Source organism: Melozone crissalis, unplaced genomic scaffold, assembly GCF_028551555.1.
Source record: "Melozone crissalis strain CALT ecotype California unplaced genomic scaffold, PUWL_Pcris_2 ptg000093l_1, whole genome shotgun sequence".
In the NCBI taxonomy this organism is placed as follows: domain Eukaryota; kingdom Metazoa; phylum Chordata; class Aves; order Passeriformes; family Passerellidae; genus Melozone; species Melozone crissalis.
In genome coordinates, this window is record NW_026535870.1 from 211,006 (window position 1) to 498,120 (window position 287,115).

Here is a 287,115-nt window from a genome sequence, read left to right on the forward strand (position 1 = left end):
ATAGATTCTGCTGCTGTCTGTTACTAGCTTCTTTTTCCCGTTTGCTATATGCCATCCAAGCAACCTCAAGTAACTTATCCAAATTCCTTAATTCTTCCCCCTCTGATTTTTCCAATTTTCTACGAATGTCATCCTGTGATTGGCCCAAGAATATGAGAGTGAGCTGAACCTTTGCTTGCTCTGTATCCATTTGGAGGTCTGTATATTTCCTTGCTACCTCCTTAAGCCTTTCCAAAAACGCAGTGGGAGATTCCTTCTTTTCCTGTCGAACCTCATATAGTTTGGACCAATTTATAGTTTTGGGCACAGCGTTCTGAACTCCTATTTGGATCCACTCTTGATATTTACATAATTTCCTCATATCGCACAATAAATTAGGGTCACAATTTGGATACTCAATTGGGAAATTCACATCTAAATTCCCTGTTACTAGCCCATATCTAATATCTTCTCTTGCCCTCTCTTTGGCTGCCTTAAGTACCATTTCTTTTTCAGTAGAATCCATCAGAGTATCTAATATTACTTGTATGTCATCCCAGTCAGCATTTTGAGTTTTCATAACCATTTTTACTACGCGTGCCATTTTATCAGGATTTTCTCTATAAGTTCCGGCTGACGGTTTCCAAATAACTAAGCCTGCAGCGGAAAAAGGAACTTTTACAAATACTGGCCCTTCCATTCCGACACCTTGTTGTAAGGGGGCAATCACAGTCCGTTTTTGTTTGCTTATGCCTTTTCTATGCACAACTGGGGCGAGCTTTGACCGACTCCGGGTTCTGTGGGCAACTGGGGTCACTGATTCATTACCATTGCTATCTTTTTCATTCGCATACCTCTTTCTCCTTTCTATCACAGTTAGGTTTTGCTCATCTTCCGAGGAAGAGGGACCGGGTGATGATGGGAGAGGAGGATAAAGAGGGAAAGGTGTACTAGACGAGACGGGCTCAGGACTAGGTGGGTGAGGAGCAGGTAGTGGGATAGGGACAGGTGAAACAGGTGAAACAGGTGGGATAGGGTTAGGTTCTCTTGTAGCTTTCTTAGCTCCTATTGGAGCTACTTGTAATTCAACATCTGTATAATTTTCCCTACTCAAGCTTTCTTTCAATGCCAAGTGTTCTAAACAACGTTCCTCACAAACCCCACACTTTGCAGATGTTTTAACCACTAATAATCCACATTCATCCTGCCATTCTGGCTTTCCCTGTAAATAGAAAACCAGATCAACATATGGGACTTCATCCCATTTTCCTTCTTGTTTACAAAACGACATTAATCGCGAAATAGTGTTATATTGCAGAGTACCGTATTTTAGCCATTTTTCGCCATTCTCCAAGGCATATTCTGGCCACCATGAATTACAGTAATCAATCAACTTAGTTTTACGTAATTCTTCCCCAAAGTTACCCTGTTTCCAATGTGCTAATAAGCACCCCAAAGGAGAATTTTGCGGGATAGGGGTGTTACTGCCCAAAATCCCTTTAAATTTCTCCATTTCAATTACACCACAAATGCTGAACCCGCAATGCTTTTGTGATTGTCTTATGGAACGGCGCCTAGGCTTGTACCACCAGGAATTCCTTTAGCCCAACCAAGCGTAGCTTTTGCTGTGTCTTATTTGGCAGGCATCCAAAACCAAACCAAAGTAAAAAAAGCACCTTACCTTTCTCCTGGGGACGTTGTGAGCGGCAGGAGCGGTCGCGGCCAATGGGCTCCCCAAGAATCCCTCGGTGCCGGCTGGAGCGTGATCAAGTCGCGAACTTGCTCAGCAGCACTCACAACGGTTCCATCTGGGTCGCCAAAATGTTAGTGCTCAAAAACACATACTCACGTAGGGATTATATGTGGTGCTTTTTATTCAAGAGCTCTGGGAATCAGGGTATTACCCAAATTTGATTCCAACCATACATCCAAAATGATCATGTTTTTATACTCTATCTTTATATAACTTTCATGTTAATTATTAAACTTATATTGTTCTATTGTATACATAAATTTAGCCCCTCTCTGAATTTCCAACATATTTTCTCATTATTCTTCTTCTGGTTATATAGTAATTATATTTAATTACTAAACAATCATCACATCTAACAATTATGTACTTTATCATACTGCTTACGCAGGTGCAGTTGATCTGGGAAAGCACAAAGCCTAACATTTTAGATTCTATCTTTAACTTTTCCCAGAGCTCCACTATCATGGAGAGAGCTGATGTGGCTAGCAAAGGATCAGGTGCAGTGTCCTCTTGCATCTTTGTGCTGTAGGTTTTTGAACTGATAGAAAGGAATGGGCCCCCAAAACTGCAGAAGCCCAGGCACCACTCGGCTCTCCTGCACAACTTCCTCCACTGCTGCCTGCAGGCAGACGAGGACAGGCGCTGCTCTGCCCAGGAACTCCTGCAGGTAAGAAAAAGCAAAGGGGCAAAAAGCCCTATCAGCTGAGGACACCTGCATGAAGGGATGAGGAGGAGTGTGGGCCACGTGGCGCAGACAGCTCCCAGGACAGGAAGGTGCAGGGGGACATGCTGCCCTCGGTGCTCTTGGTGTGTCTTCCTGGTAGCCAGGGAATCCTGCTTGAGCCCATGAGGATGGGTCCTGGAAAGTAAGAGTTCCTTTCTTTGTTCTTTTTCTTCTGGGCAGCATCCCTTTGTGACCTCAGGCCATCCTGCCTCCATCCTGGCTGCTCTGATCATTTCAGCCAAGCAAGTGCAGGAAGACTGGAGAGGAGACACCTGCACCTGAGGAGACCCTCATGCCCCGCCAGCTGAGAGGAGGGAAAAGGGGATGTGTCATCTTGAGGCAGAGCTTCAGCCATCCCCCAAGTATTAAGAGGAGCTGTGCCCTAGATAGGAAATGTGACATTTTTCATATTTGCTCAGTTTAGGTCTTAGGTTAGGTTAGGTTAGGTTAGGTTAGGTTAGATTACGTGTGTGTTAGGTTAGGTTAGGTTAGGTTAGGTTAGGTTAGGTTGGGTGTGTTAGGTTCCATTTAAAACTCTGTTGTTTTTTCTTTCTCAAAAAGATGAACGTTTAAAAAATTAGGAAATATAGGGATCAACTTCTAAGGACTATGGTGCTGTTGGCACACTATATACAGCCACAAACGGAATGGGACACTCTGAATCAGTGTCATGAGCTGTTTATTTCAAACATCAGTCTCAGTACATTGTTAGGACAATGGAGACAGGATATGTTTACAGCTCGCTGATTCAAATGGAATGCCAAGGAAACGTCACATTACAGGGTAGCATAAAACCCTCTCAGCCTAAGTTTCAGCCAATCACACATAGAGCAAAACATATTGACAATAATTCTATCCAATCATATGAAACACACGTAACAGTAGTTAACAAAATAAGGACTTATTTTCTAACACAATGGCTCGTTTATGAGAGACAAAGCACAGAGGCTCATTCATACTAACCTTCTAAAGATATACATTAAATAAACTTGTTGCAACCTATAAGGGTAAATCACAGGGGCTTATTGTTCTATTTCTCATGTCTGCTCTACTGCTTAGAAAACTTTTTGCTGTATTAGCAATGTTCACAAATCTGCTGTCTGAGGCCTGTCTTTTTTACCACTTTCTCAAAACCCTCAAATTTTATGAATCCCAACATTTGGAACATAGATAGCTTAGATAATAGAGGATTGTTTAGCTTAGAGTAGAGTGTTGTTAATTTAGGGAAGCTCTGAGGTATCTTTTAAGTAGAAACGAAAGAATTGTCATAATAAGAATTAAGCTGTGAGAGGAAAAGCTGGGCTGCAGCCCAACTGGAGCCTGCAGGTGCTCCAATCTGTCAGCCTGAACAGGCCACCTGCAGGACAGAAGGATGAAGATGGAGAAGTGGCGAGGGGATACTTTGTTTCAGCCCGAGTGCCAATAAAAGTCTAAAATATCCAGAGTGTTGTAAGACTCCCTTCCTTGCCAGGCTGTAGCTAAGGGGACAGTCCCTTTCAGAGGCCCAAAGAACATAGTGAGGTAAGCAGCTTTGCTTGCCTGAAGTGTGGAATGCCCGTGGGAAGCTGAGAGACTTGCGGGTAATGAACGCCAGGAGATGAGCTCACATTCAGGACAACACTAGGAGGCAGATGTGCAGTCCTTGCTGGGCCTCTTGTCTTGGAGATGTCAGGGTGATCAGCAGCAATCACCATTTGGTTCCCACCCTCCTCTCACTATGTCACCTATGGGATGGAATGGCATTGTCATAGCGGCTTCTGGCCCTTCCTCCCTGATTCTCTTTTCCTCCCTTTTCAACCCAGAGTCCCAGGGCCCATCTGGGCCAGCCTCATCCCCCACGGGTGTGTGCAACCACCAGGGCCTCCTCAGAGCCCCATTCCCACTCTGCTGCTTCCTTGGCCTTTTCCCACATCTGGGCCAGCCTGCTGTTGCCAGCTGTTGGGCACACACACACACAGCATACCACACCTATCAGGGAGCAATTTGATGCAGGAGCCCCTGCTAACCACGGCTCACCAGCCCGGCACTTTTCCCACCCAGCTGTGGCTCCATATGGACTCCATCTGCTGGGATACCCACTGTGAGGGACTGCTCAGGGCCTGGATGCTCCTTGAATGGTGCCCACAGGCCTGATTTCCACACCTCCCCATTCCTCCTACCCCTAAGGCTGCCTCAGCCTTCTAAACACAATTTTTCTTACTCTAATGGCTTCCTGTGCTTTACCGCATACTGTAAGCAGGAGTACACAGTTTTGATTGTCTTTAATCTAGAATTAATAAAAAGAAGTTGGAAGTGCTACAAGAATTTGTCATTTCAAATTTGAAGCAACTGCAAAAAGTAGAGAAGCTTTCTGAGCAGCTTTTCAGTGAATTTAAAGTCTCCTTCCTCTTCACTCACTTTCAGCATATCTGTTGATTTTCCTTTGCTGTCATCTCTTAAGCTTCATCACTTGTCTATGGATTTGTAAAAACACCCTGAAAACCCAACCCAAATTTACTATCCTTTGTATTTCTCCTCTTCTGGAAAAGCTGAGGCTCCTGTGATCTTCTCCTGTGATCTAAACTGTGATTCCCATCTTGGCTCTGGCTAAGAGCAGAACAAATGGAATTTGTTACCTGCTAGTAAGATCTGCTAGCAAAGGTCACAGTTAGAGCTAAGCATGATGCTTCTCTCCCTCCGTTGAATACACATCTTTGTGTCTAGGCCTGGGGATTTCCAGGAGCACCTGGAAGCTACTGCCAAGGACAAAAGTCTCACTCTTGCTGGTTTGGACATGAATTTTTTGGTAGGATTTTGATCTACATCTACAGTGGCCTACAGGAACTGGATCTTTGACACAAAGTGCCTTCAAGCAACATTTCAAAGCATAGTGGGCAATGAAGTCCAGATACTAATGAGTTGTGGTTTGCTTGAACTCTGTGTAACATCTGGTACAATATCCCAAAACATGTCATTTTTGAGTGTTTCAGGCATTTAAAATTCAGGCTTATTCTTGTCAACACTTTTCTTTCCTCCCTTCAGAAATCTGCATGCCCAGGTACTAATTTCTTTCTCAGTTTGTTGACAAGTTACCTGTCAGATAATACTTGTTTCTTGACCCAGAGATGGGGCAACTGTCGCCATTAGGCCAGACGTGAAATACACATGTGATCAGGGTACGAGAAGAAAAAAGTTTTTTTTATTTTGCGTGTTCTCTGGCTTATACGCTCTTAACCAAGTGTGATCTTAAGTCCGCCGCTTGCCTTGGCTCGCAGGTGGCCATCAAGCGAGTGTCCCAGGAGCGCATCTCGGAGTGGGCGCGGCTGGTGAGTGAGCGGGGCCAGCGGGAGGAGCCGGCGGGGCGTGCCGGGCGAGGCCCGGCAGGGCGGCAGCGAGGGCAGCAAGCGCAAGCGTGGAGTGAGTGGAGGCCGCGCAGCGCCCCGGGCCAGGCCATGGCGAGCCGTGGCGGGGCCGGGCAGGGGCTGCCCGAGGTGCGGTGCAGCATCGGCCCCGCTGACGGCATTGCGGTCCCCCCGCAGTGCAAGGGTGCCCTTGTGCCCCTGGAGCCGGCGCTGCTGTGGAAGGTGTCGCGGCCTGGCTTCCGCGGCGTCATGCAGCTCCTGGACTAGTTCGAGGTGCCCGAGAGCTTCGCGCTGCTCATGGAGCATCCGCAGCGCTGTCAGCACCTCTGGTACTTCCTGCACGAGCGGCGGTTCCTGACGGAGGCCATGGTGCAGGGGCTGCTCCGCCAGGTGCTGGAGGCCGTGTGGTGCAGCAGCAGCCGGGGTGTCCTGCACCGCCACATCAAGGCCGAGAACGTCCTCATCTACCTGGCCACAGGTGAGGCGAAGCTTATCGACTTTGGCTGCAGCACGATCCTCCAGGACACGTTCTACACCCAGATGTCAGGTGAGCCCAAAGCCGGGGGCCCAGCAGGGCAGCAAAGTTCCCCCCTTGGCTGGCAGAGGGGGAAGAGGGAGGGAAGGAAGGAGGGAGGGAAGGAGGGGGAATCCTTCTTCAGCCAGCTGTAGCCAAGTTGCTTTTTGGCAGGGCAGGGGCTGGCTGTTGTGGAACGGGAGCTGGCTGGGAGGGAGGGAGTAGCATGGGCCTGATGAGCTGCGCCTATGTCCCATAGGAACATCAGAGTACAGCCCACTAGAGTGGATCCTCTTTGGCTACTACCATGGCCAGCCAGCCACCATCTGGTCCCTGGGCATCCTGCTCTATGAGCTGGTCTGCAGGCACCTTCCATTCCACACCAATGAGGACATCGTCCGGGACCAGCTCTTCTTCCCGCCACGGGTGTCTCAAGGTGGGGATGCACCTTCAAGGCATGAGGGGAAGAACGGGATTGGGAGGGGCAGCTGGCGCATAAGCGTCCTACTCTTGCAGCTGGTGAGGAGTGGATCTCCTGGGCTCAGCTGGAGGAGGTGGCACCTGTGCCTCTGTGCTGGTGTCCTCTGCAAGAGAGGATCAATAGGAAGCTTTTGGCTGTAGCTCTGAGCACTCCTGGTGGCCTGGGCATTGTGGAATGTGGGAGAGCATGGACAGGAGCCCCTTCCTGCTGAGCGGCGGTTTCTGGTTTCTCTCCGCAGAGTGCCAGCACCTCATCAGGTGGTGTTTATGCATGGACCCCACAGACGGGCCATCACTGGAGGACCTTTTTGAGCATTCTTGGCTGCAGGAGCCCTGCCTGGCCCAGGAGACAGCAGAGATTCATCCCTGTGCACAGTAGGATCCAGGAGCCAGCATGTAGCAGCGGCACGCGTCTTGTGGCGCTGGAAGAAAACCCCAGAGCATTTCCCTGTGGCCACAGCGCTGAGGAGAGAGCGCAGCCGAGGAGATGCTTCCGCTGGTCCCCGTGAGCTGTGGAGGGAGCGGATCGATGCTGCCCATCCCATTGGAGAAGTGGTGGCAGTGCGGTGAAGGTGCCACAGACTGGGACAAGGGAAACATCCCCCTGCAGCTCAATGGCATCGTGACGTCCCCACAAGCTGAGGTACAGCTGGCATGTTCTTCTGGAGCACGACGTGGAGCTGGGAACACCATCCTGGAGCCCATTGTCTTTGGCTGTGGCCCCTGCCTGGAGGACACGCTCTGCGCCCCGATGGAATCAAGATGAGTCCCCAGCCGGCACCGGGGCGGGGGGATGCTGGTGCTCCCAGGCACGGCAGGGCTCAGCCTGGCCATGCACCGGAGGTTCCCCGCTCGGCAGCACTGGGGAATATTAATTGTTCCGCCGGCCGCTGAGCTGCTTTTTGGCGGGACACGGGACTGATGTTGTGGAAGGGAAGCCAGATCTTGGCCTTGCTGACAGCTTCTGCCAGCCAGCCTGGCACGGGCTGAGGTGGGGGCACCCAGCCTGACAAAAGCATCCATCCATGTGGATAGGGGCAGCAGAGGGGGCAAGTTCCGAAGCAGTGCCCCAGCTGGCCTGCTCTGCAGGCCCTTGAGGAAGGAGCGCCTTTATGGGTGGGAAAGGTGGGGAGTGCCTTTATGGGTGGGAAAGGTGGACAGATTTAATTCTCCCATGGAGTGGTCAGACCCTCCTCAGGCCCGTGAAACAGTGACAGGCTTTGTGCTTTTTCTTGTTTCCAGGTCTTGTTTTGAATTGACTTTAATGCAATTGTTCTTTGTTTTCCCCAGGAGGATTACACCTGGTGCCCGGACCGGACAGGGAAGCACCTGCAGCATCCGGGGAGCGCGTCCAGTGCCAGTGCTACCCCAGGGGCCAGGGTCTGCAGAGACAGCCCCTTCCAGAAGGATGAGGACCTGGTGCATGATTGGCTCCTCTCCTGGCAGCAGCTCTCCAGAGGTGGGCACCCGGCTCCACAGCTGGGCTGGCAGAAGGGCTCCGGGCAAGCAGCAGCGGGCACACGGGCATGCCGCTCCTGCAGCTGCTGAGGAGGTTGCTGTGCCCTGATTAAGCAGAGGAGGTGGAACGTTGCCTGCCCCACTGCCCTTCTCTAAAAACAGAGAATGGTTCGGGAGGTTTGGGCTCTGAGCACAGCCAGCAGCCTGGCCTGGGCACAGCCATGGTGGAACAGGGGGACAGGAGCCTGCTGTGACTGACCGTGGCTCTCTGGTTTCTCTCCGCAGGCTGCCACCACCTCATGCCATGGGAACAGCCCCGCTCGGCCTGCCAGGCTGAGAGGGCTGGAGGGTGGCCGGTGTTCATTTGCTGTCAAAAATAAATTGGGATTTTTTTGTCATCGTCATCATTGGAGAATTTCTTTCATCCTTTTCCAAGCTTTTGGCCTCCTGTGATAGATGGATGTGATTAGTTCTAACAAAATTGTAATTATTTCAATATTTTTGGAAAATAATTGGAAAGGTATATGTGATTAATGTTATGAAGAAAATGGGTTTCTTTGTAGATGATACCTGTGGGAAACAGGATACAGGAGATTGGAATGGCCTTGATGAACAAAATTTAGGAAGCCTCCCAAGTCAGAATTGGCATCAAGACAAAGTTAAGACAACTCCCAGGACAGGATCGGCCGTGACATGAATAACGCTGGGACAATTCCAGACAGGGAGTCTAAAATAGTGCTCTTATCTATAAAATAATGAGGCTTAATTGGAGCATAGTGCTTACTTACATAACACAGGACTTGGGGCACAGGCACAACCTGTCAAGTTATTCAGAGGACAGCGAGGAAGACTGTCAGCCTTCATCCAAGGAGAGCACCAAAGAGCCAGAAGCCCCCTTAGCCACAGCGGGAGCATGTGCTGTATGTGTGGTGATGTAGATTTCAGGAATTGGAAATAGGAGGAGATTTACAGGAAAATATTGATGAATATGTATTAGCACACAGTATATAAGCTGTGTTTGGATTCTTTTGCCTTTTGCATGTGAGGCAGGGTGGGAAGCCCTCCCCAAACCCCGATCAATCGGTTTTGCTTATGCTTTATCCAAACCACTGCCAAATTTCTTCTTGTAACTACTGGGTTCTATTTGATAGTATTATTTTATCTCAGTAAAACTGCTGCTAAATTTTAAGTTTGTGGTTTATTAAATTAGACATATGGGACTTCATATATAACATCAGGAATATAACTTAATCGTTTACGAAACCAAAATGAATATTGTTCAGCTAAATTAACAAGGACTAGAAAAGCATTCCAGACCTAATCACAAAGGATAAAGTAACAGAAATGATGATACTTGATGAAATGAATACATTTTTGCTTAGTTAATAGCTCAGTCTCCTCTGGCTTTTGATCTCCTCCCCAGAAGGGGTGCAGTTCTTTGATCTCTCCTTCACGAGGGGCACAGTCCTTAGGGTTTGGTCTTGGCTTTGGCATGGGGTGTTGTGTTTTGGATGATGATGACTGCCAAAAACACCCCTAAAATTGCCCCCCAAACCCCCAAATCTCCTCAACTCCTCCGCCCCCAAACCTCCCCCCAACCCCCTCAGGATGAATTTTTGGGTTAATTTCAGGTAATTTTGGGTGATTTTGGCACCTTGTGGATGCCGAAGTGGGCATAGGATTCAAACCCACCCAAAATTCCCCTTAAAATTCCCCTAAAATCCCTACAAGTCTTCCCCAAACCTCCTCAGGATAGATTTGGATGTAATTTTGGGTTAATTTCCGGTAATTTTGGGTCAATTCTGGGTGGATTTTGGGTGGTTTTGGTACCTCCTGGACAACAAATTTGACGTAGGATGCAAACCTGTTGCATTCTTGTTGTAGTCATATTTCTCAGGTCCCACACACTGCACCAAGCTGCTCTTTTCTGCTGTGCAGTTCTTCGTGTGTCTTCTCAGGGGCTCCTCCTGGGCTCTCGACCCACCCCTATTTATTCTAGTTACCCTCAGGAGCCACAGCTGCTGCCCAACTAAGGACTTTGCAGCTGTAGCTCATTTGGAGTAACTAGGACCCACACATAGATCTTAACAGGGACTCTCTCCATAACAATACATACATATGTTCAGGCCCCCACACAAACCCAGCCAAAATCTCCCCAGATTCCCTCAAAACTCCCCTAAAATTCCCCCAGAGCTCCTCAGGATGGGCTCTGAGGTAATTTTGGGTGGATTTGGGATAATTTTGGGTCCTTTTGTGACGCGTGAGTGCCCCGGGTGCAGGGCTTGGAGGGGGTTGAGCAGTGGGGCAGGAAGGGGGGGAGGGAAGGAGGTGTGAAACCCCCCCGAGGATCCCCTGATGGGGACACCCCTAAAAAGTTTTGGGCCAGGACTGAGAAACGAACGGGACTTTTGGGTTTTTTTGTCTTTAGGTTGTTGTTTATTTTTCTATCGTCAACAGTTCAGCACGCTGGCTGCACACCAGACTTAGCGTAAAAAGAGAAGGCACCAAAAGTCACAGGACACAAGGTTCAAGGTGTTTTAAAACGATTTTGTCCAATTAAATCTTAGAATGCATTTTATTTCTACCTTTCAGCCAGTGACTAATTCTTTGTCTGCCACTCAGCATCTGCATTGCCGCTCTTTCCAACCAATCACCCTGTGCTCCCAACACAGGAGAAAATGAGAAAATGGAGTAGATGAAGGACAAGGAGATCAGACAATGCCCAAAATCCTCCATCCTGTCTTCTGTTCACCCTCATACTAAAATCCCAAAGCTCTCAGTTTTTCATCCTGTGATAAACTACGCTACTATCTATTTCACACACTCGTAGATTCCAGTTCATCCCAAAGCCTTGGAAGCTTTCTCCATGGACAAAGGTCAAAAGCAGTGCTCTCCAGGGAATCAGGGCTTCTCAGCACAGGCAGGGAGACACACATACTAACTTTTAGTGATTGAAGAATAGTAACATCAATATGGTAATTACAGGAGTTATGATAGGCTATAGGTAAAAGTAAAGGTATAGATTGGTTCTTCTGTGTGAAGATGCTCAGCAAAGAAGAGTCTATAATGCACTGTAACCAAAGCTAAACGGTCTCCAGGCTTGTGTGCAGCTGGAGCTGACAGCTGTAGGCACAGGCACTGCCACCCACGATCCTGGACTGCTGTAACATCTTGGATACAATAAACTGTATTTTGAAGAGCTGCCTGGAGTCCCACATCTCTCATTCAGGTTCTTACGGGAGAGGGACACGGGGTGATGGAGAGATGGCAGCAACTCTGTGCCGTGCTGGCAGTTCCCACTCCTTGCTGCACTCAGGGGAACCAAAGGGTAAGGACAGATATGGGCAATGTTATAGATACATATTATAATATTGGCTTTTCGCAAATATTAAAATGGATTTTATATGCGTGGTGTTAAAGTAACTTTGTTGTAAAGATACAGTTTTTATTTCTGTTGTTAATTAAGCTCAGTGGAATAGCTGCTTGTGTTAAACTGCCTGCTTGGATGGGATCACATCCAATGCACACAGGATGTGGACACCTGTATAGATCTGCCAACTATCAGCACTCCCCGTCTGAAGGCAGAGTGGACCAAGGCCCAAAAACTGGCGGTGATAAAGAGCAGGAGCCAAAACCACAGCCAAGAAACACACATGCTCTGAAAAGGCAGACCCAAGAGGGGCCATGTAAAATTGTTCCTGGAATATGTAAAGTAGTTTATGGATATGCGTGAGGTTCTATGAATATGCAACAGGCTGATGTAAAGGAAAGGTATTTCAGGGGGATCCCCAAAGGTAACAGGGTGCTCCTGGCTGAGTGCCAAGATGCACCTGACCGTAATAACCTTTGCTCCATGGTCCTGGTCTCCTATTATCCATTATTAAACTTTGTACATTTTAACAGGAGACTGAACGTGTTTTTCCCTGTGAAAAATGCCAATCATTTGTTTTTACAATTTTAAAAGCTTAATAGTAGTAAAATGGTTATAAAAATAGTAACACAATTAGAGTAATAACGATTTGGACAAATTGAATTAGGACAATATGAGGCAATAAAAACAAAGACTTACGGATGTCTGGGTACCTTTTTCTGAGCATCACGAGCCCAAAAAAGGACACCCGTTAATAAAGCATTAACCCTCAAAAACAATAGCCTGTTGCATATTAATGCACTTCATACATGATGCATAAATTCCATTCAAACACAGGATTCTGTCTGGTCAGTGTCAACTTCTTCCCTCTAATCCTAATAGCGCCTCTGAGGCTGGAAGAAGTTAGTTTCTTCTGATAAGAAGGCAATAAATTCTTTTTCTCTTAAAGATCTAGGTGTCCTGTGGCTGCTATCTTGCTGCAAGTCCTTTCTTTTAAACAATGCATCTTACATAGCATAACAATTTTTATAACCTAAAACTATATTTAACACAGTACTTAAGAAAATTAATACAGCATTGCTTTCTAACACAACACGTATAATATTCATTTTAATATTTCCGAAAAGCCAATCATAAAATATATGCATTTTTCACACGGGGGATGACCCAATGAGACATCCCTGGGGGTGGGAGGGATTTTGACATTTTGTGAGCTATCTGAAGGGGGATCCAGGGAGAAGAGGTACTGAAGAATGGGTTAGGGTAGAATCCAGGCCGGTGTGATCAGTACAGACCTGGACAGGGGGTAGAGAAGGAGAGGAGATGGCAGACAGCAGGTGGCTCGTCTGTGCTTTAGAGCAGTTTCTGTCTCTCATCTTAATCTTGGTATCAGTGGGTTCAGGAATGCTGGGGGCAGAGCACAAAATCTGGGTTGAATATTAGAACTTTGAACCCTTGAGAAAACTCTATAAGTCATGTGAAAAATTGGGTAAAATTTTGTGACTCTTACCACTCCCTGAGTTTGCAAAAGAAAGAGTCTTCCCCCTAACTGAGTCCCAAAATGCTCCATGAAGAACTGAATCAACAGAAATGTCTGGGAACTCCTTAAAGAGCCAATGAACAAAAGGCTTCCAACTTCCCTTAGTAAAAGTGTTCCCCTCTGAAAGGAGAACCTCCCTAACTGGAACATATATGTCCCTCTCAGCTTTGGATAATTGGTTACCCATAGCTGCCCCTTATGTAAAGGGTCGCCCACCCACAGGACTAAAATATCACCCAAGGATCCTGCACTGCACTGTCCCGCAACTCACTGCTCTGGCGCTCTGGATGCGGGTGTTTCAAAATGTTCCATGGGCTTCACCAGCTGAGCTGGCCCTCCTGCCCCTTGAGGGTGCCAACGCTGCCTTCAGCAAGCCCTGATAAAACTCAGGTCCCACTCCAGGGCGGAGGCTGACCCGAGGCGTTTTTCTATCCAGTGACAGTGGAACAGCCGGATCATCACTGGAGTCGCTCTCAGGAATTTTCAAAGATGGTCCCTGTTTGGGCAGCACTTTTTGCGGCATGTCCACAGCCAGCCTCTGTGAGACACCTGCACTGCCAGAGCTGGGAGCAGGCTCGCTTAAACTGCTGATGAACGAGGCAAGAGAGGGGTCTTTGTGTGGAATTCCAAACACTGTGGATTGTGCTGAAGAGGGTCCAGGGCCAGAGACAAAATGGCGTTGGGAACACAGGGTTTATATGGGGGATAAAAGGGTCTTATATGCAGCAACCCAGGACCAACAGGGGAAAAGACAGGTGAGAACAACTTGGGGGAGTACATATAAAGAAAAAAAAAAGTTCATCATACCAAGAAACCCTGTTGAATCCCCAAAGGCCTGCAAAAGCCTTTGGGCAAGATCATTGCATTTAGAGAAGTGTCTCACTTTAATTCATTATCTTTGCCCTTAGGTACTGCGGTTCCAGTGGTAGGCCCCTGGACCTCCACAAAACTACTACTTCCTGAGACTTCATTGCTGGGTGAGGAGCTCAGTTGTGCTGAAAGCAGAGGCCTGTCCCGGCAGCTGTCACCCGAGTGGGGCCCAGGGGCCAGTGACCACTGCCAGCAGCAGGAATGCGGGCATGGCGAGGATGCCCTGGCTTGGCTTTTGTCTCTTGAGCAAGGCGGGCTCAGGGCAGTGCAGAGCAGGCTGGGAAGCAGAGCCCAGGGCCTTTGGAGGCTGCAAGGCTTAAAGATCAGCCCCTGCAGCAGCCCAGATGCAGGTGGCCCAGTTGCCAAGGCTGTGGTGGCCTTGAGAGCGTGCAGGTGGATTTTGCATGGCTGTGGCCTGCTGCCGGCTCTGGGCCCAGGAGTCCCTGTGGCTGCAGCAGGAAGGGTGGCTGAAGGTTTGCTGCCTGCTTTGGTGGAATGACTGCAGGGGCCAGTGCTGTGAGAGCCCCCTGTGTGAGAGCTGGTGAGAGCTGAGCTCTTGGGGACAGCGCTGTGCCCCAGGCCAGGAAGAGCAGCAGTGCCCAGTGGCAGGAGTGGTGTCAGTGGGAGCCTCTGTGCACAGGGACCCCCAGCCCCGGGGTGCCTGTGCCAGCACCCCCAGGGACCTCCAGCCCTGCGAACTCGGATGAAGAGGAACCCACAAGTGTGCAAACACTGCCTGCACCCAAAAGAATGGCAAAAAGTAGAGATGTTTTAAAAAGAAACAGTATTTATTTGCTGAAGATCGGCAAAAGCTCGGATTTACAGAACAAGTTTCATTATAACAATCCTTATAACAACAACAACAACAATGTACAGAACGTATTTACATGGGATCTGATGGACTAACAATCTTCAAACGTATTTACAGAAAACTTCTAATATACTGAACGTATTTACAAGCAACTTCCAAACTTTGAAACGTATTCACAAAGGCATCCCAACTGTGCCATCGTCTGCATGAGTCCTGGAAGAAAGGAAGCAGCAGAGCTGGACTCAGCTGGCAGCACTGGGCCCAGCAGGGCTGGGAGCTGGGCCCCAGGGGCTGGGCCGGGCCTGGCAGGGCTGGCGTGGCCCCAGGCAAGCGCAGGGCAGGCCGGGACTGGTGCTTCTGCCACCACAATCCAGACCCCCTTTAGGCACCATGTCCCTGAGCGGGGCCATCCAGCCCAGCCCCAGCCTGGCATCAGGGGACCCAGTGTGTGTGTGGGCAGGGCGTGGGAAGCATCTGCCTGTCTTACCTGTGGGGCTCCATCTTCATCCAAGGACCATGGGCTCCTCCTCATCCTTCTCGTCCACTTCCATTACCTCGATGTCATCCTCCTCATCAACCTCCATCTCTTCTATGTTGTCCCCCTCCTCTACTTCCCTGTCCTCAACAGGATCTTTCTCGTCCACCTCCATCATCTCCTCCCTCTCCAGCTCCATATCCACTTCCATTTCCTCCACGGTGTCTCTGGCACTCTGCATGGGGCAGCACAATCCCCCATTGGGCTTCCTGTCCCACACCATCCATTCCCACATGGCTGCAGCCTGCCCAAGCCAGGTGCCCCCTGCCTGGCATGGCACTGTACCTCCACTGGCACAGCAGTGCACATCCTGCTGCGATTGGCACTCCAGAGTAGGCGGCAGGAAAAGCCCAGTCAGCAGCAACACCTCAGCAGTGAGGGGCAGAGCACACAGCGAGCGGCAATTGACCCTTGGCAGCCAGTGAAGTGTCTGCTCTGCTCGTTTCCAGGTCCTGGACATTCCACCTGGAACCCTCTGGGAGCTGTGATGTCACTGAAATTCCATGCCCACTGCGTAGTGGGAGATGGGGATGGCAGAATGATCAAATCCTTGAATGGTTTGGCTTGGAAGGGACCCTAAAGCTCATCTGGTTCCAAGCTGAGCAGCCTCCCAGCACACCAGGTTGCTGTGGCCCCTGTCCAACCTGGCCTTGGATGTTCCTGGGGATGGGGCATCCACAGCCTCTCTGCACTGGTCCCTGTGTCCGGGACAAGCACCCTGTGAGTAAAGAACTTCTTCCCATCATCAAATCTCTTCCACCTCTTGCAGTTTGATCCCATTCCCCCTTGTCCTGTCACTACACTTCCTGACAAAGAGTCCTCTCCCTCTTCCCTTTGGGTTAGTGTCATGGTTTGGGCCTGGCACAGAGCCAGTGCCCTCATGAGAATACCCTCTCCCTGGTGTCTGCTGTGAGATGTGACCAGGAATAAGCAAAGCAAGCTCCAGCTTAGAAAAAAAGAAAACTTTATTACCTAAACTACAAGAGAAGAAGGAAGAAAACTATAAGGGAAAAAATTGAAAACCTTACAAAAAGCACTTTCCTCCTCCCCACCACCAATATTTCCCAATCCGATACATTCCCCCAAATCACCAACTGCCCAGTCTGGCACCACCCTTTAGGATATTCAAACTTCAGTCCATGAAGAGGAGAGGAGTCCTTCTTACACCACAGGCTTCCCCTGGAAACACGCTGAAACCTCGTGTGCTTCCATGTCACTCAGCACTGCCCAGAAAGTCCTTTTGCCATTTGTGACATCTTCCTTCCATGCCCAGTGCTCTCACCACTGTGCATGGACCAGAGCTGCTTTTAGGGTTGTCTTTTAAGGATGGCTTGTCTCACTCCAAAAAGGCACAGTCTCTGCTTTGGGACATCTGTCCCCCCCATTTTTATCCAACCCCCTGGGGCCGAGGGGTCCCCACAATGAACCCTCCTGGTTCTGAGGCACTGCCTCCCCCTAAATGCAGTCTCTGTGCCACAGGAATAAAACTGGTTCAGTCTATGGCTACACAAGAAGAGTCCAGCCAAAAGGCCACTCCAATCATCTCTCTCTCCACTCAGCAAGCCTTCTCCATGTCCTTCGGGCCAGATCCTTGTCTCATCTCATCTCTTATCTCCCGTCTTATTCAGCTCCGAGGAGGATCAGTATTTTTTTGCAATGCTCCAATCATGAAAGAAAAGGGTTAAAAATTTCAGTCTCTGTCTGTCCCAGAACTCCGGCACTCCCACACTTGCTGCTGCTCCGGCCGGGCACCTCCTCCCTCGCTGCATTCCCCCCCTTTTCCCCTCCTGGGCCGGCTGCTATCACATTCGTCGTCGCCAGCTCTCCCTCTCTCTCTCCGGGGGGGAATGGCTGCCCGATGTCTCTTGGGGCTCCTCCACCCTTCCATCCTCCAGGGCCTCCTCACCCCCCATCTCTGTCCAGGCCCAGGCGTACCACATGGCTGCCCCTCCCCTGCCCAGCAGCAGCGGCTGGACGGGGGAAGGGAGATCCGACCTCCGTCCCTCGAAGTCCCAAGAGAGCCTCCCAGGGCCGAAGCTCTGCTTTTAACCCCTGTGTTTTCTCGGAGGTGTGTCCAGATCCCACTGGCCACATCAGGTGCCAATATCAAAATCCGAGCACCCATTGGTTTGACCACAGCATCCCAGAATTCCCGCTTCTTCCTGGTCAAACCACCACACATGCTAAACGGGCTGTGTGTTTGTTTTGATGGTGGAGAGGGTCAGAGATGCAGACACAGACACCAGCTGAAGGAACAGTGTAATTTACTGTAATGCACAAATGCAAAAAAGAGTCAGGAAAGGATAAGCTAAGCAATGCACCTCAGCATTATTACAAAAGGGTGCCTCTGGTGATTAAGGAAGATCCATCACCAGATAGCCCAATGGTTTCCCCTTCATCCAGAGCTGCACATCAGCTGGGGGAAGCTGTCCCAGCCCAGCCCTGCAGAGCCACGGCCGGGAACTGGGAAATCCTGCGGTGCCTCCACCTTTGGCAGCCACGAGGCTCCCGAGTGTGCTGTGAGAGTAGCCCGGCTCTGACAGTGCTGGGCGAGCCATGTGCCAGAGCTTCTGCTGGCGGCACAGCTGGTGTCATTCTCCTCTTGGTTTTCTCCCCAGGGCGTGCCAGGGCTCAAGGAGGAACCAAGGCCAGGTGTGGCCTTGTCCATTTTCCTCATGCAGAAAGGTGAAGACGTGTTTCACCAGTGGATGGATGCAACAATCCTTTTGATAATAACACTTGGTTAAGGAGCAGATACATAGAATATTGGGTTGGAAAGGTCACCTAGAGGGCAGCTTTGGCTCAGGTCCTGTTGTTGAGGCTTCAGTCAGGGTCTGTTGTTCAGTCCTTAGTCCTTCAGTATTTTGTGGTGCAAATCACACCTGTGCAGAGCTGCAAACAAACAAGTCTGTCTTTAGCACATTTGAGACAGGGAACAGCATTAGCCCTGCAAGGCCAGGCTGAGGCCAAGAGCAGAAGGCCAGCACCCTGCTTTTGCCCACAGGCAGCCCTGCAGAGCAAGCAGCCCCTCCTGCCCAGGGGCTGAGGTGCCCGAAGCTGCCTCCCCGCTGTGCAGCTCTGCAGAGCCCGTGGGGTGCAGGGTCCTGGGCAGCCAGGGCAGCCCGGCTGCCTTGGGGCACAAGGAGTGGCCCAGAGAGAAGCTGCTGCCCTTTGCTTTGGAACTGCTCCTCAGAGTCTTGTCATTAATCCACAGTGTCTGTCGTGTTTTCCTTTCCTCTCCCAAATTTAACACAGCTTTTTGAGAAAACTGACAGATGTAGCTGCTGCTGCTGGTGGTGCTTTTGTCTGCAGGTGAGGGCAGGTGATTTGGACCAAGGACAGAGTCCATTGTTAACACCCCAGCTTTGCCAAGTCAAGAAAACCATTCAGAATTGGGCTACCACTACTGAGCAGTATTCCTAGGTTTTGGAAAGCTACCACCTTAAGAAACCCAACAGATTTTCCTCCAGGAGGACACCAGCAGTAGCATGATGCCAATGTTTTCCACCCCTTTTCTGTGTCTTTTAAGAGTTCCGCAGTGCCCAGCAGGAATGAAGCGACATGTGATAATGGGATTTGAGAGCTCTCTGTTGTTCATTGCCACATGAGTGTTCATGACAAGCTGGAAACCCCACTTGTGGCTCTGTTGAGTTAAATTCATCCCAATTCTGTGCAAACAGCAGCCCTGAGGTGCTGAGAGGAGCAAGCACAGTGGGTGGGTGTGCATGCACACACCCGGGGGCTGACTGCTGTGTGTGCAGATGGTTTTGCACTGTTGTAAATCTTCACTATCCCAAGCTGAAAGACTATTTCAAATATACATCTTAAATGAAAATATATATCAAAAAATAAAATTGTCCAAAAATACATGTGCATTAAATTTCATGCATATTATATATTATATATTTTCATTAATATAATAATAACATAACATGATATAATATAACATAATATAATATATACATGAGATCATTTTTGCAGCCATTGCTTGTGGGGGATATTAGATTATCTCCTAGTGTTTGTACATTTTTGCTTTCTGCTACTGCTGATCCTAGCAGCAACTCCCTGTCAGTTCTTCCAGGTCACTTCACACAAAGGGATTCCATCATTTCAGTGTCGGTGAGAGCTTGGCACTGAAATGCCAAGTTGATTCCCGGCTCTCCAGCCTCCCTCTGGATTTTGGGGCATCTCAGCACTTGTGTCCATGGCCTGCAGCAGTCACAGTCGCTGCTGCCTCCCCCTTGCTGCAGCTCATTTGCCAAAGTGCTGCCAAAGGCAGCAGAGCTGGCTCAGGATCCCTGCTGGCTTCTGGTCTCCGGGATGAGCTTCAGGGGCACACTTGGAGCACTTTCCTAAAGAGCTGCCTGTGGGATGAGGGGTTTGTCCTCCCCGGGTGGCTCCTGCTTGGATTCTGTGCTCATGGAGCCCCGGAGTTTTCTCAGCAGCCTCTGCAGCGAGTTCTGAGCCAACGTGGGGCTCTGCTGCCAGCCCAAATCTGCACTTCCCCTGCCCAGCCTGAGTGCAGGTGGGGCATGTGCTGGGCATGGCCGGAGATTTGCATGGCCAAAATCCTTCAGCATTTACATCTGCCCATGGCTTTGGGTAGCACAAATCTACGCTTACTTCAGTTGAAACACTGCATTTATTGCAGATAGTTACACCCGCACTACTAATGTACAAATACACAAACATTAACTTATGTTTAAAAATGAAATTTATTATAAATTACAACACCTTTGTTACCAATATAGAAACACAGAAATATCAATTTATGATTAAAATCTAATTTATTCTGATAATTGTGCTATGTAAATATATACAAATATCAACTTCAGTGAAAAAAAAATTACTTTATTGCAACCCTCTGCAACAACTCACTGTACGCAAATATTGAAGTTACTGAATTGAAGTTTAACAATTAAATTTATTACATATTACTACAACAATACAGCCCATATACAAATACAGAAACATCAATATCCCTTTCCAAAGAATCTCAGATCCAGAACTAAATAAATAGAATTTTAGAACTATACAACTCCATACATAATAAATAGAAATAAATACATATATATGCATAACAATACAGAGATGTAAACATGCATTACATATTTCATGACATATAACACAACAATATAATACAAATATAACAAACCTGTCTATAAATACACAAATATCAATGGACCAATAAAAAAATCCATACAACCCCAGCAATAGAAATGCACAGCTACAGAGCTGTACAAGTATGTAAACAGATGAATATACACGCATCAATATAACAATATACACACATACTATCCCTATACAAATATCAGCCCGTGTATGTAAATATCCCTATACTTGTAACTATCCGAATCTAACTACACATCCATAAACAGCGCTAGATCAGGAGGGATTGCAGCCGCCGATGTTCCCAGGCTCTCGCTCGGGCTCCTCCTCCCAAGCAGAGCAGCTCTCCTGGGCAGGGACAGCAGATGGGACATCTGGCAAGCAAAGGGAACACTGAGTGAGTGTGGGGACGTTTCCCTTGGCAGCGGCTGCGCTTCCATCAGGGAAGAGGAAATGTCAGAGCCTCCCCAGGAGGGTCAGAAGGAAAAGCAGCCGAGCGGGCCAGGCTGTGGTGAGCTGTTCACTTCTTTCTGGCATCCCAGTTGCTCTGAGGGAACTCCCTCATGTCAGGTTATTGAACCACCTCTGCACTTATCAAGACTGTGGCCCCCAAATCAATCAGCATTTATGTCTCCAGCTGCTTGCACCAATGACAGGGAATGTCCTCCAACAGTGCTGGGGCACAAAGTTACCTTGCACAGGTCATCTGACAGGGCCTTGTTCTTTCTGTGCTTCCTGTGTTTCTCCTTAACTTCCACCTGGAATTTTTACAGCATTTCTTTTTCTTTCCCCTTGATCAGTGCTGAAATGTGTGTTTCTCTTCCAAGTTTCAGTTTGTTCAGTGATTCTCTCAAGCCTTTTCTCAGAAGCTTTTATCAGGGAATTGAGTGTTAATTTCAGCAATTTTGGTGATTTTCTGTGAGATTTATGCAAGAGTCCTGTTCATTGGGCACCATTTAGGAAGGTACAAAAGAGAAAAAGGATGTTCTGTATGTCAGTTCACTAGTGGAATATTCATGCATAGAGAGAGTGATTAGCTGAATTTTACATCTACTCCTAACCTGAAAGTGCAACAGGTAATTTGGGGAGAAATTAAAGCCCGATTTCTCCTTCTACCAACCTGTATTTAAATGTAAAGTAAATAGAGCAGGGTGAGAATGTCAGTGTTCAGTTCCTGAAGTGCCTTATTAAGGTGTTCTTAAAGTAATGGAGATAAAATCTGGGTGGGCATTTCTAATGTCCAGACACTCATTGTCAATTTCATTGACTCTGAAAACAGCAGAGATGTGCACATCATACCTGATCAATCCATTTGGGGATGGTTTAGGTTCAGATTCTCTGAGGCTTTAGATTTTTAGATCTCTAGACAATGCTTCCAGGAATCTAAATAGCTTTCAGAAATTAAACTTTTCTCCTTTTTTCCTCAGTCTTTGCACTCATGTGCACCAGAGACCTTCAGTGAATGGATTCCACTCTAATCCATCTCCAAGCTGAATCTCCCAGCTGTGTTCACACTGGTGGTTTGTGTGTCTCTTCTGCACAGTGCAATTTTAAAATCTTCGTTCCTTATTATCTCTGCCCTTCCTTTTCTGTTTTAGCTTGCAAATGCATGCAGATGTATCAGAAATGATACACCTAATTTCTGACGCATCAGTTCCTGTCTAGCAATTTCATTTTATCCTGTTCTGATGTTATGCTAGCCTTCTATGTTTTATTCTAAGTGGACCCCAGTTTTCTTGCATGTGGAAGTTTTACAATGCAATGCTCTCATTCACCTGCTTTCATTAAATCCTTCATTAACATTAGCACAAGTAACTGTGTGATTCCCTTCTGCTTTGTAGAAGATTTGGGAAACTCAAGTCCTGCTCAGCTACAGAAAAACATACATGGTGCTTGGTAATTCCCCTAAGAGCTTAAGTTAATGGTAAACAACTGCAGCTTATTAATTTTGCAGAAATTGGGAGAAAAGACATTTCAAATATTGAGGAATGTAGTGCAATATTGATGGGCATCCCTCAGTTATCCAGACAGACTGATGTCACTGGCAAAATTCCCTCTTTTCCAAAGGTTTTCATTTGCTTTGGCTGTGCTTCGTATGGCTGCAGGTCACATTTCCCTTGGTTTAAGGAAGTATCTTGGCACTTACTCTTGGGGATATATCTTGCTAATTCTGCACTTGGAGGAATTACTCAGTTCTGCAGTCCCTATTACATGCCCTGTTCTAAAAGACTTTTATACTGTTTTCCCTCTCTCTGTGTTTTCACACTTGTTCAACAAGGTTTTCTTTCTAAGAATATTAATCACAATATCCCAAAGGATTAAAAAATGCTTAGGTATTTTTCCCTAAGTATTTACTGAAGAAAAATAATAATAATTAAAAAAACCTGTATGCATGCTGGATGTAAAATACAAACAGAAATAAACTTGAGAGTTCTCCCAAAAAACTTAAGAAAAAACCCCATGTATTCTATAAAACCCAGAGTATTCATCTACAGTATACAAAAATGGGCATGTTCTAGAAGAGAAAATCTGTGCAACAGTTCTGCACAGAATTCTATGCTTTCAAGCTGTTTGCCCTTCAGGTGCAGTGCCATTCTCGGAACTGTAATGCTCTGAGCATGTTCTGCTCACCATGGCAGCTTTCTGCTCTCCCCTGGTACAGATCATCCTCCAGCAAAGGGGGAGTGCAGCCACCACAACTCGCAGCACCTTCCCACACAGCAAGAACCTGAAGGACAGAGACGGCTTTCACCAGCTGCTGCGGGTTCTAATAGTGCCACCTCTTAGCTGCCGAAAGCCTGAATTTCTGTGTTGCACTGTGTTAGTTTATTGAGTCAAATGTTCTGTTATATAGTGGTATGCTCAAGTGCTCCCCGAGTTATTACAGTTAGCTCCTCCCCTATGTTATGCCCTCCTACCCAAGTGTCCCTCGAGGAATCCCCTCCCTCCTCACCAGATTTTTCCCTGTCTGTCAAGACAACTCGGCCCCTTTGCCCCATCCATCAGCCCAAACCCTACCCTTTGTTCCAGAAAATTCCCTGTCCCTCACCCTTAGATCCAATCCCTATGCCAACGCTCTCTCCTCCCCTTGTTCTGATTTGTTGTAGCCCTCAAAACCACACCCCAAGAGTCGCTTATTGGTTACTATATGGTGTCCACCCCCTGTTTTGAAAGATTTTAAAAACCCGTGCACAGGGATGGTGGGGGTTTTTGCAACATCTGTTCCATTGGGAATTCTCAGCTGTGAACCTTCCCCTTATTTCTCCTGATGAAATTGCTGCCCTTTACACCGCCGAAGAGCCTCGTTTGCTTTCTTCACTCAGTCCTCCAGGGGTTTCTACTGCTCGGCATTTGGCCTAGAGGTTCTGGCTCAGGCAAAACCCCAACCTAGCCAGTTCCCCACTCTTGCCATTGTCCCTGGAGCATCACAGAGCAAGCCAGGGCTGCGGAGGGCAGTGACAGTGACCCATGGCCTGGCATGTCACAGCCCCCAGAGCCACACCTGCCAGGCCACAAGCCCCAGCCCTGGTGCCCACTGCCGGCCTCAGGGGCTCCTGGGCATCCTCACCCTGAGTGCAAAGGCAGCCTCAGGAGCCCCCAGGGCGCTCTGGATCCAGGCTGCAGATACCCTAAAGCCATCACTGAAAGGGACATGGATGGGGACTGCAGCTGGATCTTCCAGTGCTCTCCAGTTCTGACTACTCTCTAAGTGAACCCAAACCTCATTGGCAGCACCTTGAGCACATTGACCCTGCTCACCCCTCCTGGAACGTGGTGTTCCCACATCCTGCACCAGCCTTTTGCAGGGAGTGACCAGCTCCCAGCTGCTCTGCTACCCTGGCCTTACTTTCTGTTTGCCAGCAATGAACTTAACGGATACACTCCTGAGAAGCCTAGCACAACATTTGCTTCTCAGGAGTTCTTTGGCAAAAAGACTCCACTAGTCCCTTGTTTTGCACAGAGAAGGAGGTCCTGACAAAGCATGAGGCACAGGCAGGGCTCTGACATACGAATTCCTGAGCCGCAGGATTCCACCCATTGTTGTTCCTAGCTGCTTTGCTGATATTTTAGAGCCAGTTCTGGACAGGGGCTGCTGCTGACAGGGTAGGAAAATTTGGAGGAAAAAAGGTGCAGGAGACAACAAAAAAACCAAGGGGGGGAAACCCTTAGAAATACAGAGCACAACAGAAGTCCTTGGAGATGGTTCAATAGAAAATGCCAGCAGCAGTGAGCAGAACCGAGGTTGCTCACTGCCACCCCAGGGGCTCCTCATGTTGCCCGAGTGATAAATGACACAAAACTCGGATAAGTTTTGTGGGTGCTTTATTACGGGCCCGGGGTGCTGGGGGACTCACGTCCCAAAAACCCAAGCCCCCCATTTCACATATGGGTGCTTCCCTCTTATACATGCGATTCACAACAAAGTCTCTAAGAAACAGTTCCCTTGTGATACATTCCTTAGTTCACAGGCAAGATCATAAATCTTCTGCTTATCTTATTCTAAGAGCATTGTATGCTGCCTTCAGACAGGTTAGCATTCTTACTCTCCTGCACTAGTTTAATTATTTACTAAATTCCTAAGACTACCTGCTAAGTTACACACAAACCAAACACACACACTATCAACGGCTGCAAAACTGCAAAACTGCTTTTAACAAACCAATTCACACACAACTCATAACTAAACTATAATTACACATTTTGCTAAATTTCATTTCTTTTCCAACATTTCCCCCCTTTTGAGCATCCTTCAGTCCTACTGCAAGGATGCTCAATCAACAGTATTGACAGTAACATCTTCATAACGAGGTGGGGAGTGTTCTTCATTCTGCCGCCCGCGGGTCATCGCCTTCAGCAACCGGAGAGATCGCTTCTTTTCCTTTTCGATCACTCCTAAGAGGCATCTATATACAATCCATATAGTCACTAAAAATACTAAAAACATTAGTGCATACTGTATAGCAGATGTAATCCAGCCAGACAGGTGAAGCCCCAAAGAATCAAATACTGCTCCTATCCAGTTATGCTGTGCTTCCTTTTCAATTTCTTTGGTTTTTGTTTCCACTTCTGCCAGTTGAGAAATATCTTTCTCAACTTCAAGTGTAACATTTGGAATGTGTACACAGCAATGATCTATTCTCCTACTCAGGTAACCACAAACTCCATGTTCTCTTAACAGTAGCAAATCCAATGCCATTCTATTTTGTAGGGTCATTCTTGATGTAGCTTGCAATTGCAAGTTTAGATCTTTAAATCCCTTCTTAGTAGCTGCTGCCAACCTTTTTGTCTGTCCTAACAAGTTGTTGAGCATTTCCCTATTTCGATATGTCGCTACCGGAGGGAATAATGATTCTAATATCCATCCAAAGTGTACTCCTGAGCCAGGTTCATGCCACTGCTCCTCTAGGGATTCTTCCCTCTTTCTGAGTCCTTTCCTTTGGATCAATCTATTCTGTTTCCAGTATGGACACAATGTGGGAACCCCTAGGGTGATTTGTGTTACTGATCCATCTAGAGGTAAATGTGTGGTCCACTGTCCATGTCCCAACACCCAGACTAGATTTCCAGGGCTATGCACAGTAGTATATCTGCAATCTATAGGTCCCTCCATGGACTCTTTGCTAACTGTATGATCATATCCCCTACACTCACATCCCCACTTTAATGCCATTTTCACCGGTACCAATCCAATTCGGTCTTCCGGTGTATCACATGTAAAAACCTCAGTACAATTCCAATCCTCTTTCTGCGGTCTGAACTCTCGGGAAGATGTAGATGTGATGAGGGCCCTATAATGTGACTGATTCTTTACTCCTGACCATTGGATGCACCATTGTACTTCCCCAAGGTAATTATAGTGTTCCAAAACACTAGGTCCCCATAATGTCTTCCAACTATTCCAGGTGTCAAAATTCTGTGTGACATTCTGACAACTCATCTCATTTCAGTGGGATTTCGTTCTTATTCGTACTGTATTGCATGGCTCATCTATTGGGGTTGCAATTAAACACCTCCTGGTATTTTGAATCCAACCATAATGATTGGGTTTCTTTTCACATTCCTCTCTAGTCATAGCCCGAATGGTCATACACAAATCCCTCCATACATCCACTGGTTTGGGAACTGACTGGCAGGACCATGAAACATTCTTAAATGTTTCAGGCATTTTGGTTACCGGTATTATTCCCCAGGGAATTGGTTCACCTGCAGCCTGTGGTAATGGTAGGCAAGCTGTTATTTTAGTCACGTTCTGCATGATCCCAAAATCTCTAATTAATCCTACCACTAAGTTTTCCTGCTCAGTATTCCGTTCTATTGTATCATTAGCCTCCCGTCTACCCCTTCTACCGTGTCTCTGTAAGGATAACATCATTCTGTCATGCCTCCACCATGCATTTCCTATTCTACGATTAGTGACATTCAACCACCCACAACCTTTGCCTTCCTTCTCCCACCAACTGGTCCTGTCCTCTATTCTGTCCCAGGTCAGTTCCCTATTTTGCCTCCACCTTTTGACCCATAGGTTCCTTTGATATCTTGATCTTACTAGGAAGGAACAATTTATTCTAAGGGGTGACCCATCCCACATGTCCGCTGCCATTGATACTGGATCAACCTTTATGTTTTCAGCACGATCCCCTGTCCATGGCAAAACCCTCATACTCACTCTTTTGTAATCAAAACTATCCCGTATCTTGACCAAACATGTATATTCTCCCGTATCGTTTGTGGTTACCTTAGTAAGATTCAGTACCGTGTTTCCTTGTTGTTTATCCTGATCCCAGCCGACTCCGATCTTGCCTCGGCTTCTTTCAGCCCCCTGTTGCCATATTGCAATAACTTCACCGGCCTCAACTCTCTGGCTGTCAAATATAACACAAGTTAATTGAACATCCATCCCTTCCATGACTGTAACCTTTGTTTCTTCAACCTGTACTAGAGTAGACCCTTGAACGGGTAATAGTCTCATGATCACTAGCAGTAATATAATTAAGAAGGCGGCTTTGCGCGGAAGATCATCCGGGTTGGAGACACTATCTGGGTTTCCCATTGGAACGGTGCCTTCTTTACCCTGGTGTAATGGATCCAAGCATCCATCCCCTGGACCTTCACCGCCGTGTAGGTCGTCATCATCACCTGGTGGGGTCCACTCCATGATTCCTGTAGCGGATCCGTGATCCACTTCTTGACGTACACCTGGTCCCCAGGCTGAATGTCGTGGACAGAATTCTCCAGCGTGAGCGGTCTATTCCACTGTAAAGTATTTCTTAAAGAATTCAAGATCTTATTAAGTGACATAACATACTCTGCAATTGCCTGGTCCCCACTCACATGTACCTCCCCTTTTAATACAGTTGCATGATATGGTTTGCCATATAGTATCTCATATGGACTTACGCCTACCTTTTCCCTTGGCTTAATTCGAATCCTGAGTAGGGCCAAAGGCAAAGCTTGAGGCCAGTGCAGTTTAGCTTCCTGGCAAATCTTTTTAATTTGTACTTTCAGGGTTTGGTTCATCCTTTCCACCTGCCCACTAGACTGAGGTCTCCAGGGGGTATGCAAATTCCATGTTATATCTAACAGTCGTGCTAATTCCTGTACTACCCCGGCTATAAAATGCGGACCCCTATCTGATGACAATCCTAAAGGTACTCCAAATCTTGGTATTATTTCTTTTAACAAGGTTTTTACCACCTCCTTAGCCTGATTAGTTCTACATGGAAAAGCTTCTGGCCACCCTGAAAACGTACATACATACACTAACAAGTATCTGTATCCCTGTGCCCTAGGCAATTCAGAAAAATCAACTTGCCAGTAATCTCCCGGTTGTGGCCCGACTTGCAGCTTTCCCATTTGTATTTGTCTGCTAACTACTGGATTATTTTTCAAACATACCGGGCACATTGCATTAACTCTTTTTGCCATTGTTAACATCTGATTAGAGATTATCTCATTTTTCAAAAATTTTACCAATACTTCTGCCCCCCAATGACATTTGTTATGTTCTGATTCCAAAATAAATTTCATTATGCGAGTAGGTACCACTATTTGTCCCATTGGTGTAACATACCATCCAAGTTGATTCCTCTGTGCCCCTAGCAAGTTTATTAGTTTTCCATCTTCTATTGAATATTTGGGCTCCTGATTCAGGTAAGGGGTAGCCGGATTCGTTCTTACCGGTACCAGTGCCATTTGAGTCCATATTTCCCGTGCCACTTGCCGTGCTGTAACATCAGCAAATCGGTTTCCTCTGTAAACGTCTCCTTCCGCAGTCTGATGTCCTCTAACATGCATAACTGCAACTGCTTTGGGACTATGTACTGCATCCAGTAGCTGTAGCACTTCTTCCCGGTGCTTGATGTTGGTTCCCTGTGAATTCAATAGCCCCCTTTCCTTCCATAACGCCCCATGTACATGAACCACACCAAAGGCATATTTAGAATCTGTCCAGATATTAACCCTTTTGTCCTTGCTCAAATACAGGGCTCTGGTGAGTCCAATCACCTCTGCCTTCTGGGCCGAAGTTCCAGGTAACAAAGCCTTTGCCTCTATTACCTGATCCAATGTTACCACTGCATACCCGGCATAGCGAGTCCCATTCTCGACAAAACTGGATCCATCAGTGTATAGTTCCCATTCAGGGTCTTGCAATGGTTCATCCTTTAAGTCAGGTCTGCTGGCATATACTTGTTCAATTACCTCTACGCAATCGTGCACCAGTCCCCCAGCCTCCTGGTCACTGCGTAAAAACTCTGCTGGATTAACATGATTAGTAGTCTTTATTTCGATATCATCCTGTTCTCTCAGGGTAGCCTGGTATTGCAACATTCGACTGGATGATAACCAGTTACCCCCCTTTTGCTCCAAAACAGCCATGACCATATGGGGAACAAACACTTTCATTTTTGCCCCCAAAGTCAATTTCCGGGCCTCTTGAATAAGAATTATTGTTGCCGCCACAGCTCGTAAACATGAGGGCCACCCGGAACTTACCGAATCCAGTTGTTTAGAGAAGTATCCAACTGCCTCTTCCAGGATCCCACCTTCTGGGTGAGGACCCCCAATGCCAGTTTTGCCTCTCATTCACGTACAACTGGAATTCCTTGGTCAGGTCAGGGAGTCCTAGGGCTGGGGCCTCCTTTAGTGCCTGCTTCAATTCCTGGAAGGCCTTCTTTTGCTGTGTTGTCCGCTCCAGCCGATGCTGCTTCAAGGCCTCATACAGTGGCTTGGCTAGGAGACCGAAATTCATGATCCACAGTCGACACCATCCCACCATTCCTAGAAAAAATCTCAATTCCTGATGGTTACGAGGCAAAGGAATAGCACATATTGCCTCTATTCGGTTTACTCCCAAACGTCTCTGCCCTTGTGTGATCTCACAACCGAGATAAATAACGCTTTTGACCAGTTGAGCTTTTTCCTTAGAAACCCGATACCCTGCTTGGCCCAGCATGTTGAGTAATTTAATTGTTAATTCCACACACATTTCCCTTTCCTTAGTAGCCAGAAAAATGTCGTCCACGTACTGCAGGACTACATACAAGGATGGGGATATTGTTACCTGGGTTATCTTCCATTCCTCCAGCTCCTTGGCCAGTTGATTTCCAAAAATAGTGGGGGACCATTTAAATCCTTGTGGGATTCTGGTCCATGTAAGCTGCTTCTTTCTCCCAGAATCAGGACTCTCCCACTCGAAGGCAAAATATTTCCTACTCTTTACTGCCAGTGGGATGCAGAAGAAGGCATCTTTAAGATCAATCACTGAGAACCATTTAAACTCCTCCGATACAGATGTTAACAAGGTATAAGGATTAGCAACAACTGGATGTATGTCTTTCACTATTTCATTAATAGCCCTTAAGTCCTGTACCAAACGGTACTTACCATTAGGTTTCTTTACTGGAAAAATTGGAGTATTATACTCCGATTCACATTCCTGTAATATTCCTTGAGCCAAAAATTGTTTAATTAATGGGGCTACTCCCCTCCTTGCCTCAAGCTTCAAGGGGTATTGCTTTACCCTCACCGGTTGGGCCCCTTCCTTTAGTTCCACCTTTACTGGCTGTGCAGCTTTAGATTTTCCGGGAACCCCTGACTCCCATACCCAGGGTACTACAGCCTGCTCAATTTCTTCTGGAATAGGAGAGGCATCCACTTCCTTGATCACAAAAATGCCTGCTATTTGTTCCTCAGGTATTTCCAATTTCACCCTTCCCCCTTCAAATATTATTTTCACACTAAGTCGGGACAACAGGTCTCTGCCAAGAAGGGGTGTGGGGCAGTTTGGCATATACAAGAATTGGTGATCTAATTCCTTCCCCCCAAACTTAAGATTTAAAGGTTGTAAAAATGGTTGTTCCTCTAGCTTCCCTGTTGCCCCCACCACCTGTACTGTTGTGTCACTCAAAGGTCCCAATCGTCTATTAAGTACAGAATAGGTTGCTCCAGTGTCTACCATAAATTCTTGATCCTTTCCATCTATCTCTAAAACTACCCTAAGATCCTTTTCTAGTCAGCTTTGATTCTGATAGTTTCCCAAAACTAGTGCTTGAGCGACTTCTGCTGGTCCTCCCGTGAATCCTCCCACAGGAGCATTCCCCATCGGACCTGTCCTTAATCCTATGTTTCCCATGCCCATACCTCCTCTAACCGGGCATTCATTTTTCCAGTGTCCTAACTGTCGGCAAAACGCACACTGGTTTGGATCCAACCTCCCCGTGTTAGGTGCAAACCCAAATCCTCCCCGACCTCTTGCCAGCCCCCTTTGTCCGTGATTAGCTCCTCCCCGACCTCGACCCCTAATGGGTCTTCCTCCTACCCCTGTCTGTTGCATTACAGCCAGAATACTAGCTTGTTGTCTTTTTGCAGTTTCTTTTTCCCTGTTGTTGTATACCTTCCACGCTACCTCCAACATTTTATCCAAACTTCGAGTGTCCTCTCCTTCCAACTTTTGTAACTTTTTCCTAATATCCTCTTGTGATTGCCCCATAAACAACAATGCCAATTGAAGTTTTCCTGATTGATCCTCTACATCTAAATTAGTAAACTTCCGAGCCATGTCTTTTAATCGTTCTAAAAAGGCAGACGGTGACTCATTCTTGTCCTGCTTGACCGAATACAGCTTAGACCAGTTCATAGTCTTAGGTATTCCTGTCCTAATTCCTTCCACCAACAATTCCTGATATCGTTTTACAGCCCTTATTCCCCCCGTAGAATTTGGGTCCCACCTTGGTTCCTCACTAGGTACCAATTCATCAACTGTTTCATTTAGTTGTCTCAACCGTATCTCCTCACGAGCCTTTTCTCTAGTGGCTTTGATAACCATTTCCTTTCTGTGGAATCCATTATAGTATCTAATAATACCTGTAAATCATTCCAGTCCGGATTCTGAGTCCTTATTACCATTTTAACCACCCTTGCCACCCTTTCAGGATCCTCCCGATAACTCCCCGCTGATTGCTTCCATATTACCAAATCCCCGGGGCAGAAAGGCACCTTTAAAAGTATCCTTTCTCCCTGTGGTCCCACAGCTTCCCTTAACGGCGCAATTAACTGTGGCCCCTTCTGCCCCTTCCTCCCCTTGCGAGTCCGCCCTGCTAACGGAGTTCTTTTAACACTCTCATTCCTTTCACCATCACCACCATCACTATCACTCTCACTAGATCCTGTTTTTATAGCTATATCCGCAGGGGGAGCAGGGGGCACATTAGGAGCAACCGGAGCCCTCGGAAGTGCTATACAGTAAGACAAATCTTCCTCAACTGAAGGATACAAATTACGCTCCTTTCTTTCTTTACATCCCACACACTCCCTTTCATCATTCACTTCTAAAACCAAAATACCACACTCCTTTTGCCATTCATCTTTCCGGTACAAAACGAAAAACAAATCCAAATATGGTATTTCATCCCATTTCTCATTTCTCCTTAAAAATTGCATCAAAGATTCCATTATCTCCAATTCCAGTGTACCATTCACCGGCCATCCCGCTTGCCCAATCTCATATTCAGGCCAACAATGATTACAATAATCTATCATTTTACTTTTATCCAATTCTTGATAATACCCGTCACTTTTCCACTGTTTCAATATACAACCTAACGGCGTATTTCCAGGTATTTTACCATTGGCTTGCACTAAGGTTTTAAAAGTTTTAAAAGACATCATATTACAGCCTTTAATTCCACCTTTAGTTCCAGTAAATCAATACACCTTAAACCAATATACCTTCTCGCCGTCCTTCCCAAACAAAAACAGGAGGCGAGTTCCGGTCCTGCGTCCTTAGACGTCTTATGGCCGGAGCCTAGGCTTTTTACCAACCACCAAATCCAAATCCAATTATCACCTTTTTCCAATATAAAGCACCTTCGGGCTTACCCTGGCAGTTGTCCAACAGGCGCGGGGTCGGGCATGACCGATGTCTCCCCGAGAAGTGCTCGGTGCCGGCTTGGAGTGGATCAGGACGCGGAACCGCCCCAGCTGCCTTTGGAGTCCTGCCGCGGTCGCCAGAAAAACTGTTGCCCGAGTGATAAATGACACAAAACTCGGATAAGTTTTGTGGGTGCTTTATTACGGGCCCGGGGTGCTGAGGGACTCACGTCCCAAAAACCCAAGCCCCCGATTTCACATATGGGTGCTTCCCTCTTATACATGCGATTCACAACAAAGTCTCCAAGAAACAGTTCCCTTGTGATACATTCCTTAGTTCACAGGCAAGATCATAAATCTTCTGCTTATCTTATTCTAAGAGCATTGTATGCTGCCTTCAGACGGGTTAGCATTCTTACTCTCCTGCACTAGTTTAATTATTTACTAAATTCCTAAGACTACCTGCTAAGTTACACACAAACCAAACACACACACTATCAACAGCTGCAAAACTGCTTTTAACAAACCAATTCACACACAACTCATAACTAAACTATAATTACACATTTTGCTAAATTTCATTTCTTTTCCAACACTCAGTCCCCTGCTGGTTTGTGTCTGATGCAGCCCTGCCTGGAAAGGGCTCCAGGCTCTGGTGTTCCCAGCTTGCTCCAGGCTACATTCTTAGCAGCACTGAAAGAAGAGGTGAAACAAAGAGCCATTTTCTGTCCTGCCTGCAAACTCTTCTCCTTCAGTGCCACTGCCAGAGATCATCCCTCTGTCAGCTTGGCACTGTGCCTGCTGCATCCTCATCCCTGTCCCTTGCATCAGCTCCTGCACATCATCAGCACTCGCTGTCCCACATCATGAACAGAGAGAGCTGTGTCAGAAGAGCAAGGAGTGCATTTTCTTGGCTGTGAGATGCAAAGCTGTGTTTCGTGTCAGGCACAAACAGGCGATATGTGTATATGTGAATGCAAAATGTGTGGACCCCAACAATGGGAGAGCTGTGAATTCTAATAATAACTGAGGAAAATAAAGCATGGAAAAAGACTTTTGAACCTATCTTTTGTTTTCAAATTAATCCTAGTTGATTTAGGAGCATTTGAATTAAAGTGTTATAGATGTTGCTTTTTGCTTGCATTTAATCCATAAAGAGTTCTGCAATAATACCCTTTTGAAGTATAATTTTAGAATATTACTTGTATCCTTGAAACTGTAGCTTTGGAATATATATAAAGAAAATATGCCTATCTCACACCTTATTGAAGCAGAGAAAAACAGTTTGAGAAAAAAAGATGAACATCACCTCAAGGATTTATGGTTTCGACCAAAGGGAAGCTGGGCATCACTGTTATGAGATTTGGATTCTCTGCAATTAAAAGGTGGACACACATCTGGGGAGCTGGACCCCACCAGATGAGATTCATCTTTCTTCTTTTGGAAACTGGACCGTCACCATCTGGGGATACTCCTTTGAGATACATCCTGAGAAATTAAAATCACAGTAGTGTATAGAATTGTGATGTAATAATTTGGAACAAAAATTGCTGATGAGTAAAAGATTGAAAATAGAAACTGCTGAAAAAAACTGATGAGTACCCCTATAAATACCTGTAATCCTCAATTATCAGTGTGCAGTTGGAGGGAAAACTTCCCCCACTGTACCCAGCGCTGTATTGCTCATACTTTGCCATATTAAATAATAAATTGATTGCTGCTTGAATATTGGCCTAGTCAAGCTTCTGATTCATAACACTGTTAGCTGTGCTCTTCTATGGGCTGGCCATGGTACTTGGTAATTAATATGCTGTCATGCTGTGAACTGAATTCACACCTTACAGGGCTGTGTTTACTGGGCCTGCTGGATCAGTGCCCACTTCCTTCCTCTGCTCCTCCTCACTCCAGGACTGTAAGAGACCAGCATGGGGTCAAAGACCCTGCAGTATCATTATTCTCTAGTAATGCTCAGAGGTCTTCTAAGGGCTATGTAATGCACAGCATCTGGGTGTGGGGCATGTGCTAAGGAGAAAGAAAGAGTCTGTGAGAAAGCTGAGCTGCTCTTACATGGGACTGCAAAAATGACAGGAACTTTTTGGCATATAAAGCTTTCCTTCCAGGTCAGGGACCAGGGAAGGCCTAATCAGCTGTGGCCCCACAAAGCAAGTCTGTGCTAACTCCCAGCACCAAGTGCAGGGGTGTGGGGCAGGGCTCCTACAACAACAGCACAGCTCTGTGGAGGAGCCCAGCCTTGCATCTGGGTTTCTGCCTGCTTCCCCTTTAGAGACAGCTGTGGCCTGAGGATTTGTGTCTGAGGGAGAGCGCCATCCTTGGACCTCCTGATCTTTCCCAAGTGGCCAAATGGGGATGCACCAGCAGCACTGCTGGGAAGGTGCTGGCTCAGTGGCTGTTTTTGAGACTGTGCCCCCCATATCAGCTTTATGTGTGTGTGTGGGGGTGCTGTGGTGGGTGTGGTTACACACTCACTGGCCTTGGCAGAGCACAAGTCGGAACCTTGGAAGGTTCCAGCTGCTGTAAGGCTCAGGAGGCAGAGCTGGTGCTAGGCACAGTGTGGCACTGTGCTGAGGGAAAGGTGAAAACAGTTAATAATCCACCCTCAGCTAATCAGTGAGGGCTGATGGGAGGCACAGGCTTGGTGGAGCTGCTTTGTACAGGCCAAGGTGCTTATCAGCTGTTCAGTGTCCCCAGCAGCCCCTGGCAATGCTGGTGCAGCTGAAGGACAGGCTTGATGGGTCTGGTGCAGCCCCACAACCTCAGACACTGTGGCTCCACCGTGCAAAGCAGCATGGCTGAGCTGGTTGTTGGTCAGGTAAGGGCTCAAATATATTTTCTGCAACTTGCTCCAGCACAGTTCAGCCTGGAAAAAAGGCATTTTTCCAAGTGTAGGGGAGTCAAGCGCCAATAAATGTCAGCTGAGCCCTGGTGCTGGCTCCCCTGCATGAAGCCTCAGTGAGGCACCAGGGCCTCCTGTCAGCAGGAGGGGAAGGGAGATCAGAGTTGTTGGAAGAGTACGTGACTGAAGGCTGAGCACAGGGTTGGTGGTGCTTTGCGTGGCTTTTGCATGACATCCAGGCTGGCTGTGGCAGTGTAAGCTAACCTTTTGTTTTGCATCAGGCTTTATGCCAGAGCCAGCCCCTTTCCAGCCTTCGGGGTGATTACAGCTGTTGCTCTATATTTCCCTCCCTCCTTTTTTTTCCAACAGCTATTCTACTCCAGCACCATAGGCAGGCAGTGATGGCTGCCTGTAGCTAACAAGACAAACTGAGATCTGCCTGCAGAGCCATGGTAAGGTGTCTCTGGGCTTGTGAGACAGGCCAGGACAACACAAACTGAGGCCACAGCCATGCTGTGCTTTCAGTTGAGCCTGTGGTGGAGCTGCTCTGCTTGTAGTCAGCATCTAGATGGGGCAGGTGACATATCTGTCTTAGCTGGGACAGAAACAGAAGTACAGCCCTTGCACAGCATCCTTCTGCTAGGCTGTGCTAAGCTCAGGGGCCTGTAAACTGGCCCTTAAGACTTAGGCCTCCACTCTTTGCTCAGATCCCCAGCCTCAGGGAGGACTTGGGTTTAGGAGCCATGGCTTTTTCTTCCATCAGACTCCATTAAGAAAAAGTCAAGTTAAGCAGTTTATTAACATTTAAAATACTGTACAGTGTGTAAACCAAATATCCCCCTCCCCACAACAATCCCGTGCTCTCAGCGGATGCTCTGGTGAGGAATACCACTTTTGGCACAGTTTGCCTTCTCTTTCTCCTTTTTCTTTATGGGGTCCATCTCAAAACAGCTCCAGACTTGCACTGTTTCATCAGCAGCTGCTGAGGCCACTGTTGTACCATCAGGGCTCATGGTCAGGGTCAAGATTCTATCAGTATGACCTGAGGAGGAGAAGGAATGTGCAGTCAGGGCTGAGCTGATCAGCACATGCACATTTGCTCCTGTATGCTCCCATGAGCCCTGCCAGCTTGCATAGCTGTCTCCCCAGTGGCTGTGGCAGCGTGATTCCAGACCCCAAGCACACACTTGGATCAGTGGTATCTCTTCCACAGCCCCGTGGGCATGCTTTACTCCTAGCAGCATGGCCCCGGATACTGTCCTGTATCAGTGATGCTGCAGGCTCAAACCAAGGAGTGCAGCTGTCTTCAACCTCTAACACCCCCCCCACACCCAGGCCCTGTCCACCTATAGTAGGAGTCTTAGTATCTGTGAGTAAATGAAAAGGGGGAAATATAGTAGGAGTCTTAGTAAAATATTTGTATTGTATATTGAATATCTGTATATAGGCCTTGTCTTGATAAGCCCTGGTTGTTTTTGATGGGCTGCAGCTGCAATGTCCTTAATTGGGCTGCAGCTGTAGCTAGTGAAGATAACTGAGATAAAAGGGGCTGGGCTTGGCCAGTCAAGCTGAGCTGATAAGGAGCCCTGACGAAGAAGGAGCAACAAGCAGGAGAAGTCAGAGCTGTGAAGAACTGCCCCCAAGAAGTATCACTGAGAAGGTATGAGACTTTAGAGATATGATTGCAACAGTATGGGATTTTAGAAATGCAACAACAAGATAACAACATCCACCTACCTTGCAGCTCTGCAACCTTGGTCGTTATTGGATACTTCCATGTAACCAGCTGATTCTGTGCAAAGCCATGGCCTGAAATGATCTCCTTGTAGTTTGTGGACCATAGGATAGAAGTCACCTGCAAAGAGGCAGTAATACAGGTGAGACGAGGTGCTTGTGCTGATGCTCACCACTCGGAGGCGAGCATGGTCCCCCTCCTTCCCTGTGCCTTTGGGCCTGAGGAGCCAGCAGCTCTGTGTAGGTGTGCTGCCAGAAGGTGTTTGTCTCCAAGCTGATGTTCATATCTCACCTGGGAACGGGTATCAACAGCACTGAGGCAGGCGCCAGAACACACGTTCCAGATGCAGATATGTCTGTCTCTAGTGCCACCTCCAGTGGCTAGAACATTCATCTGCCATGGGCACCACGCCACAGCCTGAGCGAGGAGAGTTCATTTTAAAACATACAAGAGGCAACCTGCACCCAGCCAGTGCTGCATGCCTGCCTTGCACACACATATCCGCCCGTGGCAGCTCTGTGCTCACCTTGACAGCACCCTGGTGCTGAGTGAAGGTCTGTAGAGGAGCAAAGTCTCCACCCCCACCTTGGGTGCATGGCCAGACGTTCGCCAGACTGTCACTGCCACCACTGGCCAGGTAGCGGCCATCCAGAGACCATCTGAGTCCACACACCTCCTGTGTGTGGCCAGCAAGGGTGGCCACGTGACGCTCAGCCACTCGGACATCGTGGTGATGGATGTGCCCAGTCCGTGCACCACTGCAGAGAGAAGAGAAGGCTTACAGAGTCAGGCTGCACATTTTCACCCAAATCCATTTTCGTTGTTGCAAGGCTGCTATAGCTGCCACTGGGTTTCAACCAGTGTCACCAGCAACACAGGTCTGTTGGTGTGAGTGAAACACCCACACAAGCTCTTCACAACTTCAGCACAAATTGCAATACAGGAAAGAGGCCTTCTCCTCACAGCCCCAACAGATAAGGCTGAGTAAGAATCCCAAGCCAGGACCAACTTCTCTCTGCCATCCCTAACCCATGCCACACATAGATTGAGGGACAGGAGTTTGCAACAACTGGAAACTGCCCTTGACCCACTGCTTTACCTGGAGAGGATGCAGCTGTTCCAGCTGAGGGTTCCCACACGGCCACAATGGCTGGTCATGGTTCGGAGACGTTTCTGCTGCTCAATGTCCCATAGCTTATAGGGGCCTGAGTAAATATATGTATTGCAGTAAAAGATCTCTGTATTGTATAAGTGACCCTGCCCTGATTCTAGTTATTGTAACTGGGCTGCAGCTGCAATATCCTTGATTGGGCAGAAGCTGTAGCCCGTGGAGGTAGCTGGGATAAAAGGGGGTGGGGCATTCAAGGAGAGCTGGAAAGGAGCCCTGACTGAGAAGCAACAACAACACTGCTGTGAAGAGCTGCTGTGAGAAAACAACCTAGAAGGTATGAGACCTTAGAAATATGATATACAACAATATAAATGCAACAATAGCTGGAGAGGCAAAGCAAAAAGTTCTTCAGAAGAAACCCAATCCTGTTTCTATGCCCTAGGAACCTCACTGCAAAGAGCTCTGGCATTCAGCTTTCTCAGTAAGGGAACAGAGAAAATGTGTATCTCATTACTATAGCACAGAAGGTAACGCTGCTTGTCAGAAAACCCCCAGACCAAACCCTGCCTTGCATGCTGGGCAGTTCCACCCCACACCAGGGAAGACAAGTCAGGTGCATGGCATCCTTCCTCTGTCAGCAAAGGTTTTTTCCCCAGGCCCCACAGTTCTGTCAATCCCTAGAAAACACCTCTAGTTTTACTCCTGCATTCACCTGAACCTCAGCACTACTTGTGCCAACAGCAAGATAGTCTCCATCTTTAATCCATGACACAGAGGAAATGTAAGGATATGGATGCTCTGTCTGCAGTAGGGGGATAATCTCCCTAGTAGCGTAATTCCACAGATAAACAGCGTTGTCCAGAGCCACTGCCAGGAAGTTCTGGGAGCTCCAGTCTACGAGATTCAGATCTACAATTTGAAAGAGCAATGCAGGTCACACCATGCTTGGCTAGAGAGCCCTGCCCTTCACCCGTGCTGATGCAGCAGGTGTGGGTGCACGTGTGCACAGACACACGTACAGGTGAGGGGCAGCCTTCTGAGTGTCACTATGCCCAGCTGCTGGGGCCAGGTACCCTGCTCCAAGGCACCTACACAGTGCCCTAGACCACTGTCCCTGTAAGGCCACACAGGGACACTCCAGAAGTGGTCTGTGCTAGCCTGGGTACACAAAATAATACAGACAGCCCAGTTACACTGTCCTAGGAACAGCAATCCAGTGCAGAAAGTTCTGGATGCCCAGCACTAAACCCTGCAGCCTACTTACAGTAGTTGTTGAACATCTCTGGTGCATCCAAGACCCAGTCTGGCTTTGAGGGAATATATCTGCTCTTCTTCCTGCTGGATCCAGGTGCCATTTTCTGACTGTAGAGCACTTTCAGGTTATTCTGATAGCCTGTGTGCAGGGGAACAGGTTTGTTAACCTGAGTTAGTTTCCTCCCGGCTGAGTGCTGCTCACCCAACTAGGAATCCCTTGGAGTGAAAATAAAGTCCTAAGAGAAACACTCACAAGCCTGCCGTGCACAAAAATCACTGGCAGAATGAACTGCTGAACAGGGGTGAGCTACAATTTCCTCATTCATGGAAAAAAATTTAACAAACACTTGGGGTTTTGAATCCCATTATATTTAGTTGCAGTTTAAGCTAGAAAGTGTACAGCAGAGAGTTTCATGCTCTTACAGACTTCATGAAGGTTTGGAACCTGCAGTACAGGTGACTGTCACCGATATCTTTTCATAAAAATCCTTTCTTTAGGATTTTTCTCCCTTCTCAGAAGCTGTGGCTTCAGCAACAAAATGTAAACAACGGTTATCTGCTGCTGTGGAATGCAACAGGTGGATGCATGATTGGTCTTGGGTGAATGTTTGGATTTACTGACCACTCATGGCAGAGCTGGGTCTCACTCTCTGTTGAGACACAGAACTTTGTTTATTCATTCTTTTTCTATTCTTAGCTTAGCTAGCTTCTGAGAACTTTCCTTCTATTTCTTTTAGTATAGTTTTAATGTAATATATATAATAAAATAATAAATCAAGCCTTCTGAACATGAGGTCAAGATTCTCATCTCTCTCTTCACCCTGAAGACCCTTGCAAGCCCTGTAACAGGTGACCAACTGGCAGTCATAGCAACTCTCCTAAATAAATTCACTGTAACTGTTATGCCCTCCCTCGACCTCAGGAACCGTAAGAAAGGAGACTCCAGCCTGTACAGCTCTCAGAAACCAGTTGATTTCTCCTGTGACCACATACAGAGCCTCTGTGTTGCTGTTCCCCTGACCTGATCTCTGCTGCTGATTCAGCTCACAACGACTCTGTATCATACCTTGTGGAGCATTCTGTGGTTTTCCACTGAGGTGGAGGATCTTTGCCTCTTCTACATCAAAACCATTCAGATTCACTGTCCAGGCTTTCTGTTGCTCCTACAGAGACAAATCACCCTCAGTGCAATGCATTTAAAACAATTCCCACACTGCAATTTAAACAGACACCTAAGTCCCCTTCTCTTAGAATCTGAAGATGTTTGACTGTGCTGCAAGGGTCAGTCACACAGAGGCAGGTCAAAGCAGTTTTCCCTCAGACTTTCATACATCGTCCTGCTCACATTTTCACACAATGGCAAATTCAGTGTTATTGCCAGTGGGAAAAGCCACAGCCACAAAGCGACCAAATGCTTCATAAACAGATTTCAGAACACAGTGTAAAACATTCCAGAAGTGTTCCCTGTGGAGACATTGTCCTAGAATAGCTACCACCAGCAGTTTCACTTTGCATAGGCTCACAGCTTTGTGTTTTTGTTGCCTGCTACATTTTAAAACCTCATTAGTCAAAAGCTAAATTTTGCTACCAGAAGCAGCATAGGCTTAGAGTGCATGGCAGTCTCTACAGCTTCAATCTCATCCTAGGCTCCTGAAGCCCAGAGCTGCAAGTAGTGATGGCTGGGACTTGTCAGTCCCATGTGCCCACTTGATAAAGGGGCAGGAAGGAGTAGCGGTTGTGAAGTAATTGTAACTTAGCAACATGCTCACCTTCTTGGTAGGGGAATCCTCATCAGGGTCATTCTCTTTGGTTAGGAGGAAATTTGCCATCTCCATCTGCATAGTGCTGTGGTTGGCAATGTAGCGATCCCCCCCAGCCTTTGTGGGGGTGCTTTGAATTCTGGATCCAGATTTACCTGCATTCACATATGAAAATATTGTCTTACAGCTATTTAACAGCCTATATTAGAGCTTTCATGGGAGCAAACCCAACACTCCTCCACATCACACCCACCAGACAAGTAGGACTCTGAGGTCTCATGCCACCCAGTCACAACTAACTTATATTTTCCTCCCTGCCACCAAGTTGGTTAGGGACAGTGTGGTGCAACTCCTTGGGTCTAGTGCAACAATTCCAGAGTCCAGAGATAAGGGGAAGATACTAAAACGCTCACAAGATGTAAAGCTGTCAGCTAACAGTCCTGCCCACACTCGTCCTAGCATACAACTGTGCCAGGAAGGCTCAGCTGGGCAAACAGCAGCTCGCCAGCCCCAGTGCTAAGAGCTCTGCCCCTAATGCTGGCAAGGAGGTGAGTGGCTGTCAGGAGCACAGCTCACCTCCTCCTGCCTGAGCAGCAGCCGGTAGGGCAGCGTGGCAGGGAGCCCAGAGCCCCATGGCTACAGACAAGCATCCTGGGCGAGGCTCCCGCACTCAACCTCTGTCGCTGGGGGCCGGCGCTCACCGGGTGTCTTGGACGGCGTCTTGCTGGAGCTGCGGAAGCAATTGGCCGGCTTCATGGGCGACACGCCGATGGGACTGGGCCCGGGGCCACTCTCCTTGGCCTTGCGCTGCCATCGCGTAGGCGGCGCATTCGGGATCAGCGTGTCCAGCTTCAGCAGCCCGCGCAGGTCCGCCTCGAACAGGAACTGCACCATGGTCCTGTGGGCGGGCGGCGTTGGCCGTACCCACCAGCCGGGCTGAGCCTACTCTGACAGGCCCTGCCGGCCTCCCCATCACCGGACCGTGCAAGCGCTCCGGCTGCTCCTCCCCACCAACGGACACCCCTACACTCCCCAACCGCTCCTCGCGACACTCCATCAGCCTATACGCCCTCCCTCCACTCCTTGGGGGTCCTTGATCAGCCGGCACCCCTTCCACCCGCTCTTTGGGGCTTCCTCCGATAAGCGACATTCTCCCGTCCCCTGCCTTTACGGGGCAATCTCGTCCCTGCTCTTTATCCTCCCCACCATGCTTTGCCTCTGCCCTGTGCCCCTGGGGCTGCTCTTGGCCAGGCAGCCTCAGTGGGAGCCAGCACTGGCTGCAGCCCCAGCGGGCCCCCCAGGACAAGGCCCAGCAATTAGGAGGCCAATGAAAGCTCTGGGCAGCAGCAGAACCCTCAGCAGAGTTCTTTGGACAATCAAGGACTGGCCACACCTACACTGCAGCCTCACTGGCAATGTTTCCTATGTACAGTAGACTTTCAAAAGAAGCTGTCTGAGGGAAAGGTGAACTAAACACTCACTGTCTTCTCTTAAGTCCAAATTCGGACAGAGCATAAGATGAATATCAGCTCCAAAACAAGCACGCCTGCCAGGAACCCCAGCCAGCAGCCTGTTCCCTGACAGAAACCCCTTCCAAGGCCCTTCTGGGCATCAGGAACATGTGCTGTGGTTTCAGCTGCGCCTGTGGGAGCAATGGGGAGCGTCAGCCCGTGCTGTGCTGCACTGCTGAGCTGGCAGCACGGTGGATGCGGGCAGGACATTCTCGGTTTCCCCCAGAGCTGGAGCCTGTAGGCACCTTGGTGCCCCTTGGCACAGGCTGTGCTACCCAACCAAGCCCAGCAGGCCGGGAGGAGAGCCCGGGGGCAGCAGGAAGCTGAGAGAAGGCCCTGCTCTAGAACTGAGGGAGTTCCACCAGAAGCAAACAAAGATGGTAACTTGAAGACATTCCCACTGTGCTCAGAGTTTGTCTGAGAAGACTAAGATGTTAGCTTGTCCAAAATCCCAGGAAATATCTGGGAAATGGTTTTATGTATGTTGGTTGTGACCAGATAAAAAGATCCTGTGGGAAAAGAGCCTCTGCAGCAGGCTGGCGGGCTGAAGGGGTCTTACTTCTTCCTAAAATAAAGATTACCACTGAAATGCAATTTTATTTTTTTATTGTATAAGGGGAAAATATTTTCCAGACCTCTAAAACCAGTTTCAAAAATACAGATGTCTTGTGGAAAAAGGAATGAGACATATGGGGATTTCTCTATACAAGAGATATTTCTAAATATTTTTAAAAATGAAAAGTGAAGACAAAATGAGGTCATTTTTTTGGATTCTAAAACTACTTAGAAAAATCTTTAACTACTATAGGAATTGGGAAGAAATATTTGGGGGTGTCTGTCTACAGAAAAAATATTTTGAAATATTTCTACAAATTTCTAATATCGAAAAGTGAAAAACTAAGCAAATGGGGTTCCTTTTTCTCAGGAGCCCCATGCTGCTGCCTGCCCCCTGGGCTCCCCCAGCCCTCAGGACCCCGCCGCTGGTCACAGCAGCCCCTGCCTGGCTCCTGCCTGCCCACACCGTGGGCATCCACGGCTGCTCCTGGCCATGGAGCTCAGCCAGTGCTGCTGCCAGCTGGGCTTTGCTGCTGCTGCCACCCAGACACTGGGGTGACGGCACCTTCCCTGTAGTGCAACTAAAGAAAGGGCCATCACCCAGACTGGCAGAGAGCGGGGATAACTTCAGTGTTGTTTAGAGGGCAGGACCAGGGGGTTCAGGGGCACAGGAAGGGACATGTTGGTCTCAGGAGGGGCTGGAGGGTGCTGGGCTGCTCCTGGGGTCTATAGAAGAAGTCGGGACGGGACAGAGGAGGATCAAAAAAGAGATGGAAGTAGCTTGGGGATATACATGGGACAAGGAGGTGGCAGTGGGATCTCCAGGAGAATAGGAGATTTCCTTGACAATGGCTGTTCTGGAGTCTTCTCAGAACTCTTGACAGGGCTACCCAGGCTCTTCTAACTGCTGGAGGAGCTGCTCTTGCTCTTTGGGTGTGAGGTGCAGCCACCATCTTACAACTCCTGTCCAGAGGTGGAACTGTGGAAAGAGGAGGTGGCTGAGGCCCCAGCTGCCAGTGGCACACAGGGAGCCTCTTGCACAGCAGGGCCCAGAGCTGGCAAGGCTCCCCAGCACGGCTGGAGCTGCTGGCACAGCTTGGCCCAGCTGCATAGCTGTCCCTCAAGGCCCTGGCCAGCTGGGCACGGCTCTGGCCAGGCTCCCTGGCCAGGAGCGGGCCCCAGAACGCCTCTGCCTTTCAAGGCCAATCTTGTCCCTGTTCTTGCTCCTCCCCACCGTGCTTTGCCTCTGCCCTGTGCCCCTGGGGCTGCTCTTGGCCAGGCAGCCTCAGTGGGAGCCAGCACTGGCTGCAGCCCCAGCGGGCCCCCCAGGACAAGGCCCAGCAATTAGGAGTCCAAGGAAAGCTCTGGGCAGCAGCAGAACCCTCAGCAGAGTTCTTTGGACAATCATGGACTGGCCACACCTACACTGCAGCCTCACTGGGAATGTTTCCTATGTACAGTAGACTTTCAAAAGAAGCTGTTTGAGGGAAAGGTGAACTAAACACTCACCCTTTTCTCTTCCAGCAAGTCCAAATTCGGACACAGCATAAGATGAATATCAGCTCCAAGACAAGCAGGCCTGCCAGTAACCCTAGCCAGAAGCCTGTTCCCTTACAGAAACCCTTTCCAAGGCCCTTCTGGGCATCAGGAACATGTGCTGTGGTTCCAGCTGCTGCACCTGTGGAAGCAATGGGGAGGGTCAGCCCGTGCTGTGCTGCACTGCTGAGCTGGCAGCACGGTGGATGCGGGCAGGACGTTCTCCGTTTCCCTCAGAGCTGGGGCCTGCAGGCACCTTGCTGCCCCTTGGCACAGGCTGTACCGCTCAACAAACCCCAGCAGGCCGGGAGGAGAGCCCGGGGGCTGTGCAGCTTCTTGGGCAGTCGCTGCTAGGAGGGACACGAGCCAAACCCATCGCTGAGCAGCCCCTGCCAGCCCTGGCCCTCCCTGCCCCGTGACAGCTCCCCCAGCCCCAGGGCACAGAGTCAGGCCCTGTCAGGACCCAGCGGAGCCCCTGCCCAGTCGGGAGCCAAGGCTGGCTCTGGCCCTGGGCTGGCGGCAGGGCTCCCGCTCGGGTCTGCTCCTGTGCCTTGGGCCTCTGGGCACTCAGGGCCAGCTCCAGAGCAGCTGCAGCAGGAGGGACGTTGGTGCACGAGTCCCCTTTCCCTGGGGCTGTGAACGAGTTCCAGAGGCCTCAAGGACTCCAGAGGCGCCTCCAGCTTTGGCTGCTGCCGGGCTGTGCAAGGGCAGGCCCTGGGGGAAGAGCTGCAGCCACACAGCCCTGCCAACGGCTGAGCCCTGATGAGCCTGGCACAGCAATTACCTTCTGAGCCTGTGCCCGTGCCCATACCTGTGTTTGGCTTGGCCTTCCTTCCTGCAGCAGGGGCTGCCAATCGGTCTCTGCTTCGTTGGGGAAACACCTCCTTCTGTCCTGACTTTTGGCCCATCACTTGAGAAACAAAAAGTACACCTTAACAGATGGAGAAATTCTCCATTTCTTTAATGGCATGTTAAGGGCGTCATGCTTATGCAAAATCGGGTAAAATCAACAAATCATCTGGTCTTTTTCAGCTGGGTTAGGGCCCACCCTCCTCCAAACAGCTGCCAGTGCTGAGCAGAAGTTGTGAGTGGATCGTGCAGGGCGAGGGCACATACAGCCATGGCTCTGTCCTGGCACCTGCAGAGATGCCCCCCTGGCCGAGCTTTGGGCTCTGAGCTGGCAGCTCTCCCAGGGGAAAGGCCTTGACCTACCCTCACCATCTCCCAGAGGCTCAATCCTGAATGTGGGCTGGGAAGCCAGATCACCTTTAGCAACCGGCTCAGCTGCAAAGAAAGGCAGGACACAACAGCTCCAATGGCACTGCTGAAGATTCTCCTTCAGGCCCGAGTGGCAGTGAGGGCACCTGGGTGATTGGTGCCCTCCAAGGCACTCCCTTGGCTCTGCCTTCCACTCAGGAGCAGGGCCAGGGGCACCTCATGCCTGCAGTGGTCCCACACTGGGATTGAAGGAGCCCCTTGCGGGGCAGTCGGGGGCAGAAAGGACTCCCTGGAGCTGCCAGCACCTCCAAACCCAGCCCCAGGCAAGGCCAGGACTTGGCAGAGGCAGCAGAAGCAGCTCAGGCTCCCTGGGGCCAGCAAATGAGCTGAGAAAGTCTCAGCCCCGGGGCACAGCCCTGGGCCCAGCCCCTTCCCTCTCTGCTCTTCTCTGTGGCTGCACAGAGCACACAGAAGGACACAGTGGCATTGCACATGGGAGGAGGATGGACAGCTAAATGCCCCTTCTTCCCACTGACATCGATCCTGTGGCATCCCTCAGGGCTCCAGAAGGGAGCAGGGCAAGGTTTCCAGAACTGATCATCCTTCAGAGGAACTTAAGGGAACTGGCTCATGAGTGAGCTCTTGCCACACTGACACAGATTATTCTGTCAGGAAAGGTACATTCAGAACATGCTTCCAACATCTAGCAAGGTCTTCAAAGCACCATTCACCAGCATTTCCAAGTAATCCAAGTCATGATCCCAGTCGAGAAGGGAGCACAGATCCTACAGAAGCATTTCCATGGTGTGCTGGGATCCCCTTCTGCCCTGGGGAATTGGACACTGCAAGGGGGTGGGGTAAGGCTGTGGGAGCCTGTGCCTCCTGGTCACTCTTCACGCTCTTTGCAGGTCCTGTGCAACATGCCTGGAGGGGCAGCTGGAGCAGCCCAGGGCCCTGGGGCTCTCTCCCTCCCACACAGGAAACCCTCACTAAATGCTTGGGGAAATTTGCAGTGCCACTGCTGTCACTCCCAACCTCCGTACCTCCCTCCTGCTTGCCCACCTGCCCATGGAACAGCTCCCACAGCACACGGGCACATAGCCAGGCCCTCTCAGGACACACTGGAGCCTTGATCTCCCCCTCGGCCCTTTCCCCACCATGGGCACCCCATGCAGCCGCTCCCAGGTTTCGGGACTTGTCTCCCACGGAGGGAGCTCAGCAGGACAGCTCAGTACCCGAGGGCCATGAGCCTGCTGGGGATAATTCCTCTGGGCTGTGCCCGTCTTGTCCGGGCTGTGCCCGCAGTGCCAAGCAGCAGAGAGGGCAGCTCAAGCCTCAGCAGGGCTCAGGCCCAGAGGCACAGCAATTACCTCCTGTGACTGTGCCTGGCATCGCCTCCCTTCCTGCAGGAAATGTCACCTTCCATAGAGCCTCTCTGTCCATCCCTTGAGAAAGGAAGAGGCACAGCTGGATCAGATGGAATCATTGCATATCCAGGAGGTGGCCTCTTCAGGAGGCAATACTCTTCCAAGACATGGGTAATGATCAGGAAAATCCTGATCCCCCCAGGCCTTTGGGGCTGGCTATGGCCCTCCCTCCTCCAAGCAGCCACATCTCAGGATGTTACTGGGGACCGGGAAAATGCAGGGGATCCCTGCTGAGTTTGAGCTGTGTGGCAGCTGATGCCCCATGCCTTCCTGCAGAGGCTGGGGAGAAGCTGCAGCCAGGCCAGGCTGGGAAACTGCCCTGCAGGGCATGGAAGCAGCAGCGGGGCAGCGAGGCTGCCATGGATCCCTTCCCGCTGTTCTGGGCACGGCGTGTCCGGATGTGCAGCCAGAGCCCTCAGCTGCTGAGCCCCAGGACAAGGCTGAGGGAAATGCTCTCACCATTCCCTTTCAGCAGTTCTGTCACTATTCGTTTCAAGATGTTGTTTGGCTCATGTGGTTTCTTGTGTCCAGGGGCTTTGTTCTTCCCTCTCAGAGGACCTTAACGGAAAGTAGTTCCATTTCCTAGGAATGGATGCCACAGAAGCAGGGCTCAGCCTGTGGGGTCAGCAGGGACAACACTACTCACCCCTGCGATGGGAGCCAGGCTTCTCTGTAGGAATCAGCAAAGGGGCAGGAAAAGTCCTCCCTGCAGACACATCTGTAACACAACAGCCACAGTAGTTTGTGTAACCTGGTTGCTGTGAAGTTGTCAACAATTATTACTGTGTAGGACAGTGAGAACATACCTGAAGGAGGCTCCAAAGGCTTCAACACTTTTCTCAACCAATCTAATGGGGAAGCCTTTCGAGCAACCTCATCTAGAACGGAGCACAGATGAGAACATTTTTCAGGGTGTGTTGGGATCCCCTTCTGCTTTGGGAATTGGGCACTGCAAGGAGGTCGGGTACGGCCGTGGGAGCCAGGTGTGAATGGGCAAAGTCAAACTGCACAGGGGCCTCGGGAGCTCTGGCCTGGCTCCTGGTCACTCTGCACCCTCTTTCCATGCCCTGTGCAACATCCATGGTGGGACGGCTGAAGCAACCCAGGGCCCTGGGAACTCTCACTTCCACAGCTGCAACTCTTGCTAAATCCCTGGGGAAAACTGTAGCAGGCAGTGGCACAGCTATCCCCCTGTCCCCCTCCTGCCCTTTCTCCCTCCCTTTCTACCTACCTCTATCTCTCCAACCGTCTTTCCCCTGGGACAAATCCCCCAGGACACGGGCACATAGCCAGGCCCTCTCAGGACACACTGGAGCCTTGATCTCCCCCTCTGCCCTTTCCCCACCATGGGCACCCCGTGCAGCCGCTCCCAGGTTTCAGGACATGTCTCCCACATAGGGAGCCCAGCAGGACAGCTCAGTACCCAAGTGCCATGAGCCTGCTCGGGACAATTCCTCTGGGCTGTGCCCGTGTTGTCCGGGCTGTGCCCGCAGTGCCAAGCAGCAGAGAGGGCAGCTCAAGCCTCAGCGGGGCTCAGGCCCAGAGGCACAGCAATTACCTCCTGTGGCTGTGCCTGGCATCGCCTCCCTTTCTGCAGAAGAGGCTGTCCATGAGCCACTGGTTCTTCCAGGAAATGCTTCCTTCTGCACAGCCTCTCCATCTGCTTCTGGGGAAAAGAGAGAGCTGGATCACATTGGACTGTTCCCCATTGGAGAGGTGGCATCTTCTGGAGGCAATGCCTCTCAAAGACATGGTGAAGATTCAGGAAATCCCTTTCAACTTTTTGGGTAGGGCAGGGCTCTCCCTTCTCCATATAGGTGCCCCTTCTGTTTTTCCGGGAGATGGGAAATTGCAGGGCATCTCATGCCTGTGGTGCGGTTTGGTCTGCCTGTCAGCTGATGCCCAATGCCTTCCTGCAGAGGCTGGGGAGAAGCTGCAGCCAGGCCAGGCTGGGAAACTGCCCTGCAGGGCGTGGAAGCAGCAGCGGGGCAGTGAGGCTGCCATGGATCCCTTCCTGCTGTACCGGGCTCAGCGTGTCCAGATGTCCAGCCAGAACCCTCGGCTACTTAGCCCCAGGTGAAGGCTGAGGGAATGCACCCACCTTGTCCTGCCTGCTGCATTTCCTTCAGCATTTCCCTCATTTGTTCAGATGGCTCATGGGGTTTCTTCTGTCCTGTAGCTTTGTTCTTTCCCCTTGGAGGACCTTAGAGCAACACGGTTCCATTTCCCATGAATGGATGCCGCAAAAGCAGGGATCAGCCTGTGGGGTCAGCAGGGACACACTACTCACCCCTACGACGGGAGCCTGGCTTCTGTGTAGGAATGATCACAGGGACAGGAAAAGTCCTCCCTGCAGACACATCTGTAACACATCGGCCACAGAAGCTTCTGCCATCTCTGCTCAGCTGCACAGGCACCACTGAGCCGCAGGAGCGGTGAGGGGATCGCGCAGGGCGAGGGCACACACGTGCATGGCTCTGTCCTGGCACCTGCAGCGATGCCCCACTGGCCGAGCTTTGGGCTCTGAGCTGGCAGCTCTCCCAGGGGAAAGGCCTTGACCTACCCTCACCATCTCCCAGAGGCTCAGTCGTGGATGTGGTTTGGGAAGCCAGATCACCTTCACCAACAGGTTCAGCTGCAAAGAAAGGCAGGACAGAACATCACCTGTGGCACTGTAGGAGATCCTCAGGCTGCAGGCAAGGCTCAGCCCTGGGGCACAGCCTTGGGCCTTGCCCCTGCCCATTCTACTCTTCTCAGTGGCTGCACAAAGCACATGGAAGGACACAATGGCATTGCACACGGGAGGAGGATGGACAGCTAAATGCTCCTTTCTCCCACTGACAGCGATCCTGTGGGATCCCTCAGTGCTCCAGAAAGGAGCGGGGCAAGGTTTACAGAATTCTTCAGCCCTGATTTAACTATAACGAAAATGGCCGATGGGTGAGCTCTTGCCACATGGACACTGATTATTTTGCCAGTAAAAAGGAAAATTCAGAACTTGCCTCCGGCATTCGCCAAGACATTCAAAGTGTCATTCACCTGGACTTCCAAATCTTCCAAGGCGTGATCCAAATCTAGAATGGAGCAAAGACCTGAACCATTTCCTTTGTGTGCTGGGATCCCCTTCTGCTTTGGGAATTGGGCACTGCAAGGGAGTCGGGTACGGCCGTGGGAGCCAGGTGTGAATGGGCAAGGTCAAACTGCACAGGGGCCTCGGGAGCTCTGGGCAGGCTCCTGGTCACTCTGCACCCTCTTTCCATGCCCTGTGCAACATCCATGGTGGGACGGCTGAAGCAACCCAGGGCCCTGGGAACTCTCGCTTCCACAGCTGCAACTCTTGCTAAATCCCTGGGGAAAACTGCAGCAGGCAGTGGCACAGCTATCCCCCTGTCCCCTTCCTGCCCTTTCTCCTTCCCTTTCTACCTACTTCTATCTCTCCAAACATCTTTCCCCTGGGACAAATCCCCCAGGACACGGGCACATAGCCAGGCCCTCTCAGGACACACTGGGGCCTTGATCTCCCCCTCGGCCCTTTCCCCACCATGGGCACCCCGTGCAGCCGCTCCCAGGTTTCAGGACGTGTCTCCCAGGGAGGGAGCCCAGCAGGACAGCTCAGTACCCGAGTGCCATGAGCCTGCTCGGGACAATTCCTCTGGGCTGTGCCCGTCTTGTCCGGGCTGTGCCCGCAGTGCCAAGCAGCAGAGAGGGCAGCTCAAGCCTCAGCAGGGCTCAGGCCCAGAGGCACAGCAATTACCTCCTGTGGCTGTGTCTGGCATCGCCTCCCTTTCTGCAGAAGAGGCTGTCCATGAGCCACTGGTTCTTCCAGGAAATGCTTCCTTCTGCACAGCCTCTCCATCTGCTTCTGGGGAAAAGAGAGAGCTGGATCACATTGGACTGTTCCCCATTGGAGAGGTGGCATCTTCAGGAGGCAATGCCTCTCAAAGACATGGTGAAGATTCAGGAAATCCCTTTCAACTTTTTGGGTAGGGCAGGGCTCTCCCTTCTCCATACAGGTTCCCCTTCTGATTTGCCTGGAGATGGGAAATTGCAGGGCATCTCATGCCTGTGGTGCAGTTTGGGCTGCCTGTCAGCTGATGCCCAATGCTTTCCTGCAGAGGCTGGGGAGAAGCTGCAGCCAGGCCAGGCTGAGAAACTGCCCTGCAGGGCGTGGAAGCAGCAGCGGGGCAGTGAGGCTGCCATGGATCCCTTCCTGCTCTGCCGGGCTCAGCGTGTCCAGATGTGCCGCCAAAGCCTCGGCTACGTAGCCCCAGGTGAAGGCTGAGGGAATGCACCCACCTTGTCCTGCCTGCTGCATTTCCTTCAGCATTTCCCTCATTTGTTCAGATGGCTCATGGGGTTTCTTCTGTCCTGTAGCTTTGTTCTTTCCCCTTGGAGGACCTGAGAGCAACACGGTTCCATTTCCCGTGAATGGATGCCACAAAAGCAGGGCTCAGCCTGTGGGGTCAGCAGGGACACACTACTCACCCCTGCGACGGGAGCCTGGCTTCTGTGTAGGAATGATCACAGGGACAGGAAAAGTCCTCGCTGCAGACACATCTGTAACACATCAGCCACAGAAGCTTCTGCCATCTCTGCTCAGCTGCACAGGCACCACTGAGCCACAGGAGCAGTGAGGGGATCGCGCAGGGCAAGGGCACACATGTGCATGGCTCTCTGTCCTGGCACCTGCAGCGATGCCCTCCTGGCCGAGCTTTGGGCTCTGAGCTTGCAGCTCTCCCAGGGGAAAGGCCTTGACCTACCCTCACCATCTCCCAGAGGCTCAGTCGTGGATGTGGTTTGGGAAGCCAGATCACCTTCACCAACAGGTTCAGCTGCAAAGAAAGGCAGGACAGAACATCACCTGTGGCACTGTAGGACATCCTCAGGCTGCAGGCCAGGCTCAGCCCTGGGGCACAGCCTTGGGCCTTGCCCCTGCCCATTCTACTCTTCTCAGTGGCTGCACAGAGCACACTGAAGGATACAATGGCATTGCACACGGGAGGAGGATGGACAGCTAAATGCTCCTTTCTCCCACTGACAGCGATCCTGTGGGATCACTCAGTGCTCCAGAAAGGAGCGGGGCAAGGTTTACAGAATTCTTCAGCCCTGATTTAACTATAACGAAAATGGCCGATGGGTGAGCTCTTGCCACATGGACACTGATTATTTTGCCAGTAAAAAGGGAAATTCAGAACTTGCCTCTGGCATTCGCCAAGACATTCAAAGTGTCATTCACCTGGACTTCCAAATCTTCCAAGGCATGATCCAAATCTAGAATGGAGCAAAGACCTGAACCATTTCCTTTGTGTGCTGGGATCTCCTTCTGGCTTTGGGAACAGGGCACTGCAAGGGGTTTGGCTAAGGCTACGGGAGTCAGGTGTGAATGGACAAGGTCAAACTGCACAGGGGCCTGGGGAGCTCTGGCCTGGCTCCTGGTCACTCTGCACCCTCTTTTAAGGCCCTCTGACACATCCCTGGAGAGGAAACTGGGGCTGCCCAGGGCCATGGGGGCTCTCTCCCTCCCCCAGAGGAAACCTTCCCTAAAGGCCTGGGAAAAACCATCCCCAGCGCTTCCCGGGGAGCAGGGAGCGCTGTCCCGGGAAAGGGGAGCCAGGCTGCTGGCTCACGTGCTCGCCACGCTTGCAGAGGAGCAGCCTGGGCAGCCCTGGCAGGCAGGGCCACGGCCAGGAGGAGCAGGAGGAAGAAGCGCAGAGCAAGGGCCATGGTGCCTTGCCCTCTGCCAGTCTCGCAGCTCTTGCTGCCACCGCTGTCCTGACAGTGCTGTCCCAATGTCAGCACCACTGCCGCCACCGCCGCTGCTGCCGCAACAGTTGTGCTCAAGGACTGAGTGCTCGCTCCTTGTGTGCTGTGCAGCCACCGGGTCTGGCACCTCTGTGACCTCAGAGCCAACTGTGACCTCAGCCTGCTGTGACCCCTGAGCCTGCTGTGACCTCATGGCCTCAGCTGTACCCCCAGAGTGCGCCTGCATCTGTACAAATGGACTGCCTTGATTGTTTTTGTGTATCCCAGGTCCATTGCTCAGCAAAACCTTATTTGTCTCCTGCTGACATTGTGGGTCAGACTGTGTCCATGGAGATGCTCTTGATGGCTTCCCTCTTTTCCTGGGCTTGCCACTGGAGGAGGTCCAGGCCCAGATGATGCCAGGGAAGGAAATGTGCCCTCAGCCCAGGGACGCTCAGCATGGGCTCCCCCAGCCCTGGGGACCCCGCTACTGGTCACAGCAGCCCCTGCCTGGCTCCTGCCTGCCCACACCGTGGGCATCCATGGCTGCTCCTGGGCACGGAGCTGAGCCAGTGCGGGCTTTGCTGCTGCTGCCACCCGGACATTGGGGTGACAGCTCCATCTCTTTATTGTTACAGAAATGCTGGGCCAAGCTCTGCCCACCTTCAGTAGGGGCCAGAGATCAGGGCCAGTGCCTTCAGGGGGAGAGGACCTTGTTTGGGTGGTGGCAGCACCTGCACAGCAACAAGCTGGTAAAGCAACTGCGACAGGGGCATTGAGCATGGGCATGGCGATGGGGAATGTCTGGTACAGGTGTCCCAGACTGAGGTGTTTGGCCGCTCCTGTGAAGCTGCAGATGGACGCCTGTTGAGACAGGAGGTTGCTGAGGTCCCAGTTGCAGCTGGCACACAGAGACCCTCCTGCCCAGCAGGAGATTCCCACTGTGCTCAAAGTTTGCCTCTGAAGTCTGAGAGGTGAGCTTCTCAGAAATCCCAGAAAATATCAGGGAAAAGGTTTTAGTTGGTTGTTGTCGCTCGGTAAGAATGTCCAGTGGGAAAAGAGCCTCTCCAGTATGCTGGGTGCCTTGTGATGACTTAATTCTTCTTAGAGTAAAGATCACCAATTAAATTCAGTTTTATTTTTTATTCTGCAAGTATTTAAGTGTTCTACCTTTTTCAGAATTCTACAACTACTTTGAAAAATCCTGAACTCCTGTGGGAAAAGGGAAGAAATATATGGGGATTTTTTTCTACAAAAACTGTTTCTGAATATTTTGAACAATTTCTGCTATGTAAAAATCCTGAACAATTTCTGCTATGTAAAATGAAGACAAAATGGGGTCGCTTTTTCTCAGGAGCCCCGTGCCCAGCAGCTGTCTGCCCAGCCCTGGCTGTGCCCAGACAAGCAGCTCTGCCAGCGCTGGTGGTAGCACACAGACACCTGAGCTGAAGGCCAAAGATGTTGGTGGACTCAGGCCCTTCCCTGGCAGGAGGGCTGAACCACCATGCCTGGCTGGACACCAGGGCCGGCACCTTTGGGGACAGAGGGTCCTGTTCTGGGTGGTGGAGGCAACAGCATGTCCCCAGCAATAAGCTGGTAATGCAGCTGTGGGGAAGGGACAATGGACACTGGCACGGAAATGCAAGATGACAAGTCCAGTTGATTCTAGAAGTGTAAAAATGTTCAAAGTTCTTCTGAATTCTAAAATTACTTTGAAAAATCCTTACCGACTATGGAAAAAGGGGGCAAACTTTTGACGATTTCTTTATTAGGAAAATAATAAACCCTACCTATTTCTAAAAGTTTCTAATTAATAAAATGAAGAACTAAGCCAAAATCTGGTGTCTCGGGAGCTCCATGCTTGGCCACTGCCTTCCCACTCACGGCTGTGCCCAGACAAGCAGCTCCGCCTGTGCTGGTGGTAGCTCACGGACACATGAGCTGAAGCCCAAAGACATTGCTGTACTCGGGCCCTTCCCTGTCTGGAGGGCTGTACCTCCTGGCCTGGCTGTAGAGCAGAGCCAGGCCAACTGGTGATAGAGGGTCCTGTTCTGGGTGGTGGTGGCAACAGCATGACCCCAGCAACAAACTGGTATTGCAGCCATGGCAGGGACAACGGACACTGGCACAGGAATGAGAGATGACAGGTCCAGTTCTCCCAGGCTGAGTTATTTGGCCGGTCTTGTGAAGCTGCAGAGGCGCTCCTGTGAAAAGAGGAGGTGGCTGAGGCCCCAGCTGCCAGTGGCACACAGGGAGCCTCTTGCACAGCAGGGCCCAGAGCTGGCAAGGTTCCCCAGCATGGCTGGAGCTGCTGGCACAGCTTGGCCCAGCTGCACAGCTGTCCCTCAAGGCCCTGGCCAGCAGGGCACGACTCTGGGCAGGCTCCCTGGCCAGGAGCGGGCCCCAGAGCGCCTCTGCCTTTCAAGGGCAATCTCGTCCCTGCTCTTTCTCCTCCCCACCGTGCTTTGCCTCTGCCCTGTGCCCCTGGGGCTGCTCTTGGCCAGGCAGCCTCAGTGGGAGCCAGCACTGGCTGCAGCCCCAGCGGGCCCCCCGGGACAAGGCCCAGCAATTAGGAGTCCAAGGAAAGCTCTGGGCAGCAGCAGAACCCTCAGCAGAATTCTTTGGACCATCATGGACTGGCCACACCTACACTGCAGCCTCACTGGCAATGTTTCCTATGTACAGTAGACTTTCAAAAGAAGCTGTTTGAGGGAAAGGTGAACTAAACACTCACCCTTTTCTCTTCCAGCAAGTCCAAATTCGGACAGAGCATAAGATGAAGATAAGCTCCAAGACAAGCAGGCCTGCCAGTAACCCTAGCCAGCAGCCCGTTCCCTGACAGAAACCCCCTCCAGGGCCCTTCTGGGCATCAGGAACATGTGCTGTGGTTTCAGCTGCACCTGTGGGAGCAATGGGGAGGGTCAGCCCGTGCTGTGCGGCACTGCTGAGGTGGCAGCACGGTGGATGTGGGCAGAACATTCTCCGTTTCCCCCAGAGCTGGGGCCTGCAGGCACCTTGCTGCCCCTTGGCACAGGCTGTGCCACCCAACCAAGCCCAGCAGGCTGGGAGGAGAGTCCGGGGGCAGCACAGCTTCTTGGGCAGTCACTGCTTGGAGGGACATGGGCCAAACCCATCCCTGAGCAGCCCCTGCCAGCCCTGGCCCTCCCTGCCCCGTGACAGCTCCCCCAGCCCCAGGGCACAGAGTCAGGCCCAGTCAGGACCCAGTGCAGCACCTGCCCAGTCGGGAGCCAAGGCTGGCTCTGGCCCTGGGCTGGCGGCAGGGCTCCCGCTCGGGGCTGCTCCTGTGCCTTGGGCCTCTGGGCACTCAGGGCCAGCTCCAGAGCAGCTGCAGCAGGAAGGACGTTGGTGCACGAGTCCCCTTTCCCTGGGGCTGTGAACGAGCTCCAGAGGCCTCAAGGACTCCAGAGGCGCCTCCAGCTTTGGCTGCTGCCGGGCCGTGCAAGGGCAGGCCCTGGGGGAAGAGCTGCAGCCACACAGCCCTGCCAACGGCTGAGCCCTGATGAGCCTGGCACAGCAATTACCTTCTGAGCCTGTGCCCGTGCCCATACCTGTGTTTGGCTTGGCCTTCCTTCCTGCAGCAGGGGCTGCCAATCGGCCTCTGCTTCGTTGGGGAAAACCCTTCCTTCTGTCATGACTTTTGGCCCATCACTTGAGAAACAAAATGTACACCTTAAAAGACGGAACTATTCTCCATTTCTTTAATGGCATGTTCAGGACGTCTTGCTTATGCAAAATCGGGTAAAATCAACAAATCATCTGGTCTTTTTCAGCTGGGCTAGGGCCCACCCTCCTCCAAACAGCTGCCAGTGCTGAGCAGAAGTTGTGAGTGGATCGTGCAGGGCGAGGGCACACACGTGCATGGCTCTGTCCTGGCGCCTGCAGAGATGCCCCCCTGGCTGAGCTTTGGGCTCCGATCTGGCAGCTCTCCCAGGGGAAAGGCCTTGACCTACCTTCACCATCTCCCAGAGGCTCAATCCTGAATGTGGGCTGGGAAGCCAGATCACCTTTGCCTACAGGCTCAGCTGCAAAGAAAGGCAGGACACAACAGCTCCAATGGCACTGCTGAAGATTCTCCTTCAGGCCCGAGTGGCAGTGAGGGCACCTGGGTGATTGGTGCCCTCCAAGGCACTCCCTTGGCTCTGCCTTCCACTCAGGAGCAGGGCCAGGGGCACCTCATGCCTGCAGTGGCCCCACACTGGGATTGAAGGAGCCCCTTGTGGGGCAGAAAGGACTCCCTGGAGCTGCCAGCACCTCCAAACCCAGCCCCAGGCAAGGCCAGGACTTGGCAGAGGCAGCAGAAGCAGCTCAGGCTCCCTGGGGCCAGCAAATGAGCTGAGAAAGTCTCAGCCCCGGGGCACAGCCCTGGGCCCAGCCCCTTCCCTCTCTGCTCTTCTCTGTGGCTGCACAGAGCACACAGAAGGACACAGTGGCATTGCACATGGGAGGAGGATGGACAGCTAAATGCCCCTTCTTCCCACTGACATCGATCCTGTGGGATCCCTCAGGGCTCCAGAAGGGAGCAGGGCAAGGTTTCCAGAACTGATCATCCTTCAGAGGAACTTAAGTGAACTGGCTCATAAGTGAGCTCTTGCCACACTGACACAGATTATTCTGTCAGGAAAGGTACATTCAGAACATGCCTCCAACATCTGGCAAGGTCTTCAAAGCACCATTCACCAGCATTTCCAAGTAATCCAAGTCATGATCCCAGTCGAGAAGGGAGCACAGATCCTACAGAAGCATTTCCATGGTGTGCTGGGATCCCCTTCTGCCCTGGGGAATTGGACACTGCAAGGGGGTGGGGTAAGGCTGTGGGAGCCTGTGCCTCCTGGTCACTCTTCACGCTCTTTGCAGGTCCTGTGCAACATGCCTGGAGGGGCAGCTGGAGCAGCCCAGGGCCCTGGGGCTCTCTCCCTCCCACACAGGAAACCCTCACTAAATGCTTGGGGAAATTTGCAGTGCCACTGATGTCTCTCTCAACCTCCGTACCTCCCTCCTGCTTGCCCACCTGCCCATGAAACAGCTCCCACAGCCCCCGGGTACATAGCCAGCCCCTCTCAGGACACACTGGAGCCTTGATCTCCCCCTCGGCCCTTTCCCCACCATGGGCACCCTGTGCAGCCGCTCCCAGGTTTCGGGACTTGTCTCCCACGGAGGGAGCTCAGCAGGACAGCTCAGTACCCGAGGGCCATGAGCCTGCTGGGGATAATTCCTCTGGGCTGTGCCCGTCTTGTCCGGGCTGTGCCCGCAGTGCCAAGCAGCAGAGAGGGCAGCTCAAGCCTCAGCAGGGCTCAGGCCCAGAGGCACAGCAATTACCTCCTGTGACTGTGCCTGGCATCGCCTCCCTTCCTGCAGGAAATGTCACCTTCCATAGAGCCTCTCTGTCCATCCCTTGAGAAAGGAAGAGGCACAGCTGGATCAGATGGAATCATTGCATATCCAGGAGGTGGCCTCTTCAGGAGGCAATACTCTTCCAAGACATGGGTAATGATCAGGAAAATCCTGATCCCCCCAGGCCTTTGGGGCTGGCTATGGCCCTCCCTCCTCCAAGCAGCCACATCTCAGGATGTTACTGGGGACCGGGAAAATGCAGGGGATCCCTGCTGAGTTTGAGCTGTGTGGCAGCTGATGCCCCATGCCTTCCTGCAGAGGCTGGGGAGAAGCTGCAGCCAGGCCAGGCTGGGAAACTGCCCTGCAGGGCATGGAAGCAGCAGCAGGGCAGCGAGGCTGCCATGGATCCCTTCCCGCTGTTCTGGGCACGGCGTGTCCGGATGTGCAGCCAGAGCCCTCAGCTGCTGAGCCCCAGGACAAGGCTGAGGGAAATGCTTTCACCATTCACTTTGAGCAGTTCTCTCACGATGTGCTTCAGGATGTATTTTGGCCCATGGTGGGGAAAGGGCAGAGGGAGAGCGAGGCTGCCATGGATCCCTTCCCGCTGTTCCGGGTTCTGCTCTGACATGAGGGCCCCTGGCTCACTCTAGGATCTCTCCCAGGTCTCCTCCCACAGCTTCATCCCACAGCTCAGCCCCAAGGGCCAGACAGGTATTAGGAATTTCACAGCCTACCATTGGTGACTCATAGTCAGAATGCACAGGAAAACTCTAGCTGTGTTTCAAAATACCAGATGCTGTGTTGCTTCCTTCCCACTGCAGATTTTCCATTGCCCCAGCCTCAGCCCCTGGCAGCCTGCCTGGATGTTCTCCCCGCGCCGCTTCTGCAATCCCACTGGTCCAGGTCCTGCTGGTTCTGTGGGCAGCTCTTCGGGCCACTGAGGCCCTGTTCCTCCTTTGTTTGTCAGCATGTCCGAGTGAGAGATGATTCAGGGGCTCAGCACCAAGGCCTCCAGCAGCAGTGGTCAGTTCCTGAGTGCACTCGGGGGCCACAGGCAGCTGCCCATGGCTCTGGCAGGGATGTGAAGGGGAGGCCGTGCAGGGGAGCAGGCCCCACACCCCAGGCCTGCCCATGGGGGCCTGCAGCCCGTGGGGATGGAGCAGCAGTTTCTGGTGTGACAGAGCCAGCAGCTGGGCAGTGCAGCACACACTGCACACATCTACTGCAGGGATATGTTAGCAATATTGTGTATACATACACTCCAGACTGAAAATATTCAGGCTAAGTGTAGCTTAATTTCAGAGGCATTAGGGAAGAATTATTACCGCTGCTTTCCTGGCTGAGTTTTGGAACATTATACTTTTTTTTTAATTCTTTATAAAAACAATCTCTGAGTCTGGAAAGGGAGTTTTTCAATCACAGGGGTTCTTGCTTCACTCCAGGAAAAGTGTAATTCAGAGTACCAGGGAGATTTTCTCTTAACATATTGCTGAGTTCTCATGCTGCCACTCATTAGTAGAGATAAAAAAATTTCCCACTGTTTATGTTTGATTTTTGTTTGGAAACAGTAGGGAAGAAATGTACCCACTGTGAAGATTTGGTTCATGTGGATCAGTTATTATTTCAGCTGCCTAAGTTGAGGGAGGAATTCACAGAGGTTATCCCAGGCAAAATCTGGTGCTGATGCTTGTGCCATTGGAGTCTGGAGTGGGCTCTTTCCTAGCACAACTCACCACACTGAGCTCCTGGGCATATCTCGTTTGTTTTCTGGTTTTTACTACTAAGAACAGCCAGCATCATTTACCAGTACCTAAAACAGATTTGTTGGTTCCTCTGAATCAACTCACACTGTGGGTTGGACTTTCCCCAGGTTTCAGCCTGGAGAAAAGGAGGCTCAGGGGGAGCCTCGTGGCTCTCCACAAGTCCCTGACAGGAGGGTAGAGCCAGGTGGGGCTCTGCTCCCATGGGAACAGGGACAGGACAAGAGGAAAAGGTCTCAACTTGCACCAGGAAAGGTTTAGATTGGAAATTAGGGAACATTTCTTCTTGGAAAAGGTTGTAAAGCATTGGAACAGGTTGCCCAGGGCACTGGTAGAATCACCATCCCTGGAAGAGCTCAGAAGACATGTTGATGCAGGACTTGGGATGTGGTTTAGTGGTGAACATAGTGATGGTGTGGTTGATGGTTGGAATTGATTATTGTGAAGGTCTTTCCCAACTTTAAGGATTCTCTGATTCCATGATTCTAAACAACCCAGTGATAACATAATCCAATCTCTCTTGGTGTACATGACTTGGTTCACTCTCTGATGTTTTCTCCACATCCATGTGCCAATGCATCTTCCAGCACATGGAAGGAACAAACCAGGTGTGAAGACTGGAGAAAGAAAATGAGCCCACATCACTTCCTTGGGAAGAGAAGAGAAGATCCGGCAACTTCCAGAGGGGAGGAGAAACAGAAAAAAAGGTTTGAGAAGCTGAAGTAGTGGCAGAGGTACCAGGGAGAAGAAATAAGAGGTGAGAGAAATGGTGGCTATGAATTGCAGGGCAGGCAGAGGACACCAGTGACCCAAACAGTTTGGCACCTCCTGGCCATTAGGCAGCTGACCCCAAAAGTTCATCTCTGCTCAAAAGGCATGCACAGCCTCGCCCACCTAGTACAGGTGCAGGAACAGCATGAGGGAATGGGAGGGGAGTGTCATAAACAACCTAAATACTGTCATGCATTTCCAGCAGGTTTTGCAGCCTGTACTGAGCATCTCAGTCCTGGCTGCACTGTTCCCAGACACCAACACCATTAGATCAGAGGGAGCTGATTTAATCAGTTGTTAAAATAATCAAGTCATTTCAATTTGAAGTCAAGTCATTTGAATGATAAGGACCATTTAAATCTTGCTGCTCAGAAGGCAGAAGATTGGGCTGAAGCCAGAGCTTTGAGGAGCAGGCAGATAGTGACAGGTAGAGCCAGGGAGTGATAACATGGCACCCACCTCAGTTTGGGAAGAATCATTTGCCCAGCAGGAGCCCAGCTCCAAAGCAACATCCCTGGAAACTCTGCATCATAAATAGCAGGGAGTTCATTCATAGAGCAAAAGATTTCCTGGCCTTATTTACCCTTCCACATTTGCTGCAGCTCTTCATTTCAAAAGCCATGTGAGTACCCTGTGCTGGAAGGCTTGTCCTTCCCCTGCTCCTGGCTCTGCACCAAGATGTTCTCTGTTCTGCTGCTGACCAATGCATCTCCTGGCTCCCGACCACTGAAGGAAAAGAAATCTATTTACAAGACACAAACAGCTTTGTGTAAATCACAGCCATGGGCTGCCAGTTGTGTGCTCTCCCAGCCCAGCAGTGCCTCCTTCCCCCAGCACAGAGTGCTGCACTAGCGCAGCTCCAGGCACGTGTTGCTATTAGGTCATGTCACCAGGGACTGGAAAGCACCAGACAACGCTCTGTGTCTTAAAAATCCAGATGTGGGATGATTATCTCATGATAGCCATCATAGATCCTGTGGTAATGCTATTTCTAATAATTTAGCCTTCAGGAGTTCTTAGGCTGGGATGAGCCCATGCTCCGAGCTGGAGCAAACTGTGTGCTCAGGTCTACTGTGTGAAACAATCACTGTGGTCCTAGTGCTGCCTCCTCTCTGAAAAGATGGAGCTGTTACATTCTCCTCAGTCCACATGGTGGAACCAGATAATTTCTAGTTTGGAGTGTGGTAAATAGGTATGATTCTGCTGATAAAAATTGAAACAGTAATCAATATTGATACGGTAACTAATATCTGGAAATAATAAAATAAGTTAAAAATAGTAATGCCAAAGAGGAGAGGGAAAGGAGGGGCTCCACCCCCTCTTTTCCCAGCAGATGTTCTCAAGGACCACAGGAAATAAGCTGAAGATACAGTTGCGAAAAATGACCAAGAACCTGGTTGGGTCCCAGAAAATGCTGATTATAAGGGACTTATTGCTTTGATGTGCAGATGCAGTGATATGTTAGTCTTGGCTTACATTGTGCTGGCTTGGTGCGCATGTGTAACCCAAAGGGGAATTAAAGGACAACGAATAAGACTACAGGGCCTTCATCAGTGACGACCCCCAAAGACTTGAGCGACCACCAAACCGAGTCGCGGCGCATGCGTGATAAGGGTGGTAATAAAGGCGGAGACAGAAAAGTGACGAACCGAAAATAGGAGGAGATGGCATTGACACATGGCATATAAGGGGTGACTTTCACTTGGCAAGCTTGTACATGAAGTGGCAAGGGTCATTGAAACCTGCAATCCATACCCCGCGGTATCTCTTGCTTATGCACTATTATTGGAACCAAATTATCCCTTATTTTAATCGAATTATATTGTATCCAATTTTATATTTTTCATTTCAATTATTCAATCAAAATTGTTACTACTTTTAATATTGTTTGGGTTTTTTTAATGATGGGATAATTGGGCAAACATAACAGGAAGATGTACAGCAATGCTCAAACCACTAATATCACTAAATATAGTTGCATCAAATTAAAGAAGAATACCCTTACTTTCAATTACACTCCCCTTTTTTACCACCTGATTACATGATAATACATTGTTATAGTTCTTTCCCTATATTTCTTCTTTCTATATGTGGACCATCTCAGGGCTGCAGCAGGAGTGGAAGCACCCGGGCAAATGACTCATCTCCCTCAGGCCAGATGTGGATTTTGACCCAGCAAACCAGAGGAACACTGACATAAAGGTGGAGTCTTGTGTTATTCAGGGAAAAAACATCACAGCAAATGACTGCTTGGAGTTTGGTGTGTTTCCTAGAAGATTTGCAAAGTAAGTATGAAGGAAACGTCCTTACTGTTTATCACAAAAGGTCAAGTGTACGAACACCTGCAGCTGCAGACATCACAAGGATGCTGTGTTTACAGCAGGCACTGCCCCATTCTGCTTCTGGGAGTCTCTAGCCCCAAAGAGAGCTTGTTCAGGCTGGGGGAGATTTCAAGAGACAGCACTCTATGCTCCCCTTTTCTTTATGCTTCTTAAAAATCCCTCCCCTCTTCCCACTAACTGTGCAGGCACTGTTGGATGCAGCTTCCTGCAGCAGATTTCTTCTTCCTGTGATAGTGCCAAGCTCGCAGGGCCCTGCAGGAGGGACCTCTGTGAGCAGTGGGATTTACACTCTTTAACAGCAGCCATGTCCCAGTGAAGCGGTCAAGCTGGGCAAGGATTGTCCTTCTCGGACGGCCTGGCCAGCTATCCAGCACCGCTCGCAGCAGGGCAGCACTGTCCCGATCTCCATGGCTTGGGACAGGGCCTAAGGCAAACGCCCTGTGCTGTGACAGCAGCCACACCTTGCGGTGGGATGTGGCATGGCTTATGGCTGCAGCCAGCAGAAAGAAGAGAGCGCTCTCCAGCTGTGGGGAATCCAGGCTCACTGAGTCCCAGGGGAACCGACAGCCGGACAGGGAAGGGGGGAGACACTTGCAACAGCTTCTAAGGAGGGAGGGAGACAGGGGAGGAGTCGACCCTAGGGCGAATAGAGTTTCAGAGGGGAGCGGAATACAAAAGATTGACTTAGGGAGAACCCCAATGGGGATAACTTGAGGGTGGGGCCCTGGTCCCTGAACCAATCACTCAACGCTCTCACTGGAAGTTTCTAGAGAGAAGGATGCGAGCACTGAGTGATGGACAGGGCACTGGGGAGGGATTTGAGAAAGGATACATTAGTCTCCAAGGCAACTGGGAAGGAGTTGGGATAAATGGCAGCACAAGGGAAGGAGAAGATAACTAGCGCAGAACCACTACATGATAGGGGGAACAGAAAAGTCCAACTTCTACAGAAACAACACAACATCCCAGGACAGTCCTGGCACTGCAAACATGTTTTCCCTCTGCAGTTTGCAGTAACAGTCAAGGAGCATCCAAACTCTTGCAAAGCAAAGCTTGTTTAAAGGATGGGTTTAGTGCCGATGAGCTTCCAAGGACTCCTCCTTTGAAGCAGCCTATGCAGGGGGACTCTGAAGTGTCCCTGTACCCTCTGAGTTTCAGACAGAGCTGGGAAAACATGTAACCCTCCGCTACCTGTCCCCAAGAGCAGACAAGATGCCATCCCCCTTTCCCGGAGCTGGGGGATGGAAAGGAGGCTGGAATGGCAGTGATGGTTGGGTTTGTGGCCGTCCCATTTCCAGCAGACTCTGCCTTCCCCCACTGGCCTGGCGGGTGCTCTGCAGCTTCTCCCCGTGAGAATACGCTCTGCCCCTGTGCAGAATTCAGGAGTAATGCACTTCTCTCCCCTTCCCAGAAATCAGGCTGTGTGAGTGTCTTTGCATATGTGGACATGCCAAGTTTTAGCCCAAAGAGAGTTTTAGAGCTGACTTACAACCCACTGAAATAATTTTATTATGGAAGCAGTGACATAACTTGATAGTAATGCACACGCACCACTCCAGTGCTGGGGGTTTATAGGGCGTTTACGAGGTGTGTGTGTAGGAGGTGACATCCCCAGCACACGCACAGCTGGCAGTACCTGGCTGGAACCCTTCCAGCGAGGGGCTGGTGGCCCCAGGGTGTCTGACAGCACTGTGGAGGTGGCTCCTCACACAGCAGACCTGGGAAAGGAGCATCCTTTCATGAGTTCAAATACCTCACGGCAATGGTTGGCAGGAGCTCCTGAGAAATTCTTCTCCTTAGTTCTGATGGGCAACAACAAAACAAATTTGGTGGGTGCATCTATTGATCATCTTCAGGTGAGCTCAAAGCAGAACTCTTCCTCCAACCCCTGCTGGAGATTATCTGCTCTGTAGTGCGGCCCACTGGCCTCAGAGCCTTGTAGCAGTGCGTTTCTGCTGCCACGGGCCATGAAATGAGATGTCCTGGCTGGTGCAGTTGTGTTTGAGGGAGCTGGGACACCTCTGAACAGCCAGGACACTTATGAGCATCACTGGGGACCAAGTATTAATTAGAATGTAAAATTTCATCTGCAGTCATCTTGCATTGCTGCTTGTTAAGAGGACAAATCTTCCATTGCCCTGTGATTTCTGAGTGTGCAGAGTCATGGCTAAAGCTGGGCTGGAGACAAGAAAGAGCAGTTTTGGCCAATTGGCCACTAATTCATGGGTGAGTGGTATTCAGCACCCAATTTGCTTTGCAGAACCAGTAAAGGTGAGAGGCTATTGTAAACCTGAAGAAACATGTTTGTGCTACAGCACTTGATTCCAAAATTGTCCTAGAAAAGAACAGATACACCTTTGTAAAAAACATTGTGTGGTTTCTATTGCCCATCCCTCTACTGTGTGAGAAGCTGCCTGGAGAGCAATACTTGTTCAGCTGATGTTCTGAAGAGATTGATTCAGAAGCTATGACAAAAATGCAGTATGAGCAAGCTGGAAAGGATCTCCAAGGCAAGTGAGTCCAGTCCTTGACCTGATATCTACACTTTGCTGATCAGAAGGGATCTCTGTGATGCCATTTTTAGTGAGTTCACCTATGGAGTTTATGGGGTGAGCACAAGAAACAGAGCCCAGATTTGACACATGAACAAAATATGTGGGATTTCAAACTCCCCACAGCCCTTGGGTCACCTGTGCAACTGCTCACCTCTTGCCTGGGACCAGCTGCTGTGAGCACCACAGAGACACAGGATTTTAGCCTCCAAAGTCCTCTGTGCTTTCACTCCCTCATCTGTGTGTCACAGGGCCCAGAAGATCAGCTCTCTGCTGCAGGGAGCTGGCAATTCCTCTATTTAGCACTTTCCTGGCAGTGCAAGAGGTAAGAATGGGAGAGGTGGACAGCAAAGTCCAGCTTCATCATTTCTGGTAAGATCAGATGAAAATACGGAGGAGTTATTTTAATGTGAGAATAGGGAATAGTTTTAATATTCAAGATGAGTAATTTACAACAAATTCTAAGTAGATTAACTATACATACACTATGTTTCTTTCCCCGGATGATCATTTATCCACATAACATTGCAAACCAACAATTAGAGCAGCATTCCCTGTGCTCTGATAATACTCTCTGGTGTTCCCCGGCTCAGGCTGCTCAAGTGAACGAGGCATGGGCTGTGCAGCAGCTGAGCGGGGCTGTAACAGCATCGTGGAGTCACGAAGCATCATGCAGGAAAGCCTGGGGCTCCTGTGCCAATGGAGTTTCAGGGCAAAACTTGTAGTAAGCTGGTGTTTTCTTCCTTCCAGTCTTTTCCTCCTGGCCAGAGGATGAGGTTGGTTGTGGCCTGGTTTATCTGCAGTTCCAAAGCAATGCATCACTCTGCAGTCCTGTGAGGGATGCCTTTGGTATCTTTCCAGTCTTTAGTTTTCCTCAATTATTCATCTGAGGGTTGCTTAATTGCTAAGTCTCCTACTTTTAGATAATATGGGGAGGTGTGAAGGAATGCTGTTCAGACACCAACTGGTCCCTTCTCAGCTTCAAAGTGCAAATAGAAATTCTCTCCCTGTTCTGTCTCTCGGGCTGCGGTGACACCGATGGCTCTTGCTGAGCTCTTGCCAAGGCTGTAGCCAGGGCACAGCCCTTTCCCATCTCCTCCTGGGCAGCAGGAGCCCTCTGGGACTGGTTTTGAGAGCTGTGTCCTGAGAGGAGTGCAGGCAATGCGTGCAGGAGGAACCTGTGGTGGATTCTGCGTGTCATATTTCAGCAGACATTCACTGCAGCCTGCTGCAGAGTTCCTGGTGTCTGTGTAACCAGGTACTTGGTCGGATGTTAAGAAGAAATTCCTCCCTGTGAGGGTGGGCAGGCCCTGGCACAGGGTGCCCAGAGCAGCTGTGGCTGCCCCTGGATCCCTGGCAGTGCCCAAGGCCAGGTTGGACACTGGGGCTTGGAGCAGCCTGGGACAGTGGGAGGTGTCCCTGCCATGGCAGGGGTGGCACTGGGCGGGCTTGGAGGTCCCTCCAGCCCAAACCAGTCTGGGATTCTGTGATTCTTCTGTCTTTATTTTCACTTGTGAATTGATTCCAAGTCTACAGTGGTTTCAATGCCTGAAACCCCTCACTGGGGCTGCTCCATCCCTGTGTGCACCTGGAGGAGGAGATGGTGAGCACGCAGCTTACAGTCCTGCTGCCCTTTCTCCTAAAACTATAAACACCAGGCTTTTCTCAAGTTTTCTATTTTCATTCCACTCTCACCCCTCAAAGTCTTGCCTATTTGTCAGTCCTTGAATAAGCCCCATTTCTCTCTGGCATGGTGGGAATGTGCAGGATTTCTGCTGGGTGCCTTGATGCTTATAGGTTTTGGGGTCAATGAGCTTCTGCAGAGCTGTGCTCATGCTGGAAGTTAAACCTTGTCTTTAAAGAGTCTGGAAGAGCAGTAAAGAGGATTTTAAGCTCCTCACAGTAGAAGCTGTGTCCACTTGGCACCTACAGCCATTCCAAGGCAGACTGTGAAGTCTCCAGAACAGTTTGATGATGCAGTGTTGAAACAACTTTCTGCCAGTGCTGGTAAACTGCCATGGCTTGGCTGAACTACCTATAGCTGAAGAACCACATATGAATTTGCATTTTCAGAGGGAATTTCCCGTGAAGTTTGAATGCGCTTTTTTAATGACAGCAGCCTATTCAACACTGCCTTGGCTCACCTGAAGCACTCTTGGCTTTCACTGAGGGTCCACGTTCACATGGTGGCTGTTGAATTATCAGAGAAGCTGTTCCTTGTTTTCCAAGAAACTGTTCTGAATTCTCTACTAAATGCTAAGCAGATCTCTGTTGTGGTGCCATTTTTGGTGAGGTTCCAAATGGTTTATTTTTCTGCTATGATGAATTTTAATAATTGCTATAAGTATGCTATTAGTCAAAATGTGGGAGAAAGAAACCCAATTATTAAACTAGACTTCTGTGACTGGAATCTACAGCTGATATATTAAAGCCCAACTATCATGCTTAATAAATAACTCAACCCGCTGACAATACTGGAAGAGAAAATAAACATTTTTAATGAGATAACTGATCATTATTTCTTTTCCCTCCCACCATTAGAACCATATGTTGCAGTGTATCAATAAACAGTAATTTTATATCATATACACTGCGTGCTTTCAGCAGTGCTTTGCTATCTCCTGCTTTCCCAACACCACTTTTATGGAATTAATGCTTTTTTCCAAGTCTTCCTTTGCTGCCGTGGGCTGTGTAAGGCCTGAGGGAGCCAGTACCGCCTGCAAATGTTACTCAAAATGCCCTGTTTGCAGCTGAACCCAAGAGGAATGATCCACATCCCCAGGGACAGGGACCTATTTGTGAGGACTTTCTGAGCACTCTGAAGCTTCTGATTCAGCTTCTCACTCAGCACAGCTCCTCCTCCTGCTGCAGCCGAAACCTTGGCATTGTGGAAGAGTAAATGCCCCTCAGGCCCAGTGGGTTGGGAGACAGTTCTCTGCGCAGTAAGGCACCTGCCCACCCTGAAAGGTGTGCTGATATCACCTGGAAAGGCCCACCTTTGGTGGAGAAGCTTCATGACCAAGATTCTCCCCAAATTATTTCAGAAACCTGGTGTCTTTCAGTGATAAATGTTTTTGCAGAGGATGGATAGGTTCTGCTTAAGCAGTGTCCTCAGTCACATGTGGGAGCAATGTCACAGGCTGTGCCACCCAACCAAGCCCAGCAGGCTGGGAGGAGAGCCCGGGGGCAGCAGGAAGCTGAGAGAAGGCTCTGCTCTAGAACTGAGGGAGTTCCACCAGAAGCAAACAAAGATGGTAACTTGAAGAGATGCCCACTGTGCTCAAAGTTTGTCTGAGACAACTAAGACAGGAGCTTGTCAAAACTCCCAGGAAATACCTGGGAAAAGGTTTTATGTATGTTGGTTGTGACTAGGTACAAAGCTCCTGCGGGAAAAGAGCCTCTGAAGCAGGCTGGCTGGCTGAAAGGGTCTTACTTCTTCCTAGAATAAAGATTACCACTGAAGTGCAATTTTAGTTTTTATTGTATAATGGGAAAATATTTTCCAGAACTCAAAACCAGTTTCAAAAATACAGATGTGTTGTGGAAACAGGAATGAGACATTTGGGGATTTCTCTCTACAAAAGATATTTCTAAATGTTTCTAAAGATGAAAAGTGAAGACAAAATGAGGTCACTTTTCCTGGATTCTAAAACTTCTTAGAAAATTTTTAACGAATATAGGAATTGAGAAGGAATATTTGGGGATGTCTCTCTACAGAAAAAATATTTTGAAATATTTCTACAAATTTCTAATTTCGAAACCTGAAAAACTAAGCAAATGGGGTTGCTTTTTCTCAGGAGCCCCATGCTGCTGCCTGCCCCCTGCGCTCCCCCAGCCCTCGGGACCCCGCCGCTGGTCACAGCAGCCCCTGCCTGGCTCCTGCCTGCCCACACCGTGGGCATCCACGGCTGCTCCTGGCCATGGAGCTCAGCCAGCGCTGCTGCTGGCTGGGCTTTGTTGCCGCTGCCACCCGGACACTGGGGTGACAGCTCCATCTCTTTATTGCAAGAGAAGAAGGGGCCATCAGATACTCCTGCAGAGGTGGGTCAATGTCTGTGTTGTTTAGAGGCCAGGACCAGGGGGCTCGGGGGCAGAGGAAAGGACATGTTGGACTCAGGAGGGGCTTGGAGGGTGCTGGGCTGCTCCTGGGGTCTCTAAAAGAACTCGGGAATGGGTTGGGATGGGACAGAGGAGGATCAAAAAAGAGATAAAGGCAGCTCAGGGATACGCATGGGCAGAGGAGGTGGCAGTTGTGAGGAATGAAATCGTGGGGATGAGAGCTCTTTTTCAGAGTAGTTATTGGTAGTTAATGTTAATGAAGTTGATAAGGTCTTAATTTGAAGTGTTGGTCTGTTGTTAAACATTGAATGTTAGAGTTCTAGGACTTGCCTTCAGTTGCCGTTGCTAACTGTTACTATTTCACCCTGTATTTGTATCTCTCCTCGTCATACTCTGTATTTGTACCCCTTGTTAGTCTTTTGTTAAACTTTGAATGTTAGTATTCTAAGACTTGCCTTTAGTTGCTGCTGTTCGATGTTGCTATTTTACCTTGTATTTGTATCTTTCCCTGTCATACTCTGTATTTGTTCCCCTTTCTGTCTCACCCGGGATTTGTATCCATTCCCCTCGGGAACCACTTCCCCTACTCCCCTGCTCCCAGGAGGACTTGCACCTGGACTGAATTCAAATGAGAGGCTGTGGGAACTCTATGAACCCTCTCAAAACAACGAACTAGCACACAGACTTTGACTTTAGCCCATCAGAACCACACTAAGTCACCCACTCTTGGCCAGAGCCAGATTCTGTCCTGTCACCATAATTTTGATAGTACCCAGCTTGGAAGATACCCCTCGGCTGCGAGCCAATATTTGCCTTCCTAAGGACCTTCATGAGGACAGAAGCCCCAGCTCTGCCGAGGGACAAAGCTGTGCTCCTCCTCCTCCTCAGTGTCGTCCAGTGGGAGCAGTGGCGGTGTGAGCGTCCCCTCGGGTTCCCCAGCCAGAGCTGTCTTTAATAAAGGCGTTTTTAAAGGAGCTGCTCTCCTGGCCCTATTTATCACAGCTTGGGGACTCCTCCAGGATAGCCACATCCGAAGAGGACCGAGGACGGGACGGCCGCCCACCCTATTGGGCCTCCAGGGAACAGCTGGCTACGCCGGACCTGGGAAGACAGCCTGGGACTGGCGACACAGAGGAGCGCCAGGACCTGGGAAGAACCGGTGGCGGGAGTTGGAGGCGAGCGAGTGGCGAGTGAGTGAGACGGGGGCCGGCAGCTCGGACCCCTGACATCAGTGAGGGCCCCTAGGGCCGCATTTCTGGACTCCCCTGAGGGAGCCAGCTGGGCATGGGGGGAAGTGAGTGGAATCAGTGGTTGAGGCGCCTCCAAAAGGGGCAGGACGCCCCCTCCTGGTTAGAAGGGGTACAAGGGAGGGGCCAGAGGGACCCTCATTGGGACATAACCCCTAGCCTAGGGGTGCAAGGGAGGGGCCAGAGGGAGCCCCATTGGGACCTAACCCTAGACCCAGCCTAGGGGTACAAGGCAGGGGCCAGAGGGAGCCCATTGGGACCTAACCCCTGGGAAGTGAAAGGTCAAGCCCATGAGTGTGGGTGAGGTTCCCCTCCTTTTCCCAAGTATGTGAGTAAATTCCCCATACTTACCAGTGTGAAAGACAATGAGTGCTTGAGCAGTAAAAGAATATTAAGTGTTGTTTTGCCCGTCTGTAGTTTTTGTTCGGGTAAGGGCACCTTAAGATTTCAGTTAAGAACCAAATTAGAGTCAGTATGGGAAAGTGTTTGAGTAAAAGAAGAAGATTTGGAAGAGAAGATGAGAAAAAAGATAATATTCCAGCTGATAGTCCTCTTGGACAGATGCTAGATCAATGGGACACTCAGGAGGCCACAAAAGGCTTAGACAAAATAAAAATTATTCACTATTGTATGGAAGTCTGGCCTAAGTTAAACCTGCAGGGGGAGTGGCCGTGGTATGGGACAAGAGATCCATGGATGGGTTCCCAATAAATCAACACCTGAAAACCCAAGAATGTCCCAATCTTGAGCACTTAACATATGCTGCATGTTGGCAGAGGGATACCACTGGCAGTGAGGTTACAAAAATCTGTAAACTACAAAAACAGGAGGAAAAGAATGAGGGAAGAGAAGAGGTTAGTGTTAAGTGGGATCCAATTGATTACATTTCTCCTCCTCCATTCCCTCCTATTTACCCGGCAATGTCCCAGGCTGCTTGTTGCCAAATGAGGACTTTGTTGGGGATGAGCCATTTGTCATGGGTGAGGGGAGACTCGGACACTCAATATGAGTGATAAGCAAGTTCCGTTTATTGAAGAGAGCATCAGACACTTATACACCAAATAATAAGCTTATGAATATTCTGTAAGCCAAGCAATCTATTGGTTAAACTATACCATCAACTCTTCCTCATTCCTTTGGGCCTACATTCCCTATTTCCCACGTCTCTCTGTCTACTTGTTATCATACCCAGCTAGGCCCAAGGACACGCTATCTTGCAGGTGCAAAAACTCAAACTAGCTGTGTTCGGTACTTTCCCAGCTCCTGGTCGGCTAACAAGCGAATGTCTACGTGACCTCTGTCATGTAGCCATTTCTCCACAATTCCCCTGTTTTCTTGTTGCACAAGCAAGGTTTGATGGGCTAACTGTGTCACACTCTTTGCAACACAAGAATAGGCAATTCTAACAACTATTACATTACAAGCAGTCTTCTCAGCTAGCAAGGTTTCTCTCTTACAAGGGATCTAAGCCAGGGAGACAAACCGAAAAGGCTATCACTATTTATAGGATATGCTATATGACAGATACAAAAAGGATTTTATGTGCTACAAGGCTCAAATAAAACTCAGGTGTGCTAATACAACCTACAAAAATAAGCTAAAGGAGCAACATGTGCGCGGGTTTCATCTGCGTCGATTGTCTGGTAAGTTTGCTTTCCATCTTCAAACAGCAGATATACTTCAAATAGGAATGGCTCTACTCACAAATGCTTCTGATTGTCTCTTTTAACTAAACTTTCTCTGATGTTCACGACAACACCTTGCACACAAGTCATAAAATAAACGCCTATCATAAAAGCATAAATCTATCTAACATCACTTAAACTTAATAGGACTTAGACTTAAAATACTTAAACTTAAAATATTAAAACTTAACAGAACTTAGCATCACTTAAACTTATCTTTACTTAAACTTAAAAATTAATCTCAACAAACTTTAACTTAGCAGAACTTAAATTTAACAGACCTTAACCTTAACAGAAAAACTTAACAGATTTTCAAATCAACAGAACTTACATATAAAATCACTTAAATTTAGCAGAACTTAACTTTAACAGAACTTAACTGACTTTATATTCTACATAACTTAAACCTAATATAATTTAAATGTAACAGAATCTAACTTCATTTAAACTTAATAACACTTTAACTTAACAGAAATGAAACTGAAAAAAATTTAACATTAACAGTATTAAACATTTAATGACACTTAATAGACAATTAAACTACTTAGCAATGGATAGAACTTACTATAGAAATATAATATAGCATTTACTATAACTTACTTACAGGCCTGACTCTAAAATACTAAGCTAAAACAACTTTCTTCATGTGTTTGCTACAGCATTTTTACACTTGAATGCACCTAAACATAAGGAGTTTGTTCAAGGTATACCTGTGGAAAAATTCTTTTGAATTCAGTGCTTGCTTTTACATGTACCACATCCAATCAAAGCTCAAAGAATTCAAAAAGCACACTTATTACATCTTACTTATACAATCGCTTTAACACATCTTTAACATTTTTAAATTTTTCAAAATACAATCTCAGAGTTTGATGTTCCACGAACTGAGTTATCTGGGCTTCTGATGTTTAAAGTCTATTAATGTTAATACAGGTGATTTTAAGACAGCATAATGGATGCTAAGATAAATTGGCTGAAATCTGGCTCAAAGCATTCACCACGCTGATTTCTCTTTCACAGTCTCTGCCAGGAAGAACAAAAAATCTTTTTAACTTAGGTGAGGAGCGTCTTGAAAGTAATGCTCTTCGGTGTAGCTTATTTATTATCACTGGTTTCTTAATTGCAGTAGGGATCTTTTCTTTTGTTGACAAGAGTCACATTTATTACGGCTATTAGGTCTAAAACTGAAGCTTCTGCCGGCCGCGGGGTGGAGGTGGGAAAGTAGTCACGCTTGGAAGGCCCTGGGATCGGGCTGCTGCTGCTCGTGTTTCTGGGGTGCGGTGGGTTAACGGAGCTGCTGCTGGACGCAGCGCAGCATTTCGGCGGCGCGAGTCGCAGCCCCACGGCGGGGGCCCCCCCCCAGCACTGCGCCCTCTTTGCGTCGTCGCCGCTTCAGGCTGCCAGCAGGGCACGGCGGCCCCCACCACGGGCTGTCCGCCTGCCGCTGAGTTCCGCACACCCAGCCTGGCCGGTGCGCACCGCACCGCACCGCAGGCACGGCACCACCCGCCTCGCTCGGGCTCTGTGGCTGTTCGTATTGCTGCTCGCCGAGCGCCGGCTGGCCGCACCGAGTTTTGCGCGCCGGAGACACTGTCCATGGCGGCGCCGGCTGAGCTGCGCAGCTATACTTGGAGTCTGTTAAGGTACAGTTTGTTTAAGTTGCCAAGTCGAAACTAAGGCCCCTGCTGGCTGCGGGGCGGAGGGAGAAGCGCTCGCGCTGGAAAAGCGCTCTGGTCTTGCGCCGCTTGTGTCGGAGCGGGCGAACCCCCCGCGCTGGGCTTCTTGTTTCGCGAGACTCGCCGGCAGGCTGACTCACTGCGTGCACCGCACCCAGCACTGCACCTCAGGTGGCGCAGGTCGCTCCCCCCGCGGTGGCTCCGCTCCCCCCGCGGCAGCAGCCGCTACCGCCGCTGCAGCGCAGCATCTCAGGCGAGCCGCCCGCCGCGGCTGCTCCCCATGGCGCAGCACCCATGCCGAGTTCGGAGTGGCACAGCCCTGCAGGCGCCCCGAGCCGCAGTTGCTGCCGCCATCGCAGCAGGGTCGCTGGCCCACTGTGCGTATACTTGCAGCGCCAGCACCACAACGCACGTTTTTTCAAGTCTATATGCAGCAATCTCTGGAATTCTCTTCCCAAGTCGACAGCCTAAAGTCCCCACTTTTCTAAAAAGCAAATCTATACCCTGTAATCCTCGTTTCTCTAAAAAGCATCTAAAAAGGTGATTAGCCGCTTGCCTTTCCATTACCTTCTAACCTGATAGTCAGCGCTGCTGCAGCCCTTTGCAAAACGTTGACGGCATTCAATCAGCTGGGCTCTCCTGTGAGGTCGCCAGGCATTCAGTCAGCTGGACTCTCCTGTGAGGTCGCCAGGGCACTGAAGCCCACCCTTTCGCCTTTTTCCAGGACTCCTCTGTATGGTCGCCTAAGGCAGGGCCCGCTTTTTGTGCCTCCCGGGCTGCGTTGGGACTGACACCCAAATACTGCACCGACCATGGCTCACAGTCCCAAATCTTCTGTAAAGTCCGTAGGGTCTGTAGGGTCTCTAGAGTCTGTAGGGTCCATAGGGTTGCTGTTCGGGCACCATTTGTTGCAGAATGAGGCCTTTGTCGGGGATGAGCCGATTGTCGGTGAGGGGAGACTCGGACCCTCAATATGAGTGATAAGCAAGTTCCGTTTATTGAAGAGAGCATCAGACACTTATACACCAAATAATAAGCTTATGAATATTCTGTAAGCCAAGCAATCTATTGGTTAAACTATACCATCAACTCTTCCTCATTTGTTTGGGCCTACATTCTCTATTTTCCACATCTCTCTGTCCACTTGTTATCATACCCAGCTAGGCCCAAGGACCTGGGGCACCATCTTGCAGGTGCAAAACTCAAACTAGCTGTGTTCAGTACTTTCCCAGCTCCTGGTCGGCTAACAAGCGAATGTCTACGTGACGTCTGTCATGTAGCCATTTCTCCACACTTACCAGTGAGCATTTTCAGTTCTGCCACCCATGTTTAGAGCAAGTTTTCTGTGACTCACTGCACCAGGTCAGTTCAAAGAAGAGCATTAGGAAGTATCCAACTGTATTTTCTCTTCTTTCTTCTGTGTACATGCTGCTTTTTTGAGCACTCTGGCTTTCTGAGCTCCCTCACATGTCTTGATTGTTTTCTGGATAACCAGAGGGATATCAGGATTAAATCCTGTCTCAGCTCTGAGGTCTGGCTTTTGAAGAGCCCCAGTCATCCTCTCCTACTCATCTCATCCTGGTCTTGGTGGAAATATTATGCCTTCATGGGATTGTTATTCATCTTTGGGGCATTCTGGCACTGCTGTTCAGTGAAAGATTTTGAGACTTTGAAAGGTTTCCTGGTGTGGCAATGACAATCCTCAATCCTAATGCTTGATGGGGGTTGCAGTTGCCTGAGTTGTGAAACCTCCTGAAAAACATTGTTTGTTCTTTTCTCCTTGACTTTTCCTTGACTGTTTCCATCAACAGATTAGGAGGTTTGGGGATATCTTTTCAAAGGGAATTTCAATTAATCTCCTGTCTGGCATTTCAAAGGGGAAAAGTGGTTTGGTTTTTTTAAACCAGCACCTGCTTACCATCCAATTAGCTAACTGCCTTTAATTAACCATAATACATTCCAGGAGAGCAAAATAACAAGGGAACAAAATCAAGTGGTGACGACTCTGTGACTGAACCTGGGCTTCCCCTTTCTCAGGTGCAGGATTCTGGGTAACCCTTTGCTGGCCACTTTGAGCTCTGCCATGCAGTGCCTTGGGTTTCTGGGGAGGGAAAAGCATCCAGTCCCTCACCTCCAGGTTCACATCTGCAAATCCAGAGGCCAGTGGATATTTCTGTCCATGGGATTTGCACACTTGATGCCCCACAGGATTCTGGTTGTGAGCTTTCCTCAAAAACATGGTGAGATAAGGTGTGCAGGACTCATTTCTTCAGAAGGGCAGGAGAAACCTCTGAAGGCCTCCCCTAAAGGGCCTCCTTACCCAGCAGTCTGACACAGATTTGCTTCTGAAGAGCTTTGTAATTTGTCCTTACTATGTTCTGTGTGTGATTTAATGAAAGCCTTTTTCTCTACTGTAATTGAGCTCTTAATCTCATCTGAAAAGCAGAGCACAACCTCTTCAGAGATGGCGTTTGAGTAACAGCCTCTTTGTGTTTCCTCTGCTGTGGTGCTGCTCATGGAGTTGCTCACTCCTGATTTAAGAACAAAAAATAAACAGATTTCTCTGAGTCAAAAATACATCAGTGATGCCACATAGAGTAGGTTTGAATAAAAAACTCTTTTTTCTATTGGGCAAGAGATCTTCCAAGCAAGATCTTTCCTGGTTCTGCAAAGAATATGATGGAGTGAGTTTTCCTTAGTGAGCCCCTGAGGTTTCATGCAGGTGATGCTCAGAAAATGGCACATGGGCATGGCAGCTGTCAGCAAAACAATTGGCTCTAGGCAGGTAAAAGTTGGCAGCAGATAAGAGTGGAAAGTCAAAACAACTTGCTGAAAAACTTGTAAGAGGAATAATGACTTCAGTGAAAATCCCTCATCTTAAAGCTTCAAAACACATTTTTACAAAAATCCGCAAAGGTGTCCTGATTTTGATCAGTCTGATCTTCCTAAATAACATTTTACAATCAGAATTAGGAGTTGAGAGACACTAAAGGAGGCTCAGCAGAGGATTTTTCATTGTGACCTTCGAATATCTTTTTTACTGTGCTGTAGTTTGGAAGGAGGCCCCAAGCTCCAGCTGCAGCCTGGGGAGATCCTGTTGACCTAAACACTCCCCAAAGCTGCTGTGGGGCTGACCCAGAACCAGAATCTGTATGGAACTGGGTAAAATACTTCCCACTAGAAAACACTTGCAGCTTGATGGTGATCCACAGTTCCCAGTTCAGACCACAGGCAGTGCCAGTAGTGACCAGTTTGCTGCCTGCTCTGTGCAGAGCTGGTGGCTGTGAGTGGCAGAGCTGTGGGGTGAACAGGCTGGTGGCTTTTTGGGGCACACAGAGCCTTCCATATCTATTGAAGTGAAGGGAGAAACGACCATCCTGGTAATGCATCGAACTCCGATTTATTGATCAATCAATCACCTTAAATAACAGTGTTAACAAACTTCATGCATATTCTGTAAACCAGATTCATGATAGGCTAACAGAGAAAACTCTAACCACTCCTTTTGTTTTAGAATACCTACAATTGTTTATTAAAAACAGAACCAGTGTTCCCAAAACTTCTACATCTGTTCCCAGGGTGCCAGTCTTTCCCAGAGATAGTGTTCTGCTTGTTATGGGAAGACTGTCTGAGAACTTCATTGTTTATAAAGAGAGTCTAATTGTTTATAGAAATCAGAAGGCTGAGAACTGCTTTACTTTTCCCTTATACTTTTCTCTCAATTGTATGTCTCATGGCCTTTTTCTTTAAGTCATTCTCCGACACATATCTACTGCTTTGTCCACACTAGAGAGTGGATTTTCCTAGAGAAATACCTGCAGAGTGGGAAGGATGAAGAGCAAATCATTCCCTGCCAGTGGATGCTGTGCTTGTTGCAAACACGAGTTACATCTGGTAGGAGTCCTTGCTGTCAACCCTCAGGGATTCCAGGCTGAGATCAGCTCAGCTCTGTCATTTGCCAGGGGAGTGAGGATCAGACTCCACCACACCTCCAGAGCTGGGGATGAGTGGGTTGAACCACATCCAGAGCCAGGATGAGGAATGGGCTGTGTTTTGTCTTGCCATGCACAGCAGATATCCTAATTTAAAGCTGTGCTGTCTTCCCAGATTCTGCTTCTTCCTCTGAGAAGACCCATCCATTTTGATCCTGCTCCTTTCCACCCATCCCTCTAAAGATCTCCATTACTGGAGTAATTGGCACTATTGGATCAACTTTTGATGTGACGAGCAGTGGATTTTTGTAGTCAACATGCCAATTTAAAGTGCCACAAATAAAAGATCAATTACTTCTTTCCTGGAGAAGAAATTAAGGTAAAATCTTTCAATGTAATGGGCTGAGTTTACAAAGCGAAAGAGGTAGAAGATTTAAATGAGACTTTCTCCTGAGAGGATGTGTTTTTAATGTAAAAGTAACAAAAACAACCCAAACAGTGAGAGAGCATCACTTGAGCTGCACCTCTGTCAGTAAGGGATGGATCCCTCCTGCTCTTTCTCCTGCCTGGGGCACCTGTGTGGGGCTGGTTGTTCCTGTCATTTACCTTTTGATTGGACAACCATTTCTTAGAAAACAGTTGGCTCTTCAGACTCTCCTGGGCATTCAAGTGAGTCCAGGAGATGTGGGGGTGAGCTGATAAGTGGGTTTGGATGGTCCTGGCTGTTAGGTGTTGCTGTGTTTCCTGATGCTGGTCTCCAAAGCAATCCCTGGAACGCTGCTTTTGTGGAAGGCAGAACAGCTCTGTGCTTGAAATTACCTGTTCTGGGGAAATGCAATGAATTTTCTGCTAGGAACTGCATGTAAGCAGAGATGGAGCCTGAATTAGGGATCTGCCCTTGTGGGGATCCCTTACACTGACACAAAGCTCTCTGTGCCTCTCCAGAGGGCTGCCACCCTACAGAAACATGTCACTTCAGGGCAGGGAGGGGGATTTGACATCACAAAACATCGGGGAAAAAATATCGAGGCAAATTCTCCTTTTCTGGTCAGGAAAACCAGGGTGTGTGCCTGCTGTGTTCCACAAGCATCAAATCAATTGCTGAGAGATTTCTGCTGGGAGATTTGTGCTTTATGAAATTCCTGCCAGTGGCAGAGGGCTGGGGAGCTGGAAAGGATAGCGCTGTCTTCCTCCCCTCGGCTGCTTTAATTGTTTGTAATGATTTAATAAGCAGCACTATTCTTCCCCACAGCAAACACAGGTGGCATTTTATTACCTTTACTAGGGTCCCTGTTTGGAATTTCTTTGCTGTATTTCCTTCTTTGCAGGCTTGGTCCAAAACTTGGAGAGGTCAGTGTAAGAACTGGACTTTGTGCTGTCAATATTCTGAGTGTTGAGCTAGCACCAAATCCATGCAATTTTATGGGAAAGAAATATTAAGGACAAATGATATGATTTAAACAAGGAAATTCTCTTGGCTTTGGCATTTTATGTGCACACCAGGAGTGAAAGAGCAAAGCAGGTACAAGCTCCCAGTACTTGCAGAAGAATAAATGGAAATAACTTCCTCTTTAGGCTGGGAATCAGGAGAAAATGTATACTCATCAGAAGGGTGTTGAAGTGGAGCAGCTGCCTAGTGACAGCAGACAGATGGAGAAGGAAAACCCCAAATTAAAGACTTTTAATGTGGAGTTTTTTGGATGTTGGGGTCTTTAGAAGCAGATTTTGTGAGTCCCATGGGCAATGGAGGTGACTTCCCAGGGGAGCATCCCTGTCCCATGCCTGGGATCTGCTGCCCTGGTCCCACAGAGTGATTTGGGTTGTACCTGATGGCTCAGCAGAGCTTGGGGAAATGCCTCAGTGTTGGTTGGATTTGAATGGCATTTGGGTCAAATCGAGTTTCTCCTCTGAGGGATGGAGTCTTGAACTCTCACAGGTTTTGCTTGAGTATTTTTTAATCTGTCCCCCACCCCAAAACCCCCCAGCAGATCCCCTGCTCCTGCCACTCTGTGTCTCCCACAGCTGAGATCCTCAGAGCTTTTCCCTTACACTAAAAGAACTGGAAATCGGCTGGGTTTTGTTGCCTCTTGGCAACAAAATTGTCTCCTATTGTGCAGCTCAGGGAGAAAAAAACCTCTTCCTCCCTTCAGTCTGCTGCAACAGTGTTTTGTTCCTCTTTGTGAAGAACCAGGAAGAAACACTTCTTTTTAAGATGAGGGAGCCCAATTCAATTCCCTTATCATTTTGAGCAAAATAACCCAGTTATTTATGTTGAAAGTCACTCCAAAATTTTGAAGAGATCTTTTTAGAAAATATTTCTCTGGGTGACTGATTATGAGTGGGTATGGGAAGAATCTCTTTGCATTGAACCACTCAAAGCAGTAATTTCTTCCCAAAGAGTAGATGTAATTACATTTTTTGGGTGCAAAAATAAGTAGTAGTGGACCAAAGGAGCTTCAAGCTGATCTCTGTTTGCTGCCAATGACTGAATTAAATGCACAGGGTTCCTATCAGCTCTGCCAGACAAAACGTTGTATTTGGGTTATTGGGGGTTTTGTCAGAAATCTTTGTAGCATGAATAGTTCATGGACTTATCTCTGCTGGTTTCAGCCATTCCTGCTGTCCATCATATCTTGCTATTATAAGGCAGCTCTTTTCATATGTTGTCTTAATTCAGATATCTGAGCCTTTTTCTACTTCTAGTCCCACTTTTCAGTAGGACAAACATTTTCACATTATCTGTGAGTGTATTCAGTGGTGGCCACACAAGTGAAGGCAAGGAGCTGGCAGGTGATAATTTATGAAACTTTCTATAATGGGAAAAAACTCAGCATTCAATTTCCATCTCCTTAGAAATCTCTATTTCTTTTCTTGTCTCTTGTGCTCTTTGTGGCTGGTATGAGTTTAGTGCTTGGAAATGCAATTATATGGATTCCAATTCTTTTGAGAGAGACTAATCTTGTACACAAAGCCAAATAAATTTAACTTTTCAGTATTAAAGCAGTTTGACATCCAGGTTGGGGACCTAGCAGTGGTTAGTGCCTGGCCAGCCTCAGAACACAGAGTTTGTCTGATTTAGGTGAAATTTCATTCATTGGAGACAAAGTAAAATTGCCTCTTATTTGCTCAGCACTAAAAATCCATCTGAAGCTGATTGCCAAGTGATGGGATTAACTCCTGCAATGGCACCATGAAATGAGAGATGGAGAGAAGAATATTAAAAAATGGCATTTCCAACCATGTGCAGGCCCTGATGTCCTGCTGTTGGCTTGGTGCTGTCAAAGGGGCTGATTTTGATGGTTTTAGAGGCACTAACCTGGGCAGTGAAATGCACCTCAGGCAGCAATTGCTTCTCTGGTGTCTGCAAGTGCCTTTATCTCCCTTCGTGCTCCTTAGAACTGAAATCCTGCACAGACCGAGTGAATCTGAGGCTTTGGGAAGGCCCAGTGGTGACAGATTTTGGTGAGATTTGAGTCAGGAGGTGGAAGCAGCAGCTGAAGGGGCTGTAATCTTCATCCTTGGGCTCTCCTGCAGGCTGATGCGGTGTGAAGGAGGCAGGGATTCTGTAAAGCAGCTTCTGTAGCTCCTGGGGGAAAAAAACCCAAGTGGTAAGTTCTTTAATTTGTTAGAGTTTCAGGCTGTGCTGCACCTCAGGGCCAGGCTCTGCTTCTCTCTGCTCCAGCTGGTGCTTCCCAGCTGTCCTCTGTGGTTTTTATTTATTTGCAAACCACCTCCCTGACCAGCTTCCACTTTGCTTTAAAAAATTCAGCACCACGTTTGTGGCTGAAGAGGTCCCAGAGTTGGGGAGAATGGTTTGAGATGCAATTTGCATCACAGAGTTGTTACAGCAGGGAAATTGTCCCATCCCTCCTGTGCCTGGAGCTGCTAATCTTGTTCTGAACATTGAAAACCTCTTCAGCTTCTCTCATTATACTTAAATTTGATTACTGCTTTGATTTCACACCTCTTTCACGCGGGCTTTTCCTCTCTCCTTGGCTGGAATTCTCTGAAAAGATAAATTTTATCAAGCCTTGGGACAGTTCCCGTCATCTATCTCTGCTCCTAATGCTGCTTTTAATTATCTTGGGAACCTGAGCATGAGGGAAACTGGGAGGAGTTTAGTGAGAAGAAAAGGAAGGCACAGAGGCCAAAGTGTAAATGCAGAGTCTGGGTCACCAGAGTCTGCAGTGCTGTGGGGATCTGGGCCATGCAAAGTGATGTTTTTCTCTGTGAATGGCTGATTCCTTCTGTATCTCCTCCTGAAATTCCTGTGCACCAGGGCTGGTGCTGGAACTGCAGCCACACAAACTCCCCATGGAGCTGTGTGGGACACAGTGGGAATCATTTATTTGCTGTTTTTGGTGAAAAGTTGTGACATGAACCTCAGTGTCAGGGAGGTGACACGTTAATGCTGCTGCTGTCAGACAGTGCCCACACACTGTGTCTGGAGACAGCTCAGGAGAAGATGAAGAAAAACCAGGATTAAATCCCATGTGCCACTGAACTCTATCAGAGATAAACTGCTTGGAGTGAAGTCTGTGAAGTGACTGGGGAGAGCTGGATGAAAGGGACAGCTCTGAGAAGTGTGTGGTACGTCAGTGATGTCCTAACACTCATCTTTGCACAGAGATGAAAAAGTATCAGTTTGCATGGCGTGAATGTCTGGTGTGGAAATTGTGTGTTGCACAAGCTGTGCTGAGCTTATCTGGCTCTGAAATATCATCTCTGCACCTTAGCCAGGAACAGAAGCAGAGTTCTGAACAGATTAATAAAAACCAGTCATAACCCAGAAGCAAACCTTGGCAATACACATCTGTGGCAGGTGAGGAGACCAAAAGCTTTCATTATTGTTCAATAAAAAAATCCTCTCTCTTGGCATTAAAATGCTTTAGTTTCAGCTCTGCCCCGGACTATCAATGTCAAGTGTTTCTCTGGCTGTTGGGGGTAGGTTCTCCCCCATAGCTCTCTGCAGGTTGGTGCTAATTAAAGATGTTCTGTCAGGTTCAGATGTTTTGGTGCCTGACCAGGGAGTGCAGAAAAGGGATTACAAGTGCTGACATTTACTGTACTAGAAAGTCCAAGGGATAAATTTGTGCCAATTAACACCTTTAACTAGGAGGATCAATTCCTGTTGTGCTTGTACCAGAGTCTGGGCACAGACGGGGTTTCCAAGGGAAATCTTGGTCCATGTAGGGCTGGGGCTCCCTCCAGGCTGGTCCAGCCCATCAGGGTGCTCAGGAACAGGGGTTCCCACAGCCCAGCGCATCCTCCTTAGCCCTGGGGCTCCCAAGGGCAGAGCCATGGCTGAGGCTCTGCAGGAGCAGGCAGGCTCAGCCCTGCTCCAGCATGGGATCCCATGGGACAGGGCACGCTGGGATTTGCCCCTGCAGCTACCAGGTGTGTCCAGAGAAACTGCAGGGAGGGGGTGACCTCTGTCAGTGGGACCCCTCTGTGCACAGGTGCCCCCACTCCTGGGGTGGCTGTGCCAGCTCCCCCAGGGACCTCCAGCCCTGAGAACCTGGAGCAAGTGGAAACCACAACTTTGCAAATGCTGCCTGTGCCCAATGCAAATGGTAAGAGAACGGGGTGTGAAAAAAAAATTGTTTATTACAGAAGAACATCAACAACAATACAGAACACTTGAACAATGTAAGAACACTTGTAACAACAACAATCCGTAGAACGTGTATACATAAGAACCTATCTAGCTAAAATATATGAAATTCATTTGTAGAAGATAAAAAAATTCTAAAAGTCTTAAGTCCTAAATCCTATGCCTAAAGACAAAATACTGTAGAACATATGTACAAAAGGGTGGCATCTCTGTCCGGAATGTTCATCAGTGCTGGAAGAAAAGCAGGTGCCATGGTCACTGCAGTCAGGCACAGAGGGCTCTTCCATGTGTCCCCAGGTAGGCACATGTGGGCAAAGCAGGACTCTGCTACCAGAGCTGAGCCTGGCTGGCTGTGGGATGGAGCTTGAGTGGCCCAAAGTGAGCACAGGACAGGCAGTGTGTGGCCACCAGACTCCAGTTCGCGAGGTGCCCTGTCTCTGCACAGGGACCAGCCTAGCTCCAGTCGGGCAGCAGGGGACCCACTCTGCCTGTGGGGATCACGTGCCTGTCCTGCTGCTGGCATTGGTCTTCATCCCAAAATCATATCCTCTTCCTCATCTTTTATATCAATGTCCATGTCCTCAATGTATTCTTCCATTTCCACTTCCATCTCCTCCTCTTCCTCATAAACATCCACTTCCATTTCCTCTTCCACATCCACCTCCATCTCTTCTTCCATATCCATATCCACCTCCATCTCTTCCTCTTCAGTCTCTTCTTCCTCCATTTCCACGTCCTCCACTGTAAGAGTCTGGATGTCCACCTCCATCTCTTCCTCTCTGTCCATGACAGCCTGCAGAGGTGGCAAAACCTCAGAGTGGGGTCCCTGTCCCACACCATCCCCACAGAGCTGCAGCCCACTCGGGCAGCTGGAGGTGTCCACCTCCATGGAATGGCACCGTACCTCCCTCAGTTGACAAATGAGACAAAGCATAAACGTGAGCATCCTGAAGTGATGGATGACAAAATCCAGGCACTAGGGAGCTCTCAGCACTGATGGGAGTAGCAGCGGGCAGGTGACAAGAAGGGCGGCAAGAACGGTGACGAGGGTGAGCAGGAGCGGACCGAACAGTTGGCTGACACAAGGGCCAGTGGTTGAGTTGTTCTCTGTGCTGGGTGGTGGCACTTCCAGTTGGAACATGGGATGTGACATCACACAGATCCCAAGATTCCAGGGTCAACAGAAGTGGTCACTGGGGATCCCTGAATGGTTGGGCTTGAAACGGACCCTGAAGATCATCTTGTTCCAAGCTGAGCAATCTCCTCCCAGACCTTGGGGGAGCCCTGTTCCCAAGGATGGGGCATGCACAGCCTCTGTGCCCAGCCTGGGCCAGTGCCTCACTGTCCTCAGTGTAAAACAGCAGCTTCCTTAGATCCAGCTTCAATCAATCGGCAGTTGAAAGCCATCCCCCTTGTCCCGTCACCACAGGCCCTGTTGAACTCTCTGTCCCCTTCTTTCCTGTGGGACCCTCCCAGTCCTGCACAGCCACAGTGGAGCCTCCCAGTGTCTCCTCTTTTCAGGCTGAGCATCCCCAGTCCCACTTGGACAGCAGTCAGTCAGATCAGGGGACGTCAAGGCTGAAGGGTAGCAAATAGCATCAGGAACTGAGAGATGGAAGTTTTAGACCCAGATTTGCCTCTAAATGTACAAAATTAATAACAGTGGAGGGAAAGATGGTGGGACACTTGGTCTAACTGGTGAATTTTATTTTTTTCTTCTTTTCTGTCATGCTGATGGTTTTTCTGTTTGAAAGGAAGCTTGGCATAATGTCCACTGTCTTCTCCATTTGTGAAACACCAAGCAGAGTCTGGGCAGGCTGATGATGCAGAGCAAAACCTGCAAATATACTGGTGATCCTGAGTCTAGGGATGCAGCTAAACCCAGCCAAAAGTAATTTCTGGAAAGTCAAGCCTGGTTTACATTTTCTTGAGTTTGGCTATGCCAACTTAACCAGTCATTTATAAAAAAGCAAATAAAAAGCTCAAACCAAAACAGACAAAAACCCAAATAAACAAACCCATGCAAACCAATCAAACAAATAAAAAACTCCAAATAAAACCAAAGGGAATGAGGAGTTAGTGTTAGTTGTGAGGATATCACATCAGGCAAATGGCTGCTTCCCACAGGATCACCATAAAAAGCCACATAAAACAGCTGCTCCAAAATATACCCAACAGGAGAAAAATAAAAAGTGATACATGGCAACTTTGGGGGCAGCTCCACATTAAGGTGAAGGATGAGCAGTGGTTCAGACCCAGCATTCCGCACCCTTCAGGCTGCTGTTTGCTCCTGATAAAAGACCCTTGCAGGACTGTGGCTCCTCTCAGTGCAGTGTAAATCATCCCCACAGCTCTCAGCTGAGCCACTGGCATTTCCAGAGCAAGATCCAGGCACAATCCTGAGCATCTGTGGAAGATCCTGAGCATCTTCATGCCTAGAACCACAAAACAGCTCAGGCTCTCCCTGGACTGGGTTTTCAGGGGAGGTTTCCATTTGCCTGTGAGATCTGTTCATCCCTCAACACATCTGACTTTATGTACAATGATGCATTTTTGTTCCTTCCTTGTTCCTGTGTGCCAGTGAGGAAGCATCCATGTGAATGGAGGATGTTGTGCACAGGAACATTTATTCCTGGATTGCCATTCTGCTTCACTGTCACTCAGCTGAACATGGTCCTTTTCTAAGAGGGACTTACAAGAAATGTGTAGGAATTTTGGCTCTGAGAGGAGCAGAAAGCACATTTTCTACACCCCATTCCCAGCAGATGCAGTTTCCCTGGCAGAACAGTGATTGCCATTCATCTTCCTGGGAAGATTGTGAAGACATTCAGAGATCACAGGTTCAGCTGGCCTTTGGCTTTGTGTCCCTCATTTCACATGGCCAGTTTCAAGGGCCATTGAAAGAGGCTCATGTTTGCCTTGCTACCCAGAAGTGCTGTAGTTATTTCCAGGAGAAAACAAAAAATTGATTGTCCTCTGGTGTGGTAGAAATCCCACCACAATTGTGAGTCTGTGAGCAAAGACAGCCTGTGCTTTTTGGGGCTGTAACAGCTGAGAGTGTGGCAGAGCAGTTTTTATATTATTTTTAGAGTGCTGAAAACATTGTTCGCAAAACAATCTTTCTCTCCTGTCTTCTGTCATAAACTGTGGAACAGAGAAAATGGAAAGGAGCAGAGGTTTGTTTAAATTGACTGGGGTTTTTAAAGTCTTAAAACAGTGTCAGCTTGATGCATGATACTTTAGAAATTGGATTAGTAGCACCTATTTCATCCCACCAGAGAAGTGGGATTGAAGACTTCCAACAACAGAGACACTAGATGTGCAAGAGCTCAGTTTTCCACCCCTCACACAAGTGTTTTGCTGTACTATTTTAAGCAGCTCAGCCAGATATATTAAAATATTGCTCCAAAAAACAGGAGAATGAAAATGTTCCACCAAATGGGGAAAAATAAGAAAAGTGGGCGGCAGCCCTTTCTGAAGAGCTTGTGTTGATTTTGCAAAGTTGGATGCAAACAAGGTTTGCCATATTTCTTTCCTAGAAAAATGTAGATATTTAATAGAAATCTGTGTCTGAGGCTGCTAAATTGGGTATGATTTTAGATCTGAGTGGAGCAGAACAGGTTCCAGAGAAGCTGTGGTTGTGTCACCCTTGGAAGTGTTCAAGGCCATGTTGGATGGGGCTTGGAGCAACCTGGTCTAGGGGAAGTGTCCTGAGTATGGTGAGTCCATGGAAAGAAACTTTTGGTTTTCCTGAGATGCTGCCCTTGCAAGGGAAGCTCACAAATACCCCATAGTTTGAAATGCTCTGAGCAGAACCCAGCTGTGCTTTCTCACAGGTGATGAGGGATTTTCACTTGTATTTTATGGGGGATTTTCAGAGGGCAGTGCAAGAGTATCTGAGTGTATTTGACAGGCAGAGAGGGCCAGTGTGGCAGCAGCTTAATGCAATGGAGCTTTTCCTTCTGTGACCCTGTATAACCTGAGGCACTGTGGGGCTCTTGGACCCGGCAGCTGGACAAGTTAATCATTGTAACAAGTGATAAATTAACCTGCTCCACTCTCCTTAGCATGGCTGTGATGAGCATTAAGTAAACCAGTGAGCCCTTGCCAAGGTGGGAGCTTGTTCTTAGCCAGGGAGCAGGGAGAAAATATTGCTTGGAGTCAATAAAGCAACTCTGCTTCCCCAGGAAGAGGAAAAGAAGTAATTAAATATGTGAGTGCTGCATGGAATAATTTGCACAAGGATATCTCTTGTCTGCTATGCAGGAATGTTCCCAATCAACTATGCTTCTCCTGACCTTTATTTTTCTGTATTTCTAAAAAATCATAAAAGAGACTCTTGATTTAAAAAAAACCAAAGCACCTTGTGTGGAAGCATTTTTTCCTTTCTTCAGAGTGCCTCTTTCTTTTGGTCCCTCCAGAGCTCTCACTTCATTTCTGCTGTTCCTCGGAGCACAGGCTTACCTCTTTCCTGATCCCCTGGGCTTGTTTTGCCTCTGGGTGTCATGAACACTATCAATTGTGGGTTTTTTCTCTCCATCTTAAATCTGTCTCTTCAAGTGGTTTACCTTCATTTACCTGTTCGAGTGATGGATTTTTCTCACCTTTTATTACTTAGTGCTTTTTCTTCATTCTCTAAACCCAACTTCTCCCTTGCCCTGTGGCTGTTAGATGCCATTACAGGAGCATTCATTCTTTCTCTGCTGCTTGTCTGAGCTTTCACAGGGAGCTGAGAGCTCTTTGGGGTTAAACTTGACTCACTTCAGTGCCTTCCTTGATGCTGCCTGTGTACTTGGACACTTTAAGGGAATAAAGTCTCAGTGTGGAGATTACAGCTGTGAAATAATGGCTCTTTTGAAGAAGACAAGAATGCTGTTGTCAATCTTTTCAAGGATAAACTGAGCACCTTCTTTTTGGGGAGAACCAGGCTCAGCTCAGCACAGAGGTGGCTGATGCAGGTACCCAGGTTTGGAGGCAAGGGTGCAGCTCCTGGGGGTGTGTTTGTGGGAGGCTGTAAGGTTTGTGTGGGGTCCTTGGAGCAGTGGGAACACCCCACTGGGAGATGCACAGCAGGAAATGGGTGCACAAAGGGCCTGAAGTGTGACCAGCTTTGGTGAAGCTTTCCATAGGAAAAAATATTTTTACTGGGATTTTGGCCAATTTGAGGCTCCTTCTCATATCCTTTGCCTGAGGAAAATTCCCCCTTTGCAAGAGTGTGGGAAATCCTGAGTTCACACTATGAAAAGCCCTGATCATTATATTTTTTTTTTATTTTTCAATGTTGTCATCCCAGCAGGAGTCAGAGAAAGAGAATACGTGTGACCTGCCTGTCTTTGACTTCGTGACAGGAACAATGCCAAGGGGAAGCTGGTCAGAGGAGCATCACTGCTCTGTCCTTAATTTTCCTGCACAACTGAGGATGATTTAAGAACTAAGGCACAGCCAAGACCTTTCCTCCTCCTGTGCTCATCAAGCAATCAGTGCCTCATCACACCTCAGTTTCAAACACCTCATTTGCATCTGGCTGACCTTGACTGCCCTCCCTGGATGGGAAGATGAAGAGGTGGAAGTGTGAAAGATTGGGATTTTATGGGTGAGTTGTGAAATAGTGTCTGGTGCAGGCTGGTTCTGTGGAAACATCGTGTGCTGTGCCATGGAGGATGAGAGTAAATGGATTAAACAGGAGATAAAAAGGGCAAGGCACCTGGTTAGCTGCTGTTGAAGAAAATGGTGGGGAAAAAAATACATGTAAGAAATATGTCAGAGATGGTCATTAACTGCACTGCAGGGTCAGAGCTCCTTTAGTAATTGGCCATGTAGTGAATACTAGAAATTATTTTAAAAGTTCCTAAGTGACTGAGGGCTTTTAGTGAATGGTTGGGGGAAACAAAGGAATACTGTTTCTGGCAGAACTTTTATTATAATTTAAGCATCATCCTCTTTTTGAGATAACAGCTGCTTTGAATAAACTGAAATATCTTCTCCATTAGCTCTGGCAGGAACTGGATAAAGCTCTCATTCAGGTAAACTTTAACATATGTCTGTAGAATAATAAATTTAATGAGAGTCATAAAATGTATTGTATGAGTAAGGATTGTGCTTAGGGCAAGAAGAAAGAGTAATTAGGAGTGGACAAAACATGTATTATAGTGGGGAAATTATAATTTATGGTGGTTTAACTAAGCTTAACTAAGCTAAACTCAGCTTAACTAAGCTGAGATAAAAGTCTACCTTTGTTGCAGGCTAAGCTCTAAAACAGAATTCTACTAGAGCAAATTTGGTCTACAGACAGACCTTTGGATACAAGTTTACCTCTGGTTCGAGAAAGCTCAGGGCTTGAGCAGCATTTTATGGCTTTGCTCTTGACCCTTGGGCTATAAATGCTCCTGTAAAATTAATGCCTAAGTTATAGTTTCTACAAATTTCTAAGAGTTCCAATGGAGAAAGGTCCACCTGGACTTTGGGGACAGTTTCTCAGAGCAGAACATTTCAAGGTGCCATTAAACTGCATTCAAACTCTCTTTTATTGGGGCATAAATTTCACAGCCTGGTCTATCAGCCTGACACGTTCTTTGAGAAGAGACAAACTTTACAAGCCACTTTAAAAATAATTTCACTGCCAGGTTTGCAGCTCTGAGAACATTAATAAACTGCAATGGCTTTTCACCCTGCAGTAGCCACTAAGTAATTATGATTGTCTGTAGGCAGACTAATGAAACCAGCTGTTAACAACCTAATGAGAATTTTTACCAGCCCTCTGCTCCACAGACACATCCCTTTTCTGTCCCTGATTTTCCTGCACCCAGTGCTTCCCAGAGAAGTTTGATGTTGCTTGATAGTCAGGTAAAAACTGCTTTATTCTGTAGGAGTGGTGATGCTTCACCTGGGCTGCTGCCATGCTGGGGTCACATCACAAAGTCCAGTTTCTGCAGGAGCTGGGGAGCATGGAGAGCTCTGATAGCACAGCATGGCAAAGCTGGAGTGGAGGATTCTGGTTTAGTGTGCCCCTGGTTTAGTGGCAGACAGCATTAGTGATTGATAAATCTTTAGTTCAAAGATAAGGTGTTGCTGTTTTGGCTCTAATCTTAGGTTGCTTTCAACACAGTTTTCCCTGGCACTTAAGATACTTTTCTCTTGCTGTCAGTACTCTGTCATTCCAGATGACCTTTAAAGGTCCCTTCCAACCCAAACCATTCCATAATTCTTTGGATACATGATGAATAGCAACATATATTTTACCCTTATTATGGGTGATATTACATCATGTCTGGCCTTTTGGGGCTCTTTCTTCTCCAGGTCCTTGTGACTACACTCACTCCTATATGCTCTTAATTTTTTCTGTTGCTTACCTATTGCAGAATGAGGCCTTTGTCGGGGATGAGCCATTTGTTGGTGAGGGGAGACTCGGACACTCAATATGAGTGATAAGCAAGTTCCGTTTATTGAAGAGAGCATCAGACACTTATACAGCAAGTAATAAGCTTATGAATATTCTGTAAGCCAAGCGATCTATTGGTTAAACTATACCATCAACTCTTCCTCATTCGTTTGGGCCTACATTCCCTATTTCCCATGTCTCTCTGTCTACTTGTTATCATACCCAGCTAGGCCCAAGGACACGCTATCTTGCAGGTGCAAAAACTCAAACTAACTGTGTTTGGTACTTTCCCAGCTCCTGATCGGCTAACATGCAAATGTCTACGTGACCTCTGTCATGTAGCCATTTTTCCACAGAAGCCTGCCTTTATGCAGGCACAGGGAGAGTGAGTGTTGAACCAAATCAACTTCCAACACACTGGGCCAACCTCCAAAGAGTCCAGTTTGTTCTGCTGCTTCCTTCACGAACACTCGTTGCCTGCCAGTTTGCATTTTTCCCATTTCTGCTCAAGACTAGGGAATTTGGGATTTTAGACTGCTGTCAGTCTGGTAGCACCCATAACCTGTATTGGGCTATTGAAAACAAAGAGTTGGCATCACTGAATCTCTGGTCTGTTTCATCTCTAAGTTAGGAAATGTTTCCCTAAGCCTTGGTAGCAGTGATCTTGGTTCTAACTTGTGTTTTCAACAGGGAATTTCCTGTTTTATATTCCAAAGATTGATGGGGTTTCTCTGTGTCTTTGTAGGGGATGGAAAACCAGAAGGCTGAAGGCCCATCTGTCAAGGAGCCGGTGAAGGAGAGGAACGATGGCTCAGAAGAGCCCCAGGCCACATTGTCTGCTAGCAAACGATACTGAGCACTTTTGTCAGATGTGACAAAGCACATGACAAGCTTTACATGCCTCTTCCTCAGGAAAAACTTTCTGGCAGAGATGACCAATGCCACAGATTATTTCCTTTCCCTACAAATGCTCTAGGATAAAAAATGTCTACTTGTGCATTGTGCTGAACACAACTTCTCTGGAGGGATTTCCACAAAAATGGAGAGACAAACAGACACCCATTGGTTGCAGCTCAGACGATCCAGTGCAGTGGCAAGGGCAGTGTTGTGGAGGCTGGGAGAGGGCCAAGTTTCTGCTGCCTGATTTGGGACAAGTAAATTCAAACAGGATTTTTTTTCATCTGAGTGGAGTCTTTTTCAGATGGGTGTTTTCATGAGAAATCTCAGTCTGGAAGCAAGATGCCATTCTACAAAGATGCAGTTCTCATCCATGTGGTTTGGCCTGGCTGAATCATGGTTTTCTTATCTTCAAACAGCACCAAGTTTGAGTAGTAAGGAGCAAGGCAATTCCTGAAAAACTTCAGTCAACAGGTGTCTGAATGTGGACTTTTTGTCTTGATATTCCTGTCCTTCATGTAATTTGCTTGATGGACAGCATGTTTGGTTTATTTCCCCCTGTGCTGCAATCAGCATTTAAGACAGGAATTTGCTCCTTGCTGTCTCTTCATGGCAGTTGCAGAGCTGCTTTTACCTGTTCTCCTCTGATAGCAGAGGGGATTTATTTAGCTCCGTCCTGCTCAGCAGTGGCAGGAAAGTGACCACATGCCTCAGTAGCACAGCTGGCATCTTCCTGTGCTCATGGAAGAGACAGGTTGATCCAGGAGAATTGTTCCCAGTGGGGTTGTTAAGCTGTGCATCTGGTCTCTAGGGAAGCAAATGAAAGGTAAGTGTAGTTCTGGGATGTCTGGCTTCTGTTTTTATCTCCCTTACTGATTTTCTGAATCCTTCAAATATGGCCCTGTTCATCTCTTCAGATGCATCTGAGCCACTTTTCCAGATTGTCATGCCTGGTTGTAGAGACACTTCTCCAGAGTGATGAGTTTCCTTATTCTAAGACACACACGTCCCTTATGAGGAGGCATTTAAACTTGGAAGTAGTGTCTCTCTTTCTGCACAAAGTAATGTTACCTGTGTGCCCTGGCAGCCATCTGAAGATAGATCAGATGCAGCTCAACCTTGGTTTTCCTGAGTGAGCAGTGGTGAGAATGTCACTGGCAGATTGTCTCCCATAATGATTGTCATGAGGTCCACATTGATCTTCAGAGCCTCATGATTTTCCAGCTTGAAATCACAAAATTGGGAAAGCTGCTCAAGATGTTTTGCTCACAATTAACTGAAGGTATTGTGTGTGGCTGCAGCTCTCTCCACAGAGAGCAGCAGGCACAACTTTGCCAGGCATTGTCCTGGGGAAGGCTGTGAGAAGATCAGAGAAAAGAATGAGAAACAATTCTTATCTTCACTTGCTGCACCTGTTGTTGTGAACACGTGGAATGTGTTCTGGAGATTTGTTTACCAAAGGGTGATTTCCTAATTGGCCACTGGTGATGGTGTTTTGGATTCAATTGGCCAATCTGGTCTGTCTGTATCAGAGTGTCTGTAAGGGCAATGAGTTTCTGTATAGTACAGTTAAGTATAGCATAGCATAGTATAGTATAGTATGGTAGAGTATAGTATAGTATAGTATAGTATAGTATAGTAAAGTGATTGATCAGCCTTCTGGAATCATGGAGTCAATGCTAATTATTTCCACTATGGGGATGCCATGCTACGATAATTATCACCACCAGGTCCTCATTTGGTTTTATTTTCCAGGGCGAAATCTCTCTCTGATGGACACCTCCTACCCCGTGCAAAAGCCCAGGTCACGTCACCTCCAGCTGTGGAAGAAACAGAGCTGCTCCAGAAGCTTTACCATCTCCTGGAAGCCAAGGGGTTTCAGACAAGGATGGAAGGAGTGGAACTCCTCCGAGACCTGTGCAAAACCAGCCCCCAGCTCATCTCCACTAACATTGCCCAAGTATGTAAGGTATCTTCACTGCTCCTTTCCTTTAGCTCCTTTCCTAAGCCTGTAGCAGCAAAGTTAATTCAGTGTGTCTTGGCACTCCATCCTGTCCGTTTGGGACCTGCTGGTCCCTCTTACCCAGACAAATGTAATTCAGTTTCAGGCTTCAGGACAAGTTATTTCAGTCCAGCTGTATTTGTCTGGCAGGTGCATATTGATGCTGTTCATCAGATGATGGCAGAATTTTCTGCTGGTGTAACTGCTGCTCTCTCCTACTTCCAGTTGGGTTAAGTGAAGGGAATCCAGCCCCTGAAAGCACAGCAATTGTTCTCTAGACCAAAAATAGGTTTGCATAGGGAAGAGAAGTATCAGGCTGGGTTGGTTTAAACCCAGATGTTTTTTTAAAGAATACTTCTATATACTCCATCTTATCTTACACAGGCACAGCTCTGGCTACTCATTTCCATCCTTGTTCCTTTTCCTCTTGGTAAAGACAGTGCTCACCCTTCTTGGAGGTCTTTTTTTCTCTTTGGAAAAGGAGGAAAACAGCTAAGGACTCATCTCTGCCTTCTCCTCCCAGTAGCTGCTTTTTCCCTTTTTCCAGGAAAAGGTGCCTGATAATGAGGCTGTCAAGGGACTGAACCTGCTCTAATGAGAGCTGTACAGCACCTTACATTTCAGAAGTCCGCCTGTTACTTAGAGTAATGGTCTGGATCCTGGAAGAGTTGATCAGAGCCCTGCAATTCTCCAGACACTGGTTCTGAGACAAACAAAAGAAAACTTAGATCTCCGCCAGCCATAGTTTTGGCAAAATCATAATTGCCCTCAGTACTTGAGGCAACTGTATAGAAAACTGGGCATTGTAAACATCTGCTTGCATTCAAAGCAAAGGTAGTCTTTAGCATTAATAAATGGAATTGATTTAATGATTTATAGATGGAGAGAAATACCATAAGAACTATTCTGTCCCCAGCCAAACCTCTTAAAAACAGAAGAAAAGCTTTCAACCAGCATGAGGCTGTGCTACCATTCCAGTGAGTGGCCTACAGGAAAACAGTGAAATAGTGCAAGCGAGTGCTGACCTGACAGAAAGGATCACTTTCATCTGTGACATTTCTGACTGCTACATCCACTCTTCAAACAAGGACATTTGAATCCAGCTTTCATGTGGCTTGTTCTCTTCACAGATTTTTGATTATTTTGTCCTGAGAATATCTGACAGCCACAAGAAAGTGAAGCAGAGGGCGCTGGATGTTCTGGCTGAAATCACAGGAGCCCTGAAAGATGCCTTGAACCCGGTGATCATTGGTTTGGTGGAAGGAATAACAAAGAACCTGAACTCAAAGGATCCCAGGGTTCGTGGGGCAGCTGTGAAAGCACTGGAAGAATCCATTGCTCATTTGGGTAAGGCTGAGCCCTGGCAGGGACTCTCCTCAGCTTCGTCTCTGTCTCTCCTGCACAAGAGAGCGCTGAGTGCCTTGACAGCTGCTCTTGTCTGTGGAACACTCCAGCTGACACCCACCAGAGGCTGTGCCGGTGCAGTCCTTATGCACCATCCCCAACAGGCTGGAATGGGATCAGCATTTCCCAACAGTCCCAGGAGCCCTTGGCTCTGTGCTGCTTGTCTGAAGGGCAAGTCCTGGACTGCAGCTCTGCTACAGTTCAGAGGCAAAGGGGGTTTGGAGTTTGCTTGGGCCCTGTCTGATTTCCCAAATGAACAGCTTTGCGGTTGGCATGAAGGGACACTGACCCATCAGAGCTTCTGCAGAGCAGCCACCTGGAAGGCTCTACATTAGAGGCATTAGCTGCCTATTTTCCACTTTTCTTCTTTGTCTTCTCTGTTCAAAGGGGAACTGATGATTCACCAAGTTCATTTGTTTAGAACAAACAGGTATAAACCCAGCTGTCAGTGATGCCTTGTTCCACATGTTGTTTTGCATGGGGCAAGATGGCCACAGCAATTACCTACATAGGCAAGGGCTGCTGTAAATTCCTTTGCCACACACATTTATGTCAGCTCTGAAAATTCCGTACTGGGGGAATATGCCTGAAAAAAGGAGTGTTGAAGAGGCAGGTCTTCAAGGGGAGTTTCCACTTTCTCCTCCCCAGCTGCTCTGTGAACTCAGGAACTGTCTGACTCAGTGCCTTTTTGTGACCCAAGTATGGGGCTCTTCCTTTTTGCTCTGGGTTGCCAAACCTTTTCACTGCTTCCATGTGACTAAACTCTTGAGGTCCCTGGTGTGAAATGTTTTAACACAGCTCCTGGTACAGCAGACAAGTTTGGATTTACAAATGTGAAGGGAGAGCTTTTCTTTTGGAATTTAAAACCCTGCCAAGTAGGCTGGAAGGAAAGAAGGAAAGGATTCATACATCTGCAGAAATGTACTTTATTTTATAAAATGAGGTTGGCCCTGCCCTTTCTCCTATGACCTGAGAAAAGTGAGCAGAAACGTGTGTTTCCCTTGTAGATAAAGTGTCACTGCTGAAAGAGCTCAGCTACCAATGGAATCACCTGAGTGGCCAAGCCCTGCTGGATGTCACCGAGCGTATCACAGGTATGGCCTCCCCTTCTGAGCCAAGAGCTCTTCCCAGGGAGCATTTACAGGGAATGCCTGTGAGCAGACAGCAGAGCAGCTCCTCCAAACCAGGAGGTGCTGAGCTTGTCCCTGCTGCCCCATGGCCAAGGCAGGTGGGTTTGGCAGGTTTTCCCTGGCTGCTGCAGAGCTGGGCAGCATCTGAGATGGGGGCAGCGCTCGGCCCGGGACTGAGCTCTCACTGGGGCATCTCAGAACCACCTCCGGCAAAGGGAGGGCTAAAAATGCCCCAGCTGGCTCCTCTCTGGGGAGCACAGGGACAGCTGTGATCTTTGAGGGGAAATGGTGGCAAATGCTGTTTCAGGGCATCAGTTTGTTTTGTCCTCACAGAATTCTTGTTTTTCTCTTGGAAAGTTTTGAGGCTGAACCGTGCAGAGCCTGGGGGTCACAGCTTAGGCCAAAATTCAACAGAGGTATCAGAGGCACGGGTTTAGTGCAAGGCAGCCTCTGGGGCACAGGGACAGAAGCAGAGTGCTGAGGCTCCCTGCCTGTGCTGTCACAATGGCCTTGGACTGAGCCTTTCAGGGTGTGCAAACAGTGTCTGCCTGTGTCAGTGCTGTCCAAAATGCTACAAATGCAGCTGATAATTGATTCCTCAGAGGAGCTTGCTGTGTCAGCAATAGCCAAGGAATGGAAAAAGGATAATCTCAATATATAGCAGAGAGGATGATTGATAGCCTTGCTTTAACTGGGGCTAAATCCACTGCTAATTATGCCAACATCTTTGAATGCAAGGTTTAATACACTTTGTGTCTTCATTAGGAATCTCAAAAGGGCATGTTCAGTGATTGGGAATGTCAAAGGTCCTTTAAAGAGCATTTGAATAAAGTATATATCCAGCAATAGGGCATTTAGTTTAGCAGTTCTTTTGACCTCTTTTTCATAAAAACGATTTAACCATAAATTAGGACTACTTTAGAAAGAGCAGATGCTCGCTCTGCAATTCAGTAGGAACAGACAGGTGCTCCTTACGTTCAGTAGTCACCGATGTCTTTAATTGCATTTAAACTCAAATGAATTCCCATTTTAAAATGGGTACCATAACCCTTTCCTGCTTAGCAGAATTGGTTTTGGGTACTTGCAGGAGCTCTTTCAATGCTGATGACTGCTGGTGGATTAACAGCATAGAGAAAATGTAGTCTCTTCCGCCACAGAATATTAAATGCTGCTAAATAACATTTTGTCTGATCAGAAAATAAGAATGGTCTCCAGAGCATTTCAGGTTTTGATCTCTCAGACAAATCTGCCATGCAAGAAGCCTGTTGGTAGTAACTTTTTGTCTGTGATTGATATAGTTCAGTTCAGAGAACGGGCAGAGGTTTCAGAGACAATATGAGAAAACACTGGTGTTTTGGTTACATTTCAGTCCCCTGTGTAGCCTTTTTCTTTCTCTATGCCCCTATTTGAGTGGACATTACAAGAAAAAATGCCATTAACGTTGGGAAGGGAAGTGGCATTAAAATGTGGAGATGCCCAAATGCCACAGCAATGGGGTCTGAGTAATTACCTAAGGTTTGAAACAGCTCTTTGTTGGAAGCCCCAAAAGCATTCTGCCAAAGACACCAGCTGGTCACTGATGTTTCTCATCCAGCTGTCAGGCAGCAGCCATCTCTGGTGGGCTGGAGTTTTGAGGTGTGTTCTAACCCTGCCCTTTGCTGTGTGCCACTGAGCAAAGGGAAGAGCCAGAATAGACGTTTGGCACTTGACATCAAAGTTACAAAAATGGAATCATCCCTTTTATTAGAAATCTCTCCATTTCCTCTCTATGGTGCATTTCCAAATCTTCAGTGTGGGTTTAGACAATTTGTTAATGGAAATCAAAGGCAATTGGACATTTCATTCATTGTTCATGCAGAAAGAGATTGTGAAATAATTTAGTAAAGGTAGGAAGTCTGCCACGGGGACAAGGCTCTGGTTGGAGCAATTAGTGCTGAGGGGTGGGTGGTTCTCTTTCCAGGATGCTCAGCTGCTTTGCCCGTTTCTGGATCAAGGGGCTCTGGTGCTATTTTGCTGCTCTTGGCCAGAGAGGCTGGCAAGGAGCAGAAGCAGAGGTAGATCCTTGTTTGCAGTGAGGCTGGTGGGTAAGGAGCTGTGTCTCTGTCCCGGCAGTGCTTGTGCAGGGGGTTCATGCCAGGAGCCCTGAAGTCGTCCAGCGCGACGCCCTGCCCGTGCTCTGGTCCTGCCTGGAGAACAAGGCGCTGCCTGTGCGGAGCGCCAACGTCCGCACCGTGGCCACCAAGCTGGCCTCTGCCCTCTGCAAGCTGATGGGCACCCAGCTGAAGAAATGTGCTGCCAGCAAGCCTCCACATGTGCGGGAAAACCTCTCCAGAATGCTGGGCTGGTGAAGGTGAGATGTTCTCCAGAAAGCTGAGGAAGTGCTGAGTTGGACACCTCTGGATTTGCCTTTTGAGCTGTGCCAAAAATGACAAAATCCTAAGGAAGGGTGTGCATCTGCCCCTGCTCTCTCCATTGCCATTCCTAGTCATGGCATGGGGGGCCTGAAGCAGCTCCAGATGGAGGACAGGGTGAAGGCAATCATGGCTCAGCCTCACAGAGAGGTGAGGGGGGAGCTGGGCCAATCCCTGCTGGGAGGAAGGGTCTTGTGGCAGCCCAGAGAGGCTGTGCACATTGCCAGGGAACAGCTGTGCCTGCATGTGCCCCTGCAATGAGCTGTGCTGCTGCCAGTGCCCCTGGAGCTGTAGGGCTGCTGAGCTGTGGGGCAGGCAGAGGAGCAGGAGGGTGCATGTGCAGCTGAGCCATTCCTGGAGAGCACAGGGCTCTGGGCTCCCTGCTGTCCCAGGGCAGCCCAGGGGCCAGGCTGTGCCTGTGCTAGCTCTGGGCAAGTGGCTCAGGGTTGTGCCCTGGCCTGCCTCAAGTGTCTGCCAGCAGGAGCATGTTTCCCTGTGCAGCTGTTTAGACATTTCCAGGAAATCTGTCCCAGGAAATATGGAGCTTCAGATGCTTTAGGTTTGCATTGTGGCCTCTGTTTAACTTTGTGTCTCCACTTTGCAGATCTGGCTGGTTACAGTCTTACTGAGAAGTTTTCTCCAGACTCTTCCAATGTTCCCTCACCCACAAAGTCCTCGCCTCCCATCCAGAAGAGCTCTCTTTCCTCCAAGCTCAGGAAGAAGCTGCTGCCTGTATGAAGAGTGTTTGAAGAACAGGATTGATGTGTTAAGCTCGATAGCTACAGCTGTACATATGTTCTGATCTTTAGATGTAGTTTTGAATTAATGTCTTTTGATTCTGTCTTTAAGTTTTGATGACATATTTTTAACTCTATATATTTTATTTTGATGATGAAAAAAAAATAAATAACATTTAAATAAACCAAGAGGAGAATGTGAGACCAGGACCTGCTAGCCTAGAGATTGTGGGAGTGCAGCTCACTCAATGTGCCAGTGTCTCACCACATCCTTTCCTCATTCTGCCCAGCCTCTGCTACTCTCAGCTTCAGTTGCTGCATGTCTTGCTCTGGCAGCTCATGTCCAAACAAAACTGTGTCCCTGCTGAGCACAGCAAGGAGCGGCCACAAAGTGGCAAGTTCCCCAGTGAACATCAAGGCAGAGACGTGGAAGTGCGGAGGATAAGGACAACTCTGGGAGGAGAAGCTGTTCTGTGTCTCTGATGATGGTGCCCACACCCTGAAGCAGCAGCCAAGAGAAGCGCTGGAAGCAGACGGGCGCAGTTTTGGGCAGCACAATAGAAAAAGTTATGAAGCCATTAGCCAGAATGCAAAGGAGGACTGCAAGGATGGAGTGTGGTGTGGAGGGGAAGGCCTAGATGCAGCTGAGGCCACTTTGTTCAGCCTGGAGGAGGGTAAAGGGCGTCATTGTGGTTTTCAACGTCCTCCTGATGGGGAATCAGAGGGGCTGCTGCAGCTCTCGTCACTGTTGGGACCAGTGGCAGGACTGGAGAAAAGGGCAGGGAGCTGGGACAGGGCAAGTTTCATTTCCATAGCAGGAAAAGGTTTTTCACCCAGAGCATGGTCGGGCACTGGGACGGGTTCCCCATTGACGGAGCCCGGGCTGGCTCTTGGGAAAACTGCGGCGCTGCGCCAGGAGTGGGGAACGGCCAAGGCGTGGGTCCTGCCTGCGGCTGACCCTGGTGAGCCACTGCCCAGTGGTTCAGGATCTGCGGCATGGAGCAGGCAAAAGAGAAGGAGGAGGCTCCTCGATTGTGAGGTTCCAAAGGCCAAGGTTTATTCCAAGGGAAAGATTCAGCACGAAAGAGCCGCCAGCACTTCTGTGCACGGGATTTTATCGGGGTACAACTCAGGGGGTGGATACAAACGATTGAACAAGAAGGAATCTGCAGGGGAGGAGCGAGGGGATTCCATCAGTTGCTTGGCACTAATTAGGACAGATGAGAGGAGAGGGTAGGTCACATGGGCCAGTGGGGGTTCCAGCAATAGAGGAATTCCAAAGGGATCCTCAAAAGAGAGGATCGGTGTCTGCATGCTGAGGGCAGCACTTGTATTTTTGAAATGAGCCCAGTTACCCGTGCACAATCACAGGTGTGTTATGTGGGCAGGGGCTGTGCCTGTGTGAGATCTGCTTGCACAACTATTACAATAGAGTCTTTGAATGAAACTACTAATGTTACTAACTTCTCTATTTGTAATTTCACAACAACCAAAAGTGGATGCGACTTCAGCTGCACCACACTAGAACTTCTCTTGAGATTCTGCAGAATGCACATGATGGGTACCACCAAGTGCCCAAATTCCAAACTGCACAGGACGCTAACATTCTAAAGCAAATGCCGTACCAGCCTAATATAGAATGGCTAGTGGCAGAAGTCAAAAATGCATCTCACAGAGCCTGATGGACACTCAAATCCGGTATCAAAGTTGTTACCAAAATCATCACCAAAAGAGAGAAAGAAAGAGAACATCATGAGTCAGATATCTTCTTGTGATGGACAAATCTGGAACCACCAACAGCTCCTCAGATTTTTAGCTTCCTCAGCAAACCAGTTCTAATTTTAAAAAATTACCCCTCTCCTCTTAACCATCATAAACCTATGGATGTGGTAGAAAATTAAAACAGCAGCAGAGCAGTACATATGTACTGTGGACTGTCCAGAGGATCTTGCAAAAGAGTTTGCATCAGGATAAAGAGAACAGCTGAATGAAACAAGGCCTTTGTTTGACATAAGCACAAGCAATTCACATAAGTAAACAAGTACTTGGCACAGACCTACACAAGCACTTAGCACCAGTTAGCATTAGAAAAACCTGACTGGCCTAACTTGACAGGAGAGGGACTTGACAAAAAGCTTTAGACACATTCTACCAGAAGAACTAAGGGCAAGTGTAAAATGAGCCCTGTGCAGGGAAGCCATGAGGAAGAAGTGCTGCTTTAGGGCATGGAGGCCGCTCCTGGCCAGTGCCTGGACATCAGCTTCAAGTACAGGAATCTGACAGAATGTATTTCTAACGCCCTGCCTATTGAATCACCTCAGCAGAGACAAGATGGATGGTATTTTGGAGATCCATTTCTGACATCATCCCACTGAAATGTACATGTGGCAGAGAAGCATTTTAGCGGCGTGCAGACCCCTGCCCTCCTGCCACCTCAATAAAAGGGCTTTTGGCGGACAATGCATTTGTCTGTCGATTTCTTTGAATTAGGGAGACCCTTCAGGAGTGCTGTTGGCCATCCCTTGTGTGTGGCCATCCCCTGTGTGGATCTGCAAAAGCTTCAAATCAGCTGCCTCAGCTTCCAGGGCCTCTCTTGGCCAGCATCCTGGCGTGGGTGCAGGGCTGCTGCCAGGCACTGCTGCGACCCAGCGCGACAGGACCGGCTGTCTCGTGTCCACGGAGCAGCCCTGACACAGCCAGGGCCATCCCAAGAGCAGAGAAACGCTCACGGGTCAGCAGAGAGGAGCAAGGAGCACTGGGCTGCTCTCAGGGTATCTCAGCATGGTGCTCCAGTGGAAAGGGCAGGCAGGCCTCCCACATTCAGGGCATCCCCTGCATCAAAAGGATGGGCATTTTGTCCTTTTCATCCCTCCAACCCAGAATCAGGCCTGACATCTCCTTCTCTGGAGTGGAGTTTTTCCCACTGTACCTAGGACAGGGATTGCAGCTCGCCTGGCCAGGCCACTGCCCTCACTCACCCTGACTGAGATCCTGGAGCTCTTCCTGCTGCTCCTTCATCATGGGAAACCCAGCCATCTCTGAGAACAAAGAGTTCATCTTGGCCCCAGCGGCACAGCTCCCTGCCAGCGGCGCTGCCAGCGCTGTGGCCACATGGGCTGCTGGCCCAGCAGGACTCAGCCCGGGCCCTTGCCGCACGCTGCCGCCCCAGGGCACGGCTGCCAGAGGGTGGCAGCAGCAATGGCGAGGCCAGGCAGGGCTCCTCGGTGCCGGGCCTGGCTGGCGCTGCCGGGGCAGCAGGCAGGGCCGGGGCCTGTGGGCATCCTGAAAATCAGAGCGTTTTAGGATTGCTACAAAAGGCAGGCCTCAGAGACAGCAGAAGTGCGATTAGAGTTAGGCAGTAGCTATAAGATTTGTCAGCAGAAAGTTTTTATAAGAAGTAGAAAACTAAGGAAAAATAGGACAATTGTCTGAGTATTAATGCTTGGCTAGAATTCCTCCCTAAGCTACAGAAAAGTTTATCTACCAAGATATTAGGAAGTTTTAAGCTCAATAATGAAGCCCTGTGGATTGTATGTTAATGCTTACAAGCAGGTATTATATTCAAAATAAGCAAGCATTGTTTGACTGAAGGTACATGCGCTTACAGCGCTTGGATAGAACTCTTGTCAATATGCTTCTGCTTTGTGTGATTGGTCAAAAACTTTTAAAGTAAATTCTAACATGAAGTTCTTTGTCTGCTTCTGGGGATGTGTGTGACTGTGGTCACAGGGGTTTTCAGGTGAAAGGAGAGACAAGAATATTGACTTTATGTTCAGAAGGCTTGATTTTTTATTTTATTATATATATCTTTTTTACATTAAACCTATACTAAAAGAAAAGAAAGGAAAAGGTTTCCTCAGAAGCTAGCTCAGCTAAGAATAGAATAGAAAAGAATGATAACACAGGCAGCTCTCTCAGACTCTGTCCGAGATAGCTCCATCTTGATTGGCCATTAATTATAATTATCTAAGAGGGGCTAATCACAGGCGAACCTGTTGCATTCTACATCAGCAGACAATAATTGTTTACATCTTGTTGCTGAAACTGCAGCTTCTCAGAAAGGAGAAAAATCCTAAGAAAGGATTTTTCACAAAAGATGTCTGCGACAGATGTGAGCTGCTGGCATTTTCCCATTGTCATAACCATGTAATGAGACTGATGCTGGAAGATAAACAGCTCAAGACGCGTTCCCCAGCAGTCCCGTCCCGCTGGTGATTTGTGCAAAGACCCCCAGGAAATGATAGGACCTAGCTGGGGCAGGGTGGGGCAGGGTGGGGCAGGGCGGGGTTGGGTGGGGCAAGGTGGGGCAGGGCGGGGCCGGGTTGGATGGCGCAGTATAGGGTGGAGCATGGTGAGGTAGGGCCGGGCTGCAGCAGGGTGGGGAGGGGAGGGGCACGGTGTGGCAGGCTGGTGCAAGGTGTGGTAGGGTGGAGCAGAGTAGGGTGGGGCGGGGTGAGCAGGGTGGGGCAGGGTGGGGTAGGGAGGGCATAGGGGAGGAGAAGGAAAAAGGATGATTGCGCTCAGCCAGCTGCCCAGGCGTGCAGTGGGCAAGGGGAAATGGCCAGAAGCCCCTTGGCCTTTGGTGCTTCTGCTGAAGCCTTTGTGCTGGTGACAGAGCGGGTGGGCAGGGGCCGGGGCTGCGGGGATCCCTGCCAGAGCGGTGCCTGGAGATGGCCACAAGCCCTGTGCCGGGCAGAAAGCGCATCCGTGTGCTCCTGCCCGTATGCTGCTGGCTGCCTTGCTGAGGGCTCCCAGGTGCCTCTGAATGGGGCTGCTCTGGAGCTGCTGTGGGGCTGCGGCGCTGCTGCCGGGCAGCTTGGCCGGGCTGGGGCAGCCCCTGAGGGGCTGGGGCGCTGGCAAGCCCTGAGCAATGGGCTGTCAGAGGCCACAAGCAGCCCCCTGCCAGCCGCCTTGTTCCTGCCAGAGTTGACTTGCAAGAGGGACCCTGGGCACTCTGGAACTAACAGCATCAGTGTTGTTGGAAATCCAAATGCAGGGAAATCTCAGACCTTTGGTCTTGGCAGCAAAGCTTAGAATTAAACACAGGATTTGATGGGAGACCTTGGAAAGGGCTCCCAAACTTAGGTGCTAGAAGCGAGAATGCGGATTTCTTGTTTGTAGCAGAGACATGGGGAGGAAAGTTGAAGTGGAGGAAAGTTTAGAGTTTTAGAGTTCAAGATCTAGAAAAAATCAAATCAGTTACAGTGGTAAACAAGAAGTTTAGGATGCAGTGCTGTAGGTTTGTGTGTCATAGCATGATTGGCTAAGGAGGCTTACACTGTAGCAGGATGTGGGAACCCAGGAAATTCCTCTGGCTGCCCTGCAGGACTCGAGACCCTGTCAGAGGGCTCAGAGGCCTTGGAACAGAGCCCAAGACCCCTGTGCCTTTGATTTAGCCCTTGGAAAAAACAATTACCAACCTTGTAGGAAGAATGACAAGCCACAAAGGTTTAAGCAGAATGACAGTGAATTTATCACAGAGTGGAGAAATAGATTTTGGGGCGTTTTAGAATGGGGCTTCAGGGGGGAAGATGAGGAATCTGGGCATGTCGAGCCTTTCTCCTTCTTCTTCTTGGCCTCCATCTTCTGCTGTGATGTTGGCACTTTTAGGCTGGTTTAGAGTAGAAGCTCACTGTCTAATGTAGATGATAGGTATGGGAAAGTAATGGCAAATATTGTACACGTAGTTGTTTTTAGTATAAAAAGATAACACCGCTCCACGGGAGGCAGAGTGCCTTAGACTGTCTGGCTGAGCGGACCTTGGAAGAGAGGAGAAAGAATTTTATAGATAAGATACAATAAACAACCTGGGGACCGGGAAATGAAGAGCTCTGACTCCTTCTTTGACCGCCGGGCTGGGAAAAGAGACTTTCAAACTTATCTTGGGGTCACTCTGACCAGCTAGAGACCCCGAGAGCACGAGTCCATAAGACGAGATACTGGAGATTGGGTCCAAAACACAAATATCCTTGTTGGCCGTGTCTTCTTGGCCAAGAAATCCTTCAAAGCTCTTGTAACTACAAGTCTTGCGGCCCTGTGAGCCGTGCGGTGGAGATGTGAGCAAACCTCACCCTTCCTGTCTGTGTAGAAGTGAAGAAAAAGCAATGGCATCATCTAAAAAACTCAGAGCTCTGCTCTCTAGCTCGTTCCAAACTCCCTCAAATCCGCCAAAGTGGCATTTAGCTACAAAGAGGTGACAAGGACTCTTAGTGCTGCCTCTTTGACTCCACAGCAGCTGCTTTAGAATCTTTCACTTAACCCTGTGTAGTCATGTGCCAGAAATGGATCATTTGAAGAAACTTTCCAAGTGACTTGCATGGAGGTTTGTTTGAAGGGTATTTGAGGAGAAAGGCTCCCAGCAGAGGTCTGGGCTTTGGCCTAGCTGTGTCCCCTGCTGATTGTGAAGTGTGCCATCAGCTGCAGGGCCTTCTGGGCTAAAAATATCATCAAGTCACTTGGACTTGCTCTTTTAGGCCTCTAAGAGCTGGACCCAATTTCGGGCACATTTGGAGACCTCATCTGTGAGTGGATGGACCACCTAGGATTTTCCCAGTTGCTGGGAATGGTTCTCCGGGTCCCGGGTGTAAAACAGGGCTCCCCAGCAACTGCGCATCAGCAAAATGATAAACAATTGTCTTGGTTTGAAGAGAGAGGTGCCTGCTAAGGAAGGCAGAAGCCTTCTCTGAAATGGAAGATGTAAATCTCCTCCCTTCAAATGATTCTCATTTAGAAATTCAAATGCTCTCAGGGAAAGATATGGGGATAGGACTGTGCCTGCAGAGCCGGGCAGTGTTTGCTGATGGTCTGAGCCCTTCCCAAAGATCCTGTGCAGGCTGTCTTAGACACCTGGGGGGGCCAGGCATTCCTTCCAGCCTGGGCCACTTTGGCTGGGCTGGGGGCGGCCCCAGGGCAGAAGGCAGTGTGTGCTAGGGCCCTGGGTGGCACGCTGCAGCACGGTCAGGCACTGGGACGGGTTCCCCATGGACACAGCCCAGCGGAGCCCGGGCTGGCTCTTGGGAAAACTGCGGCGCTGCGCCAGGAGTGGGCAACGGCCAAGGCGTGGGTTCTGCCTGCGGCTGAACCTGCTGAGCCACTGCTCAGTGGTTCAGGATCTACTAACTGCAGCACGGAGCAGCCAAAGAGAAGGAGGAGGCTCCTCCATGGTGAGGTTCCACAGGCAAAGGTTTATCCCAAGGGAAGGATTCAGCAGCATAGAGCCGCCAGCACTTCTGTGCATGAGATTTTATCGGGGTACAACTCAGGGGGGCGGATACAAAGGATTGAGCAAGAAGGAATCTGCAGGGGAGGAGCGAGGGAATTCCATCAGTAATTAGGACAGATGAGAGGAGAGGGTAGGTCACATGGGCCAGAGGGGCTTCCAGCAATAGGGAATTCCAAAGGGGTGGTGCAGTCAGGGATTGGTCCAAGGCAAAAGTGACAGGGAAGGTTGAGGAATAAAGAGCTGGATTATCTTGAGAGGCAGGGAAGGAGCTGGAACAAAGAGCGGGGAATGGCATGAGGGACAGCTTTGAGGGAGGGAAAAACCTAGGGGTAAACCAACTTGGGGAAAATACGGGGTACATGAAAAGAAACCATTCTACCATAACTGATAAATAAACACGAACCGGAACACCCCAGGGAAATGGGCACAGCATCAATCCCGTCTGAGTTTGAGAAGTGTTTGAACAACTTGGAGCAGTCACTCAAGCTTTTAGACACTACATCCAAAGTCAAGGGTAGTGACCTCTAGGTTTACATGAGTATATACTCCTGAGTATGACTTTAGGCAGTGTTTTAAGAAACTCGTTTTATGTCCGATCATACCCCAAATCCTTGTAGATTGTGTGGAATGTGGAATCCTTTTGTTTTCACTGCTTGTTAGGACTATCAAAAAGAATATTCGTGCTGGGTGACTCAGAGACAGCCTGTGTATGTTAAGTGTAGTCTACAGGGGATAAAGAGAAGGAAACAACAAGTACTAATACATCCGGCTAAGTTTGGAAATTTAGCTAGCATGAAGAATGAATAACACAAGAAGTAAAGATGGTATTAATAAGAGTCCACTAGAATGTAATTTAGCAGATGAGAAAGATTTGGGAGGAGGCCCAGAGGGTAATTTTTCATGTAAGGTAATCTGATGAAATACTCTTACCCAATGGTAGGCTTAGTATCAATTAGAAAGTGCTGAAAAGTGACCCCCTAATGGAACGTTATGATCCATTGTTACAGTTGATGTTATTTTTAAGACAAGGAGAAAAATGAGATCCAGTGATATATGCAGACATGGTTTTTACCCTGAAGAATAAACCCAAGTGTCAGAAAGAATGTGGCTTTGATTTGGTCCCACAAGACCTTTAGTCCTAACTTTGGAAACAGATAAGAGGCAGAAAAGAAAGAGATGTCATTTAGCACTCAGCATAAGGCAGAGATGTTTGAAATGGGCTCAAATTCACCAGGAAGATTGTGTTCTAGGTGTCCAAGACTTAGAGCTGAGTTAGCCCAGGCCAGCACGGGTACACTCCACCTCAGGCAACCACTCCGGCACCTGAATGAAAGCCAAATGGCCGTGAGGATGAGATGAATAATCCAGGTGAGGGGACAATTTCAGGGACCCCCAGTGACAACCAACACAAGGAATAAAACCAAGAAAGCTTGGCCTTTAGTCACCCCCTTAAGGCAAGTCTTGAGTCCCCCAGGAGAAGCCATGTGGGTGAACATCTGCTTTTCTACTAGTGACCTCAAGAGTTGGTGGCAAAAAGTTGAAAAGGATAGAGAAAACGCTAGCAAAGCAGCAAAAAGATTGGAGTTCATAGTCAAGAGTCAAGAGCCAGACTGAGGTGATAGTGATTTCATATTGACAGAGATAACAAAACCAGCAAAAGAGTTGGTGATCAAGGTGGCCAGAGCACGTGTGCAGGGACAAATTGCTAGTGGAGCCTTGCAAGGTACAATGGACCAGCTGTGTCCTACTGCAAGCCCTTTGTGGGACGCGAACAATGCAGGCAGCTGTGCAATGTTAACTAGATACCAGGACGTAGTCACATTGGAATTAAAAAATGCCCTTCCAAAAGCAATAACTTGGTCAGTAAGAGATAACGTTACACAGAGACAGCACAAGTCACCCACTGACTTTGTGGACAGGCTCTTAGCAGCTGCATGTAAATGCGCAGCCCTGCATCCCTGGTCGGATATGGGAAAGAAGCAGCAGTGGGTTTCCCTGATGTCAGGGCAATCTAGCCCAGATGTCAGGCAGAAATTTCAGAAGCTGAAAGAGCCTGTCAAGAGAGACTTAAAGGCATGAATGAGAAAAGCATAGAAAGTGAGTGTTTATCAAGAGAGAGAAAATAAAAAAGAGCTCCCTGCAGCCATGGTGGCAGCTCTGGATTGGCACCAGGCAGAGGCCAGACGTGGGCGTGGATGAAGCAGAGGCAGGGACGAAAAGAGCAGAGGCAGAGGAGGTTCAAAGCAGCCACAGACCAAGCTGGGGCCAAATCAATGTGCATCTTGTAAGAAATCAGGACACTGGAAATAAGGCCAGTGCCCAGAGTTAGCAGACAAAGTACACAAAACTCTTGCAGCCACTCTAGATGATAAGAAATGACCGAGACTGGCAATTCTTACCCTAGCAGGTTACCGGTTTAAATACAGCTAACGAATAATAAAGAAGTTGAATTTTTAACTAATTGTGGAGACACATTTTCACTCTTGAATCAGGCACTGATACCCAAAAGTGAAAACTATCTTCAAGCACTAGGAGCCACTGGCCAGCCAGAAAATGCATTCTTCCTGAAACCACTTCAATATAAAATCAAGTAGAAAATGGGAATACATCAGTTTCTTTATTTACCAAACTCACCCAAGTCTGTCCTATGCAGGGATTTGCTTGAAAATTTGGAAGCAACATTTCCGTTTAGAAAAAGAAAACTTCAATGGAAGGTACCTGAACACAAATGAGTGGTTTTAGCAGTAGGACTGACAACTGACACCAGACCAACAAACAAGAAGAACTAGTTAGAGGAAGTATTGAATCAGTTATACCCAAGAGTATGGGATACTGATAGCCCAGGAAAATCAAAACGAGCAGACCCTATGAAAATTGAGCTACAGACAAGAGTTAAGGCAGTAGTCAGAAAGCAATACCCTTGAAGATTAGAAGCTAGGAAAGGAATAGAGCCAACAATCAATGAAATCCCTGACATCAGGACTATTGGAAGAATGGCAGCCAAAATTTAATACTGCTACATCAGCAATAAAGAAACCTAATGGAACTTAGAGACTAGTGCCAGATTTCCAGGCAATTAATGGTTTATACCTTACTAGCTTACTAGCTAAGCTTGGAGATGATTTTATTTGGTGCGGGGAAGGTCCATGGGCAGGTGCTGTCGAGAGCCGTTCCCTCATGGTCTGAGAGACCAGCTCCCCCAGCCCACCCTGCTCTCAGGCCCGGAGGTTGTAATGTGCGCTCGACCGGCAGCCGAAGGAGGGCTCTTGACACAGTGTCTGATGCAACAGGGTTTTTTGAAGGTAGGTCAGAGGGTGCAGGTTGGGTGAGGGTGAGAAGAGGGACAGGAAGAGGCAGGAGCACAAGCACTGTAACACGACACCTAAGGCACCTGCAAGCTGCTGGGGAAGCCTCAAGTCTGCTCAGTGAGCCGCGTGTGCCCTCAGCATTGGGACAGCCACCTTTCCCTCAGTGAGCCTCACATGCCAGGGTCAGCAAATCAAGAGGCACCAGCCATGCTGTAGGTGACTCAGAGCGAGTGCAGAGGGTCATGGTGGCCAGGGGCCAGAAGCAGGCAGAAAGCCATCGGGGCTGGGGAAAAGGCTCTGCTCTGCTTACAGCGTGGGCTGAGGGCTGGGAGAGCTCCATTTCCCCCTTGAGATGTTGGAGATGGGGCCTTTCAGCCTCCTGATAGGGCTGCAGGCAGCCAAAGGAGTACGACGACACAAGGCCGAGAGCAGCAAAGCAAAGAGCCAGCCGTGCGCAGCACAGGGAGGTGGCCCAGTGCAAAGCCAGCATGGCACCCTGAAGGTGCCTGCTGCACTCTCATGTGTCCCTGGCCTGGGAAGGACAGGAATGTCCGTGGTCCAAGAGGGCCTTTCTGTGGCCCCTTTGGGCTCAAAGCTGCTGCTCTCTGGCTCAATGGGGCCTAAAGCCACAGAGCTCGGCCTCCCCCACAGCAACAGGAACAAGACTTGGATATCAGGCAGTGGAGCTCAATGCCTAAGGCTCAGGGGCAGGGGCCTCCAGTCTGGAGCACAGGGAGGGCACACGCCCAGCCCCACAACAGCTGGCCTCACAGCCCGGAAAGGCCAGGACCAGGGTTCCACGCCTGATTCCAGGGGGTCCCTCCCACTAGCCACTGACCTAGAAGCACCAGAGCAGCCGGCTGTCAGGATCAAGGCGGCTGCCAGGGGGCTGCTTATGGCCTCTGACAGCAAATTGCTCAGGGCTTAGCAGTGCCTCAGCCCCTCAGGGTCTCCCCCAGCCTGGCCAAGCTTCCCGGCAGCAGCGCCGCAGTCCCACAGCAGCGCCGGAGCAGCCCCATCCAGAGGCGCCTGGGAGCCCTCAGCAATGCAGCCAGCAGCACGCGGCCAGGAGGACACGGATGGCCCTTCCTGCCCGGCACAGGGCTTGATGCCATCTCCAGGCACCGCTCTGGCAGAGATCCCCGCAGCTCCGGCCCCTGCCCAGTCGCTCTGTGGCGGGCACAAAGGCTTCAGCAGAACCACCAAAGGCCAAGGGGCTTCTGGCTATTTTCCCTGCAACACCGCACACCTGGGCAGCTGGCTGAGCACAAGCACCCTTTTCCCCCTCTTCTCCTATGCCCTACTGACCCTGTGCAGGAAAAGAAAGATCCTGGGACTCTGTGTATTGTAAGATATTCTATTCTATTCTACTCTAAGATATTCTATACTCAACAAAAAGGAAAATACAAACAGAAAAATCTCGAAGAACAAAAAGAAAATCCCTGCTGGCTCAAATGGCTCCAGCAGACAGTCTTGCAGGTCATCTCTCTGCGGAGCTCCAGCAGAACAGCAAAGCAGTGCCGCACAGACGAGGCCGTTTCCTCCATGCACTGCGGAATTGATCTCGCAGCTTACGCCATGGGGAGTAGGGAGCTCTCTGTACGGCCCGGAGAACTAAACAAGATTCAACTGCAGCATCTCTGATTGCAGGACTGCTGTCATAGGCCATTTCTTCAAGGGCTGCAAGAGAGAGGAACAGAGGCAAGGTCAGATCCCGCATGTGCAGGGAGCCGAGGAGATCCCCCTGCCAGGGCCATCCCGGTCGGCTCTTGCCATGGCCAGGAGGGAGAAGGGAGCAAGGGGATCAGCCCGAAGGTGCTGGACATGAATGGCACACGTGGCCCTGAAATCTCTGTGTGCTCTGCCCACGGGTGCAGATCCCTCCGCAGCCGGAGCAGGGCTTGCAGCTGCCCCCTCCAGCCCCCTGGAGCGGTCAGCCCGCTGCCCTCACTCACTCACCAGTGCAGATCAGCTGGAGCTCTTGCTGCTGCCCCCTCAGGTGCCGCCCGGCCATGCCTGTGAACACAGAGCCTGTCACGGTCCCAGCGGCACAGCTCCCTGCCAGCGGCGCTGCCGGCACTGTGGCCACACGGGCTGCTGGCCGGGCAGGGCTCAGCCCGGGCCCTTGCCGCACGCTGCCGCCCCAGGGCACGGCTGCCAGAGGGCGGCAGCAGCAATGCCCAGGCCAGGCGGGGCTCCACGGCGCCGAGTCGGGCTGGCGCTGCGGGGGCAGCAGGCGGGGCCAGGGCTGACCTGCGCCGGGCCGGGGAGGAGCCCGGGCTCGGGACTCACCCAGGAACCTGACGGCCGCCTCTCGCAGGGGCTCCTGTGGGCTCTGCAGGTAGCGCAGAGCCCGGCGCAGGTGCTCGGCCGCTCGGCTCCTGTCCTCTGCCAACTGGAGAGAGCGGCAGGAGGGAAGGGTTGGCGTGGGCTCAGCTCCTGGACTGGGTGCTGCCTGCGCCCAGCGCCGGCCTCCCCTGCTCGCACAGGCCTGAGGCGCGGCCAGCAGCCGCTGGCCAAGGGCTCCCGAGGGGAGGGGGCGGAGGGCCGGCTGCTGCCCGGGGAGCCGCGGTGCCGGCCCGCAGCCCTGCCGGGCCGGGGCTCCAAGGCCACGCGGCTCGGGCCCACGGGAGCCTGGAGCAGAGCCCGCGTGGCCTCGGGCTGCAGCAGCGGGCACAGCTGCCAGCCCCGCACACTGAGCACCACCCCCAGGGACCTTGGCCATGCTGAGGCTGGGGGTTCTCGGCTGCTCTTACCAGGCACTCGCCAAAGCTCTGATCCAGGTGTAGCATTTGTTCGATGTCCCTCCTCTTCAGGAATCTGGCTGAGGAATGCAGCGTTTCCCAGGAGGCCTGGAGAGCAGCAGAGACGCAGAGATGGCCCCACAGTCCAGGGCACAGGAGCATCCCAGTGGCACAGGCTGGAGGAGGCTGCAGCCCGCAAGGTGCCAGGGCAGGAGGCAGCCCAAGCCCCTGCCAGGGGGACAGCAGGTGGCCACAAGTGCTCACCTCAGCAACAATCTGATTCTCATCATGGCAGTGGAAGTAGAGAGGGAGCAGGCTCTGGTGCACGTGAGACTTGAGGGCCTTTCTTCCCTCTTCTGTTAATAAGTCCAGCATCTCTTGAAAGACAGCCATGGAGCTCAGCTGCAGCTGGATATCATCCTGGATGAAAGGAAAGGGCAAAAGACGTAGGCATCAGCTGCTTCAGGCCCCCCAGGGCACAGGCCTGCATCTGCACAGGGCACCAAGGGTCCGGACAGCAGCCAGTGGCTGTGGCTGTGGGCACAGAGCCTTATGCTGTCAAAGAGTGGCAGGAGCGCCTCCACCAGCTGCAGGGCGATGGGGGTGGCTATGGGGCCACCATTATCCAGGAGCAAATATCTCAGTAAAAGAATGCTCATCCTGATGATGTCACTGTCATTTTCCTCCAGGAGCTCCACAAGACTTCCAGTCAGGCTCCGCAGTTTTTCGGCCTGTGCGGAACACCACTTTGTGAAAGGCCGCCCTGCTGCCGCAGGGCCCAGAGGCCACAGGCCTGTCCCAAAGCACTGGGGCAGCTGAAGCGGGAGGCAGGAGAGCTGGGAGTAGCTGACCTAGCGGCCGAAGCCCATGCAAGGCCAAGCGACAATGTTGCCCAGCCCCCCGCTGCCTGCACGGCTTCAGCCACTGCCCCCTTCTCACCATCAAGGGATTCTTGCCCAGCACTACGAGGCCTCGGAGTGCTAAGTAACGCCTGGCCATGTGCTCACTCTGCAGGTTCTGTGCCAGGATCTCCAGAATGCTGTCACTGCATTGGCTCAAGTCCAGGCACTCGAGGACCTGAAAGGCACAGGGCAGTGACAGGGGAGCCGTCCGGCAGGAGCCCGGAGCTGCACAGGGCCGGGCCCAGGCAGCAGCACAGGGCACGGGCTTACACTGTCCTGGCAGCTGTGGCTGTGAGTGGGCAGAGGGCTGGGAGGCAGCTCAGCCAGGCAGCGCTGGCCTTGAGGCTCACCTCCACAAGGAATGCCAGGGCAGGGAAATCCCAGTATGGCATCTCTTCTCTGAGCATGGCGAGCAGGTAGAATGCAACCGCGGAACAAAAGTGGATGGCTAAGCGGCAAATTTCTCTGAAGAGGGGAAAAAGGAAACAAGAGCCTGAGCTAGTGAGGCAAACCTCTCCCAGGCGTGACTCATCCAGTTCTCATCTTTCCCCAGCACCCTTCCAGCAAAGGGGCGTGGGCCATTTGGCAGTTGGTTGCTCATGGGCACCCTCCTCTGCCAGCCTTTTCCAGTCTGCTTGGCCGTTCCTTTAGTGACAAGGCCCTCTGGCCCATGGCCACCACAAACACTTTGTGGGCCATCTGGGCACAGAGCAGCAATGTCAGAGGCAGTGGGGAGAAGGGGGTCTCACCTGGCAAGCAGAGCCATGGCAAAGTGGTGAGTGTCAAGAGAGAGCAGCGTGTCCCAGGCACACCTGCGCTCCATTGCCACCACCACATCCTCGCAGCGGAGAAGGCAGAGCAGGGACTTCAGGGTGCGCACTGCAAACCTGTGTGCAGAGCAAAGCCCAGGTCACACTGGCAGCACTGGCTCCTTGGCAGGCCACGTGGCAGGGACAGGAGGAGTGGCATGGAGCACCTGTTGGGGCTGGTGGCAAGGCCGTGCTCTTCCTGGCATGCCTTCCAGAAGGTGTCCACCGCCTCTGGCATATCCAGAGTGCTGAAGAACACTTGGAATAGCAGATGCGCCAATAGGCGGGGGAAATACACCTTCAATATCCGTGGCAGACAGGGCACCTGGAGGATCTTCCACGTCACCACGGTTGCCTGCAAAGGACAAAGCCCACCGAGACAGCGCTCAGTGCCGAGGTGTGCGTGTGGCAGGGCCCGAGCGTAGCAGGGAGAGGCCCGGAGAGACCTTGGCAGGGGGAGCACGGGGCCTGGTGGGCCTGAAGCTGCCCCTGGGCCAGGTTTCAGGCCAGCGCCTGAGGCAGGGAGATGCAGTGGGGGAAGGAGGATGGAGAGATGCTGGAGAGGCAGCCTTGGGGCCAGCAAAGGCCAGTTGCAGAAACTCACAGCCAGGGCAAAGACAGCCGTTTCGTCCCCATCGGAGGTGCAGGTGCTGTACTCTGGCCAGCTGCCCAGCACATCCAGGAGGATCAGCTGCGCCAGCTCCACAGTCCTGGCTGAGCCCATGATGGTCTTCCACATGGCCATGGCAGCTCTGCAGGGTTAGAGCTGTGTCTCAGGGGGGTGTCAGACACAGCACCATGGGCAGCTGAGCTGGCTGCCATTTCTGCCTGGGCCCACTGCCCCCCTGCCAGCAGCAGCCCGACAGCCCAGGCCTGTGGGGACAGAGCCCTGAGAGGCGGCAAGGGAGCATGGCAGCAGGCTCAGGGGCTGTCGTAGCAGCGCTGGGAAAGGGAGCAGCCAGAGGGCCCTGGAAGTCTCTGTTGCTCAGACACCTGGGCAGGCTGTACAGGGTGATGGGCTGGGGAGGCCTGAGCTCTGTGGGCAGGTGGGCCCCATACCTGTCACAGGATGGGGCCACACGCAGGAGCGTCATGACCGCGTCATTTGGCTGTGCTTCGGTGAGATGCAGCAGGGTCTTGTCCAGCCTGTGCTCAGCAGAATCATTTGCCATGAGCCACTGGTGGATGTAGCTCACCATGGCAGGCACCTGGAGAAGGCACGGGGAGACTTGGAAAGCTGCCAGAGGGAGCAATGTTCCCAGCTTCCCCAGAGAAGTGCTTCCCTTCCCACTCCATTGCCATGTGGCCTGAAAGGCTCACAGCAACCAGCACGCGTGGCTGGGGAGGCCAAGCAATTGCTGGGAGGATCAAAGCCTGGCCACAGGCTGCTTACTTGTTTTGGAGTGTATAAATGTTCCTCTACAAGCATAGAGAGCAAGGCAGCACTGGTCTTGCTTTGGAAGATGGGCGAGTACGGTCTGAGGCCTACGCCCGTGGCGATGGTCTCTTGCTCCTCAATTCTCTTGAGGAAGTTGCAAACGAACTGTAGGAGAAGGGCAAGAAGCCGGGGATGTTGCATGGAGTGCTGCACACACGGTGCTGGGCTGAGCAGGGACAGCAGGCCCAGCCCAGGTGGGGGTGGCTGCAGGTACCTGCGCTGTTCTGCGGAAGCGGCCACGGCTGGACTCCTGCTCCTGTGTGCACTCCAGGGCTGCATCTGGCAAAGAGCAAGCGCAGCCAGAGATGAGGGGCTGCGGGAGAGGTCAGAGAACACAGCCCAGCCCTGCGATCCCCAGGCAGGGAGAGCCCCGGGATGGCCCAGGGGATGGGGCACGACCACTGCGGGGTGTCTGCCCGGCCCCTCTTCCGTCCTGTCCTTGGGCATGTCCCCAGGGGATGGCATGGCATGGCATGGCACGGCATGGCATGGCATGGGGTCAGGTTGGCTGCAGGCACTAGTCCTGTGGCCTAGCTCTGCCACTCACCCTCCTGTGGTGGCTGGAATGGCTCCAACTGTTTAGTCACCAGTGGTGAAGCAGCTCCAGGGCCTTCTTCCTCCTCTTCCCCCCAGGCCAGATTGGGCACTCCTGGGGTTCTGTGCTTCATGTCAGTGACACTAGCTTCTTGCAGAAGAGAAACCTTGGAAATGCTCCAAGGGCACCAAGTCCCACACGCTGCCCTCAAGGGCAGCTGCGAAAGAGAAGCCTCAGGGAGACCACGGGTCAGCAAGTCCTGTGGTCTGGCCTCGAGCTCAGCTAAAAGAACAACGCCTCAGAAAACTTCCAGGTGGGAGACGAATGAGTGCGCTGTGCGGGGGCTCCTCACGGCACCGCTCTGTCCTGTCCTGTCCCATTGCGTTCTCCCAGCACCCGGGCACGCTTCTATTTCTCACGTGTCACAAAGGGACCTTGGACACCGGGTTCCATTCCATGTCACAGTGACCGTGCTGCAGTGTGTCACCAAGGGCCCTTGCACACACTGCCGCCTGCCCTGGGGCTGCCCCCAGCCCAGCCAAAGTGGCCCAGGCTGGAAGGAATGCCTGGCCCCAGGTGTCTAAGGCAGCCTGACAGGATCTTTAGGAAGGGCTCAGAGCATCAGCGAACACTGCCCTGCTCTGCGGGATCAGGGCAGCAGAAGGAGCCCCCATGGCTGCCGACGCAGCCACGCTGGGAAGGGCACAGGGCCTTCCAGGGAAGCTGGCAGGGCCTCCTTGGGACACGTCCCGGCCCGTGGCCATCCTAAACCCACAGGTGTGACACGCACAAGGAACGTGTAGGCCCGGGCACCAATGCTGCTCTGAGCCCTGGGGCCCGGGCAGCGCTGCCATCAGCAGTTGGAGCAGAGTCCCTGGCCAAGCAGAGCTGCCACCCCCCGAGCCCTGGCAGTGCTGGTGCCCGTCTGCTGCCCCAGAGACCTGTGCCCCCAGGGGCTTCTGTGCCACAGGGAGCCAAAGCCCACATGCATTAGGGGCTGTGCTCCTTCCTGCAGGGGCTGATGGCAGGAGCACCTGGAGCAACTGCTGGCAATGTTAGCATTCAAAACACATAATCACATAGGGATTATATGCGGTGCTTTTTATTCAAGAGCTCTGGGAATCGGGGTATATTCAACCCAAATCTGATTCCGACCATACATCCGAAAGGATCATGTTTTATACTTTATCTTTATATAAATCCATGTTAATTATTAAACTTATATTGTTCTATTGTATACATATATTTAGCCCCTCTCTGAATTTTCAGCATAGTTTCTCAATATTCTTCTTTTGGTTATATAAGAATTACATTTAATTACTAAACAATCATCACATCTAACAATTATATAATATATCATGCTGCTTACGCAGGTGCAGTTGATCTGGGAAAGCACAAAGCCTAACATTTTAGATTCTATCTTTAACTTTTTCCAGGGCTCCACTATCATTCTCCCCCCTTTGAAAGCACTTTCACTTCACTATAGGTGTAAATGTTCACTTGATACAGTCCTTTATTCCTCAGTTCGTACTTGGTTCTTCAAATCCAGGGTTGATGTAAACATTGTCGTGGATGCTGTTACGAACTGGAGAACCAGAAGATGGTGGGCGTGGATCTCGTGTTAGTGCCTTTATTATCCTCTGGTTCCAGGACGTTTTCTTCTGTATCTCTCCCTTTAAGATGCTGTAAACGAACCAAATTGCTAAGAATACAATTAGTAAGATTATCACGCTCTCAATGATAGATTTTAATCCATGAACTCACATTCCACCCTAATCTATTAAAGATTTTTCCTAACCAACTTGTAGCCAAATCCTTTTGCTCTTCTTGTGCTTCATGCTCTATTTGTTTCAACTGATTGATGTCACATTCAACATCTGCAGTTACATTTGGGATATGAACGCAGCAATGATCAACTTGTCCCTTTAAGAATCCACATACTCCATGCTCTTTCAGGAGTAACATATCTAGGGCCAATCGATTTTGTAAAGTAATTTTTGTGGTGGCTTGTAATTGTATATTTAATTCTTTAAATCCTTCCCAGGTGACTTTTGCCAGTCTACCTACATGACCTGTAAGTTTGTACAGCATCTCTCTGCTCTTATAGTTTGCTATAGGACCAAGCAATGACTCTAGGGCCCATCCAAATTTCACTCCACTAGAGGGTTCTTGCCAAATGTCATCTGGATTTTCATCGTCTAGAACTTCTCGTCTTGCTCTTATCTGCAGAAGTTCATGTTTTCCATTAAATGGGGACTTTTTCCAAATTGGACATAAGGTTGGGAGGCCTAAAGTATTCTCCTTTACTTTCCCGTCTACAGGCAGATATGTTGTCCAGGTACCATCACTTGCTGCCCATACAAATTGTCCTGGACCTCAGACTGTAACCCTGGTACACCCTATAATTACTCTATAATTCACTCTGCCTTGTTTATGTTTGATCCCTCTGCAAGCACAACCAATTTGTAGGGCTATTGTCAGGGGTGGCATCTGCTTTATCTCTACATCATCTGAAGTGCAGTTTAAAGTTTTATTACATGTCCACCAACTTACTTTGTCTGCCCTCGTTCTGCTACTAGTGTCAGTGTTCGTTATTGCTGGATCTGTTTCATTCTCAGGGCCTTCCCACTTAATACACCAAGGGGTTTTTGCCACATATTGGAATCTTTGAAGAATACTCACACACCACACACTGTCCCAAGGTTCTATCTGATCTTTCCTATCCTTGGCCTCACATTTCCATACAAGAGTGGTTTCTGTAACTTGCCTCGATTCGGGTACCTGTTTACATGTAATTGTTTTGTTCTTTTGTATTTCAGGTAGTTTTGATGTTATGATTCTCCAATTTACTGGGTCTCCTGCTGTCTTTGGCATTGGCAGACAGGCAGTTATTCGACTGGTGTTTTGCATTTTGGCAAAATCTTTGACTAATCCAATCATTACATTCTAAGCCCGAACTGCATTAGAAACCTTTATCACCTGTGTTTCTGTTTGTACCTCTCTCTTCATTCTAGAATGAAGAATGGTTAGTCGATCATTTTGCACTCCACATCCCAAAGATATTAATAACCATAACATTAGCACAATTACTGATAGCATTCTGAAAGCAATTAAACACATCTTATCTGCAGCCTTTGTTCATTCCAGAGTTTATACAGTCTGTGATCCAGGATGGACTTTCTTCACTCAGGTATAGTGAATCCAGGGGTCCACACCGGCTACTTTGACTGCTGTAAAGGTGGTCAGTAGTACCTGATGGAGTCCACTCCACTTTTCTTTCAGCGGTTCCTCGTTCCAGTTCTTGATGTACACCTCGTCTCCTGGATGTATGTTATGGACTGGGTTCTCGAGAGTCAGTGGTCTATTCCACACGAGGATACTCCAGAGCCGAGCTAAAGTTTTCCCAAGAGACAGAACATAATTATACACTTCCTTCTTTCCTGTGATGTGTACATTAGGGTTCAGGAGATTCATATGGTTTCCCATACAATATCTCATAAGGACTGACTGACATCCCACTCCTAGGCTTTATCCGAATCCTCAACAGTGCTACTGGCAAAGCCTGGGGCCACTGCAATTTGGCTTCTTGGCATATTTTACTGGTTTGCCTTTTTAGTGTCTGATTCATCCTCTCTACCTGTCCACTTGACTGGGGTCTCCATGGTGTGTGTCGGTCCCAATTTATCCCTAGCAATCTACTTACCTCTCTTACTACTGTAGCTATGAAATGGGGTCCCCTATGTGATTATACCCCTAGGAGTACCCCGAATCTGGGAATAATGTCCTGTAGTAACCACTTAACTGTTTCCTTTGCTTGGTTTGTGCGACAGGGAAGGGCTTCTGGCCACCCAGAGAATGTGTCAACCCCCACTAACAGGTATTTGTATCCTCGAGTCCTTAGTAGTTCTACAAAATCTACCTGCCAATAGTCTCCTGGCTCTATTCCTACCCGAATTCTTTCTAGCTGTGCTTGTCGCCTGGCCACTGGGTTGTTTTTCAAGCAGATATCACATTTTGACATTACTGATTTTGCCATTGTTAACATCCGTACTGAAATTAAACTCTGCTTTAGCAATTTTACCAATGCCTCTGCTCCCCAGTGACATTCATTATGTTTAATTTATAGAACTTCTCTCATTATCAAGGGGGGTACCACTATTTGTCCTTGTGCAGTCACATACCATCCCTGTGAATTCTTTCGTGCATTTAGCAAATGTGCCAGTCTCTCATCTTCTACTGAATATTTTGGTTTTGGAGGCAAATTGAATTGGGATACATTAAGCTTCAAAGGTATCAATGCCATTGTTGTTTGTACCTCTCGAGCAACCTGTCGGGCTGCCCAGTCTGCCTTTCGATTTCCCTCACAGATTTTGGAGTTTCCTGATTGGTGTGCTTTGCAGTGTATGATTGCCACTTGTTCAGGTTTTTGCACTGCCTTTATCAATTGCAGGACTGCATCCTGATGTTTAATGTGCATACCCCGAGAAGATAACAGTCCTCCTTCTTTCCATAGTGCTCCGTGTACATGCACCACTCCAAAAGCATATTTTGAGTCAGTCCACATACTTACCTTTTTCCCTTCACTTAATTCTAGTGCCCTGGTTAAAGCAACCAGTTCTGCCTTCACGGCAGATGTATTTGGTGGTAATGCTTTTGCCTCCACTGCTGTATTGACTGTTGTTACTGCATATCCAGCGTATCTGGTTCCGTTTTCCACGAAGCTGCTCCCATCTGTAAACAGCTCCCACTCAGGCTGCTCTAGTGGGACATCTTTCAGGTCTTCTCTTGCTGAATGGGTGTACTCTATTACTTCTACACAGTCGTGTTCTAATGGGCCTTGTTCAGTTGTGGTACCTAGGAACAAAGCTGGATTCAAAAGGTTAGTTGTTTTTAATGTGACATCCTGCTCAGTCAGGACTACATGGAATTTCATCATCCTGCTGGGAGATAGCCAATGGCCCCCCTTTTTTTCTAAGACAGTGGTTACCATGTGTGGTACATAGACATCTATGTGCCTTCCCATAGTAAGTTTCCTGGCTTCTTGTATCAGGATCACAGTAGCTGCGACTGCCGGCGGACATGGGGGCCACCCGGCACTTATGTTGTCGAGTTGTTTGGAAAAGTAGCCCACCAGCCTTTTCCAGCTTCCCAGATGTTGGGTCAGGACTCCCAGTGCTAGGCGCAGCCTTTCATGTACAAACAACTGAAAATCTTTAGACAGATCAGGTAACCCTAATGCTGGAGCAGTTGTCAGTGCTTCCTTTAATTTTAGGAAGGCTTCTTTCTGTGGTTGCCCCAGGTGAATGGCTGCATCTTCTGAGCTTCATACAGGGGTTTCACAATCAGTCCATAGTCCATGATCCACAAGTGACACCATCCTGCCATCCCGAGGAAGACTCGCAGCTCATGTAAATTCTGGGGCTCTGGAATAGCACAAATAGCTTGGATATGGTTAGTACCTAGTTTTTGTTGCCCTTGTGAAATTTAAATCTCAATGGTTACCTTTATACAGGTTACTTTTTCTTCTGTAGCTATTAGTATATCATCAACATACTGCAACAATAAGTATTGGACTCTTGGTACTAGCTCATTTTCGGTCCAAATCTCCAGTTCCTTTGCCAGTTAGTTTCCAAATAGGGTCGGCGAGTTCTTGTCGTGTCCAGGTGAGCTGGGTCATTCTTCTGTTCCCTGGGTTTTCCCACTCAAAAACAAACAGTTTCCTACTTTCTTTCTCAAAGGGTATGCAGAGAAAGGCATCTTTTAAATCAATTACAGTAAACCACTTATAAATCCCCTTTACGGATGTTAGCAATTTGTGAGAATTTGTTACCACTGGATAAATGTCCTTTTTATTTATTGCTCTCAAATCCTGCGCTAACCTATATTCAGATATTTGTTTTCTTTACTGGAAATATTGGTGGATTAAATTCTATTCTATATTTGTGGTGAGTTCTTGAACCTGTTCCACAGGTTCAGCTAGTTATATTCTCCTAACACCATGGCTTTGGCAGCGTTTCCCTGCTTGAACTGATTGCCCTGGTCAAACTGGTTATTCAAGCTTGGACAATTTCACTTCCAATGCCCCTCCTGCTTACAATACACACATTGATTCAGGCTTAACCTTTGTGTGACTGGTCTCTTACCGCGGATATTCCTGTTACATCCCCTGAAATTTGGGTCACCTTCTCCTTGTATTACTGCCAATAGATTCTGCTGCTGTCTGTTACTAGCTTCTTTTTCCCGTTTGCTATATGCCATCCAAGCAACCTCAAGTAACTTATCCAAATTCCTTAATTCTTCCCCCTCTGATTTTTCCAATTTTCTACGAATGTCATCCTGTGATTGGCCCAAGAATATGAGAGTGAGCTGAACCTTTGCTTGCTCTGTATCCATTTGGAGGTCTGTATATTTCCTTGCTACCTCCTTAAGCCTTTCCAAAAACGCAGTGGGAGATTTATAGTTTTGGGCACAGCGTTCTGAACTCCTATTTGGATCCACTCTTGATATTTACATAATTTCCTCATATCGCACAATAAATTAGGGTCACAATTTGGATACTCAATTGGGAAATTCACATCTAAATTCCCTGTTACTAGCCCATATCTAATATCTTCTCTTGCCCTCTCTTTGGCTGCCTTAAGTACCATTTCTTTTTCAGTAGAATCCATCAGAGTATCTAATATTACTTGTATGTCATCCCAGTCAGCATTTTGAGTTTTCATAACCATTTTTACTACGCGTGCCATTTTATCAGGATTTTCTCTATAAGTTCCGGCTGACTGTTTCCAAATAACTAAGCCTGCAGCGGAAAAAGGAACTTTTACAAATACTGGCCCTTCCATTCCGACACCTTGTTGTAAGGGGGCAATCACAGTCCGTTTTTGTTTGCTTATGCCTTTTCTATGCACAACTGGGGCGAGCTTTGACCGACTCCGGGTTCTGTGGGCAATTGGGGTCACTGATTCATTACCATTGCTATCTTTTTCATTCGCATACCTCTTTCTCCTTTCTATCACAGTTAGGTTTTGCTCATCTTCCGAGGAAGAGGGACCGGGTGATGATGGGAGAGGAGGATAAAGAGGGAAAGGTGTACTAGACGAGACGGGCTCAGGACTAGGTGGGTGAGGAGCAGGTAGTGGGATAGGGACAGGTGAAACAGGTGAAACAGGTGGGATAGGGTTAGGTTCTCTTATAGCTTTCTTAGCTCCTATTGGAGCTACTTGTAATTCAACATCTGTATAATTTTCCCTACTCAAGCTTTCTTTCAATGCCAAGTGTTCTAAACAACGTTCCTCACAAACCCCACACTTTGCAGATGTTTTAACCACTAATAATCCACATTCATCCTGCCATTCTGGCTTTCCCTGTAAATAGAAAACCAGATCAACATATGGGACTTCATCCCATTTTCCTTCTTGTTTACAAAACGACATTAATCGCGAAATAGTGTTATATTGCAGAGTACCGTATTTTAGCCATTTTTCGCCATTCTCCAAGGCATATTCTGGCCACCATGAATTACAGTAATCAATCAACTTAGTTTTACGTAATTCTTCCCCAAAGTTACCCTGTTTCCAATGTGCTAATAAGCACCCCAAAGGAGAATTTTGCGGGATAGGGGTGTTACTGCCCAAAATCCCTTTAAATTTCTCCATTTCAATTACACCACAAATGCTGAACCCGCAATGCTTTTGTGATTGTCTTATGGAACGGCGCCTAGGCTTGTACCACCAGGAATTCCTTTAGCCCAACCAAGCGTAGCTTTTGCTGTGTCTTATTTGGCAGGCATCCAAAACCAAACCAAAGTAAAAAAAGCACCTTACCTTTCTCCTGGGGACGTTGTGAGCGGCAGGAGCGGTCGCGGCCAATGGGCTCCCCAAGAATCCCTCGGTGCCGGCTGGAGCGTGATCAAGTCGCGAACTCGCTCAGCAGCACTCACAACGGTTCCATCTGGGTCGCCAAAATGTTAGTGTTCAAAAACACATACTCACGTAGGGATTATATGTGGTGCTTTTTATTCAAGAGCTCTGGGAATCAGGGTATTACCCAAATTTGATTCCAACTATACATCCAAAATGATCATGTTTTTATACTCTATCTTTATATAACTTTCATGTTAATTATTAAACTTATATTGTTCTATTGTATACATAAATTTAGCCCCTCTCTGAATTTCCAACATATTTTCTCATTATTCTTCTTCTGGTTATATAGTAATTATATTTAATTACTAAACAATCATCACATCTAACAATTATGTACTTTATCATACTGCTTACGCAGGTGCAGTTGATCTGGGAAAGCACAAAGCCTAACATTTTAGATTCTATCTTTAACTTTTCCCAGAGCTCCACTATCATGGAGAGAGCTGATGTGGCTAGCAAAGGATCAGGTGCAGTGTCCTCTTGCATCTTTGTGCTGTAGGTTTTTGAACTGATAGAAAGGAATGGGCCCCCAAAACTGCAGAAGCCCAGGCACCACTCGGCTCTCCTGCACAACTTCCTCCACTGCTGCCTGCAGGCAGACGAGGACAGGCGCTGCTCTGCCCAGGAACTCCTGCAGGTAAGAAAAAGCAAAGGGGCAAAAAGCCCTATCAGCTGAGGACACCTGCATGAAGGGATGAGGAGGAGTGTGGGCCACGTGGCGCAGACAGCTCCCAGGACAGGAAGGTGCAGGGGGACATGCTGCCCTCGGTGCTCTTGGTGTGTCTTCCTGGTAGCCAGGGAATCCTGCTTGAGCCCGTGAGGATGGGTCCTGGAAAGTAAGAGTTCCTTTCTTTGTTCTTTTTCTTCTGGGCAGCATCCCTTTGTGACCTCAGGCCATCCTGCCTCCATCCTGGCTGCTCTGATCATTTCAGCCAAGCAAGTGCAGGAAGACTGGAGAGGAGACACCTGCACCTGAGGAGACCCTTATGCCCCGCCAGCTGAGAGGAGGGAAAAGGGGATGTGTCATCTTGAGGCAGAGCTTCAGCCATCCCCCAAGTATTAAGAGGAGCTGTACCCTAGATAGGAAATGTGACATTTTTCATATTTGCTCAGTTTAGGTCTTAGGTTAGGTTAGGTTAGGTTAGGTTAGATTACGTGTGTGTTAGGTTAGGTTAGGTTAGGTTAGGTTAGGTTAGGTGTGTTAGGTTCCATTTAAAACTCTGTTGTTTTTTCTTTCTCAAAAAGATGAACGTTTAAAAAATTAGGAAATATAGGGATCAACTTCTAAGGACTATGGTGCTGTTGGCACACTATATACAGCCACAAACGGAATGGGACACTCTGAATCAGTGTCATGAGCTGTTTATTTCAAACATCAGTCTCAGTACATTGTTAGGACAATGGAGACAGGATATGTTTACAGCTCGCTGATTCAAATGGAATGCCAAGGAAACGTCACATTACAGGGTAGCATAAAACCCTCTCAGCCTAAGTTTCAGCCAATCACACATAGAGCAAAACATATTGACAATAATTCTATCCAATCATATGAAACACACGTAACAGTAGTTAACAAAATAAGGACTTATTTTCTAACACAATGGCTCGTTTATGAGAGACAAAGCACAGAGGCTCATTCATACTAACCTTCTAAAGATATACATTAAATAAACTTGTTGCAACCTATAAGGGTAAATCACAGGGGCTTATTGTTCTATTTCTCATGTCTGCTCTACTGCTTAGAAAACTTTTTGCTGTATTAGCAATGTTCACAAATCTGCTGTCTGAGGCCTGTCTTTTTTACCACTTTCTCAAAACCCTCAAATTTTATGAATCCCAACATTTGGAACATAGATAGCTTAGATAATAGAGGATTGTTTAGCTTAGAGTAGAGTGTTGTTAATTTAGGGAAGCTCTGAGGTATCTTTTAAGTAGAAACGAAAGAATTGTCATAATAAGAATTAAGCTGTGAGAGGAAAAGCTGGGCTGCAGCCCAACTGGAGCCTGCAGGTGCTCCAATCTGTCAGCCTGAACAGGCCACCTGCAGGACAGAAGGATGAAGATGGAGAAGTGGCGAGGGGATACTTTGTTTCAGCCCGAGTGCCAATAAAAGTCTAAAATATCCAGAGTGTTGTAAGACTCCCTTCCTTGCCAGGCTGTAGCTAAGGGGACAGTCCCTTTCAGAGGCCCAAAGAACATAGTGAGGTAAGCAGCTTTGCTTGCCTGAAGTGTGGAATGCCCGTGGGAAGCTGAGAGACTTGCGGGTAATGAACGCCAGGAGATGAGCTCACATTCAGGACAACACTAGGAGGCAGATGTGCAGTCCTTGCTGGGCCTCTTGTCTTGGAGATGTCAGGGTGATCAGCAGCAATCACCATTTGGTTCCCACCCTCCTCTCACTATGTCACCTATGGGATGGAATGGCATTGTCATAGCAGCTTCTGGCCCTTCCTCCCTGATTCTCTTTTCCTCCCTTTTCAACCCAGAGTCCCAGGGCCCATCTGGGCCAGCCTCATCCCCCACGGGTGTGTGCAACCACCAGGGCCTCCTCAGAGCCCCATTCCCACTCTGCTGCTTCCTTGGCCTTTTCCCACATCTGGGCCAGCCTGCTGTTGCCAGCTGTTGGGCACACACACACACAGCATACCACACCTATCAGGGAGCAATTTGATGCAGGAGCCCCTGCTAACCACGGCTCACCAGCCCGGCACTTTTCCCACCCAGCTGTGGCTCCATATGGACTCCATCTGCTGGGATACCCACTGTGAGGGACTGCTCAGGGCCTGGATGCTCCTTGAATGGTGCCCACAGGCCTGATTTCCACACCTCCCCATTCCTCCTACCCCTAAGGCTGCCTCAGCCTTCTAAACACAATTTTTCTTACTCTAATGGCTTCCTGTGCTTTACTGCATACTGTAAGCAGGAGTACACAGTTTTGATTGTCTTTAATCTAGAATTAATAAAAAGAAGTTGGAAGTGCTACAAGAATTTGTCATTTCAAATTTGAAGCAACTGCAAAAAGTAGAGAAGCTTTCTGTACAGCTTTTCAGTGAATTTAAAGTCTCCTTCCTCTTCACTCACTTTCAGCATATCTGTTGATTTTCCTTTGCTGTCATCTCTTAAGCTTCATCACTTGTCTATGGATTTGTAAAAACACCCTGAAAACCCAACCCAAATTTACTATCCTTTGTATTTCTCCTCTTCTGGAAAAGCTGAGGCTCCTGTGATCTTCTCCTGTGATCTAAACTGTGATTCCCATCTTGGCTCTGGCTAAGAGCAGAACAAATGGAATTTGTTACCTGCTAGTAAGATCTGCTAGCAAAGGTCACAGTTAGAGCTAAGCATGATGCTTCTCTCCCTCCGTTGAATACACATCTTTGTGTCTAGGCCTGGGGATTTCCAGGAGCACCTGGAAGCTACTGCTAAGGACAAAAGTCTCACTCTTGCTGGTTTGGACATGGATTTTTTGGTAGGATTTTGATCTACATCTACAGTGGCCTACAGGAACTGGATCTTTGACACAAAGTGCCTTCAAGCAACATTTCAAAGCATAGTGGGCAATGAAGTCCAGATACTAATGAGTTGTGGTTTGCTTGAACTCTGTGTAACATCTGGTACAATATCCCAAAACATGTCATTTTTGAGTGTTTCAGGCATTTAAAATTCAGGCTTATTCTTGTCAACACTTTTCTTTCCTCCCTTCAGAAATCTGCATGCCCAGGTACTAATTTCTTTCTCAGTTTGTTGACAAGTTACCTGTCAGATAATACTTGTTTCTTGACCCAGAGATGGGGCAACTGTCGCCATTAGGCCAGACGTGAAATACACATGTGATCAGGGTACGAGAAGAAAAAAGTTTTTTTTATTTTGCGTGTTCTCTGGCTTATACGCTCTTAACCAAGTGTGATCTTAAGTCCGCCGCTTGCCTTGGCTCGCAGGTGGCCATCAAGCGAGTGTCCCAGGAGCGCATCTCGGAGTGGGCGCGGCTGGTGAGTAAGCGGGGCCAGCGGGAGGAGCCGGCGGGGCGTGCCGGGCGAGGCCCGGCAGGGCGGCAGCGAGGGCAGCAAGCGCAAGCGTGGAGTGAGTGGAGGCCGTGCAGCGCCCCGGGCCAGGCCATGGCGAGCCGTGGCGGGGCCGGGCAGGAGCTGCCCGAGGTGCGGTGCAGCATCGGCCCCGCTGACGGCATTGCGGTCCCCCCGCAGTGCAAGGGCGCCCTTGTGCCCCTGGAGCCGGCGCTGCTGTGGAAGGTGTCGCGGCCTGGCTTCCGCGGTGTCATGCAGCTCCTGGACTAGTTCGAGGTGCCCGAGAGCTTCGCGCTGCTCATGGAGCATCCGCAGCGCTGTCAGCACCTCTGGTACTTCCTGCACGAGCGGCGGTTCCTGACGGAGGCCATGGTGCAGGGGCTGCTCCGCCAGGTGCTGGAGGCCGTGTGGTGCAGCAGCAGCCGGGGTGTCCTGCACCGCCACATCAAGGCCGAGAACGTCCTCATCTACCTGGCCACAGGTGAGGCGAAGCTTATCGACTTTGGCTGCAGCACGATCCTCCAGGACACGTTCTACACCCAGATGTCAGGTGAGCCCAAAGCCGGGGGCCCAGCAGGGCAGCAAAGTTCCCCCCTTGGCTGGCAGAGGGGGAAGAGGGAGGGAAGGAAGGAGGGAGGGAAGGAGGGGGAATCCTTCTTCAGCCAGCTGTAGCCAAGTTGCTTTTTGGCAGGGCAGGGGCTGGCTGTTGTGGAACGGGAGCTGGCTGGGAGGGAGGGAGTAGCATGGGCCTGATGAGCTGCGCCTATGTCCCATAGGAACATCAGAGTACAGCCCACTAGAGTGGATCCTCTTTGGCTGCTACCATGGCCAGCCAGCCACCATCTGGTCCCTGGGCATCCTGCTCTATGAGCTGGTCTGCAGGCACCTTCCATTCCACACCAATGAGGACATCGTCCGGGACCAGCTCTTCTTCCCGCCACGGGTGTCTCAAGGTGGGGATGCACCTTCAAGGCATGAGGGGAAGAACGGGATTGGGAGGGGCAGCTGGCGCATAAGCGTCCTACTCTTGCAGCTGGTGAGGAGTGGATCTCCTGGGCTCAGCTGGAGGAGGTGGCACCTGTGCCTCTGTGCTGGTGTCCTCTGCAAGAGAGGATCAATAGGAAGCTTTTGGCTGTAGCTCTGAGCACTCCTGGTGGCCTGGGCATTGTGGAATGTGGGAGAGCATGGACAGGAGCCCCTTCCTGCTGAGCGGCGGTTTCTGGTTTCTCTCCGCAGAGTGCCAGCACCTCATCAGGTGGTGTTTATGCATGGACCCCACAGACGGGCCATCACTGGAGGACCTTTTTGAGCATTCTTGGCTGCAGGAGCCCTGCCTGGCCCAGGAGACAGCAGAGATTCATCCCTGTGCACAGTAGGATCCAGGAGCCAGCATGTAGCAGCGGCACGCGTCTTGTGGCGCTGGAAGAAAACCCCAGAGCATTTCCCTGTGGCCACAGCGCTGAGGAGAGAGTGCAGCCGAGGAGATGCTTCCGCTGGTCCCCGTGAGCTGTGGAGGGAGCGGATCGATGCTGCCCATCCCATTGGAGAAGTGGTGGCAGTGCGGTGAAGGTGCCACAGACTGGGACAAGGGAAACATCCCCCTGCAGCTCAATGGCATCGTGACGTCCCCACAAGCTGAGGTACAGCTGGCATGTTCTTCTGGAGCACAACGTGGAGCTGGGAACACCATCCTGGAGCCCATTGTCTTTGGCTGTGGCCCCTGCCTGGAGGACACGCTCTGCGCCCCGATGGAATCAAGATGAGTCCCCAGCTGGCACCGGGGCGGGGGGATGCTGGTGCTCCCAGGCACGGCAGGGCTCGGCCTGGCCATGCACCGGAGGTTCCCCGCTCGGCAGCACTGGGGAATATTAATTGTTCCGCCGGCCGCTGAGCTGCTTTTTGGCGGGACACGGGACTGATGTTGTGGAAGGGAAGCCAGATCTTGGCCTTGCTGACAGCTTCTGCCAGCCAGCCTGGCACGGGCTGAGGTGGGGGCACCCAGCCTGACAAAAGCATCCATCCATGCGGATAGGGGCAGCAGAGGGGGCAAGTTCCGAAGCAGTGCCCCAGCTGGCCTGCTCTGCAGGCCCTTGAGGAAGGAGTGCCTTTATGGGTGGGAAAGGTGGGGAGTGCCTTTATGGGTGGGAAAGGTGGACAGATTTAATTCTCCCATGGAGTGGTCAGACCCTCCTCAGGCCCGTGAAACAGTGACAGGCTTTGTGCTTTTTCTTGTTTCCAGGTCTTGTTTTGAATTGACTTTAATGCAATTGTTCTTTGTTTTCCCCAGGAGGATTACACCTGGTGCCCGGACCGGACAGGGAAGCACCTGCAGCATCCGGGGAGCGCGTCCAGTGCCAGCGCTACCCCAGGGGCCAGGGTCTGCAGAGACAGCCCCTTCCAGAAGGATGAGGACCTGGTGCATGATTGGTTCCTCTCCTGGCAGCAGCTCTCCAGAGGTGGGCACCCGGCTCCACAGCTGGGCTGGCAGAAGGGCTCCGGGCAAGCAGCAGCGGGCACACGGGCATGCCGCTCCTGCAGCTGCTGAGGAGGTTGCTGTGCCCTGATTAAGCAGAGGAGGTGGAACGTTGCCTGCCCCACTGCCCTTCTCTAAAAACAGAGAATGGTTCGGGAGGTTTGGGCTCTGAGCACAGCCAGCAGCCTGGCCTGGGCACAGCCATGGTGGAACAGGGGGACAGGAGCCTGCTGTGACTGACCGTGGCTCTCTGGTTTCTCTCCGCAGGCTGCCACCACCTCATGCCATGGGAACAGCCCCGCTCGGCCTGCCAGGCTGAGAGGGCTGGAGGGTGGCCGGTGTTCATTTGCTGTCAAAAATAAATTGGGATTTTTTTGTCATCGTCATCATTGGAGAATTTCTTTCATCCTTTTCCAAGCTTTTGGCCTCCTGTGATAGATGGATGTGATTAGTTCTAACAAAATTGTAATTATTTCAATATTTTTGGAAAATAATTGGAAAGGTATATGTGATTAATGTTATGAAGAAAATGGGTTTCTTTGTAGATGATACCTGTGGGAAACAGGATACAGGAGATTGGAATGGCCTTGATGAACAAAATTTAGGAAGCCTCCCAAGTCAGAATTGGCATCAAGACAAAGTTAAGACAACTCCCAGGACAGGATCGGCCGTGACATGAATAACGCTGGGACAATTCCAGACAGGGAGTCTAAAATAGTGCTCTTATCTATAAAATAATGAGGCTTAATTGGAGCATAGTGCTTACTTACATAACACAGGACTTGGGGCACAGGCACAACCTGTCAAGTTATTCAGAGGACAGCGAGGAAGACTGTCAGCCTTCATCCAAGGAGAGCACCAAAGAGCCAGAAGCCCCCTTAGCCACAGCGGGAGCATGTGCTGTATGTGTGGTGATGTAGATTTCAGGAATTGGAAATAGGAGGAGATTTACAGGAAAATATTGATGAATATGTATTAGCACACAGTATTTAAGCTGTGTTTGGATTCTTTTGCCTTTTGCATGTGAGGCAGGGTGGGAAGCCCTCCCCAAACCCCGATCGATCGGTTTTGCTTATGCTTTATCCAAACCACTGCCAAATTTCTTTTTGTAACTACTGGGTTCTATTTGATTGTATTATTTTATCTCAGTAAAACTGCTGCTAAATTTTAAGTTTGTGGTTTATTAAATTAGACATATGGGACTTCGTATATAACATCAGGAATATAACTTAATCGTTTACGAAACCAAAATGAATATTATTCAGCTAAATTAACAAGGACTAGAAAAGCATTCCAGACCTAATCACAAAGGATAAAGTAACAGAAATGATGATACTTGATGAAATGAATACATTTTTGCTTAGTTAATAGCTCAGTCTCCTCTGGCTTTTGATCTCCTCCCCAGAAGGGGTGCAGTTCTTTGATCTCTCCTTCACGAGGGGCACAGTCCTTAGGGTTTGGTCTTGGCTTTGGCATGGGGTGTTGTGTTTTGGATGATGATGACTGCCAAAAACACCCCTAAAATTGCCCCCCAAACCCCCAAATCTCCTCAACTCCTCCGCCCCCAAACCTCCCCCCAACCCCCTCAGGATGAATTTTTGGGTTAATTTCAGGTAATTTTGGGTGATTTTGGCACCTTGTGGATGCCGAAGTGGGCATAGGATTCAAACCCACCCAAAATTCCCCTTAAAATTCCCCTAAAATCCCTACAAGTCTTCCCCAAACCTCCTCAGGATAGATTTGGATGTAATTTTGGGTTAATTTCCGGTAATTTTGGGTCAATTCTGGGTGGATTTTGGGTGGTTTTGGTACCTCCTGGACAACAAATTTGACGTAGGATGCAAACCTGTTGCATTCTTGTTGTAGTCATATTTCTCAGGTCCCACACACTGCACCAAGCTGCTCTTTTCTGCTGTGCAGTTCTTCGTGTGTCTTCTCAGGGGCTCCTCCTGGGCTCTCGACCCACCCCTATTTATTCTAGTTACCCTCAGGAGCCACAGCTGCTGCCCAACTAAGGACTTTGCAGCTGTAGCTCATTTGGAGTAACTAGGACCCACACATAGATCTTAACAGGGACTCTCTCCATAACAATACATACATATGTTCAGGCCCCCACATTTCCCCCTCTTTTCTTTTACCAATTACACAATTACAATATACATACAGCCTCCACATTTCTTATTCTAACACATACATATATTCAGGCCTCCACATTTCTCCCCTTTTCTTTTAACAATTATACAATTACAATATACATACAGTCCCAGCTCTCAGGCTGATATTCCAAAGTCCCAGCTCTCAGGCTGCCACAGCTCTCAGCTGTCCTATCTTCTATGATGCCAAGGGGTTCCATACCTTCTCTCGATGTTTGGCTGCGAGTTCTTCATCACGTCGGGGTCACCAGATGTTGCATTCTTGTTGTCGTCATATTTCTCAGGTCCCACACACTGCACCAAGCTGCTCTTTTCTGCTGTGCAGTTCTTCGTGTGTCTTCTCAGGGGCTCCTCCTGGGCTCTCGACCCACCCCTATTTATTCTAGTTACCCTCAGGAGCCACAGCTGCTGCCCAACTAAGGACTTTGCAGCTGTAGCTCATTTGGAGTAACTAGGACCCACACATAGATCTTAACAGGGACTCTCTCCATAACAATACATACATATGTTCAGGCCCCCACACAAACCTAGCCAAAATCTCCCCAGATTCCCTCAAAACTCCCCTAAAATTCCCCCAGAGCTCCTCAGGATGGGCTCTGAGGTAATTTTGGGTGGATTTGGGATAATTTTGGGTCCTTTTGTGACGCGTGAGGGCCCCGGGTGCAGGGCTTGGAGGGGGCTGAGCAGTGGGGCAGGAAGGGGGGGAGGGAAGGAGGTGTGAAACCCCCCCGAGGATCCCCTGATGGGGACACCCCTAAAAAGTTTTGGGCCAGGACTGAGAAACGAACGGGACTTTTGGGTTTTTTTGTCTTTAGGTTGTTGTTTATTTTTCTATCGTCAACAGTTCAGCACGCTGGCTGCACACCAGACTTAGCGTAAAAAGAGAAGGCACCAAAAGTCACAGGACACAAGGTTCAAGGTGTTTTAAAACGATTTTGTCCAATTAAATCTTAGAATGCATTTTATTTCTACCTTTCAGCCAGTGACTAATTCTTTGTCTGCCACTCAGCATCTGCATTGCCGCTCTTTCCAACCAATCACCCTGTGCTCCCAACACAGGAGAAAATGGAGTAGATGAAGGACAAGGAGATCAGACAATGCCCAAAATCCTCCATCCTGTCTTCTGTTCACCCTCATACTAAAATCCCAAAGCTCTCAGTTTTTCATCCTGTGATAAACTACGCTACTATCTGTTTCACACACTCGTAGATTCCAGTTCATCCCAAAGCCTTGGAAGCTTTCTCCATGGACAAAGGTCAAAAGCAGTGCTCTCCAGGGAATCAGGGCTTCTCAGCACAGGCAGGGAGACACACATACTAACTTTTAGTGATTGAAGAATAGTGACATCAATATGGTAATTACAGGAGTTATGATAGGCTATAGGTAAAAGTAAAGGTATAGATTGGTTCTTCTGTGTGAAGATGCTCAGCAAAGAAGAGTCTATAATGCACTGTAACCAAAGCTAAACGGTCTCCAGGCTTGTGTGCAGCTGGAGCTGACAGCTGTAGGCACAGGCACTGCCACCCACGATCCTGGACTGCTGTAACATCTTGGATACAATAAACTGTATTTTGAAGAGCTGCCTGGAGTCCCACATCTCTCATTCAGGTTCTTACGGGAGAGGGACACGGGGTGATGGAGAGACGGCAGCAACTCTGTGCCGTGCTGGCAGTTCCCACTCCTTGCTGCACTCAGGGGAACCAAAGGGTAAGGACAGATATGGGCAATGTTATAGATACATATTATAATATTGGCTTTTCGCAAATATTAAAATGGATTTTATATGCGTGGTGTTAAAGTAACTTTGTTGTAAAGATACAGTTTTTATTTCTGTTGTTAATTAAGCTCAGTGGAATAGCTGCTTGTGTTAAACTGCCTGCTTGGATGGGATCACATCCAATGCACACAGGATGTGGACACCTGTATAGATCTGCCAACTATCAGCACTCCCCGTCTGAAGGCAGAGTGGACCAAGGCCCAAAAACTGGCGGTGATAAAGAGCAGGAGCCAAAACCACAGCCAAGAAACACACATGCTCTGAAAAGGCAGACCCAAGAGGGGCCATGTAAAATTGTTCCTGGAATATGTAAAGTAGTTTATGGATATGCGTGAGGTTCTATGAATATGCAACAGGCTGATGTAAAGGAAAGGTATTTCAGGGGGATCCCCAAAGGTAACAGGGTGCTCCTGGCTGAGTGCCAAGATGCACCTGACCGTAATAACCTTTGCTCCATGGTCCTGGTCTCCCATTATCCATTATTAAACTTTGTACATTTTAACAGGAGACTGAACGTGTTTTTCCCTGTGAAAAATGCCAATCATTTGTTTTTACAATTTTAAAAGCTTAATAGTAGTAAAATGGTTATAAAAATAGTAACACAATTAGAGTAATAACGATTTGGACAAATTGAATTAGGACAATATGAGGCAATAAAAACAAAGACTTACGGATGTCTGGGTACCTTTTTCTGAGCATCACGAGCCCAAAAAAGGACACCCGTTAATAAAGCATTAACCCTCAAAAACAATAGCCTGTTGCATATTAATGCACTTCATACATGATGCATAAATTCCATTCAAACACAGGATTCTGTCTGGTCAGTGTCAACTTCTTCCCTCTAATCCTAATAGCGCCTCTGAGGCTGGAAGAAGTTAGTTTCTTCTGATAAGAAGGCAATAAATTCTTTTTCTCTTAAAGATCTAGGTGTCCTGTGGCTGCTATCTTGCTGCAAGTCCTTTCTTTTAAACAATGCATCTTACATAGCATAGTTTCTATTTTAACAATTTTTATAACCTAAAACTATATTTAACACAGTACTTAAGAAAATTAATACAGCATTGCTTTCTAACACAACACGTATAATATTCATTTTAATATTTCCGAAAAGCCAATCATAAAATATATGCATTTTTCACACAGGGGATGACCCAATGAGACATCCCTGGGGGTGGGAGGGATTTTGACATTTTGTGAGCTATCTGAAGGGGGATCCAGGGAGAAGAGGTACTGAAGAATGGGTTAGGGTAGAATCCAGGCCGGTGTGATCAGTACAGACCTGGACAGGGGGTAGAGAAGGAGAGGAGATGGCAGACAGCAGGTGGCTCGTCTGTGCTTTAGAGCAGTTTCTGTCTCTCATCTTAATCTTGGTATCAGTGGGTTCAGGAATGCTGGGGGCAGAGCACAAAATCTGGGTTGAATATTAGAACTTTGAACCCTTGAGAAAACTCTATAAGTCATGTGAAAAATTGGGTAAAATTTTGTGACTCTTACCACTCCCTGAGTTTGCAAAAGAAAGAGTCTTCCCCCTAACTGAGTCCCAAAATGCTCCATGAAGAACTGAATCAACAGAAATGTCTGGGAACTCCTTAAAGAGCCAATGAACAAAAGGCTTCCAACTTCCCTTAGTAAAAGTGTTCCCCTCTGAAAGGAGAACCTCCCTAACTGGAACATATATGTCCCTCTCAGCTTTGGATAATTGGTTACCCATAGCTGCCCCTTATGTAAAGGGTCGCCCACCCACAGGACTAAAATATCACCCAAGGATCCTGCACTGCACTGTCCCGCAACTCACTGCTCTGGCGCTCTGGATGCGGGTGTTTCAAAATGTTCCATGGGCTTCACCAGCTGAGCTGGCCCTCCTGCCCCTTGAGGGTGCCAACGCTGCCTTCAGCAAGCCCTGATAAAACTCAGGTCCCACTCCAGGGCGGAGGCTGACCCGAGGCGTTTTTCTATCCAGTGACAGTGGAACAGCCGGATCATCACTGGAGTCGCTCTCAGGAATTTTCAAAGATGGTCCCTGTTTGGGCAGCACTTTTTGCGGCATGTCCACAGCCAGCCTCTGTGAGACACCTGCACTGCCAGAGCTGGGAGCAGGCTCGCTTAAACTGCTGATGAACGAGGCAAGAGAGGGGTCTTTGTGTGGAATTCCAAACACTGTGGATTGTGCTGAAGAGGGTCCAGGGCCAGAGACAAAATGGCGCTGGGAACACAAGGTTTATATGGGGGATAAAAGGGTCTTATATGCAGCAACCCAGGACCAACAGGGGAAAAGACAGGTGAGAACAACTTGGGGGAGTACATATAAAGAAAAAAAAAAGTTCATCATACCAAGAAACCCTGTTGAATCCCCAAAGGCCTGCAAAAGCCTTTGGGCAAGATCATTGCATTTAGAGGAGTGTCTCACTTTAATTCATTATCTTTGCCCTTAGGTACTGCGGTTCCAGTGGTAGGCCCCTGGACCTCCACAAAACTACTACTTCCTGAGACTTCATTGCTGGGTGAGGAGCTCAGTTGTGCTGAAAGCAGAGGCCTGTCCCGGCAGCTGTCACCCGAGTGGGGCCCAGGGGCCAGTGACCACTGCCAGCAGCAGGAATGCGGGCATGGCGAGGATGCCCTGGCTTGGCTTTTGTCTCTTGAGCAAGGCGGGCTCAGGGCAGTGCAGAGCAGGCTGGGAAGCAGAGCCCAGGGCCTTTGGAGGCTGCAAGGCTTAAAGATCAGCCCCTGCAGCAGCCCAGATGCAGGTGGCCCAGTTGCCAAGTCTGTGGTGGCCTTGAGAGTGTGCAGGTGGATTTTGCATGGCTGTGGCCTGCTGCCGGCTCTGGGCCCAGGAGTCCCTGTGGCTGCAGCAGGAAGGGTGGCTGAAGGTTTGCTGCCTGCTTTGGTGGAATGACTGCAGGGGCCAGTGCTGTGAGAGCCCCCTGTGTGAGAGCTGGTGAGAGCTGAGCTCTTGGGGACAGCGCTGTGCCCCAGGCCAGGAAGAGCAGCAGTGCCCAGTGGAAGGAGTGGTGTCAGTGGGAGCCCCTGTGAACAGGGACCCCCAGCCCCAGGGTGCCTGTGCCAGCACCCCCAGGGACCTCCAGCCCTGCGAACTCGGATGAAGAGGAACCCACAAGTGTGCAAACGCTGCCTGCGCCCAAAAGAATGGCAAAAAGTAGAGATGTTTTAAAAAGAAACAGTATTTATTTGCTGAAGATCGGCAAAAGCTCGGATTTACAGAACAAGTTTCATTATAACAATCCTTATAACAACAACAACAATGTACAGAACGTATTTACATGGGATCTGATGGACTAACAATCTTCAAACGTATTTACAGAAAACTTCTAATATACTGAACGTATTTACAAGCAACTTCCAAACTTTGAAACGTATTCACAAAGGCATCCCAACTGTGCCATCGTCTGCATGAGTCCTGGAAGAAAGGAAGCAGCAGAGCTGGACTCAGCTGGCAGCACTGGGCCCAGCAGGGCTGGGAGCTGGGCCCCAGGGGCTGGGCCGGGCCTGGCAGGGCTGGCGTGGCCCCAGGCAAGCGCAGGGCAGGCCGGGACTGGTGCTTCTGCCACCACAATCCAGGCCCCCTTTAGGCACCATGTCCCTGAGCGGGGCCATCCAGCCCAGCCCCAGCCTGGCATCAGGGGACCCAGTGTGTGTGTGGGCAGGGCGTGGGAAGCATCTGCCTGTCTTACCTGTGGGGCTCCATCTTCATCCAAGGACCATGGGCTCCTCCTCATCCTTCTCGTCCACTTCCATTACCTCGATGTCATCCTCCTCATCAACCTCCATCTCTTCTATGTTGTCCCCCTCCTCTACTTCCATGTCCTCAACAGGATCTTTCTCGTCCACCTCCATCATCTCCTCCCTCTCCAGCTCCATATCCACTTCCATTTCCTCCACGGTGTCTCTGGCACTCTGCATGGGGCAGCACAATCCCCCATTGGGCTTCCTGTCCCACACCATCCATTCCCACATGGCTGCAGCCTGCCCAAGCCAGGTGCCCCCTGCCTGGCATGGCACTGTACCTCCACTGGCACAGCAGTGCACATCCTGCTGCGATTGGCACTCCAGAGTAGGCGGCAGGAAAAGCCCAGTCAGCAGCAACACCTCAGCAGTGAGGGGCAGAGCACACAGCGAGCGGCAATTGACCCTTGGCAGCCAGTGAAGTGTCTGCTCTGCTCGTTTCCAGGTCCTGGACATTCCACCTGGAACCCTCTGGGAGCTGTGATGTCACTGAAATTCCATGCCCACTGCGTAGTGGGAGATGGGGATGGCAGAATGATCAAATCCTTGAATGGTTTGGCTTGGAAGGGACCCTAAAGCTCATCTGGTTCCAAGCTGAGCAGCCTCCCAGCACACCAGGTTGCTGTGGCCCCTGTCCAACCTGGCCTTGGATGTTCCTGGGGATGGGGCATCCACAGCCTCTCTGCACTGGTCCCTGTGTCCGGGACAAGCACCCTGTGAGTAAAGAACTTCTTCCCATCATCAAATCTCTTCCACCTCTTGCAGTTTGATCCCATTCCCCCTTGTCCTGTCACTACACTTCCTGACAAAGAGTCCTCTCCCTCTTCCCTTTGGGTTAGTGTCATGGTTTGGGCCTGGCACAGAGCCAGTGCCCTCATGAGAATACCCTCTCCCTGGTGTCTGCTGTGAGATGTGACCAGGAATAAGCAAAGCAAGCTCCAGCTTAGAAAAAAAGAAAACTTTATTACCTAAACTACAAGAGAAGAAGGAAGAAAACTATAAGGGAAAAAATTGAAAACCTTACAAAAAGCACTTTCCTCCTCCCCACCACCAATATTTCCCAATCCGATACATTCCCCCAAATCACCAACTGCCCAGTCTGGCACCACCCTTTAGGATATTCAAACTTCAGTCCATGAAGAGGAGAGGAGTCCTTCTTACACCACAGGCTTCCCCTGGAAACACGCTGAAACCTCGTGTGCTTCCATGTCACTCAGCACTGCCCAGAAAGTCCTTTTGCCATTTGTGACATCTTCCTTCCATGCCCAGTGCTCTCACCACTGTGCATGGACCAGAGCTGCTTTTAGGGTTGTCTTTTAAGGATGGCTTGTCTCACTCCAAAAAGGCACAGTCTCTGCTTTGGGACATCTGTCCCCCCCATTTTTATCCAACCCCCTGGGGCCGAGGGGTCCCCACAATGAACCCTCCTGGTTCTGAGGCACTGCCTCCCCCTAAATGCAGTCTCTGTGCCACAGGAATAAAACTGGTTCAGTCTATGGCTACACAAGAAGAGTCCAGCCAAAAGGCCACTCCAATCATCTCTCTCTCCACTCAGCAAGCCTTCTCCATGTCCTTCGGGCCAGATCCTTGTCTCATCTCATCTCTTATCTCCCGTCTTATTCAGCTCCGAGGAGGATCAGTATTTTTTTGCAAGGCCCCAATCATGAAAGAAAAGGGTTAAAAATTTCAGTCTCTGTCTGTCCCAGAACTCCGGCACTCCCACACTTGCTGCTGCTCCGGCCGGGCACCTCCTCCCTCGCTGCATTCCCCCCCTTTTCCCCTCCTGGGCCGGCTGCTATCACATTCGTCGTCGCCAGCTCTCCCTCTCTCTCTCCGGGGGGGAATGGCTGCCTGACGTCTCTTGGGGCTCCTCCACCCTTCCATCCTCCAGGGCCTCCTCACCCCCCATCTCTGTCCAGGCCTAGGCGTACCACATGGCTGCCCCTCCCCTGCCCAGCAGCAGCGGCTGGACGGGGGAAGGGAGATCCGACCTCCGTCCCTCGAAGTCCCAAGAGAGCCTCCCAGGGCCGAAGCTCTGCTTTTAACCCCTGTGTTTTCTCGGAGGTGTGTCCAGATCCCACTGGCCACATCAGGTGCCAATATCAAAATCCGAGCACCCATTGGTTTGACCACAGCATCCCAGAATTCCCGCTTCTTCCTGGTCAAACCACCACACATGCTAAACGGGCTGTGTGTTTGTTTTGATGGTGGAGAGGGTCAGAGATGCAGACACAGACACCAGCTGAAGGAACAGTGTAATTTACTGTAATGCACAAATGCAAAAAAGAGTCAGGAAAGGATAAGCTAAGCAATGCACCTCAGCATTATTACAAAAGGGTGCCTCTGGTGATTAAGGAAGATCCATCACCAGATAGCCCAATGGTTTCCCCTTCATCCAGAGCTGCACATCAGCTGGGGGAAGCTGTCCCAGCCCAGCCCTGCAGAGCCACGGCCGGGAACTGGGAAATCCTGCGGTGCCTCCACCTTTGGCAGCCACGAGGCTCCCGAGTGTGCTGTGAGAGTAGCCCGGCTCTGATCGTGCTGGACGAGCAATGTGCCAGAGCTTCTGCTGGGGGCACAGCTGGTGTCATTCTCCTCTTGGTTTTCTCCCCAGGGCGTGCCAGGGCTCAAGGAGGAACCAAGGCCAGGTGTGGCCTTGTCCATTTTCCTCATGCAGAAAGGTGAAGACGTGTTTCACCAGTGGATGGATGCAACAATCCTTTTGATAATAACACTTGGTTAAGGAGCAGATACATAGAATATTGGGTTGGAAAGGTCACCTAGAGGGCAGCTTTGGCTCAGGTCCTGTTGTTGAGGCTTCAGTCAGGGTCTGTTGTTCAGTCCTTAGTCCTTCAGTATTTTGTGGTGCAAATCACACCTGTGCAGAGCTGCAAACAAACAAGTCTGTCTTTAGCACATTTGAGACAGGGAACAGCATTAGCCCTGCAAGGCCAGGCTGAGGCCAAGAGCAGAAGGCCAGCACCCTGCTTTTGCCCACAGGCAGCCCTGCAGAGCAAGCAGCCCCTCCTGCCCAGGGGCTGAGGTGCCCGAAGCTGCCTCCCCGCTGTGCAGCTCTGCAGAGCCCGCGGGGTGCAGGGTCCTGGGCAGCCAGGGCAGCCCGGCTGCCTTGGGGCACAAGGAGTGGCCCAGAGAGAAGCTGCTGCCCTTTGCTTTGGAACTGCTCCTCAGAGTCTTGTCATTAATCCACAGTGTCTGTCGTGTTTTCCTTTCCTCTCCCAAATTTAACACAGCTTTTTGAGAAAACTGACAGATGTAGCTGCTGCTGCTGGTGGTGCTTTTGTCTGCAGGTGAGGGCAGGTGATTTGGACCAAGGACAGAGTCCATTGTTAACACCCCAGCTTTGCCAAGTCAAGAAAACCATTCAGAATTGGGCTACCACTACTGAGCAGTATTCCTAGGTTTTGGAAAGCTACCACCTTAAGAAACCCAACAGATTTTCCTCCAGGAGGACACCAGCAGTAGCATGATGCCAATGTTTTCCACCCCTTTTCTGTGTCTTTTAAGAGTTCCGCAGTGCCCAGCAGGAATGAAGCGACATGTGATAATGGGATTTGAGAGCTCTCTGTTGTTCATTGCCACATGAGTGTTCATGACAAGCTGGAAACCCCACTCGTGGCTCTGTTGAGTTAAATTCATCCCAATTCTGTGCAAACAGCAGCCCTGAGGTGCTGAGAAGAGCAAGCACAGTGGGTGGGTGTGCATGCACACACCCGGGGGCTGACCGCTGTGTGTGCAGATGGTTTTGCACTGTTGTAAATCTTCACTATCCCAAGCTGAAAGGCTATTTCAAATATACATCTTAAATGAAAATATATATCAAAAAATAAAATTGTCCAAAAATACATGTGCATTAAATTTCATGCATATTATATATTATATATTTTGATTAATATAATAATAACATAACATGATATAATATAACATAATATAATATATACATGAGATCATTTTTGAAGCCATTGCTTGTGGGGGATATTAGATTATCTCCTAGTATTTGTACATTTTTGCTTTCTGCTACTGCTGATCCTAGCAGCAACTCCCTGTCAGTTCTTCCAGGTCGCTTCACACAAAGGGATTCCATCATTTCAGTGTCGGTGAGAGCTTGGCACTGAAATGCCAAGTTGATTCCCGGCTCTCCAGCCTCCCTCTGGATTTTGGGGCATCTCAGCACTTGTGTCCATGGCCTGCAGCAGTCACAGTCGCTGCTGCCTCCCCCTTGCTGCAGCTCATTTGCCAAAGTGCTGCCAAAGGCAGCAGAGCTGGCTCAGGATCCCTGCTGGCTTCTGCTCTCTGGGATGAGCTTCAGGGGCACACTTGGAGCACTTTCTTAAAGAGCTGCCCGTGGGATGAGGGATTTGTCCTCCCCGGGTGGCTCCTGCTTGGATTCTGTGCTCATGGAGCCCCGGAGTTTTCTCAGCAGCCTCTGCAGCGAGTTCTGAGCCAACGTGGGGCTCTGCTGCCAGCCCAAATCTGCGCTTCCCCTGCCCAGCCTGAGTGCAGGTGGGGCATGTGCTGGGCATGGCCGGAGATTTGCATGGCCAAAATCCTTCAGCATTTACATCTGCCCATGGCTTTGGGTAGCACAAATCTACGCTTACTTCAGTTGAAACACTGCATTTATTGCAGATAGTTACACCCGCACTACTAATGTACAAATACACAAACATTAACTTATGTTTAAAAATGAAATTTATTATAAATTACAACACCTTTGTTACCAATATAGAAACACAGAAATATCAATTTATGATTAAAATCTAATTTATTCTGATAATTGTGCTATGTAAATATATACAAATATCAACTTCAGTGAAAAAAAAATTACTTTATTGCAACCCTCTGCAACAACTCACTGTACGCAAATATTGAAGTTACTGAATTGAAGTTTAACAATTAAATTTATTACATATTACTACAACAATACAGCCCATATACAAATACAGAAACATCAATATCCCTTTCCAAAGAATCTCAGATCCAGAACTAAATAAATAGAATTTTAGAACTATACAACTCCATACATAATAAATAGAAATAAATACATATATATGCATAACAATACAGAGATGTAAACATGCATTACATATTTCATGACATATAACACAACAATATAATACAAATATAACAAACCTGTCTATAAATACACAAATATCAATGGACCAATAAAAAAATCCATACAACCCCAGCAATAGAAATGCACAGCTACAGAGCTGTACAAGTATGTAAACAGATGAATATACACGCATCAATATAACAATATAAACACATACTATCCCTATACAAATATCAGTCAGTGTATGTAAATATCCCTATACTTGTAACTATCCAAATCTAACTACACATCCATAAACAGCACTAGATCAGGAGGGATTGCAGCCGCCGATGTTCCCAGGCTCTCGCTCGGGCTCCTCCTCCCGAGCAGAGCAGCTCTCCTGGACAGGGACAGCAGATGGGACATCTGGCAAGCAAAGGGAACACTGAGTGAGTGTGGGGACGTTTCCCTTGGCAGCAGCTGCGCTTCCATCAGGGAAGAGGAAATGTCAGAGCCTCCCCAGGAGGGTCAGAAGGAAAAGCAGCCGAGCGGGCCAGGCTGTGGTGAGCTGTTCACTTCTTTCTGGCATCCCAGTTGCTCTGAGGGAACTCCCTCATGTCAGGTTATTGAACCACCTCTGCACTTATCAAGACTGTGGCCCCCAAATCAATCAGCATTTATGTCTCCAGCTTCTTGCACCAATGACAGGGAATGACCTCTAACAGTGCTGGGGAACAAAGTTACTTTGCACAGGTCATCTGACAGGGCCTTGTTCTTTCTGTGCTTCCTGTGTTTCTCCTTAACTTCCACCTGGAATTTTTACAGCATTTCTTTTTCTTTCCCCTTGATCAGTGCTGAAATGTGTGTTTCTCTTCCAAGTTTCAGTTTGTTCAGTGATTCTCTCAAGCCTTTTCTCAGAAGCTTTTATCAGGGAATTGAGTGTTAATTTCAGCAATTTTGGTGATTTTCTGTGAGATTTATGCAAGAGTCCTGTTCATTGGGCACCATTTAGGAAGGTACAAAAGAGAAAAAGGATGTTCTGTATGTCAGTTCACTAGTGGAATATTCATGCATAGAGAGAGTGATTAGCTGAATTTTACATCTACTCCTAACCTGAAAGTGCAACAGGTAATTTGGGGAGAAATTAAAGCCCGATTTCTCCTTCTACCAGCCTGTATTTAAATGTAAAGTAAATAGAGCAGGGTGAGAATGTCAGTGTTCAGTTCCTGAAGTGCCTTATTAAGGCGTTCTTAAAGTAATGGAGATAAAATCTGGGTGGGCATTTCTAATGTCCAGACACTCATTGTCAATTTCATTGACTCTGAAAACAGCAGAGATGTGCACATCATACCTGATCAATCCATTTGGGGATGGTTTAGGTTCAGATTCTCTGAGGCTTTAGATTTTTAGATCTCTAGACAATGCTTCCAGGAATCTAAATAGCTTTCAGAAATTAAACTTTTCTCCTTTTTTCCTCAGTCTTTGCACTCATGTGCACCAGAGACCTTCAGTGAATGGATTCCACTCTAATCCATCTCCAAGCTGAATCTCCCAGCTGTGTTCACACTGGTGGTTTGTGTGTCTCTTCTGCACAGTGCAATTTTAAAATCTTCGTTCCTTATTATCTCTGCCCTTCCTTTTCTGTTTTAGCTTGCAAATGCATGCAGATGTATCAGAAATGATACACCTAATTTCTGACGCATCAGTTCCTGTCTAGCAATTTCATTTTATCCTGTTCTAATGTTATGCTAGCCTTCTATGTTTTATTCTAAGTGGACTCCAGTTTTCTTGCATGTGGAAGTTTTACAATGCAATGCTCTCATTCACCTGCTTTCATTAAATCCTTCATTAACATTAGCACAAGTAACTGTGTGATTCCCTTCTGCTTTGTAGAAGATTTGGGAAACTCAAGTCCTGCTCAGCTACAGAAAAACATACATGGTGCTTGGTAATTCCCCTAAGAGCTTAAGTTAATGGTAAACAACCGCAGCTTATTAATTTTGCAGAAATTGGGAGAAAAGACATTTCAAATATTGAGGAATGTAGTGCAATATTGATGGGCATCCCTCAGTTATCCAGACAGACTGATGTCACTGGCAAAATTCCCTCTTTTCCAAAGGTTTTCATTTGCTTTGGCTGTGCTTCGTATGGCTGCAGGTCACATTTCCCTTGGTTTAAGGAAGTATCTTGGCACTTACTCTTGGGGATATATCTTGCTAATTCTGCACTTGGAGGAATTACTCAGTTCTGCAGTCCCTATTACATGCCCTGTTCTAAAAGACTTTTATACTGTTTTCCCTCTCTCTGTGTTTTCACACTTGTTCAACAAGGTTTTCTTTCTAAGAATATTAATCACAATATCCCAAAGGATTAAAAAATGCTTAGGTATTTTTCCCTAAGTATTTACTGAAGAAAAATAATAATGATTAAAAAAACCTGTATGCATGCTGGATGTAAAATACAAACAGAAATAAACTTGAGAGTTCTCCCAAAAAACTTAAGAAAAAACCCCATGTATTCTATAAAACCCAGAGTATTCATCTACAGTATACAAAAATGGGCATGTTCTAGAAGAGAAAATCTGTGCAACAGTTCTGCACAGAATTCTATGCTTTCAAGCTGTTTGCCCTTCAGGTGCAGCGCCATTCTCGGAACTGTAATGCTCTGAGCACGTTCTGCTCACCATGGCAGCTTTCTGCTCTCCCCTGGTACAGATCATCCTCCAGCAAAGGGGGAGTGCAGCCACCACAACTCGCAGCACCTTCCCACACAGCAAGAACCTGAAGGACAGAGACGGCTTTCACCAGCTGCTGCGGGTTCTAACAGTGCCACCTCTCAGCTGCTGAAAGCCTGAATTTCTGTGTTGCACTGTGTTAGTTTATTGAGTCAAATGTTCTGTTATATAGTGGTATGCTCAAGTGCTCCCCGAGTTATTACAGTTAGCTCCTCCCCTATGTTATGCTCTCCTACCCAAGTGTCCCTCGAGGAATCCCCTCCCTCCTCACCAGATTTTTCCCTGTCTGTCAAGACAACTCGGCCCCTTTGCCCCATCCATCAGCCCAAACCCTACCCTTTGTTCCAGAAAATTCCCTGTCCCTCACCCTAAGATCCAATCCTTATGCCAACGCTCTCTCCTCCCCTTGTTCTGATTTGTTGTAGCCCTCAAAACCACAGCCCAAGAGTCACTTATTGGTTACTATATGGTGTCCACCCCCTGTTTTGAAAGATTTTAAAAACCCGCGCACAGGGATGGTGGGGGTTTTTGCAACATCTGTTCCATTGGGAATTCTCAGCTGTGAACCTTCCCCTTATTTCTCCTGATGAAATTGCTGCCCTTTACACCACCTAAGAGCCTCCTTTGCTTTCTTCACTCGGTCCTCCAGGGGTTTCTACTGCTCGGCATTTGGCCTAGAGGTTCTGGCTCAGGCAAAACCCCAACCTAGCCAGTTCCCCACTCTTGCCATTGTCCCTGGAGCATCACAGAGCTAGCCAGGGCTGCGGAGGGCAGTGACAGTGACCCATGGACTGGCATGTCACAGCCCCCAGAGCCACACCTGCCAGGCCACAAGCCCCAGCCCTGGTGCCCACTGCCGGCCTCAGGGGCTCCTGGGCATCCTCACCCTGAGTGCAAAGGCAGCCTCAGGAGCCCCCAGGGCGCTCTGGATCCAGGCTGCAGATACCCTAAAGCCATCACTGAAAGGGACATGGATGGGGACTGCAGCTGGATCTTCCAGTGCTCTCCAGTTCTGACTACTCTCTAAGTGAACCCAAACCTCATTGGCAGCACCTTGAGCACATTGACCCTGCTCACCCCTCCTGGAACGTGGTGTTCCCACATCCTGCACCAGCCTTTTGCAGGGAGTGACCAGCTCCCAGCTGCTCTGCTACCCTGGCCTTACTTTCTGTTTGCCAGCAATGAACTTAACGGATACACTCCTGAGAAGCCTAGCACAACATTTGCTTCTCAGGAGTTCTTTGGCAAAAAGACTCCACTAGTCCCTTGTTTTGCACAGAGAAGGAGGTCCTGACAAAGCATGAGGCACAGGCAGGGCTCTGACATACGAATTCCTGAGCCGCAGGATTCCACCCATTGTTGTTCCTAGCTGCTTTGCTGACATTTTAGAGCCAGTTCTGGACAGGGGCTGCTGCTGACAGGGTAGGAAAATTTGGAGAAAAAAAGGTGCAGGAGACAACAAAAAAACCAAGGGGGGAAACCCTTAGAAATACAGAGCACAACAGAAGTCCTTGGAGATGGTTCAATAGAAAATGCCAGCAGCAGTGAGCAGAGCCGAGGTTGCTCACTGCCACCCCAGGGGCTCCTCATGTTGCCCGAGTGATAAATGACACAAAACTCGGATAAGTTTTGTGGGTGCTTTATTACGGGCCCGGGGTGCTGAGGGACTCACGTCCCAAAAACCCAAGCCCCCGATTTCACATATGGGTGCTTCCCTCTTATACATGCGATTCACAACAAAGTCTCTAAGAAACAGTTCCCTTGTGATACATTCCTTAGTTCACAGGCAAGATCATAAATCTTCTGCTTATCTTATTCTAAGAGCATTGTATGCTGCCTTCAGACAGGTTAGCATTCTTACTCTCCTGCACTAGTTTAATTATTTACTAAATTCCTAAGACTACCTGCTAAGTTACACACAAACCAAACACACACACTATCAACGGCTGCAAAACTGCAAAACTGCTTTTAACAAACCAATTCACACACAACTCATAACTAAACTATAATTACACATTTTGCTAAATTTCATTTCTTTTCCAACATTTCCCCCCTTTTGAGCATCCTTCAGTCCTACTGCAAGGATGCTCAATCAACAGTATTGACAGTAACATCTTCATAACGAGGTGGGGAGTGTTCTTCATTCTGCCGCCCGCGGGTCATCGCCTTCAGCAACCGGAGAGATCGCTTCTTTTCCTTTTCGATCACTCCTAAGAGGCATCTATATACAATCCATATAGTCACTAAAAATACTTAAAACATTAGTGCATACTGTATAGCAGATGTAATCCAGCCAGACAGGTGAAGCCCCAAAGAATCAAATACTGCTCCTATCCAGTTATGCTGTGCTTCCTTTTCAATTTCTTTGGTTTTTGTTTCCACTTCTGCCAGTTGAGAAATATCTTTCTCAACTTCAAGTGTAACATTTGGAATGTGTACACAGCAATGATCTATTCTCCTACTCAGGTAACCACAAACTCCATGTTCTCTTAACAGTAGCAAATCCAATGCCATTCTGTTTTGTAGGGTCATTCTTGATGTAGCTTGCAATTGCAAGTTTAGATCTTTAAATCCCTTCTTAGTAGCTGCTGCCAACCTTTCTGTCTGTCCTAACAAGTTGTTGAGCATTTCCCTATTTCGATATGTCGCTACCGGAGGGAATAATGATTCTAATATCCATCCAAAGTGTACTCCTGAGCCAGGTTCATGCCACTGCTCCTCTAGGGATTCTTCCCTCTTTCTGAGTCCTTTCCTTTGGATCAATCTATTCTGTTTCCAGTATGGACACAATGTGGGAACCCCTAGGGTGATTTGTGTTACTGATCCATCTAGAGGTAAATGTGTGGTCCACTGTCCATGTCCCAACACCCAGACTAGATTTCCAGGGCTATGCACAGTAGTATATCTGCAATCTATAGGTCCCTCCATGGACTCTTTGCTAACTGTATGATCATATCCCCTACACTCACATCCCCACTTTAATGCCATTTTCACCGGTACCAATCCAATTCGGTCTTCCGGTGTATCACATGTAAAAACCTCAGTACAATTCCAATCCTCTTTCTGCGGTCTGAACTCTCGGGAAGATGTAGATGTGATGAGGGCCCTATAATGTGACTGATTCTTTACTCCTGACCATTGGATGCACCATTGTACTTCCCCAAGGTAATTATAGTGTTCCAAAACACTAGGTCCCCATAATGTCTTCCAACTATTCCAGGTGTCAAAATTCTGTGTGACATTCTGACAACTCATCTCATTTCAGTGGGATTTCGTTCTTATTCGTACTGTATTGCATGGCTCATCTATTGGGGTTGCAATTAAACACCTCCTGGTATTTTGAATCCAACCATAATGATTGGGTTTCTTTTCACATTCCTCTCTAGTCATAGCCCGAATGGTCATACACAAATCCCTCCATACATCCACTGGTTTGGGAACTGACTGGCAGGACCATGAAACATTCTTAAATGTTTCAGGCATTTTGGTTACCGGTATTATTCCCCAGGGAATTGGTTCACCTGCAGCCTGTGGTAATGGTAGGCAAGCTGTTATTTTAGTCACGTTCTGCATGATCCCAAAATCTCTAATTAATCCTACCACTAAGTTTTCCTGCTCAGTATTCCGTTCTATTGTATCATTAGCCTCCCGTCTACCCCTTCTACCGTGTCTCTGTAAGGATAACATCATTCTGTCATGCCTCCACCATGCATTTCCTATTCTACGATTAGTGACATTCAACCACCCACAACCTTTGCCTTCCTTCTCCCACCAACTGGTCCTGTCCTCTATTCTGTCCCAGGTCAGTTCCCTATTTTGCCTCCACCTTTTGACCCATAGGTTCCTTTGATATCTTGATCTTACTAGGAAGGAACAATTTATTCTAAGGGGTGACCCATCCCACATGTCCGCTGCCATTGATACTGGATCAACCTTTATGTTTTCAGCACGATCCCCTGTCCATGGCAAAACCCTCATACTCACTCTTTTGTAATCAAAACTATCCCGTATCTTGACCAAACATGTATATTCTCCCGTATCGTTTGTGGTTACCTTAGTAAGATTCAGTACCGTGTTTCCTTGTTGTTTATCCTGATCCCAGCCGACTCCGATCTTGCCTCGGCTTCTTTCAGCCCCCCGTTGCCATATTGCAATAACTTCACCGGCCTCAACTCTCTGGCTGTCAAATATAACACAAGTTAATTGAACATCCATCCCTTCCATGACTGTAACCTTTGTTTCTTCAACCTGTACTAGAGTAGACCCTTGAACGGGTAATAGTCTCATGATCACTAGCAGTAATATAATTAAGAAGGCGGCTTTGCGCGGAAGATCATCCGGGTTGGAGACACTATCTGGGTTTCCCATTGGAACGGTGCCTTCTTTACCCTGGTGTAATGGATCCAAGCATCCATCCCCTGGACCTTCACCGCCGTGTAGGTCGTCATCATCACCTGGTGGGGTCCACTCCATGATTCCTGTAGCGGATCCGTGATCCACTTCTTGACGTACACCTGGTCCCCAGGCTGAATGTCGTGGACAGAATTCTCCAGCGTGAGCGGTCTATTCCACTGTAAAGTATTTCTTAAAGAATTCAAGATCTTATTAAGTGACATAACATACTCTGCAATTGCCTGGTCCCCACTCACATGTACCTCCCCTTTTAATACAGTTGCATGATATGGTTTGCCATATAGTATCTCATATGGACTTACGCCTACCTTTTCCCTTGGCTTAATTCGAATCCTGAGTAGGGCCAAAGGCAAAGCTTGAGGCCAGTGCAGTTTAGCTTCCTGGCAAATCTTTTTAATTTGTACTTTCAGGGTTTGATTCATCCTTTCCACCTGCCCACTAGACTGAGGTCTCCAGGGGGTATGCAAATTCCATGTTATATCTAACAGTCGTGCTAATTCCTGTACTACCCCGGCTATAAAATGCGGACCCCTATCTGATGACAATCCTAAAGGTACTCCAAATCTTGGTATTATTTCTTTTAACAAGGTTTTTACCACCTCCTTAGCCTGATTAGTTCTACATGGAAAAGCTTCTGGCCACCCTGAAAACGTACATACATACACTAACAAGTATCTGTATCCCTGTGCCCTAGGCAATTCAGAAAAATCAACTTGCCAGTAATCTCCCGGTTGTGGCCCGACTTGCAGCTTTCCCATTTGTATTTGTCTGCTAACTACTGGATTATTTTTCAAACATACCGGGCACATTGCATTAACTCTTTTTGCCATTGTTAACATCTGATTAGAGATTATCTCATTTTTCAAAAATTTTACCAATACTTCTGCCCCCCAATGACATTTGTTATGTTCTGATTCCAAAATAAATTTCATTATGCGAGTAGGTACCACTATTTGTCCCATTGGTGTAACATACCATCCAAGTTGATTCCTCTGTGCCCCTAGCAAGTTTATTAGTTTTCCATCTTCTATTGAATATTTGGGCTCCTGATTCAGGTAAGGGGTAGCCGGATTCGTTCTTACCGGTACCAGTGCCATTTGAGTCCATATTTCCCGTGCCACTTGCCGTGCTGTAACATCAGCAAATCGGTTTCCTCTGTAAACGTCTCCTTCCGCAGTCTGATGTCCTCTAACATGCATAACTGCAACTGCTTTGGGACTATGTACTGCATCCAGTAGCTGTAGCACTTCTTCCCGGTGCTTGATGTTGGTTCCCTGTGAATTCAATAGCCCCCTTTCCTTCCATAACGCCCCATGTACATGAACCACACCAAAGGCATATTTAGAATCTGTCCAGATATTAACCCTTTTGTCCTTGCTCAAATACAGGGCTCTGGTGAGTCCAATCACCTCTGCCTTCTGGGCCGAAGTTCCAGGTAACAAAGCCTTTGCCTCTATTACCTGATCCAATGTTACCACTGCATACCCGGCATAGCGAGTCCCATTCTCGACAAAACTGGATCCATCAGTGTATAGTTCCCATTCAGGGTCTTGCAATGGTTCATCCTTTAAGTCAGGTCTGCTGGCATATACTTGTTCAATTACCTCTACGCAATCGTGCACCAGTCCCCCAGCCTCCTGGTCACTGCGTAAAAACTCTGCTGGATTAACATGATTAGTAGTCTTTATTTCAATATCATCCTGTTCTCTCAGGGTAGCCTGGTATTGCAACATTCAACTGGATGATAACCAGTTACCCCCCTTTTGCTCCAAAACAGCCATGACCATATGGGGAACAAACACTTTCATTTTTGCCCCCAAAGTCAATTTCCGGGCCTCTTGAATAAGAATTATTGTTGCCGGGCCTCTTGAATAAGAATTATTGTTGCCGCCACAGCTCGTAAACACGAGGGCCACCCGGAACTTACCGAATCCAGTTGTTTAGAGAAGTATCCCACTGGCCTCTTCCAGGATCCCACCTTCTGGGTGAGGACCCCCAATGCCAGTTTTGCCTCTCATTCACGTACAACTGGAATTCCTTGGTCAGGTCAGGGAGTCCTAGGGCTGGGGCCTCCTTTAGTGCCTGCTTCAATTCCTGGAAGGCCTTCTTTTGCTGTGTTGTCCACTCCAGCCGATGCTGCTTCAAGGCCTCATACAGTGGCTTGGCTAGGAGACCGAAATTCATGATCCACAGTCGACACCATCCCACCATTCCTAGAAAAAATCTCAATTCCTGATGGTTACGAGGCAAAGGAATAGCACATATTGCCTCTATTCGGTTTACTCCCAAACGTCTCTGCCCTTGTGTGATCTCACAACCGAGATAAATAACGCTTTTGACCAGTTGAGCTTTTTCCTTAGAAACCCGATACCCTGCTTGGCCCAGCATGTTGAGTAATTTAATTGTTAATTCCACACACATTTCCCTTTCCTTAGTAGCCAGAAAGATGTCGTCCACGTACTGCAGGACTACATACAAGGATGGGGATATTGTTACCTGGGTTATCTTCCATTCCTCCAGCTCCTTGGCCAGTTGATTTCCAAAAATAGTGGGGGACCATTTAAATCCTTGTGGGATTCTGGTCCATGTAAGCTGCTTCTTTCTCCCAGAATCAGGACTCTCCCACTCGAAGGCAAAATATTTCCTACTCTCTACTGCCAGTAGGATGCAGAAGAAGGCATCTTTAAGATCAATCACTGAGAACCATTTAAACTCCTCCGATACAGATGTTAACAAGGTATAAGGATTAGCAACAACTGGATGTATGTCTTTCACTATTTCATTAATAGCCCTTAAGTCCTGTACCAAACGGTACTTACCATTAGGTTTCTTTACTGGAAAAATTGGAGTATTATACTCCGATTCACATTCCTGTAATATTCCTTGAGCCAAAAATTGTTTAATTAATGGGGCTACTCCCCTCCTTGCCTCAAGCTTCAAGGGGTATTGCTTTACCCTCACCGGTTGGGCCCCTTCCTTTAGTTCCACCTTTACTGGCTGTGCAGCTTTAGATTTTCCGGGAACCCCTGACTCCCATACCCAGGGTACTACAGCCTGCTCAATTTCTTCTGGAATAGGAGAGGCATCCACTTCCTTGATCACAAAAATGCCTGCTATTTGTTCCTCAGGTATTTCCAATTTCACCCTTCCCCCTTCAAATATTATTTTCACACTAAGTCGGGACAACAGGTCTCTGCCAAGAAGGGGTGTGGGGCAGTTTGGCATATACAAGAATTGGTGATCTAATTCCTTCCCCCCAAAATTAAGATTTAAAGGTTGTAAAAATGGTTGTTCCTCTAGCTTCCCTGTTGCCCCCACCACCTGTACTGTTGTGTCACTCAAAGGTCCCAATAGTCTATTAAGTACAGAATAGGTTGCTCCAGTTTCTACCATAAATTCTTGATCCTTTCCATCTATCTCTAAAACTACCCTAAGATCCTTTTCTAGTCAGCTTTGATTCTGATAGTTTCCCAAAACTAGTGCTTGAGTGACTTCTGCTGGTCCTCCCGTGAATCCTCCCACAGGAGCATTCCCCATCGGACCTGTCCTTAATCCTATGTTTCCCATGCCCATACCTCCTCTAACCGGGCATTCATTTTTCCAGTGTCCTAACTGTCGGCAAAACGCACACTGGTTTGGACCCAACCTCCCCGTGTTAGGTGCAAACCCAAATCCTCCCCGACCTCTTGCCAGCCCCCTTTGTCCGTGATTAGCTCCTCCCCGACCTCGACCCCTAATGGGTCTTCCTCCTACCCCTGTCTGTTGCATTACAGCCAGAATACTAGCTTGTTGTCTTTTTGCAGTTTCTTTTTCCCTGTTGTTGTATACCTTCCACGCTACCTCCAACATTTTATCCAAACTTCGAGTGTCCTCTCCTTCCAACTTTTGTAACTTTTTCCTAATATCCTCTTGTGATTGCCCCATAAACAACAATGCCAATTGAAGTTTTCCTGATTGATCCTCTACATCTAAATTAGTAAACTTCCGAGCCATGTCTTTTAATCGTTCTAAAAAGGCAGATGGTGACTCATTCTTGTCCTGCTTGACCGAATACAGCTTAGACCAGTTCATAGTCTTAGGTATTCCTGTCCTAATTCCTTCCACCAACAATTCCTGATATCGTTTTACAGCCCTTATTCCCCCCGTAGAATTTGGGTCCCACCTTGGTTCCTCACTAGGTACCAATTCATCAACTGTTTCATTTAGTTGTCTCAACCGTATCTCCTCACGAGCCTTTTCTCTAGTGGCTTTAATAACCATTTCCTTTCTGTGGAATCCATTATAGTATCTAATAATACCTGTAAATCATTCCAGTCCGGATTCTGAGTCTTTATTACCATTTTAACCACCCTTGCCACCCTTTCAGGATCCTCCCGATAACTCCCCGCTGATTGCTTCCATATTACCAAATCCCCGGGGGAGAAAGGCACCTTTATAAGTATCCTTTCTCCCTGTGGTCCCACAGCTTCCCTTAACGGCGCAATTAACTGTGGCCCCTTCTGCCCCTTCCTCCCCTTGCGAGTCTGCCCTGCTAACGGAGTTCTTTTAACACTCTCATTCCTTTCACCATCACCACCATCACTATCACTCTCACTAGATCCTGTTTTTATAGCTATATCCGCAGGGGGAGCAGGGGGCACATTAGGAGCAACCGGAGCCCTCGGAAGTGCTATACAGTAAGACAAATCTTCCTCAACTGAAGGATACAAATTACGCTCCTTTCTTTCTTTACATCCCACACACTCCCTTTCATCATTCACTTCTAAAACCAAAATACCACACTCCTTTTGCCATTCATCTTTCCGGTACAAAACGAAAAACAAATCCAAATATGGTATTTCATCCCATTTCTCATTTCTCCTTAAAAATTGCATCAAAGATTCCATTATCTCCAATTCCAGTGTACCATTCACCGGCCATCCCGCTTGCCCAATCTCATATTCAGGCCAACAATGATTACAATAATCTATCATTTTACTTTTATCCAATTCTTGATAATACCCCTCACTTTTCCACTGTTTCAATATACAACCTAATGGCGTATTTCCAGGTATTTTACCATTGGCTTGCACTAAGGTTTTAAAAGTTTTAAAAGACATCATATTACAGCCTTTAATTCCACCTTTAGTTCCAGTAAACCAATACACCTTAAACCAATATACCTTCTTGCCGTCCTTCCCAAACAAAAACAGGAGGCGAGTTCCGGTCCTGCGTCCTTAGACGTCTTATGGCCGGAGCCTAGGCTTTTTACCAACCACCAAATCCAAATCCAATTATCACCTTTTTCCAATATAAAGCACCTTTGGGCTTACCCTGGCAGTTGTCCAACAGGCGCGGGGTCGGGCATGACCGATGTCTCCCCGAGAAGTGCTCGGTGCCGGCTTGGAGTGGATCGGGACGCGGAACCGCCCCAGCTGCCTTTGGAGTCCTGCCGCGGTCGCCAGAAAAACTGTTGCCCGAGTGATAAATGACACAAAACTCGGATAAGTTTTGTGGGTGCTTTATTACGGGCCCGGGGTGCTGAGGGACTCACGTCCCAAAAACCCAAGCCCCCGATTTCACATATGGGTGCTTCCCTCTTATACATGCGATTCACAACAAAGTCTCCAAGAAACAGTTCCCTTGTGATACATTCCTTAGTTCACAGGCAAGATCATAAATCTTCTGCTTATCTTATTCTAAGAGCATTGTATGCTGCCTTCAGACAGGTTAGCATTCTTACTCTCCTGCACTAGTTTAATTATTTACTAAATTCCTAAGACTACCTGCTAAGTTACACACAAACCAAACACACACACTATCAACAGCTGCAAAACTGCAAAACTGCTTTTAACAAACCAATTCACACACAACTCATAACTAAACTATAATTACACATTTTGCTAAATTTCATTTCTTTTCCAACACTCAGTCCCCTGCTGGTTTGTGTCTGATGCAGCCCTGCCTGGAAAGGGCTCCAGGCTCTGGTGTTCCCAGCTTGCTCCAGGCTACATTCTTAGCAGCACTGAAAGAAGAGGTGAAACAAAGAGCCATTTTCTGTGCTGCCTGCAAACTCTTCTCCTTCAGTGCCACTGCCAGAGACCATCCCTCCGTCAGCTTGGCACTGTGCCTGCTGCATCCTCATCCCTGTCCCTTGCATCAGCTCCTGCACATCATCAGCACTCGCTGTCCCACATCATGAACAGAGAGAGCTGTGTCAGAAGAGCAAGGAGTGCATTTTCTTGGCTGTGAGATGCAAAGCTGTGTTTCGTGTCAGGCACAAACAGGCGATATGTGTATATGTGAATGCAAAATGTGTGGACCCCAACAATGGGAGAGCTGTGAATTCTAATAATAACTGAGGAAAATAAAGCATGGAAAAAGACTTTTGAACCTATCTTTTGTTTGCAAATTAATCCTAGTTGATTTAGGAGCATTTGAATTAAAGTGTTATAGATGTTGCTTTTTGCTTGCATTTAATCCATAAAGAGTTCTGCAATAATAACCTTTTGAAGTATAATTTTAGAATATTACTTGTATCCTTGAAACTGTAGCTTTGGAATATATATAAAGAAAATATGCCTATCTCACACCTTATTGAAGCAGAGAAAAACAGTTTGAGAAAAAAAGATGAACATCACCTCAAGGATTTATGGTTTCGACCAAAGGGAAGCTGGACATCACTGTTATGAGATTTGGATTCTCTGCAATTAAAAGGTGGACACACATCTGGGGAGCTGGACCCCACCAGATGAGATTCATCTTTCTTCTTTTGGAAACTGGACCGTCACCATCTGGGGATACTCCTTTGAGATACATCCTGAGAAATTAAAATCACAGTAGTGTATAGAATTGTGATGTAATAATTTGGAACAAAAATTGCTGATGAGTAAAAGATTGGAAATAGAAACTGCTGAAAAAAACTGATGAGTACCCCTATAAATACCTGTAATCCTCAATTATCAGTGTGCAGTTGGAGGGAAAACTTCCCCCACTGTACCCAGCGCTGTATTGCTCATACTTTGCCATATTAAATAATAAATTGATTGCTGCTTGAATATTGGCCTAGTCAAGCTTCTGATTCATAACACTGTTAGCTGTGCTCTTCTATGGGCTGGCCATGGTACTTGGTAATTAATATGCTGTCATGCTGTGAACTGAATTCACACCTTACAGGGCTGTGTTTACTGGGCCTGCTGGATCAGTGCCCACTTCCTTCCTCTGCTCCTCCTCACTCCAGGACTGTAAGAGACCAGCATGGGGTCAAAGACCCTGCAGTATCATTATTCTCTAGTAATGCTCAGAGGTCTTCTAAGGGCTATGTAATGCACAGCATCTGGGTGTGGGGCATGTGCTAAGGAGAAAGAAAGAGTCTGTGAGAAAGCTGAGCTGCTCTTACATGGGACTGCAAAAATGACAGGAACTTTTTGGCATATAAAGCTTTCCTTCCAGGTCAGGGACCAGGGAAGGCCTAATCAGCTGTGGCCCCACAAAGCAAGTCTGTGCTAACTCCCAGCACCAAGTGCAGGGGTGTGGGGCAGGGCTCCTACAACAACAGCACAGCTCTGTGGAAGAGCCCAGCCTTGCATCTGGGTTCCTGCCTGCTTCCCCTTTAGAGACAGCTGTGGCCCTAGGATTTGTGTCTGAGGGAGACACATCCTTGGACCTCCTGATCTTTCCCAAGTGGCCAAATGGGGATGCACCAGCAGCACTGCTGGGAAGGTGCTGGCTCAGTGGCTGTTTTTGAGACTGTGCCCCCCATATCAGCTTTATGTGTGTGTGTGGGGGTGCTGTGGTGGGTGTGGTTACACACTCACTGGCCTTGGCAGAGCACAAGTTGGAACCTTGGAAGGTTCCAGCTGCTGTAAGGCTCAGGAGGCAGAGCTGGTGCTAGGCACAGTGTGGCACTGTGCTGAGGGAAAGGTGAAAACAGTTAATAATCCACCCTCAGCTAATCACTGAGGGCTGATGGGAGGCACAGGCTTGGTGGAGCTGCTTTGTACAAGCCAAGGTGCTTATCAGCTGTGCGGTGTCCCCAGCAGCCCCTGGCAATGCTGGTGCAGCTGAAGGACAGGCTTGATGGGTCTGGTGCAGCCCCACAACCTCAGACACTGCGGCTCCACCGTGCAAAGCAGCATGGCTGAGCTGGTTGTTGGTCAGGTAAGGGCTCAAATATATTTTCTGCAACTTGCTCCAGCACAGTTCAGCCTGGAAAAAAGGCATTTTTCCAAGTGTAGGGGAGTCAAGCCCCAATAAATGTCAGCTGAGCCCTGGTGCTGGCTCCCCTGCATGAAGCCTCAGTGAGGCACCAGGGCCTCCTGTCAGCAGGAGGGGAAGGGAGATCAGAGTTGTTGGAAGAATACGTGACTGAAGGCTGAGCACAGGGTTGGTGGTGCTTTGCGTGGCTCTTGCATGACATCCAGGCTGGCTGTGGCAGTGTAAGCTAACCTTTTGTTTTGCATCAGGCTTCATGCCAGAGCCAGCCCCTTTCCAGCCTTCGGGGTGATTACAGCTGTTGCTCTATATTTCCCTCCCTCCTTTTTTTTCCAACAGCTATTCTACTCCAGCACCATAGGCAGGCAGTGATGGCTGCCTGTAGCTAACAAGACAAACTGAGATCTGCCTGCAGAGCCATGGTAAGGTGTCTCTGGGCTTGTGAGACAGGCCAGGACAACACAAACTGAGGCCACAGCCATGCTGTGCTTTCAGTTGAGCCTGTGGTAGAGCTGCTATGCTTGTAGTCAGCATCCAGATGGGGCAGGTGACATATCTGTCTTAGCTGGGACAGAAACAGAAGTACAGCCCTTGCACAGCATCCTTCTGCTAGGCTGTGCTAAGCTCAGGGGTCTCTAAACTGGCCCTTAAGACCTAGGTCTCCACTCCTTGCCCAGATCCCCAGCCTCAGGGAGGACTTGGGTTTAGGAGCCACGGCTTTTTCTTCCATAAGACTCCATTAAGAAAAAGTCAAGTTAAGCAGTTCATTGACATTTAAAATACTGTACAGTGTGTAAAACCAAATATCCCCCTCCCCACAACAATCCCGTGCTCTCAGCGGATGCTCTGGTGAAGAATCCCACTTTTGGCACTGTTTGCCTTCTCTTTTCTCCTTCTTCTTTATGGGATCCATCTCAAAACAGCTCCAGACCTGCACTGTTTCATTAGCAGCTGCTGAGGCCACTGTTGTACCATCAGGACTCATGGTCAGGTTCAGGATTCTATCAGTATGACCTGAGGAGGAGAAGGAATGTGCAATCCAGGCTGAGCTGATCAGCACATGCACATTTACTCCTGTATGCTACCATGAGCCCTGCCAGCTTGCATAGCTGTCCCCCCAGTGGCTGTGGCAGCGTGATTTCAGACCCCAAGCACACACTTGGATCAGTGGTATCTCTTCCACAGCCCCCTGGGCATGCTTTAGTCCTAGCAGCATGGCCCCGGATACTGTCCTGTATCAGTGATGCTGCAGGCTCCAACCAAGGAGTGCAGCTGTCTTCAGCCTCTAACAGCCCCCCCACACCCAGGCCCTGTCCACCTACCTTGCAGCTCTGCAACCTTGGTCATAGTTGGATAGTTCCATATAATCAGCTCATTCTGCGCAAAGCCATGGCCTGAAATGAGCTCCTTGTAGTTTGTTGACCATAGGATAGAAGAGACCTGCAAAGAGGCAGTAACACAGGTGATACAGGGTCCTTGCGCTGATGCTCACCACTCGGAGGTGAGCATGGTCCCCCTCCTTCCCTGTGCCTTTGGGCCTGAGGAGCCAGCGGCTCTGTGTAGGTGTGCTGCCAGAAGGTGTTTGTCTCCAAGCTGATGTTCATATCTCACCTGGGAATGGGTATCAACAGCACTGAGGCAGGCGCCAGAACACACGTTCCAGATGCAGATATGTCTGTCTCTAGTGCCACCTCCAGTGGCTAGAACATTCATCTGGCATGGGCACCACGCCAGGCCTGAGCGAGGAGAGTTCATTTTAAAACATACAAGAGGCAACCTGCGCCCAGCCAGTGCTGCATGCCTGCCTTGCACACACATATCCGCCCGTGGCAGCTCTGTGCTCACCTTGACAGCACCCTGGTGCTGAGTGAAGGTCTGTACAGGAGCAAAGTCTCCACCCCCACCTTGGGTGCATGGCCAGACGTTCGCCAGACTGTCACTGCCACCACTAGCCAGGTAGTGGCCATCCAGAGACCATCTGAGTCCACACACCTCGTGTGTGTGGCCAGCAAGGGTGGCCACGTGATGCTCAGCCACTCGGACATCGTGGTGATGGATGTGCCCAGTCTGTGCACCACTGCAGAGAGAAGAGAAGGCTTGCAGGGTCAGGCTGCACATTTTCACCCAAATCCATTTTTGTTATTGCAAGACTGCTATACCTGCCACTGGGTTTCAACCTGTGTTACCAGCAACACAGGTCTGTTGGTGTGAGTGAAACACCCACACAAGCTCTTCACAACTTCAGCACAAACTGCAATACAGGAAAGAGGCCTTCTCCTCACAGCCCCAACAGATAAGGCTAAATAAGAATCCCAAGCCAGGACAAACTTCTCTCTGCCATCCCTAACCCATGCCACACGTAGATTGAGGGATAGGAGTTTGCAACAACTGGAAACTGCCCTTGACCCACTGCTTTACCTGGAGAGGATGCAGCTTTCCAGCTGAGGGTTCTCACAAGGCCACAATGGCTGGTCATGGTTCGGAGACATTTCTGTTGCTCAACGTCCCATAGCTGGAGAGGCAAAGCAAAAAGTTCTTCAGAAGAAACCCAATCCTGTTTCTATGCCCTAGGAACCTCACTGCACAGGCTCTCTCAGCTTACTCAGTAAGGGAACAGAGAAAATGTGTATCTCATGACTATAGCACAGAAGGTTACGCTACTTATCAGAAAACCCCCAGACCAAACCCTGCCTTGCACACTGGGCAGTTCCACCCCACACCAGGGAAGACAAGTCAGGTGCATGGCATCCTTCCTCTGCCAGCCAAGGCCCCACAGTTCTGTCAATCCCTAGAAAACACCTCTAGTTTTAGTCCTGCATTCACCTGAACCTCAGCACTACTTGTGCCAACAGCAAGATAGTCTCCATCTTTAATCCATGACACAGAGGAAATGTAAGGATATGGATGCTCCGTCTGCAGTAGGGGGATAATCTCCCTAGTACCGTAATTCCACAGATAAACAGCGTTGTCCAGAGCCACTGCAAGGAAGTTCTGGGAGCTCCAGTCTACGAGATTCAGATCTACAATTTGAAAGAGCAGTGCAGGTCACACCATGCTTGGCTAGATAGCCCTGCCCTTCACCCGTGCTGATGCAGCAGGCGCGGGTGCACATGTGCACACACACACGTACAGGTGAGGGGCAGCCTTCTGAGTGTCACTATGCCCAGCTGCTGGGGCCAGGTACCCTGCTCCAAGGCACCTACACAGTGCCCTAGACCACTGTCCCTGTAAGGCCACACAGGGACACTCCAGAAGTGGTCTGTGCTAGCCTGGGTACACAAAATAATACAGACAGCCCAGTCACACTGTCCTAGGAACAGCAATCCAATGCAGAATGTTCTGGATGCCCAGCACTCAACCCTGTAGCCTACTTACAGTAGTCATTGAACATCTCTGGTGCATCCAGGACCCAGTCTGGCTTTGAGGGAATATATCTGCTCTTCTTCCTGCTGGATCCAGGTGCCATTTTCTGACTGTAGAGCACTTTCAGGTTATTCTGATAGCCTGTGTGCAGGGGAACAGGTTTGTTAACCTGAGTTAGTTTCCTCCCAGCTGAGTGCTGCTCACCCAACTAGGAATCCCTTGGAGTGAAAATAAAGTCCTAAGAGAAACACTCACAAGCCTGCCGTGCACAAAAATCACTGGCAGAATGAACTGCTGAACAGGGGTGAGCTACAATTTGCTCATTCATGGAAACAAATTTAACAAACACTTGGGTTTTTGAATCCCATTATATTTAGTTGCAGTTTAAGCTAGAAAATGCACAGCAGAGACTTTGATGCTCTTACAGACTTCATGAAGGCTTGGAACCTGCAGTACAGGTGACTGTCACCGACATCTTTTCATAAAAATCCTTTCTTTAGGATTTTTCTCCCTTCTGAGAAGCTGTGGCCTCAGCAACAAAATGTAAACAATGGTTATCTGCTGCTGTGGAATGCAGCAGGTGGATGCGTGATTGGTCTTGGGTGAATGTTTGGATTTACTGACCACTCAGAGCAGAGCTGGGTCTCACTCTCTGTTGAGACACAGAAATTTGTTTATTTATTCTTTTTCTATTCTTAGCTTAGCTAGCTTCTGAGAACTTTCCTTCTATTTCTTTTAGTACAGTAATAATGTAATATATATCATAAAATAATAAATCAAGCCTTCTGAACATGAGGTCAGATTCTCATTTCTCTCTCCACCCTGAAGACCCTTGCAAGCCCTGTAACAGGTGACCAACTGGCAGTCATAGCAACTCTCCTAAATAAATTCACTGTAACTGTTATGCCCTCCCTCGACCTCAGGAACCGTAAGAAAGGAGACTCCAGCCTGTACAGCTCTCAGAAACCAGTTGATTTCTCCTGTGACCACACACAGAGCCTCTGTGTTGCTGTTCCCTTGACCTGATCTCTCCTGCTGATTCAGCTCACACGACTCTGTATCATACCTTGTGGAGCATTCTGTGGTTTTCCACTGAGGTGGAGGATCTTTGCCTCTTCTACATCAAAACCATTCAGATTCACTGCCCAGGCTTTCTGTTGCTCCTACAGAGACAAATCACCCTCAGTGCAATGCATTTAAAGCAATTCCCACACTGCAATTTAAACAGACACCTAAGTCCCCTTCTCTTAGAATCTGAAGATGTTTGACTGTGCTGCAAGGGTCAGTCACACAGAGGCAGGTCAAAGCAGTTTTCCCTCAGACTTACATACATCGTCCTGCTCACATTTTCACACAATGGCAAACTCAGTGTCATTGCCAGTGGGAAAAGCCACAGCCACAAAGCGACCAAATGCTTCATAAACAGATTTCAGAACACAGTGTAAAACATTCCAGAAGTGTTCCCTGTGGAGACATTGTCCTAGAATAGCTACCACCAGCAGTTTCACTTTGCATAGGCTCACAGCTTTGTGTTTTTGTTGCCTGCTACATTTTAAAGCCTCATTAGTCAAAGGTAGATTTTGCTGCTAGAAGCAGCATAGGCTTAGAGTGCATGGCAGTCTCTACAGCTTCAATCTCATCCTAGGCTCCTGAAGCCCAGAGCTGCAAGTAGTGATGGCTGGGACTTGTCAGTCCCATGTGCCCACTTGATAGAGTAAAGGGGCAGGAAGGAGTAGCGGTTGTGAAGTAATTGTAACTTAGCAACATGCTCACCTTCTTGGTAGGGGAATCCTCATCAGGGTCATTCTCTTTGGTTAGGAGGAAATTTGCCATCTCCATCTGCATAGTGCTGCGTTTGGGAATGTAGCGATCCCCCCCAGCCTTTGTGGGGGTGCTTTGAATTTTGGATCCAGATTTACCTGCATTCACATATGAAAATATTGTCTTACAGCTATTTAACAGCCTGTATTAGAGCTTTCATGGGAGCAAACCCAACACTCCTCCACATCACACCCACCAGACAAGTAGGACTCTGAGGTCTCATGCCACCCAGTCACAACTAACTTATATTTTCCTCCCTGCCACCAAGTTGGTTAGGGACAGTGTGGTGCAACTCCTTGGGTCTAGTGCAACAATTCTAGAGTCCAGAGATAAGGGGAAGATACTAAAACGCTCACAAGATGTAAAGCTGTCAGCTAACAGTCCTGCCCACACTCGTCCTAGCATACAGCTGTGCCAGCAAGGCTCAGCTGGGCAAACAGCAGCTCGCCAGCCCCAGTGCTAAGAGCTCTGCCCCTAATGCTGACAAGGAGGTGGGTGGCTGTCAGGAGCACAGCCCACCTCCTCCTGCCTGAGCAGCAGCCAGTAGGGCAGCGTGGCAGGGAGCCCAGAGCCCCATGGCTACAGACAAGCATCCTGGGCGAGGCTCCCGCACTCAACCTCTGTCGCTGGGGGCCGGCGCTCACCGGGTGTCTTGGACGGCGTCTTGCTGGAGCTGCGGAAGCAATTGGCCGGCTTCATGGGCGACACGCCGATGGGACTGGGCCCGGGGCCACTCTCCTTGGCCTTGCGCTGCCATCGCGTAGGCGGCGCATTCGGGATCAGCGTGTCCAGCTTCAGCAGCCCGCGCAGGTCCGCCTCGAACAGGAACTGCGCCATGGTCCTGCGGGCGGGCGGCGTTAGCCGTACCCACCAGCCGGGCTGAGCCTACTCTGACAGGCCCCGCTGGCCTCCCCATCACCGGACCGTGCAAGCGCTCCGGCTGCTCCTCCCCACCAATGGACACCCCTACGCTCCCCAACCGCTCCTCGGGACACTCCATCAGCCTATACACCCTCCCTCCATTCCTTGGGGGTCCTTGATCAGCTGGCACCCCTTCCAGCCGCTCTTTGGGGCTTCCTCCGATAAGCGACATTCTCCTGTCCTCTGCCTTTCAAGGGCAATCTCGTCCCTGTTCTTTACCCTCCCCACCGTGCTTTGCCTCTGCCCTGTGCCCCTGGGGCTGCTCTTGGCCAGGCAGCCTCAGTGGGAGCCAGCACTGGCTGCAGCCCCAGCAGGCCCCCCAGGACAAGGCCCAGCAATTAGGAGGCCAATGAAAGCTCTGGGCAGCAGCAGAACCCTCAGCAGAGTTCTTTGGACAATCATGGACTGGCCACACCTACACTGCAGCCTCACTGGCAATGTTTACTGTCTGAAATAAAATTTCAAAAGAAGCTGTTTGAGGGAAAGGTGAACTAAACACTCACCCTTTTCTCTTCCAGCAAGTCCAAATTCGGACACAGCATAAGATGAATATCAGCTCCAAGAGAAGCAGGCCTGCGAGTAACCCTAGCCAGAAGCCTGTTCCCTTACAGAAACCCTTTCCAAGGCCCTTCTGGGCATCAGGAACATGTGCTGTGGTTCCAGCTTCTGCACCTGTGGAAGCAATGGGGAGGGTCAGCCTGTGCTGTGCTGCACTGCTGAGCTGGCAGCACGGTGGATGCGGGCAGGACGTTCTCCGTTTCCCCCAGAGCTGGAGCCTGCAGGCACCTTGGTGCCCCTTGGCACAGGCTGTACCACTCAACAAACCCCAGCAGGCCGGGAGGAGAGCCCGGGGGCTGTGCAGCTTCTTGGGCAGTCACTGCTTGGAGGGACACGGGCCAAACCCATCCCTGAGCAGCCCCTGCCAGCCCTGGCCCTCCCTGCCCCGTGACAGCTCCCCCAGCCCCAGGGCACAGAGTCAGGCCCTGTCAGGACCCAGCGCAGCCCCTGCCCAGTCGGGAGCCAAGGCTGGCTCTGGCCCTGGGCTCTCGGCAGGGCTCCCGCTCGGGGCTGCTCCTGTGCCTTGGGCCTCTGGGCACTCAGGGCCAGCCCCAGAGCAGCTGCAGTGGGAGGGACGTTGGTGCACGAGTCCCCTTTCCCCGGGGCTGTGAACGAACTCCAAAGGCCTCAAGGACTCCAGAGGCGCCTCCAGCTTTGGCTGCTGCCGGGCTGTGCAAGGGCAGGCCCTGGGGGAAGAGCTGCAGCCACCCAGCCCTGCCAAGGGCTGAGCCCTGCTGAGCCTGGCACAGCAATTACCTTCTGAGCCTGTGCCCGTGCCCATGCCTGTGTTTGGCTTGGCCTTCCTTCCTGCAGCAGGGGATGCCAATTGGCCTCGGCTTCTTTGGGGAAACACCACCTTCTGTCCTGCCTTTTGGCCTATCAGTTGAGAAACACAAAGTACGCCTTAACAGACGGAACTATTCTCCATTACTTTGATGGCATGTTCAGGACGTCATGCTTTTGCAAAATCAGGTCAAATCAACAAATCATCTAGGCTTTTTCCGCTGGGCCAGGGCCCACCTTCCTCCAAACAGCTGCAAGTGCTGAGCTGAAGTTGTGAGTGGATCGTGCCGGGCGAGGGCACACACGTGCATGGCTCTGTCCTGGCGCCTGCAGAGATGCCCCCCTGGCTGAGCTTAGGGCTCTGAGCTGGCAGCTCTCCCAGGGGAAAGGCCTTGACGTACCTTCACCATCTCCCAGAGGCTCAATCCTGAACGTGGGCTGGGAAGCCAGACCACCTTTGCCAACAGGCTCAGCTGCAAAGAAAGGCAGGACACAACAGCTCCAATGGCACTGCTGAAGATTCTCCTTCAGGCCTGAGTGGCAGTGAGGGCACCTGGGTGATTGGTGCCCTCCAAGGCACTCCCTTGGCTCTGCCTTCCACTCAGGAGCAGGGCCAGGGGGACCTTGTGCCTGCAGTGGCCCCACACTGGGATTGAAGGAGCCCCTTGTGGGGCAGTTGGGGGCAGAAAGGACTCCCTGGAGCTGCCAGCACCTCCAAACCCAGCCCCAGGCAGGGCCAGGGCTTGGCAGAGGCAGCAGGAGCATCTCAGGCTCCCTGGGGGCAGCAAATGAGCTGAGAAAGGCTCAGCCCCGGGGCACAGCCCTGGGCCCAGCCCCTTCCCTCTCTGCTCTTCTCTGTGGCTGCACAGAGCACACAGAAGGACACAGTGGCATTGCACATGGGAGGAGGATGGACAGCAAATTGCCCCTTCCACCCTCTGACATCGATCCTGTGGGATCCCTCAGGGCTCCAGAAGGGAGCAGGGCAAGGTTTCCAGAACTGATCAACCTTCAGTGAAATTTAAGGGAACTGTCTCATGAGTAAACTCTTGCCACACAGCCACGGATTATTCTGTCAGGAAAGGTACATTCAGAACATGCTTCCAACATCTGGCAAGGTCTTCAAAGTACCATTCACCAGCATTTCCAATTAATCCAAGTCATGATCCCAGTCGAGAAGGGAGCACAGATCCTACAGAAGCATTTTATGGTTTGCAGGGGTCCCCTTCTCCCTTGGGGTATTGGGCACTGCAAAGGGGTGGAGTAAGGCTGTGGGAGCCTGTGCTGTGGCTCCTGGTCACTCTCCACGCTCTTTGCAGGTCCTGTGCAACATGCCTGGAGGGGCAGCAGGTCCTGTGCAACATGCCTGGAGGGGCAGCTGGAGCAGCCCAGGGCCCTGGGGCTCTCTCTTTCCCATGCAGGAAACCCTCACTAAATGCTTGGGCAAAGCTGCAGTGCCACTGCTGTCACTCCCAACCTCCGTACCTCCCTCTTGCTTGCCCACCTGCCCATGGAACAGCTCCCACAGCACACGGGCACATAGCCAGGCCCTCTCAGGACACACTGGAGCCTTGCCCTCCCCCTCGGCCCTTTCCCCACCATGGGCACCCCGTGCAGCCGCTCCCAGGTTTCGGGACGTGTCTCCCACAGAGGGAGCTCAGCAGGACAGCTCAGTACCCGAGGGCCATGAGCCTGCTGGGGATAATTCCTCTGGGCTGTGCCCGTCTTGTCCGGGCCCTGCCCACAGTGCCAAGCAGCAGAGAGGGCAGCTCAAGCCTCAGCAGGGCTCAGGCCCAGAGGCACAGCAATTACCTCCTGTGACTGTGCCTGGCATCGCCTCCCTTCCTGCAGGAAATGCCACCTTCCATAGAGCCCCTCTGTCCATCCCTTGAGAAAGGAAGAGGCACAGCTGGATCAGATGGAATCACTGCACATCCAGGAGGTGGCCTCTTCAGGAGGCAATACTCTTCCAAGACATGAGTTATGATCAGGAAAATCCTGATCCCCCCAGGCCTTTGGGGCTGGCTATGGCCCTCCCTCCTCCAAGCAGCCACACCTCAGGATGTTACTGGGGACCTGGAAAATGCAGGGGATCCCTGGTGAGTTTGGGCTGCGTGGCAGCTGATGCCCAATGCCTTCCTGCAGAGGCTGGGGAGAAGCTGCAGCCAGGCCAGGCTGGGAAACAGCCCTGCAGGGCATGGAAGCAGCAGCGGGGCAGCGAGGCTGCCATGGATCCCTTCCCGCTGTTCCGGGCACGGCGTGTCCGGATGTGCAGCCAGAGCCCTCAGCTGCTGAGCCCCAGAACAAGGCTGAGGGAAATGCTCTCACCATTCCCTTTTAGCAGTTCTGTCACTATTCGTTTCAAGATGTTGTTTGGCTCATGTGGTTTCTTGTGTCCAGGGGCTTCCCTCTCAGAGGACCTTAACGGAAAGTAGTTCCATTTCCTAGGAATGGATGCCACAGAAGCAGGGCTCAGCCTGTGGGGTCAGCAGGGACAACACTACTCACCCCTGCGATGGGAGCCAGGCTTCTCTGTAGGAATCAGCAAAGGAGCAGGAAAAGTCCTCCCTGCAGACACATCTGTAACACAACAGCCACAGTAGTTTGTGTAACCTGGTTGCTGTGAAGTTGTCAACAATTATTACTGTGTAGGACAGTGAGAACATACCTGAAGGAGGCTCCAAAGGCTTCAACACTTTTCTCAACCAATCTAATGGGGAAGCCTTTCGAGCAACCTCATCTAGAACGGAGCACAGATGAGAACATTTTTCAGGGTGTGTTGGGATCCCCTTCTGCTTTTGGGAATTGGGCACTGCAAGGGGGTCGGGTACGGCCGTGGGAGCCAGGTGTGAATGGACAAGACCAAACTGCACAGGGGCCTGGGGAGCTCTGGGCAGGCTCCTGGTCACTCTGCACCCTCTTTCCATGCCCTGTGCAACATCCATGGTGGGACGGCTGAAGCAACCCAGGGCCCTGGGAACTCTCACTTCCACAGCTGCAACTCTTGCTAAATCCCTGGGGAAAACTGCAGCAGGCAGTGGCACAGCTATCCCCCTGTCCCCCTCCTGCCCTTTCTCCCTCCCTTTCTCCCTACTTCTATCTCTCCAACCGTCTTTCCACTGGGACAAATCCTCAAGGACACGAGCACATAGCCAGGCCCTCTCAGGACACACTGGAGCCTTGATCTCCCCCTCTGCCCTTTCCCCACCATGGGCACCCCGTGCAGCCGCTCCCAGGTTTCGGGACGTGTCTCCCAGGGAGGGAGCCCAGCAGGACAGCTCAGTACCCGAGTGCCCTGAGCCTGCTCGGGACAATTCCTCTGGGCTGTGCCCATCTTGTCCGGGCTGTGCCCGCAGTGCCAAGCAGCAGAGAGGGCAGCTCAAGCCTCAGCAGGGCTCAGGCCCAGAGGCACAGCAATTACCTCCTGTGGCTGTGCCTGGCATCGCCTCCCTTCCTGCAGAAGAGGCTGTCCATGAACCACTGGTTCCTCCAGGAAATGCTTCCTTCTGCACAGCCTCTCCATCTGCTTCTGGAGAAAAGAGAGAGCTGGATCATATTGGACTGTTCCCCATTGGAGAGGTGGCATCTTCAGGAGGCAATGCCTCTTAAAGACCTAGATTAAGATTCAGGAAATCCCTTTCAACTTTTTGGGTAGGGCAGGGCTCTCCCTTCTCCATATAGGTGCCCCTTCTGATTTGCCAGGAGATGGGAAATTGCAGGGCATCTCATGCCTGTGGTGCAGTTTGGTCTGCCTGTCAGCTGATGCCCAATGCCTTCCTGCAGAGGCTGGGGAGAAGCTGCAGCCAGGCCAGGCTTGGAAACAGCCCTGCAGGGCGTGGAAGCAGCAGCGGGGCAGTGAGGCTGCCATGGATCCCTTCCTGCTGGGCCAGGCTCTCGGCGTGTCCAGATGTCCAGCCAGAACCCTCGGCTACTTAGCCCCAGGTGAAGGCTGAGGGAATGAACCCACCTTGTCCTGCCTGCTGCATTTCCTTCAGCATTTCCCTCATTTGTTCAGATGGCTCATGGGGTTCCTTCTGTCCTGTAGCTTTGTTCTTTCCCCTTGGAGGACCTTAGAGCAACACGGTTCCATTTCCCGTGAATGGATGCCACAAAAGCAGGGCTCAGCCTGTGGGGTCAGCAGGGACACACTACTCACCCCTGCGACGGGAGCCTGGCTTCTGTGTAGGAATGATCACAGGGACAGGAAAAGTCCTCCCTGCAGACACATCTGTAACACATCAGCCACAGAAGCTTCTGCCATCTCTGCTCAGCTGCACGGGCACCACTGAGCCGCAGGAGCGGTGAGGGGATCGCGCAGGGCGAGGGCACACACGTGCATGGCTCTGTCCTGGCACCTGCAGCGATGCCCCACTGGCCGAGCTTTGGGCTCTGAGCTGGCAGCTCTCCCAGGGGAAAGGCCTTGACCTATCCTCACCATCTCCCAGAGGCTCAGTCGTGGATGTGGTTTGGGAAGCCAGATCACCTTCACCAACAGGTTCAGCTGCAAAGAACGTCAGGACAGAACATCACCTGTGGCACTGTAGGAGATCCTCAGGCTGCAGGCAAGGCTCAGCCCTGGGGCAAAGCCCTGGGCCTGGCCCCTGCCCATTCTACTCTTCTCAGTGGCTACACAGAGCACACGGAAGGACACAATGGCATTGCACACGGGAGGAGGATGGACAGCTAAATGCTCCTTTCTCCCACTGACAGCGATCCTGTGGGATCACTCAGTGCTCCAGAAAGGAGCGGGGCAAGGTTTACAGAATTCTTCAGCCCTGATTTGACTATAACGCAAATGGCCGATGGGTGAGCTCCTTCCACATGGACACTGATTATTTTGCCAGTAAAAAGGGAAAATAAGGACTTGCCTCTGGCATTCGCCAAGACATTAATAGTGTCATTCACCTGGACTTCCAAATCTTCCAAGGCGTGATCCAAATCTAGAATGGAGCAAAGACCTGAACCATTTCCTTTGTGTGCTGGGATCCCCTTCTGCCTGTGGGAACAGGGCACTGCAAGGGGGTTGTCTAAGGCTACGGGAGCCAGGTGTGAATGGACAAGGCCAAACTGCACAGGGGCCTAGGGAGCTCTGGCCTGGTTCCTGGTCACTCTGCACCCTCTTTGCAGGCCCTCTGACTCATCCCTGGAGAGGAAACTGGGGCTGCCCAGGGCCATGGGGGCTCTCTCCCTCCCCCAGAGGAAACCTTCCCTAAAGGCCTGGGGAAAACCATCCCCAGCGCTTCCCAGGGAGCAGGGAGCGCTGTCCCGGGAAAGGGGAGCCAGGCTGCCGGCTCACGTGCTCGCCATGCTTTCAGCGGAGCAGCCTGGGCAGCCCTGGCAGGCAGGGCCACGGCCAGGAGGAGCAGGAGGAAGAGGCGCAGAGCAAGGGCCATGGTGCCTTGCCCTCTGCCAGTCCCGTAGCTCTTGCTGCCACCGCTGTCCTGACAGTGCTGTCCCAATGTCAGCACCACTGCTGCCACTGCCGCTGCTCCCGCAACAGTTGTGCTCAAGGACTGAGTGCTCGCTCCTTGTGCTGCTGTGCAACCACCGGGTCTGGCACCTCTGTGACCTCAGAGCCAACTGTGACCTCAGCCTGCTGTGACCCCTGAGCCTGCTGTGACCTCATGGCCTCAGCTGTACCCCCAGAGTGCGCCCGCATCTGTACAAATGGACTGCCTTGATTGTTTTTGTGTATCCCAGGTCCATTGCTCAGCAAAACCTTATTTGTCTCCTGCTGACATTGTGGGTCAGACTGTGTCCATGGAGATGCTCTTGATGGCTTCCCTCTTTTCCTGGGCTTGCCACTGGAGGAGGTCCAGGCCCAGATGATGCCAGGGAAGGAAATGTGCCCTCAGCCCAGGGACGCTCAGCATGGGCTCCCCCAGCCCTGGGGACCCCGCCGCTGGTCACAGCAGCCCCTGCCTGGCTCCTGCCTGCCCACACTGTGGGCATGCATGGCTGCTCCTGGGCACGGAGCTGAGCCAGTGCGGGCTTTGCTGCTGCTGCCACCCGGACACTGGGGTGACAGCTCCATCTCTTTATTGTAACAGAAATGCTGGGCCAAGCTCTGCCCACCTTCAGTAGGGGCCAGAGATCAGGGCCAGTGCCTTCAGGGGGAGGGGACCTTGTTTGGGTGGTGGCAGCACCTGCACAGCAACAAGCTGGTAAAGCAACTGCGACAGGGGCATTGAGCATGGGCATGGCGATGGGGAATGTCTGGTACAGGTGTCCCAGACTGAGGTGTTTGGCCGCTCCTGTGAAGCTGCAGATGGACGCCTGTTGAGACAGGAAGTTGCTGAGGTCCCAGTTGCAGCTGGCACACAGAGACCCTCCTGCCCAGCAGGAGATTCCCACTGTGCTCAAAGTTTGCCTCTGAAGTCTGAGAGGTGAGCTTCTCAGAAATCCCAGAAAATATCAGGGAAAAGGTTTTAGTTGGTTGTTGTCGCTCGGTAAGAATGTCCAGTGGGAAAAGAGCCTCTCCAGTATGCTGGGTGCTTTGTGATGACTTAGTTCTTCTTAGAGTAAAGATCACCAATTAAATTCAGTTTTATTTTTTATTCTGCAAGTATTTAAGTGTTCTACCTTTTTCAGAATTCTACAACTACTTTGAAAAATCCTGAACTCCTGTGGGAAAAGGGAAGAAATATATGGGGATTTTTTTTCTACAAAAACTGTTTCTGAATATTTTGAACAATTTCTGCTATGTAAAAATCCTGAACAATTTCTGCTATGTAAAATGAAGACAAAATGGGGTCGCTTTTTCTCAGGAGCCCCGTTCCCAGCAGCTGTCTGCCCAGCCCTGGCTGTGCCCAGACAAGCAGCTCTGCCAGCGCTGGTGGTAGCACACAGACGCCTGAGCTGAAGGCCAAAGATGTTGGTGGACTCAGGCCCTTCCCTGGCAGGAGGGCTGCACCACCTGGCCTGGCTGGACACCAGGGTCGGCACCTTTGGGGACAGAGGGTCCTGTTCTGGGTGGTGGAGGCAACAGCATGTCCCCAGCAATAAGCTGGTAATGCAGCTGTGGGGAAGGGACAATGGACACTGGCACGGAAATGCAAGATGACAAGTCCAGTTGATTCTAGAAGTGTAAAAATGTTCAAAGTTCTTCTGAATTCTAAAATTACTTTGAAAAATCCTTACCGACTATGGAAAAAGGGGGCAAACTTTTGAAAATTTCTATATTAGGAAAAAAATAAACCCTACCTATTTCTAAGAGTTTCTAATTAATAAAATGAAGAACTAAGCCAAAATATGGTGTCTCAGGAGCCCCATGCTTGGCCACTGCCTTCCCACTCACAGCTGTGCCCAGACAAGCAGCTCCGCCTGTGCTGGTGGTAGCTCACGGACACATGAGCTGAAGCCCAAAGACATTGCTGTACTCAGGCCCTTCCCTGTCTGGAGGGCTGCACCTCCTGGCCTGGCTGTAGAGCAGAGCCAGGCCAACTGGTGGTAGAGGGTCCTGTTCTGGGTGGTGGTGGCAACAGCATGACCCCAGCAACAAACTGGTATTGCAGCCATGGCAGGGACAACGGACACTGGCACGGGAATGAGAGATGACAGGTCCAGTTCTCCCTGGCTGAGTTATTTGGCTGGTCTTGTGAAGCTGCAGAGGCGCTCCTGTGAAAAGAGGGGGTGGCTGAGGCCCCAGCTGCCAGTGGCACACAGGGAGCCTCTTGCACAGCAGGGCCCAGAGCTGGCAAGGCTCCCCAGCACAGCTGGAGCTGCTGGCACAGCTTGGCCCAGCTGCACAGCTGTCCCTCAAGGCCCCGGCCAGCAGGGCACGGCTCTGGCCAGGCTCCCTGGCCAGGAGCGGGCCCCAGAGCGCCTCTGCCTTTCAAGGGCAATCTTGTCCCTGCTCTTTCTCCTCCCCACCGTGCTTTGCCTCTGCCCTGTGCCCCTGGGGCTGCTCTTGGCCAGGCAGCCTCAGTGGGAGCCAGCACTGGCTGCAGCCCCAGCAGGCCCCCCAGGACAAGGCCCAGCAATTAGGAGGCCAATGAAAGCTCTGGGCAGCAGCAGAACCCTCAGCAGAGTTCTTTGGACTGTCATGGACTGGCCACACCTACACTGCAGCCTCACTGGGAATGTTTCCTATGTACAGTAGACTTTCAAAAGAAGCTGTTTGAGGGAAAGGTGAACTAAACACTCACTGTCTTCTCTTAAGTCCAAATTCGGATAGAGCATAAGATGAAAATAAGCTCCAAAACAAGCAGGCCTGCCAGGAACCCCAGCCAGCAGCCTGGTTCCTGACAGAAACCCCTTCCAAGGCCCTTCTGGGAATCAGGAACATGTGCTGTGGTTTCAGCTGCACCTGTGGGAGCAATGGGGAGGGTCAGCCCGTGCTGTGCTGCACTGCTGAGCTGGCAGCACGGTGGATGTGGGCAGGACATTCTCGGTTTCCCCCAGAGCTGGGGCCTGCAGGCACCTTGGTGCCCCTTGGCACAGGCTGTGCCACCCAACCAAGCCCAGCAGGCTGGGAGGAGAGCCCGGGGGCAGCAGGAAGCTGAGAGAAGGCCTTGCTCTAGAACTGAGGGAGTTCCACCAGAAGCAAACAAAGATGGTAACTTCAAGAGATGCCCACTGTGCTCATAGTTATTCTGAGACGACTAAGACGTGAGCTTGTCAAAAATCTTAAGTATCAGGGAAAAGGTTTTATGTATGTTGGTTGTGACTAGGTAAAAAGCTCCTGCGGGAAAAGAGCCTCTGCAGCAGGCTGGCTGGCTGCAGGGGTCTTACTTCTTCCTAGAATAAAGATTACCACTGAAATGTAATTTTATTTTTTATTGTATAAGGGGAAAATATTTTCCAGAACACTAAAACTAGTTTCAAAAATAGAGATGTGTTGTGGAAACAGGAGCGAAACATTTGGCGATTGCTCTCTACAAAAGATATTTCTAAATATTTTTAAGAATGAAAAAATGGGGTCACTTGTTCTCTTGATTCTAAAAATACTTACAAAAATCTTTAAACACTATAGTAATTGGGAAGATATATTTGGGGGTGTCTCTCTACAGAAAAAATGTTTTGAAATATGTCTACAAATTTCTAATTTCTAAAACTGAAAAACTAAGCAACTGGGGTTGCTTTTTCTCAGGAGCCCCATGCTGCTGCCTGCCCCTTGGGCTCCCCCAGCCCTGGGGACCCCGCCGCTGGTCACAGCAGCCCCTGCCTGGCTCCTGCCTGCCCACACCGTGGGCATCCACGGCTGCTCCTGGCCATGGAGCTCAGCCAGTGCTGCTGCCAGCTGGGCTTTGCTGCTGCTGCCACCCAGACACTGGGGTGAAGGCACCTTCCCTGTAGTGCAACTAAAGAAAGGGCCATCACCCAGACTGGCAGAGAGCGGGGATAACTTCAGTGTTGTTTAGAGGGCAGGACCAGGGGGTTCAGGGGCACAGGAAGGGACATGTTGGTCTCAGGAGGGGCTGGAGGGTGCTGGGCTGCTCCTGGGGTCTATAGAAGAAGTCGGGACGGGACAGAGGAGGATCAAAAAAGAGATGGAAGTAGCTTGGGGATATACATGGGACGAGGAGGTGGCAGTGGGATCTCCAGGAGAATAGGAGATTTCCTTGACAATGGCTGTTCTGGAGTCTTCTTCTCAGAACTCTTGACAGGGCTACCCAGGCTCTTCTAACTGCTGGATGAGCTGCTCTTGCTCTTTGGGTGTGAGGTGCAGCCACCATCTTACAACTCCTGTCCAGAGGTGGAACTGTGGAAAGAGGAGTTGCTGAGGCCCCAGCTGCCAGTGCCACACAGGGAGCCTCCTGCACAGCAGGGCCCAGAGTTGGCAAGGTTCCCCAGCACGGCTGGAGCTACTGGCACAGCTTGGCCCAGCTGCACAGCTGTCCCTCAAGGCCCTGGCCAGCTGGGCACGGCTCTGGCCAGGCTCCCTGGCCAGGAGCGGGCCCCAGAACGCCTCTGCCTTTCAAGGCCAATCTTGTCCCTGTTCTTGCTCCTCCCCACCGTGCTTTGCCTCTGCCCTGTGCCCCTGGGGCTGCTCTTGGCCAGGCAGCCTCAGTGGGAGCCAGCACTGGCTGCAGCCCCAGCGGGCCCCCCAGGACAAGGCCCAGCAATTAGGAGGCCAATGAAAGCTCTGGGCAGCAGCAGAACCCCCAGCAGAGTTCTTTGGACAATCATGGACTGGCCACACCTACACTGCAGCCTCACTGGGAATGTTTCCTATGTACAGTAGACTTTCAAAAGAAGCTGTTTGAGGGAAAGGTGAACTAAACACTCACCCTTTTCTCTTCCAGCAAGTCCAAATTCGGACACAGCATAAGATGAAGATAAGCTCCAAGACAAGCAGGCCTGCCAGTAACCCTAGCCAGAAGCCTGTTCCCTGACAGAAACCCTTTCCAAGGCCCTTCTGGGAATCAGGAACATGTGCTGTGGTTTCAGCTGCTCCTGTGGGAGCAATGGGGAGCGTGAGCCTGTGCTGTGCTGCACTTCTGAGCTGGCAGCACGGTGGATGCGGGCAGGACGTTCTCCGTTTCCCCCAGAGCTGGGGCCTTCAGGCACCTTGGCGCCCCTTGGCACAGGCTGTGCCACCCAACCAAGCCCAGGAGGCCGGGAGGAGAGTCCGGGGGCAGCGCAGCTTCTTGGGCAGTCACTGCTTGGAGGGACACGGGCCAAACCCATCCCTGAGCAGCCCCTGCCAGCCCTGGCCCTCCCTGCCCCGTGACAGCTCCCCCAGCCCCAGGGCACAGAGTCAGGCCCTGTCAGGACCCAGTGCAGCACCTGCCCAGTCGGGAGCCAAGGCTGGCTCTGGCCTTGGGCTCGCGGCAGGGGTCCCATTCGGGGCTGCTCCTGTGCCTTGGGCCTCTGGGCACTCAGGGCCAGCTCCAGAGCAGCTGCAGCAGGAGGGACTTTGGTGCACAAGTCCCCTTTCCCCGGGGCTGTGAACGAGCTCCAGAGGCCTCAAGGACTCCAGAGGTGCCTCCAGCTTTGGCTGCTGCCGGGCCATGCAAGGGCAGGCCCTGGGGGAAGAGCTGCAGCCACCCAGCCCTGCCAAGGGCTGAGCCCTGCTGAGCCTGGCACAGCAATTACCTTCTGAGCCTGTGCCCGTGCCCATACCTGTGTTTGGCTTGGCCTTCCTTCCTGCAGCAGGGGCTGCCAATCGGTCTCTGCTTCGTTGGGGAAACACCTCCTTCTGTCCTGCCTTTTGGCCCATCACTTGAGAAACAAAAAGTACACCGGAACAGATGGAGAAATTCTCCATTTCTTTAATGGCATGTTCAGGACGTCATGCTTATGCAAAATCGGATAAAATCAACAAATCATCTGGTCTTTTTCAGCTGGGCTAGGGCCCACCCTCCTCAAAACAGCTGCCAGTGCTGAGCAGAAGTTGTGAGTGGATCGTGCAGGGCGAGGGCACATACGGCCATGGTTCTGTCGTGGCACCTGCAGAAATGCCCCCCTGGCCGAGCTTTGGGCTCCGATCTGGCAGCTCTCCCAGGGGAAAGGCCTTGACCTACCCTCACCATCTCCCAGAGGCTCAGTCCTGAATGTGGGTTGGGAAGCCAGATCACCTTTGCCAACAGGCTCAGCTGCAAAGAAAGGCAGGACACAACAGCTCCAATGGCACTGCTGAAGATTCCCCTTCAGGCCCGAGTGGCAGTGAGGGCACCTGGGTGATTGGTGCCCTCCAAGGCACTCCCTTGGCTCTGCCTTCCACTCAGGAGCAGGGCCAGGGGCACCTCGTGCCTGCAGTGGCCCCACACTGGGATTGAAGGAGCCCCTTGTGGGGCAGTTGGGGGCAGAAAGGACTCCCTGGAGCTGCCAGCACCTCCAAACCCAGCCCCAGGCAGGGCCAGGGCTTGGCAGAGGCAGCAGGAGCATCTCAGGCTCCCTGGGGGCAGCAAATGAGCTGAGAAAGGCTCAGCCCCGGGGCACAGCCCTGGGCCCAGCCCCTTCCCTCTCTGCTCTTCTCTGTGGCTGCACAGAGCACACAGAAGGCCACAGTGGCATTGCACATGGGAGGAGGATGGACAGCAAATTGCCCCTTCCTCCCTCTGACAGCGATCCTGTGGGATCCCTCAGGGCTCCAGAAGGGAGCAGGGCAAGGTTTCCAGAACTGATCATCCTTCAGAGGAACTTAAGGGAACTGTCTCATGAGTAAACTCTTGCCACACTGACACAGATTATTCTGTCAGGAAAGGTACATTCAGAACATGCCTCCAACATCTGGCAAGGTCTTCAAAGTACCATTCACCAGCATTTCCAAGTAATCCAAGTCATGATCCCAGTCGAGAAGGGAGCACAGATCCTACAGAACCATTGCCATGGTGTGCTGGGATCCCCTTCCGCCTTGGGGAATTGGACACTGCAAGGGGGTGGGGTAAGGCTGTGGGAGCCTGTGGCTCCTGGTCACTCTCCACGCTCTTTGCAGGTCCTGTGCAACATGCCTGGAGGGGCTGCAGGTCCTGTGCAACATGCCTGGTGGGACCCCTGAAGCAACCCAGGGCCCTGGGGCTCTCTCCCTCCCATGCAGGAAACCCTCACTAAATGCTTGGGCAAAGCTGCAGTGCCACTGCTGTCACTCCCAACCTCCGTACCTCCCTCCTGCTTGCCCACCTGCCCATGGAACAGCTCCCACAGCACACAGGCACATAGCCAGGCCCTCTCAGGACACACTGGAGCCTTGCCCTCCCCCTCGGCTCTTTCCCCACCATGGGCACCCCGTGCAGCCGTTCCCAGGTTTCGGGACGTGTCTCCCAGGGAGGGAGCCCAGCAGGACAGCTCAGTACCCGAGTGCCATGAGCCTGCTCGGGACAATTCCTCTGGGCTGTGCCCGCAGTGCCAAGCAGCAGAGAGGGCAGCTCAAGCCTCAGCAGGGCTCAGGCCCAGAGGCACAGCAATTACCTCCTGTGACTGTGCCTGGCATCGCCTCCCTTCCTGCAGGAAATGCCACCTTCCATAGAGCCCCTCTGTCCATCCCTTGAGAAAGGAAGAGGCACAGCTGGATCAGATGGAATCATTGCACATCCAGGAGGTGGCCTCTTCAGGAGGCAATACTCTTCCAAGACATGAGTTATGATCAGGAAAATCCTGATCCCCCCAGGCCTTTGGGGCTGGCTATGGCCCTCCCTCCTCCAAGCAGCCACACCTCAGGATGTTACTGGGGACCTGGAAAATGCAGGGGATCCCTGGTGAGTTTGGGCTGCGTGGCAGCTGATACCCAATGCCTTCCTGCAGAGGCTGGGGAGAAGCTGCAGCCAGGCCAGGCTGGGAAACAGCCCTGCAGGGCATGGAAGCAGCAGCGGGGCAGCGAGGCTGCCATGGATCCCTTCCCGCTGTTCCGGGTTCTGCTCTGACATGAGGGCCCCTGGCTCACTCTAGGATCTCTCCCAGGTCTCCTCCCACAGCTTCATCCCACAGCTCAGCCCCAAGGGCCAGACAGGTATTAGGAATTTCACAGCCTACCATTGGTGACTCATAGTCAGAATGCACAGGAAAACTCTAGCTGTGTTTCAAAATACCAGATGCTGTGTTGCTTCCTTCCCACTGCAGATTTTCCATTGCCCCAGCCTCAGCCCCTGGCAGCCTGCCTGGATGTTCTCCCCGCGCCGCTTCTGCAATCCCACTGGTCCAGGTCCTGCTGGTTCTGTGGGCAGCTCTTCGGGCCACTGAGGCCCTGTTCCTCCTTTGTTTGTCAGCATGTCCGAGTGAGAGATGATTCAGGGGCTCAGCACCAAGGCCTCCAGCAGCACTGGTCAGTTCCTGAGTGCACTCGGTGGCCACAGGCAGCTGCCCATGGCTCTGGCAGGGATGTGAAGGGGAGGCCGTGCAGGGGAGCAGTCCCCACGCCCCAGCCCTGTCCATGGGGGCCTGCAGCCCGTGGGGATGGAGCAGCAGTTTCTGGTGTGACAGAGCCAGCAGCTGGGCAGTGCAGCACACACTGCACACATCTACTGCAGGGATATGTTAGCAATATTGTGTATACATACACTCCAAATTGAAAAAAATCAGTCTAAGTGTAGCTTAATTTCAGAGGCATTAGGGAAGAATTATTACCGCTGCTTTCCTGGCTGAGTTTTGGAACATTATACTTTTTTTTAATACTTTATAAAAACAATCTCTGAGTCTGGAAAGGGAGTTTTTCAATCACAGGGGTTCTTGCTTCACTCCAGGAAAAGTGTAATTCAGTGTACCAGGGAGATTTTCTCTTAACATATTGCTGAGTTCTCATGCTGCCACTCATTAGTAGAGATGAAATAATTTCTCACTGTTTATGTTTGATTTTTGTTTGGAGACAGTAGGGAAAAAATGTACCCACTGTCAAGATTTGGTTCATGTGGATCAGTTATTATTTCAGCTGCCTAAGTTGAGGGAGGAATTCACAGAGGTTATCCCAGGCAAAATCTGGTGCTGATGCTTGTGCCATTGGAGTCTGGAGTGGGCTCTTTCCTAGCACAACTCACCACACTGAGCTCCTGGGCATATCTCGTTTGTTTTCTGGTTTTTACTACTAAGAACAGCCAGCATCATTTACCAGTACCTAAAACAGATTTGTTGGTTCCTCTGAATCAACTCACACTGTGGGTTGGACTTTCCCCAGGTTTCAGCCTGGAGAAAAGGAGGCTCAGGGGGAGCCTCATGGCTCTCCACAAGTCTCTGACAGGAGGGTGGAGCCAGGTGGGGCTCTGCTCCCATGGGAACAGGGACAGGACAAGAGGAAAAGGTCTCAACTTGCACCAGGAGAGGTTTAGATTGGAAATTAGGGAACATTTCTTCTTGGAAAAGGTTGTAAAGCATTGGAACAGGTTGCCCAGGGCACTGGTAGAATCACCATCCCTGGAAGAGCTCAGAAGACATGTTGATGCGGGACTTGGGATGTGGTTTAGTGGTGAACATAGTGATGGTGTGGTTGATGGTTGGAATTGATTATTGTGAAGGTCTTTCCCAACTTTAAGGATTCTCTGATTCCATGATTCTAAACAACCCAGTGATAACATAATCTAATCTCTCTTGGTGTAAATGACTTGGTTCACTCTCTGATGTTTTCTCGACATCCATGTGCCAATGCATCTTCCAGCACATGGAAGGAACAAACCAGGTGTGAAGACTGGAGAAAGAAAATGAGCCCACATCACTTCCTTGGGAAGAGAAGAGAAGATCTGGCAACTTCCAGAGGGGAGGAGAAACAGAAAAAAATATTTGAGAAGCTGAAGTAGTGGCAGAGGTACCAGGGAGAAGAAATAAGAGGTGAGAGAAATGGTGGTTATGAATTGCAGGGCAGGCAGAGGACACCAGTGACCCAAACAGTTTGGCACCTCCTGGCCATTAGGCAGCTGACCACTCAATTGATCACATCCTTCAGCTCTGTGTGTACAGCGTGAGGATGTCCTGGGCACCTCCTCAAACACCTTATTTCTGAGGGTGTTTGTAGAGATTTGGCCCCAAGGTGACAGGATGGACAGGGAGATTGGTCCATGTGCTCCAGTGACCCACTCAGATCACCAGGATTTCTGCATCCAAGTCCTTCAGGTGACAGGGCTGAGGAGCCCTGCTCAGTCCTGCCTTGCCCAGGCTCTCGCCGGGCATCCCAGGAGACTCCTGTCTCTCCTGATCCCTTGGATCCCTTCTTGCTGACCAGCAAATATGCCTGGGGGCAGGTGGGCAGCAAAAGGAGGCCCAGAGGAACAAGTGAAGTGACAGCCCACAGCAGGAGGGGACACAGGTGAGGAAACACAACCAGCCTGGCTCTGCAATGTGACAAACCACTACAGAATGAGCACCATAAAAATCATCTCCCTGTCCAAACCCACAGCCACATCAGTCTTTAAATATTTTATACTGTTCTGATCTGAAAAACCAAGCTGGAGCATTGCAAATCAAATAAGAAAGGGACAAAGGAAAGATTAGTGAGTACCGAGCAGTTTCTACATTAAGACTGAATGGGATCCCTCAGTCTAGAAATCAAATGGGAGATAGATGTGAGAGGTTTGTAACAGCTTGAACAGCCTGGGAAATGGGGACAGGGAAAAATTTGTTTTGATTCGACACAAAAAAGGAACTTGAGGGCCTGAAAATGTTATTAGGCAGAAACTACATCTATGTGTAAGGGCCACATAGAGAAAGGGTCCTTGGCAAGCCAGTGGAGAAGCAGCATATGGGACAGAGGTGTGCAAGAAACCCATTGCATTGGAGAGAGTCTGATGGAGACCTCACCTACAGCACTGCCCAGGAATCAAATAAAACTTCACCCAGGCATAGCCACATGGTAGTGGAGAATCAGAGTTCCTCCTTCCTCCACTCAGCAAGTCCCAGCAAAACAGCAGTCAAAAATCTTTGCCTTTCTCAAGCCCCTAAACACCAAGGAGTTCTCAGTTTGCTTTGGGGTAAAGGTGAACAGGGCAGGCACCTCTGGAGGGAATGCAGGGGATGGACAGCAGGCAGCCATGTGCAGAACTGTCCTGTGCCCTGCAGGGCCCAGCACTCACCTGAGCTGCAGCACACGGCCAGGGAGCTGCAATGGGCACCGCTGGCCAGCGGGTGAAATGCCACTGTCACCTGCACGGTGTCACCAGCGCCCAGAGCTCCTGTGGCATGCACCACGGAGAAAGGACTGACACACAGAGAGAGGGGTCAGGCCTGGGGGACACCTGGCCATGAGATTCCTGCTGCACTGCAGCTCCCTGCAGCACCCTTGGCCAAGCAGGGAGCAAACCAGGCACAGGCAGCACAAGAGACAGAACAGACAGGATCACAAACAGCCACCGAGCCACTGCTGACAAGATCCAGCCCTCACAAGATCCTGGAGGTCAAATGACCTCTGCTCCCCATACTCTGCATCCAGCTCTCTGCAATGAGCCTCAAGGCTCCCACTGCCAGCAATCCCATCAGAGAATGGTTTGTGAAAAGCACAGAGAGGGTTCAGAGCTATTTGCATGCACTGACTGCCTCAGGAATTTCTCTTTTCCTGCTGCCTATAAAACTCATCTCAAGAGATGAAAATGTTAGGGCACTCCCTGTCCTGGGAGATTACACCCTAGGAATCAGACAAGGAGAAGGAACTTTTCCCTGAAGACCAAGGAATAGTTCCTGTTGAATTTGCAGTGTGCTTCTTTGGTTTATTTTACCTTGAAATCATCATGATTTAGCCTAAAAGGGGCAACTTTTCTAAGCATTTCAATGAAAGCTGCTCTAAGAAAAGGAGCAATCAAAACTCTGAAAGAGTGCAAATGCAGATTAGAGCAATACAGTGACATGGAAACCCAATAGGATGATGCCATTTACAGTCTGAAGGGTCCAATCCCAGCTAAATGAAGCACCATGAGCAGGAGCACATCAAGGAGGCAGAACAGGAGGTTTCTGTGTGTTTACCAGCAATGCAGTCTGGGACTCTGGGCTGTCATGCAGGCTGGTAACTGTTTGCTTGGCCCAGCAGAGAAACTCTGTGCAATGTGTTGGAAATAATGATGCAGATGTGTTGGTGCACTTTGGATTTAACAGGAGCAATCAGGATTTAGTCACCAGGTAAACAGCTCTTGCCTGACAAACACAAGACTCTGTGCTTTGATGCTCAGGGACAGCTCAGGGGAAATGTGCTTCTGCCCAGCAGCTGCTGGGCTTTGTGCCCTTCTACAGCCCCAGCGAGGAAACAAAAGTTCCTGGCCTTGGTGCTTTGTTGCTGGTCAATCTGTCACTTCAGATGTGTTCTGGGGACTTTGCTGATGAATGCATCACACACAAAAACAAAGAGAACATCCGCCAAGCTGAACTTTGTTCATGTCAGTAGTAACAGCTGATGAACTCACTTCAGGTTCTGCTCATTAAGGACCTCTTGCTGTAATTATGGGCTGGCCTGTTCCCATTGCCACTGGTGAGAACATCACTGCTGGCTGATGGAGAAGCCTTGGGCCAGCAATGTTCATGTGCTGGACGTGAGACTTTGGAGGCAGGGGAGGAAAGACAAGGCCCCAGCAGCCCCAGAGCCAGATCAGTGCTCGTGCTCCTGCATCTGCCCCGGGGCTGATGCCAGCACGGCTGCAGCTCTGCTGGGGCTGGGGGGATCAGGGCCTGCTGGGGGCAAGGCACAGCATTCTGTTCTTAGTCTTTGGCCAGAAATTTCACCGCAATAGAGAAGCTGCCAGTTAGGGGAATCCCTGGCCACGCTTCAGCACTACCTTCCATTCCATTCCCTTCCCACTCCTGCCCCATGTTACATGCTCCTGCCTTCAGGTGGCAGGATGGGAATAACATTCCAGGGATGACTTCAGGGCTTGCCTGAGAAAGAAGGTGTCTTCTTCTTTTCAAATTATCAGGAGAAGAGGATCCAGCCAAGTTCAGGACTCAGCTGTCAGGACTGGAAAACTGAGTGCAAATCAGCCCCCGCATCTCCTCCATCCCTGGGCTGTACCCACCAGACTCCTCTGTTCCTGCTGTAGCACTCATCTCTCACACACACCTGGCTCCCCAAGACCCAGAGACACAAGCTCCACAGCTAAACTTAACTCCTCTGAATTTCAGCCAACATCACTAAACTGCTCCCTGAGCCCACAGCTAGAAGAGCTGTGAAGGAGACATCCCTGACACTGTAAGAACCAAAGGAAAATCACTGCCAAGAGATAGGCCTGAAAAGCTAAATTTTGGGCTTTTCTCTGTTAATTGTGAGCTGCTCTTGAAGACACTTCTTATCCTGTTAGATCCATCCTCTCAATGAATCACTACTGCACCTGACAGGCAGTAAAGATAAGGTATGGAGGGGTTTTAAAAGGTGGTTTTCTTCTGCTTTTATAACTAGGTCCATTGACATGTTTGTTTCCTTGTATGGCATCTAAAGACAGGTCCATGTCTCCCAATGGCACCTTGCAACCCCCAGACACTGCTCTTGCTTTGAGCAGTGTGTTTGCTCAGATGATTTCCAGAGGTCTCCTCCAGGAGCACTGCAAAGCCACGTGCCTGTGGCCTCCCAGAGAATGGCTCTGTTTGGCTGACAGTGCTGAGGAAGCATTTCCGAAGCTGCTTGTGCTCAGCAGGGTGCAAGCCAGCTCCCAACATGTTCCAGCAGCCTCCAGGAAGTCTGGGACACAGAAAGCTCCAAGGCCACTGAAAGCAAGAGCAGATGCCTTCCATCCTGCTCACTTCCAGCCAGGCTGCAGGGCAGCAGATCCGATGCTTGGTTCCTTCTGTAGCTCTTTCCCAACTCCGCTCTCACCCAAAGCTGTTTGCACAGGGACAGATGAGCTGCCTCACCTCTGGGTGCTCAGCTGGTACCGAGCTGCCCGGGCACCGACATTGCGCACCAGCCGAGTATGCTGGGTGCTGACCTTGACCTGACACTTGGAGAAGTCCAGCTGGGCAGGGAAGTCCAGCACAGCTCGGGCACCAATGGCCCGAATTGGCACAACGATCCTTTCCCTTGCAGTGAGGCACACCAGCTCGTGGCAATAATCCTGCAGGAAAAGAAACTGGCTCAGCACAGGACATTTAGTGCCATCCCCATGGCAGAAGAAAAACCATTTCCTATACCCCTTCAAGGCCATCAATTTACCTATTGCACCCTCAAATGAACACGAAGTTCTACTACTATGTCACATTTTAAAGGCACCAGTGCACTTTGCAAAATCTGTCTCAGTGGCATTCAGCTCTTGTGTCACTTGGGTCATACAGATAACAACCCTAGGCCACCATCATTTTTACTCTAAACTTTAATGATGTTAAAGAATTCCTAAGCCCCTTCTAAGCAACATGGAGCTGGGGAACACAGGACATTGCTCTTTAGGCTTCTGTATTCCCACTGTCTGAGAATAGGACAAAGTGTTCAACTGACTCTAAGCAGCAAAAGGAAGAGGAGAAAACAGCTGCACCCAAAGACATCCTGCACCTCTGGCTTGGTGCAGAAACATCGGTTGGCTCACAACTCCCCTCTAACTTTGCCCGTCCAACCAAGTCAGGAGAAGAACAGTGCTAAGAGGTAGCAGGATGCTTCAGCTGTGTCTTGCCTGTCTGTGCCAGCAGAGCCGAGTGAAACCAATGTACAGCTGAAGGCCTGAGCATGAGTTCTGTCCCTTTCCCTTTGCCACAGGAATTCCTTCTGTCAGGCTGGGCACTCACCTGTGCTGCTCTGACCATCCTGACCTTGGGCACCTGGGCATGTGCCGGGGGGGGAAGCTCAAACTCTGCCCAAAGCCTTGAGAGCCACGGCTGGTCCCAGCTGGAAGAGCTTCCAAAGCAGCTGTTCTCTCCCAGCTCCTGTGTGGGCACAGATGCAGCCCTGCAGGCAGCGCTGGAGCCAGGGCCACAAAGGTCCCTTGCTGTCTGCAGCTCACTTGGCTGAAGATGCCCCACTGCTGAGGCTCTGTCAAGGAGATACCTCTGTTTTCTTCTGTGGAGGGCTCTGTCAGCCCAGACAGAGAAAACAATTAACAGGGAGAACTAAAACCTAGACACATTCCTGTGCACCTCACTCTTGGTACAGTGTTCCTTTCTTGCATCTCTTGGACTCATCCAGCAGCGATCTCTCCTTGCTGTGAGTTCTGAGCGTTGTGCAGGGATGGAGTTCAGGCAGTTCTGAGAGCTCCTCCCCATTCTCTGGAAAGGACACTGCCTCAATCCAACGAAACGTAAGAGGAAACAAATGCCCAAAGAGCAGAAATCCCCAACCATGTCCCATGCAATCATGGAGAAGCCAATGGGACAGAGCCATATGGCTGGAGTATATGTGTTCCACTCTGTATTATTAATTCACTGATGCTAAGTATTTCAGCAGGAAACTCCCAGGGCTTCCAGGAATGTCCTAGTGGCTGTGATCACAAGTTATTCAGCAGTGCCACTTGTTCACGAAAAGCCTTTCTGAACAAGCACAACTCTGAGGCTCTAGCTGGTTTACTTTTGCCTTTCAGCTGCTTCCCTCTAAGTTCCAGAGGGAGAAGTTTCTCAGCAGGAAGAAGGAGGCCAGCACTGGGGAAGGTATCCTGCCCAGAATTGGCCCATTTCTAGGCAGGAGTGAGACTCGCCCAAAGGTAGCCTTTTCCTGCTCTTTTCCTTTCTGTTTCACATGAAGTTTGAAGAGGGTGTGTGTTTGTGACAGGCTTGCCTCCAGCAAAATACCTCAGTGTCCAGGTCCTGCTGTCATTGCAAGGTGCTGGGAGTGGTGGACTGGGAGTCCTGATCTGCACTAAGCCAACACAAATACCCTCTGCTGAAGCTGCTGGGGTGTGCTGGAGTGCAGCTGCCATTGCTAAAACAATGGGAGGAAGGCTGGGGACACAAAGGCACAAAATTGCCCTTTGCCATTCTCCTGCTGAAGGAGCCACCTCTTGCTTTGGTGTGGTCACCATCAAATGCTCGGGATCACAGGATTCCCTGCAGAGTGGCAGCGTTGGCCTTTGAAGGCCAAGGATCTGCAGGAATTACTTCAGATTGAACACAACAAATTGCATTACTGCTTTGGGCTGGAACAATGTGTTGGACCCTGATGGGGTGTTAGATTTTGCAGGCTGCCAGATGTCCAGGGGACTGGCCCTGGGCAGAGGGGAATGGATGTGCTTTATCTGGATCAGTGCCTACTCAGAGGTGTGTTTAAAGCTGCTTTTCTGGCAGGACTAGCTCGGTATAAAGCACAGTCCAAACGGGTAAGTGACTGAGGTGGGCTGTTGAGCAGGAAATTGGCAGCAAGAGACACAGAACACAATCCAGGTAAAGGATTGTCCTGGAGAGGAGCCTTGGGAACACCTCAGGGAAGGGCACAGCTAAGGGACAGTGTGCTGCAGCCACTCCCTTCAGCAGAATGTGTCTGCTGTGAAGTCACAGAGGAGAGCTGCTTGCATCTCTGCAGTGACAGCAGTGTGGCTGGAGAAGGCAGAGAAAGCAGGGCAGAGTTTTCTCCAAGCAATGTCTCTGCTCCAGAAGCATTTGCTGTTGTTGTGTCATTCCAGACGTGCCTCTAGAATGGCATGAAATAAGATCGCAGTAATGACAAGAAAGCACCCATTTAAAGGCCATTGAAAAAGGAGATACCAACTCTACTTTTACGCAAGTTGCTGAGAAAATAACTGAACCTTATCCTCATTCAGCATTCACCTCACTTGTCTTTTTATTTTCAGCTCATTTGTCTTTTTATTTTTGCCTTTTCCTCTCTTTGGAACACACTAACTTTTAAATACAATGAAAAGGAACAAAATCATCAAAGCAAAAGAAAAGTGTTTCTTAGTAAGGATTCAGCTGAGCTGGGGATGTCTCCCTCCCTGAGAGCCAAGCACACACACGCGCACTCTGAGAAACTGGCAATCTTTGTATCCCCTTTGTACCCGGCTGGGGCGGTCCCTGTGCCCTTTGCCATTGGATGGCTACTCAGGAGCTTCCATTCTCTACTGAGCACCAACTTTTCTGTCCCCTCCCTTCTCGTCCTCCTTCCTTTTGGTCAGGTCTTCAACCCTGTCCCTCTCACTGTGACACTCAACAAACCAACCTGAACAAATGCAAACCACAAATAACACACAGAACCAACAAATTCCATTCTTTTGCTTAATAAACTTTTGGCTTCAGCCAAGTGTTACCTCATCTCTCACACCTCCTCTGGTCCTGTGCTCTTCTTACAGATGTCTAAGTTGTAGAGCAAAAAAGATATTTGCAGTTGTGTGGGCCTCGGTTTCCCTGTCTCAGAGTAAAAGACATCCCAAATCCTTTCCCATGGAGTCTCCTGTAAATTCATGGGTTTTACTTACTCCATGAGTGCTCAGTCAGTGCCCCAGAGCTCTGTGACCACATGGGCACAGGGCTGTGTTTTAGGAAAATGCTGCCTGGCATTCTGGAGAAAGAAACCTGGAGAAATCCATGCCAGAAGAGCAGCTTGGCTTGAGCCTGCTCTGTGTGGCCCAGCAGCTGTGGATCAGCTCAGAGCAGAGGTGGGTGAGCCACTGTTTGCCCAGTGTGGGCCGGGCAGACGTGCTCCCCCAGAGTCTGTACTTCACTGGGGATCAGTGGAAGATTCTCCTGCATGAACCTTCCTCCCAGCAGCTGAAGCTCTCCCTGCTCTCTCTCCTCTCCAGCTGCCGTCAGCTGCCCCGAAACAGAGCTGGTTTGGGGTTTCCCCACCAGAGCTGGTATTTCAGAACTTCGTCGCTCAGGAGGTCTCTGAAATGGTGCTGTCTCTCATGAATAAGGACAAGGTAAGTGCTGGCACGCGAAGCTTTAACACTCTGCTGGAAGAGGAGAGTGCTGTCATTCCCTCAGTGTAGAGCAAAGCAAGTTATGTGCTGCAGCACATGCAGAAGAAAATGTCTCAGCACCTTCTTCTGCAAGATGGTGGAAATCTTCCTGTGCTGGGAATTGTCCCCAGATTTTGGCCAGGTGTTGATGGTGTCTATCCCAAAGGAGTTTCCTTCTCTTGAAAGCTCTGGATTGACAGGAATGTTGAGGGCTGTACAGTTCTTACCTGCTCTCATGCTTGGCCTTGGGTCTATAGCACACCCTGTGTGTCCTTGGTTAATCTTGGCTCCTGGTAGGAATCTCTGCCTCTCTCAGCCAGTTTGGCTCCCTTTGTGCAGCTCACAGGCAAAGCTCAGGGGCTGAGCCTTCTGCACTTTATGCTGGAATCACTTCTCACTAATGGCATTGGCCCTGCAGGAACCGTGTTCTGCAAGAGCCCTGCAATCAGAGTGATGGAGCAGAAGCAGTGAGAGGCCTTTAGGTGCCACTTGAGGCTCCTGCTCAGCTTCATCCAGCTCTGCTCAGCTTTTCCAAAAGCAACACGGTGCGCTGCTTTCCCTTTGCAGAAGCACAGCACATCCAAAGCCATGTGCTCCTGGAGGTTTCCACCTTCAGCTGAAGAAATTGGGATTGTTTTGCAGTTTCCCAAGAGAGCTGAGAGGGAAACAGTTGAAAACTGTCAGTTGTGTTCCACTGTAAAGAGGAAAACTTGAGACCATTTGAATTTCAGTCAGGGAAACATTTTCTCAAGTGAGGCTTGTGCCAAGAGTGGGCTGGTGGGAGGAGACAGGAGGGAGTCCAAATCATCTGGTTTAGACTTTTGGAGAGCATTTTGGTGCTCAGGGGTTGATGATATCAGTGTGCTAGAAAATGCATGTGTGCTCTGTCTGTGAGCCCCAGAGGGCAGAACCTGGCCTGCTGGCTGCAGGCAGGAATGCCCAGCAGCCCAGCTTGCCTGCACAGGCAGCAGGAAGGCCTGGAGAGCCAAGATTGGCTTTGCATACTGGAACCACACTGTCAGTCAGCGCTGGTCCTGTTTCTCCAGGCAGAAAATGCCTCTGAAGCCCCATGGTCAATAGACACCGCCTGTCTGTGTTTCTGTCACTTTTGGCAAGCTGGTTGCTCTCATGGTTTTATGATTCTTCCTTGCTGCTTTACTGCCCATTTAAATTCTCTTTGCCATCTCCTTGTTTTAGGGATTGTCTTGCTGTGTTCATTCCTTCTTTTGCTTTTCAGGTTTGCTTTTATTCCCAGTAAGACCACAGTGTTTGGTCTCCTGTCTTGCTGCTCTGCCTGCCTGACTGTATCCCCAGAAGGTCCCTACCCAAACCTGATCTGCTGGAAGGGAATTTCTTCCTTGCCCCACAGTAATGTGCTGGTTTGCTTTTAGGTAGCACATTCCCCCTCTGGAACATGACAACTTGATGCCTGTGTGCAGGCAGAAGCCAGCAGGTTTTTGGCCTTGTTGAATATGCAGGTGACTTGGTTCAGGTGCTGTGTCTCCATCCTGCTGGTGCTGACCTGCTCAGCCCTTCCTTCCCAGCAGGCACTGCCCTATGGCCCTGGCCAAATGCTGGAGCCAGAGAGAAGGGATTCAAGTTCAGCCTTGTGAATGATGTGCCTGTGCCTGCTCAGCTGAAAGTGCTTTGGAAAAGGGTCAAGGGAGGGATGTTAGCAGGGCATGGACAGGTCTCCTCTCGTCCTGTTTCCACAAGTGGCAAAATGATAATTTCATGTCTTTGCTGCAGTTTCTTCACGTGGTGAAGGTCTCCATGAAGAGCTCACCTTACTTCCAGCTGGTGAGCTCCAGCGATGCGTACCGTGCCGTGCCGCCGGGCGCCTCTGCCCCTGTGCGCATCCGCTTCACCCCCAGCAAGAACCAGGTGAGGCTGGAGGAGCCAAAGCACACAATGATCTCCACAGCCATTGTTTTCCCTGCACGCTGGCTCCAGCCCATTGCATGCTGTGAGCTGGGCTCCAGGCGTGGGCAGGCAGCCTGCAGCCAGTCACACCTTGGCACTGCTGGCAGGCACTGCAGCCAGGCCTGACAGGCTCTGCTTCCCCTCCCTGCACATTCCTGAGCATTGCCAAGGGAAGATGCACAGGAAACAGGATGAAAATGACAGAGGGCTGTTGATAGATGTTGGGCCATCTCTAGGTCCAGTGGAAGGGGTATCATTCTGATGGAAAACACCAGAGGAACAAAGAGGTCAGAGAGCTTTCCTCCTTCCTGGACTGCCAACAGCTTCCCTGCGTGCCCCTAGGCTGGAGCAAAGCCGGTGCTTTTTCAGCCCCTCTGTTGTGCAGCCTTGCAGCTGTGCTGTCCCAGAGCACAAGTGAGCATGGCACAGCTGCAGGGCCAGGGCAGAGGCTGTGCTGTGCCCGTGAGCCCGGCCTGGCACAGGCACACTGGGCTCTGGGTGCCCTTGGTCAGCAGGAGGTTTCTGAGCTGCAGGGGACTTGGACACCTGCCTGAAGGAGCTGGTGTAGGGCAGGTACAAGCTGCAGGCAGAGCTGTGAGCCCAGAGCCCGTGGCAGTGACACTGCTGGGGCTCTGTCTTCATGCCTGTCGCTGTGCTTGCTCTGTCAGCTGGCACCCATTCTGTGCCAAAGCTGCTTTTGTGGGGAGGTTTGAACAGCAGTGCTGAGGCCCTGGCAAGTCTGATCTCAGTGCTGGGATCTGGAGGGTTCATGTTCTGATCTGGAGGCTTGTTCATACAGAAGGGTTGAGGGCATGGCATGGAAGGGAGGAAGCCTGGCAGGGAAACAAAGAGAGGCCCTTTCCAACAGCATCCTGCTACCTCTTAGCACTGTTCTCCTGACTTGGTTGGACAGGCAAAGTTAGAGGGGAGTTGTGAGCCAACCGATGTTTCTGCACCAAGCCAGAGGTGCAGGATGTCTTTGGGTGCAGCTGTTTTCTCCTCTTCCTTTTGCTGCTTAGAGTCAGTTGAACACTTTGTCCTATTCTCAGAAAGTGGGAATACAGAAGCCTAAAGAGCAATGTCCTGTGTTCCCCAGCTCCATGTTGCTTAGAAGGGGCTTAGGAATTCTTTAACATCATTAAAGTTTAGAGTAAAAATGATGGTGGCCTAGGGCTGTTATCTGTATGACCCAAGTGACACAAGAGCTGAATGCCACTGAGACAGATTTTGCAAAGTGCACTGGTGCCTTTAAAATGTGACATAGTAGTAGAACTTCGTGTTCATTTGAGGGTGCAATAGGTAAATTGATGGCCTTGAAGGGGTATAGGAAATGGTTTTTCTTCTGCCATGGGGATGGAACTAAATGTCCTGTGCTGAGCCAGTTTCTTTTCCTGCAGGATTATTGCCATGAGCTGGTGTGCCTCACTGCAAGGGAAAGGATTGTTGTGCCAATTCGGGCCATTGGTGCCCGAGCTGTGCTGGACTTCCCTGCCCAGCTGGACTTCTCCAAGTGTCAGGTCAAGGTCAGCACCCAGCAGACTCTGCTGGTGCGCAATGTCGATGCCCGGGCAGCTCGGTACCAGCTGAGCACCCAGAGGTGAGGCAGCTCATCTGTCCCTGTGCAAACAGCTTTGGGTGAGAGCGGAGTTGGGAAAGAGCTACAGAAGGAACCAAGCATCGGATCTGCTGCCCTGCAGCCTGGCTGGAAGTGAGCAGGATGGAAGGCATCTGCTCTTGCTTTCAGTGGCCTTGGAGCTTTCTGTGTCCCAGACTTCCTGGAGGCTGCTGGAACATGTTGGGAGCTGGCTTGCACCCTGCTGAGTACAAGCAGCTTCGGAAATGCTTCCTCAGCACTGTCAGCCAAACAGAGCCATTCTCTGGGAGGCCACAGGCACGTGGCTTTGCAGTGCTCCTGGAGGGGACCTCTGGAAATCATCTGAGCAAACACACTGCTCAAAGCAAGAGCAGTGTCTGGGGGTTGCAAGGTGCCATTGGGAGACATGGACCTGTCTTTAGATGCCATACAAGGAAACAAACATGTCAATGGACCTAGTTATAAAAGCAGAAGAAAACAACCTTTTAAAACCCCCTCCATACCTTATCTTTACTGCCTGTCAGGTGCAGTAGTGATTCATTGAGAGGATGGATCTAACAGGATAAGAAGTTTCTTCAAGAGCAGCTCACAATTAACAGAGAAAAGCCCAAAATTTAGCTTTTCAGGCCTATCTCTTGGCAGTGATTTTCCTTTGGTTCTTACAGTGTCAGGGATGTCTCCTTCACAGCTCTTCTAGCTGTGGGCTCAGGGAGCAGTTTAGTGATGTTGGCTGAAATTCAGAGGAGTTAAGTTTAGCTGTGGAGCTTGTGTCTTTGGGTCTTGGGGAGCCAGGTGTGTGTGAGAGATGAGTGCTACAGCAGGAACAGAGGAGTCTGGTGGGTACAGCCCAGGGATGGAGGAGATGCGGGGGCTGATTTGCACTCAGTTTTCCAGACCTGACAGCTGAGTCCTGAACTTGGCTGGATCCTCTTCTCCTGATAATTTGGAAAGAAGAAGACACCTTCTTTCTCAGGCAAGCTCTGAAGTCATCCCTTGGAATGTTATTCCCATCCTGCCACCTGAAGGCAGGAGCATGTAACATGGGGCAGGAGCATGTAACATGGGGAAGGGAATGGAATGGAAGGTAGTGCTGAAGCGTGGCCAGGGATTCCCCTAACTGGCAGCTTCTCTATTACGGTGAAATTTCTGGCCAAAGACTAAGAACAGAATGCTGTGCCTTGCCCCCAGCAGGCCCTGATCCCCCCAGCCCCAGCAGAGCTGCAGCCGTGCTGGCATCAGCCCCGGGGCAGATGCAGGAGCACGAGCACTGATCTGGCTCTGGGGCTGCTGGGGCCTTGTCTTTCCTCCCCTCCCTCCAAAGTCTCACGTCCAGCACATGAACATTGCTGGCCCAAGGCTTCTCCATCAGCCAGCAGTGATGTTCTCACCAGTGGCAATGGGAACAGGCCAGCCCATAATTACAGCAAGAGGTCCTTAATGAGCAGAACCTGAAGCGAGTTCATCAGCTGTTACTACTGACATGAACAAAGTTCAGCTTGGCGGATGTTCTCTTTGTTTTTGTGTGTGATGCATTCATCAGCAAAGTCCCCAGAACACATCTGAAGTGACAGATTGACCAGCAACAAAGCACCAAGGCCAGGAACTTTTGTTTCCTCGCTGGGGCTGTAGAAGGGCACAAAGCCCAGCAGCTGCTGGGCAGAAGCACATTTCCCCTGAGCTGTCCCTGAGCATCAAAGCACAGAGTCTTGTGTTTGTCAGGCAAGAGCTGTTTACCTGGTGACTAAATCCTGATTGCTCCTGTTAAATCCAAAGTGCACCAACACATCTGCATCATTATTTCCAACACATTGCACAGAGTTTCTCTGCTGGGCCAAGCAAACAGTTACCAGCCTGCATGACAGCCCAGAGTCCCAGACTGCATTGCTGGTAAACACACAGAAACCTCCTGTTCTGCTTCCTTGATGTGCTCCTGCTCATGGTGCTTCATTTAGCTGGGATTGGACCCTTCAGACTGTAAATGGCATCATCCTTTTGGGTTTCCATGTCACTGTATTGCTCTAATCTGCATTTGCACTCTTTCAGAGTTTTGATTGCTCCTTTTCTTAGAGCAGCTTTCATTGAAATGCTTAGAAAAGTTGCCCCTTTTAGGCTAAATCACGATGATTTCAAGGTAAAATAAACCAAAGAAGCACACTGCAAATTCAACAGGAACTATTCCTTGGTCTTCAGGGAAAAGTTCCTTCTCCTTGTCTGATTCCTAGGGTGTAATCTCCCAGGACAGGCAGTGCCCTAACATTTTCATCTCTTGAGATGAGTTTTATAGGCAGCAGGAAAAGAGAAATTCCTGAGGCAGTCAGTGTCAAGTTGTGCATGCAAATAGCTCTGAACCCTCTCTGTGCTTTTCACAAACCATTCTCTGATGGGATTGCTGGCAGTGGGAGCCTTGAGGCTCATTGCAGAGAGCTAGATGCAGAGTATGGGGAGCTGAGGTCATTTGACCTCCAGGATCTTGTGAGGGCTGGATCTTGTCAGCAGTGGCTCAGTGGCTGTTTGTGATCCTGTCTGTTCTGTCTCTTGTGCTGCCTGTGCTTGGTTTGCTCCCTGCTTGGCCAAGGGCGCTGCAGGGAGCTGCAGTGCAGCAGGAATCTCATGGCCAGGTGTCCCCAGGCCTGACCCCTCTCTCTGTGTTGCAGTCCTTTCTCCGTGGTGCCGGCCACAGGAGCTCTGGGCGCTGGTGACACCGTGCAGGTGACAGTGGCATTTCACCCGCTGGCCAGCGGTGCCCATTGCGGCTCCCTGGCCGTGTGCTGCAGCTCAGGTGAGTGCTGGGCCCTGCAGGGCACAGGACAGTTCTGCACATGGCTGCCTGCTGTCCATCCCCTGCATTCCCTCCAGACGTGCCTGCCCTGTTCCCCTTTACCCCAAAGCAAACTGAGAACTCCTTGGTGTTTAGGGGCTTGAGAAAGGCAAAGATTTTTGACTGCTGTTTTGCTGGGACTCGCTGAGTGGAGGAAGGAGGAACTCTGATTCTCCACTACCATGTGGCTATGCCTGGGTGAAGTTTTATTTGATTCCTGGGCAGTGCTGTAGGTGAGGTCTCCATCAGACTCTCTCCAATGCAATGGGTTTCTTGCACACCTCTGTCCCATATGCTGCTTCTCCACTGGCTTGCCAAGGACCCTTTCTCTATGTGGCCCTTACACATAGATGTAGTTTCTGCCTAATAACATTTTCAGGCCCTCAAGTTCCTTTTTTTTCTTACAAATCAAAACAAATTTTTCCCTGTCCCCATTTCCCAGGCTGTTCAAGCTGTTACAAACCTCTTACATCTATCTCCCATTTGATTTCTAGACTGAGGGATCCCATTCAGTCTTAATGTAGGAACTGCTCTGTACTCACTAATCTTTCCTTTGTCCCTTTCTTATTTGATTTGCAATGCTCCAGCTTGGTTTTTCAGATCAGAACAGTATAAAATATTTAAAGACTGATGTGGCTGTGGGTTTGGACAGGGAGATGATTTTCATGGTGCTCATTCTGTAGTGGTTTGTCACATTGCAGAGCCAGGCTGGTTGTGTTTCCTCACCTGTGTCCCCTCCTGCTGTGGGCTGTCACTTCACTTGTTCCTCTGGCTCTCCTTTTGCTGCCCACCTGCCCCCAGGCATATTTGCTGGTCAGCAAGAAGGGATCCAAGGGATCAGGAGAGACAGGAGTCTCCTGGGATGCCCGGCGAGAGCCTGGGCAAGGCAGGACTGAGCAGGGCTCCTCAGCCCTGTCACCTGAAGGACTTGGATGCAGAAATCCTGGTGATCTGAGTGGGTCACTGGAGCACATGGACCAATCTCCCTGTCCATCCTGTCACCTTGGGGCCAAATCTCTACAAACACCCTCAGAAATAAGGTGTTTGAGGAGGTGCCCAGGACATCCTCACGCTGTACACACAGAGCTGAAGGATGTGATCAATGGAGTGGTCCACAGAACTGCTCCTTCAGCGCAAAACTGGGACACTTTCTTCTGTGCCCTGTGCCTTGCTCTGTTCCTTGTGCTTCCATCAGCCAGTGAGCTGAGCAAAGACTCCCCTTTGCTTTGTTCCAGGTGAAGAAAGAATCCACACAAAGCTCCAGGGAGAAGCTGTAGATGTCAACGTTGGGCTGAGCACAAATTCCGTGGAGCTTGACAAGACTTTCACCACCATGTCAAGCCACAGAACCCTGTTCATTGAAAACAGGAGTAACATCACAGCCCACTTCCAGTGGAAGGCTTTTGCTACTGAGGAAGAAGAGAATGAAGAGAAGAGGAGGTTGGTTTGAAAGATGCATTTCAGTGAGATACAGGCCCAAGACTGAGCTAACATGTGGCCTCAGGGGATGTTGGTGCTTTTGAATGGTTAAGGCCAAGTAAACCATGCCCGGCACTGGGGTGTGTGTCCCTGAGCTTCAGGAGCTCAGCACTCAGCATTCCAGGTCATTTATACTCCAGCCAGGGATGGCATTTTGGGAAGGAAAGGTTGATTGTGATGACTGGATTTCCTCAGGTCCTAATTGGGCTCTTGTCTCTCTTCTCTTCTTTCTACATGACCTGGCAACATCGTTAAACATTTCCTGAGTTGCCAGTCCCTCTTTCCAAAGGTGACACACCCTCTTTTTTCCCCTTAGTTCCTTCAAAAGCTCCTTGCCCATGCGGGCTGGTTGTGTGTCCCTGTGCTGCTGTCAGAGAGGTTTTGAGCTCTCAGAGCAGAGAGGATTTTTTGTGAGAGAAGATAGTGCAGGATCCTTTCCCTCTCAGGACATTCTAGTGCCATGCACTGGGATGGGATCCAAAAAGCTCTGGCTCATGAAAAGGTCTCTCTAGGAGTTTGCTGTCTCCCTCCTGCACAACCAAGTTCCTTCCCCTCTCAGAGCCTCTGTTTTCATGCATATTACATATAAAAACTTGAATGTCCCTGAAGGGATTCGGTGCCTGAATTCATCAATTTCCTGTGGAAGTGCTCTGGGATGCTCTTGTGAAAGGCAGAGTAGGGAACCGGGTAGGTCCAAAATGGAAGAAACAAAGAGTGATGCTGGTAACACGTAGCTGCAAGCCAGCTTTGTCTCCCCTTGGCAGGGAAATGCTGCAGTGGGTGCTCTGTGATCTTTCTGTGCCCCCCGGAGCAGCTGAGTGGGAGGAAAAGCCACTTGAAATGGCTGGTAGATTCTCCCTCAGCTGTGACAGAGGCTTTGAGGCAGGAGGTTCTCTGGAGGGATGCTGGCTTTGGAAACCTCTGCTGAGCTTGCAAGTGTGGAGTGAAACTCCCTGCTGGGCCAGGGAACAGCAAGTTGTCCTCTGATCCCTGTGGGACCCTCGTGGCTTGGGCTCAGCCTTTGCTGGGGAGCTGCTGCTGCTCCTCCTCAAGTGCTTTGCTCTCCTGCGCTCACACTTCTCTCTGCAAATCTGTGGCTCATGAAACCATCTGCTGGCCTTGTCTCTCCCTGGGGCTGCAGGAAGTGTTTGTTGTGGCTGCCGAAAGAGGTGTCTCAGGAAAACTTCCCAGAGGAGAAAGAAATGGAGAAGGTGAAGGGCTCTTGTGGAGATCACAGTGCCCTCCTGAGCAGCACGGTCCAGGAGAAGATGGCAAAGGTGCAAGAAGACCCCATGCTGTTCTCTGATGACATTTTTTTCATTGAGCCAATGGTAAGTGATAGCTGAGAACTTTCTCTTCCTCCTTCACCTCCTCCTCCTCCTTCCACCCACCCTACTCCCTACACTCATCCCTTCCCTGCCTGCAGTCACTGGGCAGATCCTCAGCTGGCCCCATGTGCTGGCAGGGAGGACATGGAGTTTCCGGTGAGGCTGCAGGGCTCGCTGCTGAAAGCATTTGTGCCCTGCAGGCTGCAGGCAGGGCTGGGAGCCTGACAAAGCCCAGCTCTGCTGCCAGGCTCGAGCTCAAGGCACTGCCTGCGTGTCCTGTCAGTGTCCCAGGGAGCAGTACTTGTAGGCAGGGGCTCCCTCCACACGTGGGGCTCAGCAGAGGCTGTTGGAGCACTGCCAGCTCACACACTGACCTGGAGCTTGCAATTGTTCCCTGGCAAAAGGAGGCCAAATTCAGCCCAAGGTTAATGACAGAAATGCCAATCCCCTCCTGTAACCATGCCTTGCACTATTTCTGAGTGTCCCTTCCAGCATCATCTCTGAGCCTGGACACAAGGGTGGAAGGTTGAAATGGGCCTTTGGAGTTGTCCTGCACACAGGGACAGAAAACCTTTTCCTTTTCTGGTGATGCAAGCAAACTGCCACATGCTCCCATCAACCAGAGCCTTGATTCTGAGTACTGGCATTGTGAGAGATGATGAATGCCTGGTGTGTGCACAGTGCAACATCCCTTCTCATCTTGGAGTAAACCCTAGAATAATGCCAGCCTCTGCTTTCTTTCAATACAGGTTAAACTAATATTTTTATTTGCAAGGAAGGGGATCATGTTCTCTTCTTGGTTACAGCTATGGCCCATCTAAGGCCAAGAGCCAGCAGGGCACAGTGGCAGTTGCATCCCACTGTAGCTGACAGCAGCATGATGTGCCCAAGAGCTTGTGTCAGAGCAGCAGGAATATTGTGGAGAGTGGGAGCTGATCAGCTGAGCATTGAGAGCTGTGTTGGGCTGGGTTTGGAGTGTTTCCTTGGCTCCTTGTGTTGTTCACTCATCACTGATGCTCTAAACAAAGGCTTACAGGAGGGTGGTGAAAACAAGCAATGTGACGTTTGCAAAGCAATGTTTTGCTGTCTCTTTCTGCTGTAGGAGGGAGAAATCGGGCCGAATTGTTCAGCTGAAATCAAGGTGACCTTCAAACCCCTGGAAGCACTGGAGTATGGAAGTGTGGCTTACTGCAGCATCTCAGGTGCATCTCCTTTGCCCTGCCTCTCTCCCGCTCAGTGAAGCCATGGTGCCAGCCTGCGCCCGCTGGGCTCCCATGGAAGTGCTGGGAAGAGTCCCTGGTCAGCAGGGCAGTGCTGGCACATCCCCCCTGGCCCTGCAGCTCCCAGGGAGTCTCCCGTGCCAGGCCAGTGCTCAGAATGCTGTGTGTGCCTGAGTGATCCCAGAACAGCCCAGGCAGTGCAGGGAGAGGTTTTCATGCCATGGCTTTGCCAGCATTCCCTCAAAGGCCAGAGAGCTGCAGAGCAGAACAGCTTTAGTGAACAAGCACTCAGCCCCTGCAGGCCCCTGGCCTCCAGGATGGCTCCATTTGCCATGGATCCATCATCAGGAAGCAGGAGCTGAGTTAGAAATGGGCTCCCTGAGCCTGGATCACCTCCCAGTGCCCAGACAGCAGCAGAGCAGAGGGGGCTGAGCCCCCCTGAGCCCGGGCTGTTGGTAGAGGGAGCAGCCTTGGCCAGCAGCTGCTTCTCTCCCTGTGTGGCAGTTGTCACCTTGCAGCTCTCAGTCTGTGGCAATAGAACACAGTGCTGAGTGTCACAAGGGGAGCACTTGGGCAACAAAGTCCTGTGCTCCTGGGCCAGGGAGTTTGGGAATTGCCAAACTCCGTAGGAGCTTTGTGCCTGCACTGAATGGATTTCAAAGCTCCTCTAGGTGCATGGGAAGGAAAGCACAGAATCACAGTATGGTAAGGATGGAATGGACCTTAGAGATCATCTAGTCCCAAGGCCCCTGGCATGGGCAGGGACACCTCCCTCTAGAGCAGGGCGCTCCAAGCCCCATCCAGCCTGGCTTGGAACACTTTCAGGGCTGGAACCTCCACAACATCCCTGGGGAACCTCCTCCAGTGCCTCACCACCCTCACAGGGAAAATTTCTTCCCTAATATCTTGCCTAAATCTCCTTTCTCTCCATTTCTACCCATAACTCCATGGCCTGTCACTACAGGCACCAGAGATGTTTTAAACTCAGCAAACTGGTGGCTCAAATTGGAAAGCAGCCCAGGAAACGGGTTAGAAATTGCAAGTCAGCCTCAGGGGATATGTCCTGAGGGAAGAGAAGGGTGCATATCTTCTCCTGCAGCATCAGGAGCTGGTTGCATCCAGCTCAGAGTCGGGGACTAGCACTGAGGCAGCCTGGAAAATGCAATGGAGCAGAGGGAATGATTGTACTGCAATGGACATCTCTCCCCAGGCTGTGAGAGCAGGCTGCCCCTGCAGCTCAGAGGGGAAGGCCAAGGACCCTTGGTTGAACTCAGCTCTCCTACTCTGAACCTTGGGAACGTTTTCGTCAACACCCCCCATGTCTATGAGGTGAGCAGCAGGGCTTGGGATGGATGCTGATGGCTCCTGAGGCAGCAGCAAGCCTGGTGCAGCTGTGGAATTGCTGCCAACCTGGGCAGCTGTGAGCAGGGAATATTTGATGGACTGCTGAAATCTGGGGGGTCACAAAGGTGTGTCAGTTGTTCCTGAAGCCCCAGTCCCTGCTTTTGGGCAGCCTTCCTTAGGGATCATCTGGGAGGCTTCCTGCAAAACAACCCCTTTGGCACATGAAACCAAGCCTGGGTCAAAAAGCTGCATGTTCAGAGGCTTTTGTGGCAGTGCCAGACACAAGGCACCTTTGGACTGGGCTGTGCAGAAGCAGCTGCAACAAACTGGCTGCCTTTGAGCTTCAGCCCACTGCCAACAACTCCCAGCCAAGTGTCTTCTGCTTATTGCTGCAATCACAGGAAATCCTTGGGAGTTCTCTCCCTTGCTGACCAGTCCCTCACCACACTTCAGCCTCGGTGCATCTCTGGCTCTAGAAAGAGAAAAGTGTTCCTGGGAATAAAGCAAAGGTTTTTTTCTACCTATTTGCCTCCCCCCCACTAGAGTCAAGCTTGCAAAAACTTCATGAGGCACTGCATCATGGCCGACACTTTCAAAATCTTGTGCTGTGGATGGGAAAGACACGCTGAGTTTTCTCACCAAAAGATGGTGCTGTCTGTACGTTTTGATGCTGATGCCTCATTCTCAATGTATTGTTTTCATTGTCTGGGAAAAGGTGAATGAGCAGATGGTGCTGTTGGAGCTGTGCTCACTGGGGCAGCAGCAGCTCTGGGGTGATTCCCTACGCAGCTGCAATCAGCCCACGTTGCTCTCAGGGCCAGCTCTCAATGCGCTTGGTGCTGCTGAGCAGAGGGGCACTGCTCTGTGTCCATGGGATAAGCCCAGGGTGACTGCAGTTCTGTGGAGTTGCCACTGCTCTGCGTGAAAACCCAAAGGCAGAAGTTGTCCTGTTGTATCTTTGGACTTCTGCCATTCAGCAGCACAAAGCATCTTCTGCCTTTTCTGGGTGTTCATTGCATCATTAGACAATAACTCACAAGAAGGGAAGATTCCACACGTATTTCCATTTTGCTTTCTTGCTGCTGCAGGTGAAATTGATGAACCAAGGAGCTATTGATGCTCCCTTCACCTGTCTCCCTTCAGCCACCAACGTGGGTTTGTGTTTCAAGTTTGCCCCCGAGAAGGGCATCATTGCAGCAGGTGGGAGCCAGAGTGTGCAGATCTCCTTCAGTGCAACCGTGCTGGGGAGCTTTGAGGAGGAGTTCCAGTTCAGAGTGGCTGGATCTCCTGTGCCTGCCATCCTGACCATCAAGTAAGGACCCTGGGTGCTGGGTGGGCACATCTGTAGCTGTCTCTGGGACATCCCCCACCTACCTCCTTTTGGGGTGGAGCAGAGGAAAAAGGTGTTTCCTGGTGTCTGAATCTCTGCTCTGCTGCTGGCATTGCTTTAGTGTGAGGCTGCCTGCTGCCCTGTGTGGTAGCTGGGAGCTGGAATGACTCCTCCCTGCAGGGATCTCCCTGTGCCTTGGGCCATGGCAGGCTCTGGGATGGATCAGCTTTGGGCAGCAGCTGCTCTGGGATGTCCCACCTGAACCCCCAGCAAGGCCCCCAGGGCTTTGCAGATGGGCCAGCCTGGCTGATCCTGCAGCAGCAGCAGGGTTTGTAAAACCTTGTGTGAATAATCCATGCCAGATGGGCAGCAGCAGCCTCAGCTCACCTCTCATGGCCATGCTGTGGGGCACAAGCTGTGCTCCCAGCTCCTGTGCCCAGAGGGCTCTGGTGCCTCCTTTGCACAGCCAGCAAAGGGCTGATGTGGGAGTCAGGAACTGTGCAGCAGGAACTGTGCCAAGGACTGGGGCACCATCCCTTGGGCAAGAGACAATCCTGGCCCAGCCAAAGGGAGAAGGGCGGATCATAAGGGAGGCAGAGCTCAGTGCTCAGCACCACAGCAGCGTGAGGCCTTTCCCTGCCAGCCTAAACCATGTGCTGCAGGATAATGCAGTGGAAGCAGGAGAGCTGATGCTGGCTGCTCTGCAGCTTTGGAGCTGGGCTGCTGCTCTTGGGCGGCACTGGCTCCAGGCAGTGAAGAAATAAAAGCAATCTGCACTGGGTGATACCAATGAGATAAGGGAGATGGATAAAGTAGAACAAGGAAGGTTTTCCTTAGAAAGAGAAATGTGGTGAGCAGGTGTGCCCATAGTGGAGAAACAGTGACGCTGCCTTCGTTTTTGGAGGAAAAGTGCTGCTTTTTTCATTTGGAAATCAAGAGGTAACCTTTCACCATCAAATAATTGATTCTCCTCTGTCCCTCCCCCAAAGTGGCCATGGGGTGTTTCTGCATACGCAGCTTGCTCCTTGAGCAAGGGCAGGTGTCTCTTGTTGAGATGCGCAGAGCAGAGCCAGGGGCAGTCCTGTGAATACAATAGAGGACACAGTTCACTGGTTCTTGATTTTGAACCAAAAGGCAGAGTGGGCACTGATTGGCATCAACCATGAAATCAACTGGTGAATGTTGTGCAGCTTCAAGTGCTGATTTCAGTGGATGTTGGTGGCTTTTGGAGTGTGTCGGCTGAGTTGAAGGACAGATGAGGTGCTGTGCTAGATTCAGGACAGCCAAGTTTGGTTGTTGAAGCTCTTGCTCTTGGCTGTGCCAGCTGGTGCACTGCTGACAAGCTGGTCCTTTCCTCTAGGATTCATCTGTGCCCTGGGTAGAACTGTTGCTGCTCTTTTCAGAGGATGTTTGGGAATGTCCTGGACTCGTGTCTCAGAACAGTGTCTGTAATGATTGTGTGGGTCAAACTCTCTTGAGAAAGCTCCTCCATGGGAAAAGCAGTTGCAGCTCAGAAGGAGCAAAGCAGGGAAGCTGTGGCTGGAAGGGCTGCTTACAGAAGTTTGTGGGGACACCTTGATGTCCATGCCATTGCAGATGGGGAAACTGAGGCACGGAGCCATGTCTGGGTGTGTGTTCAGGGTCCTTCATGGGACCCCCAGCAACCCGGGGGCTTCTCCTGCCTGCCCTGTGCCCAGAGCCCATCAGGGGCTGTTGGCTGCTGCCCCTTGGCTTGAGCTGCCTCCTGTGCCCAGGGCCCTGTGCTGAGCACACGGGGCTGTGTTGGTTGGAAACCCAGGGTGCCCTGAGCCCGGGTTTTGTGCCCCCGAGCCACGACAGCCGCACCTTTGCAATGCCTTTAACCGAGCCATTGCCTGCTCTGTCCTCGGCCTGCAGGGGCAGCGTCACTGCACCGAGTTTACACTTCGACCTCGCTGAGCTCGACTTCAGGGACATCTCCTTTGGTGAGTGTTCCCTGGGCTGGGACACAGCCTCAGGGATGTGTGTCTTCCAACAGAAAAGCATCCCTCACTCCTGCCCTGCCCCAGCAGCCGCTTCAGGCTGTGAACTGCAGGGCTGCTGCTGCTGCCTCAGGGGGCATTTTGCCATTGTGAGATCCAATGGAAGCAAGGAATAGGAAGGCAGTATTTTCTGGTGTCTCTGTGCTGCTATAAAGGACAGATGTCTGCCAAGGAAGGTGGAAATCTTCCTGCAATGGAAGGATGATCCCCTCCCTCCAAATGATTATCCCTTTAAAAAGACACGGCTCCCAGGCAAAACTGTGGGAAAAGGAGTAACAGTTCTTTGCTAGACTATCTCAGGAGAGCACAGACAAGAAGGCAAGAACAGACATTTCCCACATGCCAAGTCCTGTTTTTCCCCTTTGGTGGAGTTCTGGTCACAGCAGGAGGAGCTGTGGGCTCTGGCAGGGCAGGGATCCCCCCCAGCCGGTGCGGAAAGGGAAGGGAAGGAGGAAATGCTCCTTTTGCAAAGCCCCATAGGGCAGGGGGATGTGGGCAGTGCCCAGCAGCAGCAGCAGCAGCAGCGGGGCAGGCAGGCAGGGTCGGTGCCAGCGCTGAGCTGCAGCCAGGGCAGCCCCGGGCCAAGCACAAACCTCCCGCAGCAGCAGCGGCCGAGCTGTGATCCCCGAGCGGGAGGAAGGGAAGCTCCGCTCCCTGCCCAGCCTCAGCTCCCACTGCACAGCCGCCCACGGCATCACGCCACAACTCCCAAAACCCCCAAGGGAAAAGCCCAGCCCAGGGCCAAAACCCCCCAAAACCCCCCAGAACCCCTATCCCCCTTCCCAGACCAAGGGCAACGTTCACTGCCAAGCCTAAAGCCAGAACAATGAAGTTCATGAACTTCTGAAGGAAACTCATTGCCTTTTTTGAGCTGCTTCTTCCCCAGCCTGCTTTACCACGGAGGCGCTTGTCAAGTTGCCTTTGGAAGGAATGAAACACGAAAGGAAAGAGATGGAAATATGGTTCTGAAGCAGGAGATTGATCCTGCTGAATCCATTTTCATTCCTAAGGGCTCTTTGGCTGAAGGCAGCTGTTGTATCTTTGCTTCTTTGTAACTCTTGACTGTTGTCTGCATGTGCTGGCCTCAGTCTCGTTGGAGGTTTTGACATCTGGGTTTGTCCTTTTTGTGCCTCTCTTGCCTCCCTGCTGGAGTCCCTGCTGGAGCTGGCAGTGGCCACTTGGATGGGCACAGAGAAGCTCTGGGCTGCAGCTGCAGTTGTTTTTTCTCCCCATCTGTGTCCCAGATGCTCTTGGTGAGCAGGCCTGGGGAGAAGTCTCCTCCCCACAGAGCTGGCCAGCCCAGCCAGATGTGCAGTGCAGAGCAGGCTGTGGCTGCTCTGCGCGCTCTGCAGGACATCCCTACCATGAGTGGCTGTATCTCTGGCTTTGCAGGATGGAAAGCAAATCTCAGAGCCAAAGTGGGGTGAAGCCTTGCAGGCAGCACTCTCAGTGAGCAGCATGGCTGTGATGTCCCCGTCTGTTGGGTGAGGTGGGACCTGGTTCCTAATTGCTAATCTCAAAGCAAGGCTTGGCTGTGCCCCCAGTTGAGTGGGCTCTGAGCTGTCACGTGCTCAGTCTGTTTGGCCCAAAGCAAGAGATGCCTTAAGGATCCTGCAGAGAGAAGCTGCATTAGGGTGCTTTGCCTCACGTTCTAGTTCCTGATTCCATCCTCACTTTCTTTTGCTGTAGCTTCTTCTCACTGACAACTCACTCTTTATATGTCTTGAAAAAGGTGGCAGTGTTGGCAGGCTGAGCAGGGAATTGGACAGCTTGAATTCTCAGAGTAAATGCTGGGTCTGGGTGCACACTCATCCCTGAGAGAGAACTGGTGCTGGTTTGGGGCAGGTGAGGGAGCTCGTCCCCATCCCAAAGAGAGAAGCTTGCAGTGTTCAGCAGGGCTAGGAGTGGGCATTTTCAAGGCTGCAGTCTGGAATCTGTGTCAAAGGGAACTAAGTGACGATTAATTCCTCACGCAGCTTCTGGGTGAGCTGTAGTTCAGACCATAAAGAGCTCAACTCCAATCCCACTTTGATCCTGCCAGGATCTTGCCCCCAGGATCATGCCCTGCTGGGTGCCTGAATGGATATTTGTGTCCTTGCCCAGGCTTTCCCTACACGCAGCGCTGCCGCCTCACCAACAGCTCCGCGGTGCCCCTGACGTTCCAGCTCCGCATGTCGGACGATGGCACGCAGCCGGCTGTGGACAGCATGGATCAGATCCGCAGGGACACCGACCCGGGATCTGCACTGCTGGGAGGCCTCAGCTAGCTGGCTTACTCAGGATGTTCCTCAAAGAGCACTGTTTGCTTTCCAAAATCATATGCCTGAGTTCACAGACCTTTTGGTCAAGGCCTGAAGCCATTCTTGTATTTTTGAGAGCGATTGATTTGATTGCAACGGGGCAGAGCAAGGATGAGGGCAGAAGGTGGCTGTTAGAGAGATGTCATTGTATCAAGCAGTGAGCTTTTCTTCGTGGTGTCATTTCCCCCCTCCTGGGGAGCAGAAAGATTTGTGTTCACTGCAGGAAGCTCCAGTGGAGACAAAAAAATCTGCAGCCATGTGTAGCGGTTCAAATTTATTGTATTGATTCCTTGTTAAGTGGTTTGTTCTGTGGTACCCCGTGTTCTCCCCGAGTTGGTTTACCCCTGGGATTTACCTTCCCTCAAAGCTGTCCCTCATGCCATTCCCTGCCCCTTGTTCCAGCTCTTTCCCTGCCTGTCAAACCCAGCCCCTTTTTTTCCCCAACCTTCTTTGCCAATTTAACCTGGAGCCAATCCCTGTCTGCAATGCCCCTTTGGAATTCCCCTATTCCTGGAGGCCCCATTGGCCCATGTGAGCCATCCTCCCCACCCTCCTACCCAAAGTGGCCCCAGACACTTGATGTAATCCCCTCAGTGCTCCCCTGAGGATTCCCTTTTGGCTTGCTGTTTGTATCCACCCCCTGATTTCTGTCTGTACAAAAGCCCTTGCACAGGAGTGTCCAGGGCTCTTTTGGCTTTTATCCTTTTGCTTGGAATAAACCCTTCCTTGTGGAACTTCAAGACAGAGATCCTCCTCCTTTCTCCTCTGCCTGGTCCCGTTGGTGGCTTGTCTCTTGCAGCGTAGAGCAAGAGGCTCTGAGGGTTCTGCCTGTGGTCAATGCCCAGCCTGGGGCAGTTCTGAGGGTTCGGCCTGTGGTCAATGCCCACCCTGGGGCAGTTCTGACGGTTCTGCCTCTGGTCAATGCCCACCCTGGGGCAGTTCTGAGGGTTCTGCCTCTGGTCAATGCCCACCCTGGGGCAGTTCTGAGGGTTCTGCCTCTGGTCAATGCCCACCCTGGGGCAGTTCTGACGGTTCTGCCTTTGGTCAATGCCCACTCTGGGGCAGTTCTGGCTCTGAGGGTTCGGCCTGTGGTCAGTGCTCACCCTGGGGCAGTTCTGAGGGTTCTGCCTCTGGTCAATGCCCACTCTGGGGCAGTTCCCCACTCCTGGTGTGGGGCCGGAGTTCTCAGAGCCAGCCCGGGCCCGGGCTCCCAGGGCAGCCATGAACTGCCCAGCACCTGCTGGGCCACACTTTGCCCTCAGCCTTGTGCTGTAAAGCTGAACTCATTGTGGTCGAGTCAGATTTCCTCTGCATGGATGTCTTTGTAGTCAGATGAGAAATTGGCCCCATAATTTGAATGCAGTGGTGCCTGGAGCTGTAGTCTAATATTTTAATGTAGCTGACCTGTGTCCTGATAGCAAGGTGTGTTTAACAATTCTGGTATTGCCAGAAGGCTTTTGTTACTCTGAGACTGTGCTCTACACATGGAGCAGCAGAAGAATGAAGGCCAAATCCTCCCTCAGGAACTGGAGGTTATCACCCGTGGGTAATGAGCTTTTGTAAGGAAGCATTGACTGTTCTTCTCTTCCACCAGGTGACCCTGTGCTCCAACACGGTGATGGAGTTCTACCGGAGGTTGCTGGTGGACCTGGAGGGTATTGGCAAGGGAGTGGCAGCCCTGATCATCACAGCCAGGTACCAGCCCTTGCCTGGCCTCCCGCAGGCACTGCCTTGCCCAGGCTGTGCTGGCTGCAGCTGCCAAGGAGAAGTGCTGCTGAATGCCCTCATGTTGTGCCAGCTGGACACGAGAACAGCAGTGCTTGGGCAGCAGCCCGTGGTGAAAAGCACGTTTGCTCACAGCCCAGCATGGTCCTGGGCCCTCTTCTAAAGGCACCAGGAATGATATCATTGATTGGCCTGGTTTTTGGTGCTTGAGGTGGAACAAATTTCCTGAGGGCCTCCTCTCCTTCAGGCTGCAAGAGGTGGAGTTGTGCTGGTTGTGAGCACGGTGCATTGGTTTGGGCCACAGCAAGCAGCTGCTGAGAGTCAGGCTCTGGCTCTGTCCGTGGGGGCACATGGCAGGGGGGAAGTGGCTCCCAGCAAGAGTGGGGAGGGCAAGGTCTGACAAGGGGAAAGCAGCCCTTGATGTGGCAGGACAGCTCCAGTTTTTGTCCTTCCCTCTGCTTCCCATTTTGAGCTTTAATGTCGTCAGAGTTGAGAGCAAAAGTCATTGTTGCTGCAGCAGAATTCCATGCTGCTGTGCTGCTGTGGGTGTCAGTGTGATGCCCAGAGGGATGCAGCTCCCTGGTGCTGTTCCCTGTGCCAGGCAGAGCCATCCAGGCAGTGCCTGGGCTGCCATTGTGTACAGCAGGTGGAGCTGGGGCCAGGCAGTGCCTGGAGCTGTGCAGTGAAGGAGCCAGGGAGCTGCAGGGCCTGGCAGGGGCTGATCAGCCCCTCTGTGGGGCAGCTGCTGTCTCGTGCCCTCCAGGGCTGGGGCAAAGAGCTGAGTTCTCAGGCAGGGCAACAGCACCATGGCAGAGAAGGGAGTCATTTTTACTGAGACCCTGGAGTTGTGTGTTCCTTGAGCCTTAGGGAGCACTGATCCTTGTTGGCAAGGCTCCCCCAGAGCTCGTGGGTCACTGGCACTGTTCCAGGAGTCCTTGCAAGCCTTCTTGGGTAAAGCAGGGGCTGAGGCAGCTGTGGGGCAAAGTGCTCTGCCTGGGGCACTTGGCAGCCTCTGGGTGCTGCCTCTCAGGGTTTGCCCCTCCTTGACAAGACATGTTGGAGTGGGAAGAGGTAGAAGGCAATTTATCCCTGTAGGGCTCTTCAATGTGCATTTGACAGTGACCAATGTGTTCTGCTCCATTTCACAATCTTTGGGGGTAGGCATTCTCCATTCTCTCAGTATCTCTGATTGTTCTGGGGTCATCTCTTTGCCCAGATGTCTCGTTCCTGAGCTCCAAGTGTCCTCCCCAGTGCTGCTGTGTGATGAGTGCCACCTGAAGGTGCCCTACGAGAGGAAGATCCTCATTAGGAATCCCAGCCACCTTCCTGGCTGCTACGGGCTTATTCCCCAGGTTTGGCATCACATCCACCTCCTCCTGTCAAATATTCCTGAGGAGATTATTAGGGGAACAAAGGGTTTGGATAAGACCTTGCTGCTTTCTATTCAGTCTTAAAGATCTGCTGAGAACACGATCCTACCCAACTGTAAACTTGAGGAGGCAGTTTAAGCTCCTGAGGAAACGGTTGATGTTCTAGTCGTCAGGGTGTTTTCCTGTGGGAGATCTTAGAGGGTTGTGAAAAGCTGCTGCAGCCACAGACACCAGTGCCTGTGCTGGCAGCCTCCTTGCAGGATGCCCTGGGAGTGCTAAACCTACAATACTTGCATCTTGTTTGTGCCTTTGACCTTTGTCCTGGGGAGTTTTAAAGGTGTGTGTAAGTTGCTGTTGTGGTGGATGTTAAGGAGCCTGAAGTTTCTTGAGAAGTCCCTCTGAATCTGCGTTTCATTGTGTCCCTTCCAGAAGCGCAAGGAGGACTCTGCTGTGCTCTACTCCAGCCCCAAGGCCTGTGGGATTGTGCAGCCCCAGAGCACAGCAGAGATCCCAGTTGTGGTGGCAGTGCAGGCCCTGGGCACTCATCGCACCAACGTTCTCATCGGCGTGTTCGGGGATGAGAGAAACCCCCTGGTGAGGGCAAGGGGAGATGTGAGCCTGTGTGCAGCTGCTCCTGGCAGGGTGCACAGGGACAGGGATTGTGCCGGGGAAAACAGGCACAGGCTGCTGGGGAGAAGGACAGGAGGGATGGGGGCACAAACAGCTCCTGCCTTAGAGGTGGGAATCTCAGTGTCTGACACAGAATGGAGTTGGGCTAAGCTGGAATCCAGGGGCATTTGAGTTCATTATTCTTTCAAATGCTGTTAACTTTGGAAACATCTGTTTGAAAATGTCATCTCTCTGAGTGCAAAAGAGGATGTCAGAAGACTTGTGGGAACCTTGAGCTTTCTGTAAAAGAAAGGAAAGCTGGCATTTGAAGAGTGTTTGCAAGGACTGAAACTTTGATTAAAACATATGGAAATGGCAGTGCCAAATTCCCTGGATGGCACCAAACATCTGAACCCGGGCCATCGTGGCACTGCCTGTAAATCAGTGAACAGGAAGGAAAGGCAATGCAGGCTGTGCCAGGGAGCCTGAAGGTTGACCAAACAGTTGCTTTCAACTATCAGGCTGCTTCCCTTAAAGAGGAGGGTTTCTCCCCACCAGAAGAACCAGTTGTTTAACTGTCAGGCTGGTCTTACCTAGAGATTTCTTGCAAAAATAAAAGCTTTGGGCCAATAATTTTTAGTTTGAAAGGTCCTCTTACCTTAATCCTTTTCAATTTGGAGGTGAACATGTAATTTTCTTTTTCCCCAAAAGCCCAGCATTTCAGCTGGAGAGTGGTAGCTGTCCCTAAAGAAAAAACTTGAGCAGGGTTGAGCTGTTGAAGGTTTTTAGGTTTCTATGTTGTGGTTTGTTTTGGGTTTTTTAAAATCTTTCTTGCTTGCTTCCTGGAACAGAGGGCACAATTACAGAGCTCAGGACAGCTGGCAGAAATCTCCCCAAGCCCAAGGCTGGCAGAGCTTGGCAGGATCCCAGCACCACAGCCTGTGTATGTATGTATGTATGTATGTATGTATGTATGGATGGATGGATGGATGGATGGATGGATGGATGGATGGGCAATGCGACCTGAGTCACCTGGAAGTGTTGTAAAATGTCAACCAACCCCCCAGCGGTGTCAGGGGAACATTCCTGATAAATCCCAGGCGGAGCTGCCGAGTTTCTGGCCTTGGGCACTGGGTGGGCTGTGCTGGCTTGGCACAGGCTGGGTCTGCCCCTCGGTGTCTCAAATCTCACCTTTTTGCTGCCTTCTCTGTCTTTTCCTCTCCCACTGTGCTTTTTGCATCCCCACCAGGTGTTAATGCCTGTCCTCTGTAGTTGCTCAATGCAAGCAGTTGCAGCTGCTGCAGCACCTCAGTGCCATCCCTGGGCTGCCTTTAGAACAGACCTGCCCCAGCCTGGATTGGGAAGGGCTGGATCAAACCATTTCTCAGTTCAACGTGCCAGCACTCAGCCAGGGGCTTCATCCTTGCCAGGAGCTGCTCGTGCAGGTGTCCCTCCCTCCCTCCCACTGCAGGTCCCTGGTCATAGTTATTTTATTTCCAGAGATGAGCTCCACCCACCTAAATTCAAACCCCAGCCACCGAAGGAGAGGAGAACCAGTCTGGATTGTGCAACAACTCGATGGAGGCACTTCAGGACTGGAAAGGAGGAGGCAGCCAGAGCCCTGAAAGAAGTGCAGGATTTTACCCACTCTTCAGGAGCAAAGGTAGATTTTCTTGTACACCTACTGCTTGCTTTGCCTCCCCAGCCTGCCAGCACCAAGTCCTGCTCATGCTGAGCTCCCTTTTTGCTGCCCTGCTGTGCTGTGCCCTGACAGTGGGCTGGGCAGCAGGGCCAGTGGCTGGACATGGGCTGAGGGGGAGGGAGAAATAGGAGAGTTTTCCTTGGAGAAGCTGGCTCAGATCCTACAGGCCTGTGCTGAGTGTGGGATTTTTTGCCTTGTTTCCTTCCCAATGTAAGATGAGGCTTTTCTCTGCATCATCATGGTAACACCTCCAGCTTCCCTCCCAGAGCAAGCTGGGATGATCCTGATCTCCATGGAGCCTCTTCCCAAGGCAGCCAGACTCCCTGTTTGCAGGGCTCTGCTTTCACCCAGAGCTGCTATTGCACTGCTGGCCCTGGAGCTGTCTGACAAAGGGAGACTTTGCAGAGGGCCTGTCTCTTCTTCCCAGCATAAAAAATGGCTTGTTTTTTGGGTGCCAGCACCAACTGCTGAGCACCCTCACCTGCCTCGAGGCTTGGAGGGATTCAGGTGCTCCCTGGACGTGGCGCACACTGCCCTGGGAACAGAGAAGGCAAGAGGGAATCTGTCTCCCTTGCCCATTGTCAGTGTGGCAAGCAGGGCTGGAGCTGCCAGTGCCACTGGGGGCCCTCAGCATTGGCCACAGAGGGGCCTCCCATCCCTGCAGGCCCATCACAAAGTGCTGCTGGAGCAGCTGCTTGTTGGAGAGGCCGTGCAGGACACGTTGCAGGGCTGCCCAAGGATGCTGTGCAGCACCTGTGGAGGGCACTGCTACCCCTGGAACTCCTCAGGTGCTCCACAGGAAATTTTTGCAGGAGCTTTTGCTGTAGCACCTTGAGAAAGAAGCATTTAAATCAGAGAGAGAGGGGAAGAGCCTCAGGAGTCAGATGAGCTGGGCTGGACTCCTTCCCTCAGCTCCAAGAGCTCTCACTCTGAGTCTCCTCCTTTTCTAAAAGCAGGTAGTTTTAAAACTTTTTAAAGGCAAGTTGTGCATCAGAGAGAATTTCTACTGCCAGGAGACATCCTAGTTCACTTTCATGTAATGTACTAATTAATGCATTGAGCTGTGAGTATGGGAGAAGATTTTCCCCATGGTCCCTGCACTGGTCAATGGCATGGATGCAGGATGAGGTGAGGGTGATTCTGGCAGTGTTTGGGGAATAGGCCCCTCTGACTACAGCTGCACTTTGCTCCAAGATGCTCCATTGGATCCATTTCCATGCTCAACACCTCAATCTCTCCTGTCTTCCATCCAGGCTTTCAATATCCTGCCACTGCCAGGTGTGCTGCATGCCAGGAGAGAGCCAGCAGGTCTCCTCCACCTTCTCTGGCCAGCTCAACACCACCTGCAATGTCCCGGAGCTGTGCCACATGGAGGCAGGCTCCACCTCCGAGGTGCTGGTGCCCAGGGAGGCCTCATGTGTCAACTCCTCCCTGAGCCCCCAGGAGATCAGCTGTGGCTCTCAGGCCCCTCTCAGGGACAGGTGAGTCAGCCTTCCATGGGTTCCTGCTCTGCCATGGGTTCTTGTCCCTGCAGGGCTTCCCTGCTCCAAGGCCTCTGAGCTCAGAGGAGCTGCAGAGCAAAGGCCAGCAGCAACACAGGGATGGCCACTCTGAGCTCCCTGGCTGCCAAGAGAGGAAGGACCTTCTTCTGTTGAGACAGAACATCTTCTTCTCTATTTGAGTGCTGAGCCCTCCTGGCTTAGCTGCTGTCTGTGGGGAGCTGGGCTCTGGGCTTGCCTTGGCACCGCATCTAGAGGTGTCTTGAAGTCCATGGTGTTGAGTGGCATCTTCTTCATCATCTGCCTTCTTCACCAGAACAGTGGGATTGTGGTATGGGCAGGTGTGGGGCAAGAGCAAACCTTGCTTTGGGTCCTGCTCCTGCCACAGATGAAGTCCTTGCACTGCTGATCTGCCAGGGTTCTCCTTATGGTGGCAGAGCAGCCAGAAAAGCTCCTGTCCTTTAGGCTCCCCTGCAGCTGCAGCCGTAGGCAAACACAGGAGAAGCTCAGCTCCAGCAAGGCAGCCCAGCTCAGGACACACAGGCCAAGTGTGGAGCTGGGAGTGGAGGTGCTTAAAGCAAGCCTGTGCATCAGGACTTCTTCAGGCCAGAGTGAAGTTGGTTTCATGGGGAGGAGACGGATGAGGCTGCTTCCAATGGTTTCCATGGCAGCCAGCACTGGTTTGCTTGGTCCCAGCTGGGTTCCAGCAGGAAATCTGCCTGACAAGAGCCTGTCTTGCAGGAGAGGAGTTCCTGCAGCCTTTGCTTTCTGACTGATAGGATTGTTCTCATGAAGGAGCAGGCTAGGAGTCATTAAAACCGAAGATCACGGACAGAGACTCTCTAACTAATTAAAGTTAGTGGGATGTTTATTAACACCGGTGGGCGGCACCAGAGCCGTCCCTAAAAGGCGTGCCCGCGTTGTCCAAGGTTCTTTGCCCTCTCTTTATTTCCCAAGATCTTACATAAAATACATCTGCACAACCCCAGCACCTCCCATCCCTGCTCTGTATTCAAATGAGGTCATTGGTCCTTCACTCCTGTGCAATTCTTCCCTTGAATTGGGTTGGTGGTCTCGAATTGGGTCAGTGGTCTTAAGGGATGAAATCAGGAATGTCTTCATCAGGTCTCTGTGACCCTCTGGCACCATCCAAGGTCCCCTGCTTAGTGATTGATTGACATCAAGCCCAGGTGCTAACCATTGTTCTACTGGTTTCAAGATGTTCTTATAACAGTTCACTTCCTCCACTTCCCTCTAGAAAGAAGCTCCTAATGGTAAATAATAGAACAATCAGCTCCAGCTTAAGCATCTCATAATCATTAACCTATGGTCTGCCTATCTAACCTACATCCTGATCAATGGGAATTGCTTCTAACCCTCAGCTGAAATCTGAACTCTTTAAAATCATGCTTCAGCTATGCCCAGGGAGAAGGGGGCTGAATGAGCTGAGTAAGAACTGTAGGAGGGCTAAGCAGATGTCAGCAATCTGTGCTCTGCTTTAAACTGGGAAGCCAAGAGACAAAGGGCGTTTCCAAGCACCAGTGCAGAGAGCTGCTGGATCCGCCTTTGGCAGGGGCTGGAGGGGTCTGGCTGTGCCTTCAGAGGGAGCTGGCACAGTCAACACCTTATGATGGCAAAGCTCAGGTTTGGCTGGTCCTGGAGGTCCCCTTCCACCCATGCCCTCACTTGGGATGTTCCCAACCTATGTGGGTTGAGGAGAATTCATGGAAATGGCCTCAGGGTCAAGGAATGAAGTGCAGGGTCAGTCAGGACTAGGGAGCCCAAGGTTCTGGTGGGACTCTCAGCCATATTTTCTGTTTTGTCTGCAGAAGGGAGCTGAAGGAGCAAGCTCAAAAGCTTGAGCAGGAGGAGGCAAAAGCCTTAGAGGAGGAAGAGAGGAGGAAGGAGGAAGAGAGGCAGAAGAAGGGAAAGAAGAGTGTCTCTGTTGGCAAGCAACCTCCAATACCAGCAAAGGGGAAAACCAAGACCCGAGAGAATAAGGAAACCAAAATCCCAAAAAAGGAAACCAAAATCCCAGAGAGGAAGGAAATCAAAATCCCAGAGAAGAAGGAAAGCAAAGCATCAGAAGGGAAGAAAATCAAAGCATCAGAGAAGAAGGACACCAAAGTATCAGAGAGGAAGGAAATCAAAATCTCAGAGAAGAAGGAAGACAAAGACCCAAAGAAGGCGGAACCCAAAGCTCCAAAGAAGGGAGAACCCAAAGCTGTCAAGAAGGGGGGAACTGAAATCCCAAAGGACTAAGCTAAGATGGAGAAGAACTCTTTATTCTTTATTCATACAACTCATTTTACACAGTTTAACAGACCTTGTGTGCACCTTTAGTTCATTCAAAGATTTCTTATCAGTTAGTTGATTATTGGTTAATAAAATAGATTTTACTTGTGCATCAAATCTCTCTATTGTATTGTTTACCTCTTCACTGATTCTCATGGGACAAATTACTTGTTATTGCAGGTGCATTTGTTTTTCACCCTCAGAATAGAGGGTCACAAAGTGACCCCCTTTCATTCTCAGAATAGAATGGTCACAAAGTCTCATTCTCAAAATAGCTTCACATGGGAACTTGTAATTGCTTAGTTGCACACAGAAGAGATGATAGGCCAGCTATTGATATGGCTGAACAAGGCTTCATTTCAAAAGGCTTTTCTTTTATCATTATTCTACTTGTCTATGACATCTCCCGTGGTGTCCTTGGACCCACATTGTCACAACTGACCCACAGTTCCATGAGGTTCCCCTGTGTCACCATAGTCACTATCAGAGGATGGATGAGATCAATGTCCTGAGACACTGTGGGATGAGCTGTCAATCAGTCACACAGTGGGTACAGTGCTAACCCAGCCCTGATTGCCTGTGTGATCACAAATCCCACCTGGGGGAGGCTCACAAGGGCCCAGGGGCTTAAAAACATAGAGCACAAGGTGAGCCCCTGGTATGGACTCTGCCTTCTCCTGGGGTTTGTGTCTCACACACGCTGGAACCCTAGGAGCTGTTAGTCATATGTGTGTCTTTCTAAAGAGCTTCTGTCTTTCGGTCTCTCTCTCTTTCTTCTCCTTCTAATGCTCTTTCTATGGAACATTTTTGGATACCCTAACAGCTTGCATGTTTTAATGTTTCCAGGATAAATGGGCTAAGTTAATGAAGTTACTGCTATGGTAAGTGTTTTATGTGTAATTTGATGTTGCGTTAAATCCTCTTCCAAAGTTCTTGATTTTTTTGCACTTTGCCAGTAGAATTTTGTGTCATTTTGACCTCTTACGAATGTCTGCTTGGTGTTTTTCCTGTGCACCAAACTCGAGTAAAGGTGGCAGATGAATTGGTGAATTGGCACGCAAACTCCGAACGGAGCTCCGGGTGCGTGGAGGATCGGGGCAGTGTGAGTCGCGCACAATCCCTGGAGTGCGGGGACACGGGTCCCTACCAGGGTTTGGGGTGCCCCGAGTACAGCAGCAGCACTGAGTAGAGCCAAGAGGGCCCCAGTGCCCAGGGTGGGATGGCAGTGCTGGGGATTCAGTGTGCCGCAGGTCAGGTAGAAACCGTAAACCCACTGGAGGCCCCTTGGGGTCACAGGGCAGGGAAGGGCTGTGCTTACAGGGCAGGGCAGGGCAAGGCTGGACCTGTCCCTTCCTCCCCCACATACAAAATGTTTAGAGCAGACGATCTCCTCCAGTCTGTCACAACAGGCAGTGTTGGAGGTGAAATCCCAATTGTGGCCATGGGCACCTGGCTGAGAAGGACAGTTCTTTTCCATGGGAAGGAAAGCACAGAGCCTCAAGGTTTGGAAGGCAAGTGAGAGCCTCAGCAGGCCAAGGCCAGCTAGACTTGTCAGTAATTGCAGAGTTTGGATTTAGGGAATTTTGGAGGTGGAAACCCAATCTCAGCCATGGGCACCTGGAGAAGCAGGACAGTTCTTTCCTTAGGAAGGAGAGCATGGAGCCTTTCCCAATGTTTTGGGGACGGATGAGAGGTGACCCTTGTGAAACCACTGCCTGCCAGACTTGTCCTGGCAATATGCCTATGGGAACAATCTCTGGATATAAGGAACTTTGGAGGTGAAATCCCAATTCTGGCCATGGGTGCCTGGAGCAGAAGGACAGTTCTTTTCCATTGGGAAGGAAAACACAGAGCCTCAGTGTTTCAGCAGCAGATGAGAAGTGACACTCAACATGCAAAGGTCAGTTGGACCAGTCAGGCAGTCTATGGGAGGCCAAAGCAGCCAGACTTGTTCTGTGTTTCCTTGGTTTTATGGGGCTCCATATTGTCACAATGGTTCCTTGGATCCATGGGGCCCCGCAGTGTCATAATGGTGACTTGATTCCATGGGTTCCAGCAGTGTCACAATGGCCCCTTGATTGCAAGAAGACCTGCAGTGTCACTGGCCCCCAGGTTCAATGGGGTCCCAAAATGTCACAGTGGCCCCCAGGTGTCATAAGGCCCCGCAGTGTCACAATGGTCCCAAGGATTCCATGAGCCCTTGCAGTGTCACAATGGTCTCTGTGGCTCCCCAGGCCCCACAATGTCATGTGACTCCTCTGTTCCATGAGGTCTGGAATGTCACAATGGACCTTTGGGCCCTGGGGTTTTGCTGTGTCACAATGGTCTCCTTTGGCTCCACAGTGTCACTATGGACCACTGATGACAGGAGGCCACTCTGTGTCACCCTGGAGCTTTGGTTCCATGCAGCCCTGCAGTGTCACAATGGTCTCCTTTGGTTGCCCAGTGTCACAATGGACCACTGATTGCAGGAGGCCCTGCAGTGTCACAATGGACCTTTGGTTCCATGCAGCCCTGCAGTGTCACAAAGGCCTCTTGGTTTCATGAGGCTCCACAATATCACAATGGTCCTCCCAGGATCGCAATGGTCTCACTGATTCCATGAGGCTTCACAGCGTCACAATGGTCTCCATGTTTTCATGAGTCCCCTGAGTGTCACAATGGTCTCTGTGTTTCCATGGTGCCCCTCAGTGTCACCATGGCCCCTTGGTTCCATAACACCCCAAAGTGTCCAAATGGTCTCCATGGTTCCATGCAGCCCCACGCTGTCACAATGGCCCCTTGTTTTGATGAGGCCTCTCAGTGTCACAATGATCCCTACATTCCATGGAGCCACACAGCGTCAGTACAGTCCCCTTGGATCCATGAGGCCCAGCAATGTCACAGTGCTCTCCATGATTCCATGAGGCCCCACAGTATCACAATGCTCCCTTGTTGTCACAGGGTCCCACAGTGTCACAATGGTCCCTTGGTGTCACAAGGCTCCACAGTGTCACAATGGTCCCTTGGTTCCATGGCCCTGTGCTGCTGCATTCCCCCCTCCCCTTCTCAGGCCGCCCTGCCAGCTTAGAAATGCTCCTTGGGCCTCGGCCTTGGCCAACAGCCCCTGGGCTCAGCTCCTCTGTAGCTCATCACAAACACTGCTCCAGCCACTGCTGCTGCCCAACCAGCTCCTGGTTCCTTTAGCAGCAGCCCTGGGAACTGTTTTTGTTCCCTCCGTGGCAAAACATCCCTGTTCTCAGCCTGCCAAAGAAAGCTGTTGATGCAAAGTACGTCCAGGATGAACCATTGCTGGGACTGAAGCCCCTCTCTTGGGGCCCTGCACACAGCGCTCCAAAAGGAGCCCTTGGAGCTCTCCTGGGCCAGCGACTCCCTCTGGGTGGGGCCTTTCCCAGCCAGGAACTCTCCTGTTTGCTGCACTTGGGGATCCTGAACAACCACAGAGCCTGGGCCGATCCCCCCACTCCTCCAGGCTTAGCACTCTGCCCACTGGGAAGATGCCAAAGCATCCTCACTGAGCATTCCGTGCCCTCATGGGAATTGCTCACAAGTTCCTTGCACTGAGTCTTTGTGTCCATGCGCACACAGGAGTGCCTGTGCTGGGGAAATGTGGCAGAAATGCTGCTCTCTGAGGAGTTTGAGCGCCTTGGATAGCTGAGTCAGTCAGGCCTGTAGGGAAGGTTAAATCACAAGGCCTAAGTGAAGTTAGTTGCTGCTAAGAGTTGTTCTTTTGCTAAGGTGTTCTTTTGCTAAGTTGCTACCTTTAGTGTAAGTTATAAACTAAGCAAAATATTGTAAAGTTTTATTCCTTTGTAAAATTGCAAAGTCAAAAGGTTTTATTTAGGTTGAATGCTGTTATGCTCTGCTCTTTTGCTAAATTGTGAAGTTGAAAGTATCAGTTAAGGTTAAGATATAAGTTAAGTCCTGTTAAGTTTGAGCTCTGTTAAGCTTTTAGGCCATATTCCTTTGATCCTTGCCCTCACTGTCCTTGTGTCACACACACAGAGGGACAGTTCTGGGTTAATTTCTGGTTTGATTGCCTGGTTTCTGTTTGGTTTTGTTGTTGCTTTGTTTCCCTGGTGTCCCTGAAGTGTCCAGTCAGGAGCAGAGTGACTCTTGCCAAGGAACTTTGTGCTGCTGTCCCTTAATATTAAATCTGGTTTTTGCTGATCCCTTGCTGGAGATTTTTTCAGCGCTCTCAAGCCCTCGTTTGTAACAGGGTGAAGGAGCCCTGGCCCAGGCTCTGGTCATGGGGGACACAGGGACACTGCCGGGGGGTCCCTGTCCCCCTGTGCCACCCCCAGGGCCCCGGCCCCCCGTCCCTGTGTCAGGCTCGGGGGTCGATCTCGTGGAACATCCTCTGGGGGAGGCTGCGGGGCCGGGGGTGGGGGGACCCGGGGGGACAGGGAACCCCGCTGTGCACGAGCAGGGTTGGACTGCTCTGGGGGGAACTGTGAGGGGGGCCGGGGCAGAGTGACCTTCCCAGTGACCTCACACAGCTCCCGTGATGTCACACAGCCCCTGTGATGTCACACTGACCCTGTGATGTCACACTGACCCTGTGATGTCACAGAACCAACTCTATGTCCCCTTGTGATTTCATACAGCAGTGCTGTGATGCCACAGAAGTCTGATGTCACAAAGTCACCCTGTGATGTCACAATCTGTTCTGTGATGTCACAGCCTTCTCTGTGATGTTACACAGCTTCCCGGTGATGTCACAACCCACTCCTTGATGCCACAGAGCCACCCTCTCTCATGGCAGACTCTGCTCTACGGCCTCACATCCTACTCTGGGATGTCACAGCCAGCTCTGGGATGTTACAGCCAGCTCTGTGATGTCACCATCCCCTCAGTGATGTCACAGAACCCTCAAGAACTCAGTTCTGTTGAAACCCTGAAGTTTCTTGTACTTTGAAGAGATCCCTGTCAGGGACACAACTGAGAAAGCGTCCCCAGGTTCCAGCTAGAACAGAACCCTGCAGGCAGTGATGCCAGGTGGGGACAAGCAAGGGAAAGCTGTCTCTGGTGCTCCCCACAAGCCCTACGTTGGCTGGAGATTGTGCCTGTGAGACTGAGAGTGAGTGACTGAGTGGCAGAGAGCTCCCAGGGGTTTGGGCGTCTGATTTTCTGTTCCTGTGGGTGTGCATTCCCTCTTCCATTGGGGGCAGCTACGGGAAATACTCATTCCCAAGCTGAAAAGGATGTTTTTGTGAAGTTTTGGAGAGTTTTAAATTTAGAGGGGAGTTATATTTCTGAAGGGAGTTTAAAAGGGATTGTTCATGGTTATTTGAGGAGCTTCCTGATATCTCTGTTGATTCTGTCTATCAGTTATCATTTTGGGATGCTGTCGGGGAAAAGTTTTATATTTTACAAACACAAGGGGTTTTAAAAGTTGGGAAATTTTATCTGTTGTTTCATTCAATTTATAGGATCATTTAAGGAGTTCATGGTTCCAACCCTTTTCCCTGGTTTATTCAACCCGCCCTTCACGTTCCCGAACCCAGGTTCCCTGAGAACAGGATGGGAGATGGCGCCCGCCCTTTGGCACAAACAAGCCATCTGCTGTCTGCCATCTCCCCTCCTTTTCTGTCCTCTCCTCAGGGTGGTAGTGGCCATACTGCCTTGAGATATTCCCTCACCCACATTCCTTCATTCCCTAGTTCTAATCCTCCTTCCTATAAATCACAAGATGGCAATACTCCTGTTAGAGAGACCGCCATTTTAGATTCCCTCCCACCTTCCTCCCCATTTCCCACCTTTGCTTCAGGTGCCTCCTCTGTGACAGGTCTCACCTTAATGTTGAATTCCACCGCTGCATTGGGTCCCTCCCCTGTCATCAGAAAGCTCCTCCCCGGCGCAGGCTCCACCTCTCCACTTCCAGACCCCTTCTCCAGTCCAGCTTCTTCCAGTTCCCACATCACTGGAACCGGACATGGGGCCAACTGGAAGGAAGCCATTTGGGCTACCAAAGGCCTTCAACGCCAGGCATTGCTGGTCGGCAGAAAGGCCTGCGCCTCTGCCAGCAGACCTGCCTCCTCTACAGAGGAAAAGAGTGATAGCTTATCTGAGAGTGAGGATGAGCCCAAGGATTCTTGGCAGAGGATGCGGAGAAAAGCTGCAAAGGAGGGGGACGGGGAGGTGATATCCAAGATTCAGGTGGTGTGCAGTATAAGCAGGGGCCAAAACCTAAATGGGAATCCATAGGGAATAGATTCCCATTTAGGCTTTGGCCCCTGGGAATCCGTAGGGAATAGATTCCCATTTAGGTTTTGGCCCCTGCTTATACTGCACAGGTGCCACCTGAATCTTGGATTCCCTACCTCCATAGGGAAATGAATGACTTAGTAAAGGCTGCCAAGGATTATGGGAGGGGTTCTCCCTATTTTAACAATTTGCTGGACATGCCATTTACTGCCCACACAATGGTATCACAAAATTTAAAACGGTGTATGAAAATTATATTGTCACCCGATGAATTTATTTTCTGGAAAGGACTTTGGATAAAAAAAGTTCATGAGTCACCAAAAGGTTATGTTGAGGAAGAAGGGCGACAACGCCTCACAATGGACCGCATTACCAGGGAAGGAGACTATACTAGACTGCAGTATCAGGCTGAAGTCTTCCCCCAGTCAATACTGGAAGATCTCAAAGGCGCTGCATGGTCCACCCTCCTCCAAACACCTGATAATTCTGCACCCCACACTGACTTCACTGACATTCACCAGGGCCCGGATGAGAACTATATCAAGTTCATAAAGCACCTTATGAAAGCCCTGGAAAAACAGGTAGATGATCAAAAGGTCCAGGATGATCTTATTAGCAAATTAGCTTTCTATAATGCCAGTATTGACTGCAGAAAGGTTCTTCACAGCCTCCCCCTTGACCCTGAGCCTACCATTGCTCAGATGGTTGATGCTTGCATATTCCAAGCGGTCTCAGACCGTGACTCCAGCCTAGCCAAGGCCACCAGCCAGGGTGCAATTGAAATGCTGGTTGCAGAAAACGTGCTTCCCCACAATACAGAATGTAATAAAGGCAGTGGAAACTGTTATAACTGCAGGAAAACTGGACATGTAACAAAAGATTATAAATACAACAATACTGTTCTGGTTTTTTACCCAGCCCTCAGTCCCACAGCCATTACCCAAACTGTTCTTGAAGCCAACAGCACTACCAGCCCTCAGGAAACTCCCAGCAGAGCACGAAATGACAGCAAATATGAAGTTATTCGGTCCCACCCTTCCATTGGTGAGAGACGACCTAGGTTACAATATAAAGATGTACTCTATTCCCATCCTCAAGAGCTGTTGAAACAGGAGGGGTATTGTTTTATTCCTTATCTCCTGTTAATAGGCCTATCAATGCCTTTCTGCATGACTCAGAGATAATGCCCTCCAGGAGCCATTTCTGTTTAATGGACCAAGCTCATGACTCATAGAATGATATCAGCCCATTGTGAGATGCTCCACCCAGGGGGGAAGAGCTAAACATGCCCCCCTGGATATTATCTGGGCTTTGGGACAAAAAAAGCTGCCTTTCCACTGGATTCCCCAGAGCAACAGCTGCCATTTCCACTGGAACTTCAGAGGTAGGCTACACCCTGCTACAGGATCACTGCTCCAACATAACCACATCTGCCACTCCAGGAGGACTGCAGCCACCATTCCAACTGGACTGCTATCAGCACCCTGACCAAGAGAGTGACAGGTTATATTCTGACTTTATCAGTGTTTTTTCTTATGTATTATTGCATGATTTTTGATTTTTTTTTTCCTAATAAATTGTATTTCTGACATCGAGTCTCTCTCTGGTTTTGCTTTCAAACCAGAACAAATGGAAAAGCCTGAGTGGGTTTCCTGAAAAACAAACCCACCTCAGAAACAACCTGCTCAGTCCAGACTGCCTGGAATGATGTCACCTTTCTACAAGGGACAGTGTGAGCAGAAATGATCTCTGGGAGCAGAATTCTCTGAGTCTTGCACCTGAATTCTCTGTCCCTGTCGTTTCCCTGGATCTCTGTTGCAGATGAAGCTGCTCCTGCCATCCTCACCTTTTGCCTCTCTCTTGAATGCAAACAGATGCTCCCAGGTGTATTGATTTTTCAAAGTTTCTACAAAACTTTTTTGTTCCTCATGGAACGAAGGGGCCATTTTGGCACTGAGGAGGTGACGTGGAAGCAAGGAGTCAATTATGACCCTGGGGTGCCATGGAACCAAGGGGCCATGGTGACACAGCAGGGCCACGTGGATCCAGCGGTCCATGGTGGCACTGTGGATCCCAGGAGACAATGGAGACACCCCCAGAACCTCGTGGAACCAAGGAGTCCATGGTGACCCAGCGAGGCTGCATGGAGCCAATGGCCCATGGTAACACTGCCCATCCAAGGAAGACATGGTAACACTGCGGAAGCTCATGGAGCGAGGGAAGCCATTGTGACACTGAAGAACTTCATGGCACCAAATATCCATGGTGACACAGCAGGTCATCATGGGAACCAAGGAACCGCTGTTGGCAGTAAGGACACTCATGGACCCAGGGGCCCTTGTGGCACTGCAGAACCAACAGAGCTGCTGGACCTTGTCCACTGGCCCTGCAGAGCTCCTTGGGAGGCACGGCAGGAGCAGCACCGTGGGAGCCTCGGGAATGCCCCTCTGGGATCCATGGCACACACTGCCAGGGGCTGGAATTCCCATTCCCAGGCAGGAAAAGATGCTCCAAGTGGAGCACGATCTTACAGTGACATTTCACTGCCAGCCTTCATAGCTTCACCTGTGGTTGTTGTAGCTCCGGGAGTGGGAAATAAATCAGGGCAGGGTCTTTGGTGGGAGCTGCCCTGGGTCAAGAGAGACACTGAGAGAGAAACAGAGCAGGCAAAGAAAGGCAGGAGAGAAAGAAGGGCACAAAACACAAACAGCTGCGAAGGTGGCACTCTGAAAAACAAACTGGAACCGACAAAAAATGAATGGGACAGAAATCAGTCATTCTGGAAGTTTTATTTACTATCAAAATACAGGCCACACACCCAGCCCCACACAATCCCAATCCCACACCCTCAAATTTGGATGCCACTTCTCCCAATCTCCTTCCAACCCCATCTCACCCTGGACACTGTGGAATCAAGTAGATTTGTCATGGGACTGAATTTTTCCTAGGTGGGAATAAGGCATTTTGACATGGATTGGTAAATTTTGGGGTAAAATTGAGGTGTTTTCAATGGGATTGAATCATTTTGAGGTGACAGACCAATCTATCTGGAATTCTGGAGTGCAAAGATATGGAGAACACTTGCTGAAATCTCCCAAGAACCCACAAATCCTACAGAACAAATGTTCACAAACCATAAATTCCACCTCAAATACCTGTTAAATGGTGGGACTTCAGACATCCTTGATCAATTACTTTCATTTTAGTCCTGTTTCAGGTGTTTTTAAGTGATAAAGACAAATCAGAAGAAAATTAGGGCCAAAAGGATAACCAGCCAGGTCTCCTCCCAACATGGATCACTGGGAATGTGGGTCACCAGTGTTCTGACCAATGTGGGTCCTCCCATGGGGGATGAAGCTGCGCCAGCGCACAAAGCTCCTCCTGCAGTTGGAGCACACGCAGGGCTTCCCTTACCGGTGCCTCCGTTGGTGTCGGGACAAGGTAGAGCTGTTTGAGAAGCTCTTCCCACACTGGGGACACTTGCAGGGCCTCTCCCCGGTGTGGGTGCGCTGGTGGATGCTGAGGTGGGAGTTGTGTTGGAATCCCTCCCCGCACTCAGGGCAGTGGAAGGGCCTCTCCTCAGTGTGAATCCGCTCATGCAGGAGGAGATGAGAGCTGATCCGAAACCTCTTCCCACAATGGGAACACTCGTAGGGCCTCTCCCCAGTGTGGATGCGTTGGTTCCTGATGAGTTCTGAGCTGCAGCTGAAGCCCTTCTTACATTCCTCACACTTGTAGGGCCATTGCCCGGTGTGGATCACCTGGCGGCGGATCAGGGTGCTGCTCTGCCTGAAGCTCTTCCCACACTCCAAGCACTTGTAGGGATTCTCCCCATTGTGAAGCTGCTCATGCACCACCAGCTCCGAGCTCTGGCTGAAGTTCCGTCCACCTTCCTGGCCCAGGGTGGGTCTTTCCTCCTCAGAGCACACTGGGCTGGGTTTGCAGCCCCTCTTCCTGTGGGATCTCCAGGGCTTTTCCTCTCCATTGGATTCTTGTGCCATGGAGCTGCGCAAAACAGCCTCTTCCACAAGGTTCTGCTGTGAGGATTTGTCCACCCTGGTTTCCATCCTCAGCTCCTTGTCTGGGGCAGGAAGGACAAAGAGAGGATGAGATTTGCCTCTGTGACAAAAGGAAGGGGAAGGAGATCTCCCCAGTGCTTCCCCGGCAGGACGGCATTGGCAGTGAGGTTGTCCTGCAGCTGGGGGCTGTGCTGGGCTGGGAGATGGAGCAGGAGAAAGGGGGAAAGGGGCACTGACTTCCTCCTCACCCGCCTGGGTGTCCTGGGGCATTGTCTCGGTTTGAATAGACAGGTGTCTGCTAAGGAAGGCAAGAGCCTCCCTTGAAATGGAAAATGTAAACAACCTCCTTCCGAACAGTTATAATTTTGAAATTATGGAGCTCTAAGGAAACAGATATGGGAATAGGAATAACAGCTATTTAGCAGGAAAATTAAAATATAAACACAATAGTACAAGGAAAAAGCACTGACAGATTCAGAATACGACCTGATACCCTGTGGGTCACAGTGGCGGTGGCAGGGATCCTGCAGAACAGTGGGGTTTTCCTCTGAAGATCCAGTGGTGGTGGTGTTGGGCCTGGTCTTCCTCTGGCAATCCAGTGGAAAAGGCTGACTCTGGTCTTCCAGCCCTCTGATTATATCCAGGTAGGAATGCTTGGCTCCTCCCTCTGGGTGGAGCTTCTCACAATGGGATGATGGAATTTTATCAGTCATGCAGTGGCACTCAATGGCCCATTAACAAAAGATATCTCCTGGGAGGGAGGTTGGGTTGTGAAAGAGATAAAGAAAACTGCCCAATTAACATAAGATAACTGCCCCATCAGATAGGAATAGAATACACCCCCACTGTCCAACCTAAGACAGCTGGGAAATGCTTTGCAGTATTCTTTGTCTGTGTGTCTGTGTTCATGTGTATTTTACACTCAAAGTCCCCCAAATTTCCAAGAGGTTTTCTTTGGGGTGTTGTCTCGCCCCTGTGTCCATCTGCACCTCCCGTCACTCTGTCACTGTCACCTCCAGCCATCTCTGAGCCCACCGGCGCCTCCAAGGTTTGCACTGAATCCCTCCCTCCTGCCCTCCAGCACCAGCAATGACCATGGCAGGGAGCTCAGAGCAGGAGCACCCAGGCCAGGGCTAACGCCAGGATCAGCAGCACCTGGCAGAGGCAGGAGGAATCCCCCATTCCAGGGGCTGCAAGGGCTGCAAGGGGGGCACCCGTGTCCCCTCCCAGCCCCAGGGCTACAGACCAGGGAGGAGATGCCTCAACTGCCTCAGCTGAATTGCATCCCTCAGCCCTTGGCCCAGGACGTCTCCGGCTGGAGCACAACCTCTAGAGGAGAGTTTCCACAAGGAAGAGAAAAGAAAGGAACTGTTTCTTCCCTTTCTCTCATCTGTGCCCTGTGTACTCATTTTCTTGTCATCTCTTAGCAAAACCAACAAAAAAGCATCTGCACTGAGGTGTTTCCCAGGGTCGGTTCCTAAATAAGGCCAAAGGAAGGTTTTCTGCCACGGAAAAAGTGACAAATGTGGGATATGTTCAGACAGTTGAAAACGTGACAATTTCTAAGCACTGGAAATCCAAAGACTATAAAACCCGGAGTTTGCAGTTGTAATGGTCCATTGTCCTCCCTCTTCCCACTGCTGATTTGTCACATCCCAACTCCGGAGGAGCAGATTATGGAAAGAAGACCTGCAGGGAGTGTTGGAGGCCTAATCCCAGAGACTGGAAGAAAGAGTGAAATCAAGAAAAGATTTCCAGTTGTTTTCTTATCATATTGACCACAAATAGCTCTATAGTCCATATGCAATATCCAGATGAAGAAGCACGTTCCTGGTTTTATTTCCAAATTGCAGTACTTTGGAACATCTTTCTGGATGAGAACAAACCACAGGCCAATAATTGACCCACTTTGGTTCCCAAATCAGAAATCATTCAACTTCTACCAAGATGTCTTCCTCTGCAGGTGTCCCAGATTGCAAGGCAAAATGGATTTTATTTGCCATCTCTACGGCAGTTTTCCTTATCTCTTCCACAACCACTCCTCCCTCCAGGGGTGAAGGCATCTGCTGATAACAGCCTATTGAATGTCACTGCATGGCTGATAAGAATTACAGCATCCCATTGGGAGATTCTCCGCCTAGAGGGAAGAGCCAAGCATTCCTAACTGGATAGAATCTGGAGATTCTGGAATAGCAGCACAACTTCTCCACTGGATTTCCCAGTGGAATAGCAGCTGCCTTTTCCTCCACTGGACCCTCAGAGACAGACTACACCCTTTTCTACGGGAGCCCCTGCACCAACAGAACCACACCTGCCACTCCAGGAGGACTGCAGCCACATTTCCAATTGGATTGCTACCAACAGCCTGACCAACAGGGTGTCAGGTTGTGTTCTGACTCTGTCAGTGTTGTTTGACTGTACTGCATTGTTGATTTTATCCTTTTATTTTCTTCCCTATTAAATAACTGTTATTTCCGGCTCCTATACTTTTTATTTTTTGCCTGAGAGCCCCTTAATTTAAAATTATAGCAATTCAGAGGGGGAGGGTTCACATTCTCCATTTCATGGGAGGCTCCTGCCTTCCTTAGCAGGCACCTGTCTTTCAAACCAAGACAGCAGGACAGAAGGCACTTTGATTCCTTATGTCCCAAGTTTCTCCTGAGTTCATGACTCATGACTTCAGATGAACTGGAATGGTCCTGACTGCACAAAAGCAGCCACAATGAGCAGGATCAAATGCCCAGGTCACCATTAATTGCACTCGATCCACGCCTTGCACAGCCCAGCAGCAATTCCTACCTGTGCCCCCAGCTCTGGCTCAGCCAGAGGGGCATCGCTCTGGTGTGTGCGGGACCGGCTCCTGCAGGACACAGCGCTGGGAGCCGCTCTGTGTCCCACAGCTTCAGCATCTCAGGCACCGCTCCACAGCTGTGGGGCTGTGTCACCACTGTTCCATGGCTGTAGCTCCTGTGCCACCACTGTTCCACGGCTGCAGTTCCTGTGCCACCACTGTTCCATGGCTGTAGTTCCTGTGCCACCACTGTTCAATGGCTGCAGTTCCTGTGCCACCACTGTTCCATGGCTGTAGTTCCTGTGCCACCACTGTTCCTCCTTTTCCATGCTCACTCCACTGCTGTTCAAAAGCTGTGTGGTGCAGTTTCAGCACGGTTCCTCAGCTCCTCCACCACTGCTCCACTGCTGCTCCAACACTGCTCATCTACCACTGTTCCACTGCTCCTTCTCTGCTCCTCCCCTGCTCCCCTGTTCTTCCACGGCTGCTGCTTCTGTTTTAGTTCTGCTGCCACAGCTGCAGTGTCACAGAGAGGGGAACGTTCAGGCAGCAACTGCTGTGGTGTCACAGAAACCGGGACAACGGGACTGCCACAGCTGTGATGTCACAGAGAGGGGAACTCTGGGGCTGCCACAGCTCAAGTGTCATGGAGAGGGGAATGTTGGGGTGGGTGCTGCTGTAGTGTCATAGAAGGGACAACTGGGGCTGCCACCACTGAGGCGTCACAGAGAGAGGAACGTTGTGGCTGCCACCACAATGGTATCATACACATGAGAATGCTGGGGGCTGGGGGCTGCCTCTGCTGTGGAGTCATAGAGAGGAGAACATTGGGGCTGCCTCTGCTGTGGAGTCATAGAGAGGAGAATGTTGGGGCTGCCAAAGCTGTGGCGTCACAGACAGGGAACTCTGGGCCTTCCACTGCTCTGGTGTCACAGAGAGGGGGACTTGGGGCTGCCACAACTATGATGTCACAGAGAGGGAAATGTTGGGGCTGACACTGCTAGGGTTCCACAGACAGGGGAATTCTGGGGCTCCCACTGCTGTGGTATCATAGAGAGAGGAATGTTGGGGCTGCCATCCTTGCGGGCTCAAACACAGGGTAATCTTGGGGCTGCTGCCCCTGTGGTGTCCTACAGAAGTCAATGCTGGAACTGCCAACTCAGTGGTATCACAGAGAGGGGAATGTTGGGGGAGTCACTGCTGTGGTGTCACAGGGGAGCATTTGGGGCTGCCACCCCTGCAGTGTCACTGAGAGAGCAATGTTGGTGTTGCCACTGTGGTGCTGTCATAAAGAGGAGAATGCTGCGGGTGCCACCTCTGTGGTGTCACAGAGAGGGGAACACTGGGCTTGCAATTGCTTTGGTGTCATAGACAGGGGCACATTGCTATTGCCACTGCTGTCATGTCACAGACAGGGGAACTTTGAGGTTGCCACCACTGGGGTGTCACTGACAGGGGAATGCTCGGTCTTGAACATCTGTGTTATCTTAGAGATGGGAACGTTGGTGTTGCCACCACTGTTGTGTCACAGACATGGAAGCACTGCCAAACCTCCCCTGGTGCTGTGCCCACTCCAGTGCTGCTCCTCTGTGACACTGCACTGCCTCCTGGGGACATTGTCACACTGCAGTGTCTCCTGGGGACATTGTCACACTGTGAAGACTCATGGGACTGTAGGGGCCCTGTGACACTCCAGGGTCTTGTAGAATCCATGGAAGCAAGAGGAGACTGTGAAACTCTGGGACTTCATGGAACCATCCATTGTGATACCTCAGGGCCTCATTCTTTCCAGGAATCCTTGTGACACTGCAGAACTAAATGGAACAAAGGGGACATTGTGACACTGTGGAGTTCATGGAACTGAGGGCATGCTCTGAGACTCTGGTGCCTAAAGATGCTCAGGAACCATTGTGAAGCTGTTGCTTGTGGAACCAAAGGGACACAGTAGCACTGTGGAGTCTCAAGGAATCCTGAGGCCCTTGTGACTCAGTGAGGCCAGTTGGAACCAACAATCCATTGGGATCCCCCAGAACCTTGTTGTGTCCCGGGATTCTGGTGACATTGTGGGGCCTCATGGAACCAAAGGGACACTGGGACACTGTGTGATCACAGGGAACCAAGGGGACTCAGAGACACTGTGGGGCCTCCTGGCTCTCAGTAACTTCAGACACTTGTGTCCATCTACAAAGGGACAAAAGTCAGCAGCCTGAGCCTGTTGATCCAGAATATTCCTATCTCCATGGAGGGTGTTCCTGCCAGCTGTGGTGTTTGTGTTCTCTCTGCTCTCTGGGGGAATTGCGTCCTACAAGAGACACTGACCACTCCAGTAGTTGACACCACAGAGCCTCCTGTGGGGTGGGGGCAGAGGTATCTTTCACTCCATTATGTTGCTCAGAGCCCATCTGAGCTGGAATGTTTCCAAGGATGGGGCATTCACTGGCTCTCCACCAAGGCTAACGGAGAAAGCAGGGCACTGGGGAAGGCAGCAGGGAGAGCAGACGCTGTGCTGGATGAGCAAGGGAAGAGGATGAGTGCAGAAGGCACAGCCCACCAGGAGGCCACCAGGCAGAGCCGTGGAGCCTCCCCAGGTGAGAGTGACCTGCCCAGGGAGTGCCCCGCTGCCCTCAGGACTGTGCTGCCACCCTTGGCAGAGGTGTTTTCCCAGCAGAATGTCCCCTGGTCACCCGGGGCCGTGCCGCTGCCCCCGGCGGGAGGGCGCCGTCAGCTGAGTGTGCCGTCCCTGGAGTCAGTGGTGGAGGTGCCCGGAGCAGCCTGGCTGTGTTAAATGAGCACCCTGCAGCCCCTCCGTGCCCTGCCGTGGCTGCCAAGACTCCTGAAAGGACTGGCTGCTGTGCGGCTGTGCCCTCTGCTGCCCACTAAGAGATGTCTGAGTGCTCAGCCTCATTCCTGTGCCTGCAGGCAGATCAGTCGATAGAGCGACTGGGAGAAGGGGGTTCACTATCCAATAGAGTGGCCGTTAGCCACCCTGGGGATGGGCGCCAGAAGCAAGAGCCCCCCTCAGGGTTTGCCCCCCCGCCTCACCGGGTAAGTGAAAAAACAATCAGAGTAGTGGTATTTCACCAATGGCCGGGACACCAGCGAGCGGGTCACCCCGCACTGCCGAGCGCATGCCCGGCCTCCCACTTATTCTACACCTCTCATGTCTCTTCACAGTGCCAGACTAGAGTCAAGCTCAACAGGGTCTTCTTTCCCCGCTGATTCTGCCAAGCCCATTCCCTTTGCTGTGGTTTCACTGGATAGTAGGTAGGGACAGTGGGAATCCATTCATCCATTCATGCACGTCACTAATTAGATGATGAGGCATTTGGCTATTTTTCAAACACATATAAATAATATATGTTCCTTTTCCGGGTTAAATAAAGGTGGCCCGTCCACCTTGGACAAATCCGGTAAATTGTTTCAAATACAGTAAATTGGTCTGAATCGGGTGGTAATTGATGCGTTATGAATTAAAGTCTTTGTCCCTACTCACTATGAGCTACCTAACTGGCTTGTGGCTTCCTTACGAACCTAGCTACTCCCTAGTTTATTAAAGTGTAAAAGTGATACAAAAAAAAAAAATTGCATACAAAAATCAACATATTAAAACAGCAATAAAAATCTACAAAACATTACAAAGTACAAAAAATGCAAAAATTCACTACCCTGAATCGTGTAATCTTCTGGCCCTACTGGTGAACATATGTACAATCTCCACAGACGATAGGAGTGCTTCTGTGGATAAAGTCTTTGCAACCATTGCTTGCCTCGATTTGGAGAGGCCAAGTGTACTCAAAAGTTCAAAGTTCCCCTTGTACCATTTCCCCCGCGCTCCAAGGGGAAAGCCCATAGAAACAACGTCCTTTGCATTGGTGAGGCTTTGCACCTTGGTTTCCAAATGTTTGCACTTGTTTACTTTCTCTGCAGCCACTTCTTCCAGAGATGTTCTGGAGGCTTCGTATCGTACTGTCACTTTCGCGATGAATGCACGTCCGTCCTTAACAGATATCAGATCTGGTTTGTACAGCTTCTTGATGGTTTCCCTTATGGGTGGTTCTTTGAACATTACCCAGTCCCTCTTCGTCGCCTCCTCAATAAGCCTTTCACAGATATGATTGTGCCTCTTGATTTGAGCGTCCTGAATCACTGGGCAGTAGCCGAGGATGAGGGCGCAGGTTTCGTTGTCCGCATCACAGTGCCTCCAGGCCTTGATGTAATTTTCCTCTCTACCCCAGCAGAGAAATTCTCTTGTGGGGTAGAAGTTGGCCCTAAGTTGTAGTGTAGTGAGGAGTTTCCTGTGAGGAATGCATCTATAGTATTGGAGCCAATCACTACTAATTTTATCACCTTCAAAGCTTTTAACTCCACGGCCTTGGGATACTAATTTGGTCCATTTCTTGAATTCTTTTCTCCGCCAATCACAAGGTTTAGGAAATTTAGTTTTAAGGGTCGGTGCTTCCCACTCTGAGGTTGTGTCTGCACTGTTGGGTGGTTCATTCGCCGGGAGTGCTTCCCAAATTGAGGTTATCTTCTCACTTTCCCCTCCAGCTTGAATCCACAATTTCTTATACAGTTGTTCCATTTGATCTTTCTCTAGGAACTCCTTCATTGTTTCATCCGAGGACTGTGCAATCCAGTGCAGTCTCCGGGCCTGTACACTGGGGATCAGTCCCGCCAACTTGGTGACGCCCAAACCGCCGTCCTTCGTGCTCGAGTACAAGATGGCACTGCAGGTGCACGGAGGTAGTTGCAGCCAGTCCTTGACCGCTGTTCGGATCTTCTGGTCAAGGGCTTCAAGGGCCCCTGTTTCATTTGTGAATGGTCAGCCAGGTAGGTCAGTTGAGGGATGGTGTATGTTTTGAGGATATCAAGTATTTGCAGAGGTTTAAGTGGAGCTTGATCAATTCATTCAAGCCAGAATTCTAGTTTTGTGGGGAGGTTGGCTTTTGCTATCCCAGTCCAGGGGTCAAAGTGTAGGCCAAGGTATTTCTTATATTCCCTGGGGTTGATCATGTTCAGGGGTGCGCTGTTGATGGTCCATGCAGCGCAGTTATTGAAGGTGTAAGAGTCTTTCGTGGGCTTGATGTAGAAGCCGTGGCACTTTTCCCCTTGTGTTTTGAGACCGGTGAAATCGCAGAAGGTCTCTAATATCTTGATATTTGTTTTCATGTTTTCCCAGGAGTCGCTCAACAAGACCAGATCGTCGGCGAATGCCACTGCTGTTATACTACTCTGTCCTCGGTGGAATCCTTTACCACTCTCTTCCAGCTTGCACAACAGGGGGTCCATTGCCAGGTTAAATAAAAGGGGTGACAGCGGGTCACCCTGCTTTACTCCAACCCGGATCTGGATTTTGTCTGTGTGTGTGTTCATTTTTGTGGTGACATACATATTGATGTCTTTGTACATATTGTTCATCAGGCCAATGATGTGGGGATCCACTCCCCACAGCTGCAAAGCATGTATGATGTGATGGTGGCTTATGGTGTCAAAAGCCTTGGCGATGTCCACAAATACAGCACCCAGTGGTCTGTGTTCACTTTAGGCAGTCTGAAGTATAGTTTGCAGGAGTTTCAGGTTTTCAGAGCATCCTGCTGCTGTAATAAAGCCTCTTTGCCTTGGGTGAGGGGGCACGCTTTGCTCAGCCTTGCTTTTACAATCCTGGAGAACAGTCTCAACAAGATGGAATTGATTGTGATAGGCCTCCAGTTATTAATGTCCTTTAAATGTTCCGGTTTTGTAGATTTGGGAATCAAAACAGTTCTGCACCCCCTCACCATGTCTGGGATCTCCCCAGATGTTAACCATAAGTTGAAGAGCTCAGCCGTCCGGGAATACCTGGGATCCATCTTTTTGATGTCCCCAAGAGTAACCCTATCTGGACCTGGAGTCGAGCCCTTGCTCATTTCCTGCACATTTCTTTCAATTTCTTTGGCCATGATTAAGCCTCTGAAGGTGCTGTTGTCTGCCTTCCCATTAATTTCAAAGTCCCTGATGCCAGCAAAAGTACCAGGTGTTTCCCATCTGGCTTTAAAGACCGAGTAAATTTCACTGGATGATATATCCCAGGACAAACACTCTACGTCATCCAAAATAATTTTTGCTAGTTTCCCCCTGTCAAGATGGAATAAATGCTGAAAGCAAAGGTAATTACCTTTCTTGATCGCTCTGTCCTTCATTCACTTCTGAAATTGCTTTCTTGGTTGCTTCTCCCGGGTCTCCTTCCCATTTTACCACGTGTAGCAGTTCTTATCTGGGTTATTGATTCTAGGCATCCAAAGCAGTCCTGCACTGCCTGATTAATCATTGTCAGCATCTCCTGGCCGTCCATCAATTGCTTGAATGCTCTGGGGAAGTGGTTAATTGCTCCAGCTGATAAGCGTTCCTTGACTGTCTTTTGGTAATGAGTCTGCAGCTGCCCCGCCCTCTGCTGGTTTCTGTCGCTGGTTGTCCTTATCAGGGCGTCCTCTTAATTTATCCATTGTTTTCTCTCTGGCAGCTGGCCTCCCTGGCGGATGGTTCTCCCCAGGTCCATTGTCCACGGTTCTTGCCTGGGACTGCTGACTCAACCCAGGTTCCATTCCCATGCCCTCAGCTGCTCTCCTGGTGTGATGACTCACCTCAGTTCCTCTGTCAGCTCCATCTGTTGGTTTCCTAGGCAGCAATCTTCTTTTGTAACTAATTTGCTTAGCTGTTTTTGTTGTTATGTGTTCGGCAATAGGTTTATTAATGTTTTTGTTTCCCTCGAACTGTGCCTCCAGTTTTATCAGCAGTTCTTCCTCCTCTTTTGTCCAGCATCTTTTGTGGGCTCCTGGATTTGATGTTTCTTTCAGTTGGGAAGCAATGATCCTTTCTTGGTTTATATTAAAGGATGTGCCAATCTTTTGTGCTGTCCCAGGCCAATTTTGGTTCTGAAGTCTCTGACGCATACTTCACATATCCACTCTCCAGCTGGAACCCTTTCAGTTTCTGGACCTCTGCATTTTGCAAAATGACAAATAACACTATGATAGTTAATATTTTCCTTTACACACTTGGCACACCGAAAGCAAACCCTCCTTTTCCAGTGCAACTCCTTTAGATGTTCAATCAGGCTTAACACAGAGTTTACCCGGGTACCACACAACAGGGACAAGGTGGATTTTTGTCAGGAACAGTCACCTTCACCATGTTATCCGGTGACTGCCCTCCGTGTTCCCCAGGCACTAGAGGCAATGCCTCTGGTGTGCCTTCACTCACCTTTTTGCCGCTTCCCTCACCAAGCACAAACGGTTCAGTGTCTCGTGGGAGGCTAGGATCTGAGTCTGAGTGCCCACCGATACCCTGGACAGGCGTACTGGCAGCCCCCAGACCACCCACCCCCGCCCCCCTAAGGACAAAATCTGGATTTTGAGCCATCGAATTGGGGCCACATTTACGGCGAGAACGGAGTGGGTGGTCACTCCACTCCGGAGCTCTTTGCCCCGTCTGCAACCGGGGAGGCAGGTTTCAAGCAATAAGCCAGGCGGCCTTTACCAAGGAATTTGTTTCACCGAATTTGGTAGGAGTTCATTGGTGACTTGGTTTGGAAAGACAGGAGTCTGCTAAGGAAGGCAAGAGCCTCCCCTGAAATGGAGAATGTAAACCCTCCCCACCCCTCCGAATTGCTATCAATTTTAAATTAAGGGGCTCTCAGGCAAAAATATGGGAGCAGGAAATAACAGTTCTTTAAGGGGGAAAAGAAAAAAATTAAAGGATGAAATAAAACAATGCAGTACACCAGAACAACACTGACAGAGTCAGAACCCAACCTGACGCCCTGTGGGTCACAGTGTTGGTGACAGTCCAATTGAAAATGTGGCTGCAGACTTCCTGAAGTATCATTTGTGGTTCTGTTGGAGCAAGGGGGATCTGTAGAGAAGGATGTATTCTTCTTGTGAAGATCCAGTAGGAGAAGAGACAGCCGCTGTTCCTCTGGGGAATCCCGTGGAGAAAGCCGTGCCGGTATCTCAAAAATCTCTGGATTATATCTGGGTAGCAATGCTTGGCTCCTCCCTCTGGGCGGAACATCTCACAATGGGATGTTATAGTTCTTATTAGTCATGTACTGCCATTCAATAGTCTGTTATCAGCAGATGTCCCCTCCCAAGGGAGGTGTGAATCTGGTCACTCAAAGAAAGAGATAAAGCAAACTGCCCACTTGACAAAGGTAATCTGCCATACAGATGGTAATGGAAAACATCTTGCATGCAATCTTCAACATTATCCACCCCTTTTTCTATTTCCATCTGCACCACAAAAACAAAAACAACAACAACAAAACAATTTCACACAGTTCTCACTTAAGACTAGGTCTCCCTGTTGTACACAATGGCTTTCTCCATCTTTCTGCATTACCCACCAAGTGTAAACAGGTCATTGAGCAAAAACAATTCCATGGATGGTTTTGTCTTTGCCTGAGATGGGATCAATCCAAACAGTCCTTCCTAAAATACCTTTCATGTGTACAACAGGGACTTTATTTCCATCCACTGTGTGCAGGGGTTCAGACTGGGCAGGACCAGCTTGATTTATGGAGCCTCTGGTGTTGACCATCCAGCTGGCTTTTGCTGAGTTCATTTCCCAATTTCTAAAAGTCCCCTCCCGAGTGCCTTCAGGGTTGTTTTAAGTAGTCTGTTACACTGTTCAACTTTCCTGGCAGCTGGTGCATGATAAGGAATATGATATATTCAATACCATGTACCCTGGCCCAAGCATTGATAAGGCCATTCTTGAAATGGGTCTCATTTTCTGACTCAATTCACTCAGGGGTGACATGTCTCCACAGGATTTGCTTTTCAAGACGCAGGATGGTGTTCCAGGTTGTGGTGTGAAGCACAGGGTAGGTTTGCAAACATCCAGTGGTGGCTTGCACCATGGTCAGCACGTAGCGCTTGCCCTGGCGTGTCTGGGGCAGTGTGATGGAGTCAATCTGCCAGGCCTCCCCATACTTGTACTTGGACCACCGCCCACCTTACCAGAGCAGCTTCACTCGCTTGGCCTGCTTGATGGCAGCACACATCTCAGTCATGGATAACCTCTGAAATACTGTCCATGGTTAGATCCACCCCTTGGTCTTGTGCCCACTTATAGGTGGCATCTCTACCCTGATGACCTGAGGCATCATGGGCCCATTGAGCTAAGAACAACTCCCCCTTATGTTGCCAATCTAAGTCTATCTTTGACACCTCTATCTTTGCTGCCTGATTTACCTGCTCGTTGTTTCGGTGTTCCTCATTAGCCCGACTCTTGGGAACATGAGCATCCACATGGTGGACTTTCACAGGTAGCTTCTCTAACCGAGTGGCAACGTCTCTCCACTCATCAGCAGCTCAGATGGGTTTTCCCCTAGGCTGCCAGTTGGCTTTTTTTCACCTTTCCAGCCAGTCCCAAAGAGCATTGGCTACCATCCATGGATCAGTATAAAGGTAGAGCTTTGGCCATTTCTCTCTCTCAGCAATGTCCAGGGCCAGCTGAAGAGCTTTGAGTTCTGCAAGTTGACTTGATCCACCCTCTCCTTTGGTAGCTTGTGCAACCTGTCGGGTGGCGCTCCATACGGCTGCTTTCCACTTCTGGTTCATCCCTATGATGAAACAGGAACCATCAGTGAAAAGAGCGTAGCGTGTTTCCTCTTGTGGCAGTTGGTTTTAGGGAGGAGCTTCTTCAGCACGTGTCACTGGTCCTTGTTCCTCTTCATCAGTCAGACAAAAGTTCTCACCTTTGGGCCAGTTTGTAATTATTTCCAGAATCCCAGGGCAATTCAGGTTTCCAACACAGGAGCACTGTGTGATAACAGCAATTCATTTACTCCATTTCGTGTCAGTGGCGTGGTGGGTGGAAGGAACCTCGCCTTTGAACATCCACCCCAGCCCCGGTAGTCAGGGTGCCAGGAGAAGTTGTGCTTCTGTATCAGTCACCTCTGAGGCAGCCTGGACTCCTTCATAGGCAGCCAAGATTTCCTTCTCTGTGGGAGTGGAGTTGGCTTCAGACCCTCTGTATCTTTGACTCCAAAATCCCAGTGGTTGGCCTCGAGTCTCCCCAGGCACCTTCTGCCAAAGGCACCAGGACAAGCCATGGTTCCCGGCTGCAGAGTAGAGCACGTTCTTCACCTCTGCTCTTGTCCTGACTGGGCCAAGGGCAATCACATGAGCGATCTCCTGCTTGATCTGGGCAAAGGCTTGTTGCTGTTCAGGACCCCAGTGGAACTCATTCCTCTTGCAGGTAAAGAAGGCTCACAATCTGACTGTATTCAGGAATGTGCATTCTCCAAAACCTATGGCACCCAGGAAAGCTTGTGTTTCCATCTTGCTAGTTGGTGGAGACATCGCAGTGATTTTGTTGATGACCTCAGTGGGAATCTGATGCAGTCCGTCTTGGCACTTTACTCCCAGGAACTGGGTCTCTCAGGCCCGTCCCTTGACTTTGTCCTTCTTGATAGCAAAGCTGGCTTCTAGCAGAATCCTGATGATCCTCTCTCCTTTCTCAAATACTTCCACTGCCGTGTTCCCCCACACAATGATGTCATCGATGTACTGCAGGTGCTCTGGAGCCTCACCCTTTTCCAGTGCAGCCTAGATCAGTGGCACCATGGCAGATGGTGGGGCTGTGCTTCCACCCCTGGGGCAGTCGGTTCCAGGTATACTGCACTCCCCTCACGGTGAAAGCAAACTGAGGCCTGCATTCTGCTGCCAAAGGAATGGAGAAAAATGTGTTAGCAATGTCAATGGTGGCAAAGCACTTTGCTGCCTTGGACTCCAGCTCGTACTGGAGTTCCAGCATGTCTGGTACAGCAGCGCTCAGGGGTGGAGTCACTTCATTCAAGCCACGATAGTCCACTGTCAATCTCCATTCTTTGTCAGACTTGTGCACAGGCCAAGTGGGGCTGTTGAAGGATGAGTGGGTCTTGCTGACCACCCCTTGGCTCTCCAGCTCACGGATCATTTGTGGATGGGGATCATGGCATCTTGATTCACCTGACACTGCCGGCGATGCACTGTCTAGGTGGCAATTGGTGGTCTTTGCTCTTCCACCTTCAGGAGTCCTACTGCAGATGGGTTTTCTGATAGCCTAGGCAAAGTGTTCAACTGCTTGGTGTTTTCTGCCTCCACAGCAGCTATGCCAAAAGCCCATCTGAGTCCCTTTGGTCTTTGTAATAGCCGTTCAGGAGGAAACCTATGCCCAGAATACACGAGGCCTCTGGGCCAGTCACAATAGTATGTTTTATCCACTCTTTCCCAGTCAAGCTCACCTCAGCTTCTAAAAGGGTCAATTGCTGTGATCCCCCCGTCACCCTGGCAATGGAAATAGGTTCTGCCCCCACATGTCCCAATGGTATTAGGGTACACTGTGCACCAGTATCAACTAAAGCATTGTACTTTTGTGGTTCTGATGTGCCCGGCCATCGGGTCCACACCATCCAGAAAATCCGGTTTTCCCGTGCCTCTCACTGGCTGGAGGCAGGACCCCTCTAACCCTGGGTATTCATGGTAGAGGTACCTTCCAGGGGATCTGACAGATCATACTCAGCAGCTCGGTCATGGGAGGTTGAGGCTACCTTCACTTTACTGGAGTTCCCTTGATTTGTGTTTCCCTCCTTGAGCTGACGCACCCGTGCTGCCAGGACAGAAGTGCGTTTTCCATCCCACCTTCCCATGTCTTCCCCATGGTCACGCAGAAAAAAACACAGGTCAGCCCGTGGGGTGTACCCCCCCTCTCTCTAGCTGGGGAACGCTGGGCTCTGACTCTGGGGCCTGTGACTCACAGCGGTGCAATGTGGGAATTGCTCCTCCTCACCTCTTCCCTCACCACCTCCCTCATCTCCTCTTTGATATCCTTAATCACAGCAGAGATATGAGCCTGCATCAGTCCATTGATCATACTTTCATAATTCTTAAGCTTGTTAGCTACAGAACCCACTGTCTCTTGGTTGTTATCAGCATTAATTGTTGCAATAAAGGTGGTGTATTTTGCCAGGTTTGCCAGTCTCCACAACATTTGCCCTGTGCACCTGACTTTGTCGAGGTCATTATCATGCTGTCCATCCCTCCCAAAGAGTACCTCTAATTCTGCCACTTCTCTCAGCTGTTGGATCCCTTCCTCAAGGGTCTTCCAGCACATTCTATGGTGCTGGTCCTGCATTCTTTCTCTGTGGACAAATCTCTCTCTGACACTTATTAAAAGCTGCTCCCAGAGGGAAAGAGACCCTGGCTCCTTTACAACAATCTGATTGATACCTGAGTCGTGGGTCAAGGGTCCCAAATTCCTTGCCTCACCATCATCCAGCTGGATGCTTGTACTCATAAGATCTCAGATGCGAAGTAGCCAGGTTGTATAAGCCTCACGTCCCTGTCATACAATGTCTTTGTGCAGATTACGGAGACTTTTGTACGTCAGGGACTTGGTGTAGATCGCAACCTCTGGCTCCCCTGTGGGTTGTGAGGGCCTTCTTTTATCTGGGTGCTCTGCTTTTGTCTTAGATCTCTTTGTTTCTAGAGGGGCAACTGCTGCTGGCTGTGTCTGCCTTTGCAATTCAGCCGGAACCTGGACAGTTGTAACATCTGTGGGTTCTGCTGCCGCACTATTAGACTTTCCCTCTTCAAGGCAGAGGGAGGGCTTCTCACCAGCTGGGGAAGTGTATTCCTTCAGCATCCGGCCCATCTCACGTATCTCCTTCACCAGACCCCCCAGCCAATCTGGGTAGTTCACATCTGGGGTGGGATGTGGGGCAGGGTCAGGGTCTGGGGCAGCAGCATCCCTAGACTCTGATGGCGTATTAGATTCTGGGGTTGGTGTCAGGGTGCTTATCCAGGTTAGTCACCCCTTCTCTCTAAATGCTAAATAGAACAGGCCTATCAGCAACACCAGCCACTGTATGATATCATTAATATTTAGAGTGGATCTGAACCCTTCAAAAACTGGTGGGGCGGACCCAAAGAGATTGCTAAAGGGTTGGGAGAAGATTTCACCTGGTGTCATTTCCTTATAGCAGGTGCCATTATTAAAGTAACCTCAAAAACATACTGTTAATGTGTGATAGCTGTGAATCTGTGTGCCTGCTTTCCAGAGGAAGTTAAAAATCCATTAATTCCTCACCTTTTTCACCCATAAAACAAACCGGATAACAGACACAGTAGCCTTGGTTATAGGACCAATGTTTAGATAAGGGCCTATAAATGGGAGAAATACAGCCATGATCACATGCCACCCAAACCAGGGCCAGCTGGACCACATGGCATCGCATAATGAGGTTTCTATAGCTACACACAAAAATTAGATTACTTAAGAACTGTTATTCCTTTTTTGTTTCTGTGCCCTCCAGCCGCACGTTAGGCGCCAAAACCTGTCTTCGTTTCGAAAGACAGGAGTCTGCTAAGGAAGGCAAGAGCTTCCCCTGAAATGGAGAATGTAAACCCTCCCCACCCCTGTGAATTGCTATCAATTTTAAATTAAGGGGCTCTCAGGCAAAAATATGGGAGCAGGAAATAACAGTTCTTTAATAGGAAAAAAAAAAAAAGATAAAATAAACAATGCAGTACAGTAGAACAACACTGACAGAGTCAGAACCCAACCTGACACCCTGTGGGTCAGGGTGTTGGTGACAGTCCAATTGGAAATGTGGCTGACGCCCTCCTGAAGCGTCAGATGTGGTTCTGCTGGAGCAAGGGGGGGGATCTGTAGAGAAGGATGTATTCTTCCTCTGAAGACCCAGTGGGAGAAGAGACAGCTGCTGTTCCTCTGGGGAATCCTGTGGAGAAAGCCGTGCCGGTGTCTCAAAAACCTCTGGATTATATCTGGGTAGCAATGCTTGGCTCCTCCCTCTGGGCGGAACATCTCACAATGGGATGTTATCGTTCTTATCAGTCATGCAGTGACATTCAATACTCTGTTATCAGCAGATGTCCCCTCCCGAGGGAGGTGTGAATGTGGTCACTCAAAGAGAGAGATAAAGCAAACTGCCTACTTGACAAAGGTAATCTGCCATACAGATGGTAATGGAAAACATCTTGCATGGCAATCTTCAACACCAACGCACACCAGATCTTGGAAGGGAATGTGCTGACACTGAGAAATTGTCAAATGTTAACTTTCTGTGCCAGCAAACTGCTGGAATTATGCTGTGCAGGCATCTGAAAAATTCCAGATCTGGGCACTGGTGGTGTCAGCAAACACAAGATTGGGCTGGTGTAGGCACCAGGTATTTGCCTGGTTTGGCTTTCTTTGCCAGCAAATTGCTGCACTTGGGCTGTGGTGGCACAGGGAAATGTCCAGATCTGGGCATGGGCAGTGCCATCAAATACCAGGTCTGGGTGGTGACAGACTTGGCACCAGGAAATTGCTGTGTTTTGTCTTCTTTTTCCAAAAAATTGCTGCTCCCCTATTGGTGCATCCTGTGTCACCCCACCTTATCTCCAGCCCTGGCTCCTTTCTCCATTGCATCATTTGTGCCCTGACCCCTCCTGCCTTCCTCCAGTTATATACCCTGGCCCCAGTCCTGCTCCTGGCTCTTCGCCTCGGGTTCCCTTCAGTAGATGTTGTGTTCTTGCTTGCTCCTGTTTCCCTCTGCACTCTCACTTCCCCTGGACCCTTGGATTTTCCCTTAATAAATCCAGCTGGATCTGCTCTGCGAGGAGTCCTCTCGTCCCTCTGCTGAGGCTTTGATTGCACCATCCAGGCTCAGGCGTCTGCTGGGCTGGGGGAGTTGTCAAGGCAGCCCCAAGTGGAGATGCTTTCGGTGCTGCAGGCACCTGACAGCACCTGCCTGGGGAAGCTGCTCTGGCCACCCGCAGCAACCAATTCCTTTTTCCAAGCAGCAGCTCCCAGCATCCTCCTCCGAAGCCCAGAGAGAGAGGGAGCAGCTGCCCTCAGCCCTGTCCTTTACCGCATCCCAATTCTCATGGAATGTCCCCCCTCGGAGAGAAACTCCCAGACAAGAGAAGTGCGACCAGATCCCCTCCTCCCCTGAGCTTGATCACTTCTTTTGTTTCTTAATGATCCAGTCCATCAGAGCGGTGGTATTGCACTGAGAGCTGGGACACCAGCAGGGGATCACCCCGCACTGCCCAGTGTGCACCAGGCTCAACAAGGTCTGCTTCCCCCCTGATTCCACCAGGCCTCTTCCCTTGGATGTGGTTTTGCTGGATAGTGGGTCAGGACAGTGAGAATCTCCTTCATCCATTCATTCACTATTTAGGGCCCTGCAGACACTTCCTCAATTTCTCTCCAAGGTGACCCCACCCACCAATGATGTCACAGCTCTTGTCCATCTGGTCAAGAATCCCCCATGAGGACACTCTGGTGTCTTCTCCAAGGGCACAAAACAGCAAAACCCCCTAGGAAAATCTTCCCCCTTGGGCCCTGCGCCTCCTTGGGTGAGTTCCAGAGCAAACAGTCAGGGCAGTGGCCTGAAATGTTTTCCCAGCTGAGTCATAAGACTTCTCTGATGGATCCACATTGTCCCTGGGGAAAGAGATGTGCAGAACCCCTCACTAATGCCCTGGAATGTCAAACAGGAATCACAGCCATAGACAGCTCTTCAGAACCACTTCACCGTGGATTTTCCTTCCTGGAAGCCCAAGATGTCTGAATGTCCTCCTGGTGCCTCAGGCCCTGGGTAAACAGGGCTTGTCAGAGATGCTGGCAGGGCACCAACACCCCTCCTCCTCACAGGGCACCTCTGTTACCCCAATTAGCTCCGAGTGGCGTCCTGGGGACAGGCGCCCACTTCCCCATGTGCCTGGGATGGGCACATCCTGCTCGGGGCCAGTGCTGGCCTGGGCCCAGAGCCAGGGCCATGACCCAGGTGCTCTGGGAGGGCTCCGTGGCTGCAGGTGGGACAGCATGAGGGGCAGGGCAGGGCATATTCCCCTCTGGACAGTGCTCCGGGCATGGATCTTGGTCGGGTTTGGCATCTGCGGGGAAAGGGGTATCGGGTTGTGTGGATGTGGGAATTGTCACTGCTGAGCCATTCCCCAGCCCTCAGCCTTGTCTGCAGGTGATCAGCATTGCCCAGTGCTCCCCAGTGTCTGCAGTGCCTGAGATGCCAATCAGCCATCTGATCACATGTCCCTTGTTCCCCTTGTTCTCCCACGTGTTGGGTTTGCGGCCGGGCTCAGCTCTGGGGTGTCCCCCAGGGAAAGCTCTGGGAGGGGAGGGGCAGCAGGAGATGGGGGATCTGGCCCTGGGGGCTGTTGGAGGATGGATTGTGTTGGACTGGGGGTTGTCCCCACAGGGTCCCCAGGTGCCTTTGGCTCCCTGCCTGCCCCCCTTGGCCCCCCAGGTGCCTGGGTCCTTCCAGGGGCAGCTGCCCCGTGTAGGAAGCTGGAGGCATGCCGGGCAAGGGGGCTGGATCCGTGCCACAGGTGGGGTGGGATGGAATCTGTTCCAGGGCTGGGCTTGTGGCCAGGGCTGGGGGCTGTGCTAAGCCGGGCTTTGGCCTGGGGGCTGGCAGGGAGGGTGCGGGGAAGAGTCCCGGCAGGGATAAAGGTGCTCCTCACCTGCTGCAACCTCAGGCAGCGCTGCCCAGAGCGAGAGGAAGATGAAGGTGGCTGTGCTCAGTGTGGCCCTGCTCTTCTCCATCCTCCTCCATCCACAGGCCAAGGTAAGGCACCAGCCAAACGCTGTCCCCACATCCTGCCCTTTCTGGCCTCCCATCCCACCCTTTTGGTCCCTCCTCTGTGTCCCATTCAGGGTCCCCAGCTGCCCTCCCACTGACCATTCCTGAGGCCTTTCCTTTCATGTCCCCCCTCAATCGTTTGCCTTTCTTTCTGGCCACTGCAGAGGGGTCCCCCTGTACAATTCCCTGACTCACCCCCCAATCCCACACCATCTCCCAGTCTTGTTGGTTTTGTCCCCACCTGTCCTCATTCTCCTGTCCCCACCAAGCCCCTCTCTTGCACTCCCATGTCCCTACACCTCAATTCCTTTCTCCTCCCCTGTACCTCACACGCTGCTCCTTCCACACCCCCAGCCCTGTCCCCTGGACTCTCAATGTTTTTGGGTCTCCCCTCACCTCAAACAGATCTTTTTGGAGGCCCTGAATTCCCACCCCTCCTCCTGCACCCTGCTCCCTGCACCTGTGTGTCACCCCAGCCCCACAAGGTCCAGTCCGGACCCAGCCTTTGTTCTCCTTTCCAGGCACTCCTGGAAGGAACCCAAGATGATCTGCGGGAGGTGAGTGGGCTGCTGGCATTGGAGAGCATCCCCTAAGGGAATTGGGGGGCAGTGCTGTCCCCCCATCCCTTGCTGGCACCGGGGACATCCCAGTGACCAGCGAGGTCTCCTGGTCTCTCTGCAGTTGGATTTAGACAATGTCGTGGTCCTGGAGACACCTCTGGTGGGTACCATGAGTTCTGCCGGTGCCAGACCCTCCCATTGCATGGCCACCACAGCCCAGGCCATCCCAGTGTGTCCCAGCACAGCCCAGTGCACCCCTTCTGACAGCCCAGACAATGCCCTGCCCCAGGGCTCCTCCCCAGGGAAGCCTTCACCCAGGGCCCTGCTGCATTCCACCCCTGTCACCCCAGGACCCCCTGGATGAGCCAGGACGCAGCCCCTGCCCCAGCTGTGGCTCTTGGCCAGGAGCCCAGTGCTTCTGGGCAGCAGCACAGCAGCTCCTGCACCCCATTGCTGCCACAGCCCCTTCCCCAAGGCCCCCCTGCTCTCCCCTGCCTCCCAGTGCAGCCCGCTGCACCCATTGTGTCTCTAATGCTGCCTTTTCCCCAGCCCCCTGTGGCTGAAGAGCTGCGGGCTCTCCTGCGGCAGAAGCGCCTGGCTGCCTCTCTTGATGCCTAGGCGAGCCATGCCTGCAGGGACAGGGCTGGAGACAAAGCCCATCCATGTCCCAGTGGGCTCCAGAGGTCACGTTCTGGGGTTTGTCTTTTAGGGTGTGAAGGACCAGTGTACTTTTTCCTCTGCAGTGGCATGAGGAGATGATCATCACTGGAGAAAACCCCTGAACTCTTTGAGCCCTGGGCCATTTCCCCTGAAGAATCAATCATCAAGAATCAATAAATCCTTTGAGCAAAGCTTTGCTCTGTGTCCATGTGTGTCCATGGAACTGGATTTCCTCCTTTCCAGTGGTCCAGGGAAGTCAGGCCAGGTCTGGGCTTTGCTACCTTTACACAGTCTGTGCCTTCCCCCAGACAAATGGTGTGTTGGGAGTTGTGCAGAGTCCAGGGGGAGTGGGTTGACGGGGGGGGTGGATGTCCAAGTGGTGAGAAAGGCAGTGGTTCACTGTCAGCATGGTAGGAATGACCTGGGTTTAAAAGAAAAAGAAGTAATTTCAAAGAAACTTTCTTTTACAACTTTTTCTCCCCTTTAGAAATCACCATTTACTTCTCAATATTTTGAAAGGTCTATTAAAAACTTAATAAAACTTACAACAAAAGGACTAAATAAGGAAAAAGTTACAGCGCTGGGAGCCTCCCCCACTTGGTGGCTGGTAACCACGTGGCTGGCTCATCCACACAATGGCTGCTCTCCCTTTTATATCCTTGCTGTTGCAACAGGCAGCCCTAGCTCCTTCCAAAGGCTGTCTGTTGACTCTTGGTCACTGTCCATTGGTGTAGACTGCTTTCGTGGAACTGCATTGGAGGGCAGGTGTTGCTAGGCCGTGCCTCTTAGGAACAATCTGCCCCTCCCCAAATGCCCGGACTACCAATATCAGCCCGGGATAACAATGCTGGGTGGGAGGGACACATTGCAGTAACATAACTATACATCTGTACAACTTCTCTTAACATACTTATCATGTTCACCCTTGAACTGGGAGAGCCAACAATCTCATTACTCATCTCTAACACTGTGGCATTCACATTCTCTGAAAAAATCCCTTTGCCCAGGATTTTTCTCCTGGGAAGCTGAGAAGCCTCAGAGAAAAAGGAAAACAATTCTTATCTCATTTGCTTTTCTTGTGTTGTGCTCATGTGCAGAATGTGTTTGGAGATTGTTTACCCACAGGTGATTGTTTGATTGGATTCTGGTGTGAGTTATTTTGACTCATTGGCCAATTATGGCCAAGCTGTGTCGAGACTCTGGAAAGAGTCACGAGTTTTCATTATTATCTTTTGAACATTCACTAAGAATCCTTTCTCTGTTCTTCAGTATATTATAGTATAGTATAGTATAGTATAGTATAGTTTAGCATACCTTATTATAAGATAGTATTATAAAGTAATAAATTAGCCTTCTGAGAACATGGAGTTAAATGCATCATTCCTGCCTTCGTTGGGCAACCCTGCAAATAGAATATTACATCCCCAAAATTCTTGATTTACTCAAAAGAATTTAAATGCCAAAAAAATCTTCCTATGTCAAAAGTATGTTGAAATTATTTATTGGTCTTGAAATTTGGTTTCCTGGCGGGATGGGGCTGCTGGGTCTACCTGTCTATGGGGCACTGTGGGGCTCTGGGGTTTCCTGGGTGAGGGGCCCTACACGGTCACCTGTAATGCCTGGCCACGGTGGGGTAGAGCCACCGCAGTGTCCTGGAAAAGGGTGAGTGGTTCTACCTGGCTCTTGGGTCGTTCTTGGCCGCTGGGTCCATCAGCTCCAGCAGGACTTGGGTGAATTTTGGGGTGGGCCAGGTGGATCAGTTGTCCCCGGCCATCCTGAGAGCTCACCAGTCATGTTCGCTGACTCCAGTTCCAATACTGAAGGAACCACTGGTGCCAGCATCGCCCCAAGGAAGCCTCACTGCAGAACTGGCACAGGGCATTCCCCTGGCAGAGGGGCAGGGAAAATGTCTTGGCCATGAGCAGCAGAATGGCCGGAAAGCCGCTGGTGCAGGAGTTGCCCACCCCAGCAGATTGAAGGCAGGTTTGGGTTGCATTCCTGCTGTCCTGGCAGTGAAATTCTGAGCAGAGGGCACAGAGGTGTCTTCTCCTCGGGGCTCACAGGTGACACCGAGATGCTGTGGGGGAGCTGAGCCCTGCCTGAGGGCAGACTCAGCCCAGCAGGAGCCCCGGACTGACACCGCGCTGGAGTACATAGCTGGCTCAGGGGCGCGGCATGCCATGAGTGGGGAACAGCTTCCCCTGAAACAGGGAGAGCTGAACCTTGGAGCCACCTGCTCCACAGCTGGAATGGTGTCAGTGTCAGAGAGCAGACTAAAGAGGAGAGGGAGGCCTTTGGTGTGAGATTCTGAGGAAGCTTTACTCATCAGAGGGAACAGGCACCAAAGAGCCTCAAGCACCAGTGTGCTCAGGATTTTATAGAGCACTAGAACTGTGGGTGGGCATGATCGCTGAGCCAATAGGGAATCAGGGAGAGAGGACCAAAAGGAGGGGAATACATCTCAGGGACCAATGGGATAAGGGGGTGGAGAGGGCAGGTCACATGGGCCAATGGGGCATCATCCATGAGGGGAATTCCCGAGGGGCGGAACCTGCAGGGGAGGGGTTTACAGGAGACTGACAGGGAAGGGTCCAGAACAGGGGCAGAGTTTACAGGGATGGATAGGGAAGGCACTGGAATACAAGGTGAGGATTATAATGATTGAAGGGTAAAAGGGGAGGGATATAACCTGGGAATAATCCAGCTTGGGGAAAGACAACATACAGGGGGAGAACTGGAACAGACCATCCAAAAAGCTATGAAATAAAAGGGCACTGCAACAGCGCCCGATATAGAGGGATGCAGGACATGTTATATGGTGCAAAAAGAAAGGAGCGATCCTGTGCTATTTTTATACGGTCTTTTTATAGGCCTTTTTGTAGGGTTTTTTAAGAACATCTTCTGTCTATCCCCAGTTGGTCAGCAACAAGTTGTTACCCAGTATTGACTGGTCACTCAAACCCCTGGTGTGTATGTGCAGGAAAAGTTGTTTGTGAGAGATAGTTTTCATTTTTCTGTCTAAGAGGGAAAATACAGTTTATACAGGTGGCTGGTGTTAATCACAGTCTTACAGCTCTTTTTCAGGGAGAGTAGGTTGTTTTCCACAGTCCTAGAGCTCTTTCTCAGGAAAAACAAGTTTTTTTTCACTGCTCCACATCTCGGTTCTCACAAAGAGTTGTCAGCTTTCTCATGGCTTCTTCCTCTTGCTGGGATTTATTAAAAGGCCTTCAAAGGATTCACCTTGAGCAGGACAAAAGCCCAGTTGAGGCTACACTCAAAATAGATGACTGGTCAGGAGTTTTCACACTTTTATAAGGTTTGGTCCATTTAAATATTGGGGTTAGTTGTCCAGTTACAGCCTCAGATTATGCAGTCCCATCCTCCCATTTTGCTTTTCTCAATTCGCTGTTATTTGCACTTTTTGTGCCTGAAACTGCAACAGTGTCCGGTTCTGGGACTGGAAAAGGATTGTTTTGTCTGACTACACTGTGAAGAGAACTTGCTAACCCTGTGTATGAAGTCCAGAGTTACAGACTAATGCAGTAGAGAATCTGGAAATATGACAGCTAAAACTGAAGGCATCAGCCTGTTCTATGTTCCCTTGGTTCCATGGGGATCCACAGCATCACAATGGCCACTTGTTCCCACGAGATTCCCTGATGTCACCATGGTGTCCTTGGACATACCTGGTCACAACTGACCCATGGTTCCATGAGGTTCCCCAGTGTCACCATAGTCACTATCAGAGGATGGATGAGATCAATATCCTGAGACACTGTGGGATGAGCTGTCAATCAGTCTCACAGTGGGTACAGTGCTAACCCAGCCCTGATTGCCTATGTGATCAGAAATCCCACCTGGGGAGAGGCCCACAAAGGCCTGGAGGCTTAAAAACATGGAGTGCAAGGTGAGCCCCTGGTATGGACTCTGCCTTCTCCTGGGGTTTGTGTCTCACACACGTTGGAACCCTAGGAGCTGTTAGTCATATGTGTGTCTTTCTATAGAGCTTCTGTCTGTCTCTCTCTCTTTCTTCTCCTTCTAATGCTCTTTATATGGAACATTTTTGGGTACCTCAACAGCTTACGTGTTCATTGATTTCTATGTCAAATGAACTAAGTTAATGAAGTTATTGCTATGATAAGTGTTTTCTTTGTAATTGGATGTTGCATGAAATCCTCTTCCAAAGTTTCTTGGCTTTTTGTACTTTGCCTGTAAAAATTTGTGTAATTCCTGACCTCTTGCAGATATCTGGCTGGTGTTTTCCCTGTGCACTAAACTCGAGTAAAGGTGGCAGGTGAATTTGTGAGTTAGCACGCAAACCCCAAACGGAGCTCCGGGTGCGTGGAGGATCGGGGCAGTGTGAGTCGCACACAATCCCTGGAGTGCAGGGACACGGGTCCCTACCAGGGTTTAGGGTGCCCCGAGTACAGCAGCAGCACTGAGTAGAGCCAAGAGGGCCCCAGTGCCCAGGGTGGGATGGCAGTGCTGGGGATTCAGTGTGCCGCAGGTCAGGTAGAAACCGTAAACCCACTGGAGGTCCCTGGGGGGATTGGGGTCGCAGGGCAGGGCAGGGCTGGGCTTACAGGGCAGGGCAGGGCAAGGCTGGACCTGTCCCTTCCTCCCCCACATACAAAATGTTTAGAGCCAACAATCTCCTCCAGTCTATCACAACAGGCAATGCTGGAGGTGAAATCCCAATTGTGCCCATGGGCACCTGGCTAAGAAGGACAGTTCTTTCCATAGGAAGGAAAGCACAGAGCCCCAAGATTTGGAAGGCAGGTGAGAGCCGCAGTAGGCCAAGGCCAGCTAGACTTGTCAGTAATTGCAGATTTTGGATTTAGGGAATTTGCAGGTGGAAACCCAATCTCAGCCATGGGCACCTGGAGAAGCAGGACAGTTCTTTCCCATGGGAAGGACAGCATGGAGCCTCCCCCAGTGTTTTGGGGACAGATGAGAGGTGACCCTTGTGAAACTACTGCCAGCCAGACTTATCCTGGCAATATGCCTATGGGAACAATCTCTGGATATAAGGAACTTTGGAGGTGAAATCCCAATTCTGGCCATGGGTGCCTGGAGCAGAAGGATAGTTCTTTTCCATTTGGAAGGAAAGCACAGAGCCCTAGTGTTTCAGCAGCAGATGAGAAGTGACCCTCAACATGCAAAGGTCACTTGGACCAGTCAGGCAGTCCATGGGAAGTCAAAGCAGCCAGACCTGTTCTGTTTTCCCTTGGTTTTATGGGGCTCCATATTGTCACAATGGTGCCTTGGATCCATGGGGCCCCGAAGTGTCATAATGGTGACTTGATTCCATGGGTTCCAGCAGTGTCACAATGGCCCCTTGATTACAAGAAGACCTGCAGTGTCACTGGCCCCCAGGTTCAATGGGGTCCCAAACTGTCACAGTGGCCCCCAGGTGTCATAAGGCCCCGCAGTGTCACAATGGTCCCAAGGATTCCATGAGCCCTTGCAGTGTCACAATGGTCCCAAGGATTCCATGAGCCCTTGCAGTGTCACAATGGTCTCCATGGTTCCCCAGGCCCCACAATGTCATGTGACTCCTCTGTTCCATGAAGTCTGCAATGTCTCAATGGACCTTTGGACCCTGGGGCTTTGCCGTGTCACAATGGTTTCCTCTGGCTCCACAGTGTCACAATGGATCATTGATGACAGGAGGCTACTCTGTGCTGCCCTGGAGCTTTGGTTCCATGCAGCCCTGAAGTGTCACAAAGGCCTCTTGGTTTCACGTGGCCCCACAATATCACAATGCTCCTCCCACGGTCACAATGGTCTCACTGGTTCCATGAGGCTTCACAGTCTCACAATGCTTTGCTTATTCCATGGGGCCTCATAGTGTCACAATGGTCTCCATGAGTCCCCTGAGTGTCGCAATGGTCTCTGTGATTCCATGGGCCCCTCAGTGTCACAATAGCCCTTTGGTTCCATGAGGCTGTAAAGTGTCTTATTTGTCTTTTCATGGTTCCACGAGGCCTTGCAATGTCACAGTGAACCTTTGGTTCCATGGAGTCCCACAGTGTCACAATGGCTGCCTGGTTCCATGACACCACAAAGTGTTATAATGGTCTCCATGGTTCCATGAGGCCCGGTGGTGTCACAATGGACCCTTGGCCCGATGTGGCCTCTCAATGTCATGATGATCCCTACATGCCATGGAGTCACACAGCGTCAGTACAGTCTCCTTGGTTCCATGAGGCCCAGCAATGTCAAAGTGGTCTCCATGACACCATGAGGCCTCACATTGCCAAAATGCTCCCTTGGTCTCACAGGGCCCCACAGTGTCACAATGGTCCCTTGGTCTCACAGGGCCCCACAGTGTCACAATGGTCCCTTGGTTCCATGGCCCTGTGCTGCTGCGTTCCCCCCTCCCCTTCTCAGGCCGCCCTGCCAGCTGAGAAATGCTCCTTGGGCCTCGGCCTTGGCCAACAGCCCCTGGGCTCAGCTCCTCTGCAGCTCATCACAAACACTGCTCCAGCCACTGCTGCTGCCCAACCAGCTCCTGGTTTCTGTAGGAGCAGCCCTGGGAACTGTTTTTGTTCCCTCAGTGGCACAACATCCCTGTTCTCACACTGCCAAAGAAAGCTGTTGATTCCAAGTGCGGCCAGGATGAATCATTGCTGGGACTGAAGCCTCTCTCTTGGGGCCCTGCGCACAGCACCCCAAAAGGAGCCCTTGGAGCTCTCCTGGGCCAGCGACTCCCTCTGGGTGGGGCCTTTCCCAGCCAGGAACTCTCCTGTTTGCTGCACTCGAGGATCCTGAACAATGACAGAGCCTGGGCCGATCCCCCCACTCCTCCAGGCTCAACCCTTTGCCCACTAGGGAGATGCCAAAGGATCCACAGTGAGCATTTCCTGCCCTCAGGGGAATTGCTCACAGGTGCCTTGCACTGACTCTTGGTGTCTGTGTGCACACACGAGTGCCTGTCCTGGGGAAATGTGGCAGAAATGCTGCTCTCTGAGGGGTTGTTGTGCCTTGGATAGCTGAGTCAGTCAGGCCTGTAGGGAAGGTTAAATCACAAGGCCTAAGTTAAATTAAATGCTGCTGAGAGTTTTTCTTTTGCTAAGTGGTTACCTTTAATATAAGTTTTATGTTTAGTTCAATATTGTTAAATGTTATTCCTCTGTTAAATTGGGAAGTCATAGGTTCAAGTTAGGTTACACGCTGTTACGCTCTGCTCTTTTGCTAAATTGTGAGGTTGAAACTATCAGTTAAGGCTAATGTATAAGTAATGTCCGGTTAAGTTTGAGCTCTGTTAAGCTTTCAGGCCGTGTTCCTTTTATCCTTGCCCTTGCTGTCCTTGTGTCACACACACACACACAGAGGGACAGTTCTCAGTTCTCAGTTCTCTAATTTTTGGTTTGATTGACTGGATTCTGTTTGGTTTTGTTGTTGCTTTGTTTCCCTGGTGTGCCTGAAGAGTCCAGTCAGGAGCAGAACGACTCTTGCCAAGGAACTTTGTGCTGCTGTTGGTTAATATTAAATCTGGTTTTTGCTGATCCCTTGCTGGGGATTTTTTCAGCGCTCTCAAGCCCTCGTTTGTAACAGGGTGAAGGAGCCCTGGCCCAGGCTCTGGCTCTGGGGGACACAGGGACCCTGCCGGGAGGTCCCTGTCCCCCTGTGCCACCCCCAGGGCCCCGGTCACCCGTCCCCGTGTCAGGCTCTGGGGTCGATCTCGTGGAACATCCTCTGGGGGAGGCTGCGGGGCCAGGGGTGGGGGGACCCAGGAGGACAGGGGACCCCGCTGTGCACGAGCAGGGTTGGACTGCTCTGGGGGGAGCTGTGAGGGGGGCCGGGGCAGAGTGACCTTCCCAGTGACCTCACACAGCTCCCGTGATGTCACACAGCCCCCGTGATGTCACACTGCCCCTGTGATGTCACAGAGCCCCTGTTATGTCACACAGCCTTCTCTGTGATGTGACACTGCCCCTTTGATGTCACAGAGCCAACTCGATGTCACCTTGTGATGTCATACAGCAGTGCTGTGACATCACTGAAGACTGATGTCACAAAGTCACCCTCTGATGTCACAATCTGTTCTGTGATGTCACAGCCTGCTCTATGATGTTCCACAGCCACCAGGTGATGTCACAACCAACTCTCTGATGCCACAGAGCCACCCTCTATGATGGCAGACTGTGTTCTATGGCCTCAGACCCTACTCTGTGAAGTCACAGCCAGCTCTGGGATGTCACAGAACCTTCAAGAACCCTCAAGAACTCAGTTCTATTGAAACACTGAAGTTTCTTGTACTTTGAAGAGATCCCTGTAAGGGACACGACAGGGAAAGTGTCCCCAGGCCCCAGGCAGAGCAGAGAACTGCAGGCACTGATGGCAGCTGCGGACAAAGAGAAGCCAAGTCTTGGTGCCCTGGGGCACAGCAGCAGGGTCTGTGTCACCAAGGGGTGGGAGGAGACACCTTGTCCTGAGGCACTGGGGCCTCCTGGCACAGCCCCAGCCAGGCTGGGCACTGTCACCCCCTTGTCCGGTCCTCAGCATCTCCCCCTAGCCCACATCCCAGTGGCCTCAAGGATCTGCTGGAAGGAGTCCCTGGGGAGCCTTGCTCAGCAATGGCCCTGGGGGCTCCTGAATGCTCCCTGCAGGGACTTCAGGCTTTTCAAAGGACTTGGAGTTTTGCTTTTGCTTTGGAGTCTCTGAGAGCTTTGTGCAGTCATGGCCTCCAATTATGTGTTGTAGTTAGTTCTTAGAGAGGCTTTGTCAGTAACACCACTCAGTGGGGCTCATTAATGCTTCAAGGTACTTCAGTTCTTTCAAGGTACTTAGTGTTTCCCTTGGGATAGACTCTGGGAGATATTTGTCCAATCATGGCCCCAATTATCTGAGTTAATTAGTCCCTGGAGAGCTTTGTACTGACACTCAGTGGGGCTCATTAATGCTTTGAGACACTCAAGGTGCTGAAGGTGCTTTGGATTTTCCTTTCCACACTGAGTGTCTGAGAGGTTTTTGTGCCATCCTGGTCACCAATTCTCTCCTGCAAGGAGTGCATGAGGAGCCTGTGTTGGAGAGGGACCTCAGTGGGAGCCATGAATGCCTGCAGAAACTTGGGGTGTTTCCTCTGCCTTTGACTCCTGGCAAGGTTTGTGCAATCTCCTCCCAGGCCCTGATGTTCAAGGGCTCAGCTCCAAATGCACAGTGAGCCTCATGAGGATCAAGCAAGTCCTGACAAACCCTGGCTCTGCCTTGATTTCCCTCTGCTCCAGTGCAGTTCATTAGGACGGTTTCCTTTGACAGTTATGGAGAAATAGTTCAAAGAGCTTCCAGAAAATATGTAGTCCTATTTTAAAGGGTGTCTTTTATTGCTGTTCCTATTACACAAGAGGTGATTGCAGCATTCAGTGACTGATATTGATCCAGGGACTCTCCTAAGGAGCCCTGGCCTGCTCAGAGAAGCTGTGCCTTGAGCTCTGAGCCAGTGTAGACAACCTTGCTCCACATTCCCCAAGCCCATTGTGTCTCTCCTCACTCACCTGGAACCTGCTTTGCTTGAAGAACTGGCTGCACACAGCCAAAGAGGGATTTTCCTTCTTTGATTTTTGAAGCAATCTAAAACTCCTGAGTTTCCCCATTGCAAACAGACATCCTCCTCAAGTGTGTGCCAAGCCCAAGCTGCCACCAGGAGCACTCCAGACCTGCCCTGGGCCAGCTGTGAGGGTGGATCATCATCCCAACATGCAGTGGTGCCATTGCAAGGGACTGTTGCCATGGACACTGCAATGACCCCACTGCTGGGTTTGGGTGCCATGGCAACCCCCATCAGTTCAGGTTTCCTTGGAAACCAGCCCAAGGAGCCATTTCTGCAGCCAGGTTCCATGGCCACTTGCCTGCAGAGCTGTTGCTGTCCTCAGCGGCCATGGCAACCCTGGGACAAAGCAGTGCCAGGGCTGTTCCAGGTACAATTGCAGTGACACTCGTTGGTGCCACCAGGTGCCATGGAAATGGCCACGGGGACCCGTTCCTTGGTTTGGTGCCATGGCAACCAATGCTGGAGCTGTTGTGATGGTTGGTGGCCATGGAAAGCTGCCCTGGGCCCTTGCTCAGGGCTGGTGTCAGTGCCCAGAGCCAGAGGGGATCCCTTGCTGGGGGCTGTGCCATGGCCACCTGTCCTGTGCCGCGCTGGCCGCTCAGGCACCAGGAACCAGCAGCCAATAGCACTGCCAGGGCCAAAGGCCAGGTCAGCCAGACAGAAAGGGGCAGGGCTGGGCACTGTTTCCATGGCAACCGGCACTGGGGGGACACCTGGGTCACCTGGCCTGGCAGTTGCCATGGAAACCCCTGGCAGGGACTGAGGGCACAGCCCCTGGCACTGAGACACTGCTGGGCCGGGTGCTGAGCACAGGGCTGAGCACGCAGAGATGGTTTTGTTCTTGCTGAGCTGCAGCACAGCCAAGGCCTGTCCTGCCCCTTGTCCAGCCACGCTGGGGAGGGGCTGGGGCTGCGGGGGAGCTGGGCAGGGGACACAGCCAGGACAGGGGACCCCCAACTGACCCCGGGCATACCCCAGACCAGAGCACATCATGCTCAGGGTATGAAGGGGGGAACAGGGAGGAAGGGGGGAATTTTGGAGGGAGGGCTTTTGCCTTCCCAGGTAACACTTAGGCAACAGGGGGCCCTGTTTCTCCAGTGGGCAGGGTCACTACCAAAGACACAGACACCAACTGAAGGAATTGTGTCATTTATATCATGCACAGCTGCAAAGATTTACAAAAGGATAAGCTCAGCAAAGCACATCATCATTAGCAATGAATTACAAAAGAAGCTCAGCAATCCATCATAACCCATCATTACATTTTGATGACCAATCCCTTGGTGAAACACCAGAGGTGTTTGTGGCAGACAAAGATTCTGGCTGACTATCAAGGTACACCTTACAGACATCAGCAGTACTTTAGTGACACCGTTCTTCATTCTTTTTTCTCAATCTCATTCCAATTAGGAACAAGAATTCTGTTTTGCATGGAGCTGGCACCTTTTTAATTCCAGAATAATGCCCCCAGGCCCTTTGCTGTTCAGCTTTACCATGCTGTCTGTGGCTAACAAGGCTTGGGGGGAGCCCTTTCCCCTCTGGCTGGAAGGGGCTGGGTCCCAGTCCCTGAGGGGCACCCAGGCTCCTGGATGGAATTGCTGTGCAAGTCCCTCAGTGTCACAGCAGCCTTCACAGGGAGCCCCGTGGATCAGAGCATTTCCCAAAGGGGCCCTTGGGGCAAACAGGGAGATCTGGTCTGGCAGGATGTGTAAAACCATATCCTGTAAGATCTCCTTGTTCTCACACAGAATCCTTGGATTCAGGGACACATTCCCATTGTTCCTGCCCAGGTTTCAGGACTCAGAGTTGTCTTTCCCAGGAGTTGCTCCTTCAGCTGCCTTGGGAGGGCCTTTTGGCCTCGGGACCCACACTCTGGCTCCATTATTAGGACTGCTGCACCCAAACCCTTTATTTGCACAAACAGTGGTGATTGGAGGTGGATCTCCTTTTTTCACAATCATTCCTAAAAATGCAGTATCAATAATTGTACTACCCTGTCACAGGGTTGACTAATCCAATCCTGGCACTATTGTTTACAGAATTACTGTAATTTCTCCTTGATATTCTGCATCATTTCCTCCTGCCATGACAGGAACACTTTGCAAGGCCAAGCTCCAAGGGAGCAGTAACCAAAGCAAAATGTCCTGGAGGAATCTGAATTCCTGTTTCAGAATTGACAGCTCTCATTGGCTTTGAATTTCTCCTAATTAATTCCAGTGCATGAAGGCCCAGCCCTGCAGCCTCTGGGCTGGCCCTGCCAGGGGCCATCACAGCCAGAACAATTTCCCAGGCAGCCCAAGTCTCACTGCCCATGGTTGGATTTGCAAATTGGGGGCAGCCATGCACAGCCTGGGGGTTTCCATTTCCCCAGTGGGCCATTGTGAAGGGCATGGAGCACATCTGGGAGATGGGTTCTCCATGGACAAAGGTTCCCATCTCCTTATTTTTCCAACTGCTCTTTTAACAACCCCTTCACCCGTGCAACCAATCCGGCAGCTTGTGCATAATCTGGTACATGAAAAACCCTGCAGGCAAAATCACTGTATTTTTCACAGGAACAGACAAAGCACCCTGCACCACAGTATCAGCAACCCCTGCAAAAATAGCCAATTTTCTCCCTTTCTCCCTTTTTCATTGTATACAATCTCAAAAAGTTGACCACTGACATTAGGGTCCTGGCCAGTCCTGTTCTGTAGGGTATTTAGTGTTACATCCCTGAGCAGCCAAAGCTACCAAATTAGTATTGTCAGCACTATTTCACGTTATTATATAATTTCATAGATAGATAGTGATATAGAAATATAGATAGATACAGACATAAATAAATTTATCTAAATAGATATATTGAGGTCTTATTATACTATAAATACATATATAATTATTATGTATATAGATATTTCACTTGCACAAATGCATATCAGTTCAAGATTAAAACCTTCTTCTCTTGCTCCATGTGGGAGCATTCCAACAATCATTGTTCCTTCTGAAAGTGCTGTTTCCTATGTACTCTCAACAAATTCATCTTTGTTAGCCCAAACCCACAAGGTCTTTTCCTTTTCCATGTGCAATTTTTGGATTGCATTTGAAGACATCCAGGGGTGCAGCTTCTTTTACCCGACTGCCCCACTGCTCCCACGGGGCTCCGACCTCAGCCCACTCCAGAGCCAGGGAACTCCAGGAAAGGGCTTCCCAGCTGGGAATTTCTGATGGGCTCGATTCCTCACATTTACACTGAACAAGTGACATTTTGTTGGGATCTGGCCAGACTGTGCCAGTTTTGTTTTGCCAGTGGGCACGGTCAGCACCAAAGCCACAGACTCCAGCTGAAGGAATCAGTGTCATTTCCTGCAGTTCAGAGCAGCAAAGAATCGCAACAGGAGCAGCTCAGCAATGCACCCAGCAATCACCACCAAAGATTGCAGCAGTGATTAACGAAGATCCAGAAGCATTTACCCTCAGCCTTTACCATCCCCCAGACCCACACAGCAGCTGGGGAAGCTGTCACAGCCAACGGCTGCAGAGCCACTCCTGGGCACTGGGAATTCCTGCAGGTGCCTCCAGCCCCAGGTGAGGCTCCAACCCCGCTGGGAGAGGGCCCAGCTCTGACAGTGCTGAAGGAACAAACTGACAGCACTGCTAGTGTGGCAACATCTGCTTTCATCCTCCTCTTGGGTTCCTCCCAAAGCCTGGCCAGGGCTCAAGGAGGAACCAAGGGAGCTGACTTTGACCATACAGCCCCAAACAAGGCCAGATGTCAGATTTCATGGCCTTGTCTGGCTTCTAAATACACAAGGGTCAATACATGTTTCACGAATGAGTGGCTACATCTATCTCAGTGCTAATGACCATGCATATTTCATCAGGGAGCAGATACAAAGATAACCTTTGCTTGGAAGGTTCATCCAGAGGCCATCTTTGGCTCAGGGCCTGCTGTTCAGGCCGCACTCAGGGCTGGTGTTCAGACCTTGGCACTTCAGGGACGTTTTTTAGTGCTGGGCTTGGCACTGCTGGCTGAGTGGCTGCACTGGGTGAGCTCAGAGGGCTTTTCCAACAGAAAGGATTCTGTGGCTCCATGCTAATATCCACTGCATTCAGCTGGGGCTATTTTAGCAGCATTACTTTGCTCAGAAATTCTCCTCTTGCCCAGCTCCTGTGGCCTGAGGCTTCAGCTCCTTCAGTTCCTGGTGCTGAGCTGCTCATGCTGAATGAGACGAATCGGAGAGAAGAGCACAGTCCATGCAATTCCTTCTGGGACACGGAGAGGGGAGGCTGTGCAAACAGGAGCATTGTTTGCTGTGGCCTCCTCTCTGCCCTTCACATCTTTCAGCGCTTTGAACCAGCCAAGAGCTTTCTCCAAGAGTGCAATGGAGCAGCTGCTCCTGCTCCCAGGCCTGGCTCTCTCCAGTCTCAGCCCTTGCCTGGTTCTGTCCCTCTTGCTGTGCCCTCTGTTCCCCCAGGGCTCGCTGGCTGCTGCCAAGGACTGTGGCACTGGCACAGATCCAGTGCTCCAGAGCCTCCTTTCTGTGCCCTTGGAGCTGCCTGGGCACAGCAGCCTTTTCCATCTGGAAGCTCCCCATGGACAGGGAGTGCCCAGCTCCGTTCCCTGCACAGCCTCCAGGAGCCCAGGGCTGCCATCTCCAGTCCCTGCTGGCACTGGGGGCTCCCAGGTGCCTCAGGCTGCTGTGACACCGCTGCACACGGGAGGGAATAGGGGCAGGGGCTGTGCTCAAAGTCAGCTCCATCTGCTGCTGCTGCTGCTGCTGCTGCTGCTGCTGCTGCTGCTGCTGGTGCTGGTGTTGCTGCTGTGGGGTCATTTGTGCACCCCCAGGCCAGAGGGATCAAATCCTGCCAGTCTCTTCCAGCCCTGGCTGCTCAGAGTTTGGGCCTTGGAGCCTCAGGTGGCCAAAGGCAGCTGCTGCTGGTCCCTCTGTGTGCCCGTGTTCAGCAGTGCTGCTCCATCAGTCTGTGCCCAGCAACGGGGAAAAGTCTCAGCTCTGCAGGGCCAGGAGCTGCCGGGCTCTGCCTGAGCAGCTCAGCCAGCAGGAAGGGAGCTGCTCCACACGGGAACCAGGAGCAAAGGACATTTCTTCTGTAGGACATGTTTTCTATTTAGAAGGAAAAAAAGGAAAAAGGAAAAAACTAGGTAAATTGTAAAAGATAAGAATAAAATCCAAGTGTTAGTGAAAAAACATAACACAATGTTAGTGAAAAAAACAAAACATAAAGGCAAAGACACATTCTTTGCATTAAGAGGTAAATGATCTTTTTCAAAAGAGAACTCAGTTCTTTACATTGTAAATGTGCTGATGGCATGGATCCATCTTACTGACCTCAGCAGCCTCTTAAAAGATTTTGGGCTTTGTTCCCAACACTGGTATTTGAAATTGTGCTCGAAGCAAGAGGAAATTGCTTTGTGCCCTTCCAGCTCCAAGCAGGACTGGGAATGGAAACTCTGTCAAACCCCAAATCCTTTAGAAGATCACCCTCCTTCTCACCCTGCAAATGAGCTGCACATTCCTGTTGTAACTGCCAGGAGTTTCTTAGAGACACGAACTCCCACTGACAGCTTTTTGCTCTGGTTTGGCAGTGCAGAAGGGCAATTCTCCATCCATCAGCTCCAGACTGCAGTACCTCAGGAACACGGCCCACTCGCCAGCTTTGGCCCACTCGTGGCACTTCTAGAGAAGGAAGAAAGTGCAATTGCACAATTCCAGCCAATCAAGAAGGAAGAACGGGACACACAAAACACCCTGTATAGATCCAGGCGTTCAGCTGGGACTGTGGAGAATTTGGGTCCTTGCCAGTTGCATGTGTGTCCCCAGCTGCAATCTCTGGGCCTGCAGCAGAGTCTCACTCACCTGCCAAAGCAGAAAGCTCAGGCACTGTGCTCGCAATGGGCTCGTCTGATGCAGAGCTGTCAGAGCAATGTGAGGGCAGAGCCAGCCCAGCTGGGCCCAGGGCTGAGCCCAGAAGAGCCCTGGCAGAGCCCAGAGAAGTCTCAGCACCCGCAGAGCCCGGCTGCAAGGAGAGAAAGCAGAAAGTGCCCATCAGCTGAGGGCTCCTGTGCCCTTGTGCCAAGGCCTGCGGTGCCCAGGCCATGCTGGCTGCACCCAGAGCTGTGCCCAGAGCTGCCCATCCCTGCTGCCAAAGGCACAGAGCAGGAGGGCAGCACATGTGCCCAGCCTGCAGCCAGCCACGGCACATCCAGCCCTCAGCAGCTGCCCGGAGCAGGATACTCCTGTGCTCGCTGCCATCTCCCAAAAGCTCTGATCCCACCCTGCCAAGCACACAGGGAACCCACCTCACACCACCCATGGCTGGAAGAAAAGCTGCTCCCAAACCATGGCCTCAGCCTTCTCCAGGGGCACGGCCCATCCACACCACAGCTGCTCCCAAGCACTTCCCCATCCACACTGGACCACCTGGAACGCTTCCTCTGGAATAACAAACAACACATTATTGAAAAGAGTTTAGACACAAAATGGGAAAACAAGAAAATTGGTAAAAAGTCTTATCTCTGTCAGGGTCTTGAGGAAGGCCCAACCCCTGCATGCCAGGGAAAAACCCAGCCATGGCTGTGGGAAACCCACACTTTCTCTCTTCCCCTCTGCACTGCCCCCCAAAATCACGGTGACCCCAAAGCAAACAAGGGCAGTGGAGCAGCCCAAGCCCTTCCTTGCCTGCACAGCAAAGCAGCTCTGCACAGGTTCTGGAGTCCCACCTCTGCTCCCACCATGGGGCTTTGTTTGTGTCGGGCTGGCTGCCCAGCCCCAGCCCCAGCCCAGGGCACAGTGGGTGCTGGGGGCTGTTGGCAGGGCCAGGAGCCCAATCCCATTTCGTACCCACCCCAGCCCATGCCCCACCCTGCCAAAAGCAGCTGGGCAGCCACTGAAGAATGAGTTGCATCTGCCCCAGCAAAGGGGGAGCCTTTGGTTCCTCGCCACGCTGGGTTATGCCCAGATCTGGCAGAATTTCCCGGGTGGGACTCATCTGCAAATTCCCTGTGGAGTTTGGCTTTGAAGAAGGTGCCAGAATCAAAGTGCACCACCTTCAGCCTCCAGTGGCCAGGCTGAGGAAGAGCTTGTCATCCTTGATGTCACCCTCGCTGTCTCCAGCAGCAGCAGCAGCAGCAGCAGCAGCAGCATCCCCACCCGGTACAGCTTCTCCAGGGGCTCCTTCTCCTTCCCTGGGGCAGACCAGACTCTCAGGGCTCTGCCCAGGGCCCCAGCTGTCAGGGAACCAGGACAAGCAAAACCAGCTGGGATGGCGGCCACCAGTGCTGGGCAGAGCAGCTCAGCTCCAGCACAAGGGCTGTGTGTTCCCATCCCATGACCCCGGTGCAGTGACACAGGCAGCACAAAAAGCTCTGGGTTCCTTTGCTTCTCATTGCCAAGGCATATGTGGAGCAGGAACTTACCAGGGCCCTGGATCAAAGTGTGCCTGTGGCTCTCCCCCTTCTTTTATGGCAGAGGAATATCCCACATCCAAGGATCACAGAACAGGTCTTCCAGTGTGGGTCTGTCCAAGGAGTTCACGGATAAACACCACCTGATCAGGTCTTTGCACTCTGGGAAGAGAAAGCAGAAACTGCCGGTCAGTCAGAGAAGGCTCCTGTCTGCTTTGCCCCACTATTCCCACACCCAGGCCATGCTGGATGTGCTCAGAGCTGGGCCTAAACTTTCCCATCAATTCCCTGTTTTGGAGGAGAGCAGGACATGTGCCACCTCCTCAGCAGCTGCCAGAGCAGGATGCCCACTAGCCCGCTGCTGGCTCCCAGCACTGGGATTCCCCCCATGCCCAGAGAAGAGGATCCACCTTGAGAGAGCCCTTGTGGCAGCGGGAGCTGGCCCCAGCTGAGGTTCTGGCCCCTTCTGAAAGGGTGCTCCCCGCAGACCATCTGGTGCAGCAGGATGCCCAGGGACCAGACTGTTGCTGCCTCGCCATGGTACCAGCCAAAGTCGTTCCATTCCGGGGGGCTGTAGGACAGTGTTCCTATGGAATACAGATGGAGTTCATCAGGGGGATGCTGCTGCTCCCAGAGCCTGGCCCCAGCATCCCTGGGTGTGCGGGGGCTGCATCAGGGGCACACAGCGTGACCACTGCCCTCTCGCCAGCATCTGGGACTTGTGCACAAAGTTAGGGTTGGAAAAGAAGCCTCTGGTGTTGGAAGAGGGCAGCCCTGGCTAGGCCCGACCATGACATGCAAAGGAAAAACCCACTCCATGCTGGGGAAAAAACATGCCCTTATCCTCCCTGCCTGCATTTCCCCAAAAATAATATGAAGCCAAGGGAAACAGGGCGAGTGAAGCAGCCCAAGCCCTTCCTGTCATCTGCATACAAAAGTGGCTGGGGCAAAGGTTCCGCCCTCCCTCTCTGCTACCCCAACCCACGGGGCTTTTGGTTGGGCTGGCTGCCCCGGCCCAGCCCTAGTCCTGGGCAGAGTGGCTGGCAAAGGCTGCCAGCAGGGCTGGAAGATGGCTGCCCACCCAGCCCTGCTCTAAAGCAACCCAGCTGAAGATTCAGTGTCCTGACTGGCAGCAAAAGGGAGAATCCCCGCTGCCACAGCCAGCTTGGGCTGGGAGATGTTGGGCCATGAGATGTCAGCAGCGGGAGCACAGCCCTCTGCAGGCTCACCTGCAAAGTGAGTGTAGACTGTGTCCTGCAGGTAGGTGCCACAGCCAAAGTCAATGAGTTTGGCCTGCCCGGTATCCAGGTCAACCAGGATGTTCTCTGGTTTGATGTCGCGGTGCAGGACCCCGCAGCTGGTGCAGTGCCGCACGGCCTCCAGCACCTGGCGGAACAGCTCCCGTGCCACCTCCTCAGGCAGGAACCGCCGTGCCCGAATGAAATGATGCAGGTCCTGACACTGCTCTGGCCGCTCCAGCACCATCACGATGCAGTTGGGGAGCTCGAGCCACTCCAGCAGCTGGACCACACCGGGGAAGCCAGTGGACACCCTGGCCAGCAGAACAATCTCCAGCGGGGCACTGGTGCCGTTGGGCTGCGGGAGGAGCACGATGCCGTCAGTGGGGCCGATGCCGTGCCAGGCCTGGGGAAGCCCTCAGCCAGCCCGGGATGCTCTGCGCCCTGCGCTGGCCCCACGCCCGCTCTCTCTCGGGGCGTCCTGGTGGCTCCCACCGTGCCGGGCGCCGGCTCATCCCCGGCCGGCAGCCCCGGCTGCTGGCCCCGCTCACTCACCAGCTCGCCCCAGTGCCGGACGCGGTTCCGTGGCACCCTTTTGATGGCCACCTGCAAGCCAAGGGCAGCAGCGGGGTGAGCTCGCCGCCCGCACTGCGAGCCCCATCCTCCGCCCTCCGCCCTCCTCCTCCTCCATCCCCTCCTCCTGCGCCCGCCGCCGGCCCCGCCGCTCACCGGGGCGCCGTCCGAGAGCCGCGTGGCCGCGAAGACTCTGCCGAATCCGCCGCGCCCCAGCAGCGATCCCAGCCTGTACCGCTCCTGCAGGGCCTCCTGCGCCGTCCCTGCGGGCGGGACGCGGCTGTCAGCGCTCGGCCCGGGGCCAGCAACGGCCCCCGAGCGCTCCTCACCCGCCCCGGGCCGGCCATGCCCAGGCGTTCCATCTTCGGAACGCGGCACGGGAGGCTCGGGGCTGGCGGCCGCGCTGCCGAGCGGCGGAGCTCGGGCCGGGGAAGCCGCAGCGGAGGCGGCGGGAGCGGCCGCGCCGCCTGTGTCCTCCGCGGGCCGCGGGAGGAGCCGGGGCCGGGGCCGGGGCCGGGACTGGACTCTGCGTCGGGTCCGGGGCCGGGCTCGGGCCAGGCGGAGGCAAAGGGCGGCGATGCCGCCCCGGCCCCAGGCACTGATGCCCGCCCAGCAGCGCCACCGCCAGTACAGCCTGAGCCGGGCGGAGGCGAGACCGCGGCGGGACGGCCGGGGCCGGGCACGGGACAGCCCCGCCCGGGGCCGGAGGCGGGCCGGGGGCATGGCCGAGCCCGGCAGGGGAGAGGGAGGCGGGGAGAGGAGAGGGACGCTGGGCAAGGGACCCCGAGAGTAGGGTGCCCAACAGCGGGAAAGGGAGAGAAAGAGAGAGAGAGAGAGAGAGAGAGAAAGACTATTCAAAACTATCTGTTTTGCTGCTGCTGCCGCTACTGCTGCCGCCGCTGCTGCTGCCGCCGCTGCTGCCGCTGCTGCAACTGAAGCACCGGGGCCGTTCGTCCCCGTGTCCGTTCCCCGCTCGCCCCACGAGCCCCGCGTTCGAGCCCCGCGCGCCCCGGGGACAGCCCCTCCGTCTGCCCGAACACGGGAACTTTGCAGCCTTGAGCCCAGATGCAGAGCCCTGACTCCTGCACACTGGCACAGCGATCCCCTCGCTTGCTGCTGAGCATTGTCCTTGCTGAGGGTCAGACACTGTCGGGGCACCTTCCCTTGGGGTAGGATTCCTACCTGACCCAAACACTGCACTTACACCTCCAGTGTTGCTTTCCTGTGTGGAAAGGAAAACTGTGTGTAGCTCATGGGATTTTAGAGTGTCTAAAACTTGCCAAGTCACAGATTTTAGAGGTGAGGTGCATTTGGAATGAATGGGATGGAGAAGCAGTGCAATATGGAAAAGAGGAGCATAGAAATAAATAGAGGAAAACATCTTGGATTGTTTCTTTCATTTTCATTTCCCTTCTGGAAAGCTGTTTCAGTTTTCCAGGAATCATCTGCTGTCTGCTCTTCTCAAGAATCTCTCATGGAGAAGAAGGTTGAGCCTCTGTCACAAGATTTGCCACCAGCTGCAGCTTCTCTTAGCTTTCCACAGTGCACAGTGTGTGCAGCAGGACTTTTGCAGCAAAGCAGGACAAATGTTAGGAGAACTTTACATGTCCGTTCTTTTCCTGCTGGGCTGGGGAGTTGTGCCACTGGTGAAGTTTTCATTGTGACTGTTTGTGCTGGTTTCAGGCAAATTTTGGAAGGAAACCTCCAAAAGGGGTCAGTCTAGAAAGCAAGTTCCAGCGGCCCCTCCCCCTACTAGCTGAGGAAAAGACTTCCCTCCAGAGCGGGTTTAAACAATTCCAAGAAAAAGGAAAGTCACAGTCCGAGGAACTTCTCTGCCCCAGCTAGCTAAAACCAAATTGCTAGACCTGGGCTGTGAAGGCATCAGGAAATTTCCAAGTCTGGGCACTGGCGGTCCCAGCAAACACCAGATCTGGATGATGCTGATGCCAGAACCTGGAAATATCCAAAGTTTGGCTTTCTGTGCCAGCAAATCCCTGGACTTGGGCTGTGCCAGCACCAGGAAGTTTTCAGATCTGGGTGCTGGCGCTGCCAGCAAACACCAGATCTGGGTGGTGTCATTGCCAGTGACAGAAATCTGCCAGATTTGGGCTCTGCTGGCACCGGGAAATTTCCAAATCTGGGCACTGGTGCAGCAAACACAAGATGTGGGTGGTGCCAGACCCAGTAGCAGGAAGCTGCCACAGGTTTTAGCTTTCTGTGCCAGCAAATTGCTGGACATGGGTGGTGCTGGAACAGGGAAATTTCCAGATCGGGGCACTGGCAGTGCCAGCAAACACCAGTGAAACCTTCTGGTCCTCGTCCGGACCGTTGACCAGTGGTTTCCCTGAGAACCAGCTCTGGCCACTTTACAGACAGAGACTGCTTTCATCTGGTTGTGTGGAAACAGAACTTTACTGAAGGCAAACACAACAAACAGGATGGCGTGCACAGTACAGAGAGCGAAGCAGAAAAAAGCCTGGGTCCAGGATCTAGCAGGGATATTTATAGATTTATTTATGGGGAGGGGTTAAGGTGGGATCTGAGGGAAGGATCCAAGAGGAAGGAATGATTAAGAATATTACAATTTTGGGGCAAAAAGTAACCAATGGTAGCAAAGAAACTCACAACTTTCTAGTAACAATCTGCATACCTGAACAAGAGGATTATGGGCGGGAGCTCCTGCTCACCCTAAAGAGGGTTTTCCCAAAGCCTTAAGCCGAGGTCTCCTTCTTTTAAACCAACCCAAACACAGCAGATCTGGGTGCTGCCAAGTTTGGGCTTTCTTTGCCAGAAAATTGCTGCCTTTGGGTTTTGCTAGCATCGGGAAATTGCCAGATGTGGGCACTGGCAGTGCCAGTGCACACCAGATCTGGGTGGGGAATGTGCTGGCAGCGGGAAATTGCCAAATGCGAATCTTCTCTGCCAGCAAATTGCTGGAATTATGCTGTGCAGGCATCTGAAAAATTCCGGATCTGGGCACTGGCGGTGTCAGCAAACATGAGATTGGGTTGCTTTAAATCCCTTTTAAATCCAGGTATTTGCTTGATTTAGGCTTTCTTTGCCAGCAATTTGCTGGAATTGGGCTGTGCCAGCACCAGGAAATTGCCATGTTTGGACACTAGCAGTGCTGGAAAACACCAGATCTGGGTGGTGCTGGCCCCAGGTATTTGCCAGGTTTTGGATTTCTGTGCCAGCAAATTGCTGCACTTGGGCTTTGCGAGCACTGGGAAATTTCTGCATCTGGGCAATGGCAGTTCCGGGCAACACCAGTTTGTGAGAGCTGAAATGAGGGATGTGGGACTCCAGGCGGCTCTTCAAAGTGCAGTTTATTGTATCCAAGGTGATACAGCAGTCCAGAGTCATGGGTGACAGAGCCTGTGCCTACAGCTGTCAGCTCCAGCTGCAGGCCTGGAGACCCTTAGTTTAGGTTACAAATGCATTATATACTTTTCTTTGCTGAGCATCTTCACACAATAGAACCAATCTATACATTAATTTTTACCTATAGCCAATCATAACTACTATCATTACCATATTCATGTTACTATTCTCCAATCACTAAAAGTTAGTACATTACAGTTTAAGCTAAAAGTTGTTTTCCAGTTTTCTTGCAGTGGAAAATTCTGAGACCTTTTTTCTACTTGCAAAATTTGCTGACTTGTTTGCCTGTGCTATCTTTCTGCTTGGTAAAATCTTCTTGTTTGAGGTGGGCTTATCCTTTGCTCTAAGTCATAAAAACCCCTTCTAACTAACACTTTACCTTCTTAGCTATCCAAAAAGACTGGCTCATCAATTCTTTTCTTTTATATCAAAACTTACTTTCATTTATATTAGTCTTCAGACATTACATTCAAAAATCTTTCAGCCAAGCATACATATCTGTGAGACTTTCTTGTCAAACTGCATCCCTGTATAGTGGTCAAGTGCTTGAGGCCAGGAGCACCTGGACAATGGGGACAGTTCTTTCCTATAGGAAGGAAATCACAGAACTCCAGGGTTTTGAAGGCACATGAGAAGCAGTCCCCAGAGGCCAAGGCAAGCCAGACCTTTCTGTCCTTGCAGCTTTTGTCTGAAAGCAACCCTTGGATATATGGGGAGTTTTGGGGTGGAATTCCATTTCAGCCATGGGTTCCTGGACAGGAATGACAGTTCTCCATAGAGGGGCAAGGGCCCCTCACAGCCCCTCATGGCCCCTCACAACCCCTTGTGAGATGCAAAGCTGTGTTTCGTGGTACAAACAGGCAACATGTGTACTTGTGAATGAGAAATGTGTGGATACCGACAATGGGATAGTTGTGAATTCTAGTAATAACTGAGGAAAATAAAGCATGGAAAAAGACTTTTGAACCTATCTTTTGTTTGCAAATTAACCCTAGTTGATTTAGGAGCATTTGAATTAAAGTGTTATAGATGTTGCTTTTTGCTTGCATTTAATCCATAAAGAGTTCTTCAATAATAACCTTTTGAAGTATAATTTAAGAATATTACTTGTATCCTTGAAACTGTAGCTTTGGAATATATATAAAGGAAATATGCTTATCTCACGCCTTATTGAAGCAGAGAAAAACAGCTTGAAAAAGGAAGATGAACATCACCTCAAGGGTTTATGGTTTTGACCAAAGGGAAGCTGGACATCACTGTTATGAGATTTGGAGTCTCTGCAATTAAAAGGTGGACCCATATCTGGGGAGCTGGACTCCACCAGATGGAATTAGTCTTTCTTCTTTTGGAAACTGGACCGTCACCATCTGGGAATTCTCCTTTGAGATACATCCTGAGAAATTAAAATCACAATAGTTTATAGAATTGTGATGTAATAATTTGGAATAAAAATTGCTGATGAGTAAAAGATTGGAAATAGAAACTGCTGAAAAAAACTGATGGGTACCCCTGTAAATACCTGTAACCATCAATTATCGGTATGCAGTTGGAGGGAAAACTTCCCCCACTGTACCTGGCGCTGTATTGCTCATACTTTACCATATTAAATAATAAATTGATTGCTGCTTGAATATTGGACTAGTCAAGCTTCTGATTCATAACACCCTGACGGCCCCTCACAGCCCCTCACGGCCCCTTACAGGCCCAGTCCCGGGGCTCCTCCCAGAGGAGGGGTCGGGCCCTGCTTGTTCCCCTTTCATTTCAGTCCCTTCATTACAGCGACAAGCAAAAAAAGCTGAAATGGAGCGTTTCCCCAGCATTTCCCTCGGGGTTAACTGCGGGCTAAAGCTCTGTGCTGGCGCTGGCCCCAGCGCCACCATCCCTGCAGCCGCCAGGCCTTTGCTGTCCCCCCGTGTCCGTTCCCTGTCCCCGAGTCCCGCCTGGCTCTGGCAGCAGCAGCAGCCGCAGCGCAGGGGGCGCCGGCCCGGCCCAGCCGGGGCTCCCGGCCAGGAGCAGCAGCAGCGCCGGCCCCTTCCCGCCTGCTCCTGCCTCGGCTCCCAAGGGCTTTTAACAGCTCAGTTCTGGAGCAGAGCAGCCAGCACCCACACACAGCCCTGACTGCTCAGGGCCCGCCTGTGCTGCCCTGAGCCAGCCCTCAGAGGAAGAAAGGATCTGGCTCCAGCGCTGTTTTCAAGGCTCTTTTCACTCACCCTGAGCTGACAGCAGGAGGCTGCTGGTGCCTTTGCCTTGGCAATTGGAGATCACGGTTGCTCTTGGCCCTCTTCTGCTTGCTACCTGAATTTTATCAGTACAACTGCACTTGCCTCTTTCAATCACTGCTGCCCACTGTGCTTTTGTGATGGTGAACTCAGGGTTTTTGTCACAGGCATCATGATTAGCAGAGACTGAAATGCTCACAAGTCCTTGAGCACCAAGTCGAGGGGAATGAAAGCATCACAGACCACTTTTGCAGCACTCAAACACAGCCCTGCTGCTGGTGCTGTCTAAATAGAATCAACCTACAGAGACCATCACAGAAATTGCCTCTGGAGTGGCAAATCAAATGAAAAGATCCACCAGGAGAACGAAAATACTGAAGTTGGCTGGCTTCATTGCTTCCTCGGAGCAGCAGAAAATGGAGATGCCCAGAGGTATTTTGCACTGCTGCTGATCCCACTTGGAGCCCTGCCCTCTGCAGAGTCCCAGCGGGAACCTGAGCCCAGCCCAGGGAGCTCCCAGAGTGTCCTGGAGATTCTTTCGGCATTCGATCAGGCTTGCATTCCCCAGCAAGTCCCCAACAAAACCTCCTGTTTTCTTGGGTTAGAACAGGCACAATGAAAAACTCAGCAATGGCACAACTGCCCAGCCCACAAGGAAAAGAAAGGACAAGTTGTCAAGGAATCCAAACATTTGTCTTGCTTTGCTGCAGAAGTCGTGCTGCTCACGGTGTGGAAAGTCAAGAGAAGCTGCAGTTGGGGGCACATCTTGTGACAGAAGCTGCACCTCGTTCTCCAGGAAAGGTTCTTGAAAAGGGCAGACAGGAGCGTGGAGAAGATTCCTGGGGAAGTGAAACAGCTTTCCACAGGTGAAATGAAAATGGAAAGTGTTATGTTTGTCCAATTATCTCATCATAAAAAAACCCAATAATATTAAAAGTAGTAGCAATTTTAATTGAATAGTTAAAATAAAAAAAATTAAAATTTGATACAATATAATTTGATTAAAATAAGAGATAATTTGGTTCCAATAATAGCGCATAAGCAAACGATAACCGCGGGGTACGGAGGGCAGGGTTCTGGGACTCTTGCTACCTCACGTACAAGCTTGCCAAGTGAAAATCACCCCTTATATGTCATGTGTCAATACCATCTCTTCTCATTTTCGGTTCATCATATCTCTATCTCCACCCTCATTACCACCCTTATCACGCATGCGCCACCACTCGATTTGGTGTTCACACAAGTCTTTGGGGGTCGTTTTGGATGAAGACCTCTCCTCTTCCTCTTTGTCTTTTAATTCACCTTTGGGTTACGCATGCGCATCAAGCCAGTACAATGTAAGCCAAGACTAACGTATCACTGCATCTACATATCAAGGCAATAAATCCCTTATAATTAGCATTTTCTGGTACCCAACCAGGTTCTTCGTCATTTTTAGCAACTGTATCTTCAGCTTGTTTCCTGTGGTCCTTGAGTGTGGGATCTCAGTCTCTCAGAACTGGGGCGCAGGGTGAACAAGACCACCCCTGGGGGGCTCAGGAGTCCTGGAATGTTGCCAGAAATGTCTGGTGGCTGGACTTTGATCCCACATGGGAGATGACATTAGTATGAGGACAGGAGGATTTCACTGGGGTGAATGGTGAAGGGACAAGTTAATTTGAGTGTGAGGTACAGGGTTTAAGATTTCTGTACAGGGGGGTCTAGAGAGGTAAGATGGAGGAATTGGGGCGTGCCCTTCTCCTTCTTCTTCTTCCTCTAGGCCTCCATCTTCTGTGGTGATGTTGGCACTCCGGGATTGGACCTTACTAGGGGAACACTGGTTAATAAGGGTAGAGGGTATTGGAGAAAAATGATAAATATTGTATACGTAACTCCGGGTATAAAGATAGGTGGCCGCCCCAGGGGCTCTCAGTGTGTGCCCATGGCTGACTGCTGAGCAGAACTCTGTCAGGCCAAGAGAAAATCTTTTAGATAAGCAATTAATAAACACCGAGACCGAGAACAAATCTGAAGTTTCCTCTCGTCCTTTCGAACCCGGGGCCCAAGGCCATCTCTTGGGCTTTTCCCAGACCATCTAAACAGCACCAAAATCCGACACTTGAGAACATCTGCTGGGGGGGGGGGGTGTGGAGCCCCTCCTCTCCCTCTCTTCTTTGGCATTTAACTATTTTATTATTCTCAAATATTAATTATAGTATCATTATTGATTACTGTTTCAATCTTTATCAGCACAAATCATACCTATTTATCACAAATCTCTCATTTCTCTTTTTGATCATTATGATTCGTGCTGCATTTAAAAAGCTGTGCCCTGATGTCTTTTATATTTTTCAGAATTTTGGTTTTCTTGTTGTCTCTTTTCAGCTTCAAACTTTTCTAGCATTTCTATTACTGCTTCTAGTCTTTCACACTTTCAAGTTTAGTTAGCATGTCCTGGTCTATTTCAATCTTTTTAAGTCCTTTTTGTCTTTAACAGGGGTCGATTTAGCTTTTAATACCATTATAGATCTTGGTTTTCCTTTTTCTGCTGATTCTGAATCTAAAGACATTGTTGAAATTTGCATCTTTTGAATCACTGAGTGAATTAGCCTAATAAAATACAAAATCATACAAGGCAGAAACATAAGTCCTAGAATTGAGCATAACAACATGAACTCTAACATTTTCCTCCAAACACTTCTAAAGAGGTTACCCCACCAATCTGTTTTCAAGATTGAATTCCACTTTTGTACCGGCACATGAGCTACTCTTTTAATCTTTTTTGCAAGTTCTGTGATAGCTTCTCCATAATTATTAATTTCTACATAGCACTCAGATCCATTAAATCTCCTACAAACTCCTCCTTCTTTTGCTAACAGATAGTCTGGGGTGATCCTGTTTTGGTACACAAACACCCACATTCGTGTATATTGCCTGGCCAACATTTTTAAAGCATCGGAGGTGCGATTTGAGACCACCTCTACTACTGCTTGGAGCCTTATTAATCGATTCAACAGATAAACTGGGGTCCTATATCTCCATGACCCATCCTGAGCTCATGTTGCTGGGTCATAATATGCTATAATTCGTTCTGCAGGCTATTTGTCCTCCCCCCAGTTTTGATTCCCTCCCGCTGTTGGAAAATTTAAATTCAAATCTCCTTTATTCCACTGCAGGGTTTCACACAGTGGAGTTCCTAGCACATTGCTCCTAGACCTCAGTAAAACAAAGAAGGAGGGTTGTATTACTCCCAAAGTACAAGTTCCTCCCCATTTTTGAGATAACTCACTGTATGCTCGTTGCCCACAAATTTAATATATCCCATCTGGGGCTTTCCATTTCTTATCAGTTTTCTCAGGTTGTTCCCAATAAGACCTCAGGCTGTCGATGGATTGGTAGGGGTTAGCTCCAGGACTTTTTTACTAGCATAAATTAATCTGTTCATCTTATTCACAATTTATTTCTTTTATTGGTCCCCAATATCCAATGGGGTTTTCAGGTCGCCAAATTTTTGAATGATTATCCATATTAACCACCAACGTGGATTTACAAGGAGTATGCCCTACTATTTTATTAAATTTCCTTCCTTCTCAAGTTATACAAATGGTTCCAATTACTTGATGGCTTAAAATCCATCCTTCAGGTCTCTTCAATGTTCCAGAAATTTGGGTGTGGTTCTACTTTAAAAATTGCTCTGGAACTAAGCTCTCACTTTTCTACGGCCATCTTTTAGCCATTTTTTAGACCTCTACAAATCTCACATTTGGATAATTCCAATTCTGTAGCAATCCTTTGCATCAATCCTACAAACCGATTCTTATTCAAGGCTGGCAAATTCCAATCTTTGTAGTACTGTTTTAGCTGTTTATATAATTCAGCTAATTCTGTTGACTCTTTTCTCTTGTTCTTTCTTCTATTCCCCTTTGTTTCTTTTTTTTTCTTTTATTTTCTTTTTCAATTTTTCTTTTAGTGCCCAGCCTCCTATTCTTATACTTGGATCATCTTTATTATGATTTCTTTCAAAACAAAAAAACCTTTCATATTGAGGGCCAATCTGATTATTAGGGGGATAAGGAGCTCGTCCATTATATCCCAATTTTTTTTTTCTACCCAATACATCTTTCCTTCCTTAATACAAACATCTATAACACTGCTGCGATTGTAGCAGGCAGAACTAGCATATGGGTGTGTTACAAACACAGATTCCACCTTGTCCTTAATCCACACAGGTTGATTACAATAGTCACAAATGTTGAAATTGCTGGGACTTGGTTTTTGCCTTGTTTGCTTTTTCATTGCTGAAACTCTGTCCAGTGTGGCTTTCTGGCTTTGGCCAACTGCCCAGGGTACCAGAATGATCACAGTGAAAATAATCCTCAGGAAATCTACCATTTTACCTTTCTCAAGGCCCCTTGGGTTGCAGCCAAGGGCCGAGATGCCAGTCTTCTTGGTAGCAAAGGTAATATCCCGGCATCTAGTCACCGGTGCTTTTAGTATTTTTGGTACCCATAGCCCCACAGAGTTTGCTTGTCTCTTTTTAAATGCTGTTTCCCAGTTCTAGCTGGTTAAGAAGCAATAATTAAAACAAAAAGAACAGGGAAAAGATTAGGCCGGAATACCATAAACCTGTATTTTCCAAAATTTCAGGGATGTGCCAACTACAAGAAGATTTTTCTAATTATTTTGTGCTTCAGGGGCGGGGAATGCATTAAGTCACCATCTCCAATAGGCACACTCGCGGCGCCAATGTGCCCCTGGAATGCGCCTATGATGTGGTATATAGACTTCTTCTCCACCACAACTATCAATTTTGAGACACTGGTCTATAATATTATGAGTTGCTCGTTCTCTTATATGTGCTATAGCAAATATAGCAAGAACCAATTGATCTAAGTTTTCTATTAATCTAATTGCTGCTGGAAGGGTCTTATCTCCCAGTCTCAAAGGTATCCCAAAAAAAATTATTAACAATACGTTCTATAGTTAGCTGGCTAAATACATAACCATAGCAAAGCAAGCAAATAAATTGTCTCTTCTTTTCTTCTCTCTTACTTTCCACCATGAGTTAAAGCAAAGTGTGCAAACAATACATATTCAGGGATGACACTTTAAACCATGTTTACTGCACTCCCAATGTTTTACTTGTCTCTGCTCTCTTTCAACAACAGCTGTTATCAATCTCAGTTTCTGGAATTGCAGTTCTGTAATCAATTCTAATAATGTTGCTGGTGCATGACCCTGGAGGAGATCTTCAATCTTTTTAGGCCGTTCCCACTGATTCAGAAAGTCTTTTATTCTTTTTCCACCGGCGTTCTTCTGCCTCCGAGCTCAAGGGAATTGCGGTTAGCAGCCCTCCAGGATGCCTAGTTCATTCTTAATAAATCAGGGTTAATATAAATCAACTTAAATCCCACCATATTATCACATTCTTGGAATTTCATGTTCCAACAATATTTTAGCTACAGTTTGAACTGTAGCCCGAGCTGCTGGAAATGCTTTAACCCACTGAGTTAAGTCATCTATTATAACTAACAAATATTTCCACCAACCCACTTTAGGCAATTCTATAAAATCAACCTAGATCTTTTCAAATAGCTTGTAGGCTCTTTTGCATCCTCCAGAGGGAGGGGTTTTTAACACTTTCTTTTTTACTTTTTGACAGGTGAGACACCCCTGGGTAATTTGCTTTCCAATTTCAAATATCCTTTTATACCCATAAAATTTTAAAAAGTGATCACAAAAGGCTCTTGTTCCCCAGTGTGTCCGTCTATGCAAGTTATCTAAGATCTAATGTGCCACTGGTTTTGGCATCATAATCCTGCCATCAGGAAAAACTCACTTTCCCTCCTTAAATGTTGCTCCTAGTTTCTTTATAGTTGCCAGTTCTGCTAGCGGAAGGGAAAGTGTCTCCTGCTGAATTTCTATTTTTTGTAAGATCATTATTTCAGTATCTCTTTTTCTTAAGGTCACTCTTTTTGCTTCTTCATCAGCCAAATTATTTCTCTGACCCTAATATCCCTCCCTCTCTGGTGTTCCTTTACATGAACTACTGCTATTTTCTTTGAGCCTTTTAAAGCTTCAAGTATCTGAATTATCAATTCCCCGTGTACTAACCCTTTCCCTTGAGTGCTTATAAGTCCCCTTTCTTTCCAAATTTTTCTAAAAGTATGTACTACGCTAAAAGCATATTTGGAGTCTGTATAAATAGTCCCTTCTTGCCCTTTTAGTATTAATAATGCACAGAGTAATGCATACAATTCACAGGCTTGTGCTGACCAGGAGGGACTAAGGGGACCAGACTCCTTTACCCTCAACTTTTTCCCACTACACCTGAATGCCAACCCGTGTCATTAATTTCTAGATTATCTTCTTCAGTTAAAGAATAAATTTTAAGTTTTCCTTCACAGGGTTTTATCTGTAAATTTAAGGCTATTATTAGATCTCTGCCTAACAAATTATTCTTGGCCTCTGATATCAACAGTAAATCATTTACTCCAAATTTGTCATCTCTTTTAATTTGCACTCCTTTTATTACAGGAACAGGGAAAGCTTCTCTCGTAATTCCGATTACTGAAACTCGCTCACGACTTATCTCACATCCCTGGGGTAATTTTGTCACTGTCGACTGAGAAACTCCTATATTTACTAAAAATATAACTTATCAAGGGCTCTTCTGGTGGCGTTTCTGTCCCCTTCATTAAACAGAGCCCCTGACCTCCCGGAAAAGTTTCCTCATCATGCTGTTTCTTCCCGCAACTTTTTTTGTAGGTGCTCCTTTTTATAATAGTAAAAACAGGTGGGTCCTGCACCCCTCAAGGCAGGGCAAGAATTTCGTAAGTGCCCTTTCTTGTGGGGGAAAAAACACACAGGTCCTGTGTTCTTAAAAATAGATCCTGACATCTGCAGTTTGTTTTTCCCTGCGGATTTTTTTTCTTTTTTTTCTTTTTTTCTGTATTCAAAGCTGCCTGCATTTCTCTAACTGCCACCACCAAAATTCTGTCATCTGCTTTCTGCTTTTTCTCATCTCTGTTCACACACACCCTTTGTGCTTCTCTCAGTAACTCCTGAAGTCCCCTGTCCTGCCAGTCTTTTAATTTTTCCAGCTTCTTCCTGATGCCGCCCCTCAGGACTCTAAAAGGCAGCATACTTACTCTCTTCCTGATTAACAGGGTCTTTTGAACTCACATACATATTTAGAGCCTGGCAAATCCAATCCTCAAATGATCTGAACTTGGGCCAATATAAATTATCTTTCCGGATCATTTCTTTTGTCCATTTAAACATGTAATACTTAACTATTTTCTGTTTACTTTTTCTCCTTTGGGATTCTCATTCATCCCAAAACCGTATCATCATCCCCAGTGGGCTGTCCTGAGGAATGCTCCCCCCCTGAGAACCCCCCTCATGGTTCCCAGATACCTCAAACCACTACTAATTTTTCCTACAATTCGCAGCCCCTGGGTCAAGGAACTTTTTCCCTGACCCATTTCTGGCGGCAACAAACTAAGAAATTCCCGGTACCAGGAGAGTCTTAGTTTCCCACACTCACCTCGTGGCTCAACTTCCTCACTTACTACTCTGCCACACTGACTTTTTAATCTACCTGTTCCACTCCTATCTCTCCCTCTGCAATCTACTTGTTCCACTCCTATCTCTTCCTCTTTCTCAGTCTATTAGCCCCGTCCTCTCACCATCTAATCACATACTAAATTGCCTGCTACCAACCCATCCAAAGAAATTGAACCTCTTCATTCACTCTCTCAGTCTCCCTACTGAGTCAATCCCTCCTGCCCAAGGACCTTCCCACAGGTGCCTGGACCAGGGATCCCCTCCTTCCCCCTGGGTCAAACCCTCCCGGGGTCCCCACTCATTCACTTTTCTTTCATTTCCCTCCTTTCCCGGCCGGCCTCCTCTCGGACAGCGTGAAAACGCGGTACTGGGAGGTTCCACTCGCTTCGGGGGTCCGGGACTGCCCAGCCCCCATCTCAGACACTCCACACACACTCACACATGCATACAGCCGCCCCCTGACCCAAAACCTCATGATACTCACAGCCTCCTTTTCTCACAAGGGTCTTCGTGCACAAAGCAGTTTTCTATGGGTACTCTCTCTCCTACAAGCCGGCACTCTGATGGGAGCCTCTCTTGCGCGCTCTTAAAAACTAATTTGCTTATGCATTATTGTAAAAAAGACTCTCTTTTCCCAAGGGAGAGTGGTCTAGCCTTGGGACCACTTAAAAGTCTGGTGGGGAGCTCCTTCCAAGAAGCTATCTGCCTCCCCGGATTTAAAAAAGTCCCGGGTATCGGCACCAAAATTGTTACGTTTGCTCAATTATCCCATCATAAAAAAGCCAAACAATATTAAAAGTAGTAACAATTTTAATTGAATAGTTAAAATAAAAAAAAATTAAAATTTGATACAATATAATTTGATAAAAGTAAGAGATAATTTGGTTCCAATAATAGCGCATAAACAAACGATTACCGCGGGGTACGGAGGGCAGAGTTCTGGGACTCTTGCCACCTCACGTACAAGCTTGCCAAATGAAAATCACCCCTTATATGTCCTGTGTCAATACCATCTCTTCTCATTTTCGGTTCATCATATCTCTATCTCCGCCCTCATTACCACCCTTATCACGCATGCGCCACCACTCGATTTGGTGTTCACACAAGTCTTTGGGGGTCGTTTTGGATGAAGACCTCTCTTCTTCCTCTTTGTCTTTTAAATCACCTTTGGGTTACACATGCGCATCAAGTCAGTACAATGTAAGCCAAGACTAACGTATCACTGCATCTACATATCAAGGCAATAAATCCCTTATAATTAGCATTTTCTGGTACCCAACCAGGTTCTTCGTCATTTTTAGCAACTGTATCTTCAGCTTGTTTCCTGTGGTCCTTGAGAACATCTGCTGGGAAGGGGGTGGGGGGGAGGTGTAGTAAACCCCTCAGCTTTAGCCAGGGCCCCTTGGAGAATAGAAAGCTGACACAGCGGCAAAGAAGTTTCCTGTCTCCAGGGACATCCGCCTTGTACCTTATCCCTATAGCCATGTAAGGCAATATGTTGTTAACCCTACTATTGGTCACTTATGGTCACTCTAACACCTTTGCCATTGGTCAGGATTGGATCTGGGCCAAGGGTATAAAAGTAGCATACTGTACCCCTACTAACTCGGAAGAAGAAGAGCTGAGACCCTTCACGAACCCCTCCAATAAAGCCATACACGTGGAACAGCCGACGTCTTCTCTCTCTACTGTCTGCTGGAGCCTTAGGCCAAGGGAAAAGCTACCTAGCAAGCAATGCTGAAATCACAAGAGCTGCCTAATCACTAAGAGCTGAATATTCCCTGCTTGCTAGGGCTGTCCTGCGGCCTTGGTCTGAGAGCGAGCTGGCTTCTGGCACCCAGTCCCCTTGGAGACTGAGCTCTGGAGCTGTAATAGCTTGCCTAGGATAAGACCAAGCAAGGCTCATTTTGGGGGGGGTGGAGCCCCTCCTCTCCCTCTCCTCCTTGGCATCACGACTTTTAACTATTTTATTATTCTCAAATATTAATTACTGTATCGTTATTGATTACTGTTTCAATCTTTATCAGCACAAATCATACCTATTTATCACAGTAATATATCTTGCTAATTCTGCACTTCGAGGAATTACTCAGGTCTGCAGTCTTTATTACACACCCTGTTCTAAAAGACTTTTATGCTATTTTCCCTCTCTCTGTGTTTTCACACTTGTTCAACAAGGTTTTCTTTCAAAGAATATTAATCACAATATCCCAAAGGATTAAAAAATGCTTAGGTATTTTTTCCCTAAGTATTTATTAAAGAAAACTAGTAATAAAAAAACTGTATACATGCTAGATAAAAAATACAAACATAAATAAACTTGAGAGTTCTCCCAAAAACCTTAAGAAAAAACCCCATGTACTCTATAAAACCCAGAGCATTCATCTACAGCATACAAAAATGGGCATGTTCTAGAAGAGAAAATTTGTGCAATGGTTCCGCACAGAATTCTATGCTTTCAAGCTTTTTGCCCTTCAGGGGCAGTGCCATCCTCTGAACTGTAATGCTCTGAGCATGTTCTGCTCACCAGGGCAGCTTTCTGCTCTGCCCTGGTACAGATCATCCTCCCAGCAAAGGGGGAGTGCAGCCACCACAACTCGCAGCACCTTCCCACATAGCAAGAACCTGAAGGGGAGAGATGGCTTTCACCAGCTGCTGCGGGTTCTAATAGTGCCACCTCACAGCTGCCGAAAGCCTGAATTTCTGTGTTGCAGTGTGTTATTGAGTCAAATGTTCTGTTATATAGTGGTATGTTCAAGTGTTCTGCGAGTTATTACAGTTAGCTTCTCCCCTATGTTATGCTCTCCTAACCAAGTGTCCCTCGAGGAATCCCCTCCCTCCTCACCAGATTTTTCCCTGTCTGTCAAGACAACCCGGCCCCTTTGCCCCATCCATCAGCCCAAACCCTACCCTTTGCTCCAGAAAGTTCCCTGTCCCTCACCCTAAGATCCAATCCCTATGCCAACGCTCTCTCCTCCCCTTGTTCTGATTTGTTGTAGCCCTCAAAACCACACCCCAAGAGTCGCTTATTGGTTACTGTATGGTGTCCACCCCCTGTTTTGAAAGATTTTAAAAATCCGGTCACAGGAATGTTGGGGGGTTTTGCAACATTTGTTCCCTTTGGGAATTCTTGCCTGCACGACCTTCCCCCCGCCTCTCCTCATGAATTTGCTGCACTTTACACCGCAGAAGAGCCTCCTTTGCTTCCTTCACTCGGTCCTCCAGGGGTCTCTACTGCTGGCATTTGGCCTCGAGGTTCTGGCTCAGGCAAAACCCTATCCTAGCCAATTCCCCCCTCTTGCCATTGTCTCTGGAGCATCACAGAGCTAACCAGGGCTGCGGAGGGCAGTGACAGTGACCCATGGACTGGCATGTCACAGCCCCCAGAGCCACACCTGCCAGGCCACAAGCCCCAGCCCTGGTGCCCACTGCCGGCCTCAGGGGCTCCTGGGCATCCTCACCCTGAGTGCAAAGGCAGCCTCAGGAGCCCCCCAGGGCGCTCTGGATCCAGGCTGCAGACACCCTAAAGCCAGCACTGAAAGGGACATGGATGGGGACTGCAGCTGGATCTTCCAATGCTCACTGCTCCTGACTACTCTCTAAGTGAACCCAAACCTCATTGGCAGCACCTTGAGCACATTGACCCTGCTCGCCCATCCTGGAACCTGGTGTTCCCACATCCTGCACCAGCCCTTTGCATGGAGTGACCAGCTCCCAGCTGCTCTGCTACCCTGGCCTTACTTTCTGTTTGCCAGCAATGAACTTAACGGATACACTCCTGAGAAACCTAGCACAACATTTGCTTCTCAGGAGCTCTTTGGCAAAAAGACTCCACTAATCCCTAGTTTTTGCACAGAGAAGGAGGTCCTGACAAAGCATGAGGCAGAGGCAGGGCTCTGGCATACAAATTCCTGAGCCGCAGGATTCCACCCATTGTTGTTCCTAGCTACTTTGCTGATATTTTAGAGCCAGTTCTGGACAAGGGCTGCTGCTGACAGGATAGGAAAACGTGGAGAAAAAAAGGTGCGGGAGGCAACAAAAAAAAAAACCAAGGGGGAAAACCCTTAGAAATACAGAGCACAACAGAAGTCCTTGGAGATGGTTCAATAGAAAATGGCACCAGCAGTGAGAAGAGCCCGAGGTTGCTCACTGCCACCCCAGGGGCTCCTCAGTCCCCTGCTGGTTTGTGTCTGATGCAGCCCTGCCTGGAAAGGGCTCCAGGCTCTGGTGTTCCCAGCTTGCTCCAGGCTACATTCTTAGCAGCACTGAAAGAAGAGGTGAAACAAAGAGCCATTTTCTGTCCTGCCTGCAAACTCTTCTCCTTCAGTTCCACTGCCAGAGATCATCCCTCTGTCAGCTTGGCACTGTGCCTGCTGCATCCTCGTCCCTGTCCCTCGCATCAGCTTCTGCACATCATCAGCACTCGCTGTCCCACATCATGAACAGAGAGAGCTGTGTCAGAAGAGCAAGGAGTGCATTTTCTTGGCCTTTCTAACAGACACATGAAGCATGAGTCCAAATAACTTTGTTGTTTGTTCATGTCCTCCTTTTTGATAAGTCTTTTCTGCTTTAATGCAAAAGCCTCTTTTCATACATGGATGGAATGATCTGGAATTGGCAGTTGCTTCAGGCTGTCAGGCACCATGGGAGTTTTCTCTTGTCTCTGATGAGGATTTGGTGAATTTTCCATTGGTCACTTGGTGTTGTCACCATGGGCTGAGCTCAGTGGCCGACTCTGCTGTCCCCAGGGGATGCATTGGGACGCAAAGCCCCTCAGGGCTGGAATTCGGGGTTGGGTGGGCTCGGAGCGCCCAGGGCCTGGGCCCGTGAGGAGCTGCTTCTGGTGCTGGCTGTGCTCAGCCCGCTGTGCCGAGCAGCCACGGCCATGGAGACACAGGCGGGAGCTGTGGCCGAGGCCGGCAGGTGGCCCGGGCCGGCTCGCAGCTGCGAGGACGCCGGCAGCCTGTGCCCTGAGGCCGAGGCTGTGGTGGGCGGTTTGCGGGCAGGGCTTTTCCGAGTCGGCCGCAATGTGCTGCCTCCCGTGTGAGCCCGGCTGCGGCAGAGGCAGGCGGGAGCGCGGCGGGGCCGGCAGCGGCGGGCAGAGGCCGCAGAGAGCAGCAGCCCGGCCGGGCCCGCTGCGGAGCGGGATGGAGCTGTCGAGCAGCCCTCGGCTGTGCGCACAGGGCAGGAGCAGAGCCCGCAGCAGAGGCAGGAGCCGCGGCAGGAGCCGGCCATAGCGGCAGCTCGCCGTGCCTGGGGCCACAGCCGCAGCTCTCCCCTGCCGGCCACAGCAGCGGCCACTCGCCTCCGAGGCTCCGGCGCTTCCCGAAGACGAGGGGCCCGGCCCCCAGCACGCCCTGGAGCCCCGCAGCCAGAGGAGCCGCCGGCGCCGCAAAGGGCAGCGCAGAGGGCGCAGGGTGAGGAGGAGGACATGAGGCTCGCTCTGCGCCGCGCTGGGGCAGCTCTGCCCTGTCAGCCTTTGCCTTGAGCCCTTTGCTTCTTTTCCATGAGCCCTGATCCCCATCCTTGGCCAAGGGCCCCTGCAGCCCTCTGCAGGGCTGCAGGAAAAGCTGCCTCAGTCACAGAATCACAGAATCCCTGGCTTGGAAGACACTTTCAAGATGATCGAATCCAACCTATGGCCTAAAAAATACCTCAACTAAAGCACAGCACCGAGTGCCACATCCAGTCTTCTTTCAAAGGCTTGCAGGGATGGTGAGTCCACCAGCTCCCTGCAGGGGTCTGTCCCAGGAAGAACCAAGATAACACTGGGGCCTTCTACCCCCTGGCGCTTGGAGCTCTGGAAGTTTGTCTTTCTGCTTAGGCAAAGGCCATGGAAAAGGACTGGGAAAAGTAGTCACTAATCGAGTAGCCTACAGAGCTCTAAATTGATGTGCAAGGAATACAGAAAAGAGAGAAAAGAAAAAAGGCAAAACCAAAATGGCATCAGTCAAGTCTTGGGCATGAACACATAGCTGCAAAGGGTCTTCTCAGCCCTATTTCTTTGTATTTCTGGGAACCAGAGGAATCCTGCTTGAGCCTCTGGGGAGATGGGTTTGGGAGGTAAAAGTTCATGTCTTTTTTCTCCTTGGGGCAGCTCCTGTTGCTAGCATCAGCTGAGCCTCTCTCCGGCCTGATGCCTGTTCTGATTGTTGCAGCAAAAGAACGGATGGCAGACAGAAGACACTGACACTTAGAGATGTGACTTTTTCCAGTGCCAGCTGGGAGTGGGAGTCAGAAGAAAAACTCCCAAAAGCACAACTCCATTGGAAGATTGCCTTCCTTTTCATTGCGTAAAGAAGCTCTAGATCCACTTGTGAATTGTCAGTTGTTTGTTAAGGATGGGAAGTTTTCTTTCATGATTTTTTTCATGTGGTTTGGAAGTGGATGAGGCTCTTGTTCATTCACAAACTCCAGACCAAAGTGCCTTTGGAAGATGGCCCACGTGGCAGTTTTTGCCCAGCCATGGTACTTGTGGATATAGAAAAGCAAGGGCAATGGTATTTGCAGCCAAAACCCAGCAAAGCTTGGCTCAGCCAAAACATCCTGGGGAGAGAGAGGCCTCCAGCTGTTCCTAGAAATCAGCAGAGTTCCAGCCAAATGGTTGTGTAGCACTAAGTGCAATCTCTTTGCCTGCATCAGAGCCTTGCTCAGCTGAAGAAGCAGAAGGATCAGCAAGGAGATCCCAAAGGCCCATCACATCATTTTGATTTTGTTCATCTTGTGTAAGTTTGCAACTAAACGTGTTTGCAGTTGAGCTAATGAGATAAAAAAAAAGTAAATAGAGGCTTTACGGTGGGGCCATGATATTCCACAAGAGGAATCACCGATGTGCATTTCATTGGAGCTCTCTCAATCCTATTAAAGTATTGTAGCCCTGATTTAAAATAGGCCGATATGAACCAATTTGGAGAGACAGAGACTAAAATGGCGTATGGGGTTTTTTTTTAAGAGTGAGAAAAACTACCCAAAAGGTGTTGTTTTGTGACATTTTAAAATATACTACCTGAAAATTACCAACTGCAATAAATCAAGAGTTTAAAATGCAGTGTTTAGGTATATGAATAATTAAAACCCCAAAAATGTGAAGATATGAATGCATGTTTTCATAAAAATAATGAAATTATAGACCAAAAAATACATCCCCTGAACTACAATGCAAAGGCAGGTAGAACTGTACTTGAATGATCTCTTTTTAGATTGCTGGAGTTTTTTCCTTGTGAGGAGGAGC

General features: G+C 50.1%; 2 pseudogenes; both read left to right on the forward strand.

Moving 5' to 3' along the window:
• Positions 1-2,518: 2,518 nt before the first annotated feature.
• Positions 2,519-7,170, forward strand: LOC128947293 (serine/threonine-protein kinase pim-1-like; annotated as a pseudogene).
• A 108-nt stretch (positions 7,171-7,278) lies between these two features.
• On the forward strand, positions 7,279-132,202 carry LOC128947294 (serine/threonine-protein kinase pim-1-like; annotated as a pseudogene).
• The last annotated feature ends 154,913 nt before the right edge of the window (positions 132,203-287,115 follow it).